A 287521-nucleotide genomic window follows, 5' to 3' on the forward strand; every position below is an offset into this window, starting at 1 on the left:
TTTAGCGTGCCACTTGACAGGACGCACGGCGTCACGGGATAATCAAAGTGCCATTATCCATGGGAAATTGTAACCCCCCAATTCTACTCCGTGTATATTCATGTGAACTACTACTCTTAGTCCTCAATTTTTCTCTCTCTTTCTCTCTCTCTTTTCCCCTCTTTCCATATTCGTCTATATTTATCTCTCTTTTTAACACTACACACGTACACCCCACGAAAATAGAAAGAGTAAGAGACGAAGAGAGAGAGAGAGAGAGAGAGAGAGAGAGAGAGAGAGAGAAAGAGAATGGGTCATTACGAAAACCCCTTCTCCCTGTTACAAGCGAGAAGGGTCGTGAAGTGGAGTGGAGTGGTGTCAAAGCAGAGTCAACCGCTGAAAAATGGCCATCGACTTAACGAGAGGTAGAATGTTCTCGATCGTTTTAATATTTTATAGTAATTTCTTGAGAGAAATATATATATATATATATATATATATATATATATATATATATAGAAAATATATATAGAAAAAGAGAAAAAGATTGAAGAGAAAAAAATTAAACGAGAAAAAAGAGAAAAATGTATATTCGAATAGATATATTTAAAGTACAATGATTGTATGTGTGTGTGCGCGCACATGCGCATATAGTCTGTGATATCTTCTCTTAACGACTATACAAATTCGTTCTGCGAATACCAAGCGAATAAGAGAGAGAGAGAGAGAGAGAGGGAGAGAGAGAGAGAAAGCAGCTTAGGTGAGTTCGGAGAGCCACACACCTCGTGGGCACGAGTCCCAGCCCATGCATACCAATAGAGCGACAACCTAACAACGGTTAACCGCAGCCAGTCGACCCGCTGCTAATCAGGAAATCACGCTGCGTGGATACCCCCAACGGGGTGTTGCTGCTGAGCTTGACTCGTAGAATCTGCTGAGTTGCTCTGTGTCATAACCGAGCTTCTCCCCTCTTTCTCTCTGATACGCTCTCGGAGAATACGTCGAATGCTTCTGCTTTCTCTATGGTGTTGTAGAGGATTGCTCCTCGATGTCGTCGTGCTAATTACGGGGTTAACGGTGAAGCAATGAAGCGTCCTACGATCAGTTTTCTACGCTTCGATACATTTGTCCTAAGGAATTTATGTAACATACATATATCGTAATATGGGAATCATCATCCTTAGCGAAAGTCGATTAGAAAAGAGATTATTTCTTTTATTATTATTATTATCATTATTATTATTATTATTATCATTATTATTATTATTATTATTATTATTATTATTATTATCATTATTATTATTATTATTATCATTATTATTATTATTATTATTATTATTATTATTATTATTATCATTATTATTATTATTATTATTATCATTATTATTATTATTATTATTATTATTATTAGTTTTTCAAAGAATTCTTTTCATACTTACAAAACGATTACAATTATTCCGTTTAGTTTAGAAATATTTTAATGATAAAATGAGTTTTTTTTTTTAATATCATGACTTCATGTAGTAATATAATTATTATATTGATATCGTAAACGTAGGAAAGGATTAAGATCCATTTCGTTATTCGTAGTTTTTTATTTTAATCCTCATGGTGCGCACCCTTAACACGTTCATCATTTCGGAATTCAAGTTCGTGAGATTTTCTTCGTGAGCGCACCCTTTCTTCGTTTGAATTACAAAGTGAACATTCGAAAATTCAGTCTCACGCACCAAGAGAAAGGAGTTCGCCACAGTGATCATGTTTCGAGAGTACTTTTTCTAAGAACGAAAGAGGGCATGTGTTTCAAGAGTTTAAATTCGCTAGGACGACGATGACAAAAAGTTCCTACGAATGAATTTAATCAATTTTTACTCAGATGCTATATTAATATTCAAAATGAACGAAGAACGACACGACCATCAACCTTTAAATCAGTCTTAGGAGGTAAAAGTGACCGTTTGTATCTGTAAGTATAGTCGGATTAGATGACTAAATGATTACGAGCAGGAAGTGCATAAAGAAGGGTCTTTGAAATCTTTTCGATCTTATTTCATTTTAACAAACTTTTGATAATACATCCACTCGATATTAATGTTAAGTAGGAATTGATCAACGACATTTATTAAAGCACGATCATTTTTAAATTGTTTTCTTAAATTCTTCGTTGCATAAATTTTTCAAACAAACTGAAAGTTAGAGAAAGATAGAGAAAGAAAAATAGATATATAGTTACGTATATACGTGTATATAAGTATATATCAATAAAAGCAAAAAGCCCTTCGGAAAGGACGACGTTTGTCTGCACTTACCTCCCCTTTTAAGGTTTTCGTAGCATCCCGGAAGTACGAAATCTAATTTTTAACCCTCCAGTCGATTGCCGCGCGCGGCTTTTCCTTCGCTCGAACTTTTCTAGTGTAGGTCTCTCATGTAAACCGGACTGGGAGAAAAAACTTTCACGATCTGGAAAACTCGACTCTTCCGAACCATCTAGGATACAAGCCGAGTGCCTGATTATTTCTGCGAGAGTAAAAAATATGATAAAATCCTTTACATAAAATTCTCTTTTCTTTTACCTCGTATTTTTCATTATTTTCGAGAACGATTTATGACATTTTGAAGATCCTACAAGAATTCATGTTTTGAAGTCTCAATAATGATTACATTTAATATTGTAAATTAACTTCGCATAGATTTTCAAATTTGAAAGGAACTATATATACTGTTCGGTTTTTATTTTTGGCAGAAGATCAAAATTTATGCAAACGGCAAAGTAAATTTAAGTCGCGTTAGTAACGAAAAATGGCCATGTCTTTCAAGAAACAGAGAGAGGGAAAAGTAAGAGAGCAAAAAGGAGGAATAATAGGCGTATACTGAGAAAACTTTTCGCCAGACCGGATACATGGAAGTTTCACCGTATTTGCACATCCGGTACCATAAATCTTCGATACTTTCCGCCTCCTTGTAACCAGTGGCCAAGTCACCGAGTCCTCGTCTGTTAGAGAAATATATATTTACAAGCATACCAAGCTTTTCTCTGTTTCCTTGTGTTCTTACAAAATCCATCAGAGTTTCGACCATGATCGATAACACACGACCTTGTAAAGCTGCAAAATTAATATATGAAGTCCTGGATAACAAGGTAATTAACGATTATTCGAGAAAAACGAATCAATCTGAAATTTATTCTTTTCAACAAGAACGACCCTTCCGCATAGAAGAATCTTTCTCCATTAATATTTCATGATTCCCTCGAGAATCCCCACATCCGTGGAAAATCGTCGACCGTTAGAGGATCGTCATCCCTCGAATCGCCCGCCGTACGAACGAACTGTCCTCTAGAATTTCTACTATGAAAACCATGAAAAACCGATAATCCATCATCCATCAGTATAATGATTTTGATAAGTTTGGCAAAAATCTAACACTCCTAGCTATAATATTCGACGAATTAAACACGTTCTTTTGGTTACCTAAGTAATAAGTCTTTTCGAATAATCTTTGTTAAATTCAGGACGGATCGAGGGATTGAAAGATTTTCCTCGAAAGATAAATAGTTGAACGAACAATGTTTAGAAAAACGCACGTAAGCGTTTAAAGCGTACGTATGTACATAAACGCATATGTATACATATATATATATCTATCTATATATATATATATATATATATATATCTATATATATATATATATATATATATATATATATATATATATATATATATATTGAGAAATGTAGTAGACGATACAAAAGGAAAAGACGATACATTACGAAAGTTAGAACGTATATACATACATATATATATATATATATATATATATATATATATATATATACATATATACATACAAACGTACATACATACATACATACATATGTACATACATACGTCATTCGGGGATTGGTTTCGATGCAATTTTGCACGGTAGGGTGGCGCACGTTGGGCGAAGGTGTTAAATTCACTGGATGTACGTCGGACGAGGCATTCTGGGCTAGCCGACAAATCCGATCGTATTTTCATCGACGCCAAATTGGCAATATCCTCGTCGGTGACGATTCCTGAATTATGCATCAGCCTCGGGGACAGTCGCTTCGAAGTTTATCCATCCCGCTCGTTTCCACCCCGAGCTTACCCGTACTCGACTCTCTTCCGCGCGGAGAGTTTTCTCCCTCTCATCCTCTCGACCACCCACTTTCCATCCTTTCCTCATCGTCGTTCGTCCCCTCTTTCTCAACCAGTAACGTCACTTATTGGTCGAATGTCGAGGCTAAAAAAAGATGAAGACTCTCGAATCCGACCAATCGGAAGCTATGGGAATTTACTTTGTAATCTAGCCGATATTACCTCTCTCTTGGCCCATAGAAAATCACGACGAGACACTTTGTGAAATTTGTATTTAAAAAGGAAAAAAAATTAACTACAAAAAAAGAGTTTCCTAATTTAATTAATATCTCGTAAATATAGTTTCTACAATAACGATGATTTTCTCGTAATGCGATTCATAATTCGATTAAAAGAAAGTTAGACAGTCGAGTGACTCTTAAGAAGGTCGAAATACGAAGAAAATAACAAAAGGAGTAAAATTACTCGGCAAGAGAGCAAAGTGATACTCACCTATTTTAATAAAGTATGTAAGAAACGTTCTTATCGATGTTGTACTCTTTTCTTTCTTCTGTCGGTGAGAAATTATTTCTTTTGTATTTTTCTTAAATAGAAAACAATGAAAAAGCATAGCGATAAATTTTTAAAAAGTATTATGTTACAAAGCTTTTATTAATGTTCTTTATTGATTTATACAGATTTTTTACAGCAAATTTAGATAAGAGGAATGATTTGTATATGTCTATATGTTTAACTCTGGAAAGATAAATGTTTTCCCGAGCCTTACCACTATTCTACCACTTAAATAGTACATATTTCACGTTTATGATCACCCATCCAAACGTGTCTGCATCTTATATTTCTATAATATCTATAAATACTGGAATAGTATGACAGTGTACGGGATGAAAATAAAATAGTTTGTTTTTGTAGATCAGTTATAATAGACACTCAACGAAATCTATTTAAATTTAGACTTGAGCATTTCTTAAAAACATTAATGGGATGTATATCGAATGTAGCATGTCCAATTAATCGCATTCTTACTGATAGTATTAAAATATAATGATATAAACTAAATTAATCGGAGTTTAAAGGTCTTTCGAAAACTAGGAATGCGTTAAATTAGCCATACGACAAGCGATACACATCAACAGTCGGTCTGTTCATCTTTCATTGAATTCACCTGACCAGTGGAGTGCTCATCATTGACTTAAACATGCTTGACCTTGAGAAAATCTATTCGTACTATATAAAAAAAATGCACTCGAGTGACCACAGAATCGATAGAAGGTGAACAAATCGACCATGAATGGTTGACAATTATCGATCCAGGAGACCGAACGTTGTAATTTAATAGATTCCGCAAAAACTGTATTAATTCTCGCCTTTAGTTTTCTTTCATATCCCATAATTAATAGTGTCTCACGATTTTGTATTTTTCTTCTTGTTACAAGGAGGTTTCCTCACGCAAGGGGTCGTTTTTATAGGACAGTAGTAAGTTGGTAAACAACAGGGATACTTGTCTTTGATGGGACAAGGTCGACCAGGTTTGACCTTTACATCATTTTTATGAGGAGGACAAGGACAAGGTCCTGGATGTATTTTTGCTGGAGGTGGACAAGGACATAATGAAATGGGTTCAGTAGGAGGATCAGGTAACGGCGGTGGTGTACACACTTCTTTTTTTGGCTTGACAAGTTTTTCGTTGCAAACGGGCTCGTTGTTTTCAGAGTCGGCTGTAGGTGGACATATAGGTGGCGTTACCAATTTCGGTTGTGGACATTCAGTTGGTCCGTACACCATCTTATCTTGTTTCTTAATCTGAGTGATGATACACTTTCCTGCTCGAATACAACTTTTCGGACATACTATTTTCTCTTCTTTTTCTTTATCCTTCTCCTTTTTCTTTACTGGTTCGCAAATGACCTTTTCTGGATAACATTCAACATCTCTTTCCTTACAAGGTTTGCTACAACTTTCCTTCTTGAGTTTACATATTTCGCTCACCGACTTGCAATCTTTCTCAGAATCGGAATTAAATTTCCCAAGCAATATGCACGAACTATGTAGACCTCTGGAATGAAGCATCTGCGTTTGAATAGTACGAAGTTTTATATGATAGGTGGACATACGTTGAACTTCGTTTTTTCGTATGTCGAACAAGAATTTGGGATAACAAGAAACGTCCTTGGAATATTTAGCTTCGATATTCTGAGATGGTGAACAGGAACATGGTAGGGATAGTTTTGAGTAAAGACAGACATAACATGGTAGTAGTGATCGACAAGGAGGGAGTGGCGAACACTCTGGGCTAGATGAATAAGATCGTAAAGGAGGTCGTGGAGGATAAGATAGTGGCTTTAAGCATAGATTCGGTCGACAGAGTGGACAAAGTGATGAAAAACAGCTGCAAGATAGTTGGCAAGGACAAAGCTTACAAGATGAAGGTAGAGGATGTTTCTTTTGTAGTGAACATTTTAAGAATTTCGGACACTTTGGCAGAGGTGGTGTAGAAAATGGTACGCTTTGAATCAGACATTTTGATCTTTTGAGATGCTTAGGAAGTTGTAGTGGAGGAGGTGGTGCAGGAATTTTATTGAGTAATGTCGGCAGTTTAAGTAGGGGAAGACATTTTCTATAACAAATCTTTGGCGGTGATTGTTTTGAAAATTCCGAGTGAGGACAAGAGCACAATAGTGGACAAGGAATCCATAGTAAATCGGAACAATCTGTATTCACTCGACAATAGTAAGGTGGTATCAGTGAAATACATTTTTGGGCCTGTGGACATGGTTTTGCTTGTTGATACGATTGTCTGCATGGACCACTGTTTGAACATAGTGAAGAGTTCTGTGGTTGGCATAGAGGTGATGGTGCTAGATTCGACGATTTCGAGAAACTCGACGTACAAAAGATCTGTAGTAAGGTCGTTGATATGGAAGGAGCAACAGCATTATTTAATTGTGTCTTCTTTATAAGATGTTTCAAAGCAAGTCCATTTTTCAATGCCATAAACGTTGGCTTTAGAAGAAAAATCGTCATTCGTTGAAACAATCCATCCAGTTTTAAATCACGGATTATCTACGATTCAAGCAAAAAGAAATATTTGTTTTCCATGTTCTTTTTCTCCGTTCACGCCGTTGCCTCCACATACCCTCTGTCTTTCTGCTGACTTAGCAATCATCCGGTTCGCAATTTTCCGTTCTGCACGGTTTCTTGGGCGGGCATTTAACGCAGAATGGTTTTTTTTCAGGACGCTGTTTTGGAGGATAACCAGGTGGACCTGCTGGCGTACAGGGGCCTTTCGGAGCTTCACAAGGACTCCTTCTTGGCCAATCAGGTGGACCCTCACCGCAGTCAGATTCACCCAATCTTATTTCCATATTCTTCACCAACCTGTGATTGTTCTGCGCGACACGTAGAGTGGAAATTCGATAGATATCTATTTTGTGTATTCTTATTTTGACTTTTTTTAAGCGACCCCTAGATGCCTCTAACCCACCTCCCTCCTATATTCCAAAAGAATTCATCGATCTTTCTTCACACAAAGAGCTGTAGAGATAAGAATGCCCAAAAAAGGAAAAAGGAAAGAAAAAAGTGGTTAATGAACGTTAGGCTCGGGAAAAAGAACAACAAAACAATGACTATCACACGATACAAATAATTAAAGTAAATAACAATTTAAAACATAGTAGGAACGACGTGTTTTCGATTCGTGTTGTTTAATCGATTATTCGTCTGTTCCATATCATCGGTTTTATAATCTTTCGCATGTTCATCTTTAACTACCGTTTCAATGACACTCTCATTGTGTCTCACGTGAAATATTTTTTTCTTTAATTCCAACGACTTTCCAACGAGAATTTGAAGTTTTTCGAAAGTTTTGTCGGAGATATTCTTTGATATAAACGCATCTTGATTAGTGATAACAATATTATTAACAACTCGTCCTATGTCACCTTCCGTCGTAGCATTATTGGACATCAAAAACGTTGGCATGAACTTATCGAGCTCGTCTTCTCGAGATGATGACTTTGAACTTCCTTTTCGCGTGGAATAATATTCATCCTCGTAATCAGTACCCTCGGGAAAGTAGTCATCGTTAATTGATCTGTCTCCGGTGCTTCGATTTGATTCATCCTCTCCTTTCTTTGTAGATGATGAGCATCGAATTTGGTGACTCGCAATCGTTAAAGAATTCGCTCGTTCCTGAATGACAGGCCAAAAGCTGTTCTTACCGATCAATTATCTCTTTCTTTTCTCTATTTTTTTTTTTTTTTTTTTTTTTTTTTTTTTTTTTTTTTTTTTTTAAATTATATTTATGCATTGCGATTGTGATCTTATTTCTACGCTTTTTGTGTATTTTAACCCGCCCAACATCATATCAAGAAAGAGGCAGAAGGGAGGTGGAGTCACAGCGACGTTTTGATTATCAATTGATTTATTAAAATATTAAATCCATTTGACCTTAAGGTAGAAAGAGAGAGAGGCCTTCGAGATGTAACTTAAAATTAATGTTTAATGTATGATCGTCAGATTATATTCTTATAATAGGATTCTTAATAAAAGAAAAAGTATACGTACGATTTCAACATACTTCGGCTCCTCATATTTAATATTCATACTTCTCGTGTTTGATTGTAGCTGAAATCATATAAATAAAAAAATAGTTTGTACTTACATATGTATTTCTATATTTAAAAAAATTTTTCACAAGATACATATTTTGACATAGGTAAAGTTCATAAGATTTGGTTTAATTAATATTATTGAATATCAAGAGTTAATCTTCTATGTTATAATTTATACCGAAAGTGTCAAAATTATACAATTTTGGTAATTCCACATTCGTTTCTATTCGTTTAATATTCGATTTTTTTGTAATATCTACTTTCTCCATTAACACATTTTTATCGGGGAAAAGAAACTTCAAATATTTCTTCTTAAACATCTTCTCGTATAAAAACTCGTCCTTAAAATAATAAATTGAAGGCGTTTTGCATTTTTTTTCACCGCCTTTAGTATCATCTGGACATCCAGGTGCTCTAATAACTGGAGGACATTGTTTCTGTACACAAGTATCATCAGTCTTTTTCATTTCTGGACATTCTATTTTTTGTGATATGCAAGAATTACGTTTGGGACGAGGATCTGATGTGGCACAAGTCTTTTTCTTTTTACATGGATCAGGCTTGGGACAAGGATCTGGCTTCTTACATGGATCTGGCTTCTTACATGGATCTGGTTTCTTACATGGATCTGGCTTCTTACATGGATCTGGTTTCTTACATGGATCTGGTTTCTTACATGGATCTGGTTTCTTACATGGATCTGGTTTCTTACATGGATCTGGCTTAGCACAGGGATCTTTCTTACATGGATCTGGCTTGGCACAGGGATCTGGCTTCTTACATGGATCTGGTTTCTTACATGGGTCTGGTTTCTTACATGGGTCTGGTTTCTTACATGGATCTGGTTTCTTACATGGATCTGGCTTCTTACATGGATCTGGCTTGGCACATGGATCTGGCTTCTTACATGGATCTGGCTTGGCACAGGGATCTTTCTTACATGGATCTGGCTTGGCACAAGGATCTTTCTTACATGGATCTGGCTTGGCACAGGGATCTGGCTTCTTACATGGATCTGGTTTCTTACATGGATCTGGCTTCTTACAGGGATCTTTCTTACATGGATCATGTTTATCACATCCTTGGCTTTCCTTGAGACATGTACATGGATCCTTTGGAGTTTTATTGAAGGACGAATATAAGTTCCTTTCTAAGCAATCATTTAATACTTCTTCGTTTACATCCGCGAATAAATTCGTAGTCAAATCAGCTGATGACGGACGCAGCTTGAAGAAATCGTCCAAATGATACGAATTAACGCTTGAATTTGAATTTGATTGTTTTTTAATTATCTTCATTTTCCTCACATTCTCCAAAAGAGATTTTACGGCAGAGGACACTCTTTCCACGGGTCGCAATTTCTTGCAGAAATTATTTTCTGTCTCATTGCTTTGAAAAACAGATAATGATTTTTCATTTTCATTAGAAAAATGGTCTACGTTCTTGATAATCATCTGAACTTCCATCGAAGAACGTTCTAGAGATTCTTTTTGAAACTCAGACTTTTCTTTTCTCGTATAGAAATCACCGATAAATGTTCCAGAAAGATCCTTCAGATTCTCCATTGATAGAATTACGTGATTTAAAGGTACTATCTCTGATATAGACTTACTTTTCAAATTAATCATTTTCTCATCTTCTATATTAATTCTCTTAAAATTCGTATTACATTTTTTATCATTCTTGATAATGTCATAAAATCTTGGCTTAGCTTTTGCATTGGCTGCAATAAAACGTTTCAATTTTATAGAGTCATCATTTTGTATATTTTCGCCATCTAATACTTTCGAGAGAAACCAAGAAGATCTAGCCTTATCATTTGCTTTACTAAAATCATATAATAGCCTACACTTTCTATTAGTGAACGTTGCGGGCACAGTCCAATCCTTCAATTTGTTCTTTACATTTGTTTTATATACAGGTTCTTCGTCCTTTCGTTGTTTTTTATCGTTATTTCTCTTCATACATTTATCCATATGAATTTTCAACTTTTTTTCGTTCATCAAATGCAAAGTGAAAAATCTATCTTCAGCTTTTTTGAAAGGTGTGATCTTTACAATTGGCGCCACCATGGCCAACGTCTGAACTTTTTTCTTATGACATCGCTTGGATATCGACTTTTTCATAAGTTTTTTTTCTTTTCTCTTCGAAGAAGTGGAGAACGTTGTCGTGTTCGCGTACGGATCTATCGGTCGAAGTAACCACTCTGTCATCTCATTTAGGATGTCATTTTTCTGGCGGACTCGTCGCATCGTGTTGTTGTGGGCCATTTCATCTAGGATTCGTGTCATCATCGATCTTAACTTGCTGGTGCACGTGTCGCCCGCCTGGGGACAGACGTAGAGACGATGTCAAGAATCATTTTTGCTGTTTTTATCGTTTGGTTCGAGCAATCGTTTCTACGTTCACGATATATCGTTTGTTTGTTTTGTTGTTTGTTTTATTTTATTTTTTCGTCATCGTCGTCCTAAAAACTCGGTATATGGAATAACCATTGATGTTTATAAAATGCAAAGAATTCTTTTCCATTTTCTTCGCTTCTTTATACAAATTTCCATTTTCTTGTCACTTTTAGCTGATCCAGTTTCTAAAATATTCACTCATTTTTATTTTATATACCTTTAAAATTGATGCTTACTAGGAATCGTGGATGTAATACCGATCTTTTTCTGTTTCCTTCAATATTATCATAACTATTTCGATTCCTCATTATCGATTGTCATTACAGTTGTTTTTAAAACAAACTTCAGTTTTGTCATTCGTCATTTGCGAATAAAAATTCATTTTGAATAAAATTTCATTTCAAACGAATTTGGAATTACAAATACGTTTTTCTATTTGTTATATACCTCTTGATTTTTTATTTTATAATCAAAATTGAAAAAAAAAACTAAAAGTGAAATACTTCTTACCTTCGACGATGTAAGACGTTGATTTACTGCTCGAGCTTCTTCGCCGATCGGCAAACAATGTAAAGCTTCTACAAGTTTATTGATATCAGTTTCGTTAACTTTCAGTTGATCAGCTAAGTAGGGTAGCTTGTTATTTTCCTTCATCATTGAATCTTGCTTCGATGTTGTCTCATACGACCGTGATTTTTCCATCAATGTTAATATTCGTGAATTCTGTTTTGAGATGGTCATTAATTTAAATTATTTTCTAAGCTATATAAATATTTGGAAAAATCATTGAAAAATTCTTACTTGGCCATAAAATGGTTCAGTTCCATTGAAATGATGCACTCTGTTCTGAGTAAATAAAAATCTTTTATTAATACCAGCCACATCATAAATAGGAATGGTATTTAATGTTGAATGTTGTCTCGCTAATCGTGATGCGTTTGGATTGACTCCCTCAATTGTCCCAATCAGTGTAATCTGCAATTAATTTTGAGAATAATTTATCATATTTTAGGAGAATATTTTATATTTACCTTTAAATTATCTTCGCCAGCGTAATATTTACGCTGACTGAAAGATTTAACAACGGATTTAGCGGCTCGGGAAAACATTGTTAAAATCTTGTGGAAATTACTTGAAATTTTTTTAACGCCTTCATATGGCGTCCGTCTGATCCAAACTAAATAAAATAGTTTCTAAACATTTGTTATTAAATGACCATCACAATTTTGCTAATGCAATTGTTTATAACAAATTCAAGAGCTATCGAGTATGTCATGTATGATAATCATAATGAAATCATTTTATTTTTTGTTTTCTTCTTCTGTTAAGAAACATTTTACCATATTATGGTAAATATTTGTAATCAGAAGATATTGTAGAGTTCCTATATTACCACTTTTAGAGAAAAGTACAGATTACTTATACATAACAATGGAATATAATAGGATTAAAAATATAAAATATAAAATACGATTATATATTATACAACGTTATTTTTTATTTCCAAAATATAAAATATGTTTACGTTAAAAAAATATCAGACAGCATAATTTTTACATATTACATTCTTAAAATATAAATATAGTATGTAAAATATATATACTATTCCTAACTGTTCGATTCTGATTATATATTTACATTTTGAACAATTTCATTATAAACTTTTTCCTTCATCCTATGTTTTTGCAGATGCCAAGAACTTAAGATTAGGTCTTTGGGATACGTCTTCTGAAAATAGGAAGTTGAATACTTTTTCCTATCCGTCATTTTGAAACAATAAAAAAGATTAATGTTGTTTTATATTTAAATTTTTCTAAAACTTTCTGATATTAATATACTTACTGTACATTTTCCAACAATTCATCTCTTTCGTTTCTACTTTTTCATTTGTAAAATCTCATCATACAACCAAAAGTAATACTTTATTTTTTTTTCACCATTTGAATACAATGCATCGTTCCAACATTCAAACATTCTAGGAGCTAAAATAATAATATTAACAGTATCTTCCAATGGAAAATTAGCTAATTCAAATTTAGCATAGGCTATCCAAGCTTGTAATGTATTATGTTAGAATATTTATAAATTAATAAACAATTTTGGTTTAGTTTAAGATATATAATCATATCATAAAATCAAACTCATTTTAAGTAATAAAAATAATAGAGGAAAAATTTTTTTGATTAATAAAGAAACAATACAAATTTAATTATACTTAGTTGTAATTTCTAGAAATATGATTTATCTTGACTAAAATATAATTAATTCATAAATACTTCCAGCACAGTTAATGTCTCCTAATAAAGTTTCTAATTCTGTAAACTAAATAGACATTATAATAAGTAAATAAATATAAATGTGATTATAGGAAAAGTAATTTACTTTTATCAATGTTGTGCATTTTTCAGGTCCAAATTCACACATGAACACAAAATTCTACATCTATCAAATTGTCTAAGTTGTATCTTTAAATCAATGTAACTATAACATAATTTATTTTTGAGACAAACACATAATGCTATACACTGAATTACAAAATGTAATTTAATATTAATAAATAATACAAAAAAATTATTATAATAATAACATACCAATGTTTTTTTTTTGCTAGAGCTAAATTTTTTTATACTTCGAAATATGCATAAAGTAGCCATATCTTAAAAAATGTGAAGTGTTTATGTGGAATGAATTCTAAACATTAAAAAAATAAAAAATATTATGAAGTTATATCTTATATAACAATGATTATACATAAGATAAGCTATAACTATAATTATATACTATATAACTATATACTATATAACTATAACTATAGCTATAACTATATACCTGTATACTTGATGGCATCTATCTATATTTTTCATATCAAATTCTTCATACAAAGTATAATTTATCCATAGAGAGATATATTGTCTCTAATATTGCTTCTTTTATAAAAATTTGTTTTATGAAAAGAATCTGTAATGTTACTATAAAATTTAAAAAATTTAAGTATTCATTACTTTAGTAGGAAGGAACATTGGCTATAGCTCATTCATATGTTTATCTTACTTCTTTAATATCAGGATTTCCTTTGGATTATATTAATGTCAAATAATCCAATTGAGCATCATAAAAAGATTTTTTCTAATTTCTTATTCATATTGATATTTTCTTTTGCTAATTATTACATCTTCAATGCCTATTTAAAAATTGTATAAAATTCACGAAAACAAAAAAGTTAACAGCACGTTCATAAACTTTGTGAAGCCGAGATTCTCCTCCAAGACACTTTATCCAATATTTTACATCAAGATGAACTACTATAAAACGTTTATATATCTCCCTTGCTCTTTATATCTCTTTATATAATAAATCAAATTTAATATACTTGGTATATAAGATTCCCAATCTATTCAGTGCTCAAAAACTTGACATGCTCTTATAATAAATCTTTATAAAATCAAGTTACATAATAAAAAATAATTCCTAATTTTATATCAAATCTTGTCACTAACAAAACAAATTTACCAACAATACTTTCTAACATTTCCTCTATATATGTATACTTATACCAAAACTGATGTGCACTGTTTGAAATTGTAATTGCATGATTCTATAAATTTCTAGCATAATTTATTTTCCAATTTTGCATTTCCATGTCAATATACTTTGGGCATAGTCTAATAATCTATAATCAATACTTAAAGTACTTAAATATATAGATCTAAAAGCAATTATATACAAAACTTTAAAATACTTTTAATTATTTGTGGTTGTATATTCTTTAAGTATAGTAGTCGTACCAGTCGTTATCATTTTTAGGTAGTGCACGCTTATTCAATTTTTGCTTAAAAACGTATAAGTCTTATTCAAAGGAACGTATTTAAGCTGTATGTATATTATTTATTATGTCGACATTCCATATTTTAAACAAATTTTTTTTTGGTATGATATATTTCAAAGCAAGATCCAATGTGCAATCCCGGTTTTCTTATATATTTTTCACAGTGATATTCGGATTCTTGTCTTTGACCTTTTTTCCTACCAGAACAAACGAAATATTCCTTGCTCCGACCTCCTTGATTTCGTTATAGAATATGTAATTTTTCGTTTAATCATTCTTCTTTATCTAAGGTTGATAGTTTACCATGCGAAGCCTAAAATCCGTCACGAACCTAAATTATCCACCAATTGATCAAATTATTGACCAATTAATCAATTTTCTAACAAATTTTAGATGTCATGTAGGTGTCTTGTCTTCTTGTTGTAACGTTTGCTTGTACAATATATAACTATTCACAGAACAAATTTCTAAATTCCAAAAAATTAATTTTTTTCACGAAATTTCCAAAAAATGGATGTACAATATTAGTCAGCTCGGTCGACACCGTCCGTATGTTTATTATATTCGGCGATTACTTTTAATTTCTGTTTTGTAATTATATCAACTTTTCTTGATCTTGTATTTATTATTACCATTTTTATTGTGTAATATGTACTTAATGACAATCCTTTTGTCTTTCCATAATAGTAGCAATGTTTCTCTAAATCGACAACCAAGAACATTCATGTTACTAAATATAAGTTTTTGTATTGTGGGGACTATGTATTTTCGGTTTTGATTTATTATTCCAGTAATATAACATTTTAGTTTCAATAATTCATGCACCAACGTTATACTTGTACAAAATCTATCAGTATAAATATAACCTCATGGATTAGGATTGATTCAATAATTTTTTATAGAGGTGTAATATAATTTTTGCAGTTATTGAAAGATTAGATTGTATAAATGATTCTGTAGTAGAACTGCCATAGTATGGTAAAAGTGAATGTATATAAACAGTGTTAGAATCCGCTAATACATAAATGCGAATTTTCCATTCTGTTGGTTTTTTGGGGTGGTAACAAAATTGATTCTTCCTTTGACTTTTATGACTGATTCATCAATTGAAATCTCTTTATTTGGAATAACATAGTCTTTGAATGTAGCCTTCAATATAATTTAACAAGTCGCTGTATTTTTTAATTCTTATTCTAATGCTTCTATCATTTGAAGTATTTATATTTAAATGTAACATCCAATAAATTTGGAAAAACATTTTTCTCCAAAATATGTTCAAAAAAATTATATTTTTGAGTTATGTTGATGCAATCAGAAGACTTTCATATCTGACAATTTTTTAATACCCATGTTGAGTATTACACTTACAAATGGTTGTATTCTGACACTAGCACATCTACCCAATTATCCCATATCAACCGACGTGATAATACTTTGTCTACAATTGTTGTCCTGGCATACCGATTTATTTTCTTTACAATATTTTGAAGCAACTCATCAGTAAAAAAATCTGATGAAAAAGATTGACTCTGTGCATATTACAGGAACTTGTGCATTTGGACTCCTAGATTCTGCTGAAAAATCTATTTTTAATAAATCGATATTTTCGTGTGTAACATCTTGGTATATATGATTCTCATTTGGAATATTACTTCTTAATGTTACTTCAATATCATTGTGAGTTAAATGTAATTGCATTATATGTTTTCTTCTAAGCATTATAATATCGCTATCACTATCTGAATTATCATTGAAGTCACCATCATTGGACTCACCATGATAATCTATATAAAATTCATCATCACTGTTTTGCATATCTTTATAATTACTAGGCTTGCATCTCATTTTAGATATTTTAGAGCATAATTTTTACAAATGTAAAAAATAAGATATATATATAAGATATAACAATAAATACTAAAAAAATAAAAGATAGTAAATTTCAGTAATACTGAATCTGCTGCTTGTGCAATGATTTGAACTGGCTGAAATAATGACTGTTCCTTCAGACAAAACAAAGTTTTTATAGATGAGTGAAGAGTATGTTAAGATAAACAGTGTTATGTTTCACTGCCTAAATTACCGTCACATACTCGTGTCAGAAATATCTGATATGACAGCAACAGTAAAGCAGCCTTGCTGGGAACATCCTATGGTTCAATCACAAAGAGTTAATACAATTAATACTACAAAATTAAAAATTTCTTCTACTTTAACCACTTGCACTGGCGATTAATTCATAGATGTACGTGTCAAAACGCTACACTGCAACTCCCCATGAAGCGTCACTTGTAATTCATGAATATTGTCATATTTTACTTTCATTTCCAATGTCTTTCCATATCCATCCCTTAGATTAATTTCACAATTTTTCACATATTTCAGATATGATTCTATTCTATTTTCGTCATAAAAAGTGATTCAACATCACTTCCAAAGTGGAAAAACAATTTTTTCGCAATCATAATCACTATCACTATCTTTCTTTACTATCTATTTTAATTAGTTATTTCCTTTATATTTATCGAAATAATATCACTAAGTTTACTGTCGCTCTCTGTTTTACAATATGGGTTGAAATTACTAAAATAAAACAAATGTATTATTTGATTTGACTGGTATATAAGAAAATGTATTGCGAATTGTAAGAATTTTGAAATACGTTTTTATGGGATATTATATCGATTACTCCACGTAACGGAGTGCACTCCGAAATTGTACTTCGATAACGATTCCAGTCGATGTATCGTACATGTCATTTTTATTATTGCAACAACTGCATACCGACATGTATAATATGTCGTTGGCAATTTTTAAACAAAAATATCTTGACATACATGACATGTCTTTCCAACATAAATGATTAAGTATCTTGGTCTCTCTACTTGTTTCTTGTAATCAATTTGTCTACTGAGCATATTTTATGCAATTAGTTATAATTAATAGCTTCTTATATTTCAAACAAAGTTTATTACACCAAATACATGCCATTTTGATCAATTACTTTTTGCCATTTTTGAGGTAAAATCATAATCCCGTCATTGTAGAATTTCTTTTTTTTCTCCACAAAAAACTTTGACAAGTAATTTTCACAGGCCTCTTTTGAAGCCAGCTTTGCATTATTAAGGGAATTCTGCAAAGACCGAAACAAATGGTAGTCTGACGGTGCAAGGTCAGGACTATACGGTGGATGCATTAAAACTTCCCAGCCAAGTTCTCTCAATTTTTGATAAGTCATCAATGATGTGTAGGGCCTGGCATTGTCATGATGGAAGATGACATCTTTATTATTGATTAATTCTGGTCGTTTTACTTCGATTGCTTGACGTAATCTTTCCAGTTGTTGACAGTAGAGATTAGAATCAATCGTTTGACCGGGAGGCAGCAACTCATAGTGAACAATTCCTTTACAATCCCACCACACACATAGCATCACTTTGTTTAACGCCAATCCTTGCTTTGACCATGATGTTTTCCGTACATCGTTGTTGTACATGATCCATTTTTCATCGCCCGTAATGAGTCGCTTCAAAAATGGTTCGATTTGGTTCCGTTTTAACAAAGATTCACAGATGGAAATTCGATTCATTAAATTTTTCATTGTTAAATCATGTGGCACCCAAACATCGAGTTTTTTTTTGTATCCAGCCTTTTTCAAATGGTTTAAAACTGTTTTATGGTCGATGTTTAGCTCCTTAGCGACATGATGACTGCTAATGTGTCGGTCTTGCTCAATTTTTTTCATGATTTCATCGACTTTTTCAGTCATTGGCCGACCAGAGCGAGGTGCATCACTTATATCAAATTTTCCAGATTGAAACCGCTTGAACCAGATTTGTGCCACACGTACTGATACTGCATCAAGACCGTATACATCACAAATTTTTTTAGCAGCCTGAGTCGCATTCGTCCCTTTTTTGTAAAAGAATTTCAAAACATGTCGAATTTCTTCTTTTTCACTCATTTTCAAAACGTAATAACTTTTAAATAAATAAACAAATATATCATAATCTTTCTAAAAATACTTAGTAATGTCACCTTACAAACGCACGCAATTACTGAAATTATATGACTGTAATGTCATCTGCCATGAAAATACGAAGAAACTTTTTCTTCAATCCAATATATGATTCCTATGTGTCTTCATACGTTTTTCATTTCCAATATTGATAATCAACCCATTCATGGAAATCTGAGATATTTCGTGGCTGAGAAGGAATATTTATAAATGAATTGTTCTTTAAATAAAATTCTAGATAGGTTTAACATTATAGAATAAAGATTTTAATGTTATTCTTATAAGAGGTAAAATTTCTTGATCTCTCTCTTTTTCTCTTTCCTTTGCTTCTTTTAATAGTTGTACTGCTATGATTTAAATTTCCACAGATGCTTTGTTTTTAGTCTAAAAAAGATATAAATTGTGAATAAGTATTATAGTTAAATGGTATGTGTTATAAATTATAATTATAATATAAAATATACTAATACAGTCCTAAACAAAATAATAGCTTCCACTCAACATTTTTATTTATTTTTGAAGATATATGCAGGAAAATACATATTTTGTCCTATATATTGGACATGTAAATATACGAAAAATCGCGTTTGTAGAATATGTTTTACTAGTTATCAAAAAAAAAAAAAAATGTAAATAGAAACTAAAGTTGGTAGGGCAAAGTAATAGCACATTATATAAAAAATATATCTATATAACGAATAAATAATTTATTAATATTTTGTGATACATCCTTTCGTTTGTAATAATTCAAGCAAACGATTTGGTATTGATTTGTATAATTTAAAAATTTGTTGTGATACATTAATTCTACAATTTTTGATTTTAATTCTTCTATTGTTTCAAATTGTCTTCCTTCTATATAAATATTTCGGTTTAGTTCGGACTAAACATTTTCTATAATATTCAAATCTGAAGAGTATTCAGGCCAGACTAAAACTTTCTTATTAACAGAAAAATAATTTTGTACAGATTTAACTGTATGAATCGACGCATTATTCTGTTGGAATATTCAATTTTTCCATGTAATGTGAACAGTATGTTCTTCCAATTGATCATTTATTAATTTGATATACATTTGACTGTTCATTGTTTTATATAAAATTTATATTTATTCTATTATGGTATTCAATTCCTGCTCATACCATTACAATTCCTCCTTCCATTTATCGATGTCTTAAAATAAGTTCCTGTTTCGAAGATCATGGAAATAATAATGCCATCCATCTGAACCATCTAAATTAAATTTTTTCTTATCACTAAAAATAACTTTTCTCCAATGTTGTTTCCAATGATTTTTTGCGAACATTAAGCATTGTCCTCTGCTGTACATATGATGTTAATGGTGCGCGTTTCTTTAGTTTCCAATGTTTACAAGATATGTTGGACATTTTTTATGTTACAATACTTGCTTCTTTAGCAATTTCTCCTGCAGTTTCTTTGGAATTAGAAGCTTTCCGTAAAGAAGCTCTTTTTTGTCGTTCTGTCAAAACTTGTTATACAATGGTCTTTTTTTTCCATAATTTTTAGAATCCTTTAATAAATTAAGTATTGCATTACGACTTCTACTGAATAGTTTTACTATTTTTAAGATAGGGTAATTCTTTAATCGTAATACTAAAATTCTGTCGATTTCACTTTTATTTAGAGTCTTTCCTCGACCTATTTTCAAAATTTAATAGAAATTAATAAACCACAACATGGCTACAAACGTATTCTATACTTATGTTTTCGTAGACACCTGAATAACGAAAGAAAGAAATTTAATAAGTGGAAAGACCTCATGTGTGTTATCACATTCCAATAAAGCGATTTTCTATATGTATGTATAACGAGATCGATAAAACAGAGAGGGAAAAAGTTTCCTGCTTGCATCTTCAGAAATAAATAAAAATGTTGAGTATGCTATCACTTTGTCTCGGACTGTATATAATATACAATCATTTTATTTTAATCACTTTAGGTATTTTTTATGATTTTTTTCATGATGATAGTTGATTAAATCCGATTTTCTATATAACAAATTCAATTACAGTTATTCTAACCAAATAAACAGAACATTACTTACACTTTTATAGAAACAGTACAATATCATATATTATTTTGGCGGCTAATTTGATTTTAATCATATATACATAAGCTATATTCTATAGATAGATAAATGAACGTAGTTATTTTGGATTAAAATAGATTTAAAAACCTATACTTTCAAAACATAATTCTCTTGCAATTTTTTTTTGTATAATCTTTTTTTGCAAGTACTAAACTTCGCTGACGACCAAACCGTCTCAACAAATATAGTTCTTTTTTTGATGTTCCGACTACAGCGTCACAGCATTGAAACATCACAGTAGTTCTTATCTTGCACACCATGTTCGCTATAGTATTTCTTATATTTCATTGAAATTATGGTCAATAGAGGGCGCACTCTGTAGTTTATAGATTTACAGCGAAGATATCAACTGTCGAAAATTCTTATAAAAATATTTCTTTTTTAACTGTCTTATAAATGTACAGTATAAAATAATTATCTTATTTTTCACTATTTTATATCTCACTTTTTTCGTTATAATGTCAGAAGATTATAAAGATAAAGCGTTTCTTGCTTACAAAAATGATTCACGAATACCTTGTCGATATGGCGCGAAATGTTATCAAAAAAATTCATTACACCATAATAAGTATAAACACCCTTTTTCGACTAAAAAAGTATGATATCATTTTTATTATTTTTAATATTATAAACTTTATTATTTTAATATTATATTTAATATTATAATATTATATGTTTATTATCTTTTAATATTATAAAAATATAAGATACATTTTTTGAAGGCTTTTTACATATTATCAATAGATTTTCTTATACAAGGTCTAGCATGTAATTGAAAGCTGTTCGATTACTGCGTAAATAATGATTTTAATGAAAAATGTTTCAGATAAAAGTTGAATGATTACGAACATAATTTGACGTGATTAGTTTTTTGGTAGAAGAATGCGTAAAAGATACATAAAAATCAAATTTGTTATTTTTAAGTCGAATCATATATTTTTTATTACATTAGTCGATCCAGCTTATAATTCTGTATAAAAAGATATTAAATTATTTATGTTGAAAAACTATTAGTTTAGGAGATATTTTAATTTCGATAAGGAATTATGTACATTAAAGTGTAGTGAGAATAATAGTAAATAAATATTAGTAATAATAGTTTCTTATTGTTCTTATGATTAAATTAAAATATCTCCTAAACTAATCATTTTTCAACATATATGGGTTAATCCTTTTTTATAGAAATTGTCAAGCTTTATTAACTAAAGCATTAAAAAACATATGATTCCGTTTAAGAAACCAAAGTTAACATTCATATGAATTTTACATGTTCACTTGTACAAAAAAACTAATAATATTAGAATATACTCTCCTCAAAATTTAACTTCTATCTAAAATGTTTTTAAAATCATTACTTATACAGTAATTGTAATGATTTTAGTTACATATTTCACTCTGTATTTCAACATTAATTCTATGATAGTTATATTTTTTGATTTTTAATGTATAACTACAATATTAATTTGTTGAGGTATCAAAAATATATATTTATAAAAATATATTTTATTTATAGAAAGAAGCCAAAGTTAGTCAAAAAACATTAATTGGGAATAAAAGAAAATTTGAAGAAATAAATGATAATAAGAAAGAAGCAGATTCTGTTTCTGTTTCGAGTAAAATTCAAAAAGTTAAGACTAATGTTCCTAATGCTGATGTAAATAATTCAGAACATACTGATAATATAGAAACAGATAATGAACATTTAATTACAACATCAAATAATGAGAAAATGGTTGAAGACAATATAGAAGAAATAAAAGAAAAATCTTGTACCTCACTTGATAATAGTAATCAGACAGACAGTGATGATTCTTGTATAATATTATCTCCAAATTGTATGAAAGAAAGTATTAAAAATTTATTCTTAGTTCAAATGCCAGAAGATTTCTACCAATTTTATGAGTTTTGCAAACTTATTTCCAAAAATGCAGCATTGAGGGCACTAAAATCCGTTCATCTCAATCTCGTAGGTCCTTTCGATATTTTAGATAATAAATTAAAAAGTTTTAAAAATAAAGATAAAGAAAAATATCTTGGACATTGGAGATATTATTATGATCCACCAGAATTTCAAGTATGTATTAAACTAAATATTTAAATACAGTTATTTTCAAAATCTTTAATAAATAATTAAAAGCATCATAATGAGATTTTTGTCATTATGTATATATTCATCTCTTTTATAGACAATTATTACAGGAGAAAAAGATGGTTTACATCTTGGATATTGGAGAGATGAGCCTAATGAAAAGCCAATATTTGTAGTAAAAAATAAAGCAGATGTAAATTGTATAATACAACCTGAGGCAGAAAATGTATTTGGTGCAGTTAAGTAAGTATGTATTCAAACATAAAATTTTTAACTTTCATACAATATTTTAAAATACTGTTTATATAATTGCAGTGTTTGTATCGAAGATGCATTGAAAACGGCCAATCTATTCGAAAAGACAAGTATATTACAACTTCAAAAACAATTAAAAGAATTTGCTCAGAAACATAATATAACTTTAGAAAGCAAAACAGACAAAATGATAAATCGGGAGAAGAAAGTCGTTGCAAGGACATTTCATAAAGCTGGGATCGTTGTACCATATAATAAGAAAACACAATTAGGTTATAGAGAATTATCAGTGACTGACAGTAAGAAACTTCTACTCTATTTCTACTACATATCTATTTATAACTACAGTATAATTTTACTATTGATATTTTAGAAGAATTACAACAAATATTTAAGAAAATAGATGAGGCAAATTCCTTAGAAGAGCGTAAAAAAGCAATGTCTAAACTCGATGAAGTTGTACGCCTCGCAACAATAGCTGCAGATGAATGTGACTTCGGAACTTGTTTAGAATTGGCACATGATCTGTTTTCTAGTGGTAATGTGCATATTGAAAAGACAGCATTGCAAATGTTTTCCATTGCTTACACGCATCTTAATCGTCCAGAATTTTTAGAAATAATTAAGGTACACTTGAAGAATAGAAAACGTGGTAATGACTTAACCGTCATTTAAAATTTTTTAATCTTAAAATATATAATTTTAATGCAAGCTTTAATTAATTATAAATGCCAGATAATATACTTATGAAATTATTTAATAATACTTATGTAAGGCATACATCTATAATATTATAAGATTAAAAAAATTTATATTTTAATAAATTTATTTAATAACAGTGATGAGAATTTATTCAAAATAAACTATCCGCTTTAATCTTAGAAGAAATAATTAGAGGAAGATACATAGGTGTAACTCTAATTTTCTTAAAACTGGATTAAATAGATTTACTTTCTGTATTTAAATCCTAGATATTTATTTCCAAATATCATAAATATTTATAAAATTGTTTGTTGAAATATACTTTTATAATAAATTTCCTGAATTATTATCCTGAAATGTTAAGTTCCTAGTATCGGTTCTAACGAAATGAACCAAACATTTAATAGTATCGTATTACAAATTGATTTATTAAGGTAATTGGTTTCTTATTTCCAAATCATCTCGAACAATTGAATCATTGATATTCTCAATGAATTTTATTCTTCATCTACAAACGAATGGCTGACCAAAATTATCGATGAGCTATAAATGTAAGTAACGTCATTAGAAGCTGAACGTAGCACGTGCCATCATCGAAGTAAAAAGCACAAGAAAATAGGGCGGTTACGAAGAAGAGTCGAGAGGAGAGGTAAGAACAGGATAAGAAAAAAGAAAAGAGATAGAAGAAGAAGGAGTAATGGTAGAGCAGGGGAAGCGACTGCCGTTAAATCGTACGTCGAATGATGCAAAAGTTAAATATAAAAGCGCCGGCTAGCGTCGCGGCGCCTACCGTGGACCAATGACACGGTGTTGAAGACAGTCTCTTCATGAACTTGGTCACGGACTGGAGATAGACGATTCGGTTTTCCTACGATAGACGCTTTGGTTTGTTTTTTCTTCGTACGATTTTTTTACTTACGTTTCTGTATTTGGATTGTGGACAAATTTATTCGATAAAGTTTTTTTTAGTGCTCTACATTATTATCATTCATATTATTCTTCAGGAGAGATTTTAGCGAAAATTGCACATCCATAAAAAGGAGCACAAGGATTACATCAGAAGTGCGTTTACGAAGCCATTTCGAGTGAATTTGTTTGATCAGAGCACGTTAAATTTCACCATTGATTACACTGACGTTTACTTCGGGATTTGTCGGTGAGTATTGATTTTACTCTTATAGATCTTATTCATTGAATTTGGCTAGATAAGTTTGTATAGAAAAATAATAATCACTCGATATGTAGAATGGATCCTACTCTAAATAGGAATCCACATTTTCTTGCTATTTGGATATAACAAATATTCGAGATGTTAGTGCTATTGGTGCTTTTAATTAGATCGTATGTTAGCGAATTAAAAAAAACAAGTTTGCGACATCATTGTGATTCACGTGGGTGAATATTAGCAATGGATGAGTTCCAATAATTGCCCATTGCTGGGCCAATGTGAGCAACCTCTGTCAACGACATCCGTTCCGAACGGGACTATTTCTGATCACCAATTCGGCAGAGATTTTATTTTTGGACGCAGCATCTAAGGTCCAGGATCCAGAGACTGGTGCTGCGCCGTTTTATGTCTCTTCCATCGAATAATCCATCTCGAAATCGAACTCAATTTTCGATTCAATATTTCTTCGAGAATGATCTAATCTTTTGATATTTGCATAAAATTTAGACAATGAACTAAAAAAAAAAAATTTGTGTGCTAAGACAGAGTTTGCCAGTATATTAGCATAATACATGTCAAAAGAAAAACGTACTTTGATATTCGTAAATTTACATTTTACCTATTTCGAAAACGAATGTCTATCTCGATTTTTGTTACAAGTATAGCATAGTATTACCTTTAATTACTTATGCATTTTCTAACATTATGTTACGAAATCATTTCTTGATATATATAATAATCTTTAAATTATGTAAATTATATTCATATCTCTCTACATCTCGTAAATAGTGTTATGTAATTTGTGAATAATTTTTTTTTTACTATAGCAAACAAAATTCTAATCGATCAAAATTGATTACAATTATTAGTAAGATGTATTTCACTTTGAATATTACATTTATATTACAAGCCGATCACTTTAATTATCCGGACAATTTTCTGGTATATGTTTTGCAAATGTATGTATATTATATTTATTTTTGTCCGTTTAATGGGTCATGGTCATAATCGAAGGTACCGCCAACTATCTTCAGACTGGAGAACGTTTTTGAAGAAACGAAATATTTGTGGAAATGCTGATATCAGTGACAGCATAAGAAAGATAGATAGATAGATAGATAGATAGATAGATAGATAGATAGATAGATAGATAGATAGATAGACAGATAGATAGATAAATACAGAGAGAGAGAAAGAGAGAGAGAGAGAGAGAGAGAGAGAGAGAGAGAGAGAGAGAGGAAGGAGTGCCGAAAACAAAAATTACGCACGTGCACACGTGTCTGTGATGTGACTGGAAGGGCGATCGCGGCTGCTAATATGTGTGTCTGTCACTTTCTAAAATATCTGATGCACTCATCGTGAATATACCTGGTGGTGGTTTGTCGGACGCTTGTATATAAGCGTCGCAGTACGCAAAAATAGAAATGGTACTATATTTAGGCGGCCTACACTCGACATCCAACAAAGAACCTTAAGGTTTTCATCTTATTCAATACTTTTAAATATATCGATATATTTTAAATAATTCAAAGGAGATTGTCGTTTAATTATACATCATGTAATATGTATTTGCTTGATGTAAAAATAGAATATGTATATATGTAACAGATAAGGCATAAAACGGACCATTTATAATTTTATACATTGAATAGTTATTCGTTTATCATTATTTTTCAATGACTATAAACATCGTTTCAATGACTATAAGTATCGTTAATATGAATGATCTTTACACGCGTATGCACCTTCCAGGTGCCAAACCTTTTAGTATCAATGAACTCTTTCTGAATCTAAAACTTCTTACAGAAGTTCTACAAATGCTTTCTTGGTCTAACGTACGTTTTAATTATAACAAAGACTTAACAATTTGAAGTCAGAATATTGTATTGACAATAGTAAATAAAATTAAGTCAAGAAAATTAAAACTATCTTTTAAAGTTTTTAAATAAATAATTATCAAATTAAAAAAAATAGTGATAATAGATCTGTTAAATTGTAATTCAATTCGCAACTAATTGATTACAATAACTAAATAACAATGACTTGGCTTTATTGATGACAATTGTCAAACATCTAATTTACATCTGGTATATATATATTTTATGACAAAACGTTCTGATTTCATATTAATGTATAAGAATTCATAGATACGTGCTAACAATGTAGGCACCCTATTTCAAGATACTTTTGGCCTGGAGCCATCCAGATTTACTCATCTCACTGTCACTATGCGACCCAGAGTTTGGTCGATTGATTTCTCTTAGAATGTATAGGTGCATATGCAAGTCTTTAAGTATAGCCAAATAACTATCTTGTAATCCTCGGATTATCTCAAACTTTGATTTTCAATTGTTCCTAATCCTTTCGTACAAATCTATAGAATTGTTAAGAAGAATTGAAAATAATAATTACTTCAATTCACTTTTAGCTAATTCTTCTTTTAATAATTTTTTTTTTACTTTACCGACGTTTAAATACTGAAAAAATGATTTAAGATATATGATGTCAAGTCAGTCTTACTATTTATTTTGTTTTGCAGTAATGATAGAAATCAAGAAGAGGTGCAGAACATTTCGAAATAGCTAAGCGTAATGTCACAGCATCCGTCTAGACCGCCAGGAGGTCATGGACCTCCCGGCGCTTCCTCAGGTAGAACCAGTACGCCAAGTGGACCAAACACATCCACTCCGTCGAACATGTTCAAACCACCGTCGGTATATTCGCCTTCCTCTTCACGAAGACCACCGACACCTGTCCATCATACCCGTCCAATGTCACCACATTCATATCCTGGTGTGGTTCATTCAATGAGTCCTGTACCGATCGGAATGCCAATTTCACCTGGGTTGTCACCAGTTTTTGGTTATCCACCGCATAATTACATTCAATGTCCAAGACCACGATGGCCATCGTCTCTTGCTCAAGGAAATCAATCTCCTCGACCATTTATACCAGTACAGGTTAGTACAGCAATAGCAATACTAATACCAATATCAATCACTTATTATGCGAGACTTATAATTGTCAATATTGGTGTTAGTAGTCACGCTATCGTATCATTAGTTCTTCAAATATAGTTAGTCTTATCTTGACATTTAGTATCGATTTACTAGCAACATGCTATCTTGTACATTTGTAGATATGATAGAAAATATAAATTAATTTTTATTATGTTTATATTTTATAAACAAATTGCGAGTTGCATATAATAATAAATATTTTATTCAAAAAATAATTATATGCTTATATAGAATCCACTTGGAACCGATATAATATCACCTGTACCCTGTGCGCCACCGGAATACTTGATAGCACCTTATAGATCCGGTGATTACGAATATATTAGTGTGCCATTGGATCACACACCAGTCGATGAAGAATCCAGTGGTCCTAGTACTGCAGAAATTATCGCCAGTCAAAGCCAAAATTATGTTGATGAGAAACTTGCCGAATATCAGGCTACGATACAACAATTACAAGGTAAGCAAACGTTTGCTTTGAATCTGATAATTTAATTCTGACCTTTATTTCAAAGATCTTGACGAAGAAACCTTCTAATTGTTTTTCCGTTCGCACTGGTATCTATGCCAGAACATAATCAAGCGCATACATAACTGCCGTGAACCAATTTCTCACCACTTGTTGCTCAAACGTCATTCCAGATTTCACGTTTCTATGATGTTCTATCCTATCAATAGAAAATTTTAAGTCTTATTATTATTTTTATTTTTTTTGTACATGGAAAATGTAATAAATCTCTCGTGATTATTTATAAAATATTTAGATCATTATGCACAAAAAATAGGTCATAAAAATTAATTAGAAACATTTGATTCAAAACTCTTTTTGAGCACCTGAATCGAAGTTCTCATTTCGTACGTAAATTGAGCAACGTTGATTACATGCTTATCGAGTCTTAAAAGTAAAAATATGATTGCAATGCTTATCAATTTAAAGTGAGTAATATTATAATGACTGGCATTAAGTACAAAGATAAAAGTAGAATGAAAATAAAAGAAATGAAGAGATTGATCGATTAAGACGCGATATAGGGTGGTCGTTAAGTCGTTAGAATATCGTAAGAACTTTTATTACATTTTTCATTTCGCAAAAATAAATTATGATAACTTGTCGATAAAATAGAAACAGGCCGTCCTATTCACGATTAAAACTCTTATTCCAAGTACGGATCGATCGTACTGATTTTTATGCGAGATAAATTTTACCCTGTCCACCATCACAAGAAAAACTAGCTTTAAAAGTCCGATCGATTGGACGTGAAAATGAAAAAAATATTCGTTTATGAGACTAGTTACATAAGAACAATGCGACTAGACTTGAATTAATCGGAAAGAAAGGAAGAAGGATAGAAGAGAAATAAAGATGGTAATGGAGAGAAAAAGAGAGAAAGGGAGAGAGAGAGGGAAGGAGAGAGAGAGAGAGAGAGAGAGAGAGAGAGAAAAGGTCAGGATAAGAGGATTGATCGAGAAGGTTTCGTATAGAGAATATAGGAGAGGGGAGAAATGCCGATTCCATCGACGTCAATGCCAAAACCGCTTCGACGCTGTCGTCGTTTATGTTATTACGCTGACTGACTCGTTATCCTCATTTTCGTTGTCGTATTTGTTGTTGCCTCTGTTATCCTCGTTATCCTTGTATCTTCGTCATCGTACTCGTCGTTGTCGTTGCCTTTATAATAGTGACGGAGAGCGCGGGCGGTGGGACTTGCGAACAAGGTGGAAGCAACATCGCTTGAAGTGCCTCCAGTATCGAACCGACGCTCGTCGTGCGCGGGCACAGTACGTTCCTTTATGTATATACGTGCATTCCATATACTCAGGCACGCACGCGCGACATTTGCATACGCGTTACGTGCCGTCTCCAGTACGTAATCCGAAGTAATACGTGTTATATAAAATTGAGCCAGACATATTAACACATATTAATAAAGAAGAACGAACCGGGCCGGTGTGAACAGGCTACCAAAAGTAGTACCAGCAACAGCAAAAACAGCAGCTGTCCCTGTCGATGCGGACGACCGAACGTCGAGAGGGTGCGGTGTCAACGGCGCGTGAAGAATATTTTTTTTCTCTCTGTCTCTCTCTTTCTCTCTCTCTCTCTCTCTCTCTCTCTTTCTCTCTCTCTCTTTTCTATACAGTACATGGGGTGTGGTATCCATTGAACAGGTGTCTACTAATTGGTTTACATCTACGAAAGAATCAAAAAGAGCCGAGACTCTTCAATGAAGAAGACCGGAAGAGACGGCATTTGTAGAAAACATCGCTCGACGATCGTGAGGTCAACTTTCAATGGGATGACTGTACAGTAAATGAATCGAGCTCGATCCTCGCGAGCATAAATTAAACATAAAAATATGTCGCGACAAGGCACTCCACCTAGGAACGAAGGTGGTCCTGATCGTCAGGATAGTCCTAGAACGCCACGTGGTGGTCGACTTCGAGATAGGGTGAACTTTTTCGAACAAGTATGGACCGGTGGTCGAGGCTCACCAACAAGTACCGATGAACCTCCAGATGAAGTCGATTCCTCGCGTGCTCGTGTCTTCCGTTCATCATATGCGAGACCATCGTCAAGAACCAGCGATTCCTCCTTCGAAGAAAGTTTCGAGAGACTTATTGAAGAGGGTGATCTAAATGGCGCTAAAGTCGTCAAATTTGAGAAGGTCATCGTTAGAAAAAGTACTAGAGAAATAATCTCGTCGACCTCCATAAATGATCCTAATGTTTCTACAAGTGACCCGATCGTATTCCCGGAAATGAGTAGGACACCGAGCGAGGAACACGCCCTTGAAGACTCCGCTTATCAGAGTCATAGTCACGGTGCTCAAAGTCATGGTGGTAGTAAGTCCAGTTCGGTAACATCCTTTACTAAATTTCCATCGGAAGAGAATTTCTTTCAAAGAAGAGACAGTAATTCTCAACATTTTTCACCGGACGATCGACCACCATCCGTTTGGTACGCGGAATATCGTAACCAGAGTTTTCAGAATGTCGCTGCTAGAATGGAACACCTACGTAGCAGGAGCCAATACGATGCGCATATCGCTCAGATCAAAGGTATCATCGACTTTTTTTTTACTTTCAAGGAGAAATACTTCTTTTTTCTGTGTCTCGTATGTATCTCATATACATGTGGATATAATGTCAAGGATTCTTCGAACGTGAGAGGATTTATGTTTGCGAGTCCTTACAATTTTTCTTTTTCATACGAATCGAATCTTTTTACAACGATGACATTTTCATTTAATTTACCGAGTTAATCTTGTTTAAAGATGAAAACATTCTATGTATTTTAGGTAAACGTAAAATTTGTTATAAGAATGTGTAAGCATATATGTATCTCGATTACAAATTCTACACATATAGATACATAGATTTAAGTATTTATTTATAAGATCTTTCCAATTTTGTTAATCGTACTTTATTAATCTGAGAAAATCGAAGGTGAGATATTATTCGCTTAATTTTATTGTTATTTGTCACTTCGACGATTACTTCTTTTGAAATTTGATAGTATCTTTAATCATTGATTATATTCGTTTAATGCTTATCAGTGCACTCTTATAATGTTTACTCTTCTTTATCATGAATTAAGCTGTTTCCTTGATAAAATTTGATTGAAAGAATTCGATACTTTTTAGAAAATTTATTGTAATTTCTCTTGGTAACGTGTATTGAAAATTGAAATACGCAGAAAACGTAGAACGAGAATATTTTCTTAACAGAGAATTAATGAAACGCGTAACATTGTGTGTTTCCATTGGTTTTTAGGTCGTTACTCATCGATCAATCGTCGTTATCGTTTCTTAATTGCAGCGTATAAGTACATCTATCTCTTAATAGATCTCACGGTGTCGTTTAATTATAGTTTACGTATGGGTATTAACGTTTAATGATTATTAAAGTTACAACCTCTGGTTGGTTTTATATATCGCACGAGAGATTAAGGTATTTAATTATAATTATATAAGGTATAAAACTCTCGAATCTTTTTCAACGAGCTCATAATAGAATAAATTCATTATCAACGATCGAAAAATTAGGTTTTTCGATGCAAGGACATTGAGAATGTGCAATGCATGAAAATAATAACGCTTAGAATTAGATTTATTCTCTTAAATATCACGGTCATGAATCTGACATCTTTTACAAATTCTCATTATTATCAAGTAATCATCTTACGCAAGTAGTCTTACTCAGATTTCATTTTTAACAACTCCTTTACATAATTTCTCATAATGCATTCTCATCTTTCATTTTTTTTATTCGCCGATGCGATAATTTATAAATTTGATGTTCGAAGTAAGTAGAATACTTTTTTCCATTTTTTTTTGTTTATTAATTCTTCATCTTCGAGCAATTTTTGTTTAATCAAAAGTATCTTAATTAACGATGGTTGATGGTTTCGATCTCATTGTTAAATCATGGTATGCGTACAGTAAAGTGTTACGGTAGTAGACGTCATCATAAAGGCGATATTCTACGCTATTGTTTACAATTTGCATCGGACTGTGATAGTAAATTTAAGCGACAGACAGACATATATAAACCTCAATGTGGTAACGCCGCTAATGGTTAATGGTGACGTAAGCGAGCAGCGTCAGTTCAAGGCTATCGCCTTTCCTATCTTCTTGGTCGAATCGTGTTCGCTCTTTCGCTCTCCGATTTCTTTTCCTGAATGTGTAATCTGTCTACATGGCGAGGAACGATTATTGCATGCCGTGATCAGAGATCGCCTTCGTTGATTTTCGTAAGAAGACGAATAAATTAAATGGGAATTATATAGATATGTATTAAAAGAACGCATGTTTTAACATAAAGATCATTAAGTCTAAGCCCTTGTATCTTTCTGGTTTCTTGTATGATTACATTAATTTTACATATATATTATGTATTTAGCTTCAGAAAATGATTTTATAAAATAGTCTCGGAGTAAAGTAATTCGGTCTCAGGAGAATAATGAGAACTTTTATTTTATATTTTATTTCTTACAAGCTCGACAATGATCATGGTGAACGCTCGCTATTATCTCTTTGAATAAACGATTACGAATAATATGTATGCCGACGATGGTAAGGCTGGTTCTGCCCTAAAAGAAAAAGTCAGTAGTTGACGGTCCAATTGGGTCGATCGATAAGCTTCTGTGAGAGTCCTCTTGTATGTATAATATAGCTAGACAAACCATTTTCAAAGAAAAAATTAACGAAAATTGATCGATTTCTCGAATAAATTTTTGTTTTTATCAAAGATATTATTTTAGATAAAAAAGTATGTTATTTTTTTATGGTTCGTACTGATAGTCTTAAAGGATTATCACTGAGGACTAGTATAACTATTGTAACGTATTTCTGGCAATTTTGATTTAGTTAGTCGTCGTAGCAATTTAAGAACAGGAGTGGTAAAAATAAATTCAATCGACTTTAATTCACATACATTGCTTATTCGTATCAATTTACTTCGAATTTTAAAGGTTTCTGGTTACTATATACTTAATGATATTTTTTTTAAATGATATTGTTCCATATTCGATGTTCGATTGTGACCATTCCGTTAATATTCGATTTACATTTACATTTCTGGGTTTACATATTTATACAAGATCTTAATAAGTGTCGTTCCACATAAACCGGTTCGTGCATTTGCATGCGTCACAATTTCTGTACTTGTTAGTAAACTTAAATGCGAATCCTAAGAACATATAACATGCGATCTTATGATTTGTGAAATATCAATTAATGAGCAATTACCAAATAATTTTACAGCGATTACCAATACAATCAACGATAATAATTAATGATGAATCATAGGAAAGTTTAAGTAAAATTTTAGTTTTTTATGAAAATGATTTTTCATTTCTTTTGTTATTAACAGCTCAATAGTTAGCAATTTTTATTTGATTTATCGATGCTTACGAATTAATTCGAAGTCGTTGAGAGAGAAAGTAGATATTCTGCTAAAGAAAGTCTTCTCAATTCATTGATAGCTTTTTTTTTAGATTAACCATCTAATTATTAAGATAAGAAATTGTCGGAGCATTAAATATTACGAAGTTAGTACGTGATTCAAAGAAATTTTAGTTCATGGTCCAAAGTTTCTATATCGATTGTTATAAGAATCGTTAATCTTTCTTTCACCTGTTAAAATCTAGTTCATTTAAATGTAAAATAGTTACAATAACTTTGAATAAAGTACACGTAAATAAGAATAAAAGCTCGATTTGTTCGTAAGAAAACGTTAAGATATTCATGCGACATGTCAAAGTTTAAGACATTTCTCTGTTATATTTCCGATTGTTCATAGCCACAGAAATTAGGAATAGGAACGTTTAGGTCGGATAATTTCAACGTACAGTCATCTACACATTTTGCGGCCTCCACGCTTTTTTGGTGTTCGAGTAGTAGCACAAGAGCACGAATATTCTGCCATCCGGTATCGTCACGCGAACTTAGAATCACGAATATCCTAAAAGATCTAAAATTAAATCGATCGAGTGTTTTACGTTGCATTTCTTGCTTAGGAAATAATATGATCTTGAAAAGTGCAATATATAAAAATGACAAGATATCGATCTTAATTGGCTTATTTTTTCTTTTTTTTGTATTTAAATAATTCTCAACGTTTTTAATGACATTCAATTGTAATTGTACATTTTAAGAATAATCACGCTTGAAGCTGCAATCACTAATACGACTAATAAGTATTCATAAACAAGATAATGAGACAATAATTACAGAGAGGAATTTATAATGACGTTAAAACCTGCTGATCATTGTAGTTAGCACTTTTTACTTACTAATATACTTTTACACTTTATACTTATTAATATACTTATGACTATGCGTGACTATTCACTATTAGAAATATAAAGGTTACAGACCTATTGTGATTTATTGAATTTTCCTAAGGAACTTATATATACAACTTCAATAACATTTACACGAATATTCGCGACTAGATATCAATGTCCTGAATAGTATCGATTAAGAAAGCTGATAAGAATAGTAACGATTAATAAAAAAAATCAATATACTGTAACTTCCTCTTTAAAGATTCCATTACGTATAGTAGATTGACGTAACATAGAGTAGACATGAAAATTGAACACCAATTGCGTAACTTTCACCTATAGAGTTTCATGGGAAACTCGTGACATGTAATTTGTCTATTGATAGCATTGTGTACCATGTCAATGTACCGATTAATAGCCATTGATTTAATTAATAAAATTTTACCATTGAATCGAATCACATATTTTTTTTTTATTACAGATTAACAGAGATATCGTGTATCTAAACAGTATCATTAATAACTCGTGTACATTGATAATAATATTTAAAAATAGCTAAAAAATAAAGATGATATGATATCTGTAAATATACGTATAAATAGAACAGGTTGTAAAGATTCAGGTGCTTAATTTTTTGTTATACAACATAAAAATCATTATCTCTTTTTATTTAAACACTATTATTATTGATTTATTTTATCAGTCTTATTACCAACGCTTATATAATACAAAGGTTTTATCGATTCGTAAATTTTGTATATAAACAGAAGAGAAATCATCGCTTTAGATAATATTACTATCTTACGATTAATGATGAATTTTTTAATTTCTTTGAAATAGATTGATAATCAAACTTTTTTTAATTTGAATCTCTGAAGTTTATTTATAGTCTTTAGTTTATATGTCTCAAAGAGTTAAACATTAATTGTATATCTAATTAGTTACATATAAATTTTAGTACTTCTAATAATACGTATATTAAGTAAACCTCGTGCACTGATGCGACGACCGATGCGAAGGTGACAAATATGACGGCATATTTAAAAATAAAGCAGTCATCGTAACGCGCTTCGTCAGTATTATGACGCAATCACTTTAATGAAAGTTGTTTTTTATTGAAGAATATGAAAATAAAAAGAAGTAATAAAAATTATTCGATGCATTCGTAAAAATCTCAAAATATTGTAATGGAAAATTTTCTTGTTTCAGATGAACAAGAACGTGTACAGAAGAAGACTTTTGTTAATTGGATCAATTCTTATCTTTCAAAGGTAAACAATAATATATCATAATGATTAAATATATAAATTCAAGAAGTTATAATATCGCGTAAAATAATGTCTATAATATTTCCTTAATTTCTATTTCTACAACATTAATGATTTGAAAATGGAACTTTGCTAAATTTTGATCCCCTTCAGATCTTACCACTTTTCTGTTTCCGGATCTTTCAAAACTTAGCCTGTCGGCTCTGATACGCATGCATGATACCACTTACTATGTGTATGTTGAAAGTAGTGCACTATAAAATTAAACTAAGTTCGAAGTTCGTTTAAACTGTAGAATAAGTCTGTATAAAAGTACTTTGGTAACTGGTATTACTCGTTTTAAACTCTTTCCGTTTCATAAATAGAATATTGATTACTGTTTTTCTCTTGCAATATAATATAATAAATGTATTTCTTTTTTATTATTAACTTTGTCTACAGCGAATTCCGCCCTATCATGTAGACGATTTAATTGAGGATTTGAAAGATGGTACTCGTTTACTCGCTTTGTTGGAAGTTTTGTCAGGTGAAAAGTTGGTGAGTATAAATAGACTATGAAATACTCGAAATATTTAGTTATAATCTAACGAATAATCTTCCATTTGCAGCCAATGGAAAAAGGCCGTAATCTAAAAAGGCCTCATTTTCTTAGCAATGCAAATACAGCTTTACAATTTTTACAAAGTAAAAAAGTTGGTATTAGTACCGTATAATAGTAATCGTTTATTTTCAATGATTTGTGTAAATCTAATAATAATAATTATAATTATTTTTTTAGATTAAGTTAGTGAATATAAATTCATCCGACTTAGTCGATGGACGGCCTCCGGTAGTGTTAGGCTTAATATGGACCATCATTCTATACTTTCAGGTATATTTAATTCTTTTGAAATTTGAGTATATAGTGCAGACTACGCAGAAGCAAACCTCTCCATTTTTGAATGCGATAGCAGCTTAACCATAGAGCTCGAGATATATTATTTTTAATACGATCTGATCATATATATATATATATATATATATATATATATATATATATATATATATATACTTATAACGCTGCAGCTTCGTTTTCACTTACTCAGTACATAAATGGGCTAACTTGTGATCCATTATGAACTAATAATGTTTCCATTTAAATCTTCTAATTCTCAAAGGTAACAAGTTAAGTCTACGTAGTCGCGTTTAATTTTTATCGCTTGAAATTTCTATTCACAAGTATACACTAAACAATATTCATTTATAATTTGCACTTAAATAAATTATTAACTTTCACAAAGTGTAAATCGAATTGATCATCACTATGCTAACTGTATGTATTCCAATAAACAAGCTACGATCAAAGGATCGAAAGAGGGTGAGTAACGAATCGTAAGTTTGGGAAAATGATCACAGTGGATTTACAGAACATTGCACGTGCATGTCCTTGCGCATTTATAATAGTTGCGCACGCTAGAGCATTTTAAATACTTTTTATTTTTATGAAATAAATCATCATTTAAATTGTTGTTTAAATCGATTTTGTAGATCGAAGAAAATACAAGGGCTTTAGAGTATCTTGGCCAAACTTGGGGTAGTCAGAGTAGTCTTGAAAGTCTTGGAACTCAAGGCTCAGCAGCCAGTGAACGAAAACGTATCAGTAGTGAAAAATGGAAACAAGGTGCACGAAAAACTTTGCTCCAATGGGTTACTAATACTCTTCCCAAGTTAGTATTACTTCAATATTAGATTTCTTTATATATTTATTTTATTTATCGAAATAAAAAATGTGTACATGTAAAACATATCCAGTAATATGAATTTTATTTTTGTTTTTGTAGAGATATTGGTATACAAGTGCGTGACTTTGGTGAAAGTTGGAGAGATGGTAACGCTTTCTTAGCTATCATCGACGCTATCAAATCAAATCTGGTAAATATAGCAGCTATGAAAGAAGGAACGAACAGAACACGATTAGAAACAGCTTTTGAAGTAGCTGAAGTAGAACTTGGTATAGCTCGTCTACTAGATCCTGAAGACGTTGATGTACCTCAACCGGATGAGAAATCTATAATGACATATGTTGCACAATTTTTACATAATTATCCAGATCCAAAGAGTACGAATGTAGATTCTTTCTCGTCTATAAAACAAGAATACGATGATCTTCTTAATTGGCTTAACGATAGAACAAGATATCTCGAACAATTCGATAGAAATAATTCTTTTCCACCCAATTATTCGGTATGTTGTAATTTTTTCTATTACAATTTTATTTTGTATTACAATGTACGTGGTAAATTCTATAAACGTCTAATAATTGTATATCTTTTAGGAATATATTTCATTCAATGAAGAAGTTGAAGAAAAAAGATTACTTTATAAAAAATTGCAAGGTTTAGTAAATACTCCTTCAATAATAAATATCACACGTGATTTTTTAAAATACATACAAAAATTATGGAAAACATTGGAATTATTTGTACGTATTCAGAATATTTTTATTCATATTTTTATTACAAGACAACAGCTATGAAATTTTTCATGAAATTTATTTTAATTTTCGCAGATGTTACATTGGATCTGGTTATTAGATTCTACATTACCTGGTGATTTAGGTCTAACAGGTAGATGGCTTGCTCGTGCAGAATGTCTCTTGAATTCGGATGAAGATATACCCGAGGAAATGACCGAAGAAACAGCTAATATTATTTTGGAAAAATTAGAAGATCACAAAAAGTTTTTCTTAGATTCACCAACAATGGTTGAAAAGTTCGAACAAGCGAAAAATTCGCCATTTGCACAACAAGTTTTACGTGAACAAATCGAAAATATGACCATACGATTTAGTAGTTTACCATCTAAAGCTGCAAAGCGAAGGATCAAATTAAAGTTCCTAGAACACAAATGTTGTCTTGTTGCTTTCCTTTATTTAGTAGAAACGAAATTGAAAGGCTGGAACATTAAATATGGTACCGAGGAAAAAGTTCATCAAATATTGGAACAGTATAGAAATTTTGTTTCTAGAAATAGAATTTTCCAAGAATTTCAAAAGGCCTATTTAGATATGCAACAGGTTGTTGATGAATACAAACGTGATGGTGACATAGGTAAGAAAGATACGTACAGATAAAGATATATATTTTTAAATATTATTAATATTTTAATGTTATATATAAATGATATTAACTATTTTTTTATGTACATTTTAATGTTATGTATATTATATAGATAAGGAAGAATGCCAAGAAATAGATCGCTTTATGCGAGAAACTGGTGAAAAGTGGAAAAATGTATCTGTGGATTTAAGATGCGTACAAAGCATGCTTGAAGAAGTTGTTGCTTATTGGCGTCGATGGACTATAGGATCAGACGAATTTGAAAATTGGTTACTTCGTGCACAATCTTCCTTGAATTTGCCAGAAGAAGAGAAAATGGAATTCTTTCAAGATATTAGTATCTGGAAGGATAAACATCAACAACTTTCAGATACCGTTAGTTTTCTAATAGCTACTTCCGAAGATTTCGTCGCTCTTAATCTAAAAGAACGTTATATCACTCTAACCAACAAATGGGAAAACATTTTCCAAGAAGCCAAACAATATATGCATGCTGGTGATCTATTAAGAAATAGGAAGGATTATAGAGTAGGGGTTGAAACTTTACAGAATTGGTTAAGAAATGCAGAGTCTGCTCTTTCGACTTCACAGTTGACTTCTACAGAACGTATCAAAGCCTACGGAGAAAAACTTCAAACGCTTCATAACGAGGTTGAAGATATAGAAGATCTCTTCAAGAATATCAGTAGAAAATTCCAAACTCTTATACAAGAACTATCTCGTGATGAGGTCGATAAAATGATGAATACACTTAAAAAAGAAAAAGAAGCTTTGGTAAGAGTTCGTGCTTTGATACCTATGCAATTGCATTTATATCATCAGCTTTTGGTACAACAAGAATCTTTGGAAGCTGGTAGAAAAGAAATATCTACATGGTTGGACGAAGCTGAGAGATTATTGAACAGTATCGATCTTTCGGGTGGTAGAGACGCGATCTTGGCTCAATTAGAACGACACAAAACATTTTTCTTACGAACATTATATTACAAATCAATGCTTGAATCCAAGAACAAGATATTTGCTAGTATAGTTAAATCTGTGGATAATAGTGTTGATACAGATGTCGATACAGATGAAAATGGTTTAACTTTGAAAGAATTAAATGAACGATTTGCTAGAGTCTGTCAGTTGGCACAGATGTGGGAACAACGTCTTCAAGAAGTAATAAGATGCTTGACGAAATTCAAGGAATGTGAACGACAAATTTCTGAATGGTTATTATCTGCCGAAACACTTCTTAACGATATACATATTGACAATCGTTCGTCCGTTGAATATCATAAGAATTTCTTCAGTAAGGTAAATGAAAAATGGATCCAAGATTTAATAAATACTGCACAAGATTTCAGAAATGTTTTACCAATTGAACAACAAGCCCCTATTACTGAAACTGTAGAAAACTTACAAAAACGTTGGAAAGAAGTACTTACTTTTGCACCGCTTCATCTTATGAAACTAGAATTTCGATTGGATGAAGCAACGTTGCTTCAATATCTTAAAGAAATTGAGATGGAAATTAATTCAGAACAACAAGCTCTAATTCAGAATAATGATATCGATAGTATACTTCAACGAAATAAAGAGTTTTTTGTTAATCGTGGTGTTATCCATAATGTTGAGAGATGTTTGCAGACATTAAAAAAGATTAGCAACACCTTCAGCCAGCTAAAACCAAATGATAATAGTTTAAATCAAGAAATTGCAAGAACCGAACATTTGTGGACTGAAACTACTAAGAAAATAGATCATCTTAAAGAGCAGCTCTATCAGATTCCTCAACAATGGGCTACCTACAGAAAAAAGTATATCGACCAGTTGATTTCTGTATTGATTCAATCTTTGTGTATCGTTTTATGCTTTATCACATCTTTCTTCTAGATTCGACGAGATGGTACAATGGATGGATCATGTTGATAGTATCCTGAAAACTATTTTACATGAAGTGAATACTCTGGAAGAATTTGAAAAAGAGAAAGCTGTGTTTCAGGTATTTATAACATTCTTCTTATTTAATATTTTAATAATAACATATCAATATTTATTCTTGCTGTACGGATAGATCGAAATTATGACGGTAATTAAACTTCAATTCTTATTCTTCATATGTATAAGATAAATATTATTAAAATTTTAAAAATAATTCTATCTAAAAATATATATTTTGTTGCTGTTCTAGAAAATATGTAAAGAAGCTGATAATCAACGCGAAGAGATGAAGTGGTTAGTTCAGACATTGGATGCACTTATCTCCAATCGTTTAGATCACGAAGCAATTTCAGAGCAGAAGAAATTGGAACAGCTCATCAGCCGATATAAGAATTTAATACCAACGATAGAAATTACAATGACAAAAACAGACATCTATTCGAAAAGCTATACGTACAGAAAAGAAGTTCGAGAAGTGTGTACTCTTTTGCGCAAAGTACGAGAACAATCAAAGAAAGAGATTCCACTTGCACATCCTGAAAATCTTCCATCTGCTGTAGCTCACCAAGAAACGCGTCTTCAGCAACTAGAGCAAGAAAGAGCCAACATCGTTAGCATGTTACAACGTGGGAAAGATCTTTTGAAAGATCAACACGCACCTACCTTCATATCTTCCGAAGTCCAACAATTAGAAGTTAACTGGAATGATACATATGGCCAGAGCATAGAAACTTTGAAATCTTTAAAGAATACACAGAAATTATGGACTGCTTATGAAGAACAAAAAACAGAAGTTCTAAAACTTATGAAGCAAGCTGAAGAAGAATTAAATAGAGTTAAATCAAGCGTTTATAGTGACGCTGTACAAATGTCTGTTGATCTACAGAATAAGCAAGAATTTAGCTCAACTTTAGAAAAATCTGCTAAAGAAATGATAACTAAATTGCGCGACATTCAGTCTAATTTATCGGACGTAACACCGTTGGAGAAAAAAGAATTTGTGGAAAAAGAAATTATAGAAACGGAGAAGAAAGTGGAAACTACGTTGAAAGTGTTACATAAGACGGTTATGCATCTTCAGGAATATAATTCTAAATGGACCAAATTCCAATCAAAATTTGGAGAATTACAAAATTGGACTCAACAGCGAATTCCGCAATCTTTAGCGGAAATTGAGAATTATACTATATCTCCTGAGGAACGGCTACATAAAACTGAAAACTTACAGAAGGAAATTCATGAAAAGATACAAATTCTGAAAATTCTCAAAGAGGAATCACAAACACTCAAAACAGGTAACGTTTACTTCATTATAATTGTATATACTTAAGTATAACACGTACGTTTTAATCTTTTTTAAATTTAAATAAATTATAACAAGTAATACAAAACAATTATTGATTAACAGATGAGACTGATGGTGCGGAGTCCAAACGTTTGGATAAGGAACTCGAAAGTCTTCAAAAAATGGTAACATCGTTTCAAGAAAATAATGAAATACAACGGCAGATAGCTGCACAAAATCTTGCTACATGGAAAGAATATGAATTAGGAATTCAGAAAGTGAAACCTTGGGTTGAAGAGGCAGAATCCAAAATATCATCGATGGGGAATAAACCTATGACTTTAGAACAAGCTATCAAAATGTTAGACATTGCGAGAACTTTCGAAACTCAATGTCAACAACAACTTCCTCAAGTTCAAAATCTTTCAATAATTAGTCAACAAATTACAAAAAGAAGTGCTGCTCCTGATGAAATTGATGCTATTTATAGGAGATGGAACGTGGTTCACGATATGGCTATACAAATAACGACAAAATTGGATAAATTAGTTTCTTGTTGGAACAATTTCGAGAGCGACACTAAAGAATTTACTGAATGGTTGCAAAAAAGCGAAAAAGCTTCTCTTGTTGTACCAAATATTCAAACACCAGAAGTCAGTAAGCTTGAGCAAGAATTGGCTAATCTAAAAAGCTTTAGTAAATCTATATCCGACCATCAAGCTCAATTAATATCTTTGACTCAAGTATCTGATCACATTAGCCATGGTTTATCTTTGGAAGGTGCAACTAATTTAAAAAATCGTGTGTCAGATTTAAAATCGCGTGTCAGTAAGCTCGCTGAAACAGTACGACATCAAATCAATCTCGTTTCTGATTCTTTATTAGCAAGACAAGAATTCCAAATGAAAATAGCAGATTTTGAGAATTGGATGGCAACATTAAAATCAAATATTACTGATATCAATGAAGTGAACATTGATAATATTGATACTACACTGCAAGCTATTCACGCTTATCTTCAAGAACATTCGGAGAAGCAGCCAAGCTTCACAGCTATTTATGACGAAGTTAAACGTCTCTCTACACGGGGATCAAAACAAGAAGCCGCAGCTTTAGATGAGATATACGTTTCCTTAGCAGATAAATACAAAGACCTAGAAGATGAATTACATCAGAAGAAAAAGATTTTAGAGAAATGGATAGAGCTGATGAGTTGGTATAATGAAACTACAGCTCAATTAGAATACTATAAATACGAGGCTGAAGCTCGTAAACCAAGCGTCAATGATTTAAACAGACTTGCTTTAGAACTACAAGATGTACACTCCAAATTGAATACATGGAAGGATCAAGTAGGTGATATAGACAGCTCTTTGAAAGTGCGTATTCGTGATAAACAAGAGAATCCTCTTACAGCTTCCGCTTTAGTTAGCGATTTGGAAGCTAAAGCAGTCGTTTTAGAAATGGAATTATCAGCTAAACGTGAAAAATTGGAAACTCTTGGCGCCAGATGGGATAATTTCAAAAAATTACAAGACAAAATTACAGAAGATATTTTGAAAACTCAAAATAGTTTACAAGAAATTATTGACAATGTTGATTCTTGCGATCAGTTAGCACCAGCGGTAGACAAAATTGAACAATTGATAGAAATACATCAAGGAAAAGAACCTGACAAACAATTACTTCACCGTGAAGCTGACAATCTCATGCAGGAAGATCAAAGAGCCATGACTAACATTCAAGTTGTTTTGTCTTACGTTGATGCCAATTGGGAAAAGGTCTGCGTACTTCTTCAAGAACAAAAAAAGAAATATGCTGAAATGGACAATGATTGGAAACAATATCAAGAGGCAGAAGAAAGAGTACAAAAATTCATGAACGAATCTACTTTATTATGTCAAAGTGTGAAAGAAGTTCCTGATGACATAACGCAAGCAACAGTAGCTTCGGATAAATATAAAAGAGCATCGGAGATTTTAAAGAAAGGAAAACAATTTTTGGATAAAATGGAATGTAAGGCTCAACAGATTATGAAAGATGCTTCTCTTTTACCCAATTTTAAATCAGATTTAGTAACTTCAAATTTTAACGAAAATCGCAAGAAATATCAAGAAACTTATAGTAACATTATTGACAAACTTCAACTCTATGAAACACAATTAATTATTTGGAAACAAATAGAAGAAGCAAAATATGAATTAACACGATGGCTTACTGACACGAACGAAGCACTTACATCTGCTCATGAATGTTTACTTGATTCTGAAAGTAGCCAAATGCGATTAATAAGATATAACGAGGAATTGCCAGCTCATTTACAGTTTAAACAAGGAATTATCACCAAAATTGAACAATTAAAGAAATTAAATAAACATACTGATATACCAACATTAGATGCTTTAAGAAATTTGTTGGATGAACAATTTAACGTTGTTAAAGAAGCAGCAGAAAAATTAAAATCATTGACAATGACTTTGAATGAAAAGGAGAAAAATATTAGAAACGAGATCGAAAAATGTAGCGATTTAATATCTAAAATTCGCGAAGAAATTATTAAATGCGACGATTTAACTGGAGAAAATACGAAAATACTTGGTAGAATCAATAAGTGTCAAGAATTAAAAACTAAGCTCGATGAATGCGACTATACTTTATCAAAAATCGAAGAAAATCTTACAATAACGACATCGGAATACCCAACAATATCCAAGTCTTCTTTACACAAGGAACTTCAAGCTTTAATATTACGAAAAGACGGTGTTAGTAGTCATGCTGATAAAGTAAATGCAACGTTAGTAGCATTTTTAACGAAGCTATATAACGAGAAATTTGGAGCTCTTCAACGAATGGTAGCAATTCACAAAGAAAAAGTAATTTGGTGCGAACCAGAACAAAGCAGCGATCGTTATAATCTTGAAGTGAAAATGACTTCTCTCAACGACGTGGAAATTGGTATTGCTGATTGCGAAGCAAGAAAAGATGATACTGATAATTCATTAAAACTTTTAGAAACTGTTGAAAGTCCTGAAATCACGAATGTTCTCAGAATCGAGCGTGACAAGATTGCGGTAGAATTGGAATCTTTAAAAGCAAGTTATAAAAAGATCAAATCTGTTTTAGAATACAACGTTTCCTTGTGGCAACGTTATGAAAATCTATCTGAAAGCGTAGTCTCCTGGTTAAAAGAGAATGAAAACAGAATAAGAGCAGAAGCTTCTATATTACTTAATATAAACGAGATGGAAAACAAAATTAAAGAAATCAAGCAATTACAAACTTCTGTGAAGGATTATCATACTGTTTTGCAAAATATAATTGATCTTGGTGAGGATATTAACAAAGTTAGTCCTGAATCTCGTGTTAAACAATACGTAGGACATCTTGATAGCCGATACCAATCTATACTTAAATTTTTGTCACAATATTTGGACAGATTATATGAGCTAAAAGAAGGTAGAGATCAATATACAGCAAGTGTTACAGAATTACAGTCTTGGATAGAGAATGCTGAACGTAAATTGAAAGCTTTCAATGAGATTAGTGGTCCTAAACCTATGACATTTTATCAGTCACGATTAAAGGAATTAAAGGGTTTTGCAGAAGAAAGAGAAGCTGGTCAAGCCATTATGAATCATACAGCAGAATTAGGTGAAACTCTTTTTGCAAGAATCACTCCTGATTGCAGAGAATTTATTAGAACTGAACTCAGAAATCTACGTAATCGCGTTGATACTTTGACAGATCATGCTAATGTTATCTATAAACGAATTGAAAGTGATATGATGCATCGATCATCCTTTGAAGATAAATATTCGCAAGTGAAGCAATGGGTGATCGATGCAGAATCTAAATTAGATGATAAACAGATGCTTTTACCGAATCTTCAAGAAAAGAAGCTTGCACTTCAATCGTATAAAGCTATAGCGCAAGATGTTAATGTTCATAAAAATATTTTACAACAGCTTCAAGATCGTCTTGGTAAAACTCCGGATGATGAAGCTAGCGAAATGCTCAGCAGTGTTGTTGTAGCTTACGAGAAACTTTCAAGGAATGTAGAAGATCGAATTAGAATCGCTGATAAATTTGTTTCGAATCATGAATCTTATCTACAAACCTTTGAGAAGACACGCGATTGGATTAACGCGATAATTAACGAGACTGCACCTCTTATCGAGGATCTTCCTGTTGAACGAGACGTTGCTAAATCCAAAACAACTTTGATTAAAAATGTATTACAACAGAAAGTTGAAGGAGATCGTATATTGTCTGATTGTAATCAACAATTAAATATTATTCTTGAACAGACTTCGATTCCTGGTCATGCTGCTTTGATCAAAGGTTTCGAAGAGCAGAAAAAGAATTGGAAAGATTTCCTAGCACGTTGTGTAGCGACCTCTGATAAATTAAATCATTTTTTCAATCAATGGTCTGAATTTGAGAAAGTCGTTGAAAATCTAGAAGCATGGACAAAACAAATGGATAGTCAATTGAAAGATCAAAGTTTGAAAAGTACGGAAGAAGCTAAACGTATGCATTTGCAAAAGTTGAAGAACTTAGAAGAATGTATAGCACAGAAGGGTTCAGAGTTTAGCTCTGCTATAGAGAAAAGTCAAAGTATTGAAGGAAGTTCAGATTTATCGACAAGAATATCTCGACAGGCTACGAAGTATCAATCTCTTAAAAATCAAGTGAAAGAATCAGTATCACGGTATGAACAATTTGTAAAAGAACATAGTACATTCAATGAAAAATATAACGAATTAATGAAATGGATTACTGGAGTTCGAGCAGAATTAAAGAAGCACAGTGAAATTGTAGGTAATCTTTCACTGCTGCAAAATAGACAAAAGGCAATTCGAGATCTTAGTGATACGCGAACTAAAGAAAATGCTCGTTTTGAATCTATTATTGATCTTGGAGAAAAACTTTATTCACATACATCGCCCGATGGTCGCGAAATAGTAAGACAACAGTTGAGAGATTTAAGGACATTATGGAATACATTTTCAGAAGATCTACAATCTGCTACACAAAAGTTGGATCAGTGTTTGATGCATTTCGCTGAGTTCACGCTATCTCAAGAACAATTAACAGCTTGGCTTCGAGATGTTGAGAGCGCTATGGAACAACACACAGAATTAAAATCTTCCTTAGAAGAGAAGAGAGCTCAGCTCCAAAATCATAAAATAATGCATCAGGAAATAATGTCGCATCAAACTTTAGTCGAGTCTGCTTGTGATAAAGCACAACAACTTATCGATCAAACTAAGGATACGTCTTTAAATATTTATTTGCAAACGATCAAGCAACTTTTTCACGATATCGTCGCAAAATCTCAACATCTCTTAGAGAATTTAGAAGATTGCGCCGAGAAACATCATTGCTTTAATCTGCAATGTAAATACTTCTCCGATTGGCTTAGCGGTGAAAAAGAAAAGCTGGTTGAATGTAACGATATTACTGGTGAAAAAAGTGAAATTACTCGTCGTTTAACTACACTTTCATTGTTGAGAGATAATCAAATACAAGGTGCAGAACATTTTGCAAAATTGAAGCAACTTAGTTCAGCCATGATGAAGAGTACAGCAGCGAAAGGACAAGAGCTTATTAATAAAGAAGTATGTAGTCTCGAAAAAAGTCTTTCTCAATATCTGACTGACATTGGTAAGTATTCTTTTTATTATACATTAAATTTTTTATATTTATCAATTTATTATAATAAGATCATTACTTATGTCATGGCTTGTTTTATAGAATCTGTGGAAGAAAAGCAAAAAGTTGCTTTAAGAAAATGGCAAGATTTCGAGGATCAGTTAGAAGCTCATACACAATGGTTCTCTTCAATGGAGGCTACCTTTAGAGATCAACAACTTCAACCAACTTTGAATGACAAAGAAGCTCGACTTCAAGCTTTCAAAGAGAAACGAGACATAATTTTAAAACAAGAACAAGAGATTGATGCATTTGTTGATATATCTCATAATTTATTGCATTCCAGTGGTCTCGAACGTATTAAAATCTTGATCTCTCAAATTAGTTACAGGTAATAGAAAATATATTATATATCTTTAAAAATATATTATAGTTATATGTTTATACTCATTAATAAATATGAATTTATTTCAGATATCAATTACTTCATACATTTAGTAAAGAAGTAATCAATCGTTATCAAACTAGTGTCGATGATCACCAGACTTACGAAGATAAATTGAAATCTATCGATGTATGGCTTACTCCATTAGAACAAAGTTTGGCTACTTTGAAGAGAGAAGACATAGGTGGAAATCTTGAAGCAAAAGCTCTATGCTTGCAAGTGTTATTAGCTGAAAAAGAACAAGCCGAACATCGTTTATCCGGATTAACAACAGCTGGTGAAAGAATCTTGCCAGATACATCAGCTCAAGGTCGAGAAATTATCCGACATGAAATAAGACGTGTACGAGAACGATGGGATAGTCTTGCAGAAGGTATTGTTGAACAACAAAAGAAACAAGATGCTCAATCTTTACAATGGTCTACCTATCAAGAAACTTTGCAACAAACACTTCTTTGGTTAAATACTATGGAAAGAGCTATAAAACAGGATCCACCAGTAATGTGGCCTTCATTACAAGAGATCAGATCAAAGTTATTGAAGAATAAAGTAAGTATTCACGTACTAATGCAATTCTGATAAGAAACGAAAAAATTTGTTTAATGAAATTAATGTTTGATGAAATTTTAGACCTTACATCAAGAAATCCTTGCCCATAAACGTATTATAGAAGGAATTTCCGAAAAAGCCTATGCTTTGATTCAAGTTGCACAAGCACCGTCAGATATTCAAGATAAAGTAACTTTGGTTTCCGACAGATATGAGAAATTAGTAGATAGATCGCAAAAAGCGATAGCCAGTTTAGAGGAATTCCTTGATATATTCCAACAATTCCAAGATCTTCAACGCGCATATCAGGATTATCAGAAACAACAGTGGGAACAATTAACCAGTTATAGCGATTATACAGCTAATAAAACTACCCTCCAGAATAGATTAGTTAAGGTTCTCGAAATACAGGATAAGCAGAATGAAGGTGAATTGAAATTAAACGTTTTGGCTGAGCATGTCTCACAAAGTGCAAGCAGTTTATCACCAAAAGTATATTATGAATGCATGAAAAGAGATGTTGCAAACTTAAGGTAATTAAATTAAATGACCATGAATAAATTCGTTAAAAAACGTTAATAATCATTTATATTTCATTTGTTAGATTTGAGAGTAAGAACTTTGCGAATGCAGTTAGCGATGTGATTAGTTGCATAGAAGAAAGAATACAACAATGGAGTGAATATGAAAATTTGTTGGAACAACTCATTATTTGGTTGGCCGATGCAGAAACATCATTGAAGAATTATTCATTAAAAAACACGATTGAAGAAAAACAGGAGCAATTGGAAAAATATCAAGTAAGTTATCATTAGAAAATATATCCTAATTTACTATATTAATTAAAGTTTAGATTAATACGCATAAAAGAGGAATCGTGTCAACATCCATAATTGGACAATTTTTTTTTTATTTTGTTTAATTCAAAATTTGTAATGGAATTTCTTAGGAACTACAAAAGGTTGCAGAAACACGGAATACGGATGTAATTGAATTGGTGGCGCTTGGTGACCACCTTGAACAAGTAAGAGTGAATTCTTTACAAGCAATGCCTTGCAGGCTGCAAAATATGAATGATGCAGGCTTCTAAAAAAAAATTGTTTTTATCACTCTTCCTTGCTATCTTTTCCTGTTATAGTAAATAATAATTAAAAAAAATATCAATAAATAGCTATTTAAAAACATACTTTTTTACGTATATAAAATACATATGTATTTCTATATATATTTTTTTTTAATTGTTATAATGCTCGAACTAATTTATAATGCATAGTTTGCTCTATTAAATATTGTACGATACTCGAAGTAATGCTTCGTTAATATTTTTTGGTATAATATGGTAAAAATATAACTAACCGCTCGTATATATGATGATGTCTCATTTGTATAACATATCAACATTGGTATCAATCAGTATTAATTATTCTACTTTTGTAAATATATTTAAGATATGATCATTTCGTTAACTATGACTTTCTCCTGTAAGAAATTAATTAATTTAAATAATTCATTTGTTTGCTACAGTCGTTAATTGCGAATCTCAGACAAAATGAAGTAGACTTCGATAAAATGAGATATGATTCTTCGGATTTGATCCAGATTAGTGGCGAAACTAGATTTTCTTCTAGCGTTCAACAGATCACTTCTCGATTTCAATCAATACAAACAACTGCTAAGGTAAATTTTCGAACAAATTTTTTAAACATATATTTAACAATGATAAAATCAAATTAACATAATTTTATTGATTGTAGGAACTCGTGAAGAAATGCGAACAAGCTACCGCAGATCATACTGCATATCTAGAACGTTACAAGCAATGTTCTGAGTGGCTAGCTACTGCAAGGGGCCGTTATCAATCAGTCATTGATAATTTGTGTGGCACACGTCAAGAATTAATCTTAAAAGCTGATACTTCAAAAGAACTTTTAGGACGACAATCGTCAGCAATCTCTTTACTGAATAGTACAATCGAAACCGGTGAACGTTTATATCCTACAACTGGCGTAGAAGGTAGAGAAATCATTCGTCAACAGTTATCGGACCTTCAACAAGTTTTAGAAGGATTATACGATGATATTGCTTCAACGGAACGTGACTTACAAGCTAGGATCGCAAAATGGTCAGGTTTCGACGAGTGTAGCGAAGCCTTTGAAAATTGGTTAAAAGATGCGGAATCTCAACTAAAAGAAGATATCGAATTAAAAACTACCTTGGATGAAAAACGAGGACAATTGCAAATCTATCGTACTTTCTTGCACGACGCTCAAATGCATCAACAGGATTTGCTTGATCTTTCAGATAAAGCAGATAATCTTCCAGAGCGTACAGACAAAATTGATTCTATAATAAACAAATTAAAACGTAGGCATGCTGAAGTACTGAAACGTGCCGCAACTTTTGTTGAAAGATATGAAGGAATCGTTAGCGATCATCAACAATATAGTAAGGCTGTATTAGATACACACGAATGGCTGGATGCAACTCATAATGCTGTTAATCTTTGGGGTGACACTGAATTAGAACGAGTATCTCTACATACGAATTTAGATCGTTTACAAAATCTTTTACATACGCTTCCGGAAGAGGAACCAAGAGTTCAACAAATTCGAATTCTTGGAGAAAAAGTGATACCTGGTACTTTAGAAACAGGTCAAGTAAATATACGATCACAGATTGATTCGTCTCAACAAGAATGGGAAGGTTTAATATCTGCTGTCAAATCGACTATCGAAGCATTAGAAAATAAATTGCAACAATGGAACGAATTTGAGAATTTAAAAGAAAAATGTCTAGTTTGGATCAAGGATACAGATACAAAACTTCATGCTGTAGATCTGAAATCAACTTTAGCAGAAAAGAAAGACCAATTAGAAAAATTACGTTCACTTCAAGGAGAAGTACGTGCTAAAGAACTTGAAATTGATGCGGTTACGGAAAGAGCACAGCAGTTACATAAAAATGTATCTTCGCGAACATCACATATATCAGAATTGAGTATCAAATATCAACAAATATCAAGCAAGGTTAAAGATTTAAACAATCGATGGCATCAGTTTGTTGCTGTACATCAAGAATTTGATAATCAATTATCCGAATGTAGCAGATGGTTAAACGACATAAAGAACAAATTAGCTTACTGTTCAGACTTAAGTGCATCATCACAAAAAGATTTAGAAAATAAAATGGAAACTATGCAAGATATATTGCTGTATAAAGAGGATGGATTTGCTAAAGTTCAAAATATCGTCGAATTAGCTCAAGCTGTTTTGGCAAATACCGCACCAAATGGACATCAAGCAATAAACGAAGCATTAGCACATCTTCAAGAACAATGGAGTGCTGTAGCATCGAAAATGCTTGAGACGAAAACGAATTTAGATGATTCTATTAACAAGTGGGCTGGTTTACTCGAACAAATTCAATTGATTAATAAGACTAACGAATATATGCAAACATCGTTAGAAGAAATGTCTCAATTCCAAGCGACAATGACAGAAAAAAGAAGTCAATTAGAACGTATAAAAGCTTTAGAAGAGAAAATTAGATGCGAGAACATAGAAGTTGAGAGTTTGAAAGCTGAAGTTGCTGAAATGATTGCGAGTGGACAACAAGGATTAGCTGCTTCTCATGCACAAGATATATTGAGCCGATTTGACATTCTCTTTGAAAAAATCAAATCGCTATTAGCAGAACGAGAAGAACAATATAAGGATCACCGACTTTATAAGGAAGCTCATGATAATTTGATTACTTGGCTCAATCGAGCGCGTGAGAAGATACCAGCGATAAAACAGAAATCACTAAGTGATAAATTAGCTATAGAAAATGCTGTTGTACCTTTGGAGAGTCTCTTAAATAAGAAAGCCCAAGGTGAATTGTTGGTAGAACATTTACAACATACTGGAAAAGTTGTATGTGTTAGTACAAATGTTCAAGGTCAACAAGTTATCAAGAATGAAATTCGTGCTCTTACTGAAAGCTTTGAAGGATTATTTAAAGGTAAGATTATAATTTTTTTTCCTTATATAATGCATTTATTAGATATAGTAATAATTAAAATATATTTATTATGTACAGAAATCAAACAGCAAAAGGATCAACTAGAATCTACTATCAGTCAATGGCGCGATTACAAGGACGAATATGAAAGACTTAGCGATTGGTTGCAACAATTTGATATTCTTATTAAAGCACAGAAGAATGCTTTGTTACCTAATGTTAAAGAAAAGCAAAAGCAAGTACAAGAGGTCAAGGAAATATTAAACAATTTGATGAAAGGTCAAGAACAAATCGACAAGTTTAACAAAACAGCTTCTGGTTTGCTTTCTTCTCATCTGGATACTTACGTTAATAATCAACTTCGTCATTTAAATTCACGGTATCAAGTGCAAGTAAATCTTGCTAAAGATGTGTTAAATAAAGTAGAGACTAATTTAGCACAGCACGAAGATTACGAAGCTTATCTCGGAAAGGCACATGTTTGGATTGAAAACGCAAAGCAGATTATAAGACAAGGAACAGAAGCAGCATCGACCAGTAGTCGCAACGAATTGCAAAATAGATTAGACAAAATACAAGAATTGTTAAGGAAACGAGAAGAAGGGCAGAATTTAGTTCATCTGACAATAAATTGTGGGGAAAAAGTGATGAGAAACACACGCTCTGATGGTCGAGAAGAAATTAGCTCACAATTGAAAGATATACAAAATGATTGGGAACGTTTAGTTAAGAAAATATCAACAACAAAAGTACATTTAGAAACTAGTCTTCTACAATGGGCTGACTATAGTTCTTCTTACTCGCAATTGCAGCAATGGATCAACGATCGTGAAGCGAAACTGCAACAAGTTTGGGAACAAAAAGTTTCCAAAGCTAAAAAAGGTTCAGCTGGTCTGAGTTCTTTAGCGATTGGCGAGAGAAAAGCAAATTTACGGCAAACTAATAGTATCGTACAAGACATCGTTGCCTTCGAACCGATGATACAATCAGTAGCAACGAAAGCAGAAGACCTTCGACAAGCTACACCAGCGACAGAGATATCTATTAAATATAAAACTTTAAGTAAGCATGCCCAAGAACTTTATGCAAAACAGAAAGAAACCGTTGAACAACATCAAGCGTTCATTGATAGTGGTAACGAATTCTTACAATGGATACGTGTTGCAAAAGAAAGATTAGGTAAATGCTCGGAACCTACAGGTGATAAAGAATCTTTAGCCAGCAAAATTACTCAATTGAAGGTATTGCAGTGTGAACTTTCAGAAGGACAGAAAAAACTTGAGAAAGCTTTAGAAAGAGGTAATGCTGCTTGTCAAATCGCTGATGCTGAGGATAAAGAAATTATCGAAGAAGAAGTAGCTTTGTTACAAGACGAATACGACAATTACGTAGACTCACTGGGTACTACAAAATCATTATTAGAAGAGGCTATAGTAAAATGGACTCAGTATGAAGAACAATTTTCTGAAGCTGCGGAATGGTTAACCCAAACCGAACAACTAGTACAATCTTTCAATAAGTTACAAGACAGTCTTGAAGAAAAGAAGAATGTACTCGAACAATTCCAAGTTCATTTGCAAACTTTATTTGATTGGCAAAAGGAACTCGATCGTTTGAATATGAAAGCCCAAATGTTGGTCGAAACCTGTGCCGACACACGAATTTCAAATGCAGTTACTCAATTGACAACGAAATATAATGCTCTCTTATCGCTTGCCAAAGAAATTATGCGACGTTTGGAATTACATTATCAAGAACATCAACAACACAATACATTGCATCAAGAATGTGAAGATTGGATTGAACGAACTCGAAACAAATTAGGAGAATGTATGGAGATTCCTAGTACTTTGCAAGAAGTTAATAATAAATTACACGCGTGTAAAACCATACGGCAAACTTTAGAACAGGGTCAAAATAAATTGCGTTATGCTTTGGAATTAAAGGAAAAAGTTATTATGAACACTGAACAGAACGGTGCGGTAAAAATTCAAGAAGATACTGAAAATCTTAAAGCAGAATTCGATAAATTGTTAGCCGACGTTGAAATTGCTAGACAAAAATTGTCGGCACGAGCAGGTGTACTTGAAGAATTGAACAAAATTCATAGATTGATCACAGATTGGATCGAAGAAGTTGAAGGAAAAGTTCAAGCCGAAGAAATTTATAGAAATGATCTCAGTGAAAAACGAGCTCTTCTAGAAAAATTCAAAACGATTTTAAGAGATATAATAGGTCATAGTGATTCTGTTAATCGACTTAAAACGCGTCTTGCTGAAGATTCAACTATACAGAGAAGTCCTTATGAGTCAACCATCACAAAGTATGAAGCAGTTAAACAATCTATCGCTGATAAAATAGGTAAATTGGAAAATCAGATAAAGGATCACGAGAAATTTCAGCAAGCATATAACGAAGCTGCTGATTGGATACGTCAAACAAAACTCGAACTTCAACAACATAGCGATACTCATGGAGATAAAGGACAGGTATTGGAACGTGAAAACAAAGTGAGTCAAATTATTTTCTCTCTACCAAATGGAGATAAGCTAATCTCGAAAGTAATTGAATTAAGAGATGCTGTAATCTCGACTACTGGTACAGAAGGTCAGGATTCCATCAAGCAAGACGTAAAACAATTGCAAACTGATTGGTCGTTACTGCAATCTCAGTGTCACGATTCACATGAAACTCTTAATAATTGTATATTAACGTGGTCTCAATTTACAGCTGCGTTGGATAACATGAAAGCATGGATTGATTGTTTTCAGAAGGAAGTAATCGATGAACAATCGAAAGATAATAAAACGCAATCGGATTTAGGACGGTGCAAGCAATTAGTCGATGAAGCTATTAAACAAAAACCTATTCTCGAAGATCTAAATGACAAGTGCGAAGCTTTATTGGAAATGAGTACTTGGAGCCTAGCTCGTGATAAAACAGTACAACTGCAATCGGCGTATACATCCTTACTCACTGATGCACAAAGTTTGGTTTCCAAAGTTGAAAAGAATCTATCAGATCATACTGAATTTTTGAAAGCTAAGAAAGAAATGGAAGATTGGTTGCACTCCGTACAGAAATCCGTGAAAGATTGTGTTGGAACTGGTGATGAAGTATGGGCTAAGGATAAACTAGGAATCCTTAAGGTTGCAGCTTCACAAATTACCGAAGGCCAACAATTATTATCAACGTTACAAAATGCTTTCGTGAAAGCCATTAATACAGCATTACCAGAACAACAAGATCAATTACGAACTGATATGGCTGATCTAAGATCAAACTGGGAACAGTTGACTATGGATCTAAATACGAATCAAGCTAGAGTGAAATCAATCCTTAGCCGATGGGAGGATCATGCAGAAACATATAATAAATTTAAGAAATGGTTAGATGAAACTTACGTATCAACGGAAGATCTACCAAATACGAAAGGAGAATTTGGTGAAATGAAAACTTTACTTGAGCGATATAAACACATACAAGAAACGGTTCATAGTAAAAAGACTGACCTGGATAATTTAATGGAAGAAGCTGATGAATTATCAAACTGGGCAGAAAATAACATAACGTTAGAACGATCAAAAGAACTTTTGACAACGTGGCAAGTTTTAGGTGATCGTGTCAACAAGAGAAAGAAATTGATAGAAGATGAAATGAAGGAATACAATGCATATCATGCAGCATTACAGGACACAGAAAAATGGCTGTTGCAAATATCTTTTCAATTAATGGCTCATAATTCACTCTATATAATTAGTAAAGAACAAACAATGGCTCAAATGAAACAACATGAGTCATTATTAATGGAAATACAAAAATATCAAACGGTAATCGATGATTTAAAAGTTAAAGGTCAAGGACAAATCAATCAATATGTAGTAGTAAATAAAGAAATTAAGACCACCATAGAAACGCAATTACAAAATGTTCAAGATAGTTACAATTCTTTATTAAATACTGCATTACAAATAAAAGGTAGATTAGCAGACTCTTTAACGAAATTCCAAGAATATGAAAATACGTTGGAAAGTATTGCAAAAAATCTAGATTCCTATCAACCTGAAATTGCTCATGAATTAGAAGCTCCCGTAGATACTCTTGCCGAAGCGGAAGAAAGTCTGGAAAAGACACGAATATTACATAATAAGTTACAAACTGAGAAAACGCGTCTCGCATTGGCAGTCGAAGCTTGCGAAGCAGCAGCAGCTTGCATTTCTAGACCTGGAAGTCCTTTAGATGCACCACCGGTTCAAATTGCACCTAGAGAAGTTGAAGTTCGAACGAGATTGGAAGATCTTATCGATCAAATGCAAATACACTTGACAAATATGACAAAAATAGTAAGCGATCTCGAGGAACAAACTAGGCAGAAAAATGCATTATGTATGTGGATAAATCAGCAACGAGCACTTTGCGCAGAATGGAAATCCAGGCCAGCAAAATTACGTGCTGAAGCAGCACAGGCTGAATTACAAACAATGAATGAACTGTTAGTAAATGTTAATGAACGTCGTATTCGTGCTTTAACAGAACTAGCATCACATCCGGAAATACAGGAAGTTGAAGATGGACTAAATAAATTAGAATCAGAATTGACTGATGCCATTGCAGGTAAACAGGCATCACAAGATCTAATACAGAAATATAGAAATCAAGTGCAAGATATTCAAACATGGTTTGATACTCTCTCAAAGAAATCCGATGGTATTGAAAAGGGTTGTGGTTTTACAATCGGTCAAAAAATTTCAAATATAAAAGAAATCATCGGTGAATTTGAATCTCAAGGTGCAGACAGAATGGACGAAGTTAAGAAATTAGGTGATCAAGTAATGGATTCTGTTAGTAATTTGGACTCACAACAAATCGAGGAACAGATCAAGTTTGTAGAAAGACGATACACGGACATAAGTAAAAAATTGCAAAGAAAAACGCAAGTTCTAGATATGACAGCTCAAGGTATCGAAGCAACTCGTCAAGAAATCGAAGAGAACCGAAATTGGATTGAACAGAAAAAAGAACACGCTAGACTAACTGAGCCTCTTGGATACGAAAGTAAACAAGCAGAAGAAAGATTACTTATTCTTAAGGTAATTAACAATAATTTCTAATAAATTAGTTCAATTATTCATAATATAATATAGTTAAGTTTAATTTTAACGATTTTTGTATTGTTTCTTAATACATTCATTGCCTTGGTGCTCACTGCAGTCACTAAACTTTTCATTTATAATATTCGTATTCCCCTTACTTATTCCGCAACCGTCACCAATGGGGGACAGGCAAATAAATGTTACACATCACTGTATATTTATATGCAATTCAGTATCCTATTACCTTTTTAATATAATATAATTTAAGTAGCATAGTCAAAAATACACTTGACGGTAAATGTATTAAATATATCCTTAACATAAATCATACATACCATTGCAGGGTATATTAAAAGAAGCTGAAAACAAACAAATGATAGTGGACACACTTGAAAAACGTGTTGGAAATATGCAAAATGAATTGGAGATTAGTGAACAACAGCAATTAGAAGATGATACTAAGGCTTTGCGTGGAGAACATATTGAATTACGCACCATTTTGCAAGAAGAAATTTCTATTGCAAGTGCCGCCGTAGATGCATGTCACAAATTTGAAACTGATCTTGCACGAGCTCGTACATGGATCAAAAATAAGAGTAATGAATTAAAGAAGCTTAGTGGATACCTTCCACTTAAAGCCTCGAAAGTTGAACAGGAAATTACACAGCACAGCAGTTTAGAATCTGAAATTGCATCATTCAATGAAGGAAATTTGAATAATATTATAAAACAGGGACACAATATGTTGAAAGAATGTAATGCAGCAGACAGTGCTCGATTACAAGCTCTACTAGATGATCTAAACAAAGATTATGAAGAACTGAAGAAAGAAGGTAAAGAAAAGCAAGCATCCCTTAACGATCTTCTTCAAGGACGTAAATCATTCGAAAATGAAATGGACAAATGTCAGCGGTGGATTAATGAAGCAGAAGTTGCTACTTCGTTAGAGTTACGAACGTCAAGCGTTGATGTTCTTCGTGAACAGCTTGCTAAGGTATTTTTTATTTTTTCTACGTTAGAATTTTTTTTTGTAACATTATGCATTTATTTCTTATTTATTTTTTTGTTTTAATTTATTTCATATGATAATTTATTAATTTGTTTTACGATTTTTTTTCAGTACGATCGACTGAAGAAAGAAGCCAAAGAATATGAAGATAATATAGAAAAAATAACTCAACAAGGAAAATCTATTTTGCCTACTATCAGTGATGCAGATAAACAGGAACTGAGTGAACAGTTAAAACGTATGAAAGAAGCTCACGATAGAGTGGCTAATGTAATAAATGAACGGGCTAATAATCTGCAGAAAAAAATTGACGAAGCTGAAAAAGCGGCAGCACGTGTTGCTGAAGCAGTACAATTTATGGCAGATATTCAAAAAGAACTTCATGATTTGAATAAACCGATTGGTGCACGTATTGAAGATGTTGAAGGAATGTTAGTAGCTTATGAAAGAATATTAGATGATCTTAAGAGCAATAAATCAAAATTGTCCGGTTTACAATCAGCTAATGTCGGCGATCTACAAAATATTCTTGCTCAACAAGATGATCTTATAAGAGCACTAGAAGCACAAATTGCAAAACTAAGACAACTATTACTTCTTCGGCAACAATTTATAGCATTGGTTGGTGAAATTACTACTTTCATTGCTAAGTATACTGAAATAATTCGAGATATTGAAAAATCTGGTCAAACAACAGAGGACAAAATCAAAAGGTATTTTTATATTGAATATTTATGAAATACAGTTTTTCTTTATTTATTACAAATAAATAAATAATATATATATAATAATATTCATTTTAACAGGTATGATGATGCTATATTAAAAATACAAGAATGTGAAGCTACACTTGCAAGTGCTACAGACAAAGGACAACAAATAGCTGCTGAAGGTTCAGCCGTTGATAGAAATATTATAACGGAGCAATTGCAAACACTTAAACAACAACTCCAGGGTCTTAGAAGAGCCGTAGAAACACAAAGGGAGCAACATGAGCTAGCTGCAGCAGAACATAGAAGATTAGCCGATGAATTGGCTAATATTTTAGATTGGATAGAGAGCAAGGAAAAAGAAGTTAAGTCAAGGCCACTTCTGGAAAGAAATCCGTTAAGTGTGGAAGAGGAAATAAATAAGCACAAAATTCTTTGTGATAGCATAAACGAATACTTAGACAAAATTCGAACTTTAAAAGATTCTGTACGACACGAGGAAGGCATGCCAGGATCTCTGAAAGAAATGCTTAGTGAAGCGATGTCTTTATTAACTTCATTACCCAGAGAAATGAAGGAACGTGGAAATTATATTGAAAGTAACTTAGAAATGAGGTTAAATTATGCCCAGCTAGCCGAAAAATTACATTATTGGGTTAAGGAAGCTAAGATTCGACTTGAAAGTGATAAAACCGGACTTGATTTTGAGAATATTCTTAGTGATTTGGAAGAACACAAGGTGAGTAATCGATGGAACTATATTAACTCACAATTCTTTAAGTAAGAATAAATTTACTTTGATATATACGAATATATCAATGAACTTTCTGAAGTAATCATTACTTTGTACTTTCAGATATACTTTAGTACCGAATCTTCGATTCGCGAACTGGTCTCTCAACAAATCCAACAAGCAGCAGATAAAATATGGCCTTCCTTGAATAGTTCTGAACAAGAGGAACTAAGCGCTGAACAACAACAACATACTCAACTGTTGAAGAACACATTAAATACGGCTAGATCTCAACGAGCTCGTATGGAACAAGGTGCAGAGACTTGGAGAGACTACAGTCAAACCTTGGAACGTGTACGTGCTGTCATAGCTAGGACAAGATTCACAGATGAACCTGTCACAACGTTAGCCGGCTTACAGTTTAATATTCAAAAGATTACACATGCATTAAATGATATTCAGGTAAACGAAATTATTTAACTCCTATGTTCGAAATTGTAGATGACATCACTTTTTATCCGTACTGTATTTAAAATGTAAATATAATTCTTAGAAGTAGAAAGAGAAGTCGTTTTAATCTAAAAAGAGAATGTAGTACGAATCGTCGATTACATATAACATATAGTAAAAATTTCGGTCAATGCCAAGCATTTATTATACTTAAAAAAGCAATACTGAATTATTTATCTTTATACAAGTATTCGATGATAGCATATATAAAGCGGGTCTCGAGGTCATTAATGACGAATACTATCGAATGTGTCAGTGATGTTTGGGTAATTTTGTTAATAAACATAATGGTGCAATGACATTTCACTCGGAAGTTTTCTCCGATGATGTCAAGCTTGAGAATGATGTCATCCACAAGGCAAACCAGTGGATCAGAGTTATTATTATTCAACCGCCAGTTAGTCGTGCTTGGCAATGCAAAGCACCGTGTTTGATATCATTTCTTACTCTTTCTCTCAGAATCAACAGTTCGAGTTAGACTTGTTAAACGAACGTGGCCGAGAAGTTCTACATCTGGCAAATCCTAGAAACAAGAAGAAAATAGAAGATCAATTATCGGAGATAACTACCGAATGGAAAGAACTTGTTTCTGGTCTAGAAGGCCGTAGAGACGCTCTTGAAGCTCTTTCAAGACATTGGGAAGAATTGGAAACACATTACTCTCATGTCGAGGCTCGATTAAATGCCATAGAGGAAAAGAACAAACTCATCGATACTGTAGTTCGATCCAAACAACATTTACAAGATATTAATAAAGCTCTGAACGTAAGTATTATAATTCTATTTGTATAATATAAAAATTGACGATTAATTGGGATCCGAAAATTTCTTAAATATTCAAAAATAAAAATTGAAACATAATTTTGTTAATTAATATCATTTTATTCTCCTATCAGGCATCAATTACAGACGCTGATAAGCTTAGACCTGCAACAGAAGAGATACAAGCATTAGCGGGATCAGTACTTGTATACCTCGCAGCCTTCACACAGCCGCCGGCATGTGCGCTCGAGGAGCGCATCAAAAATCTTCAAAAATCCGTCGAATCGTGAGTCAGAATGACATTTCTTTTTTTTAATCTAATTTTCTGTTCCTTTTTTTGGCACGCTCCATATATGGACTCGTTCGACTCCAAATGATTAAATTATTTAAACATAAAGTTTCATAGTTTATTACTTGATATACTCTTATATCACGCTCGATATTAATAATGTATGTTTACACAGATAATCTCGATAAAAATCATATTATCTATATCCAGATAAGTTGTGACTTTAACCAAGAAACATTTGTGATATTTTACCGTATTATACTATGTTTAAACGTGTTGTGATTCTTGTCGATATTTATATTGGTAATTCTGGCAGCAGAACTTAAAAAGAAGTAAAATCATTGCCAATTTTAGCGATATACGCGAGAATTGCACAATTCGTAATATTCGTGTGACCGAAAAATGGTTAAGGTACGTTTAGAATAATTTCAATCAAGAAATAATATTATTTTATAATAATTATTTGCAACTTCATTGTCACAATTTACAGAAAATTCGAAAAATATTAGTGCAAAATATGTCCAGGAGCAGTATGGCATGTGCATGAAAAGTGTGTATTTAGCTTCAGCTTTTTTGTTATACAATCTTTTTATAATTGTAATATATTTCATTTCAGAAATGATTTCAAATATTTCATCTATTTAATATATAAAAGAAAAGAAAAACGCGCGTTACAATCGCTGCGATTATAGCAACTAATCGATATTCGTTCAACCTTTGCCTCTGGCAAACTAACTTTCGTGAGGAATTAAGATGACCGTTATCTTTTATCTTATAACAATGCATTAAGTGAACATTCGAAGCAACGATCGAATGTTTTCGAATGCAAGACACTGTTTCATTCGAAATAGTAGAACAAGTATTGCAAATAATTATACAAAACCTCTTAGAAAGATAATCAGTTTATTTGTCAGTCTTCCACGTAATACATATATTATTGATTACCTAAACTCAAAATATATATACCGTCAACAACAAGAGACATAGATATGTCATTGCTGTCCGATTTTTAAATTCCAACGCAAGATATATGAAGATGTACGACAATTGTTATTCGTGACGATGCACTAATACAATATTTATTAATTTTCTTTCGTAATATATTATTACATATTCTTTGACTATATGAATCATCTTATATCTTATTTTAGCATAGCAATATATATATATATATATATATATATATATATATGCTATGCTATATATATATATATACATATATATATGTATATATATTATATATATAAATGTATAGTAGTCATCGATATATTCGTTTTGTATAAAACGATTCATCGAAAATCTTCCTCCATTCTCTTTTGCATTTCCCATCTCTTTTTTTTGTTTAGTTCATATTATTCTTAGGACACAGGCACACATACATCATGGCCCGTCTTCCGTTTTCATTCTTGGCCAGCCGAGTTGGCCTTTAAAGCCAGATCGCATGCGTTGTAACTTACTTCGTCAAGGCAGAGCGGCGAAAATTCAACGCGAGTATGGCATCGTACCCTTAATAACGTTCCGAACCGCGACCGCTGCTGTTTAACTTGATTGTGCCGCGCCATAGTATTCTCCAAGAATTAATATATATTTCAGAGAAGGAGAAAAGAGAGGATAAGGAAAGTAGGGTGGGGGTGAAATGCCTAGTGGTTCATATTTTGCAAATTGTGAACATATATTTCGTGGGAAAGAGGTAGGGATAAATGAAAGATAATAGAGAAGGTTAAAATAAAAAAAAAAGAATAATAATCCGTCGCAATTATACATATAATACTTTTTTTATGAATGTCATCATCGTTTTCTTCAAATTCACGCGAATCGTGACACACGAGTGTTAGTGCGGTATATTTTTACGTCATGAATCGAAACTATGCTGTTGGAACTTTCAAACACGTTCGTTCTTTTATCGGATATATCATTTAAAAGATTTCTTTTTTCTTCAAAAGAATTTGTGTAATATCGGAAGAAATATTATTATTATTATAAATTAATAACGTACATAAATATGATATAATACGAAAGTACATAAAATATTTTCTATTTTTTTTTATTTTTTATTTTTTTTCCATTTTTTTCATTATTATTTTCATTTACTTATATTGCTGACAATAATAAGATGTATCTCGTTATCGATGAAACAATCCATGTTCTTTTGATTGAATCACAGCAATGAATCCCTTCGTTGAAATTTGATCCCAGTGCAACGCCACGTGGATATACATCCTTTAAACGGTTACCAAGAGAATAAAAATAAAAGGAATCGTTAATTGTTTAAAATTATATGGAAAATAATTTAGTATAAATATTTATATTACGATTTAAATAAGTACTTATTCATGTGCTGAAGTTAACATCACCGGTTCTTAGAAAATTCAAAGCATATTAACGAGATGAAATCATCGACGAAATAATATTAAGTACTTATATTATGAATAGCTAATTTATATACATAACATCTAGAAACATTTCTATGGTAATGATTCATTGCGATATGAAAAAAAAAACTATTTCTAACTTATATATGAAAGAATATATTCTCATTTCGGGTTGATGAAAGTGACATAAAAATTTTTTGCGTTACGAAGAATATAAATTATAAGAACAAGGATTGTTAACAACATTGTATCGATTCAGATAATGCAAATCGAATTCAAGAAGCTGATATGACTTAAATTCCGTCATATTGCTCTTCGCGTTTCTGCCACTGTTGTGTCATTTTGTGAAACTTCTTTAGCCGATCTAATCTATTTTTATATCGTACGCTTCGTCATAGCACGTATACACGCATAAGCATTACGGCATTTCCGACATCTTTCAAAAAATAGATTTTCATGACAAGTATAGTATATGATATAATCTTGTAGACTTTTTTAAAACACCATCATGGTTGTAAAAAATAAAATTAGCAATCGGGGAATCTGTATTAATAAAAAACCCCACTTTGATTGGCAATGATTTATATTAAAAATTAGTTTGCACTTTTCTTCTTTCTCTTATAACAGTTTATTCGAAAAATAAATAATTATGAATAGAATAAGATATTTATATTAAAATATTTAGAAACATATTTTTTTCATGACAAATTTGGTTGAAAGGATTTTCATAAGCATTACGGAAATGGACGGAACATTTAGAGTCGCTCTGAAAACTCTTTCTCTCTCTCTCTCTTTCTCTTTCTTTCTTTCTCTCTTTCTCTCTCTCTCTCTTTCTCTCTCTCTCTTTTTCTTCTCTCGGTTCAATATACATAGTTCGTTCATCTACTTTTAGCCAAAGCTATCTCAGCTCTCGCGCCCGTCTCTGGCTCTGGGAATCAAGCCAGCCGAAGACGAAGTAGCGATACGCATTTCCGATTCTAAATTTGTTGTCCCTCGTTCCGGCTAACTTGACGTCCTAAAGCCACCACCGATCGTTCCAGGCATTTTTCATTTATACTTTTTCTGCTCGCTTTTTCACTTATATATCGATATAGAAATCATTAATCATGTATATGTATAATACACGATTAATTTTAATGCGATCAAAAAGAAAATACGACAACGACAAATTTGTCTTTTTCAATATCATTCCTCATATCAATCGATGTAGAGAAACACGAGCAATAAAATAACAAGGCTCATATAATCATTATTTGAAACGTGAAACATATTGATATACTCATTACAGACTTGTTGGTTCATTACGAGAGAAATCCAAGAAAGCGGAGGAAAATTTAAAGGAACTCGAGAGTATAGAAAGTGAAATCGAAAGACTACGTAAGGACTTAAACGAAGCTCGAAGCAGCGCAACGAACCTCTACGTGTTCGCTGATCAAGAAACAGCCGAGAACGAAGTAAAGGAATTGAAGTCTCACCTCGACGATCTTGTTGAGACTGCAAAGAAATTTTCTGGAAACACTAAGGCGCGGTACCAAGTTAGCCAGCAGCTGGTACCAAGTGATCTTTCTCAGTATTTAACGGCTCTCGAGCTCTGTGCTGAAGCAACCGCACAGGCAATGGATGAGAAACAGAGAGAACTTAAACGCGCTAGGACCATTAGGTCGGATTATTTGACCGATGTAGACGAGATCCAGACTTGGGTAAGACAAGCTGAAATAAAAGTGCAAGATAGGTCTATAGAACCGATTGCACTTAGGGAAAGTCTCAGACAAATACAGAATGAGCTGGGCCCGGTCACGGATAAGCTCGAACGATTAACGAAAAATGGTCGTGTGATCATTGAGAACACGAGAGACGATACCGAAAAAGAATTAATCGAAAAAACAATTAACGATTTGAGCGAACAGTTAGGACAAGTACGAAATTTGCTCGATGAAAAGAGACAAATTGTTGGCGACACATTGGACGCATGGCAAAGGTTCCTTACACTTTACGACACTGTCAGGGCCTGGACGGAAGAAAAGAAGCAATTCCTAACAGAACCACTCAAACTCAGTACCCTCGTTCAGGCCAAACAAAGGCTACACGAATATTCGGTACGTTCGATAGACCGAAATAGACATTCTTTCTCTCTCTCCCCCTCTTTATCTCTCCCTCCCTCTCTTAATATCCATTGGTAGGAATTCTTAGCTATGATAATCGGTATGTCACATCTCGTATTGCAGACTGCTGTAAAAAGCTGTAAGCAAGTAAACAAAAATCTAAGCGACATGGCAAAAGAATTAGACAATATTCGTCAAGTAACAACCACTGGTGATTTACCGGAGAAATTTACTGAGGCAGAGGAAGCTAAAATACAAGTCGAAGGACAACTATTGGAAAGAGTTAGTCTTCGAATTTCTTTCTTTTTTTCTTACGTTAGGATATCGATATTAACAGGGTAAGATCGGGCTCTATAGATTTATTAAATACCTTATATTTTAGAACGCTTTGTTGCAAGAAACTAGCGAAGAGTGGGAGCAATGTGAAAGAAAGATGAAAGAGGTTAAAAGTTGGATAGAAAAGGCTAAGCAGATACTCGAGTCTCCACAAAATAAGAAAAAGCCTTTGCACGATCAACATGCTATTAGGGAAAAAATGCTAAGCGATATAACAATACAAAAAACTAAAATCAAAATATCCATCGAAAAACTTCGAGTACACTTCAGATCTGGAATCGGTGGAGACAAAAAAATAACCGAAATTGCCGAAGAATTACTCTCGGAATTAGATATTTTTTATAAAACCGTGACAGAAGAGACTGCATCCTTGGAGCTCTGCTTGGATCAGATCGATCAATATCAACAGGTCAGATACATGACCTCTTAATGATAATGGATCTTTTTATTCGTTTGCGAAATTCTTAGTAGAACGCGCAAATTTTTTTTTATTTCAGGAAATACAAAAATTACGACAAAAGGTTGTTCAAGTGGAACAGCAACTTAGGACAGTATTAAGCCCAACATACTTACCAAACAACAGAGAAAAAGCTATTCAAGAACAGCAGGTACGTTTAACAAATCACAAATATTTTTTTATTATCGCACAAATGCGCTGAAGTAGTAGGCAATTATTAGTATTCTCTCGAAATCATCTCAAAATCGATCACTGAAACTTTTTGTTTCATTGTGCTCAAATATAGCACTCACCCTTCTCAATCCTTTATTGTAGAAATCACCATTATACGGGATCAAGTATAACCGTTTTCTTCCACATCCGTACAATAACTTTTTAACTCGTAGTGATTACCAACTAACCGTCGATCGAGCAACAATTAACCATAATTGCTACAAACTATGCGATATTATTTTAATAAAAAAGAAATTTTCTTTTTTATTAAACACATAAAAAATGCCAGAAGTGGAAATTTGAGAGAAGATTATAATCTTTATTACTAACAATTAAGACTGATTAAATTTAATTATAAATAATTATAAATAAAGTTATTATAATCCAAAGTATATTTCCACTTTCATGGCTCTCTACCATCTCTACTTTCCGCCCTAAAACTTAATCGTAGATACATATTATCCTTTACCCTAGATTTCCTTTCATCGCTAAAAACTACCACTATTGCTTTCAGAACTCATAGTGGTACATCATTGCTTATATAATTTTAATTAGTATCAGAAAGCAATTGTATTTATTCACGTCTCCTTTTTATACATTATGCGATACAAATAAGTATCTATAATAATAATAATAATAATAATAATAATAATAATAATAATAATAATAATATTTAATTTAATAATAATAATAATAATTATTATTATTATTATTATTATATTAATAATTATAATTATTAATTATTATTATATATTAATATATATAATTATTATTATTATTATTATTATTATTATTATTATTATTATTATTATTATTATTATTATTATTATTATTATTGTTATTGTTATCTTTTATTATTTTTGAAATATGTCTTAATCTTTTAAGTTTTTTACTTATATATTACTAGAAAAGGAGTTACTTGATTTTGTTTGCTTTGTGTTATTTTTGGTTTTAATAATTCACTGTACTTCTCTATCACGTGTGTACATCGCTATGCGTTGAGACAATTGTTTTATGTTCACAAATATGCACGCGTGTTCGTGTGTTTGTATAACTATCACTATAAGCACTCTAGGTAGAAAAAGAAATCACGGAATATGATACGAAATACTTTCGTATTCGTGCATAACAGGCAACACATAGCACATGTTTATTTGTGTACACACACATTTACGTGAATTATATGATAAAATGTTATTTCCGTTGCAAGAGCTTTACGTGTAATTACATGGCGAATTACCGCTGCTAAATATAATATGGAATTTGAAACCAAGCAAAAAATATTTTTAAAAAAGTAAAAATAATAATAGATCAGAAGAAAACAGAAAAAAAATCAAGTGACCTCTGAACACAAATCAATATGCGGAATATATGCAGACAAATGGTGTATGATAATTTGGAGTTATTTATTTTCTGTTTCGTTTATGTATATACCAGCTGTTTTATTCACGTTATTTTGTTTGCCAAACCTTTTGCCTATCACTATCCTTTTAATCACTATCCTCATACGCTGTTCTACGGCTTTCATTTTGTCATCACAATCATTCCGCTTCCCTCATTAATTCCCATATTTTTGATTTATCTCACAAATAACCAAAATTGTGTCTAAAATCTAATAACACGTTTATATCATATTTTCGTCTCTCCTCATTTTCTTTCTCTCTCTCTCCCTCTCTCTCACTCTCTCTCTTTCTCTCTCTCTCTCTCTTTCTCTCTCTCTCGCTCGCTCGTTCGACGTGTTACGCGTACTTATGTTTAACAAAATTTAAACGTAACAGATTTATCGAGAAAAAATTAAATCATTGCAAAATAAAATCCATTCATTTATTGAAAGAACGAAGCTCATCATTCAAAGAGGCACTCCTGACCCAGAGCTTCTGGATCCGTGACGATAAATTTACCTTGTAATCAAATGTTCCTGTCATCGTCATTGCTATCAGTTATCAGAAATATCCATAAACGGCAAGTCTTCGTGCATAGATTCATCGAAATCACGAATATCAGTTTTTTCGAAAAATCTATGCAACTGACGTTGACTGTTTTATTGATAACGATGATTGAAAGTATTGACGAAGTCCCATACTACACATTTCAATCTGGATAAGGATAATGATAATATAATGATGGTTAATAATTTAATGAATATGTTCAATAAGTATAATCATCTTCTACATTCTCTTTATCCACTGATAATCGTTCGATCCAATCTTTTTAGTATACCAAGATTTTTTAATTAAGTTTCTATATTGAACAAAATTATATACGTAATGGGCTACATGAAATATATCAAGATTTCATTTCTTCATTACATACATATAATTTAGCTGTAATCTCATATTAAAAAGTATAGTCTAATTAAGGAATTAAATAAATAAAAAGCCCATTTTTTCGCTAATCAAATTACGTCTATGTTTCTTCGAAAAGTCCATACGATATCTACCCTTATTTTCTTTTTTTTATTTATATATATATATATATATATATATATATATATATATATATATATATATACTTAAACAAGCCATATATCAACCAAGTTTAGCATAGCGACGAAAGTAACTGCCTCCTCTCCCTTACCCCGTTAGGCCCCTAGCCTAAAAATATTAAGTAATAAAAAATATCTAGAAATTGACATAAATTATTCCATTGTTGTTCTTTGGTTGTTACCCTGCGGTGGATAATGCAGAGCCTACAACAAAGGATGGACGATTGGAAGCAACGAGTCAGGATCCTGATGAATCAGATACTTACCGTGGATCAATACTATGTAACCAGCGACGAGTATAAATTCACCGGACAGGCGTCCTATGCCGATATAGCCGCTGGTCGTACCAGTCCAAGTTCAAGAGGCTGTAGTCCGTACAGAAATCAACGAGATGAACCTCCTCCTTCCTGTCCCCTACCAATTCAGATATTGCCGTACAACGTAACGCAACTTTCTGAACAGAAAGCAATCGAAGTAAAACATGTCGAAGATGTTCAGCCGAAACTCGCACAGATTCAAATGCAAACGGACGATAGTAACAGCGATAATGAAAATTCAATTCGTTCAGTTCAGCAAGAAGAACAAACACCAAAAGTGGAAGAAGAAGGAACTGTAACCGATAGCACATTAAATAGTCTTCCTGTAATCACGGTAGTCGAATCAATTCCTCGTCGAGGACGTTCACCAATAAGAAAATCAACTTCTGCTCGACCTAACATGCAAACTAACAAGAAATATGAAAATCCACGTTCGCCTGTATCATGCGCAACGGAAAAGCAAATATTAAGATCTAAAAATGTGAAGAATACGTTGATTCCATGCGATGATAATAGAGGTCGATCTGCTAGCCCTATTTGGGTTCCTGGTTCGACTTCCTATGCCGATATACTTCGAGGAGGTACTCACGCAACATTTAACACATCTGATTCGATGGATAACGATATAAATTCATTAACGAAGGAAACTCATAACACGCATTCAAATGCAACTGAAAGTAACTCGATTAATCTCACGTTATCGGAGACACATATAAATGAAACTCATACAATCGAATCAGAATCTATTAAACCATTGGAAAGTTCGATGTCAATTGATGACAAACAATTATATGAACAAAGTCAGGAAACAGTTATTGAAAAGGATGACACTAAAAATTTCTCACAGGAGACTAGTAATACTTGGTCTAGTGAATCATTAGAACACTGTGACGTACTCGAAGAGAAGCATTATGACAACATAGAAAGTCAAGTACCAACGACTGAGACTTACGAGTACATACACCAACCTATGACCGAACTAGTAGGATTCATAGGTTCCCAACTTGGTGCTTATCCTGTAGGTTCGTATGTTTACGCACCAGTAGAACTTCATCAGCAAATACAACTCGATACAATCACTCCGCAACATTATAGTCAAATGGGTGGTTACACAACGAATCATTATGTTGGTCAAAATAATTTTCTACCGACAACTAGCATATGTCATGAGTCTCATATACAACAACAACGTGAGTGTCCTACAAATGAATCGGAAAATAGTAAAAATGCAAAAATTATTAATTCTCAATCTTCTTCAGTTCTTGAAGTTTCTAATTTGGAAATATCGTCATTCCCGATATCTAATATCACTGAGCAGACTGAATCTAAAAACGAGCAAAATGTTTCCTTAAATACTATAAATATGGATAATAGTACAAATTCAGATAATATTGAAAAGAAGAATACAAGTGTATCAAATAACACAGAAAACAAAAGTCAGATATTCTCATACGCTCAAATTCTTTCTCAAGGTCTTAATTCTCGGACTGAATCAGCAAGTATAGATAGATCAACGACAGAGCAAATCAGAGGACGCTCAGGATCACCAAAAATTGCTTCGCTTCAATATGATCTTCCAATGACTCAGCCAACGATAAATCCTCAAGAAGAAGAAAATGTAGAAAAGATTCAATCGAAACAATCTAGAGGAAATGATTGGGATACTATGAAGAAAAAAGATACAAAAAAGAAACCCCAATCTCGATCTATGGAAAAATCAAAATATACGCAAGATAAAAGAATTTCGATTTCCACGGAAAAAGCGAAAGAGGTTTTTGAGAGAGAAATTACTCCTTCGAAAGAAATTATCCGATCACAAAATTTACCAACAGTTTCAGCTCAAAAAACAAATGGTGCTAGGAAAGAAGACAAAGTAGAAAATAAGCAGCAAAAGAAAAAAACAGGGCATGCAAAACAAAAACAAGATCAACAAAAGGAGAAAGTAAACCAACAGCAAAAGGAAAAGCAAGATCACCAGAAGGAAAAGTTAGATCAACAGAAAGAAAAACACGATCTACAAATGGAAAAGCAATATCAACCGAAGGAAAAGCAAAAACATTTAAAAGAAAAACAAGAACAGCAAAAGGAAAAGCAAGAACAGCGTAAAGAAAAGGAAGAACAGCAAAAGGAAAACCAAGATCAACCTAAAGTACGAACACCTGAAACTACTGGAGCAACGAAAGGACCATTAGAAAAGAAACGTAAGCAAAAGAAGAAAAAATCAGATAAAACAATTGATGATGAAATTGACAAGGCTCTGAAAGAAATAGAAGATATGGATAAACAGAAAGCTAAGGTCCAAAAAGAAAAATATAAAGAACATACCAAGAACAAAAAAGATATTCAAGGAAATTCGAAGAAAGTCGAGCTTTCAAGCGAGGAAATAAATTTGAAATCCGAATCTGAATTAATAGAGTCAAATAAATCCAAAGAAGACGTAAAATCGAAGAAAAAGAACAAAGTCGATAGTCCTAAACAAACTAAAGAAAATATACACGATTTCAAAACGACCGATATCAAACCAATTGATAAGAAATCTGAACAACTATCTCAATACCACAATGTTAATAATTTTGTAGAAAAAGATGTTAAAAAAATAATCAAACTCGTTGAGGAATCTTGGAAAATGAATAAAAGTATCAGTAGTACTATTGAAGCTTATACAGAAAAATTGAAAGCGATTAAGAAGAATCATAAAGTTAATGTTCAGAATATTGAGGAAGTTTTGGAAAATATTACATCTAAGAATGACGATAAGATAGAAGAAGCAAAACCAGAAAATAAGTTAAAATGTAGCGATGACAGCAATATTGAAAGAAAGAAAGAAACTGTGCCAATTCCTTCAAAGGTGAAACAAAAAGAAAAATTAAAGGATAAGACCGTAACAGAAAAATTAGTTTCAACCTACGTGGTGGAATCAAAAGAGCAACCTATAGAAAAATCCATAACACAATGCATTATTTCATTAGATGAAACCAATACTGCTTCTTCTCTTGAAATTGTTGAAGAAACGGAACAAGACAGAACAGAAGTTAATTCTAAAGAAATGACTATTATTCAAGATGCAAAAGTGAAATCTACGAAAAAAATATCGAAGACATCTAAAATTAAAGACATGCCTTCGCCAAAAAAAATTGTTGAACAAAAAGAACCTCTACCTTCTTTCGAAGAGGAGATAATCTCTAAAGATAAAAAGCAAACGGAAGAAAAGATTTTATCTGAGGCACCTGCTAGTCCTAAAGATCAAGATAAATTCAATATGGAGCCACTTTGTAAAGATGAAACAAGACCGAATCTAACTATCGAAGAAATAATACAAGTATCCACAATAAATGAGGATAATATTAATTCCAAATTAATTCAAGCTGACGTTGAATGTCCTAAAGTAGAAGAAACTGAAGAATTTGTAGAAGAAAAAGGGGATCAAAGAAAGGAGGAGGTCGAACATATTAATCATAGCAATGATTTAGAGTTGCTAAGTGTTAATAGCGACATTAGTGAAAACATAGAAGCTAAATTGAAAGAAAATAATGTCAAAAGCATTGACAATGGCTTGAAATCAAGTGTTCCACGCAGTCCATCGCCATTGCAAGTAGGAAAAGCTCTCATTATCGAAGAAACAGTAACTACTGTAACTACCACCGTTGATACAGGAACAATGCAGATAAAACCACTTGACGTGAAACCCGTTAAAAAGATTGAAATTTTAGAAAACGTTCCCTTAGTCAAAACTGTAGGCTCGAAATCTTTCGACGTGATATCTTTGCGACCCGAGACCGTAGAAGCTAGCCTAATCACAACATATGCTAGGGTTCCTGGTAATTCTTACATTAGCGTTGCTGAACAAGATTCGTCCTATCAAATTTCTCATACTGTCAATCAATCTCCCATTGTTCCCATTTCTTCTGAAATTATTGAATCCGATGAACCACCGTTATTCGGGAGTATTAAAGATAGGAGAAAATATCGTGAAGAAATATGCGTGTCTAACGACTCTATGAAGGAAACACTTCATGAAAGCCAAATGATATCGTTCGGTGACGATGAAAGTACTTCTATACAGACAGTCATTGATAAGGATTTGAAAAAAAAGAACTCTGAATCTTTGAACAGTACTATTATCGATGATGTATATAACTCAATTGAATTCGAAAACGAAAAAGAAATATCCGAAGAACATTCGAAAATTGAAGAGAAAAATGAGCTAGTAAGTTTACATCAAAGGAGAAAACAAACTGTTATTGATGAAAATCAGTTTGTAAAAAAAGAAAAAGCTAAGGAGAAGGTAGTAAAAGAAAGGGATGATGATAATAAAACTAAACACGTATTTGATACACATTCCAATTTAGACCAACGAGAAAGCAACGAATATTTATTAGAACTAATTAAGCCTTATTGGTTAAATTATCATAATTATACTAATGCGGAGAATGAACTTTGCAGACATTATAAAATTGTGCAGCTATCACAAAAACCACGTATAGCTGATATCCCTTCTGTTTGTAGTGAAGATAATATTGTGAAAATTGTTCAAGAGTCTGTTATGAAAAAGTCTCAAGTTCAAAAGATAAGCAACGACGAGAAAGCAGCCAACGAAAAATCTAAGATAATATCTTTGCTTGCAGACGTTCCTAAATATCCAATTATTAGCTTCTATGAGTTCGAATCGCAGTGGATACAATTTCAACAAGCAGTCACAAAAAAATCTATTTCTTCATCTTCCATTGATTCTGCAGATATAATAATTCCAGTAAATACTATTTCAAGTAAGACAGAAATAATTGAAAAAGATGTTAATGCGACCTTGACAAAAATAAACGAGATAATCGATATGCATGAAAGTCCTGTTAAAACAAAAAACGATGACATTGATGCTAATACTAATAAAAATCAATCAAAACTCGACTGTAACTTAACTCAACTCAACTCAACTCAAGCTATACATTTGAAAACTGATGATTCGTGGATGAGTTTTTTGGATGAAACGATGGTGATAAATGATGATAATTGGGAAGAAGATACAAATGAAATGAAGCAGAATCCATCAACAATAGTTCAGTCTGAATTAGACCTTATTATTTCAACTACTAGTAGCATGTTGGATGAAGAAAAGTCTTTCAATAAAGAACCGTTTATAAAAGAAGAAGAAGAAGGTAAGGTGTCACCTATTAAAACACAGATATCCATCTCAAGTGAACCTAAAGAGAAAGATATTTTTGTTAAATACGAAGAGAAGACTCAACCTAATAAGGATAAAATACATGTATCTCAGAGAGAAACGCAAAATGTGATAGAACAGAAATCTGTACATTTAAAATCTTCTGAAGATTGGTTGAACTTTTTAGATGAAGAAATACCTATTAATAGTGATGATTTTGAAGATCTGGAAGTTAAATCTAATGTAGTTGTAAATAAAGAAAGAATTGATAAACCTATAGAAAAAGATAAATTAGAAGTCATAGAAATATTAAAAGATACTATGGAAATAGAACAGGACAGAGAATTGAAAAAAAAATTAGAAGAAAAAGAAAAGAAAATAGAAGAAATGGAGAAGTTGACAGATGAAGAAAAATTAGAAAAGAAAAAAAAATTGAAGGAATCAGAGAAATTAGAAATCAAAAATAAGTTAAAAGACATAGTGAAAATAGAAGACATGAAATTACAGAAAGATAACGTAATAATAGAAGTAAAGGAAGAGTTAAAGAAACGAGAAAGAATAGAAGAAAAAGAAAAGTTAGCAGATAAAGAAACATTAAAAAAGAAAGATGAACTAATGGAAACTGAAAAATTAAAAATTAAAGAAAAATCAGAAGACATAGAGAAAATAGAAAATAAAAAAGTAGAGAAAGAAAATGTGATAATAGAAATAAAGGAAGGGTTACAAAAACAAAAAATAATAGAAGAAAATGAAAAGTTAGCAGATGAAGAAAATTTAGAAAAAAAAGATGAACTGGTGGAACCAGAAAAATTAGAAATAAAAGAACAGTTAGAAAATATAGTAAAGGTAAAAAACAATAAAATTATAAAAGCAAATGTAATAACAGAAGTGAAGGAAAACTTACAGAAACAAGAGAAAATAGAAGAAAAAGAAAGTTTGGAAATTGAAATCAAATTAGAAAAGGAAGTCAAACTGGATAAACCCGAAAAATTAGAAATCAAAGAAAAATTAAAAGAGACATTAAATATGGAAGGGGATAAAGTACCGAAAGAAAATGAGACATTAAAAGGGAAGAAAGAATTGCAGAAACAAGAGAGAAAAAAAAGAAAAGAGAAGTTGGCAGATAAAGAAAAATCAGGAAAAAAGGAAAATCTGAAAGGGTCAGAAATATTGAAAACCAAAGAAAAGTTAGAAGATACAATGAAAATAGAAGAGAAAGAAGAAAAAGAAGAGAAAGTACAGGAAGAAAGTAAAATCTTAAAAGACAAAGAAGACTTACAGAAACAAGTGAGAATAAAAAAAAAGGATAAATTGGCAAATGATGAAAAATTAGAGGAATCAGAGAAATTAGAAATTAAAGAAAATTTAAAAAACATAGTGAAAGTAAACGACAAACTGGGAGAATTAGAGAAAGTAAAAAACAAACCAGAGGAATTACAGAAAGAACATGAGAAATTAGAAAAACAAGAAGAAAAATTAGAAGGAGAGGAAAAATTAAAAGTAGAAGAAAAATTAGAAAAGAAAGAAAAATTAAAGGAACCAGAAAAATTGGAAATCATGGAAAACTTAGAGGATACTGTGAAAGTACAAAAGAATAAATTACTGCAAGATAAATTAGAATTAGAAAAAGAAGAATTACAGAATCAAGAAAAAATAAAAATAGACAAGCAATTGATAGATAAAAACAAATCAAAAGAGAAAGAAAAACTGGAAGGGGCAGTTAAACTAGAAATCGAAGATAAATTGGAAGATAAGATAAAATTCGAAAATGAAGATATATTGGGAAGAAAAAAATTATCTGAAGAACAGAAACAATCTGAAAACAAAATTATTATTGATGGTATGAATCAGAATGTAATGCAAAATGACGATAAGATAGAATCTGGAGATCCAAAAAAAGAAACAAAATCTGCTAAGAATGGGAAGATAAAGGAACAAACTAAATCGAAGTCAAAGAGCAAAAAGCAGAACAAATCTGAAACTCAAAGCCAAAAAGAAGAAGATAAAAAACAAATGAAAGATGAAGTAAAAAATCAAAAAGAACAGATACATGAAGAAATAGCAAATGAAGTAAATTTTACATTAAATGACCTTAAACTTGAAAATATTGTGTCATCCGAGATTTTAACAGAGACAAACAAATCAGATGATTCGAAAAAAGAAGTTCTAAAACAGGATAATCAATTACAATTAAGTGAAAAATCATGGACTTCTATAATTAGCACGAAAGATACTGTAGACTCAAATAAACCAGTCGAGCAAATAGAAACGATTACAATTGTCGATATTGCACCACAAGATGCAATTTCTGATGTAAAACTTATTAAACCAATTCCAGTAATCACAAAAGAAACATCTTCAAAGATTTCTCAAAAACAGGACTTGGAACAATCGATTAAAGAAAAGACAGCAAAGAAACAGAAGAAAAAGATTGAAGAAAAGGAAGCAATGTCTACAAGTGTGACTGAAAATGTACAAACTTTTTCACAATCGCCCTCACACGTTTTGATACAACAAGAGTTGAAACAATCGACTGAAGAAATAACATCAAAAAAACAAAAAAAAACGATTGAAGAAAAGAAAGTAGTATCTGTAACTAAAGATAAACAAGCTTCTTCAGAATCACCTTCACAAGTTCTGCAAAAAATTGTTAACGAAGACAACAGTAAGTCCTATTTAGCGACATTCTCTCATGAATCTTTGCCACAATTAAGCCAAAAACAAATAATTCATGAAAAATCATTACCACTTAAAACAGAAGTTCACTCCAACGAATCACCTGCTGATGATATTATAAATATAAACGTCGATATAATATCAGAAAAAGGGATTGATAATAATAATGTTAAAATCGGAGAAAGTATACCATTTAATAAAACAGATTATTCTGATGTTCAAGTTACGAGTAATAATTCCAAAGGTGAAGTAACTTCATGGGCAGAAGAAATAGAAAAAGAAATATTTGCACCGACTGTTTTGCAATCTTTAGAGAATGTAGAATCATCAATACTTTCTTCTACTCTAGAAGATATAGAAGTTTTCACAACTGATCTATTAGACACCGAAACTATTTCAACAACAAAAGCAGACTCGTGGGCTGCTATTGTGGCTCGAAAAACAAATGACACAGTAGATTTATCTCCATTCGTTGAACAGGATACAATTAAAAATGAAAAACATCTTACAAAGGAAGAATATCTCCCTCAAGTACAGATTTTCGTAGATGAGAGCCCTCAATCAGCACCTATAGAAAATCTTGTTCATGTCGATGATCAAGGTTTTGTCGAATTTATAAATCGAAAAGAATTACGAACCAGAAGATCTAGATCGCGATCGAGAACCAATAAATCGGATGATTTCGTTGCAGTAACGGTAAACACGAGCCAAAATAAAACTGATGCTACTTTGGATTCTATTGAACAAAAAATATCGACAGATGTAAAATCTAAATCGGAAACTAGTCAGGACAAAGAAACAAAAAATGAAGTTCAGAAACAGAAAGGAAAGAGTAAATCGAAGTTGAAAGGTAATGATAAGGAAACTATTGAAAAAGAAGTACAAGAAAAAGATGAAACGGTTGTTGTGAAAGAAAAATATAAGGGAACAATAACTAAAGATAAAACTTCAGAAATAGTTGTTGATAGAAAGAAACAAGAACATGAAAAGGACACTAAATTTGAATCTCGAAAACAAAAGGTAAAAGGCAATGCTAAATCGAAAAATCACGATGTAGAAACTAAAGAGAGTAATAAAAAATTAGAAATCTCTTCTAAAAAAGAAGAGATTTCTAAAGAAATTAGTACTGCAAAAATAAAAGAGACAAATAATGAACCAATATTAGATACTCAAACAGAATTGAAAGAAACAAATAAAGAAGAAATAACAACTGAAAATTATAATAATTCCATAGAAAATTGTGTCTCCAAAACAATTAAGGAACATGAAATTAATTTAGAAAAGACCATAATTTCAGATCAAGAAAGTATAGAGCCGGTAGATAAAAGCAGAAAGCAAAAAACAGCTGACGAGCAAAGTAATAATTCTATGGAAATTAGTACCTCCGAAACAAATAAGGAAATTAGTTCAGAGAAGACCATAATTTTAGATCAAGAAAACAAAGAGTCGGTGGAGAAAGAAAAATGTAAAAGCAAAAAACAAAAATCTAAGAAGAATAAATCTGGGAAGAACGAGTGGAAAGAATCAGTAGAACGAAATGAAAGTAAGAAATTTAAAGTAGATAAAGAATTGACAGCAAATATTCAAATTACTGAGAAAGAAAAGACAACAAAAAACGAAAACAATCAAATAACAGAGAAAATAGATACGATCAAGAATCAGAGTAGTGAAAAGATAAAAGATTCTCAAGATTCAAGGACACCGAAGAAAGAAAGAGATGAACCTATTGGTAAATTGAAAAATAGGTCGAAAAATAAAAAAGCAATCCAGGATAAATCAAAAGTGAATGTTAATAAAGATATCGAAAAGTCATGTAAAGAAAATGGAGTAACTAATCAAATAGATTCTAAAACTGTATTGATAGAAACTGAGACAGCAGATATAAATACGAAATTTATCGAGGAAGAAAAATTAGAAATATGTACTGATACAAATGGAGAAGAATTGCATAAAGAAAATGAAAATAATCAGGCTGATTCAAAATTGACACTTATAGAAGTTAATCAAATAGAAATATCTTGTGATAAAAAACAAATGAAGGAAATACCTGAACATAGTCAAACTGAATCAACTATTGAGTCAAAAATAAATGAGAAATATATTTTAGAAGAAAAATTAAAGGTACGTGTTGATAAAAATGATGAAGATTTGCAACTGTTAAAAGAAAATAAAGAATTTATACAGTCTGTTATAAATTCAGAAATAAAAGAATCAGTAATAGATCAAAAGATCCAACAAAAATCGAAAAAGGAAGATAAGAAAAACAAAAAGCAAAGTGCTAAACATTTATCTCAAGATAATTTGAGTAATAAAGAAACAGAGGAAAAAGAGATTAAAAAACAAAATGAAATTACTGAAGAAAAGGAAATTAAATCGGCAACATTAGAACTTACTGTACATGAAATAAAAACGTCGGTTGCAGACATTAAACTTGAACCACAGGAAATCCTTTCAGGCAACGTTCATGACAACACATGTGAAAAATGTGTTGAGAACAAAACTGAACAGGAAGAAATTAGCTTAATTCCTGAAACGATAGCATTAGATTCTGCACTTTCTTCTAATGTGATAGAATTTAGTGCAGATAAATTAAACATATCGGATCATGAAAAAGCTTTTACAGATATCATCTCTTCGCAAAATAATATAATTTCAAAATCAAGTGAGAATACTAATGAGAATACAATCGATTCAAAAGAATACATTGAGCAAATTGAGAATGAAGATAAAAATACATTAAAAGAAATTGAGGAACATCTTCCTTCGGAAATAAAATCATGTCCTACGATAATCGAGAATCTCGAGCACTTACATGAAAATGAAGGAAGCATTGAATCTGATCCGTCCTTTGTAGCTACAGAGAATCGTCCAAAGGTACGATTCTATATTGCTGACGACGTCCTTATTCTTACCCATGATAAAGAAAAGGAACTGAAATCAGCAATGATTCAGGAGAGAACATTGAATACGGTACGATCGAAATTCCTTTCTCTTGACAGTGGTTTTTGGCCGACAAAACATCCTTATCATGAAGCCGAAAAAGATCTGTTTGAGAGTTTAGCTCATCATATTGAGAACGATTCGATTGAGAACAATAAAAAGGATTCCAGTGATCGTGATCCACCGGATCACAGTTATGACGACGATAATAATGGGGGTGGATCTAGAGGTGGTTCAGGGCACTGTTTCGATAATTCGCGAACTCTACTGGGTTCACCTCGTACGGAATGCCTCGTGACCGACCTGCCTGGTGGCATTTGTAGTTGGCGCGATTATAGTACTTACTTATCGAGCGAGAACGAGGAGAAACCGGATAACACCTTGCAGCTTGCACATAAAATGACTGAGAACTTGATAACCGAGCCAAGCTTGCCTTCGAAGTCATCATCCTCTTCGACTAATCTTCAATTAACTTCGAAAATCCAAATGAATTCTAACTATCCTACCTGGATCGATGTTTCAAATAATAACAATCCACTTCCTTCTGACCATTCCAATGCCACTGTATCAACTAATATTCTTATAGAAAACGAAGAAACCATGTCCATTCCTTTGAACGAAGAACAATTCGTTCAATTTAATTTTGAATCTTCCTCGATATCAACCTCCATCCCAAATCATCCAGAACCATCACAAGATATAGGTAGAGCAACGCTGGAATCTCTGCAGCAATGGCCTCCGAATGAACAGATGGAGAGAGAGACGAGGGCAATCGAAGACAAGACTATGAAGATACAAGGGATCAAGGTGCGATGTGACATCACAGTCAGTAATCGCTCTTGTTGTACCATAAATGGTCAACGTTACTGGCACATCTCTATATACGTACATATAGCGTATACATGTTCTGTTTTATTTAATCTTTTGTTGTTGCCCTTGTTTTTTTTCTTCTCTTTTCTTTTCTATTCCTCATTTTCATTAAATGATTCCAAATCAGAACGATCTGCTTATTTGAGTAACACATAATTTTACTGAAATTTTTTTATCTATTTGAAATCGATGCATCTATACTATTTATAAAGATAGTTATTATTTACGTTATTATTATTAAAACATTTCAGCAGAATTAAAAAACATTTTTCCAAAAAAGCTTATGTGATTCGACTTTCCTTCTGTACTAAATTCTGTATGTACTATATGCGTGCTACTTCTTATACTATATTCTAATGAGTTTATCGTCGTATATATTCCTTTTGTTGTAATTAAAACTGCTAATATTTTGCTTACAACGCATGTAGTAGTATACGACCCACTAAAATTTTATATTTAAACATTTAAATTATCGAAAGATAATTAGATAACAAAAAAAATATAAGTTGTAATGGAAATATATTTCGAGAGTAGAAAGTACATAATAATAATTACAAATCTTGTATATCATACATAACATTTTTTATTACGTTATAAACTTAAATTTTCACTTGCATTTGATCATTTTAAATATTTTCATTCGATCGAATCATAATTTCTACCGAAGTGCTTGAAATTCGCCATTTATAGATTCCTATTAACTATTGTATAATATATCATATATAGATCGGAAACATTTTTTTTTTAAAGTTAACTAATTCCTACAATAACCATTATTATTTATAGTTATTTATTTAAAAATGTAATTTGAACTCTAAATCATTAACGAAACTTAACAAGTAAAATTGACTTCAATCCTTATATATTTATATTTTTAGCATATTTCTTCCTCTTTGCTTACTTCTTCTTTCTGCTTGTTCACACATTCATTATATTTATAATTCATGTATTTTATTAATAATTTTGTGATATAATTACGTCTATTTCTCCCCTTCAGTAAATATATATCTTTCATACCATTACATTACTTTAATATATATTTTATGTCAACAATCCTGGCAGTTTCATCATTACAGTTTGATATTTTCTACAGATTTTTCATAGGAATTTGCTCGAGCTAATCAATTAATATATGCCAAGAGTTGATTTGAAAAACTGTCGTGTGCACGGCATGGAATAAATTGATCAAAACAATCAATAATGGAATAACTAATATGCATATACTTTACAGGAAACCATAGAAGCACGTCTCACAGCATTAAAAACTGCCCTTTTGGATATAGAAGCTACGAATTTGTCTCGTGATTCTATTGAATCAATGTTATCTGCCACTGGGGTAAGATGGTATTAATTAGATGAATTAATTAAAAAAAATTAATTTAGTGTTAAATAATATTATAATAAAATAATATTATAAGTAAATAATATTATAACTAAATAATATTATAACTAAACAATAGAAATGCATAAAATATCATGCTTTGATTATATTATTTTTATTAGGCGATGATAACAAAACTTCAAGATTATGATGAAGAAACTATACAATTGCAACAACAATTGTGTGAACTTCCAATCAATACTACTTGTCAAATATTTACGAATGCTTTGGAAAGTATTCAATCGCACATTAATACGTTGTTGACTGAAACAAAGCAAAGTTATGAGCTTTTAGAGCAAGCTTTAGAGATTCAACGTCAACGAACTAAAGAAATAAAGGATTATCAAAATTTTCTTGAAGAAACGGATGTTTGGCTAAAGGATATCGTAGTTGGAATAAATGAGTCAATAACTGTAGACCAGGTTCGTTAATTAAATAATTCCTATTGATATTAAAGCTATGCAAGCTATTGAATGTTAACAATACATTTTTTTTATACATGTACTTTAACAGAATTTGCAAGTGCAGTTGTTAGATCGTACTCAACGAGTATCCAAATTGGAATCACTACCAGAAGTTAAAGAGTTGGCAAAAGTATTGAAGAATGAACTGATGGACTTGATTAACCGTCTTCAGCAAAAGCAGCAGGTATCAGACATCGTTCAGAATTCGTGCGTTATCGCACAATATGCTGCTTCTTCTATTATGGTTGCTTAAATTCAATAAAAAAAACAAATAAAACATTTGCTTTGGGTATTTCGAACGTTCTATCATTTCGCTATGGTTGTAGTAGTGTAAAAAAATCACTGCATATGAATTTAAAACTGTCAATTACGAAGATAATCTTATATCTTTCTATCAAAAAATACCACGATACATTCAATCATACAAAATTGTTGGTAAATGCTAATATAAAATATATTATATAAATATTCGTTCAATATTTAATATTCAAATCTAACACTTTCATTTAGATGGAAATTTATAATATACATTAAAATAAGAAGAATTTGGAAGAATATTTATATGGATATATTTATAATTGCATAATAGCGCACTTTTTTATACTATAAACATATTGAAGAGTCATCATCTATAAATCAGTTATAATATATGCTTCGTAGTGTTAGAAAGGAAATATCTCATATAGCTAGTACAATTGTTACAACAATCAAACTCGTCAGTGCACTTATAACACAGCTTTTCTCTAATTATATTCATTTCTTATTAAAAACTATAGATGAATAAATAAATATATGTGAAATATATTTTATTAATATATAGAAAAGAAATATATTTTATGAAATGCATAAAATTGTAATATTATGAAAAGTTGTGTGATATATTTTCTCGGAAGCTAGAATATTATATATAAATGTATAAAAAATAATAACAAAAAACATATATACATCTATAGTTTTTAATAAAAGTGAGACATCATCTCATTCATTATTTTTACGTATGCACATGATTGATTGGCTATAAAAATAAATGGGTAGACACAATTTACTTCATATGTATATTATCATCATTACAAATGCATGTGCGCTTTTCTTCGAGCACATTATCAATTTATCATTTTCACGCACCGTACCTTTTGATATCACTTGATGTTACATTTGTTATGTACATTCGTTTAGCTTAAGGTGATGGGATGTAACATAATCACTGCATGTATTTAAGGAATGTTAATGCATTATTGTAATTATTCATACAACAATTAAAGTATTTTCATCAAATTGTCTTCCCTTTGTTTATTCATTATTTCTACATTCATTTATTTTGTCAATTATATTTCTATGTGTTACAGCAACGGCCAATATTTATTCCATTACATGTTTAAAACACCATACATTTAAGATAAAACGACTTAAGTAAATATCTTTAGGAACATAGAATATTTATTATAACTAAGATAGTATTAATGTTTTCTATTTCAAAAAATAATGTTTCATGTTAAATCTAATTAAAAATAATATTAAGATTAACTTTCTATATCTGTACAAAATTTGTATATTCTTCGTTGTTTTAAAAACTAAAATTATCTGTCAAATGTCTCTAAACTATTTATAAATCTCGCAAATAACGATATTATTAAAAATTCAAAGAGTATCTAATATGGACAAGAAAAGATATGTGACATCTATAAAATATCATTTGTAGACAAATAATAGTTCTAATTACGAACTATCATTAGCGAAACTTATCCTAATTACAGGAATTGCTGGATGAAGAAGCAATGGCCGATGACGAAACTACAGATCGTGATGATGCCACAATCGATCAGGCACCATCGATACACTCTACTATTGAAAGCAATCCACCATCCTTAGCCGATGTGTCCTTACAAACAGGACAAAGTTTATTATTAGATATTGTAGAAGATAAACCATTACAACTTACAAAACAAACTTCGACAACTCAGATTCCCGTTATAACAGCTACTCAATCATTAATGACACAAACTATGGATACCGCGACTTTTCCAGATCAGCAAATAAAAGAAACAATCAAGGTAGTAAAACTCTCTGAGGGTGATCATGATGTTATCGAAATAGCAACAAAGAACGTAAAGACTGATATAAGTCAAAATTTAATTCGAAATGAACAAAATAACGTCGTACCTGATAATATAATAGTTGATATGAAATATCAAGATGGTCAAAAGGAGGAGAATGCTAAAAGCGAATTGAACATTCATCATGCGACTCCTCAATCTTTCGAAACTGTACTCTTTGAACCAGACGACGTGACTACTGAAGTAGTTGTCGATGCAGATGGTACGAAAAGAATTATCGTTAGAAAGTTAAGGCAAACAGTTGTTTCCAACAGACACACTCAACAACATGCATCGTCGATCACGACAGCTCTTGGTGAGGATGCGTCAATGATGCAAGCATTTTCAGAAGCAACTCTAAGAGATCAGTATGTCACAGTTACTACAACGAAACCTGATGGTACCGTAGAAACATTAACGAAACAAATTCATGGTAGTAAAGTAACAACAGGTATACCAGATGCAGAATATTTCGAAGAGAAATATGAATCAACACCACAGTACACCCACAGAATAACTCAAGGAGCTATCAGAGATATTAGTCCTTTACCTATCGAAGAACAAATATTAGAACATGGTCAATATCAAACGAAGACATCCAGCGTTCACGCTATAGTACAACAGGTGACTAGAAGAGTTATCAAAAAAACGCGAAAGATTATACGAAAAGTTACCATCATAGATGGTAAGGAAACTACAAGCGAGGAAATAATTGAAGAACCTGAAGAAATAGAAATAGATGAGCAAGATATACCGCATATTAATATCAACGTTATTAAAGATGAAAGTGAACAAACATTTGGATTAGAAAAAAGGGTAAGTGACGAAAAGAAACAAGAACCATCATTGTTCTCAAGCTTCTCAGGAAACATGCAAAGTGATACTCCTTATGAACAGCATTGTCCAGATAGTCCTATGCAAGGTCCGTTCTTTGGTCCATTCGCAAAAGATATGTCAAGCATACGTCGATCAGAGGTAAAGAAAAAGTCTATTAAAAGCACTACCATTGATGATACGAAAGTTGATGCCAGGAAAACACACGACGAATTAAAAGAAGTAGAAAAAGTTGAAGTTAAAGATTCGAGGGACAATACAAATGCACAAAAGCTTGTCACAAAAGAACAACCTATTACTCTAATTCAAGAACAAGATATTCTTACTTGCATTGTCACTGATATTCCATCTGAATCTATCTTCGATATTCATAGTACAAAAGATGTTGTTACAAAGGTAAATAATACAGAACAAACACTTCTAAAGGAACAAGTAGTGTCTTATCTAGAAGATTCTATTATTTTACAGACACCAGATGAGGATATTCCTGCTGCTATACAATCGTCATTATCATCGGAGGATCCAGCAAAGACCGACAACGCATCAGTTACAAATAAAGCTACTTGTAAGTCTGACGAAACACCAGTAAGCTACAAAATACCCGATACTTTGTTAGAAAGCGGCACGGTAGAAGTAGCAAAGCACGATGATGGTAGCAATATTCTAGATGCTGAGAAAAAAATTAGTAGATCGAGTATTTGTATGTTAGAGGATCACGATACACAGAAAATCCAAGAAGAGGCATTACCCACAATGAAGAGTAAACTTGAAGATAATAATGTCGAATTACAAAGACAATTATCAGATATTCAATTTGATATTAAAACTGAAGAGGTTACATCATCAGGAACAATTCAAATAACACAAACTACAGACAATAATATTATGCATAAAAATGTTCCAAAATTACAAGACAAAAAACAGCAAGCAGAAACATTTTTAACAAAAGAAAGAAAAAATACATATAAAGATAACATCTCATTATCGGAACAGAAATCGTTTGTTGGAAAAGTCGAAATTTCTTTGTCTATTCAAAAACACGATGAAAAACCGGAGTCCATGGTATACATAAAAACTCAATCAGAACATTCAAATGAACGACCATATCACACTGTCTTAGAAGACGTTAAGATCAGTCTTCCAGCGGATAAAAAAGCTTCCGAAATAATTCATAACAAAACTGTGCAAACAAGTCCTGTAAATATCGTTCAAAAAGGCACTGTAACAACTCAGACATCAATACCTTTGAGTACTGAAACGAGCCAACAAGAATCGGTGAATGATAAATTAAATTTACAAAATAATAAAAAAACGGAACTACAACAATCACAACAAGAGGAATTAATACAAGAGGAACTACAACAACTACAACAAGAGGAACTACAACAACTACAACAAGAGGAACTACAACAAATACAAAAAGAGGAACTACAACAAATACAACAAGAGGAACTACAACAATTACAACAAAAGGAACTACAACAATTACAACAAGAGGAACTACAACAACTACAACAAAAAGAACTACAACAATTACAACAAGAGGAACTACAACAACTACAACAAAAGGAACTACAACAATTACAGCAAGAGGAACTACAACAAGAGAAACTACAACAATTACAACAAAAGGAACTACAACAATTACAACAAGAGGAACTACAACAACTACAACAAGAGAAACTACAACAATTACAACAAAAGGAACTACAACAATTACAACAAGAGGAACTACAACAACTACAACAAAAAGAACTACAACAATTACAACAAGAGGAACTACAACAACTACAACAAAAAGAACTACAACAATTACAACAAGAGGAACTACAACAACTACAACAAGATGCAGGAACTGTTAGTCCAATTTCCACAACTATTGCTGAGTCAGTAGAGATCAGTGTGCTATTATCCGAATCTCCAGAACATATCAGCGAACAACCTCAAACAGATATAGTAGAAATTACCGATTCATTAGGACTAAGCTCACATACTAGAAACAATAGTTTTGGATATGATCATGGATATGAACCAGATGACAGAACAACAGTTGAAGAACCTTCTTCTACTCAAGGTGATGATGATATAGGGAGAAAAAAGAAAAAGAAAAAGAAAAAGAAACAAAAAGTTCGTGAAATAATAGAAGATTCTTTTGGAGTACCTAAAAGTTCTTCGGATGAAGCAGATTCAGCAAGTAAAACAACAATATCAGATAAAGAATACAATATCGTAGAAACGGAAGAAATTGAAATTGTCGAAATAAAGCCTGTCATTGAAGAAGCAGAGATCAATATAAACAAAGTTCCTATCGACACGCAAACTGTTATCATAGAAACCTGTAATGTATCAATTTCTCCGGATCAAAATAAGGAATTAGTTTCTATAGGATCAGTAGCTGACACTGTAGAGCAAGAAGTAAGAACATTTAAAGTAAAAGAAACAGATAGTCATATGCAAATCTCGCCACAAGTTATGTTTGAAAGTGCTATGCAAACGGTTGAGAAAGAAATACCTGAAATAAAAGAATCCAGTATACAAACGATAACACCTACGAGAACACTAACGACGGAAAATGCGATTCAGACCAGTCCTATCGAAAATGTTCCATTATCACCTATTGTGCTCGAAACTAAAGATTCACATGTACAAACAGTCATTGAAATGGATTCAACAGAAATACAAACTTCACCGATAGAATGCGTTCCTTCGATAGATACAGAAACTCAAACATTACCGAAAGTATCAATTGACGTTGAACAACAAACCTCAGCTCCTGCAACTATAAAACAAACATCTCCTTATGTATCAGAGACAGTTGAAGTAAACATACAAACGAGTAAACCACCTAGTCCTGAGAAACCAGAAATGTTAGATTTCAATATTCAAGCTGAACTATTGGAGAAAGCAATATTTGAAACTGCAGAAACACAAACAATATCGAATGAACCTGTACAACAAATGGGAACTCAAGAAACAGAGACGCAAACAAAATCTTTGAATTCCATGGTTTCTAGTGAACTTCATTCACTAGAAACAACGGAAACTCAGATAACTCCTGAAGAAAGTCTAAAAAAGATCGAAACAGAGGAAAGGGAAATACAAGTAAAATCGTTCCAATTATTTCCATTTGATAGCATAGAGACACAAACGACGCCAGCACAGAGTCCTCGTAAAGTAGAGATTATGGAAAAAGAAGTACAAGTACAATTAATAAATATTATTCCTCCTAAAACAATGGAAACACAAACGACGCCTAAGGAAAGTCCACGAAAAATAGAAATCTTGGAAAGAGAAGTTCAAGCAAAATTACCGCCACCAATTACTAATATTATGATTCAAACAAATCCTGTGATTAGTCTACAACCACAAGAAAGTTATGATCTTGAAACACAAACTATTCAGAAATCAATGAAGTATGGTACGGAAGAAAAAATACAAACTAGCTCACCTATACTCGTAGAAACCATTAGTGGTTCTGTACAAGTGGAATCTAAAGAATTGATGCCTCTTTTTGATAAAACTTCACAAATATCTTCCGAAAGCTGTGAGAAAAGTTTACAAGTCTCACTTAAATTACAAGAAGAACGTAATGAGTCAACGTCAGTACATAATATCACTGAAGATCAACTTCTAAAAACAATAACATCGGTTGTACCATCCGATGATATAAAAACGCAATTAAGTTCAACTCAGTCAACAGTCGTAGAAGCTACAGAAGCATTATTAAAATCAGAAATCAGCGATGTTTTGGTGCAGTTAGAAAAGAGTTCAACACCGGATACTTCATTCGAAGTACACATCAAAACAACGATAGAATTACCTAATAGCGAAATATCTAGCGAAGCTATAATGAATTCGGAATCATCAACAGATATCTCGCAAGATGTCTCACTCATTCCGAATACAAATGATAATAATAATGATAATAATGAAGCTAAATTAGAAAAAAGGCAAAGAAGAAAGAGAAAACATAAGACTATGGAAATTCAATTATTAGCTAAAGAAACAAATAATTTAGACTCTATATTTGGACAACCAGCACAATCACTAAATTCATCTTTGAAATTATCTTATTCTGATGTAACTAAGAAAAATTCAAATAAGCAACCATTCGTAGTAAATGTTGATGAACCAATGACTGTTCAAAGTTTTGAAGAAAATGATAACTATGCATCTTCTGCTGCTTTAGATATTGACGATGGACTTAAGAAAGAAGTTCAACAAATGAATTTACAAGACGAAACAATACCGAATATTATGTCTATCTCACAATCATCGATTTTTGTTGATTTATCCAACCCGTCAAAATCAGATAAACCATTCGAAACTTCGTTAACAAGTGAAAGTCAACGATTCGAAACTCTGTTCGTATCTATTCCCAGTGAACCAATGGATACAACTATATCACCAGATGAGTCACCATCATCAAATCAAATTGAAAAACCAGTAAAAACACAAGTGAAGACTTACGCGGAAGCTATTTCACAATTATTAAAAACTTCGTCGACGCCTGGTATAGTCGAATACGAAAAAGAATATGATACATTGGGATGGGAAAATCGATTACTTGTTCCTCATTCAACAAATTCGCATAAAACAACTAATCATGTTGAGTTTTCATTAAGAGAAGCAATGGAAGGAAGAATTCCTCAACACCAGCCTACCCAAAAGATGGAAACTACACGAATAATTTCGGATAGAGTGAAGAATCTTCATAATGCAGCAGAGACGGATCATTTGGGCAATGTATTGCACATTGCTCGTCTAAGCGAAATTATGATAGATAAATCGGTAGAAGAACGTTCGTTAGATGTACGGAAGGAATTAACACAACTCAGAAACGCTGTAGAAGAAAACGATATAGTAATCATCGAGGAAACTCTTCTCACAGTTATTGAAACTATATCTACATGGTTAGAAACGATCGAATATAGAATTTTCCTAAATAGAGAGTGTCCAAGTGAACTGTCTCACAACGATGCGAAAACTTTTATCGAGCTGAAAGAAGAAGTAGATCATGTAGAAGAGAACATCCGAGAACTCAATGACATTTGGAAACTCGTTGAAGGCAATTATCCTATCGAAGAACGTGTCTTATTGAGAGAATGCTTTGACGCGCTCGAACAACACATGAAAGCCGTTGAACACGTGACAAATACCAGCGAGAAATGTACTAGTAATCATCTTGCCAAATGGGATGAATTATTGAATGGTGTAAATAATATGTACAGGTGAGTTGTTACTTTTACTTTGAAAAATACTTTTACAAGTTTATTTAGACTAATTCAATTTTATTTCATTAAACAGGTTAGTAGAAGAACAACGTAAGCAATTGAATAATATAATCGAATGTGAAGCTTCGACAAGATGGAAACTTCAAGAACTTGATAAGATGGAAAACATGAATCGTTGTCACATGTGGAAGACTAGGAAACTTCTTGCTACTTCGCACGAATTACTCCGAGATTATCCTGGAAAGATTATTCCAGAGGAGACTTACTTAGCTCACGAAATTACTAAAATCATCGAGAACAGTATAAGCATAGAAAGAGATCGACTTCTTCAATTGCTCGCTTTAGCCGAAGAATACGAACAAACATTACAGGAATTTTCACAAATTATTGAAATTGCTGAGAATTTGCTACAGAGTCCAATATCTGTGATGAATTTGGAACATCTTCAAGAAGAAATGCAAAAACATAGGAAATTCTTTGTTAATTTGAATCATTGCCGTGCAATTTTAGAATCATTGGAAGGCAATCTGGATCCAGAAACTAGAGCCAAACATTCTAATTTGCACGTAGAATTACATAGTCGTGCATCTTCGTTGCTTGATCAAGCTGCCTCTCGAGCACAACAAATGGCATTGGCAGCTACACGTTGGATTCTTTTAGAGCAAGGTGTAAAAGAGGAAAAAGGGTGGCTTCAGGTAGCTCATCAACGTGTTCCTGATCTCCAGACGGTCACATCTTCCGACTATGATCAATATATTTCTCTGTATCAGGTAAATAACAATTTTGTTTAAATTTATTGATTTGTTAAGTGCAATTAGTTTCTTCCATTAAACTTGCATTTCTAAATTAGTTCATATTTAATCATGTTTCACTTCTACAGTCTTTATCTTCTGACGTTGCCACACATCACGCCCGTATCATTCAACTATTGGACGTTGCAAATCGTCTAGAAGAATTGGTGACTATTGAAAATTCTGAAGATCGTTATAACGGAGTCTTAGATGTGATCGTTAAACTTCAGGATAGTATAGAATCCTCTTTAAGACGATTGTTATCATTCCGAGAAAATTGGAGTACTCAACAAACATTAATCAACCGTATTGAGAATTGGATAATAACAGCCGAGAAAGAACTAGTTCCTTTGAGTGATACATCAAGTGGAAACATGCGTCGTTTTTGGGTAAGCTTTCACTCATTCTTAACAGATTTTAAAAAGATATAGACTCTGTACAATATCATTTTTTAATATTCTTTATAGGAATTGAAAGCTCAATATGAAATACACAACAACATGCGCAACGAAGCAGATAAGTGCTTTGACCAAGCCTTAAAAATCATTCCACTTTCGGACGAGATGTTTCAAAGACAATTTCACGGTGAATTACAATATCGATGGAAAGACGTGACGGAGAAAATCAATGAGATTCAATCGGAGATTACGCGTAACATTTCCTCTGAAGATATCTCCTCAAAGGACAGGTTGAAAATATTGGAAAGAGAATTAAACGAGTTGAGAATGTGTCTCGACGATTTACACGGAGTATTGAAGACGGAGGAAGAGCTTGATCTTTACATAGAAAGACTTACTGTTCTGTTCGACAGAGTTTCGTTGATTCAAGATAAACTAAGTCGCTTGGGTCTTTTATCAGCGGCAGAAAGTGAAACCGTTGGAATTCTCTTATCATCAGCTCATCGTATAGAGAGTCAGATAAGTGAGGAACTGGATTCAGCTCAATTACTTCGAGAAAAACTTCAAGCATTAAAACGTGGCCTTGGACACGTTAGGAAAGCTCATCAGAGGCATTTCTTGACTTTGGATCAATGCGAAAAAAGCGAAAAGCAAGGAAGCAACGTTGTCTCAGCTGCTATAGATCGTTGCGAATCGGTTTCGGATGAGCTAATAGTTCTTTGGCACGATCTTATGGGTCTTCGACATTTGTTACATAAGTTGCCATCCGGTATGAGAGTCAGTGTGTCACCTGTAAGCATCGAACGCGATATCTCTGCCCTTCAGGATGCCCACACTGAATTAGAATGTAGATGTTCACGTTTACTATCCACACTACGAAATAGACTCGCATTGTGGAATCACTTTGAAAAACACTTGGAAATGGTACAGCAATCCGTTCAAGAAGCTGATTATATGATGGAGCTCTTGACCGTTCAAGGTTCGGTGGATTACGATAGATTACTTAAGGCTACCGAGCGACTCGAGGTAAGTAATGGTTGGATTAAATTAGACGTGAAGTAATAGTATTGAAAATTGATTTAGTAAAAAAGATATTAACTTCTAATAATAATATCTGTTACGATTTGTACCATTATTAGTTCATATCGCATATCAAAAATCACTTCCTATAGTTATCAGTTTTCTACTACATATATAACTTCAAGTCCGCCAATCTTCTTGTCTCATGGAAATTCATATTCGTAATACGCATGCGCAATGCCGCGTTTGGATCTAAAAGTCGAGTTATCGCAAAGAGTCTATCAGTAGCGCGGGAACCGTCAACGCGTGCGTTACGTGTTAAGAACGGCCGATGAATTTCCTCAATGTTTTATTTACGAACGAGTTATTTCTGATCGCAGTGTGTTAGAGATATATCGTTCAAACAACGATGGCAAGATTAGCGTCCTATGCAAGAAAATGTAGACATCACCGGCTCCAGAAATTCTTAGATAGAGACGAAGCACAATAAATAGCTTCAAGGTAAGCGATGCTAAGAACGGCCGAGGCGAGAATGTTTCCTTCGTGAATAGCGTAAAACGCTCGCTATCATTTCCGCTTTTCAACGTTAAAAGCATTGAACTTAGAAAACTTTTGCAAAATATATGTCTTATAAGCATTCATTCGAAATTACAACAATAGAAGTTGTAACATAAAACTTGACTACGATGAAAAATATTTATTTGTCCAATCGGTCTGTATATCTTGTGGATATAACTCGATTTTCGTGTAATTATCGTTACCAAAATACATTTTATGCGAACATAAGAAAATTTAACACGACTTGAAGCTAATTTGAAAGAAATATATAAATCTAAATACATATAACGTCGGATCGAAACATTGAAAGCGACAATAGAGATATAAACGTGTATTATACACCCATATTTTCTTGTCATTGATAAGAACAAGTGTGCCTTTCAAACGACATAGACGAACGTCTTATTATCTTATACGCGACTTGTCGTTACTCCGATCTTTACATGTAACAAGTACTTCGAGTTATGACTGACGACGAATATATGTATAAAACGACTTCTCATATTTTTATTCTTGGAACTGTTAAAAAATTCGTAAGTATCACGTATACAACTCGATAACCCACGGAGGTCAAGACAATATTTATAAGCCGATACCACCGGATACGCGTTAGCACTCGTCCAGAATAAATGTCGTCTTCTTTTCGTTCATTCTCTTTCCGTTCGATCTCTGACGAAAGGATTACGGAACGTGTGTTTTAAATATACAGATTAGGAGAAGGAAATATAAACATATATCGTTCGAAGTTAGCCTAACCTTCGAGTTTACAGACGATCTCTTGTATCTCAAAAGATCTTTTTATTTATTTTTCTTTTTTTTTTCTATTTCTTTGAAACTTAACTGTGATTTCATCGGGAAAAAGCACAGCTGCTCTTTAGAACTTGAGTCTTCTTATCGTCGCTCGCGTCTGTGTTAAAGAATCTCATTAATATCACTGTCTGAAGGCGTCGAGTTATTTCTATGAATGCACACATGCATAAACCAAGAATTTTGCAACGACTCATTACCGGAAAGACTTAAAACATGTTTGCATGTAATTAACGATACCGTTCGAATGCATACGCGTCTGTTAATTCTTTCATCAAACTTTAGGCCACGTGCTTAATCGACTAAGAAAGTAGTCTTTTAGAAAAAAATTACTCGTAATTCTTTCATATACCGAACAGATATGATTCAGTAAAAATAATTATGGTCGATGGTGTAAAGTCTTAACTTCAATCGATGTATTTACGCATATATATGTACACGCGTATGTATGTGTAATGCTATAGCATGTGTAATATACGAAACACATATTTGTATCAACTCGATAATATATTGGGGTCAGATTAGTATATCTCTTTCGCGTAGGTCGTACTGTTTAAAGCATAATTGCAAAGTAACAGATGCTGATAAATATCTCCAAGCAAAAGTGTTCCCAACTTGAACTTCGGTATAGACGAGTATATTGATAAAAAATTACAAAGTGTATAAGTGAATTATTTGAACAATTTCACGACTCCAATGTATATCTAATCGTTATTACCTTGCACTCGTTACAATTTCATATACACACATATATTGCCGTGTCGTTCCAAATGTCTTGAACGGCGGATAAAACTTGGCGCGAGACGCTTCCGCACAAGGCTTCGGAAAACTCTGAGCCAGGTTAATGAACTCACCATCTCACAACACAGAATTAGTTCAACCATGCCCTGACCGAATTCAATTCGCAAGCCTCGAAACGTGCTCGTCTCGTGCGGCAAAATTATTTTTAGCTTCCTTCATTTGAGGAAAATCTTTTTATGCGTGTTATTTAAATAATCCGCTGAACATTTCATCTTCGTCGATTTCTTTCCAGTAATAAAATCAGAGGAAATAAATAATTAACGAAACAACTCGTGTATAAAAATTCATAATATTGAGTGTTGCGTTAAATAATCGTATCGTGACAATGTGAAAGCCAAAGATAAAAAAACGAGAATTCATTTCAGGGATTAAACGGTGATTTCGGTGCACGCGAGGTGCTTATTAGCGAGCTTCATGCCGCTGCCGAACCTCTGCGGGAGAGTTGCGCTGCAGAGGTCCGTGAAAGGGTCGAAGCAGCGGTAAATGAAGCTGTACGAGCTTGGGAGGACACGAAAGCCGAATTGAATGCCCTTTGTACAAAATATCAACACGCTTGCAACTTATGGCAACAATATAGAGATTCGAGCGCAGTAGTAAAAGCCTGGATGGACACTCAAATGGGTAGTGTAGCTAATTTACCTCCGGAGGAGGCTATTAAGCAAGTCAAGGTGAGTGTATGACGTAAATAACATGAGAATATGCATTAATTAATCTAAATATACAACTTTCTTTAATGGATTTATAAAGAAGAAAATTAATTAAACTAAATTTAAATATATTCATTTATATTCATTTTATATATTCACTAAATAAATTTCATAAATTTCACTAAAAAAATAAACAATAAAATCAGTTACCGTGTTAAAAATTAACGTAAAAGATAAAAAGTATATAATAATTAAGACAAAAGATAACAATTGTATCGGTTATTCAACAAACGTAGAATTAACATAAGAACAATCGTAAGATGACGTTCCAAATGCTTATGTGCGTCTAAGGGTTCATATCTTGCGAGTTGAGAGCGGATGCGCCACCGATCGGCTGCTTCTACCCCCACCCTCGCACACTGACGAGTTACGCACGAGCACGAGCATCCTATGAGGGGTGGTCGTAGAGATAGAGAGAAAAAGAGAGAGAATACAGGCCAAGAGAGCCCCCGCTGACTGGTCTCATCGATCCCTTTGGACGATGCGACGACGATAACGTCGACGGTAGTCTGGACCAGAACGTCGTGCTGATCTCTTCTCTTTATCTCTCACTCTCTTTCTTAGCTAACCACATCTGCTTCTTGTCTCGTCATACTTCGTGGTATAATTTCCTTATTTCGGTTTTCTTTCCGAATTCCGCTTACTTTCATCATGTACAAATTTAATTCTTGAAATGAAAAGAAAAAAAAATTAAAAGCATCGATAAATTATATTCTCTCTCACTCTCTCTCTCTCTCTCTCTCTCTCTCTCTCTCTCTCTCTCTCTCTCTCTCTCTCTCTCTCTCTCTCTCTCTCTCTCTCTCTCTCTCTCTCTCCCCCTTTCTCTCTTTTATCACGTGCGTTTACAAATCGGTAGTACACGCAACCACGTGTATAAGACTTAGTGAATCAATATACGTTTATCACGAATGTGAGCACATCTTTCATTTCTTTTACTCTTTGACTCTTTTAGACCTAACGCTCGCATTTTGTGTGACGTGTACCCATCCTCTTGCTTTCTGTATATAATTGTATTAGTGCGCGTAATGTGTGCTCACACTCGCTGACGTGCGTGAGTATTTCCATAGTGTCGACATCGTCACAATCATCGTTCAAAAGGTAGAAGAAGACATAAGCTTATGCTCGGTGATCCAAATTCAGAGACATGTGTACGCCGGAGGAGGCGAAGGTACGATCGAACGCGATGTTAGCCAATTTTTTCGATCTTCCATTTCCAAAATATTTCTAAAATAATACTCTAGATTCGTCTCTCTCGATCATTTATTTTTATTTTTATTTCCATTTTACTCTAGATCAACCTAAGAGATAACAGCTCAGTATAACTTTGAATTATTTACTTTGACGAGGAACTTTAACCGATGATGTCATCGAAGCGAATATCATCATTTCAAGTTTATCGCGAAAATATTTCGAACTAAATAATAAATCGATTCAACGGGATTAGAAATCAAGAGAAATATTGTTGCATTTCATTTTTTCTTCAATAAATAACGTACTATGTATCTAATCACAAAAAAATAATAAAGAAAATATATTCTCCCTACCTGCCATATGTCGTCCATCGTAAACATCGTATACATTTATGACAGCTGCTCATTTATGAATTACTTTTACGTTCGTATATCTTATCAGAGATTTATAATATACTATCGGACGTCTGCCTTTACGAAACACATTTTAAAATCGACCGTAAATTTACAATGTAAAAAGAAAACATCTGAAAAATATCTACTTCGAATTAAATAACATATGTTATCTAATTGAGATAAGAAATGAAACGAATGCTATTTTTGAAATATTTTGAAATATTTTTGATATATATACGAATGCTATTGGAAAAATACGTTATCTCAATGGAATTACACAATGCCAAAACCATGCCAATCATCTGCATACATATTATTATGTCGTTAAAATCTAATAACAGTTAGTCATCCTTAATCTTTTATTTATTATCTTAACCATTCCTTCTTGAATTATTCTTGTTTTCACCAAATCTTTTATCGTATTAACGTATAGTTTCAAAACAATCTATAGAATTAGAAACGGAACGCGATGAGATCACTGAGTATTTAGACAAAAACGCCCGAAGACCGTGCATTATATGATTCCGATGCATATGGTCAAATGTCTCCAGTTTTGCTTATCGTTATGCCACTCTCCTTTGCAATAGTTTTTTGGCTTTATTAGCGAATAACTCAGTTTGCAATAAACATTTATGAGGAAACATTGAATTATAACGCCCTTAAGAATAAAATAAACGCTCAATCTCCCTACATGATCTTTTATAATTTTATTTTTCGTTGCCTTAAAACTATTAAAAACCTCCACGTTGCGATGCGTCTAATTTATAAATTCTAACAATCAGTTAATTTATGTTACCCACCGAGCACTATGTACATTAAATTAGAATGAAATTACATTCCCGATTCGAAATTTCAAATATTTTCTTAATTTTTATTTAAATTTATAACGTGATAAATAAACTATTAAGTAACAGTACAAATATTTGTTAAATATTTATTAAATATTTACATTTCAACAAAAAATAGTAACTCCATCGTGAAACTAGATAATCGATTCATAATTAACATCAAATGTGTTGAAACATCTTATTCTTGAATGAAATCATGTCTAATGTATATACACTAAAGAAACTCGAGCTTCTTCTAATACTGACAGAGAATATAGACACATTAGAATTAGAACTAAACATTCTCTCTACTAAATACATCAATAACTAACAAGATTTCGTCGTGTTGTCAGAAAAATATTTTGGATGAGTGTGTACTTTGTCTTTTTGTTTGTTATGATTCTATCTGTCTAGCTGAATAAAGTATACACATAAGTATGTACAACAACAAAAAATTATAAATAAATACAGAAATGTAACAATTCATACGACACATCGAGTTTACATCAGCGAGACATAAACCTCTTACATCATCGTAAATACTTATATATTTCAATCTGATGCAGGTTTGCGAAGAAACCCTGGCAGAACACAAGGAAAGGCTGGCGGAATTACGCGGTTTGGTAGCCCAGATCGCATCAGACGTCGGTTTAGACGCTGGCGGTCCGTTACACTGCGAGGTCGAAGCACTTGGTCGTCGACTCGAGGATGTCCGTGAAACTTTGTCAACCCTCGCCGACACTGCCGACGTACGTGTCCTTAACCAAGAACTTACGCATGTAGATCTTTGTCAGACGAAGAATTTCCTCGATACAGTACAACAGGTACGATTTTTTCTTAACATATCATATTTGTAATATTATAATCTACAAATCAAAAAAGCATCGTTTTATATAAAATGGGCTCTAGAAATATTTGGTTATTTATAATAATAAAATAGGACGTGGTTATTAATTTTATCCACGATATACATATCTTTACCATTTTTTATTCGTACAAAATAGGAGCAGACATTCCTGTAACGCTTTTTTCTGCTCGCAAAGCGAACACTATTGGTGCTAGGTACAACCTCGATCATCCCCTCACATGAGCATTTACATTTTAATCGTCGTAGTTTCAAAACAATTTGTTATGTCAAGGCCGAAAGGCTTAACCTGCTATTGCAATTACATCAGTCACGAAATCTGCAACAGCTGAATGGCCGCAACGGTGCACTTAGCGAAACTTTCTTAGCGAAGACTAGGACCAATGGAAGCACGTTTTTGATAGAATACCGGAGCTTAAAAGCTGGTTTTAAAAACGCTTATAAAATTCTTTTCTCGAGTATGACGCATTCTAAAGGACGATCAAATTATTCATTTTCAATATATCTGTTTTACATTCTTGTTGATAACGAAAAGTCATAAAAAATGATGGTAAAGTCGATGTTCGAAGCAATAAGAATAATCAATAAGTCGGTTGTTAAATACGTTTGCTTGTTGGGATTATTTAGAATGATTAATTATGAGAAATTAATTTTATTTCAGAGTTTGACGACAGTCGGCCAAGAAGAATCCAATGAGCACTTAAAGCTACTCCGTAATCATCTGCTTGCGCTAACACGAACGGAGCCACAACTCCAATCTATCAAAGATAGGACTGTAACAATGTCAACTCAAGAACCATCAGTCGTCGAAATCCTTCAGCAATGGCAACGAGTATTCAAAGAAACCTTCCAACATTATCACCGTCTTTCTATCCGTTTGTTCAAGTCACAGGACGTAATCGCGGTTCTGAAGTTGTGGCAAGAACATTTAACTTATGTGCAAGAGTTCTTATCTAACCGCGTTCCCGGTGATTACAATGGTTTATCGGAGCATAGAAATCTTTGCGAGGTTTATAGAAACCTTCTTACCGACCAACAAAATCACCTGTTAACTGTTCATGGAAAAGAAGGTAAAGATCTCAACGTTACCGAACAGTTCAATGCTCTAACAAATCTTCACAATGAAACATTAGCAAAAATCATGGAAAGACACACTGCTGTACACGATCGACTCTTAGCATGGGACAATTACAGACGTGATCAAAATGATCTCTTCGCCTGGTTAAAAGACATTGAGAGAGAACGCAGTCGACTGCAATTACGCTTCATACACGTTCATAGATTGGATAAGATTCTCCAAAGAATTCAAGCTCTGCTCGAAAAAGTTCCATCGGGTGAAGCCCAAATAGAGTCGCTTCAAAAACAACAAATTCCTTTGCTTGTTGATTGCGACGAGACTTTGGCCGTTTCAGTGCGTATGGAACATGCAGCAAACGTTGAACGTATCGCCAATTTACGTGCTGGTTTAGAGACTTGGAGAGATTTCGTAGAGAGAGTACGAAAACTTCATGAACAGCATATGGCACAGACCGACAGGATCACGAACACACTACAAGATATCGGTCAGATACTTAATTCTGTCCTCCACTCGATACCTGGTAAATTGTCACAAACCAAAGAAAATTTACTTTTCCTTCAAGAATTGAAAACTCGTCTAGTCGATACTAGTAACGAATTGGAATCTTTAAACGTACTTACTAAAAAGCTACGAGAATGTCTTAGTCCTTCTGATATGAAATCATTGAATCAACACGTTGCACTTTTGTGGCAACAACAAGGAGACCTTGATCATCAGTTAGCTTTAGTCGAATACAAGCTTGGCGAACGTTGTGGCCTACATAATCGTTGGATCGACAGACAAAGCAGATTGTTGACCTGGATTGAAGATGCGGAAATCAGAGTGAAAAATTGGGATATGATCCCTCTTGGTGAACCCGAAAAAGTACTAAAACGATTTGAGTATGAATTACAGGCAGAAATAGCTTTAAAACAGCGAGAATTCGAGTGGGTGCAAAAAACTGGTCAAGAATTAATCGATGCGACCGATGATACTGAGAAAGCTAAAGTGCAAAATGGATTAGACGAAGTGAACGAAAAATGGTGTAGATTACTTACGAGTGGAAAAGTTCGAGCGAATAAATTACACGATCTAATACAATCAATAAGCACTCTCGAAAAAAAATTAATAGAGCAAAGAAGTTGGATAACTGGTATCGAAGCGCAACTTTCTGAAAATTTCATCATCGAAACTGTGAGCCAAAACTGTATTGATAAGAAATTAGAGGACCATGAATACATTCAAAAAGCAATTCAAACGGAAGGTGCCAAAATCGGAGAAGTATTGAATCTTTGTGAAATATTACTACACGATTCCGACATATGGAAAACATCTCTGAATACCGACACGATAAAGAACGGTATGGAAGGTCTTCAACGTCGATGGAAAACCACGTGTGTTAGATCGGCTGAACGTAAGCAAGAAATCATTTTGGCCTGGAAGTTACTTCGTGAGATGAATAATATTAGAACAGAACACGAAAGCTGGATCATTCAAACGGAAAGTGCACTTACGAATTTTGAGAAAGAAATGAATGAAATTACTAAAAAGGATACGAAGGAAATGCTTGAAAGATTGAAAGTGATAATGAAAGATATTGAAGCACATGAACCAGCTTTAAAGATTCTTGAACAAAATTTTGGACGACTTGCAAAAGCCAGATTGGAACCTGAAAATTTAAAATCGCTTACAGCTGAAAGTCGTAAAACTATAGACCGATGGCTTCAATTTAGTAGTAGAACAAATTCCATAATCGCAGCGATAGAACGCGAACAAATGGATTATCACGAATTTAGTTTAGCTCATGGTGCTGCGTTAGTTAGTCTGACACAAATTGATATTCGATTGACTCAACTGCAACATTTGCTTACTCCTGAACAACGAACATCACCACGTGGTAGACTGCAACGGTTATCTGAAATCGAAAAAGAATTGAACGCCCAAAACGTTCTACTGCAAAAAGCTGATAAATTAGCACTCGAAATAATGCAGGAAAGTCATCCGGACGATGTGACTAGTATACAAGAACTCGTGGACGAATATCAATCTTTATGGAAAGAAATTAAAACGCGAGTTACTACTTTAAGAACCGAATTAGAATCTCAGGAAAAATCTGAAGTAGACGAAGCTATTCAAGTTGAAACTTTGAAATTTGAACAAGACACGGCTGTTCAAGTGAACACTTTGCCTAGATTAATTAGAATGACATCTTGCGACGCGTATATGTTAGAATTGAAAACAGCTCTCACAGAGTGCCATCATTCTTTGGACGCATTAGAAACAACTATCGCACCAGAACCTGTATCTGGACCAAGCCTGAATACAACAACTAAAACTATTGTAAGTCTTTATTTTCCAATCTACATATTTTTAATTTTTATTAAAACTTTTTCTTTTCTTATAATTACATATGTATAACTTTCATTTTTAATCAATAGGCAAAATTGATTGGATGTTGTCAATCATCTATAGAATTAGTGCGTCATCTCCATACTTTACTCATGGAAGATACAAAATTCAATGTAGAAACAACAATAAGCGAGGAAGTGCAAACTGTGATATCTCGATACGAAGCTCTTCTTTTACTCGCTAGAACACGTGAACAACAAATAAGGGAACTCAGGTACATTTTTACAATGAATTAAACTTATCTCTTATAATTGTACAAAATTAAATCCTTTCTAAAACTGCTTATATTAACATTATATATCATGAATAACTGCACATATCTCAAGATTCATTAACATGACATTTTGCTATTAATAGGTCTCCCATTACAGACGCTTATTCATACCCATGTAATCAGTGAGTGTAATTTCTTACTACGATATTAATGTGTTAAAAAGACGTCAAAGATTATAACCTAAAGAAAAATATTTGATTGTTTATTATATTTTTAGCGATAGTGATAGACTAACGTGTCCTCTTTGCTCTCGACGTAACTGGACTCAGTTGGATAATGATCTCTGGCGTCTAGAAAAATGGTTAGAATTTGCTGAAGGTACTCAAAGTGAACAAAACTCGCCACCAAGTAATATCGAGGACCTGGAATATGTTATTCAAGAACATAGAGAATTTCTTCAGCACCTTGACAGTCACAAAAGCATTGTCGTTAGTTTGAACATTGTAGGTGTTCATTTGGCTGAACATACAGAAGACACTAGCCGCGCAACAGAATTACGTAATCGATTAACTAATGCAAATACAAGATGGGACAAAGTATGTCTATCAGCTGAAAAATGGCAAGAACAATTGCGGCGTGCACTTATTTCGAATCATCAATTCCATCGTATCATCGAAGAGTTGTTCAGTTGGCTCGAAAAAACAGAAATTGTAATTAGGACAAGTGAACCAATCGATCTCTCCGAAGCTACCGATATTCTGGAAACAAAATATAACAAATTCAGGTATGTTAATTTCTTATAAAATATTAAATTGTGAATTTTTGATATAAACATTCTATTGTATAATATTGATTTTATACATTGATATTAGTACATATTCATTACTGTAAAAATTGTATAAAATATAAATTATAATTTTAAATCATCACTTAGATATACAAATGAAACGTATATCAATACACAAATATAAATACATTGATGATTAAACTTGAATTCTAATACATATTTTGCAAACAAATGCATATTTGACGTAATGCAAATTAATATATATAAACTATGGAACAATGAATATATTCCTTAGAAAATCCATTTTATGATTGATCTGTTTTTACATAAAATACAAATAAATATAAGGTATTATCATACATTGAGATGATACTATACAATAGGCAATCTTCTTCTGCAGATATATATTATACATTACATATAATATATATTATATATTATATATTATATATTATATATTATATATGTTTTATGTACATATAAAAAATCTCATAATTGTAGCCACATAAAAAATATTACAATTTTGTTTTGACCCTTTTTTTATTAGTTTTTTTTTTTTTTAATATATTTTAAGGGAATTACGAAGTGACCTTGAGCGCTGTGAACCGCGTGTTTTATCTCTCCAAGAATCTGCCAATCAATTACTAAATGAACAGGGAGGAGTGAGAGCTCGACTACAAGAACTTCGATTAAAACTACAATCGTTACGTCGACTGACAGGCATCTACTCATTGAAATTAGGAGCAGCTTTAGGATTGGATCCACGTGATATTGGACTCGTTGCTACGTCCTCCTCATTAGCCGCTCTTTCTCGTGATGTAAGTACAATTCTTAATTGCATATCTACAAATAAAATACGTACATTTATTTCAATTATGAATACATATATCATACATACATACATGCATGCATACATATATATACACACACACATACATACGTACGTACGTACATAAATACATACATACATACGTACATATATACATACGACTCATACATACGATATATATACATACATACGATATACATACATACATACGATATACATACATACACATGCACGCACTCACACACATAGAGAAAGAAAGAGAGAGAAAGAGAGACAGGCAGACAGACAGACAGCAGACAGACAGAGAGAGAGAGAGAGAGAGAGAGAAGGGATGAGGGAGGGGGGAGAGAGAAATAGCAGCAGCAGACACACACACACGCGCGCGCGCGCGCGATAATGTAGTCATTTATTGATAGTAGCATTTAAAATTGCATATATAAATACTTTTAGGTCACTTGCTGTAATGTGATCTTTGCTTTTGTTTTTTAAATGTTTAGTCATTTAACGTATGTAGATTATTGCACGATATAAAAAAGAATCACGTAAAACATTATATTAAAGCGCACGAGAGCAATGAAATCCGATGAAAGGGAACCAAACATTGCAGCACAAAAAAGTGCACCTGTTCTTTCTCATTGGCTTATACCATTATCACGTGCGCCATATGTAATAATAGTAGTAATCACTTGCACAGTATCTTATTGTTTGTGTTTTTTCTTTTGTTCAATTGTAGCTACTCGATGAAGCTGCCTCTGGGTCCTCTCAGCCACACACAACAGCTGCCACAGAGTATGTTCTCTTCCTTTTCCCTGTTCAATCCAAGTTTATTTAATTTTGGATTGCCATTTTTCCATATAAAATACTTCTGTTCATCAACTTGTGTTTTAGATGAAAAATAATCATTGTTTTTACTGTAATTGTTACAGTGGTAATGAAAGACATCAAATAGTACCAAGACAAGGATATAGTTTTCTAGGAAGAGTTTTGCGTGTTTCTCTTCCAATACAAGCATTAATGCTGTTGCTACTTGGTGTAACTTCATTGATACCGTCAACAGAAGAAGATTACAATTGCATGCTCTCTAACAATCTTGCTCGAAGTTTCACTCTAATGGTCTATCATCCAAATGGACCGCCGCCTTTGTAACAAAAACAGAATGTCTTCACTTTATTTATGTCTATTGGTAAAAACTACTGCATTGATAAAAAGCATTGAATATAAGATTTAACGACTGTAACACGCGAAATGCTTAAATATAAATGAATATACAACATATATATATATATATGAAAGTGTATACATAAAGTTTTCAAATACAAACAAATTTGTATATATTATAGCACATGATTTTCGTATGTCGTCAATGACTTAATTTATTCTTTGGCTATATAACTATAATCCTTTAGAATGTTACAAACAATAAATGAAATTGCAACATTTGTAACATAATAGTATTTTGAATAAAATATTTATAAAGGATTAAAAGTGAAGTCAGTAATTTATAATATTGACGATGGTAGTATTTATGATAAAAACTAAACTAAAAAAATAATATTACTGATAATAAAGATCATCACATTATTATTGCAAGAATGATTTTTGAATACACAATTACTTTGCAATAATGCTTCCTTTAAAATGCAATATTCTTTTATTTAATAGAAACATAAGAAATGAACTATGTGTATGAAATACTTGTATTATTTCTACATAAATTACACAAATGCAGACTATTTACATTATGCATATTTGTTGTAGGATAAATTAAGGAAGATTTGTCGAATTTTTATTTTTATACTTTATGTTTATACCAAATTCGATATACGAAATGTCTAAATCTGATTTTGATACAATATTAGAATTTTTGATAAATAATGGTGCTAATATGAAAGACAGTATGTTAAATATATATAGAAACTACATATTCAAATTTGTTACTTCATTGCAATTGGTCATAACTGTATTGAAACTTTGTAAATATTATTTAATAATACCTTAAGATGATATTATATCATAAAAATAAAGAATATATAATTTGTGACTATGCGTGATGATAAATACGCACAGAATAATGAGAAATTAATTAAATATATAAATACTGATTTATCCTCATTCCGTTTAATATTTGTTCATGCTGTCATCCCACATCATATTTCATTGTCTATTATAAGTTTTACCTATTTGTTCTACATTTATCTAATCTACTCATTTGTATAATGTTTAACTGTTTCTTCTTTAAATGTAATATTTTTTCTTGTTGCAATTGATTATCTAATTAAATACATATTCAACTCTCTTACTTTATAAAAACAGTCCTAATTAGAAAAACACAAATTGGTATTTATGAAAAATTGCATTTATTCCTTATCATAGAGAAATTTATACTGATTATCACATCGCATTAATTATCACATCAATATAAAAAAACTGTACAAATGCATATTTATTGCATAAAAATATAAAAGTATCTGATGTGATATCAGCTAGAAGTTATGCTGCAAGATATATTGTTTAATATTTCACTTACTTTTATGTACTCTGATTTTTTAATGCCATTAATTGTTCTGTATACTCAAGAAATAGCCTTTGCCAACGAAGATGCCCACCAACAATATTCAATATATCTCCCAAAAGTTTGTGCTTTTTTATACCCTATATGAAAAACAATTATATTACTACTTATTCATTGATTAATTTTACACTTATAAAAAAATATGACATACTAGAATCATAGGATCCCATGATGAACTTTTAGATGCTGATGTATGACTTGGACCCAAAAGATCATCTAAGATTAATCTTAAACGCTTCTCCAACCCATCTAAAAGAGAAACAATAATTTATTTATATATTCTGCATAATATATGCAGAAACAATCATTGCGATAATTAATCTATGAAATATACCTTGAGTTAATAAAAATGATACTAATGCCATTATCCAATGAACATATTCTTGTGCACTGCCAAGTGCTTTAGATGCTGATAACTGTTGTTCCATATAAGACACTATACTAGGAGCAGTATGTGCCAATCGAGGATTAGGCAAAACATTTCCAGCAGTTCTTAGTAAACCTTCCTGTAGAGAAAACAAAGGACCTCGAGGAGTTCTACTACCAGATGAACTTAATGCATTAAATGAAGACCACCGCCATACAGGATCATGACTATCTCCAATTAACAACCATGTTCCTAAAATAGTTAATTATATTTGTTATAGAAAACATCAATTTATCATAGATTAGAGAATGATAATATCAAAATACCCATTTCTTTGTGATAAATATATGCCCTTGCATTAGTAAATGCTAAATGTGGCATTCCATTATAAAGTGTACATGACAATATTGATGTTCCTGGTGCTGCTAAATGAGCTGCTGAGGTTGATACTATCATTCTGCATGTATTTCCTATTTCCCATACTCGTACATCACCGCAGGTTGATATAACCATAACCTGATAAAAACAAATAAAACAATAATTTTCTATATACAAATATAATTTTCTATATGAACATTTTCATTAACATATAGTGCAAATACATTACCGCATTACCAACAGCATGAATTTTTGCTAATGGTGCAGGTGGTGCTAACGGAGGTGCAAATCGAGATCCTTTGACTGGATGAAAAGTATGTAGACTACCATCTTCTAAACCAACAGCTATAACAGCTGAAGAGGCAGCAAGTGCCACGGCATTATAACCCAAATAAAGATCCCACGTTGGTTCTGAATCTGTACCTCTAAATACTTGTAAATGAGCTAAACCCTGACTATTACTGATTGTAACTGCATGATGTCCAGCTTGTTGAGATAATGAATTGGACGGTTTCAATGCAGGAAGGACGATTTGGCCTGCACCTTTTTCAGACAAAATTTTTAATTTTTTATTTGGTGACAAATGGTGTAATTTTGGACTGCTTTGTTCTCGTCGTTTTAAAGTAAGTGATGAAGCTGGTGTATTTATGATAGCAGAATTCACAGAAGAGGTAACATTAGGTGTAACGACATCGTTACGTTTTTCTATTACAATCGAACTTTTTGTTTGCGATTTGCTTGTAAATGTTGGTACTGTAGTTCCACCATTTATTGCTGTATCCCTAAAATTTGTTAATTTCACCTTATGTTGAATATATTTCATAGATTAAACACATATATATTCAAAATTAACTTACATTATATCAGGTGGTGGTGGTATGAACATAGGAGTAATTCTTCTTTTACCATCAGATGTTCTAGTTTCAATCTGTTTGTTAATGGGACCTTTAGCTGGTGTATTTGAAGTATTTAAAGGCACTGGAACTGAATTTGTTGTAGATGGAATTTGCTGTTGGCTAGGAGGTGCTGGTGGTTTCAAATTCAAAAGTTCTGGAGCTTCCATGACCATACAACCTCCTTGAACTAATGGTTTCCCATATAAACGTTCATGAAGACTACTCTGTAATCATATATAAACAATATGAAGTAGCAATGATATGACAAAAATAATAACAAATAACATACTTGTTCAGCAGGATCTAAGGGTTGTCCAAGTTCTTGTTGAGTAAATTCAATAAATACAACAGAACCATCCCAAGAACAAGCTGCAAGTCTGAGACCACAAGGAGACCAACTTGCGTCCAAAACAGAATGGGTAAATAATTCACGTATCACAACTAAAGGCCTTTTAAGAGACGTTAGCCATACCGATAAAGAACGATCACGAGAACCTATAGCAACACAACAATATTGTTGCGGTTTAGAAGAACCTGACTGTTTCTTTTGTAAAATATTTCCATTAAATCTCTGTAAAATATGTAAAAAAATTGTTTTCCCATTTCAGATATATATTATACATTGAAATGTCACTTAATTGATAAAGAGCTTATAGAATAATGTAATTAAATTACATACGACACAAGTAACTGCTTTCCTATGACCAACAAAATCCTTATCTTGTGTCCATCCATCTCTTTCAATTATTTGTGCTGTAGGTCCACCACCGTTCATCGCATGTGCCGATACCAAGTATTGTCCATCTGGACTCCAGGATAATCTCAAAACATGGGTTGTTCCACCACACTCATCAAATGGCTCAGAAATTAAAGCCTCTTCTGTCCAGTCTGTAGTACGCCATACTCTCAATGTTTTGTCATCAGATTGTGATGCTAAGTATTTTCCAACTGGATCCCAAGTAATGCCTTTCACGAAGCCTGTATGACCTTTTAGAACAGCTACAATAGCAGGAAATTTGGATGCATCCCATACAATTACACTATTATCTACAGAAGCTGAAGCCAGCCATGGACTATGTGGAGCCCATGCAAGATCTAAAACATCGGCTTCATGGGACCGTAACGTAGCTATACATCGCCAAGTTTCTACACTTGCTTTTCCTCCAAATATAGTACTTCCACCAGAACCACCGGAGAGTCTCCATATCATAATAAGTTTGTCTACACCACCAGATGCTAATAAACCATTATTACTCCATCTGACACAATTTACACATGCTAAAAAGAAGAAAAGACTAATCATTGCAGTCAAAATTGAATTTAAATAATTTTTAATGCTTATAAATTTATACCAAGATGATTATCTAGTTGACATAATATTTTTGGTACATTTTGATCCAATTCAGCAGCTTCATTCACTACAGGTTCCATATTCCATATAACAACTCTTCCAGAATCACCACCTAAAAATAGTAATATTATTTATAATATAATATTGTACAATAATTAAAATAATAAATTAAGCAATTATTAGAGCATACCTTGACCTCCAGTAGCAAATCTTTTCCCATCAGGGTGTATGTCAACGGAAAATATTGAATATCCTAAAAGATATTCAGAAACGTTTGTAAATTTAATTCATTTAACACTACATTAAGATAAACAATTAAATATAACAAACCATCGTGTGTGACCCAGTTAGGTTTAACTAATTTCATCTTCTTGTATTAAATAAACTATTATAAGAATGCCGATTATATTACAATATGTAAATCTGAATCATTTTAATGTTGGTAAAAGACATGTTTCCCTCATGAATTCAAAAGTTTGATGAAACATAACCTGGAATTAATAAGATTCACTGTAAACGCAAACGCTAAAACAACACAACCATAAAAAAAAAATGTAAATGATAGATGAAATTTCGTTAAAACTGCCTGATGTTACTTAAGCTAGAATGTAGGGGATAAAAATTATTAATAATTCTTCCTGAACTACTTTACCAGTAGTGCTGCCATCTTTACCGATATATGATAAAACAATTTGTTTTTTTTTAATTTTAATTTATGATTTTAAACTTTTGCGATTCTTAATTATCTAAAAATAAGTAAAATAATCTGTATATATTTATTATGAATATATTATTCAGAAATATTTATTCTATATATATACTAAATATTCATTATATGAGAATATATATAGTTAACTTCATCTTCACTATATATAGGTCTCAAAAGCTTTGACTAATAATTCAAGAATATATCAAGGGAATCTCATGGAACAACTGTTTAATAGCAATTAAAAATAAATTTTAAATAAAAATAAAAATGATAAAAATGTGTTAGATTATTTCAGAGTAATTTCATTGTATTTAAACCTAATAAAGACTAAGTAGATTATTTGATGAATTGTATGATAAATAAATCGGACGGCCAACTTCAAGACCCTGTAGCATCGGTAAGTTGGACGCTATTAATCCCTATTAAAAATTTATTCTACGGAACTTCTCCGATACGTTTCCGAAATTAGGTAAAATCTTTTGGGACAATCTGTATATATTATAATATATACAGGTTGTCCGGTTGTATGTGGAAAATACACAGTTGTGGATTCTACACATTAAAATAAGAAAAAAGTTTATATAAACATATGCCCGATGTAATCTTATTTTCGAGACAATTTGTTTCGTTAAAAACGGTAATTTACAAGACTTCAGTTAATATAGAACATATTTGCCAGAAGAATTTCCTTATGAAGGAATATCATACATCACATTACTCCTATTGCCACTATATTACGTCACGTGATATAAGTTATGCCTTATGATACGTCGTCACGTCTATAACCTAACTTAACTCTAATAACTACTATTACTTTTTCCATTATCATCTGATTTTCTCCCTTTTTTCTTTTAATATGGCAACAGAGATTTTGAAATACTTCGCCAACATATCGATTAAGACTGCTTTGAAATTCAGACATCTGGGCTATTCCAGCACATTCGACAATCGATGATAAGACATATTCACGCCTGATTGAAACTGGAAATGCTCACTTCAAGCAATTTCACTGAAGGTACATAAACAGCTATTCAGAACAAACTATAACTCGAAAATAAGTTCACATCAGTATATTTTTATATGAACTGTTTTATTATTTTAATACATAGAATCCATCCTTGCTGTACTTCTCATATACAGTCGGGCACTCTGTATATGTATCCGTTAATTATATGTGTAATTGAAGATACATAAATTATCTTCTTAAATAAACTTTTAAAAAATAGATAATGTATGCTTATTTTAGAATTTAAAAAATCGCAATACGTTTTAGTTTATTTATCATGATTGTAATAAATTCAGCGATTCTAAAAAGATAAAAATTTTATCAAAGGAAAATTTATATAAACCAAGAATAGAAATAAAAAGAAATTTTTATTTATAAAAACAAATCTAATTTTCAAACGATTCCAAATATTTTCTACTGTATATATATTGTTAGATTTGTTTAAATAATATAGAATCATTATATTTTATTATTTATATAATTCTCTATGATATTGTATAAATTTGTACTCTTATTAGAATTATATTTTTGATCCGCATAATCTGCAGTTGTTGTTTTGTCACAAACCATATCTTCGTCTGAAGGTATATCATTAATTATTAATTGTAAAAATTTATTTAATGGACATATGATCTCACAACCTGGAAGTTGAACTACTTCAAGTTCTGGCGGAATTCCCAAATAATGCAATACCTATAAATAAAATAAATTAAACTTGTAAATTATAGAAGACGTATGATATATAATTCACTGTTTTATATACATTTTAAAGCACCAAAAAAAAAGATATGATATACAGTGCATAAAAAATTGAATTAAAATAATAATATAGTTTAATTAACATACTTTGACATAATATATGCCTTCCTTGTACAAAAGTTCCATAATAATACTACTAGAATATGCAGGAACATGTGGTGTATATGCATTCAAAGTATATAATAAACTAGCAATATTTGTTTCATGACCACTATATAGAAACAATTTCCTCTCTGTTTTCAAAGTACCATTCACATATTCCATCATGTTCTCTACAAATTTTTTAAGTATGGCTCCTATAACAAAATAATTTAATAAGATTCATGTTATATGTGTGTAAATACATGATATTAAGTTATCATTAAATTTTATACCTCCATAAATTTGTCTTAATAATTTATTGTAATTGCTTGTTTTATAAGCAAAAAGAGTGGCATTATAAAGTCTACCATATGGAAATACCGATTTTGTCCATGCAGGTAAAGGAAGATTCATAGAATATACTGCCATTAGACTATGATACAGATTGGCCATATTTAAAGTAGTAGTAATATTTTTTCCAGTTGATTTTGTGAGTTCTATGGCTAAGTCTTCAAATTCAGCAAATTCTTTTTTATATTCGGGTAATTCTAAAACTCTGTCATATTCTTCCAAATATCTGCAATCGAGGAATTGTATATTTTTATATTTGTAATAACGAATGTAAATATAAAAATGAAATAATTGATTTCAATCGATTTTGATAGACGAGAAAAAGTAATAATTACCGAGGACACTCATCACTAAGGAAAAGATTATCATTGACTTTTGGAACGTACTCCAAAGGAATCGGTTGCCATTCCAATTGAGGATTCCATATTTGAATACCTTTAGGTGGGAAGAGTCCTGCGAGAACGAGTTGTAAGGATGCTTTCGTTCTTTTGTAATTCGAACTACGAGCTTTGACTTTACTTGGTATGTATATCTTACCAAGATAGTTATCATATCTTTTTCTAAGAAATTCTCCTAATTTAAATTCTCGTACTATACCATTCTAAAAGTTATATAAATTTTTTTGAGAGAACAATGAAATTAATTAAAGTATGATCGTTACAAAAAAATAATTAATAAGAAACAACTAATGTACATTTGTTAACTGTCCTCTGCCCATTGGATAGAAGTCATAATTTAAATAGGGATCATTTGGATATCTTTCCAATTTATTGTCATCAGGCGTTCGATCTCCGTGCCTAAATACCTATTAAATATAAATTATATAAGTTGAGTCAGTTATAAATAAACAATTATATATATATATATATATATATATATATATTCATGAGCGCACGCACGCGCATGTGTGTATGATTGGAATTAGTAAATTTTAAAAATAAAAATATAAAAAATATTCTTCTTACCACGTTCAATAATTTTAACTCCAAATTTTGTTCTTCCTGTGCATACGCAAGTGTCAGAATTACACAAATAAGTAAAACGATCGAGTATCTACAAAAATATTGACTTGAGATCATTTTGTTAAATCTGAAACAAAGTATGAATATTTAATAATTATAACTTAAAAATTTTTCTGTATTATTAGTGCCATGTTAAACATAAAAAAGAAACAATTATTTACATTATTTCTATTGAAAAACGAAGTAAAAATTGCAGTAATACGAAATATGAAATAATTTAATTTTTTAATGAAAGTAATTTATGCAAAGAAACATTCATGATAAAAATATAATACTTATTTTTCCCTTAAAATTTTTCACTTTTACGAAGAACCCAGACCTACCTTTTATATCTGCATACTTACTTGTTTCATGTCTTTAATTTATTTCCAGCAAACTGTTAATTTATGTATATTCGATATGTTTATGCAAAACTTCAATATAATGGCATAAGGGATAATGCAGACGAGAATACATTCACGTACATCGTACACGTAGATTACGATTGATTAATTACATTCTTTAAACACATTAACAAGCTCAATAAATTGTAATAAATTATGATTAAGAAGACATTCATGATTAAGGCTTGTTACACGTTTATATTAACATCTGATAGGAATAAATTGATATCAAGCGATCGAATTTAATCTTATGTGAAAAAAATAGATAGAAACGTCTAAATGAAATCGTTAATATTGAAATAATATACCTTATTTATTAATATAAAAATAAAGATACGCGATGCCGATTATACGAGAACTGTTTCTTGAAGAAGAAAGAATTCTATTATAACAATGTTTTTTTCGAAATAATAAATAATGTTTATCTACAAATGTAAAATCTAACAATATACTGTATTTTATCTTATCATTACTTACTAATGATCAATTTTTTTATAGCTGTTATTTTAAAAAGCAAAAAAACAACTTAATTTCTGCGAACATTTCCAAGTAAACGATTTATTTTATCTAGGATTAAAACTACTCACAAGTATCAGCTTTCTCCTTTGAGTTTTGACATTAAGCAGAGATGAAATCATCGAAGTTTTTTCTAATATAACTTTTTTCAAAGAAGCTCGTACCGCTTTAGGGCAACTGCCAGCAGTTGTTAGAATTAATGAAGTACGAACTTTAAAATGTATAACGTCTATATAATCCCTTCGAATAAAAACGATATCCTGTGCTTTACGATAAAGTACTGCCATTTATTATCTGCAAATAGATACTATTACCGACATAATGCGAAGATCAAAACATTTGAAACGACGATTAATAGTAGTTATAGAATGTTAACAATTTACGATCTTGTCGAAAATATGATATATTTCCTTTTAATTCTCGGTCTATTATAATAAATTAATAAATCTACTCGTTCCAAAATGAATGATAATCAAAATTACATCGATGAATTTTACCTACTATAAATTACGTTCTCGTCTCACGTTCTGTTTTCTTGTATAATATATCAAAATGTATTCATTTCTTTTTTTCACAACATTAATGAATTTTCAATCTATTGAAATACAAAAATTAATAATACGCGTTAAAATATACAACTCATTGATTAGAAACGATTCGCTCAAGTGGTTAGTTCAAAATCATCCGGGACTTCTCCTGCGGGTATTAATGAGAACTCGTAGATTTATTTAAGACTTATCGCGAGCGACATAGAATTAATCAAGTTACCGAACGATTATCATTGTAAATTGTAGGACAATGCTACATCGAACATGTGCGGGTATACTAAATTATTTCAATTTCAAAATTACGATAGCACGATCGTGATTACCTAATAATTCTACGTTTATTTATAATCGGTATGAAAATAAAATACTTGAAAAATAAATTTTTAAGAAAAAAAAATTATTTGTTATAAATAAACACTGTGAATTACTTATTGCAATTTCTTTTTTCCATTATATAAAAAGAAAAAATATAGAAATTTTCTATAAAAACCTCACAAATAAGAGATAACACTGTTTATCACTGACATTGCATTATTCTAGTCTTTTCGAATTTACTAACATATAAGTAATTCCATGTTATACATACCAATGATAACGACATAAAGAAAGTATACCGACAAAAATTCTGTTATCTACCTCATTAAAATTTCATGACTTAAATCGCACTTGATTAAATAATGAAATATCATTTTTATTACAGGATCTATTACGAGATTATTTTTAACAGATAACTCGATATTTGCATCAATTCACAATTTTTCCTCTCATTAAATATCATTTTATCATTTTCTTAGAAGAAAAATAATGCACACTATTATATGCATCTTTTTTTCCGTGAGTGCTCGATGGTAATTTAAAACTCGATAGTTGGAACTAAACTATCATATAATAGAAAGATAGTTAAACTGTTATGCGAGATAAGAAAATCGAATGAATTATTTAAGTACAAAGCGTTGCGTCACATAAACATAAATAAGTTAAATTATAGAAAACGAAGGAGCAATTTAAAATGAAAAGATTAAGAATTACATATATAAAAGTTATAAAATAGCTAATGAATGGTGATTTTAATGCTAGAATAGAAAAGAGTAGATGGAAGCTTTAAAAAACTAAATAAAAGAATAGATACAAATATTCGAAATGGAACAGACAATAAAAAGGATAAAAATTGAAGAAAAAATTAGAAAAAAAGTTGTATCAACTTACCTTTCAATAAAATATTTCTTTTCTAATTCTTTTATCAACTTTCATCAATAATTGTCATTGGCATTTCAATGATTCGATTTCGATTTGATGCAAGTTGTAACATGATGCAAATAAACCTTAATTTAAAATAAATATTATTTTATTCATTTTATATCAATAAACACACTTATCACAAAAAAATATTTCACATATATATTAAATCCTTGTTTACTTGTCGATACAATGTAGGTACATAAATTCTTAACAAAATTTTTAACTTGATAATGCGATACTCTTAGCTGAAACATAATAGTCTCTAATTTATTTTGACGAGGTGGTTTTATTAGTCAAAAGATTATCAGTCTTCCCCTTCTTTATAATGAGAAAGAGATCTCATTCGATGATAATTGTAGTTACACGGAGTAAAAGAAACTACTGTGTCAAGAAAAGACGCTCTCACGTCATTTAATTCTTATCGTGTTTGGAAGCAATCTACATGCTCCACTTTAAATGAACCATTTTGTCGGATATGCTTACGGATAAAATTCAAAACGTAGAAATTGTGTATTGTGAAGATAAAATTACGCTTCTTAATGCAATTCAAATTTCTATTTATTTATATATCAAACGTGAATAAAGAAGATTTAACATGGATATGAAGCCCTTATTTATATTCTTTATTTCGTTAACGTTTGCTCTTGGAATTGAGGAATTAAAACTTTTACAAATTGTAAGACAATTTTTGTTTAATTTTTACATTATACATACATACATACATATATATATATATATTGTATATATATATATACAATACATACATACATACATATATATATATATATATATATTGTATATATATATATTATGCTTCAGATCTTTATGCACAAACAATATGTACCATATCAAGATATTATGAGAAATAACATGACACTACTGTCTAATAATTTTCCATACCATTATATTAATTCAATGACGAAGGATATACCCAAGGTGAGATTTTCGTCATCGGAAACTAGTTATATAAAAATACTGCATTCTACTTTATAGATAATGCTAAATATAAAGATTACACTAATTAAATGTTAATAGATTGGTAAAATGAATATGTACAACCTCGGGGCATATTTACGTCGAAGGTACGACAAATTCTTAGGTGACGTCTATACAAGCAAAATCATGAAAATGCGTACTACAGAATTTCCGTTGTCACAAATATCAGCAGAACTTGTTAATGCTGCACTTTGGCCACCATCGGAATTACAAAAATGGAACAATGATTTGAATTGGCAACCAGTACCCTTTGGTTTGTAAAAGATAATTACGTAAATATAAACAAAATCTTTTTATTCGCTCTCTCTCTCTCTCTCTCTCTTTATATATATATATATATATATACACATATATATCAATCTAAAAATATAATAATATCTGTAGAATATACAAGGATAGAGGAAGATACATTGTTCTTAGGCACTTACTGTCCACGTTTTAAAATAGAAGAACTAAAAGCAGAAAAGGAAATGCAAAAAATAATATTGCATCATACACCTTTATTCTATTACGTTTCCAATCATACAGGCACAAAAATAACTAAACCATCTGACATTGAATATTTATACAATATTTTAAAAACAAAAGTAAGATCTATAATATACCTATTTAAAATATAACAATAATAAATAATAAACAAATTAATTATAGGTTGCCTATAATTTATCGATACCACATTGGGCAAATGAAACATTTCCGGATGGAGAAATGTATAACGTAATGTTATTGCAATATGATTTACTATCAAAAACAACTATTCAAAAACAACTCAATGGCGGGACATTTTTAAAAGAAATTATCATAAACGCATTAAAATATATTCAAGGAAATATAACGGAAGATAGAAAGATTATGATGTATAGCGGTGATGATAGAAATGTTGTGGGAATTTTAAAAGCAATGAATCTATGGTCACCACATATACCATCTGAAGCAACTTCGCTTATTTTCGAACTGTATTTTAACAATGTTACATCTAAATATGGAATAAAGGTGAGAATATTTTGTTTGTTTAACATATTATTAGTATATTTTATATAAAAAATTCAATAATCAATTTGGGAACAAAAATAATTTAAAAATCACAGAATTATGTTAATGGACAAAGCTAGTAAAATATAATACTTTTAAAAGTGTAACCTCAATTTTTACTTACAACATAAATTATTCTGAAACTATTTTATTGTTAAAAAATATATCTTTGTTTCAGATAAATTATTATACGGGTATTCATAAAGAAAATATTTTTCTGACCCTTCCACAGTGTTCTATAATTTGTCCTTTAGACATATTTTCAAAAATTGTCTTTAATACTATACCAGTCAATGAAGAATTGTTATGCCAATGGACAAATGATTCTTTACATACAGATATAACTTCAGAAAATAATGCCAGTAATCTCAACTTCCATAAATGGATAAATATTATATTACTGTTAATTTTAGTAAGTATGATGTATAAATAATTTTATAAAACATACATGTATCTAAATATAATATAAATCATATTTTAAATAAGTCAAATATATATAATAAGTCCCATTTTTCTTATTTTTGAACAATATAACAAAATGAAATTCTTTCAATAATTTATTTACTATATATTTCTTATTATTAAATTCACATCTGTACAAAAATAATAAATATATTATGTAACCAATATGAGATATAGTTGTCGTGATTTTTTTGCTAATAATGGAATATCATTTATGTAAGTCATTGTAAAAGCTTCTAAACTATTTGCCCATTTTTTTATGTTTTTCTGTTCTTTTGTCTTCTCATCACAAACTTGATCTATGTTCCATTGCTTGAGCCAAAGACTTGTTACTGATGGTATAATATTGTGTTCAGTATTGTTTTTGTTACTACGAATGATAATTGTATATTTTTGCAAACAAATACTTAAAGCATATAAAATAAGATGTACTATATTAATTGCATTATGAATACCATATGATCTTTTCTTAAATATATTCTTTAAAGTAATTTGAACATCATCTAATTTTTTAATAAGAAAATCAATGATTTCATTACAAATATATGGAGAATTACAAAATTCTAAAATAATAGATATATGATATATTTGTAATGTTGCCTGAAAGAATAAATTACACATTTACTGATTATTTACAAAAAAGAAATCCATGTGATAAGAATATAAATTATGTTTAATTTACTTTATTAAAATTTGTAACTTGATATATTTGCTCTAATATATCTTGTATTGCTTGTAAAACTACACGACCACATACATCAGATTTCATTTCTAATCTAAAAATATTTGAGAAATTTAATATTGCATCTAGAGCTTCCTTTTCTAATGTATCAATCCAATATTTTCGTTTCAAATATTCTTTAACTATGTTCTCATTTTTGAAAACCCTTAAAATTATTTGTATTGATTTTATGACAATATCATTTGTTTCCAATCTTCTAAGAGTAAAATTTACCCATCTAGTCGAAATATTTCCTTTTGTATACTTTGACTTTTTTCTCGATATATCTTCTATTTCTAATTTCCGTTTTTTCTGTAGATATTTGTTGCATATTTCTTCATTAATACTATTAGAAATAACAACGGAATCTTGATCAATATTTAAAGTATCATATGCACTATCGTGTTTTTCAGAAGTATTACTTTTATTATAATTTAAAAAATCATTTCCTAAACTAATTAAATCTGGTGTTACGAAATGTTCTTGATATGTTTTATTCAAATTCTCTGAATTTATTGTTAATTCTTCATCTGACTCTGGAATGATCAAATTTTCAGGTACACATTCATCTATTGTGTATAAATTATTCCACCTTTGAGGAGTTAAAGGATCTGATAGGTCTTCTATATTATTTATATTTGTACAATTTTCCTTTTCTTTGTACAATTCTTTTAAATCATGTCCATTGGAATCATACCATGATTTAGAAGATTTTAATGAGTCCATATTATTACATTCTTTATTAGAATGAATAGGACTAGTACAGATCATTTTTTTCTTATAATTTCCTTGCAACTTAGAAAGGGATAAATCTATAATATTTTTGTTCTTTTTATTTCAAATAATTTTGCTTTTTAAAATTGAAACAAACAAGCATAAAAAGAAGATAAAATAGAATAAACAATTAAATGAATACCATTTAAATGAATACCATTTATATGTGACAAAGATTGTACAACATTATGCTTAGGAATTTTCGTAGATACATTGAATATCATGTTATATTCTTCAACAGGAATTTCATGCATTCTTATTGCAACTGATTTTAACCAAACTATAGCTTGAAGAAAACTTAAATCTGCTTTGCATTTTATTAGTGGACTAAGAGTTATATCATCCACTGATTTCATCAAATTCTTTGATATTTCAAAAATATGTTTACAATAAGAACAAATTGAGAGAAATAAATCGTTTTTTTCTGCATACAATTGTTTTTCCAGTCTTAATATATTTAATTCTATTAATAAGTCTTCTAATACAGGTGAACATATTTCTTCATCTGTATGCGTGACACTAAAATAAGTACGATCTAAAAAATATTTATTATTAGAAAAGAATGTAGATTTTTTCTTTCTTTTTATTTGTATATGACATATTACATGTTTAGATAATATAAATTTTTAAAGTTATTACATGTAACAATATACATAATAATATGGTATTTATATAATTACCAGAATCATAAGAGTTTTGATTTGTATCATAATTTTGTACCTGTTCTAAAGCTTCTAAAATTTTATTTTTGGACTTAACATGTTCATCGTCTAATTCATTTCTCTATAGTCATAAAATCATTAAAGTTGTTTATTTAGTTTTTTATATATTTTTAAAAATCAACAAATATACCTTATCTGAGATTTTTCTTGTAAAAATCTTTGCTTCGCGTTGCATTCTTTTTCATATGGTATTTTATTTTTGCGTATATCAATTAAAACAAATGCATAATATAGGTTTATGCAACAATAAATAAATTATATAATAAATTGACATTTTGTTTACATCTATTTAATTATGTTATTCATACATTACGATAAATCACAAAATCTTTATTCGGAAAACTTCCCTCCATATTTCATAATTGATACCATTAAATACAAAATTGAAATATGTTTTATTTAAGTTGACTATCCTGTCTAGAGCCAAGATTATAACCTTTACAATCCCAATTCTATTTGACCAATACCCGGTGCTTGCATCGATAGTATTTAAGAAGGGCAGCGTGAAAGCATTTTGATTTAGATTTTATAGAATAAAACAATTTATAACATAAAAAAATGAATTCAATATCTGCTAATTCGTTAACAGGAGCGGAAAAAAGTGAACTCATGGAACAAGTTAAACAACAAATTGCTGTTGCTAATGCACAAGAATTATTAACGGTACAATTATACAATATTTTTCTTTTCAAATTTACAAATTATATTTAAATTAAAAGTATGTTTAATAATATTTTTACAGAAAATGATTGAAAAATGTTTTAAAAAATGTATTATCAAACCAGGTACATCATTAGATAGTACAGAACAGGTAACAGCATTCATCATTTTATTATAATTTCTAAAGATTATTTTATATATATGTAATTTTTAACGAATACGATTAATTAATATTTTTTGTGAATGATAAAATCTAAAATTTATTTTATTCTATCAATCAATAGCTATTTTCAGTCATAATTCTCAATGTTTTTATATATAATTTGATATAATTAATATTATACTTCATATCTCATATTAAAATTAATATTCAATGATTAATATTTTTAAAGAATGTTTTTGATATTATCTTTCTAATTTAAAAATGTATTATTTATGAAATTTCAGAAATGTGTGGCTATGTGTATGGACAGATATATGGATGCATTTCATCTTGTATTTAAAGCATATAGTAATCGTTTACAACGAGAACGCAATAGAATGTAAATATATGATATAATATAAATAAATTGTTTTTTGTTGTGTACATTATAGCTCATTGAATGATCGATAGGGTAAATCTATACATTTGTATAAAGTTGCTAAATACAGATAATATGTTATACTTCTTTACAAAGGTAGAACTTTTGTAACAAATAGTTAAATAATTCATTTTTCCATAAATTTATAAAACCTATGAAACTTTTATACCTCAAAATATAAAAATAAATAAGACTAATGTGAAATGAATTTTTTTTTAATTAATTTGATTAAGTTTATGTAATCAAAAATGAAATTTTTTATCTATGATCTAACTACATTAATTTCCAAAAATTTATAAACTTATTATTGTACAAGTGAAAATATATATAATTATATGGATGAATAATTAACAAATATTCAATTCCTTTTATATAATATATATACATGCCAAACAAAATGTATTTTAATTAAAATAAGTAGACAAATTTTTAATACAAATATTAAAAGGGTATTATAAAAAACATCTAACAATTGCAAAAGAGAAAAATTTTTATAAAATAAATAACATATACATGAGTATCGTTACATCATAGTTGAAAATCATAAATAACTAACATAGGTGTTTTGTAAAATCCACAATTCCACAGTATCTATTTGCATTGTTTATAATTAACCATACACACTAAAAGGCACGATATAGCTACCAATATTTCAACGTGGTTACAAGATGATCATCTGCAATTACATAAGATATAGTATGAATGATATACACACACACACACACATATAAATTATAATATATATATATATATATATATATATATATATATATATATATAATACTTTATTTGATGAACTTTAAGATTGTGGGTTGTGAATAATTATTTCAAGTAGACATGGAATAATTTGTTTAAACAAAATATTAAACATGTGCGTATGTAAATCTGATACATTAATATACATACACAAAGTGGTCTAAAACTATAAAAGCATAATAATAGATGTCTTTAAACGAACCTTAGATGATGATGATGAAGATGATGATGACAGTCATAATAATAATAATAATAATAATAATAATTAAAAAAAAAAAAATAGTAGTAGTAATAGTAGTAGTAGTAAGAGTTGTAATAGTAATAGTAGTAGTAGTAGTAGTAGTAGTAGTAGTAGTAGTAGTAGTAGTAGTAGTAGTAGTAGTAGCAGTAGTAGTAGTAGTAGTAGTAGTAGTAATAGTAATAGTAAAATAATTTATGAACAAAAATCTTATAAAGGAAAATATATAAAAGATATCCAATCTTTTATAAATTATATGTTATATAACTTATATTGTACTAGTACAATTATAGATCGACTATAATTTGATTCTGCAATAAGAATGTAAGTATATATGCATTATTTTACAGCATCAATAAACTTTTTATCAACCCTTCTATATTTTAAGAATTTCAATAAGATCATTATTAGTTTTATTTGTTTTATGTATTAAAAAATATATTGAAGAATTGACAGATTTCAATATGGAATTATTATTTTGTAAAATATAGCTTAATACGGATAAATATAAGTTCAGGAAAGAAAGTATAAGCTATTCGATATTAAAACAGAAAATATGCAGTTGCAAACTTCGTTAATATTGAGTTGTTGTACTATTAATCATTATATACTATCTTCAAAATAAAATCATTATAACAGATACTTATATTGTGTATTAAATCCTTCTGAGAATTGTTTTCAACATCTATTTTAAATAAAATCTGATGCTGTAATAATTTAATGATAATTATAGATTATTTAAATCGCATAGTCTTTCATAAAATATAATGAAAATGCTATTGTATAGATATATTCTCTAAACCTAATGAACGAACAAAAAATTATCTTAATAACAATAATGGAATGTATTTATTTCTTATATTTTATAAAATGTGGGAATGTTCAAACCAGTCCTGAATTTTTTCATAAAACTGTATACCATACTGATAACAAGATGTAACCACGCTGATTGGCCAGGAACACACCTGATTTAATGATCATACTGGGATAAATGTCGATTCAGACTAAGAGATTTGTTACACAGTATCATATGATTTTATATAATAATTTTACTAATAACATTTCTAATGAAAATCAAGAAAACATAAAAATAATATATATCAATGTACAAAAAACTAGTGTACATGAAGTTTGTAAAAATTTTTGTATACATTTTTAATAATTTAATTACCATAAATTTATACATGGTACATATTATACAAGCACACAATCTCTTCGTCTGAATGAATTATGCCATTTAGCATATGTGATATTATCAGATTTTAGCTGTTAATGAAAATTCTTTTGTAAAGATAGCAAGTTATGTGTTTTTACAAAAGGATTTTGATTTGTCAAGCATCCTGTCAATCCATTTTGAATTGTACTCAATTATTGCATCATACATAGAATGAACTTTTCCATATTAAATATTTTTCATTGTATTGGATTGCCCAAAAATTAAGATCCTACCCTACAACTTTTGTTAATTACTAATCTCTTGCAAACAGTGTTGCTAGAAGATAGATAAGCACCTAAATTTTCTTGGACAGTTTCAACCTTTATAAATTATTTTAGTTTCAAATATTTAGCACCATTATTATCAAAAAAATAATTTGACGGATTTTTTTAGGCAATCCATTATTAGACGGATGGTTTACTGATATCATAGATATCGCAGCATCTATGTTTAGTGAAATGAGGTAATGAATCATATTCAGTCATAAAATTAGACTCAAGAATTTTTCTGTCAAGCACAAAAGGGTAAAATACTAAGATATTCCTTTAAAAAATTAATCTAGTTACTAATTGACTATAACTCAATTAATAGTTCCCTGGTCCTTGAAATATAACACTTATGTAAGTTGTTTATAAGGATAATAATACTAGGCACATACGTATAACATAGAAGGAAAATTGCCTCATACTATGTACCTATTGAATCTTCTACTATTGCAATATTAAAATCTATGTTCATTTTAACAATTCATGGCAAATTACATATTTATATATGAAGTAAAAAGATCATTTCATATATGTCACATAAGACATAGATACTTTTTATGATAATGTTAACATTAATGGCTAATTATGTTTCCCAAAATGATGTGATCAGTTTAGAAATGAAGATTCAGCTCTTCAAAATACTGTCAGTCTTAAAACGATGCAAAAAGTACTTTGTAATTATCAGTCATTTTACTAAATTCCCATCCTCCCAAATTTATACTTATTAACAAGATTGAAAGATTCTATACATTTAGCAGTTGTTAAAGAAATGTAAACAATTTTTTATGCTGTTAGTAGCCGATTGAGAAGCTGAATTTTATGAAAATATAGACATAGATTAAATATTTGTTAATAGTTTCAATATATTGATTTCTATTACTTCGTTTCATTTTTACTGTATTCACTTCAAAAAGTATATGGATCGGTCATAAACTTAAATATTTCCTTTTTTTATAATAAAAATTACATTTCCCTCTTAAATCTATAAAATGTAGAAAAATACATCATTTAATCTATATAAAATAGAGAAATGCAATGAATAGAAAAATGCTCATGAAGGCATTTTCCTTCCATGATTTTTGCAGCGCGATTTATAAGTATTTAGCCATAGCTGGCAGTGCCTTATTAAAAACTGCAAAATAAATCCAGTAAGTTTCTCAATTTACAATAATCAGCATAGTCTTACTCATGATGCCTTAGTATAGGATATCAGTCCCCAAAAGCAGTATCTCCTGTACTCTAGCTTGCTATGCAACAGAATAACATTCTTATCGTTATAAAAGCAACTACAATGTGAGAAACAATTAACAAAATTATAATTGAACAAAGTGCTTAAGATTCTTAACAGAATCTTACGATAATATCAGTAAAGATTATATCTCATTTCTATAATTTGTAGTAATACCCGTTGTGAAATTTGAAACCTTTTCATCCTTTTCATTTATATTCACACCCTGAAGCTGAAATGGAATTATTCTAAGTAAGAATATTTCCTTGTAAGAAGTTCATCTTACAAATAATCAGTTTGTATAAAAATAACTCTTGTAGATGTATTAATAACATACTGATATATACACTCCTTTTTTATGAAAAATATAATAATATACAACAATAGCATACATATTACTTATCATAAAAAAGGAGTATTAGATTATTATATAATGCTTTATAGGAATATTAGAATTATATATAATGCTCATGATAAATGTTTTTTTTTCTCTAAAAAAGATCATGTCATTTACCATTAATTTTTATCTTGAAAATGAATACTAACCATCTATTAATGTACTTAAAAATATTTTGATACATCTGTATTTAGTTTACTTACGCACGAAGTACTACTCAGTATTTCATCAGTTTCTTCTATTTCTTCACTAATGTCTTCACTATGAGTACTCTGAATTGTATCTTCTTTTTTGACATGTACTTGCACAGAACTGTCCAATTCTTGTAATTCTTTAGATGGACTCTGTTCATTAAAACTACCTGATGCAGATGACACAAAATCTTCTTCATAATTGTCAACATTATCTACTGCTAAAGTCAAACATTAAAAATAATCATTTTATGAATATAATAAATATATATGCAATATATATGCATTTACATATCTTTTGTATCAATGAGAAATAATGTATTATCTTTTTTATTTCTCCTTACCAAATCCAACATCCATTAATTCTTTTATATCATTTATATTTGTCTTTTTTCCGTTTAATGGTGGTAGATCAAATATAGAACCAGACTTATCTAAAGGTGATGAAGATTCAGCTTTATGTACATTACCAACATTGTCTCTTTTTTCATCAACAATAATTTCTTCAAAGTAAATAGCTTTTCCAAAGTTACATTCTATATTAATCTCTTTTTTATTTTGTACATTATTCATAATATGTAGTTCTTTATTATTTATACTATTTTGTTTTGTAACATCCACATTTTGATTTTTTTGCATTTCAGATACTATAGATTCATCAAACGTAATTAAAGGTCCTCCTTTATTGTACATATCAATTTGACCAGATGCAATTGTGGCAGTTTCTTTTATTGTATGATTTATTACTTCGTATGTATCAATTTTTTTTGTAGGACTTTTATCAGAGTGTATATTGTTCCCTTTATCATTAATATCATCTTTGTCAGTTATGTTGTCAAAAACTATTATATTTTCCCTGAGAGAATTCTTTTCTTTATCATGTGACTCATCTAATAAATCATTATGTAATGTTTGTATATTTTTCTTTTTGTCAGTTATTGTCACATTTATTGGAATACTAGTGCTTTGTTCAGAGAAACTTCCTAGTTTCTCAGAAGAATCATTGTCATTTGATAATGATTCAGTATGTAACATCTTTGGTACAGGAACTTCAAAGGTTGCATTTGCAAAATTTGTTGACGTTTCATTTGTTTTATTATGTTTACTGTCATTGAATTCCACCTGTAAAAACCATATACAAGGTGATAAAAGAAGTACATAATTATTATTAAAATACATTAAACTAAATACCTTTTGTGTTATGTTACAGATGTTGATATTATTCTTTAAAATCTCTCCAAGTAATGGCTCAGATGAATTTATACCTAATTCTTCACATAATTTGTTTCTACCGACATAGTTATATTCTTTTCCAATATATGTCTCTGGATCATATACAGATATAGTATAATCCAAACCAAAATATTCTAGGAACTCCCTAACCAATGAAAATAGTAATTTTCCTTCGGAATTAGCCAGGTACTGTTTTACTGTTTTGTTGAGGAGTGGTTCTGGATTCTAAAAAAAATATAAATTTTTCGATTTTTAACTTTGTAATTTTTTTTTATACGCTTAAATATCTGGGTGCTTAAATGTTCACTATTCTCACAAAAAGCTCATAAAATTTTCTATTGGAAAATAAAATATAATTCATATTTAATATAACATTATTCTTACCTACCATTACAGATTCCTGTTCCTCCAGAGCTAAAAACACGCTAGCCCTTAATTCAGCCTACAAAATCACAAACAAATTCTAAAACATAAGACTGACATAAAAAATATTAAATTGTAGACATGGTCTGTATAACCTATATAATCATAAAGAAATTCTAAGACATAAGAATGACATAAAAGATATTAAATTGTAGGCATGGTCTATATAACCTATATAAAACTACGTTTCTTATTATCCTAATCTTACCCGGACTTTTGCGAGAACACCATTATTTTCAAGAGTTTGTACCACTAAATCTCGTAATTCAGTATCTTCCTCCATGGAAATGTTACTGTCTATCATGATTACAAATAAAAATTGTTTCTCTAAACACTCAAGACACGTAAATGTTTACGCTTTCCATCATGTGTCCTCTTTCGCAACACGTACGGCTGATGGTATTATAACGGAGGGGAAGAAACAACTCCCATCGTTTCCTTGAACAGTTTGATTAATAAATAAATCCTTCAGATGGCGCATATTTTATCATTTTACTTACCTTCTTCAGACTTCGTCTATAACATTTTTTAATAAAAAAAAAAATTTGTTTTTTTCAAATGTTAGATATAGTTAATCTTAAATAATTAGGGTTTCATCGTATAGTTGCTAAATAAAAAAAAATATCATTATCTTATATTTCTTTATCGATAGTTTCTAATTACCAATTCTTTCAATATCATCAATTTAAATGTGGTGCATAAATTTTCGATATTACCTTACTTATAAAGAAAATATATTTTAGATGGCACTAAAAACTAGGTTGGTAGGTGCTGCCATCTACATATATACATGTCAAAATATTTATTTTCACCCATTCGGAAAACAATAGATGAAATTCTTCAATTTCTTGAATTTACATTTACTGATCATGTTATATAGAATTGTTTTTTTTTCTGAGTAGAAATATTCAGTTAAAATTATCGCATATATTTTATGTCAATCAATTAATGAAAAATGAGTGAAAGTGACGATGAACTATCATTATGTCCTACGACAATATCCGCACTTCAAGAATTTCTCGAAGAAAAAGAAAAGAGAAAAAAGCAGTTGACTGATGTGTTTCAGTCAAATCTATTATTAGATGTATCATTTGAAGAAGATTGGGTAATCAATCAAAAACTTCAAGACAAGCCATTTTATATGTTGAAAATTTCTTATAACTTTTAGGATTATCATATTTTATTATTATATTTTAGCAATTAAGTCAGTTTTGGTATGATGAAAACACAACAAATACAATTGTTAAAGGTGCTATAAATTCTACACCTATAGATGGAAAAATAGCATTAATTTCTTGTCCAACTTTATATACAGAACTAAAAAAAACTTGCAACAAAAGACAAGGTATATTTTTTTATTACATGTATATTAAATTATATATTAAGAATATAAAAATAAGTAAAGATATTTATCTATTCTTTGCAGTGATTCTTTTAGAATATGACCCTCGTTTCACAGTATTTGGATCAGACTTTATACCATATGATTATAAATTTCCTTTAAATGTACCTAGAAATTTATATAATATTTTTGATTTAGTCATAGCAGATCCTCCTTTTTTATCTGATGAATGTCTAACAAAAATTGCTGTGACGATAAAATTATTGTCGAAGAAAAAAATGGTACTTTGTACAGGTATTAAATTATATTATAATTATTTTATATTTAAGAAGAAAACTATATACAATCTATTTTTATTTTATCTATGTAGGTGCAGTTATGATAAATTTAGTTGAAAGATTACTAGATGCCAAAAAATGTAATTTCATACCAAAGCATAAAAATAATTTAGCTAATGAATTTTACTGTTATTCAAACTTTGACTTTGATGAAATGCTGAAATAAAATAAAATGTTTTACGTAAAGTTTTATAATTAATTTGCATTTTAGTTTTCCTATTTCTTCAAAATACTTTAATATTTTATTCTTTGTTATCAAAGAAATTTTATTTTCGATATATTTAACCTTATTTTATTAATATTATAGATTCTATATGACATTTCTAAGTTAAAATTTATTTTTCTTCATAAATAGCAGAATTTAATAAAACTAGAAATTATATTGATCTATATAAACCCATGGAATATCATTGTCAGTTAACTTGTCATTTAAGATTTATGTTCATATATATATATATATAAAATCATAGATTACGAGACATAGTTTTACATAAAATTTAACTAATTAACTTGTTTTATATTTTCCTAATAATATTAAGAAAATTACTCTATTTATTAATATTATAAAATATGTATGTACATATATAGAAATTGCACAAAGTTGGATATAAAAGATCGTAGACAAAATCGGTTGTTTCATTAGATGTTATTCCTTTCCATGCTTGATATGGATGGCATATGTGATTTCAAATAATTTTTCATTTTAACATTGTTTTCAAATAGATTTGAAATGATCCAACAATATTAATATTCTACTTATTACAATTATTATTAATCAAAAGGGGGAAAGAACAATTTTAAGAAACTGATATTGCCTAAAAAATGTATGTATAACGATCTATCAAACATTTCTATTACAAAAATTTTTAGATAATTATGTGTGTGTGTTAATATGTAATATATATTTATATTACTAGATGTTATTGTATAAGAGTTTGATAAGCGAATGATTTTTAATTCTTTTATTATTTTATTAGATTACATGTATCTTTTGAAGTGAATAGTCATCATAAAATGGAAAAACAGGCTCATATCTATGTTGTTGCTAAAAATTTATAATCAAAATAATCAGTATGCTTCTGCATCATACTGTTTTCAAAGTTTATGCTATTTAAAATTAAATATTATATTTATAAGATATAAAAGTGATACATTATATTTTTAAGTCATTAATATATTTTTTTCATTATTATTATATATATTTAAGTATATGTTCTAATGCAAATAACTGGATCTTGTGATAAATCTCTAAAAGAATGTATTGGTCATTATGAATACATCGATTTAGAATTGCCTTTTAGAGAGAAAAAGAATTAGTTTTTCATATTGACTATTTTAGGGCTATTATTAACATTCTTCAAAGTTTTTGTAAGGGATATAAATGCATGATTTTTTTGTTATAATAATGTAATTTAACAATATTTATATGAGAATTATAATATATAATTTTAATTCATAGAAATGCTGTTTAAAACAATATTTAAGTTCATAAACTGATCTTAAAACTTTAAGAAAATAGATTTTAGAAAAAACTTTGAGGATCAAAAATTATGAGGAATTCAATAGAACTATAAAAAACTGGATTACTTAAAATAATTAATAAAAAATATAAGTAAAAAAATGCTGATACTATTGTTCAAGAAAAATTGGCAGAATACGATAATGTACTTGAAAATAATAAATAATTAGAAGGGATACTTCAAAATGGAATTGCTAATGTATTAAATCCTTTAGAGACAGAATTTTACAACATTCCAATGAAACTTAAAAGAATATAAAAACTTCATTAATTTAATTTCAGATTCAAGGTATTTTGGAAAGTATATTAGCAAATTATATTATTCTCTTATTAATGAATTATGAATGCGCTTTACTAAAAGATTTGATATTAATAAGGATAATCACACCACTAATTTGTATTATTATTAGTAGTTATATATAATTAGAACATATTTTTAGAAATTATTTCTCTTATTGATTAAATGCAGTATATAAAGGAGAATTAAAAAAGCGAGACTTAATATGTTTCGTAATAAGAAATTATATAAAAAATAACTGATTAAAATTTTGTAAATTGTATATTTTCAAAAAAATTCTTAAGTATTCATTGAAACTTATGGGCAAATAATTATAGTATATTGCAAAATTATTTTTATTATTCATATAAAACTCCTATCTATTATATAAAATTTTAGATAGTCTTTCTTATATTTAATACTTAATATTTATACGTTAATGGCAATGATGATGAAAATATGTTAATAGAATGATAATGATAATAAGATTGTCAATGATAATGAGTTCATTTAGCAACAATTTGTTTCCATGTTGCTATGAACAGTAACAGGTGCTAAAATATAATGTGTAGATCCTAAATTTGTTGTAGGTGCTGGTAAACTATTAGATCGTTTCGTATTATTTAATTCGACATTAGAACCAACAATTAACATTGGTTCTGTAAATATCTGTTGTTCTGAATCATCATGAGGTGTCATAGTACTGTAACCATGATCACTATCCCCACCAGGTCTTTTGTAATTAGTTGAAACCCTATAAGGTGATATAGGTGCAATAGCATCTCTTATAAAAGAATCTAAATTGTGCTTTGTTTGGTCAGGTTCTAAAGGTTCTACATCACCTTCTAAATGTGTCATATGTAATACGTCAGGTGAAATTTGCACATGCAAACATTGATGTTCCAAATCTGATTGCATAGAGTGCAATCTATAACAACACAATGTAATACCCAAAATTAAAATAAAAACAAGTATGCCACCTGCAACTGGTCCTACTGACGAAAATTCGCGAACTACAATTTCTTCTATTGATTGAGAATCTGTAAATATAAAAATGAAATATATATATATATATATACATACACACAAACATACATACACACATTATTATATGTATTAATTTAGTCCATATATAAATTTTTATAAATATTATATAATCATTGCTTACCATGAGTTTCATCATTGTAAGGCACTGGAGCTCCAAAAATGCCTTTAAAACATGCAAACACATCAGAACAAAATGGAATTTGCAAAGAAGTTACTCCATCAATATCCATATAACACCATTGACAGCCTACAATACCCAGACATTCCCCTTCTGTTTTATATACTTTACAATCAAAAGAAGGACAGGACTTTATATTTAAATGATGTGACCAAGAATGTGATAAATGTATAGTTTGTTCAGATGGAGGTGGACATGCCTCTAAATTAATTTTATGCTGTACACAACTTGAAGAATACAATGAACATTCGCATGGACATTCACATTCAGTTTGTTCCATTCTCCTACAGTTTAAACATAAACGATCTGTCTGGAAAATAAATATACACAAAATAAAAAATATGTATATAAAAATCATTTAGTTAAAAATATTATATACTTACTGTGCTACATGGACAAAAAGCTCTTAAAGAATTGCATGTAACATTAACAACACCAAGAAATATATTGGTATTGGGTATTGCAGCTATTTGATATTTTATACAATGTTCTCCATGCACTGTATTTGTTAAGACTTCTTGTAAGGATGTGTTAAAATGATAATATCTTTGTACAGTACCATCCAAGTAACTAGCACATGTCTTCTTTTTTACAAAATATTCTTGATTTAATATATCATTAGCAATTAATTGCTCCTTATGTGTTAAATGTTGTTGTTCAACTTTACTCATTGGTTGTAATAATGATGGATGAGATACTAAATAACCCATATCATCCATTAAAAAACACTTTATTGTTGAATCCTTACAAAATGGAAACATTTCTATAAGAAGTCTAGAAATATATCCCATTGTAACATCCATAGACATTACCGCCATAACTGCATTATCATTATTTTGTCCATACTTTGAATGTTGAATTGAATGACTCAAAGTTACAACATAGCCTGAACCGCCAGCATCTAAATATGGTCCAGTAAAAACAATCTTTCCTGGATATTTTAAAGCTTTTCCATACCAAATTCTACGCTTTGGATCTAAACCAGAATCTATAATTATTCCTGGAAATACTTCTAAAGCACCACTAGTAGTACCAATAATATATCTAGAATGATAAATTGTATATATAATTCAAAAAAAAACATTAATATAAAATATGTGTGTAAATGTACCTTCTAATAACAAATTCATTAATTGAACTTTCTATATGTCTTTCTTTAAAATGTTCTAAAGCTTTGCTTAGCGTAACCACATCTGGTCTCACAGAATGATGTAAACCTGGATTAGCCAACAATCCAGTCAAATCTTTTATGTATGCCATATAACTTTGTACAATTACACCTGAATTTGTCTCTAGTAATTTAAGTTGTTCCATAGGAGACTGGAAACACCATGGTGAAAGATATACTACTCCACTAGCTAAACATTTAATTTAATATAAAATTATAAAATATTATATATATAATATATAAGATGAATAAATGAACAAATATTGTATTTTTCTTACATAATGCTATGATGTTATTTTGATGGACACATAATACATCTTTGTTGATAGTACCATGTGATATAAGATCAAGGGAATGATATAACAAATTTGTAGGTAATGTTGGTATATTTTTTATAATAGACATTGTTACGTCTTCATTCACAGATACTAAGCATAGTATTAAATCTTTATAAGTTAAATGTTTCCACATATATATTTTCTGTAATAAGAAAATATGATATAATTTATTTTATTTATGAAATATTAATTTAATATAATACCTTTTTACTTTCATTTATTTGAACGTCAATAAGACCTTCATTTTTTTCAATCATTATTGCTGCAACTTCACTGCTTATATTTTCAATATCTTGTAAATATACTTTTATTGGTTGCTCTGTTATCATTTCCATTCGTGGGAAATCTTTATGGATCCAAACTACTTCTTTGCTATCAAACAATATACCATAAGCTTCTGAACCAATGTTAAGATATGTTAAATCATCTAGAAAATCTTTTAATGTCACATCTAGATACAATAGTGTAACATTTGTGATTAATCCAATAGACGTAGACATCATTTTACTATATGGTTCAAAGTATGGATCTGAGAGGTAATATTCCTTTATCTCATTATGAGAACATTTTATACCAGAAAATAATCTAGATATTTCAAATCCAAGCACATTTTGAGTTGGAAGAGTTATAATACTATCATTTTTCAATGTATCTTTAATACTGATATATTTTCCATGATCTATAAGAAATCATTTTTAGTATAAATTTATATAATACATGGATATTAAATATATGAAATTATAATATACCTGAAAGAACAAGTATAGTTCTCCAATATGCATTTAATTGCATTGCTGATATTTTATTAAAAATCTCATATGCATTTGATGGATCTTGTAAAGTATTAGTCAAATGCAAAAGAATTACTTCTCCTTGTAGATTTTGTGTTAAAACCTTCAAATCTATATTTATAGTCTGATTGGTACCTACAATATTTTTAATTTAATTATTGTATCATATTATTAATTTAGTTATCTATTTTAATTCTTCTACCTTTTTTAGTAAGACTATCTATATGACGTCCTAGTTGATATTTATTAATATCAGTTGCCTTTACAAGACCATCTTTACAATATACAAAACCATTTCCAGCAAGACCAATGGCGGTAACATAATCTTTCTCAGATAGCATATCAATTACAGTTTTAGCAGTAATTTGAATCAAGATAAGCTCTTCTTCAGATATAAAGGTACCATGTTCTAATAATAAAATGATATTTTTTGCTGAGCAATGTTGAGATAACAATAATGGTCCAATATTATGTACTAAACTAGGTGGACCACATATTCTTCCTGGTGGATATAATGGTAAGACATGTAAATTTTTCCATCCTTGATCTTTTAATTTTGCAGTTAATTCTGGAATATTCACAAGTACATATTTTATTTATCTATACTCTTTTAAAATTTGATATTACATACCTGTTGTAATTTCAGAGCATATATCCAATGCTTCATTCTGAGTACTTTTTATATTGTTTCTTTTATCGGAATAAATAGAATACATTCGTTTTTTTAATAAAATAAGCTCTATAATTCGATTACTTTTTTGTAAGAGATCAACATGAGACAATAATTTGTTGTTTAATTTTTGTACTAACATATTCAATGTATTTTCTAAATTATTGGTGATATTTGAAAATTCCAAATTGTCAAGTACTTCTAAAAAAGTTGGTATACCAAGTTCCTCATTGGCAATAGAAAGGAATACATTAGACAATTGTACAACAATATCATGTAAACATGTTTCATTCAAAGGTTCAACATTCATTTGTTTACGTTCAGATGTATCTAATTGGCAATTGACATTTGTATTTCTATTATCATTTCCATGCACTAATACTATTATAGTGTAGAATAAACATAAAAATGTTGTCAAATCCATTTCTCAAGGCCTCTTTTGCCAATTAAATGTAATTATTTTAATAATAAATTCATTAATCCTTTTTCTTTCCAATAATATTTCTTCATATTGGCTACACATAATTATAAAATAAACATATTTGCAAATTATGATTTTGTTGTGCATATTAATAACAGTATGTATATGAAAGACATAATATTACAATACATCAATTAGAAAACCAAAAAAATAAACACGTCTATTCTTGCCACCAAACTATTGTAAACTAAGAACGCACGCTTTAGGGTCAAATTCAGTCAATTCAGAAGGAGAACAAAAGAAAAAGAAAAATAGATAAAGATATGTTAGGTAGTATGTCATAAAATTACATTTTCATTATAAAATAGTACACATATTGGCTTATTTAATAAAAGATAAATTTTAAAATATTCAAGTCAAAATACATAATATCACTTATTATTAATTGGTATACGACGAGTATATCATAGAAGAAGAAATTACCAAAGATGTTTTCCAGGAAAATAAAAATAAAATTCTGTAAAATCACCAATCAGATTCTCTATATAAGAAGAAATTTGAAGAACTGAGATGCAAAGAATAAGTACTTGAAAGAAGCGTTCTTTTATAGGGAATTCTCTAAAAAATCATAAAAAATTCAAATGAAACTTTCAACAATAACTGTCGATAAAACAATATGATTTGCTTTCGTTTTTTATCTTTTCTTTACTTTTTTTGAAATTACGAGTTAATTGAATTTATAAATTAATATCATAATCTAATATATTAACTCTGCCGGTCAAAAAATAAATAATTCTTGGTTTTCACCATAGACGGCTATAACATTTGTTATTATATGGTGCATCTGTGACAAGATCTTATTTGCACCACCTATAGTTTGAAACTATAAGTAAAAGCTTCTAAAAATCCAAGATACAGTCAGTCAGTTTATAAGCTAGTCATGTTGTCATATCATAAGAAGATTAAGTAATAAATATATATACTCTTGTTTGTTACTGACATCACGATTTGTATTAAGTTCCCATTATTTTTTTCTCCTTTTTTAAAGAGAATAAAAGAAAGAACAGGCAAGTCCTCCGCAATCATTTTGATATCTCGATGTTGGCACTACTGGATTGTGGAATGTACAACGTATCCTGTAGAAAACGGTGCGATCTTTTAACTTTGAAAAAAAAGAAGATTCGATGGTTCGTACAGCAACTGAAGATAAATTGCACAGAGAAAATAAGATTTAAAATGCCACCCTTTTTTAGCATTTATAAAGATATTTTCTTTTTATTAAATTAACTATAACTAGAAATAAGAAGGATTGAACAAAAAAACATTATTTACAAAAAGAAATTGTTTATTAAACACATACACACACACGTATACAGATGTTTAGCATTTCGACGTTGGTAACACTGGATTTAGTCATAAGATCCTTCAAGTAACCACGATCAAGGAAAAAAAGTCTGAACTCTCTCCATTTCTGTTTCGGGACTTGAATCGTAAAGAATATTTTTCTCTTACACATAGGATAGATATTAAAAAAAAGAGTACTTAGTGTATGATCAGAAAAACGCATCAGTGAACTTAGCATTATTATTTATAAGGTGTTTGTTATTTCATCGCTGCGCGCAATCCATGTAAAATTAGTAGCGATCATCTTGGATGTTGTTTACCGTAGCAACAATCTTTATTTGATTCTCTTTCGTGCTCCTTGTCAATACTGAATACTCCTGAATTCTTTTGAGGAGCTTTTGCAATCAAAAAGTGTGGAGCATGTTATCTGTAATACTAACTTCAATAAGATTTCTTACCTCTTTCAAGAGCATGCAATCCTATCCCAAGTTTCATTCAGTTTAACAATAGTAGTTGATCTCGATAAGTATTATCTTATCTTATTTGTATCTCACTTGACTGGAGATTATTCTAAAATTTCGGCGACTACTAGCATCGTTTGCTCAATCAAGTGGTGTACTATGACACTATAAAATAAATAATCGGTGCTGTTTTTAAGTTTTTTATTTTTTTCGTGATTGGAATTTGTTCTAAAAAATAAAATTTTATATAAGATAAAATTTTACATCATCTGAGCATACTTTGTAGGCTGTAAACTCGTTCTCCAGAAAAGCGAACTAAAGCTTTGGGTAATTATGCTAAAACGTCGTTAGCTTCACGTTAAAGAATTTATTTTATTAAATTTCTATAAAACCAATGATATGTGATTTAACAACCTTAAAGATCACTATTATGCTATATCTCTATTGTATTGGATTCAGTCATATTTTCTTTTCTGTTTTCATTTGAATGTAAAGCGCAATTGAACTACCGATATAATGTTCGCTATTTATTTTTTGTAGTCACGTGGATTTTCTTCGCCAATGTCTTTTCCTTACCAGGGTCTTTTCTTTTCCTTATCGGGATCTTTTTTATTATATATTCTATTTTCAAAAGAAAATTATTCTTTACAATTCAAATCCTGAAACGGAAATAGAAATAAACGAATCTTTTCTTTCTTGGTCATTTTGGAGGATTGTATAATCAAATCTAACAACAGGATTGACAGTAGATATATCCGCGCACTGGCCAAATATAAGACATAATACATAAATATATGTTCTTATAACATTTATATATTCATAAATAAGATTGTATTTTCAAGAAGATTGAAATATTTTTAAAAAGTTAACAAAATATTTTATAAAATATATTGACAAAATTAAGGAATGTAAGGATTCTTTAATAATTATAATTCAAACCAAGTAATACCTACATAATATATCAACACGAATGTTATTATGCATACAACAAATTTTGATAAATTGTAGCGAGATTGATATATATCGTTTAATGAGGCTTAAGAAGTAGAAAGTGTCAATATCACTTATATACATTGTGCACGTATCTATTCTTTTCACCACTAAAAGCGTCAAGGGTTTTCAAGCAACCTTGTACGGAACAGTAATTGCACTTTAATTAAAGTCTGACTGCTATAACAAGGATCTAACGAATTGTCACGTACGATCTCGTTGATCTTTCACGGTCACCAATCATGCGTCCATTTCTCCAATGCTTGCTCTTATACACACCATGATACTACAGGCGTTTGTAATTACTGTCGCTTTAATGATGAGCGCATCGTTAGTTTTGTCGACCCAATTTCTAACTAGTTTTAATTATACATAAAAATTTGTATATTATTCGACGATAATACATAATACAAAAATGTTTATTTTGTTTGTTTTCATATCGAATATCGCTTGATATTTGATATGAAAACAAATAGAGAATATAGAGAAACTATCTCTGGAATATAATCTCATACACATTCATACAACAAAAATCAAGATGTCGAAGTTAAGAGCATGTAGTCTGCTAAACTTGAAAGTTTTTTTGAAGTTGCTCTTTCTAGTTTATATAGATAAAAAAAAGAAAGAAAACAAAGAACGATGGAGATGTTTCGATCAGATGTTCAAACGTGCTTGAGATTTCTTTTTACCTTCATTTTTCGTATTAAATTTCATCCACACACTATGATGCTTGAGAACTCGCTCTTATCTCGTTCATCGAGGTATATTTATTCGTGTTCTAATATAAAATTTTTCAGTTAAACCTAGATCCAATCAATATCGAATAGTAACATAACACATATTTCATTGTAAATCTGAACATCTCACGGATTATAAGATCAAATATTTATTAAGAAACGCCATTATCTAAGATATAATACATTCTTGAATGAATTGATTAAATTAAAAGTTATTGTTTTTAATCCATGATCGTATACTATATAAGAATTTTTTCATCATTGAACGAATTAATTAATTTATTTGCTTTGAGTGATTCTGTCAGATCCTGAGGAATCAAGAAGCTACTCTTCGATGTAACCATTATTTAGTTATCTTGTTGGATGATCTAATCAATTTATGTTAGATCAAATTTGCATTTGCATTTATCACAGAAAAAAAGGGAAACTACAAGTTTTACACGTTTTATTTATGAAGGAAATAAGATATTTGTATTTTGTATTGTCCCTGCACGTTTTTTTAGTTGTTTTTTATTGTATTTTGAGAATTTTTTTACCATCGTTACATGGTTATAAGATTGTGGATAAAAAAAGAATGAGAAAGACGACAACGGTGTGTCCAGTTTACAAGAAATTCACATAAAGTTACGTATCGCCACGAAATCGATTCGGAAACGGCGTAGGAAAGGAATTTAAAAGAAGGAAAGCTCTCGGTTGTTACAATTGAATCGTAGAACGAGTTACAGGGAAAACAGCACGTCCGGATCGATTTTCTAGAGTAGAGTAAATTTAACGGTATCGTTTAGTAGAACGCGACCTTATTTTAACGAGATAGTTTGATATAGGAAACATATGATGCAATCACAATGATGCATCTGTCTATGATAAATGATTCCTAGCAATCGAATGCGTTCGCCCCTGTTTTACCTTGCAATGCTCAATGAAGTCGATTCGATCTATTGTTATAGACAACAGATTTCGATTTGTGATCGTGACTGTAGTATCTCACCATGAAAATTCGATTATATAATAGATGGATGGTAAATAGGTATAATATATCTTTACATAACATGCACATATATTTTACATATATGTATATGTATTATGTATAAAATATATTATATTGGATTTTTTATAAATATGACAAGTTTCAAATTGGAAAAAATATTATTGTTTTTTTTAATATTTCCTTATATTATATAATGTTCCTTCATATATATACATACATTTTACGATTAATAACAAACTGTATCTGACAGTTTTCTACACTGAGGACATATAATAAAATAATAGTATATCGATAAGGAAACGATAAAAATAAGTTTGATGCACGTGTCTACGCATATAATTTCGTTACTTTGTTCTCACTCATGTATTTATTTTTATGTAAGTATTATCACAACAAATTGAAATTTATTGTTAGTCGAACAGAATTCGAATATACGCTTCGAAGCTTGTGGTAGGCCGCTCAATATTTGTTTTTGTCATTGGAAAATTATTCGGTAAACTTTGTCGGGTGCGTATGAACGATTATAAATATCCTATCGTGTTCCATACGATATTATATTAGTTTCGTCAATTTGCTTGGTTTACTTTGGAAATTGAATGGAAGTACGAAAGAAGTTCCTGTATAATGGATATATTCGAATATGTAAAAAGTAGAAAGAATGAAAGTAGATTTGAAAGAATATAAGAATGATTATTAAAAAAGATCACATACGATGAGGATGAACTTTATACATATGAAAATATGAAATGTTTAAAAAAGAATAAGATCATCATAATAAGTTAAAAATATAACGAAATTCAAAAAATCTGATTCTCAAAACATCGATGATGCGCCGATAGAGAAGAAAAGACCTTTTATGTTATGTAAAGATGCAGGCGCCACCACTGCAAGGCAAGGTTTCGGAGGGTGGCAATACTAATAGGTGGTGGTAGTGGTGGAGGGTGCTGCCGGTGGAAAGCGGGAAAGCTCCGAGTATTCGTGACCAGCTACGGTTCATTCCGGCCTTGCTAGTTGTGTGAGCGACATCATAACGTGTAGCTCCAAGAGAAAAACGTATTTAATGCGTGATATCGAGAGAAGATGTATTAGAAGCGAAGCTATCGCGGTCGTGTATCCATCATGAGAGTTCGAAAAGCGTTCGTTCGTATAAATTACACGTGTATCAATACGATCAATCAAAAAAGAATATCTTCGTCATTAGAGAACGATGATGCTCGTGGTGCCCGGATATCGGTCGCAGAGGTTCCTTCGTTCGGTGCCGGTCGTTGATCTCTCTAAGGTACCTCGAACGAATCTCGTTGTCTCAGACGCGCGCGCGCGAGCATCGACCGATCCTTTCTCCCTCTCTCTCTCTCTCTTTCTCTCTCTCTCTCCCTCCCCTTCTCTCTGTCTCTCTCTTTCTTTGTTTTTCCGGTGGATCGTTCAATGCGATCGGTGATGATCTTAATCGGAAGCTCTATAAAAGCAACAAAATATCATAAAAAAAAAGATATTAGCAGGAAATCATAAGAAAAATTCTTACGATTCATATAACTCTTTTAAATAGTTATTTTTTACTTAGAAAAGAAAAAAAATGATCGCAAATCTCGTGATAATCAAAGATAGAAAGAAAATTACCCGTTATTCACCTTTTGTTCTCTTCTTCGCATTTTTCGCGTTCATAGTCTGACGTCAATATCGATAAAACGATGCAATGATTAAATATACGATGTAATCTCACGTTTCTCCCCATCGTTACGGGCTCCTCACGTTCCTCATGCAAACGACAGTGACGGACGAAAGAAGAGGAGAAAGAAAGAGTACGATGCGGCTTAATGGTTCGTTAGTTAGAGAAATAACGTAAAAGGTGGATCTCGGATGCAAAACGTCGAACACCTGATATTGCTGCGCGCCATTCAAGAGTGCAAATGACAAGGTACAGAAAATGTTACGCTCGTGAAAGTGACACACGGTGATTTAGTTTTTAAGTGATAGCGTTAGAAGTAATGTAATGGATGCATCTGCTATACATTAAGAAACATCGAATCTGTGGATCTTTTAGGTTCGTGTTTATCTTCTTAAATTTATTTTTTTTCGAAGCAAACGTTTTACTTTTCTTTTTTTTCTTTTTTTCTTTTGTCAAAACGTTAAATCTATTGAACCGTCCAAATAAAAGATTAAAATCTTATAATTCTGAATGATCATTTTTCTCTTAATCCAAGCTAATAGACGTATGTATAAGACACGAGTAAATACATTAAAATAGATGTAAGATATAAAGATACGCTTTTATCCTCATTTAAAATAACTCCAGAATATTAAATAAAATATAAATAGAAAACATTTCGTGATCTGAATTTAGATAACGTTTAATTACGATTACTATAGAATATTTCTATATTTATCTTCTCTTATTACCTATGATTTCCCAAGAAAGGTGGTATATAAAGTAAATAAGTATATGTGTGTGTGTGTGTGTGTGTGTGTGTGTGTGTGTTGTAATAGTCACATACGATAATCGATTTTCGATGCACCGATTGAAAGAGAAGTTCATTGCCGTAATATAATATTTTTTGTTTCATTGCCGACGATACGACAGGCGAAAAGTTTGAAGTGCAATTACACTGATATTTTTTTATTTTATTTCCTTAGAAATATATCCCAGATATAGAATAAAATACCATTTTTCACGGGATTTTCGATATTTGATTTCTTGTTCGTTTATTTAGTAACTAATCTTTCATTTTAAAATAATGCTCGACATAATTTATATAAATCAACGTAAGGTCTTGGCGATTTTGTTTACTATAACAGAAAGATATGGAAGAGTTTGAAGGATAGAGAGAGAGTCTATTTTCGAGAAAAGCAATATATTCGGTTAATCCGAGGTATGGATCGCAACTGGTTCGAGGATAGATTGAATGGAAAAAGAAATTTGTTGGTATGTTTTTGGCTAGAAAAAGGATGTAATGTAGGTATATACGTATATGTATGTATATGTAGGTAATAAATAGAATTTTGTAATGATGACAGTACTAGTTTTCGTGCGCAATGAAAACTGGCTCGTTCTCCTTCGGCATAATAACAACGGAAAAGGTTTGTCAAACGTGACAGTATTGTAGTACGGCCGTAAATTAGAGACGTCACTGAAACAGACGATAGTATGAAAGAGAAGATACTTTTTCGATAAAAACTATACTTTTGTATATATATATATATATATATATATATATATATATATATATATATATACATATATGAGGATATACGAGTATCCAATCTATGTCAAACTCAATCGATATGTGGCAATTGATTTAATGCTGTTTCGTTTAATCATATTGCAAGTAGTCACTTCTTAATCAACGCTCGTAATGAACAAAAACTATGTGTCTCGTTGAATGAGCTAATACAAGAAATTACGTTGTTCGCATAAAAATGAATCGGGCAAATGAGATCGGACGATGATCGAGGCGGACAAACGCCACATTTCTGGCCGGATTTAAAGCAATGCGTGTCGTTATAACCGGCACGATTACGGTCGAAAGCACGCGATCGATTTTAAACGGTTTATGGATGTGACATCGAGTTTTAACCGTGATAAATTCGTGTCTTTTGACCGAGTTAAAAATACATACATACAATGGAGAACATACGCTTTTCTATGGAATTCATATCTACCATCTTCAAATTATTGTGCAACTTTTATGTATGTGACATTATGTGGTTTTTCGTTTATAACGTTTATAGAATAAATTTAGTTATTTAAATTAATTTTATTTTTTATTTTCCAATAACGAGAGTTATATAGGCTTAAGGAAAAACACTTAAGTCGACCCGTTATGCACTGCTATCGACTTCCTCACCCAATTGCCATAATTCACATCGTGTGTGCTTACGCGAAAGTAATTATTTGAAAGATTAACTTTAGATGATAAGCAACGTTAGAAACGATGGTAACGAGCCATCGCTTGTACGTTCGTAGAATTTTACGAATGATTGACAATAAAAATATTCTTTGACCTTTTAAAGGTAGATAAATGATGGTCAAACCTGGATGGACGATTGAAACGATTCATTGTTATTAATTTAGAACACTGCGATTTTGTATCGATTATATATTTGTTGCTTTGAATTGTTAAAAATGATTGTTCGTGAATTTATTATTAACGCACGAATAATAAACGCTTCGTTTTTTATCTATGTCCGTGTTTGAAATGTATTTGTTTAAATATCACACTGCACGAGGGTTCATAAAAATATTCATAAATACGGATGTAGTGAAAGGCATTTATTATGTATTTTATTTTCATTTTTTAAATATTTTCCTTAGATAAAGATGATTAATGCAAAACCTAAAGAGAGCTTTAATGGCAATATATTAATGTCACGTAGCAATAGCCAGTGCAATATTCATTTCATCAGAATGTGGCTAATTCGAATAAAATAGTAACACTTGTTTAATAAATATATTTTTTTTTCATTCGTGTTTCAGGTTACCGTGACGGAATGTGAACAGAATAACACGACGTGAGCACGGTTTAAACATTAAATTAAATCCAACCGTAACGGTGAAAGTGAGTTAACTATGACGGATAGTAGAAGAGAAATGAAAAATCGAACAATGGATGCGTCATCTCGACGAATTTCTATCATCGAAATGCATCGACCTTACGTGTTACAATCATCGCGTACAATGACCCTTGTCGATGTCGAGGAGATCAGTGATTCGATGTTTCCTTGTACAAACTGAGTAAAGATCAGAGAATACCTAAAGATACTCAGGCACGAACAATGGCTTGAAATCTTTTTTCTCTTTTCGATGGATCAATGCGATCTTTCGATCGACGAGGAGGAAGTAGTAGAAGAAACGGATCGCTTTCGGATACGAAAAAGTTACTACTCAGCTATAGTTGGGTTATTGAAAACAGCAAAAGAAAAAGAAAAGATACAGAAGCGAAGGTGATTGACTATTGGAAAGGTTAAAGAAGACATAAGAAAAAAGAAAGAAAAAAGGAAATGGAATTGAACGGTACAATGGAAGAGGATTCTGCTAATATCACTGATCTACCGGGTCAACTGCCGAATATTCTGATTGACACCGGACAAAGTAAAGAGAATGAGACTTACGAACGTGCGGAGAATAACGAGATCGAGCATGTGCTTGTGTTGACGGCGAAGGCAACTGTGATGGGCTTCATTATTCTTTGCGCTCTCTTCGGTAATCTGCTTGTAATCGTTTCCGTAATGAGACACCGTAAGCTACGAGTTATTACCAACTACTTCGTTGTCTCATTGGCGTTGGCCGACATGCTTGTCGCGATTTTCGCGATGACTTTCAACGCCTCAGTCGAATTGTCTGGCAAGTGGCTCTTCGGTTATTTTATGTGTGATGTCTGGAACTCCCTCGACGTCTTCTTCAGTACCGTGTCAATCCTCCATCTCTGCTGCATCAGCGTAGATCGTTATTATGCCATCGTTCAACCACTTGACTATCCTCTAATCATGACAAATCTTCGACTCGGCGCGATGCTCAGCGTTGTTTGGTGCTCGCCGACGGTGATGAGCTTCCTTCCTATTTTCGCCGGGTGGTACACAACCGATAAACATCTCGAGTACCGAAAAAAATATCCCGACGTGTGCGTGTTTCAAGTGAACCAATTGTATGCGGTGATCAGCTCAAGTGTAAGCTTCTGGCTACCTGGGATTATCATGATCGCGATGTATTACAAGATTTATCGTGAGGCCGATCGTCAAGAACGAATGCTATATCGGTGAGTATCAGACAAAGTCAATCATTGTATTTCATTATTTTTATATTTTTGATTCCTTATCAACGAAATATATTTTTTATGTCATCCCTGAGCGTCAACCTCTTGAAAAATTGTATTTCAATGTTTTCACGTGGGAGAGTACTAAAGGCATCTTTTCGCTTCGTAAGACTTATCAATGTAATATTCACACAAGATGGTCCCATTCACGATGTTCTTCTCGACATTCTCTTCAGTGTTCTCACACGATTTTCACTTCATAGAACTTCCTCTATATTCATAGTGCTTCTAAACCGGAAATATTTACCAATTTTTCCGTGACCTCTTTTGTGAATCGGGAAAGTGCACTGGAAAAATTACTGATATTTTTATCTGGTTATATGTCTATATATTTGTTCCTTTTTTCATATTTACTTACGTGTATATATTAACTTGTTCGCTCAGTAACCAATCGGTTCTATCTTTAAAAGCACACTTGAGAATATCAAAGAATTTGCAAATTATTTTCGCGGAATAACCCGCGAATCTTAAGATCCCAGTTTTTCATTTGCCTCCAATTAGAATAAAAGATGTGAAAAAGATAAACCGATGCGTGAAGAAAAAACATGCTCTTGCTGTTAAAGCCGCTTTCCTATCGATAAACCATAATTGATCGAATTTTGTGCTCGATACGCTCTCGCATTTTCCGCATATTTTTTCCAAGAATTTTGCATCAAGGATGTGCTCGACGTTTTGATTTGCCTTCCGATTATTGCAGTACATTCAGAGAAAATCAGGCCATGGAAGGATAAAATTTAATTTTGTCTTTTTTTGTAAGCCGCTTCTAAAAAGTGGGTCTCTCTTATTTGGATCAAACATTGTAGGATTTATTTTTTATCGGACAAAAATAAAGCGGTTATATACATAGTTCCTCTAATATAAGTTTACTTGATTTTGTGTATATATATATATAGATTCTGTTGACAAACAGCCAGATGTTAAACATAATGAGAACAAAGAAAAATACAGATGTATTTTTTGTGTTATAATGTTATATATCGAAAAATTCGTTCATTTATTTTATGCAACTTGACCGAATATGATTTCTAGAAGATCAAGATATATTTTAAAATATTTTTCATAGACCAGCATAAACATCTTGAATATATTCTTTATTTTAAAGCAAATATTTTTTTTTATCAAGTAAACGATCATTCTTTTGGGTTTATCTATGCAGCTGAAACAAAAACGCATTGAAGAAACATAAATCGATATGATGCATTGTCACGACGCATGACAGGAATGCATATTCCATATGAATGCATTAGTCGAGATCTGCATACTGACATGAGCTGCCTTTTCACAATTACGCTGAGTTCGCATAATCAAACAAAATGTTCAATGTTTCAATGTAAATGAGAGTATACGACAGTTCATGAAGTAAAGTTATTAGCATAATAATGCTGAGAAAACAAGGTACATTCATTTTTTTGAAATATAAAAGAGAAAACATTAGATTATCGACTTTAAAAATTAGTTCAGTACTTTTTCCATTACGATTTGCCATTATTACATGGTTTTTAATCTCATTTAATCCTATATGAAAGATTGATACACTCGAAAAAATATTCATAACACGACAAAATTTCATTCAACAACTAAATAAATTCGTAAAGACATAAAATTGATAATCTATTTCGTGACCGAGAGAATCTTATATAATTATTTTTATAGGAAAAAAAGTAATATACTTTGAGACAATTTCCATCAGCCGCTCTCAACGATATTCTATTGTTTTTCAGACGTGATCTATTGTCTCGTTAAGAACATCGACTTTAGTAGTACCCGTTTTAGCTTCATTTATCAGTCTTCGCAAGAGAAAGTCAGTTTCTTATTGTAAGAGAATCTCTAAAACACCAGAAAAGGATCTTCTCCTCATCATTATGACATCGCCGACTCGTAACAGCAGATTTATCCCTTTCTTCGAATTATCATTTGCTGTGCTTGTGTTTTTTTTAACCATACTCTGTTCTTTTTTCGATGCGACTATGTCACAATTATCATGTATGTTCTTTTTTAGAAGAAGTTTCTTCTTTGGGCGAACTTTTACATTGATGGGATATCATAAGAGCTTAGTATTTGTCTATTAAATATTACATATATCGAATGATGATAGAGACAACATATCTTATACGATACGTTATCGAAATTTTAATATTTATTTTTCTTTTACTCTTGTTTTGTTAATTGCTTTAATTTTCTTCCTACCTTTAACATTGCTCATTTTTTTCCCTCAGATTCAATTTAGTTTTACGTTATTTGATACTTTCTTATCTCTTCCTTCAACGATCACATTTCCATTAAAGTTTTTCAGGTATGTCTTTATATCAAGAAAACTGATGATATTTTTGTATTGCATCAAGACCGATGAAGCTTTTATTTTTCGTAGATCGTGTTCTATTGTAATAGAAAATGTGCTTCCAATCAAACTATTATTTCAAATATTAACATTAATATTAGAGTATGTTCAATCTTCGAGTGTATAGAAACAAAAAAAGAAATAGAAAAATATTATTCGAATATGAATCTAGTCTAAAAAACATGTATGTTTAACAGTCAACAAAAAGACGATTATATTTTATTATATTTATTATTTGTCTTTTTCAAATGTTATTATTTCGAAATATGCTACATTTTCTTCCCTCGAAAGCCTCTCTTGTTCGAATAATTTTCATCTCTTCTCTTACATTTTACTTTTTCTTTCCAATGCACAACGATCGAAAATTTGTATCATAACCTACAGCCTTGGATCCTTCGATCCTTAAAACCTTAACAAAAAGTCTTTAAGAATTTTCACTTTCCTTAATAATCAAATTAGATACAGATTTTTCTGAAGTATTTCATCTCATCGAACAACATGGTATAATAGATAAAATTTTGCTTAACTTATTACCACCAAATATATTTACTTACGTCGCATTTTATATTTTGAAATTTATCGATGTTCTAACAATATTCTCCTTCGGTAGTTATCTTTTTCCAAAGATCCAGCTGATTTCAACGGCATCAATTTTTCGAGTTTTAAAAGCTAATTATATAAATTTCTTTCATGTAGAGACAGAAAAACGTTAATAACATCGGTGTTTTCTGGAACATCTACTTCTAAAAAACAATTATTGTTACTTCTTTTTCCGTTTCAATCAATTATAAAATACGTTACCTTTCAGTGTTTAGATATAGCAAAGCAGATATTAATTTGATCGTAGAATATTAAAATTTCTATGAGAGGGACACAAATGCCACGGATTGATCTTCTTTTCAATCATAAAAACTTGTTAGACAAACCGGAAATGACCTCGTTCTTTTTTCCTTTTGTATTTTATTCTTTCCCTTTTCTTTTTCATATAAACGAAGAAGACCGAGGTCACTGTCGAATCAAACGGATTTTCCCGCATCTTTAATCAAAGGAATGAATAATATAAGTTCGACAGAAGAAAGGAAAGAGAAATATAAAACCCGTTTAGATGGAAGCATTGCAATTGGATACAAACCGTTCCACTTTTCACGCGAAATGCTTATAGAAAGACCAAGTATCATTCACAAGGAGAAGAATGTACGATTTCACCCCCTTCGGCCTTTATTTGACCATGATCTAGACTGTGTCCTCGAAAGTCAAGGTATTCTTGCTAATGAGCTTTCGTTCAAGAGCCAATGCCAAGTATATCGTAAGGCGATTTATGCATCAAAAATTTCCATAACGTCGACCGATCGATATGTCGCCTTTAGGAATGTCTTTCGTTTTTACATTTCATTCTTTACAAAGTATTTATTTTCGATTCTTTTTTTTTTTTAACACGCAACATTTAGATCAAATAATTTATCCAAAAAGTATCTCGCGTTTGCTCCGATATAATTTTAAATGGATCTTAAGAAGTTTGTTTTCTCTAACAGTCACTAGAAATTGCCACAAGCGCGATAGTTTACGATAAAAAAAATATCATTGGTAATGATAACAATGTTTTACATTCGTCAATGCAATTCGAAATGAAAATCACAACGATCGTTTTAGTTTTCTTTTTTACGTTTGACTACGATATTCAATAGGTCTATTCACTAGGTCTAATCACTAGTAGTTCAATTCGATTAAATGATTAATGTTATGCGTTCCTCTTGTCCATAAGTTGTGAAATGAGGTTTCCTTTGTTGTTGAGTCCAAATATTCAAGAGGCCTTTTGGTAAGGTAAAACGGATTCTTCTCAAGTATATAAGTAACTATACGTTAGAGATTTAAGCTTTCAAAAGAGATTATTGGCCAGAAAGAATTTCACCATCGAAAACATTTGAAAAACAATTTTTCGTATTTATCTTTAATTTTATAATTGATAAATCTTTCGACTTTATGAATGTATATTTCATCTGATACTGTCATACGTGTTTCCGATATTATTTTTAGAATAATGCTCATTATTTGGATGTTCTGTTGTAATACTTACGTAGATATGTACCGCATTATGTGCATATAATATACGAGTTCGTTCTAATGAAAATACGAACGTTTCGATGTAACGTACTGGAGATTAAATTCGTTGGTTGAAACTTCGGCCAAATGTAATTCTATTAATGTAACCGCATAATATTTCTTCTTTAACTTCATCTAATTTATGTTTGACTTCCATAAGAAAAACATAATAAAGGGAGTTAATCTTTCTAACAAAATATAGAAATTAAAATTTAGTGCAGAAAATAGTTTTTTGTGCGGAATAGTCAATATACTCCGTTCCATAGCTTTCGAAGAGGTCGTAAACAGTAATCTGCGATGCAGCTGCTATGAGGTACTCTTAGCCCTGAACGACCCACGCAAATCCACTTACACCATTATCGGTGATCACCAGCATCGTGTAGTATTTCGCCGAAACGTACGATTATAAATGCAAAAACCATTAAATTTGTCTTTCTATTCGTGATGAAATATCTTATCAAAGAGATAGTTATAAAGAAAGAAGATTTACGAATTTAAACATTAATTTTATGAATTGATTTTCTAATCAGATATATTTCAATTTAAACTTATTATCAATAAAAAAATAAAAAAATAAATAAAAAGAAAAATAAAATTAAAATAAAAAATAAGTACATATGTAACAAATTTTCACAATCGATTTATTGATTGAATCGATGAAACGAAAAAGTCATCAAAAATTAATCTCACCGTAATAAATTTAATCTACACATAAATATGATAAAAATTTGTCTAGTGGTAAATGTGAGCATTTGGATTCTTCGCTATCCATTTCGCTCTGTCTGTGTGAATTACAAAATAAAAGTCAAATTCCCAGTTCCATTTTCGACCATTCACATCCCGTCGTATAATGAATCGTTGCGATATTCGCTTCTATTACTGACATTTTATTCATATTTACATTCACTTTCAATTCGACACCGATTAAATGAAACACATTAGTTGTTATTGAAGCTGATTATTTTATAATTAGACAAGAGAGAGAAAAAAACACGATGATATTATTTCATGAAAATTTTTCTCATTCATTCATAGAAAATAGAAGTCGAAAAACATATCAAAAAGCATTTATTAAACGCAATTAGTTTGTGATGTCATCTCGAAGGTCACTCGAGGAATCGTCTTCGTAAAATTCTCAACCTCCGGGTTTGTTACTGAGAAGATTCTTTTAGTGGGAAAAATTGAGCTTAGGTTATCCAGCCCAAGCTTTAATCTAAACGATTTTTACTTACTGCATTCTCCCCTTACCGCTTTCCTATTTAACCTGCTGCTGACACTCATTACTTCGCTTTTTTACATCATACTTTCAAACTAAAGGAAAAGATGAAATGAGATGCTTCGAAAAATTACTTCATTAATACTAAAAAAGTATGATTACTCAGTTGTATGGACTTTCGAAGAAAAATAATAATCGTTTCTTAAATAGTTGGATTATTTCGAATAAACAATGGTTCCAATATCGTTTTACTGACTTTTTGATTAAATAAAAAATTTCAACGATACTCGCTATATATGAATAGATTCATCGAACGATTCAATCTTCATCTTTCTTTCATTCGATCATTTTCTACTCCATTTCACCGAATCCGGTACTCGCACAAGGACAAACGCGATATTGAGAAAGTTAAAACGTTTCTTCGCAAATATGATCAAACAACAATTTCTCTTACCTCGCAGTACTTTGCTTTTAGGATAATGCCACTTGCTTGATAAGCAGATATTAGCCTTCTGATGAGTCTGAAAGCACGCTCTTCTGAGGAAGCCGGAAAACTCACTTTGTTACACTAGAGAGCAAAATGTAGCGATGTATTTATATTTTATCTAATAAATTTTTTAAACGTCCTAGACCATTTCTGATCTGACTTGTTCAAAAATATTACCTTAAAATCTACTCTCGTAATTTATTTATCGCGTTTATCAAAAGCCTTTCCTGAAATTAATTATCCTTGTATATCCTTGAGATAAATAAAGATTGATTATGTGTCATACAATTATCCATTAATTTATTCGAAAAAATATGAAAGCATTTTGTTTAAACTATATTTGTGTAATAGCGAAAGAATCCGGCATTTTAATTACAAGTATATCAAAAATTTATATCGTAAACGAGATGAATGAAATACGTACAGGATGTGTTTATATTCTACGAGAAAAGCATCAAACTCAATGAAATTCTGGAAATACTAGAAAAAGCAACATTTTTAAAGTGAAAATCGAATTTTGGATCTTATTACCAATTCTTTTCTTCGATTTTGAAAAATAAAATTGTTTTATATACATGGTGAAGTGAAATCCAATATTCAAATGCTTCAAAACACAATAATATCATTGTAGTATGTCGAAATCACAGTCAAGGATAAGTTATAAGAAGACGGCGAGCTATCTATTTTTAGGGTATAATAGTAAATGCTTAAGTAAAAATGTATCGTTAGTTTATAGACAGTATGATCGATACACCCCTACCTGTTAAAAGCGATCGAAACTAGTGGATATGTATGTGAATCTTATGACTACCAAGGGTCATGAAAAGTAAAATTATAAGCATGGTCAAGGAACTAGACCTAAATTGAATCGTTGTTGGAAATGATTAAGTACCCAATATAAGCATAATTATAACAACAATATTACACATGTTACAAATCCTCCAATTTCGACTTGACTCACTTACATTCAAGGAAAATATAATTAAAATGTTTTTTTTTCTATATCTTTCTCTTTAAGTAGTCTCTTTATATCGATCTTGGTAGGTTCAATGAGGAGAGAGAGAGAGAGAGAGAGAGAGAGAGAGGAATCAATGGTTTATATTGTTAATTGCTTGTGTGCAGAATGATAGTTACTTAGAAAAGGAAAAAAGCGTCCTAGATTGTCCACATAATAATCCATATATGTATATTATTGGATAGTAATGCGCTTTAAACAAAGTAAAATGCAATAAATCTTTATTTTGAATTATACATTCTGAAATCACAATTGATCCAACTAATGTACATCGTGAAATTTAATATTGAAGTTTAAATGCATACTTCTTAGTCAGGAACGTTAGAGATTTTAAAAATGAAATAAGAATTATCAACGAAGAGTATATGCAAACGTAAAATTAGAATTGCTAAACCTATTTTTCAATCTTCCTTATTTTCTATCATTTACTCAATTTCTCTTTTCTTTTTTTTTCTCTCTCTCTCTCTTTCTTTCTCTCATTTTATCTCTTTAGCCTCTTTACATCTCGCGAGACCAATTGCTAATGATCCTTGTGGACGTTCCCACAAGCATACTTCTCGAACCCGTTCTCCATCATATCATTCACAATCTCAGATTAAACCTGCTAATTGCGTCTTTCTATGGAAGTGGCCGCAAGTAGAGTTGGTCGTTCCTGATTATTCAAGAGCTGAGATACATTTATTATTCATCAATGATTGCGCTCAGTAAAATGTTTGTATCTCTTTTACTACTTAACAGGCTTTTGATGTCAAATATAAAAAGGCAAAGTAATGTCCACATATTTAAGAAGATATAACCGATGCTATAAAAACTATAAAATATTTGACTTAACAACTTTGAAGATAAATCTTTGAATTCATCATCCTGTAATAAAAATCTACATATTAAAAAGTTAGTATTATATAACGTTATTTAGTACATTTATCTTTCGAGAGATTTAATAGACATAAATTTCGATAATTATTATAAGCTAATTGTATTTAAAGTAGTTTTCATTAATCCATAGATACTTTTATCTCAAAGAAGCTCGCATTGAAAGCTTCATAAGTTAAATTAATCGGAGCACGTATGTTTGCTTTCAATCGATCGTCGAATATCATGATTCTCATTCACGAAGTCGATTTTTGTGTTACCTTTCTTTACAATCTTCGATGATTTGCCGAAAAAGTGGCTGGAAACACGAAACACTGACACTTTTCAACAGCAAATACTTGTTTGATAGTCATAATAAAAAATTCCCGCACATAATTACGCTTGGCATCATCTTCCCGATTTTTTTACGTAATCTATTATTCATCCTTTATTCGTGCGACTTAATTCAAACTCTCAGTTATAGTCAGCTTTTTTCTCGTTTCTCTCTCTCTCTCTCTCTCTCTCTCTCTCTCTCTCTCTCTCTCTCTTCTTCTTCTTCTCTTTCTCCCTCTCTTATTTTTCTTCTTTATTTTTCAACTATAGAGAGCGAAACGAAGCAGTATAGCAAAGTAAACATTTTATACGTTCAGTTTTTTTCTTTTTTATCACATTTGTTCTTAAATCTCGCGACTATTTTATTTGCCTAGAGCAATCAATTCTCAGAAAATGGATCAATTCTTGATTCCCTTTCAGATCAAGAAGATTCACGGACAAATATTAAATGTCAACATATTCAATTCTTGTGTGATTAAATTAGTCGCATCCAACAATAAAGATTCAATTTTGTAAAAATTATAATTGCATCCATATTACAATTTTTTTATTTGTATACAAATTTAATTAGATTTTAGAAAATTCGAGAAAATATATTTTTTTCTGTTTTATTTTCCCTTTTGTATTTCACGAAATGAAAATGACGTTCCAACAAATTCATTATTTGAACTTGGTTTGGCATTTTTCTATCATGAATCAAATGTTTAGGCACTTGTACATGTCCAAACAGTATAAAAAAAAGATTTAAACATTCAAGTATAACAAAAAGATTTTAACATTCTTGTTTTCGGCAAGCTTAAACTACATGCTCACGTAGCAAGCAAAGCTTTACTTTCGCCATAATATCCATGTATCTACGAGCTCTACGATTATCTATATATGTTATAAAGGAGGCATTAACTAGATGAAAGTACTTACTTTTTCACAATTCCCTGACGTATGTTCTAATGTATCTACGAACTAGGTCGTACACTGTTATAAACCTAGTGAAAAGAAACGAATAATAGATACTGTAAGCGGGGATTTTCAAGAAAGAGACAAGTCGAGACATATGAAAAAACGTAGAATATAGATTTGTATGCTTGTAAAAGCGTTCAAGAGGAGTTCTTTCATGGATCATGGATGAAAACATGAAGTAGAGCGTATGAGTATGATTAATAGGTCAATGTCAAGGTTTGCGTACTGATAGCGATAAAGATAAATGATTTCATGAATAATTATCATCCTCTGTCAAAAGCATCATTCGTAAAGCAAAATTCGCGATTTTATTTTTACAAGGAATAATAAATCTTCCGAAAATACGTGAAAGCCATTGCGAATATCCAACTCATTAATTTCACTGTCTTGAAATAAACTGAATGAAATACAATAATTAAAGACGATTATATCGAAATTTTGTCAGTCCAAAAATGAAATTTGAATAGGTATTGTATAAACTGTACAGGTTGAAAATTTTTCTGGACAGACTTTAATAATATCAGCAAACGATATTTTTACGTTGCAAGAATTTTTTCATATTAATTCTTTTTCATTCTCTTTTTGAAAGGATCAAAAAAATTTCCGATTAAATCGTTTCTGAATAATATCTCTTTTACGAAATGTAAATTTATGAAATTCCGGATTTTTTCAGCATATGCAGATATAATATTTCGATCTCAATCAAAGAAATATAAATGTTATAGATTTTTATAATTAATATTTAAAAAATTGAAATATTGTAATTTCCCACTCACATCACGCAAGAACATAGTTGCATATATTATAGCGCGAAGTAGTACCATTTTCTCGACACTCTCGAATCCGATTCTAGAGTATCTGGCCTCATTCTTTTCATCATAGATGAAAGAAGAATGGGCAAAATTAGCCATATTTTAGCAGAGCGCTTTCGTTCACGGAAATTACTTAAAATTTTAGTACTTTTTAGTATCTTTCTCTACTGCTGAAGCTTTATCTAACAATAAGAAACGACGAAAACATGAAATCTCAAGATGTGTGAGATCAGAATGTAGTATAAGTACATGTATTTACAATAACAAAAATGTAATTGCTAACTTTTAATATTTCTATTTTAGCATATACAAAAAGATTTAAAGAAATGAATATATATTTGATTTTATTCCAGAAGCAAAGTGGCGGCGGCTCTTTTAAATAAACACATGCGATTTAATGGTATTTCTGCGGGTCTTACATCATTACCTACAATAGACCAATCGTCACATGATCTTCAACCGGAAGAGCCACCAATCACCAGCAGCAGCAAGATGAAACGAGAGAGAAAGGCAGCCAGAACACTCGGGATCATCATGTCAGCGTTTTTAGCTTGCTGGCTTCCCTTCTTTCTCTGGTAAAGTAATGTTTTTGCATATTTTTTACTTATTCTATATAGATTATTTTATCATAAAGACTGTTAATTGCGTTCTAAGAATCGATATAAATATTATACTGTGTTCAATTATTTTCTGAACGCAATTACAGGAAATAAGCCAATAATTCTACCTGCTCTTAAAAAATCTCATAAATTTCTCATCGAACTTATTTAAAAAACTCCGTTACAAAACATATTATCAAAGAAATCGAGTAATCAAGTTATAAAATAAATCTTATTAATAAGAAAATTTTCACTTTGTAATTATACTTGTTAAAATGTCCTTAATATAAGAAGATATGGTCGGATTAAAACAATGAGAAATAGAGTAAGAAGTTGTACATTGATAAATTATTAAAATAGATATTACAATTATTGCTATTATTCCTCTTAACGGATACTATAAATATTATATAATATCTTGCTACTTGTAATAATTTCGTGTTATATGGAGAGAAAATAGGAAAACGGTCGAAATAGAATCATTAATGTTTGTAACTACAGAGTTTTGCAATAGCTTTTTCGAATACTTCCTTCGAGATAAACTTTTCAAGAATTAGAAATGCTCTTTTTTCTCTCCCTCATCCTCCTTTATCTGGAAACTAGCCAATATTAAGCAATATTCGAGAAAATTATCTCGTCCTTATTAAGTGGATTGAGTATAGATATCTAATTAGCTGACTTTCGTCTTGAAAACATCGTATCGTTTACTATTCACGAATACTGTAATAATTCTTCCAATTTTTGTAATAAGTACAAACTTTTTTCTATGGCTTTTATATAAAGAAAAGAAATAAAAGTTAGGATGGTTATCGAAACCAAAATTCCTAAAAGTACGGTAACATAGTAAAGAGGTGAGTGTGGCGTGTACAGAAAGGATCGATAGTTTCAAGTAGAAAAAGTAGTGTATTGGAACAATCTGAAGTAGTTTGCCCAGAACACAATATATAAGTCTATCCGTACAACCCAACCTTGATCTGTCACAAGTATACGTGTCGGTACATCCACATATATATATATATATATATATATATATATGTGTGTGTGTGTGTGTGTGTGTGTGTAAAATGCTACCTCAAAGCATTATATGTAAGTACTACGAATAGTTACCAGATGGGTCCAAATTACGAATGTACTTTTCTATGCCCATCTTGTCTCACAGACAAGAATTTCGAAAAAAAAATACAAATCACTGTAATTATTTTAATCGTTAAAGTAACAAAAATTTTCGACTAAAATCAAATCACACGACTTAAAAAATCGAGTATTATGAATTTATTCGATCTCATGTCGCCGAAAAAAAAGATAATGACAAATATTACAAAGATTCTTTTCAAATCTCACTATATATCACTCAATAGCCGTTTTCCTTGTTCTATCTCTCGACAAATTACTATTTCCTTAACTCTCACTGCTGATAGAAGTCACCAGTTTTCCCTCTTATCTAAATGTATTAGTTCCTGCCATACTATCAACGTGCCTACTCGTAGATGTATCATCATATCCACATAAATTTAATCTAATACAATTAATGGCACAAAAAATTGATAGCATAGTCGAGTTAACATACACGCGCGTATGAAACTTGTATATATTTTACGTGGGTGGATATCATCATCTCGAGCCAATTCGCATTGGCTCTCATTTCAATTCTTTTTCGATATTTATCACAGGATTCATAAGATAGGATAGAAGAAAAGAGAGAGGAAAGAAGAAGTTACGACTTTCTTAAAAATTAGAATCATTTGATTCTTTCACTAAATCAAGAGATTAATCTTATTAATACCTGATAATGAAGAAATGACTTCTATAAATGTTACAATTTGTTAACTTCTTAAAACATTGTATAAAATAGTTATATGAAGTGTCTCTGTTTGAGACGATCTACGAACTTCTTTGGCAATTGAACTTGCATTTGTTGTCTGGGACTAAAATTGGTAAACTAATATTTCCTACGTGTCGTATCTAGTAATATCTAGTTCTATTTATACTTAATTCTCTTAACATCTAATTCTTTTACGCGATCCCACCGTGTCGTTCCCAATATTGTTACTTTTTATTAATATAATATAATCAATAACAATGAACGTCTAAGTTATATAAAATATTAATAGGATTATTAATTGAGAGAGATTATTTATTAAAACAATCGAAAGATGAATTTGAATAATCTGAATGATAATAATAAAATACAATACACAGCGAAACAATAAATTTTGTATGGAATTGATAATTAATAGATTAATTGAGCATATCTAAAGAAAAAAATAAAACTTCATTAATCTGTAGTATGATTTGTTATGTTTTCGTTATTTTATCAAACAACGTAAATTGATACTCCTCACTTTGGCTTCTCGTAACACTTGACCTACCTATCTTCTCTTTGTGGTACTTTTATTCCCTCGAATGACCCATATATCGCGAAGGTCACTACTTTGATACGGACTCTTTCAAAGTTGATTGGTCAGTAGCACTGTACAGTACTCATGACATTGCTTGTTTTATTTTCATTAGTGCTTGAAGCAAAAATAAAAAATTAAAGATGAATGCTACAATACTGTTTGAAATTTTTAACTGAACTTGTCCGATAAAAATATCTACACATTTCGACACAGATTTTATTACAGTGGTTTTCAAGCGTAGCGTTTCATTTTCCCATATTGCTCCACTTTACGAATAACTTGTTAATGAATGGAGAACAATCTAATGAATTTACTATAAGAGAAAAATAACATCGAATACTCGTTTGTCTTCTATCACATGATAATTTTTTAATAGGCGGGATATCAACGCATTTAAAATGTTTTATTTGAATGTTAAGCAATGTAGAAATTCAATAAAGAAGAACATAAATACTCTTGGCTTTTGTTTTTATCGATAACGATCAATATCAATCATACGTTCTATCTATGTCATATTGACCTTAACTTTAGTTTATACCAAAAATAAATGAACAAAGGTTACGACCATCTTTCTTTTTAACTGAATGACTAAACTTTTATATAAAAACGCTTGTATATATTCAAACGGACAGCTCTCATTGGTCACCAATCCCTTATACCATTGAAAAGTTCTTCCAGTTCCCTTACCATTCATTTTTTTGAATTTACACGAAGCTATTTTCACGGTACTTCCAGAACAATGTCTTTCACGGTAACCAATGAAAATGTATAAATTGGAGATAGCGATGTCAATACATTTGCATGATTGCTTTTGGCATCGTTGTTTCTTGTCCAAAAAGCGCGAGAGTACGAAGTCGAATTGAATTCCAATAACATCGTCAGAATAGAATCCTTTAAAAAAGGTATCAAGGAATCGAAATGAAGAAATCGAGGTCTGTTTAATGGTCTGTATTTACTAAAAAACTTTCAATAAATCTGTTTCTTTCCTATAATGGAAACAACTTTGAATCATACAAAAAGTTGTTTTCAAAAATCATGATTTGAAGATGTTAGCTATAAGTAGAATAGAATTGTTATTAGTTTCAAATATAAATCAAGATATAAACAATATTATATAATATTTGTCTTTTCTTTGTGTTCAATAGGTACATCATCACATCTCTCTGCGATACCTGCGAATGCGATGATATTGTAGTCGCTGTAGTCTTTTGGGTAGGCTACTTTAACAGCGCTTTGAATCCATTGATTTATGCATACTTCAATCGCGATTTTCGAGCTGCATTCAGAAAAACACTAGAGAGTTGCTGTGCAGCAATAGGACCAGTACGAGATCTAAGAAAAAGTCACAAAAAACAAGACTTGGTACATAGCAACGCGTCATCGGAGCTTCACGTTAACAATCAGTTAAGGACCAGTGAAATGACGAACGTGCATATCGAAGCATGCATTTAAATCAATCATTGAGAAATGATATCCTTGAAAAACGAAAAATAACGTTCGAAAGAAACGTATAAATATCAAATACAATATATAAATTTAGAAAGCATTTTCATCATCAGTATTTGGTTCAGAATCGATCGATCTTGAAAATCTGTTTTTGTATATCAAAAATAGCATACGTTTGCTTACAGTATCTTATTAATCGAGATTTTTGTTAATTGTCGTCTCTCTAAAATTGTAAACGAGTATTTACCAAAGAGATAATTATCAATTATTCGATAGCTGTTTGATCTATCCGTGGACAATCATCTCCAAGAATGAATGAAATGAGTAAAAGAATTCATTGGAAAAAGTCTGCTATTCTTTTCGCACCACACTGCTTAAAAGAAATTTCTTTGAAGGTACCTCTACATTTTGAATGAAAAATGAAAAAAAAGAAATATTAACTGAAATTTTGCAGTCGAGTTAAAACAGATAACAAGACAATTTACACTAGGAGAAACGATATCAAATATCTTGGATACTTACATCTAAATCAAATTATTTTGGTTATCGAGTGAGAAATACAAGTCTAAATTCCAAACATCTATCCCGATAGCTCTATCCGGTTCGTAAATAAGTTTTCTGTCGAGATAGATTAATGACTCGATTTCAATAATATGTCAACAATGAAAACGATAAAATCTGAATGAGAACGATTTTGCAAGATCATTTCTACCGACTAAAGAGACATAGATATTTATGAATATCAAAGCATGACTATAATCAGAGATAAACATACATATTACATCTATGCCGTATGCAGTATATACGGTAAGCAGCATGGAAGAGGCCATTAAATCAACGCGAAATGAATCTGTCAAAGGACCGGCTGTCTCTTTCGAAAGAGGACACCTTCATATCGATCGTAAGCTACCATTTTCGTGCTCTTATTCTCACGTAAAGTTCGGACTAAATAAAAAACTTCTCAACACCCACAAAAACCTCTTAGACCTTTCGCGAATGAGAAGAAGGTAAAGAAAATTCGCAACATTCGGTACGTTTTAGGCTGAATAATTGGAAACCCGAATGACTTGAAAATTATTTAAGAACAAAGGATTTCAACTTACCAAGGGCGTTAATAGTATATGCATACGTTAAGAGCCGTTAATAGTAGGTAAAGAGTGAAATGGTCTATCGTCAAGCCAATCTAAAGTAACTGTCTAATTTTTACTGACACGAGGGGGCTCTCGAAGGAAAATTAAAAAAAAAAGATGGAGAAATCGATTAGGAGGAAATGTGTTTTTCGACTGACCAAAAATTGTAAGTAATATTATTGATTATGAATGTTAAAAGATTTAATTAGTAAATAAAGGAAAAAAATGTTCATCTTATATCTAATCATTTAGCGAGATTTCAAAGAGAATGTTAGCGCGAACAGAAACAATGGAGAAATTTTAGTGACATTAAATAAAATATAAGAAATGCGAAGTATTTCTTTTGTACGTGATAGATCGATCTTCTTACAATCAAAGAATATATCATTTTGTATATATATATATATACATATATATATATATATATATATATATATATACAATATATACATATATATATATATATTGCATTCAAATCTATAACGCTCGAGAAATAGACTTCCATTTTGCACAATCAACTTTTTCATATAAATGTGTCTATTTATTGCGCGTAAATGTCATATTTCTAATTTGTGTCTTGGATAAAAAATATATATATATATATGAAATAAAATGAAGAGAGACATAAGAAATCGTTTATCATTATAGTCAATCAATCATTCCGATATAAACAAAAAAGACATGCCAAAAATATATAAAAGAAAAAGTTCTTATGTATATATAATATAATGTATACATATGTGCATAGCAATAAGATGAATAGGTTGTTTAATTTGATTATTATCGATTATAAAGATTTATTGTAAATTGTTAACTATTACATTGCGTAATACCATAATATTTCCTATGGAAAGCTCGTCAGCATTTTAACTAAATACTTTAAATAAGTAATGTTTATCATACGTTATGAAGATTGTTTGGGAATTTATTTAACTACTTACTGATCATGATCAATATTTATAAAACGAAATATAGAAATTCACAAAGATCCGTATAAATATTCGTATAAGCAGAGAGTACAGAACAATCATTAATATAAGATCAACAACGAGACGATTTTTTTCTGAATGCATTGAACTAATGATTTTTCTTTATGCAACTGGAACGTTTTTAGAAACTATTAAATCGTTTCACAACTCGTCAAATTTGTATATCCTGTATCTGAAGTTAGACGTATAAGAGATTAGCAATATAACTTAATGTACAAGGTCATAAAATTGGTGTTTACAAAAATGGAGTGGCACTAAAAAAAGACAATTACAATGAATCACAAATGTATAGAAGTAATAAAAGAATTTATCCGTAAATCGAAAAAAATTTATAGGATATTTTATTCTTGGATATAAGGAAAAAATCGATATTATTATTATTATTATTATAATATGTTCAAGTGACAATAGTTAAAAGAGAGCGAATATTTTTATTTTCTATTTCTCATAGTAAAAAGCATATCGACCTAAAGAAAAATTATTCACACCAACAATTATTCATCAACAACATGTGCTTGCGTGGACGAGATCTTAGCGTGTTAATAACATCAGATCTCACGCAACGTAGAGACATACATCGCATTTCACGAAAAAGAGAATGCGAACCCATTATCTGGAAATTTGTGGATTTGCCCATATAGAAAACTAATAAAAATATTTTAAAGAAAACAATGTCGAAAAAATTTAATCCTTTTTACCGTATATTACAGCGTATCTCTATTTCCGTCCTTCAATAACATATGCTTACATGATATCTCAACCATATGCTAAGCTGTTCTTATCAAAGTTAGAAAAGTTTTAGTTAAAGAATCTTTATAGTCATAAAAGTGTGTACTTCATTCGGCAGCGAACGTCACGGGATTCTGAATTGGTGAGTTTGAATAAATTGCTCTCGAAAAGTTTGAAGAAACTTCTCCCGTAGTTCTAATAAAATGGTTCTAATCCAAGGCTAGAGAATCCTCTACTGAAAATCAAGCATTCCTTTTTCTTGTTATAGTGAGAGAAACTTAATATTTTATCCGGTGCTCGCCTCCATTTACTTCCATTTCCATTTTAAGAAAATATAAATGAAAGTTACGTTCAAAAATACAGAAGCTCAAAGTAAATTCAAAGTAAGAATTTTTCTTAATGCTCGTATTTCTAAGCAGAACGCTTGAGATCTCCCGCGTTTTCTCTGAACACAACATCGTGTCATACTTTATTAATTCTAATTACACGAATATTATTTCAGTATGCACCATAACATTTACGTATTTCGACATACCTGTATCATTTTATCAAGCGTAGAGCATATGTATTTCCGAGATAATAGACATATTATTCCAGAAAGTAGTGAAATTCTATGTCTAGGCAGTTTCTACACATTTGTCTACTTTGAAACAATACTTTATTCTCGCAAACATGCAATCATCTATTGTTGCGTCATGTAGCTATGTAACCAACCAACAACAGCTGAACTAGTATCATTGATATCCTAAAATTTACCACAACCGTAGGATAGTTAAGCTGTGACAGTTTAAATATTACTGTTTCTACAATCGAAATGAAAATATTATACTATATTAACTAAAGAATCAAATCGTTCATTCGAAAAATATTCTCATAAGTTTTACAAGATACAGATGTGAGGCAATTAAATTAAAGATAATTGCTTCGGGCGCGGTTTTAATTTATAACAAGAATTCGAGCCTCTCAAAAATTCACCTATACGTATACGTAGATATATTGAAAGACTTTCTGTACTATTTTCCCAAAAATACCATAGAGAATTCATCATCGATATAGTACGATTCGAGTACAGCTTTGTTGTCGCTGATATTAAATTAGCACAGTTTCATTTCCATCAAATTAATACGCGATATTATGATTAGGAAATACGCAAGTCTAATGAATAATTTCACATTGAATGCAACTTTATATTCGCATTAACAATTACTTTAGTATACTCCATCCACCCAGCATTACCACCTCTTTTCCACCACTTTCTTCTTCTCTTCTTCCTCCTCTAGTCGAATTATTCTCAACAACGCGTTTTCATAGAAGATCAGTTGAGCGCCTTCCTTGCACATTATCGTTCCGCAATATATGCGTCTCCAGAATCACGTTTCTAACCCGTACCATCAGCATTCTACTTTCTTTCTCTTTTTTCCAGTTCTTTCTATTCCCTACCACTCACGAAATGTGAGACACACATCCGATAGCGTTGTACTAAAACTACAAGTTTATTTCAAATCTTTTTCGAGGCGGTCCAATGTATAAAAAACCGACATAATTTTGTAATACACATCAACGTTTTCCTCTATATTCATAATAATATCTCTTTCCTCTATATTCATGTAAATGTAGATACATGATAAAGCGGGAAAAAGAAAGCACGGAAAAAGAAAAAGAAAGAGGCCATCATAAAATGAAGAGGAAACGTTATATTTTTAATATCAAATTGATATTCTAATCTATAGAAAAAAAAAACTTTGATTTGAATGTTCTATAATCATTCGTATGCTGGGGTACATCATTCTTGATTTTGTGTTAAATCGCCTAATTACATGTTATTGGACAATTATAAATACAACGGTGCCAAGAAAATTATATTTCTATTTAATCAGGAAAATAGAATATTTTCAATCAACTCAGTGAGTCAATAATTATTTGTCTTTATTGCAGATCTCATAATTTTTGAAATACATATGATAATATATATAAAATATTATAAATTATAGATATTTGTATGACTAATAAGACTTTTAAATAACTATTATATGATAATTATCACATTATAAAATGAAAGATAACTTCTAGAAATAAATTGTCCACAACTACGTCAACATAATATCAGAGTAAACTTGACAAATACGCTGACAATACCAAACGAAGTGAAGTATCGTGTCCAGAGAACTGTCTTGCATAAATTGAGTTAGGTGAGTTGGCTCCCGCTGATCCGATTGTTTCTTGCCTGATTACGCATCCCTTGGATGCTCGTTTATCATTGACTATTACTACTACTATCTTCAACGTATCTATTTTGTCTCGAATTTTGACCTGATCTCTTCAAGTCGATAAGAGAAGAATAAGTTACAGAAAAATCCAGTAATGGGAAAACATCCAAAATTATGAGCGAATCAATTCAATTGTTTGTCATCTACGAATTTATTAAAATGAATTAATAATATTACTATCGTTAAAAAATCATTATAATAAGATAATATATATAAAATCTATGTTCAATGCCTATATGTTCATAAATTCATTCATAGTTAGTCTATAAAAGTGAATTATTTAATATATATAAAGCATATATTCTTATCATTTAAAAATTATACATCTTCTTTAAAATAGAAATAAAAGAATTGTTTACATTTTACAACAACTAAATTTAGTTTATTTATGCTGAATGATGATGTTAATGAATCTGTCGGTAATGTCGACCGCGACTATAAAAATAAATTAAATTGAATAAAATAAAACTATATATATTTTTAGCAATACATATACTCATTTCCTAAAAATATTTTGTCTCATGTCTGTATAAATATATAATGATTACTATATTCTAATACAAGATATGTTATCACAGTATGGTATTATACATAAATATAATACATAACTTACCAAGCGTCGGCAGATGACAAAGGCAAAACTAATTTTTTCCTTTTTTTCATATTGTTTCTAAATCTCTTATATTTGTAAAAAATAAATACTGGTAAATATTTCTTATAAGATACTATTTCTCTGTAAAAAGAAAACAATATTTTCAATTTCTTTAACAAATGTTATATCCATTATTTTCAAATAATTTTTTTTTAGTTATATTTATTAATTTCGCAAAATTATAAATATATTTAATCAGAACAAATAATAGAACTTTTATCCATGTGAATTATACTTTCTTACGGATATATGTATTTATGAATCTCCCGAAAATAGTAAAATTTTTAACACAAAGAAAAATCTCTAAGTATATGTTTAAGTATTTAATGGAAAAAGAAAAATATTTCATTGACTAATACTATATTGTCTAAGAAAAATTTGATTAAACGAAACTGTAATATATTTATTAAAAGTAATATAACATTTAATATAATTTTACATTAGTTTAATTTTTGAAAATTATTTTTTATTATATTGAAAGTTATCGATAGAAAAAAAGAATATTCAGTATAAAATATGTGTATATTTATTACAGTAAAATATTACTATTAAAAATTTAAACTTGATTTCTACTAAACTATTACTATTATACTAAATTATTCTATATATAACTAAATTATTACTATTATAATATAAACTTGATTTCGTCTCAAACATTGTATCTTCAACTAAAATGGTAATTAGAATAAAGAAAATTACGTCATGATCAATGATAACGTAATTTAAATAACAGATGTCAGCACTATCTATGCATGCAGCTCGCCACGTTGGAAGAGTTGACGGCTGGTTGCAGTTTACTTGACATAACGAGAACTATTTTATATCAACCTTTAGATATTTTTCATCACTCGATTATATTAAGGTGAGAAAACATAAATCGCATAAATTTTTATTAAATTACTATTATTGTAAAAAAATAATATATATTGGTAAAATAAAATAATAACATCTTATAAGTTGCTGAACTTTAACTACAAAAATCACTAAAGAACTAAAGAAAAACTTAAAATTTAAATACAATATAATTTATTTTTACATAGTAGGATTATAATTTTTAAATGAAATTAAACCTGAAATCACGTGTATATATTTCTACATAACGATTGTTGGTAATTATAGTAAATGAAAAAATACAATTAAATCTATGACATTTTAATAATTTGAAGCTTGTAAGATATATGCAATTTTATGATAACCTTATATTTACTACTACTATTACATTTTTATTAACAATTAATAGTTATTTAAAATTCACTATAATTAGCATATACTATAAAGAGTTATTATATGAACAAAAATACTGAAGAGTTTAATATAAAATATTGGTTTATTAATACTATGTTATGTATGTAATAATTTATCTGCTATATATATTATATGTTACATATATATATATATATATATATATATATATATATATATTATTTTTATTATTTTTACATCATTTATGTTACAAGATATCAAAAATGAAGGTTAAGGAGTTATTAAAAACTGTTAATGTGGCATGGTCTCCACCTGCCCAATATCCAATCTTATTGGCTGCTGGAACAGCGGCTCAACAGCTGGATGCTAGTTTTAATACTTCTGCTAGTCTCGATTTATATTCAATTAATTTACAACAGCCAGGATATGAAATGGAACTGAAAGCTAGCGTGGCTAGTGATCACAGGTCTTAGTTATTGTCTTCGTATTTTACTTTTGATTTTAAAAAGAAAGATTACATTACTTAATAAATGTATATATTTAACAGATTTCATAAAATAACTTGGGGAGCGTATGGTAATAATCCAGCTGGTATAATTGTCGGAGGTTGTGATTATGGTACAATAAAAATTTATTCGGCTTCTAAAATGTTAAATAATGAAAGCAATTGTTTAATAACTAGTTCAGATAGACATACAGGCCCAATAAGGGCAATAGATTTTAATCCCTTTCAAGCAAATTTATTAGCAACTGGAGCAACAGAAAGCGAAATTTATATATGGGATGTTGTAAATACTAGTACTCCAATGACACCTGGATCTAGAAGTCAACCATTAGAAGATGTTCAATATATTGCATGGAACAAACAAGGTTATCATTTTATCATATATAACTATAAATCAGAATACATATATTATGTAAACTCATATTAAAAAATATTCATTATACTTTCTAGTACAACATATTCTTGCTTCTACATTTTTACAACGCTGTGTTATATGGGATTTAAGAAAAAATGAACCCATAATCAAACTAACAGATGCCAATTCAAAGGTAGCATATTTCTTATCTTTTATAAAAATAAATACTGATTAAAAACAATATTCGCAGAATAATTATGATTTCATATCTAAAGGTACGGTGGAAAGTAGTTCAATGGCATCCAAATGTTGCAACACAATTATGCTTAGCGTCAGAAGATGATCAAGCTCCTGTAATTGAATTATGGGATTTAAGATTCGCCACATCACCTTTAAAGACATTACAGAATCATCAACGTGGTGTTCTTTCAATAGCATGGAATCCTCATGATCCAGATCTTCTTTTAAGTTGTGCAAAAGACAACAGAATTTTATGTTGGAATCCAAATTCAAATGAACCGGTATACAAAACTTACATTTAAAAACATTATGTATTTTAGTTTTAATTATTTATAATATTTATAATTATCAACAAATTTAGAATGGAGAAGTAATATGTGAATTAATGCAAACGAATCAATGGAACTTTGATGTCTCATGGTGTCCGCGGCATCCAGGTTTAATTGTAGGAACTAGTTTTGATGGGCATGCAGCCATATATTCTTTGCTAGGTGGAAGACAACAAGTATCTAGTGAAACATCAAACAAAATTGTTGATTCATTTCCAGGAATGGATCCTTTTACACAACCACATCCTACAGTTCAAACAGAATCAACTGCAATTTTGACAAAAGCACCAAAGTGGTTGAAGAAACCCTTTGGAGCATCATTTGGTGTAAGTATATATTATTGAACTAATAAATCATATTTTTTCATTATAATATATTACAATTATAATTATTAATACTATTATTAGCTTGTTATTCATTTATAGTTCGGTGGTAAATTAATAATTTTTGAAAATGAAATGCCAGACCCAAATTTACCTATAAATTCAAATAGAAAAGTTATAATATCACAAGTAATTACACAACCAGATCTTATTCAACGATCAAATGAATTAGAAGCTACTCTTAAAAATGAACAGTATACTGATTATTGTAAAGGAAAAATTGATAATACGACCGATGAACATACCAAAAAGATTTGGAGCTGTGTTGGTGCATATTTTAGCAAAAATGTTACAAAGAATATACTGGACTTATTGGGATATAATATAGAAGAAATGAATAACAAATTAAATCAATTTTTATCTCAGGATGAAATAAATATACTTTCAGGAGGTATTGCTAACCTTAATAAAGTAAGTTCTAACTACAATTATTCTTACAAAATATTAAATATAACAAATTATTAAAACAGTATACTTTAATTTTAATTTAATAGGTAACAAATGGTAACATAGATGGAGGTGCAGTATTTGATGCTATTGTTCAAGAACAGCATAAAAAATCTACAGTTTCTGTAATGCCTATAAATAATAATTTTAAAATAAATATTTCTGATGGTAATTTTAATAAATATTGGTATTTTATAACACATACTTCTCATAATAATTAAACTAATTTGTTTATTGCCAAATGTTCTATTCTATTACCGAATGCAACAATTTTTAGATATACAACTAATATTCAATTCATTATAGATGATGATGGATTTATCGCACAAGCAATTCTCTTAGGAAATATCGAAGCTGCTGTATCTTTATGTTTCAAAAGCAAAAGATATGCAGATGCAGTTATTCTTTCTATGGCTGGAGGACCTGAATTATTGGCAAAAACTCAATATAGATATTTCTCAGAACATTCTGGAGCACTTAATTCACTTATTAATTCATTAATTAGTGAAAATTGGATTGATATTGTTAAAAATGCTGATATAAATTGCTGGAAAGAAATATTAATTGGTGTATTTACACATGGTCAAGAACGATCAACTCTGTGTGGTAAGTGATAAATATTTTTTTCTCATATAATTAAGAATCATTATGATATATTATTTAATATTGTAGATATGCTAGGAGATCGTTTAGCATCTAGTGAAAATTCTAATTTAAAAAAACAAGCTCAAATATGCTATATTTGTTCTGGTAATCTAAATAGATTGATTGAAGCATCTGAAGCAGAAATACAAGAAATTGTGGAATTACTTATAATAATGCAAAAAGCTTTAGAATTTCAAGGTATAGAAAAAGCTGATATTGAAGGTAAAATCGCTAATGTTCTATCTCAATATGCTGAAATGCTAGCAACAGAAGGAAATCTTGAAGCAGCACTGAATTATCTTGGAAATAGCCAGGAAAAAAAAATCGATAATTTACGATATAGACTTTGTAGAGCTTTAGGTTATATTCAAGATACTGAAAGAAACATAGAGAAAGCGTTAATAAATCAAAATAATAGTGAACAAACTCATAGACCTTTACAAAATCAGAATTATCAAAATACATACAATTCATTATCACAAACTACACCAGGAGTTGGTGGAGCACCTAATTACAATTGGAATACTACTGCTACCAAACAGTCATTTGGAACATCAACTCCATTTAATGTTCAATCGACTCAGTCTTTTGTAACGCCTGTTCATACTCAAACACAATCAACGCATTGCGATCAATATCCAACATTACGCCCATATGGACAACAAAGTGGTTTACAGCCTCCTCCTCCACCCCCTCCTACATCTGGATCAAATGTTACTAGTAGTTCAAGACCGTCTAGTGTTGGGCCTCAATCAAGATCAAAATATCTTATAGATCCATCTGTAAAGTCTACATCACTGTATGGCCACAATACTTTTCAACAACCACAAACTAGATCTGTACAGGGATACAACCTACAGTATCCATATCAGCCACAAGCACCCGCTCCTGGCAACACATTTTCTGGTCAAACACATAATCTTATGAATATACCATCAAAGGAAACAGAATCTTTCAAACCACCACTACAATCTAGTGTGATGTCTATATCTCAAAATTCTTCTCAAACAGAGGTGTATAGTCAACACAATTCGGAATCGATTTCCCAAATGCAGACATACAACAGTGACAATAATTATCATTCAATACCGCAGCCATCTGGATGGAATGATCCACCAATTGCCAAAAGTTCTAGAGCACAGGTAATTTACTATATATTAATCTATTATTCTTTATTAAATATCAGTTCTCAGTATAATGAGAAGTAATTATATCATGTACTGAATGAAATGAGTACATGGGTACAATTATTAGAATAAATACTGATAACATATATATGTATGTATATATTCAAATGGTATAGCCAATATTGGCACTACAGAACAAAAGTGAAATGTTTGCGGAACATGCTGGTACCCGGAAATGGAAATCAAAATATTTGAAGAATATAAATGTAAAGGTAGCTTGGTTAATTTTTAACATTTAGAGTGCCATTCCCCTCTCTGCCATTTTTATTTATTTCTTATATGCCTTTCATATTATGTGTATTTATTGAATATTATTGTTAATAGGAATATAATGATATTACTTATCCTAGATTAACAATAGCATTTGTGTGAATATTAAGATAACTAATATGTAACATGAAAAGTCATATTTAGCTGCTATATGCTTTTTATACAAAGATTAGTATTATATACTTTATGGTTATATATATAATGATAATATCTGCTAAAATAATATAATCATAGTATAGATAAATAAATAAATACTTACTTATAACATATAATGTACTTATAACTTAATACTTCTTTCAGGCAAAACTTGAATTTCAACCTCAAAGTCCAATACTACATCCTTTGCGAAATACAATTCCACAACATGAATCTAATGTAAGAAGTATACATACATTAAATACTATATTTATTATTCTTACAGCAATTACAATATCCTATAAATTATTCTTATAGATATTACCACAGGATAATTATTACAATGACTCTCATGTACCTTATAATCCACAGCAATATGTTCATAACATTCAAAATGTTGGTACTCAATTTAATAAACCTGTTGATATTGCACAAGCCATAGCAGTAGCTAAAGTTATTGAATCTGAGAAACCAAAACTACCAATACCTGAAGAACATGTACATTTGAAAACGGTATTAGATGAATTAAAAATGCGATGCTTTGAGAATGCTAAAAATCCGGTAAATATTAACTAATTTAAGTACATGAACTATTATTGTATTATTGTGTATTCTCTTATACTATATCTTAACATTCTATAGATTAACATATAATACAATTATAACTTAATGTATATAAATTACACATAATTTTTCATACCTTTATTTTAGCAAATTAAGAGAAAAATAGAGGATGTATCTAAAAAATTGGAAACACTGTATGATTGTCTCAGAGAAAATAGAGTATGTAAATTATCATACTTTTTCATATGTGTAAACTTTTATATAAATAATTGTTTTACATTTACAATTTCCTAAATTATTTTTTAGTTATCACAAAACACTCTTCAAGGATTACATCAAATATCAGAGATGGTACAAAACGGAAATTACGCTGGAGGTCTAAGTTTACATACGCAATTAGTATCAGGACCAGATTTTAGTCAAATATCTTCTTTTATGCCTGGTATCAAAGTGTTACTTCAAAGTGCCCTTCAGTTAGGAGTTTACATTAGATAGAATATGATATACTAAAAGATGTACGATTGATGTGTCTCTTCATTACAAATGTTTATATTTTGTCATCTTTTGTGAAAAAACATACTCTATTCTGCATTGAAAAAAGTATATATCTATGCAATTTCTTTATTACATCATTTATAGTTCACAACATGAACATAATTTATAGAGTTTATATTCTTCATTCTTCTATCTATCTAATGATATCTTAAATTTCAATATTATCTTGTAACCTTTTTTTAATTGTAATATATTGATGAGAAGTCGAAAGACCATGAAAAAGGTATACTAATATTTTGTAATTATTCTTACGTAAATTATTTACATAATAATTGGTTTTTACTGGAAAGAAATGTATATAAGCATTATTAAAGTTGCTTTTGAATAATGAAGGTAAAAAATTTATTTTTATATAAAAGATATTCTTCTTGCGTCTTTATATTTCAAATTAAAAGAAATGAGAAGAATGATCCCTGTAATACTAATATTTACATTTATGTTAATTATTTTGGATTTGTTACATAAAATAAAATCATGTAAAAAAATTATAACTTTCTGTATACAAATGAAAGTATTTAAAATATAAATATGATTTAGTCGTTACACATATATGGACTTTTATTTGAGTTGTATTTTGTAATAATTTTGTTATATAATTGACAGAAAATGTGAAAAGCCAAAAAATTAAATAATACATTATATATATGAAAATATATAAATCTGTACATGATTTATAGTCCCAATAAAATAATTTATAAAAATCTAACATTCATTTATTTACAGATACTTATGATAAAAAAAACTGTAGATGTATATGTTACTTATTTCAAAAATGAATTAAGTGAAAGAATAATTTACTGTATAATTAAGCTATGTAAAATTGCGCTTTTTTCATTGACAATAAATTTTTGCAATAATTCATCTAGTGGATCAACACCATCTCGCGCTGCCTGACGTCGCATAGCTTGTTTTACTTCTTCACGGACTCCCTTATCAGCACCACGTGTTGTAATACGTCGGCCTATAAAATATAATTATTTTGTTTAACAGTACAACATTGCTTTAATAAAATATACATACTTTGTAATACTCCTGAGCCAGTAGCAATATCTAAAGACACGCCACCACCATGTTCTGTCCACAGATACGTCAATTCCTCTAAAATATCTACGCATATAATATATGATTGAAATAATGGATATACAAAAGATCCACGATTAATAATCCTTTCAGTAATTATAGATAATGTGCTAGCTTCTTGCGGCCAATCAATCTGCATTAAAACTAATGCATGTCCGATAGCCAAATCTCCTACAGTTCCAGGTATAGAAAAATTTTCCTAAAATATATTAATTATAAATATATAAAAAATAAATCAAATTACAATCGTAAAGTTCAAAATCATAGCGCAATAATCGTATTATATATTAATTTTTTCTAGTAATTATAAACGATTTTAATAAATCATATAGTATTTATTGCCTTTATTGCTAAAAGAAGTAGTCTGCAACAATACTGTAAAACAGGATAACGTGCAAGAGACAAGTAATGCAAATGTCGTGTGGATGGAACGGTTAAGTTATGAGATACTTTCCCACATATTGAAGGTAAAGAGCTTGCTACTAAAACAATATATTCCAGCATACCCTATAAAAAATATTTAAATTAAATGTTTATACTATTTATATGACATTCTATCTAATTGATTTATATTTTAGATAAACTGATATGTATTTAACATTTGAATAGTACATAACATAACACATACCTTATAATCTTTTAAAAAAAAACAAGTACTAGCAAACCGTAGATGAGTAGACAAAGAGGAACCTTCTTGAGATAGTCTAGTTAACACTTCATGATGTAAGCCTTTATACATAGCTAAGTCTGTTGAAAATGGATTTAACCATGCATCCAATCGTGCCTGTTGATTAAGTTTATCTATCTCTCTTTGTAAATAATCACTACTGTGCAATAAATCCCACAATTTGACAGCAAAACCAAGACCATTACCACTGTAGTCTCCATCACTAGTTACAACAATCCCTGAATTATCTTCCCTTTTCCGTTTTTTTAATTTTGGCTCTGAATATAAAAAATAAAATATTACTTTTCTGTAATATTTTTTACTACAATTCTACTCTCTATAAACTTAATATATTATACCAGTAAGAGAAGAAATTAACTCTCCGAAAGCTTCTACTAAGCAATACATAGTTTCCCCATTATTAATAAGCATTGCATGTTCATTTAATATTCTTAATAATACTACAATTGTACACATTAGTAATTGGCGTACAATAACTTCTTCACATAAATTAGCTGCATGCACAACTGCATACTGTTGTAATTTCTCGCTATATGTTTCCCGATTCCAAGGTATGGAGAATAAATTGCTTAGTTCCCATCCTAATTTTTTTCCAATTAACTCCACTACATGAAAAAGTCTGTCCCATGGATACTGAATTTGTATATCTTGTGGTTGTTGTATATATGCTAAATAAAATTCCACAGCTTTACAAAGCAATCTTAATCCAAGACGAGGGTTAAGTTCAACAGGGGCAGCTCCAAGAAGTGGTAATGCATCACAAGCTAATAACCGTCTAAAACCATTTACAGCACGTCCTGGATGACTATGTTTTTCTGCAGTGAGTAGAGTTTCTACTAAACGTGGCTAAAAATTTTTAATTATATTTTAAATAAATGATTATATCTTTACATATACATAAACAAGCATCTCAAATTACTAACTCCATGTGTTGGTGTAGTTTGAGGAAATTTACGTATTAAGAGGAGTAACAATTTACAATGCTCCATTGTATCTTCACTATGATCAGCCGTCATAACTAATAAACGATGTTGTAAATCTTGAGGAATATGTTGAAACATTTGACATAAAAATTCCGTCTCTGGATCACATTGTTCAGAACGTAAACATGTAGTTACCATTTCTATTTCTTTCCAAATATCTCGATCATCTGGAAAATTCTGAAATCTGCTCTTACGCATAAAAGATATAAGTTTAATTTTGTTTATAAAAAAATTTTATAAAATTAAGTATCATACTTACATTTCACTAAAACATTTTGCAGCTTCCTTGACATTTTTTGATAGCTTCTCAATCTGGTATGCTTCAAACTTAAAAAATAATAATCTTTATGTATTATATATTAATAGTTTATGACTTTCATGATTTTAATAATTTTTATATTCAAATAAATTTTTAAATATAAAAATAATATTTTCCAATAATATTGTTAAATACCTGAACTTTCGCACTATGAGGAAATAAAGACTTAGCGGTAATCAACCACGACTTTGCTGCATAAATATCACTTGATAATGCTTCTTTAGCACGCATTATTAAGTAATCCTCTTTCGATAATTGATTTTCTCCTCCGGAAGATTTTTCCAACATCGTGAAGCAAGGTGTCCCGTTTTCTTAAAAGAAAATTTATATATTTATAATATTAAATCTCTAATAACATCATACCATACAAGTACATCAAATACAAAAATAAAAAAATTAAAGGTTATGTTTTCATTACTCGCACGTAAATAAGTTTCAAAATGATTAAAATGTCTTTAGAAAGTCTAATCTATTCGCTAATATCAGGAACATCTCATGGCATTTACATGACGCTAGACAAAAAAGCTTCAAATTATATGAAATTGTCTTCTACGTGAATTGTACAACGCGTCGCTTTAATTTCTTTATCCAACACTAGATGGCGTTTCATTGAGCTTGTAATGTCTTTATTGGCATGTATAAACTCTTATACGTTGAACTCCATATATATATTAACTTCTATCTCTATCGTATTTGTTAATTTATTTTCTGCTATATACTAATAACAAATATTACAAATATATCATTATTTTCGCAGCATTCTTATCAAAAAAGATTATTACATTCTTCTTACATTTGAAAAATCAATATTATTAAAAATCTATATCATTTAAAATAAAAAATTTATTATAACAGTGAAAACAGAATAATTATTAATACATTAAGACTTTATCAGAACTTATGACGAATCTATACATAACTATTGATAATATAACTCTAAATTCATGCCATCATGTATTTCATCTAAAGCATTTAATTAAGGAAAACAATGATAAAAGAAAAATTGTTAATAACGAAAAATATATATGCAATTTCAAATATTGAAGGATACAGTCCTGCAGTTTAATATGGTCTTTGAAGATAGTGTACCATTTTTTTAATACAATTTTTTCCCAATGTGTTCCAGTTTGAGCTGCTATTAGTTTCTTCAAATCACCGATAGTATCATCTGGATTACATTTCACTCTAACCTTTTTTCCTAATCGATCATTGCAAGTTATTTCTAACATTTTTTATGATATTGGTTTTAATTTTTCCTCAAGTCTACAAAATTGAATTATTCATTCAATAAAGTTACTTAAAAATCCATTTTATACCTATTAGTCAATTATTATATACCTTATTATATATTTTTATTCATATTTAAGCTTATTTTTGTTTACATAAATAAAATAATAAATTAGTACAATTAACATTGGCACAATTAACATTGTGGAATTATTATAAAACACATAATATTATTATACTTACAAAATTAATCTTACGTATTTTATGCACACTAATATATATCTATATATCTACATATATATATATATATATATATATATATATATATATGCTTAAAGCTGCATCATAAGAAAATCTTAATAAATAAAATATTCAATCTAAGTCGATAAAAAAATATTTCGTTTCGACGATTTAAAGTCAAATGATTCTACTTAACCTCAACAATTTTTGTATCACTACGTTAATCAGAAGATGAACGTAAAATACACTCATATGTAAATATATGATCGTTATAAGCACATTAAACATAATAATATATTTTTCTGTATTATTTGTGTTGTATGGTAAGGAATACTATATATATATGCATACACTTGTCCATATAAAAAATATTAATCTGATATTAAGCGTCACTTACCCTTTAACGCGGTATATTAGAAACCTTTAATACGTAACGAAAGTTATCGGTTGAATGTATAACTATATTGTATTGGTAGCTATCTCTTTAACTATATTTTTAGTAAGTTAAAATTTATAGTGATATTTTTCAATATGTAGATAATAAACTATCTAATTTTTTCAAATTTATGTAGGATTCTGATCATACGTACATTTTTCGACCACGTACGCCGGAAATGACGTTAACTCAATCTCCACATCATTGAGAAGAGTCCGAATATCGTGTACCGTCGTCTGTAGTCGTGTAAAAGCACGGCGATCGGCGTGCTTGCTTCACCCTATCTCACTCTTTTCTTCTTCCTCTTTCTGTTTTCTCTATTTCTGTCTTTCTCTTTCTCTCTTCTCTTCGTGTTACTTGGTGCGCACACGTGTATATGTGTGTATGAACACTTTTTTACTTTTTGAATAAAACACAATGGTGATCTCGCAAGAGGTTCTTTCAAAAGCTGAAGAAATAGCAGATCAGGTAAAACTATCAATATTATTATTCTTGATTTTTTTTAATTAATTAGATATAAATGGAAATTTATATTAGATTCGGAGAAAACCATATGAGTACCTAAAGGAATATAAGTATCTGCTGTCAACGTCATCGTATCCAGCATAACATGTTTGCTCGCATATTTCTATATATATTTTGATATATACATTTTATTATTGATTAAAAATGCCATCAAACATTTCTTTCAAGTGCAAAATATAATTAAGTCATTTATAAGTTATAATATTTAAAGGTTATGAGTACATTCAAAGTTGTATATCTATAGTTTTGTCATACATTTATTCATATTTTCTTCTATATCTTACATTCATTTAATAATTCGTGAATCTAAATTTTATGTAAACAGTATTTTTAAATATATGTCTTAACAATGATTTAAGTTAAATTATGTTGAACTTCATAATATCATTTGCATAATGTGATTTTACAAAAACAAGATTATGCGTATCATCATATATTATATTGCATTTAATTTGTTTTATCAGATTTAATTATAAAATTTATTTTGTTCTCTTTATTTACTATAAATGTATGTTATTTTATTTCATCTTATATAGATAGAGAATGAATATTTTTATAAATGTATAAATAATTATTTTTGATTAATATTTTAAGTACATTTTTGTAACTGTATTTCTATAATAAAAAGATAATGTTACATTAATTTATAATTTTTAGAACAAAAATATATTGAAAGTTATTGTGCCATTAAAATTTACTTTAAATTTCTTATTGCTTATCTTCTTCAAATGAAAAGATAATTTTATTACTTTGTTTTTTGTTACAACAGGTTATACGTAGTGGAAAACATATATTACCAACCCTAGCAAGATTGTGTCTTATATCCACATTTTTAGAAGATGGTCTTCGAATGTGGTTTCAATGGAACGAGCAAAAAGAATATATGGATATGTCTTGGGGTTGTGGAAAATATTTCGCTCATATTTTCGTTCTCGTTAATTTAATTGGGCAGCTTGGAGGATGTGTTATGGTTATTGGAAGATGGCAAGTCAACATAGCTTGTGGAGTTCTATTTTTCATATTGGTTTTACAGACATTTGCCTATAGTATTTTATTTGATATGCAATTCCTGTTCAGGAATTTAGCACTTATAGGTGCATTACTCCTTGTTTTGGCTGAATCTAGAGTAGAAGGAAGATCATTGTTTGCCGGTGTTCCATCACTTGGCGATAATAAGCCTAAAAATTTACTGCAACTTGCTGGAAGAATACTTTTAGCATTCATGTTTATAACTTTGTTTCGCTTTGAAGTGTCATTCCTTCAAATTTTACAAGATATTCTGGGAAGCATTTTAATGTTATTGGTGACTATTGGATATAAAACTAAACTTAGTGCTTTGCTTTTGGTACTTGTACTTTCTGCATTGAACATTTATCACAATGCATGGTGGACTATTCCAGACCATAAACCCTTACGAGACTTCCTTAAATATGATTTTTTCCAGGTAAAGCATTATATTATTATATTTGTATTTATTTTTAAAATATCTACATTTCCATTTGCAATAACAAATACATTTAATTACAGACATTATCAGTAATTGGTGGCCTTTTAATGCTGGTATCTTTGGGTCCTGGAGGAGTATCAATGGATGAACACAAAAAAGAGTGGTAGATGTTTAATAAACTACCATCAATACACCATTACATTATCACACATGTAAAGCCAAACTTTCTCCCATCCCTATTTCATCATACGTTCAATCGGTCTTTAGATGGGGTTATCGCATGCTGAATGAACAGCTCTAAACAAATTTAATATGAACTATTCAGTTTAAATAACAAAACATTGTCAGAACATATTTCAAAATTGACTATGTATATCACATATGAATAAATATATATATATATATATATATATATATATATATACACAAATATATGTATATATGTATATATATATATATGAATGAATGCAGAGTGGATTTTGAAAGATAATATGTCTATAAAGCAGAGTTTGAAAATTAAAACTACAAAGTGGCAAAAGACTAATTTATATAAAAATAATAGCATTGTATATATGACACTGCGTTTATTATGAAAAATATATTTTTTCTGTGTGTTTTTAATCTTTTTTTCTCTCAGTCTCAAAACTACGGCACATACAAGTGTATGACTATAATATCAATATATTCTTCCATGAAATTGCAAAGCAATATATTACTTTTAAGTCTGTAATTAATCTTATTGTTACCCAATTTTTTGAGAATTTACTACAAAGTTTTAAGTTATTGTAAATAAAGTATTCAATTGTATATTTTTCTTATTAACTTTTATTTTTCATATAATTACGGATATGTATTTACAAATGTAATTGAAGAATCAGGTTAACAGACATTATTATTGCTAATAATACATTAGCTAAAATAAATCAATCTTAAAATAACTCAAGTTTAAATTTATCTGTCTAAAGGGGTGAAAGTCTAAAGTTGCAGACATTAGAAGCTTTTGCTCACTGAAAGCTCTTTGTATAACTTCACGCTTCGAAATTATAATCTTTTAATTAAAAATGAGAATCAAAAATATGTATAATCAAGATTTTGTAAGCGCGGGAACAACAATTTTAACTTCAAAACCGTTTGCATATGTTTTAAGAAGTTTATTACGAAATGAAAGATGTGATTACTGTTTACAAAGGTAAGAAAGTTGAGTTTAAAATTTATTTATATCTTACGTTTTATGTACTACGTTTACCATTTCATAAATATTTATAATATATTGTTGAAAGTTAAACTTGATTTAAAAATTTATATTACTTCGCATTATTATAAATATGACATCACATTACATATGTGATAACGCCAAAATAGTCTTTTGCAAAAAATATTTATACTTCAGTGATTTAAAAGTATGAGGTTATAACAAATTCCGGTGTTTGAGTTTGTCTGTGTGAATCAAAAAACGTAATTAAGAAATTAACGTTAGAAATGCAACGATTATAGTTATTTTATAAATTAGATTTGCTTATTTTTGATACAATGAAAGAAAATGTAGATATTTTAAAAAAGGGTACAGCAATTATTACTGCCAAACCTTTCTCTTTTGTTTTAAGTTCGAAGCAAAAAACTATTCGATGCGATAATTGTCTTAAAAGGTATAAAATGTTTAAAAAGAGATTAGGCTTTAATAATTTTGCAAATATTGTAATAAATTGTTCATAAAATAAATAAAATATCATATCGAGGTTATGATGTAATTTAAAACATTTGAATTATTATTTCTTTTAGTGGAAAACTTTTTAAGTGTTCTGTTTGTCAATACGTATATTATTGCAATCGTATTTGCCAAAAAGAAGCTTGGTCAGTACATAAGATAGAATGTCCAAATTTGAAAAGGATATCACCAAAAATTATACCCGATGCTGCAAGACTCATGGCTCGTATAATTATAAAACTTCATCAAGGTGGAGGAGAAGAAATGGGATATTATTCAGAGACAAATTATAGGAAATTTAAAGATCTTATGTCTCGTAAGTACTCTTTAATTAAGCAAAGAACATTGTATTATATAGAATAGTTAATAAATCATGTTTTATTTCTTATACAGATTATTCTGACATTAAAAAAGATGTAAAACGAATGGAACATTTTACTTCATTATGTGGAGTCCTATTCGAATTTCTTGGAAATATACCTATACCAAATTCTGCAGAGTTAATGGGTATTTATGGTAGAATATGTATTAATTCCTTTAATATATTAGACCCAGATATGAATAGTATTGGAGTTGGTATTTATCTGGCACCGTCTGTAATTGATCACAGCTGCAAACCTAATGCTGTAGCTGTATTCGAAGGAACTACAATTATTATACGAACACTTGAAGATCTTCCATGTTTGAATTGGTCACAGGTATACTAATAATTTTTAACTTGATTAAAGAAATAAATATAAGAATTACATTCACAATATCGAATTAGCTGCCTATTGTTATTAAATGTTAATAATTATATACCATGTACTCTAATGCATAGATTTTTATACACAGATAAAAATATCATATATCGATCTACTTAATTCAACTAAAGATAGATGTGAAGAATTACAGAATTTATACTATTTTCTGTGTGATTGCCAAAGATGCAAGCAACCAGAGCCAATGGCAACAGCTGCTGCTTGTCCAAAAACGTCTTGTACATATCCAAATTCTTTTGATGCTATTATATGTAAAAAATGTAATACAAAATTTCCATCAAATTTTAAAGCGATATTTGACGAAGTTAAGGAGTTCACTGCCCATCATTTACAAGATATGAAAAATATGGCTTGTATCCTTCAAATTATAATGTACAAAAATTTATTCCATTTATTATAGATTATAATTCCTTATCTAATAATAGATCTTGATGTGAGTAAAATATGCTTAAAAAAGCAAGAAGGTGTTCTACATACATTCAATATCCAATATGTACGTACTTTAGAAGCAGCATTCGATGCATCTGTTAATTTAAATTCATGGGAAGAAGCAGAACATTATGGAAAAAAACTTATACCAGGATATTTGTCAGTATCTTATCTTTAAGTGAATATTTTTAACTTATTTTCACATTGATATAAAATTATTTTTTAATAGGTTATATTATGGAGAGATACACCCTTTAACTGGATTATTATATCTTATGACAGGAAAAATTCAATTATATCTGAATAAAGCAAAGCAAGCTTATGATACGTTAAGGAAAGCGCATTCTGTATTAACAATAACGCATGGAGAAAGACATTCTTTATTGTCTGAAAATTTGAAACCTCTTTTATATCAAGCTATGAATGCTGTTAAAGACTTGTAGTTCTGATGGTTACTTGTTTAGTAAAATATATAGTAGTAATAATTTGTAATTTTTTTTAGACAATAAATTACTTTATTATATTACTATAGCTCATTTGAAATAACTGAACTAGTTTTTAACCTAGTTAAAAGTTAATCAATTGTAAACTGTGAAGTTTATAATTATAGAACAGTTTTAGAATATAGTTTCAAATTTTTTCTTTCATTTTATTTATGGAATAATTCATGATTTTGATAGAAAGAAATAATTAGTTTTTACATATATATCTTTTTACTCATATTACCTTTTATTATTCGTATTTTGAATTTTATTTTATATTAAGAACTATACAATTTCTGAATTCTGTGATTGGTTAACATTGATCGCTGAATACGAACTAACTTTAAGGTTATTCTCAATTATTCTACCGAAAGAAAATGATTGTTGCCCGATTTAACAATCTATGATCTTTATGGTTTATGGTAGAAAAGAGAAACAGTTTCCATATGATAGCTTGACAGCTGCTTGGAAAGGAATTTATATATATTTTATTATTTATTTTGTTCAATTTATAATATGTGGTGAGTTTGTAAATAAGATTTGCAGTAATAAAATGTGTGAAAAAATATTGTTTTATTAGTATTATATATAACTTGTGCAAAATAATAATTAAAAACATTGTAAAATATTTTCTTATATGTAACTTAATATTATTTGGATTAAGAGATATGAAATATAATTTAATATTAAATTTAACATATTTTATGTAATTAGTATATCTAAATAATATTTGTTTGCAGATATTTATTATTCAATTGATCAATTTACAAGGCCATACTTTTTGATGAATACATAATCAAAAAGAAGAAAATGTTTTCTGCCTTTAAAAGATTAGCTGGAAAGTCTGATGGAGTTAGTAATGCATCAGCTAGACCAGCACATCAATCTATGCCAACAACTTTACAAAGAAAATTTGCTAAAGGAGTACAATATAATAGTAAAATTATAAATTTATTTTTTTTCTAAATTATTATCGTTTGAAATAACAATATATCTGTTGTTTTTAGTGAAGATCATCATAAAAGGAGATAGAAATGTAGGAAAGACATGTTTATTTCATAGACTTCAAGGTCAAAAATTTGTTGAAGAATATATACCCACTGAAGAAATACAAGTGGCTAGTATTCAGTGGAATTATAAAGCTACAGATGATATAGTAAAAGTTGAAGTGTGGGATGTTGTGGATCGTGGAAGACGAAGAAGAAAATTGGAAGGTTTAAAAATGGATAATTCTACTACTGAAAGCATTATTGAAGAGCCTGCTTTAGATGCAGAATTCCTTGATGTTTATAAAGGGACCAATGGTGTTATTATTATGATGGATATAACCAAAACTTGGACATTTGATTATGTTCAACGTGAACTTCCAAAAATTCCTAGCCATATACCTGTTATAGTTTTAGGCAATCATTGTGATATGTCTCATCATAGAACAGTTACAATAGATCATATAACATATTTTATTGATTCATTGCACAGACCATCTGCACAAGTAAATAATTTATTTTTACACATTTTGATAGTATATATTTATTAACATTAAATGGTAAATTAATATTTGATTTTTTATTCTTTTGTAGATAAGATATGCAGAATCATCCATGAGAAATGGTTTTGGATTAAAACTTTTGCACAAGTTTTTTAATCTTCCTTTTCTTCAATTACAAAGAGAAACTTTATTAAAACAGCTTGAAACTAATGAAGAAGAAACTCATTTGACGGTACAAGAACTTGATCTTTTCCAAGATAGTGATGACGCAGATTATAATAAATTTTTAGACAATCTTGTGAACAGAAGAAGAGCTCTCGCTGATTCAGTGTCTGCTAGTATTCTAGTGCCCAATGTTACTTCCTCTCTGACTAGTCATCGTGTCACACCTTCCAATGGTATTATAACTTCGAATACTGAAGTACGGCGGTCAGTATCAATGCCTGGCCCAATTGGTGGTGGGATTCCTATACCTGTAAAAAATGTAGAAATAAAATCGCCACCAAAAAAGGAAAATTTAGTAAATAATACTTCAGAGAGTTCTATTGTATCAATGAAAAATACACAATCCATATCAAGTTTACCTAATGCACAAAATATTTCTAAACTAGACACTTCTAAAGTAAATGAATCTGCACATGATAATTTAGAATGGAAAGATTGTACAGGAAAATCACAATCTTTAATGTCTAAAATCTTTGGAAATAAAAAAGAAAGTGAAACGGAGAGGCTGTCTAACATTAACACTCTTAATTTGAATAAGCCATTAACCAGTGTTGAAGACTTTGTACCAGATGATGGACCTTTAGACAGATCTTTTTTAGAAGATAATAATCAGACGTCTCTTCAAAAAATACAGCAGGAAGAATTAGATTCAGAAAGGTAAATATTTTCTTCTATTATATACAGTATGATCATAAATGCATGTCATCATGCATTACTCTTCACATGGTAAATTTTCACAATAATATTAGTAAAAAGTCATAAATAATATATCCTATACATCTTAGTTTTTGAGTTATGGATGATTAAAGAAAATATTTAAATAAGAAAATATTTAATAAGTGCCTGCCTCATACTTCAATACACTATTGCACGCCGTAGCATTGAGATCGGCACTCGTTTGAAAATAACAAGTATTCTTCGATAGTCTTCTTCAAAATACAAAGTATTCTTCAATAGTTTTAAATCAATTTGGTATCCTTTCTTGTAGATTGTGCACACTATTAATTTGCATTGAATACACAATAGTTTTTAAATGGGCTTAAATATAAAAGTTTAATAAGTTAAGATCAGAAAATCGTAGATTCACGTCGTTCTATCAATTGATTTACGTGTTGTTTAAAAATATTCGCACTGTACGAACGAAATAAGGCGGAGGACCATTGTGCATAAACCACGAGTTTAACCTAATATTCAGGAGTATATCATGCAATAATTCCTGAAATTCATTTCATAAAAAGTTAAAATCTCATTTACTCGAAACGAAAGACTGTCCTAAAAGACTGTCCACAACAATTTTTTGCAGATCACGCATTAGTGGGCACTTCAAACATTTTCAGTAATCATCCGCTACTCGAAAACTAAAGTATATAAGTGTGTATGTAATGTTTTTTATTTATATTGATGTGTAGATTTGCCTTTTAAAGTATTAACATACATGTATGAGTCACTTTGTATATACATAGTGAATTTATTCAATTCAAATGTCTAAGTATCTCCATAAACAACATTTTCGAAAAGAAAGTTTAAACCGAAAGTTATTTGCTTTTGGATGAATATAATAGCATTATTTATTTTTGATTCGATAAACATTTTATTATTTCAAGATAAACTTTATTTTTTCTATAAATTTTGTAATCTTATATACAAAAAAAAAAAAAAAACTTTTGTCTTAAATATTTTTTTATCCAGGCTCTATTTTTACATTGTTTAGACAAAAAACCTAGGACAGATAGAAATATAGAACATTTTTTTCTAGAAAAATATTATTCTAATAAGTATTCAATATGATTTAACATTGAATACTTATTAGATAGCCCTCATTTTCGATATACTTCTCAATATGCTTAATAAAAGATTGATTAATACATAATAGAATATCTTTGTCAATACTTCTATAGCATTTCTGATCTGTTCTTTCATATCGTCTGTTGTAGTTGGTATGTCTTTTCTTTAAGTTAATTCTATAAAAAAGTATTTAGAATATATATTTAAACATCGCAATTGTGCAATCCAATCTACTATAGTACTATATCTTATCTAGAAACTATTGTAATTCCAATCTAGTATTACTGTTACAATAAACAAATTATGCGTTGAACAACTATCATGCTGATAACATATCATGCATGATACATATTGACAGTAATTTTTTATTAAGCAGATTGGATATTTATCAGAATATTTTTCTAAAAAAGAATGCTTGTTCTATATTTCTACCTACCATAATTTTTTTTTCTAATTAATGTTAAATGTTCTAGAAAGTAAAGGCTAGATAAAAAATATTTCAGATAAAAGTTGTTTGTTTTATTACATAAAATAACACACCATTACAAAAATTATAGGTTTCCATTCAAGAAAAAAAAAATTTATCTTAAAGTAATTTTAAAAACATCTCCTGAATTAGAAATAAGTAGTGCTGTTATATTTGTCCTCCAAAACCAAACAACTCTTATTTGGAACTTTCTTTTTAGAAATACGTTGTTTTCGAAATATTGTTTAAATTTAAAAAATTCACCCTGTATATTCATTTATCTTAATATGTACATTTATTATTTTTTTATATTTTCAATAGTGATGTAGAAACTGCAAATCCTTTGGTGGCAGAATATGAAGATGATTTATCATCGGCTGACGAAGTGGCATCTCCTATACAACCAAAATTAGCAGAAAATCCATTAAATAAGCAAAAACTGAAACGGGAATCAATATTAAATAATACAGAACTGAATTCTGAAACACAAAGACAAATTAATAAACGTGATTCTATCTCATCCATAGAACAAGAAATTCACATTTCAAATAACATTAAAATTAATGAACAGCCTGATGTATATCCTGATGCATTTGATAGTTGGTTGCAATGTGATTCTAAATGGCGACAAAGTCCAGAAGGTGGTGAAGATGTAATTTGTAATAGTACAAGGAGAGATAAATTGGAATTAAGTGATAAAAGTTTAGATGTTAGTGTTACAAGTTCTAATGTTCATTTAGAATTACTTGACAATATTAGCATGCAACATATAAGTTCTAATGGTAGTAGTCCTATAATGAAAGAAAAGAAGAAACATAAGGAAAAGGTAAATTATTATAGAAGTTATTTGGCTTTTATAATTTAATTAATATATCTTTATTATTTATATTATAGGTAGATGAAAAAGAGAAAAGAAGGAAAAAGAAATCTAAAGATAAGGAAAGAGATAAAGAGAAGATAGATAAAAGTGAAAAAAAGAAAAAGCGTTCTCTTCATAGATCAAGAGATGAAAATAGACGACGTGATGAATTGGAAGAATTTTTAAATGGTCCCCCAATGAGAATTGGAGTTGATATTGCTTATGAAGCGATATAGTATTAATAATAAATAAATAAATAAATATATATATATATATATATATATATTTTTTTTTTTTTTCTTTGTATCTATAATAATCTATCATGTTTTTATGCATGAATACACATCAATTTGATGTAAAATACGGTACATCAATTAGCAAGAAAGGCAGTCTTTAAAAATCAATAAATTTTAAAATAATAATTAAATTTATGTAAATTGTATTAAAAAACATATAAAAAATCACTGTTAAGATTGTAAATAGTACAGATTCAGTCATTAATAACTAATTACTATTAAAGTTCAAGATTAATTCATACAAAAAATTTTTTTTGTACTTTTCTTTTTAATAATTGAATTTTAATACATTAAGATAAATATTAAATAAGTAAATGTAATAAATTGATTATATGTTAATATTATATTCCTTTATCGAGCAAAAGTGTTAAGATTATCTTATTAACTTATATTTTAAATTGTTATTATTTAGTACTTTTTATATTAAATAATTTTTATAATTGTCATTCAATTAATATTGTGAATATAAAAGTATCTGTGATTTTTGCGTGGCAAAATTATCTGTTTTATTTGTGAGTTTGAAATATACAATAAAATATTTTACTATTTGACAATAAATTTATTGCTGTACGATTTTACTTTACTTACTTTTAAATATAAGTAAAATATTTTACTATTTGACAATAAATTTATTGCTGTACGATTTTACTTATATTTATACATGATGAAACGTATATGTATATCTATACTTATAAAAACAAAGTAATTCTGCATGTTATGACTTCTTATATTAATAAATGTAACATAATTTAAAGATAAATGAATCTATATAATTCAAGCATTACATATGTGTATATATATATTTCCTATCTTATATTTTAGATATATCTTTTCATTTGTAATAAAACAGGTATCGTTTTTTATACAAATCAGTTTGATCTGAAGTCTGAACTTTCTTAGGTAATGTAAAAAGATTGTTAACCCTGTGTCTCTGCTGTTACCAGTTGATACTTGAATAGCATGACGAGTCATGGAGGCACTTGTGTTCCGTGCTTGTTAAAAGAACATTTTCGCAATTTACGATTGAATTGTGTATAAAAAACAGTAAAATAAATTTGTAAAGATGTCTCTTTGCTTTCGTACTATTTCAAATAAATTTACATCGTTTGTAAATACGAGAAAACAAGTAACGAAAATCGACCGTCAATTGCCAAAGAACGTGAAATCGTCTTCATTTTTGGATGAGGTATGTCAATTTATAATAAAACAATTATGTGTTTCTCATTCTTAGTAATGCAATTACATTTTAAAAATACTTAACCAGATTATGATATGTTTAACTTGCATTAAGAATATGTAATAACAATAAAAATAAATGCCGACTTTTTATAACCTTACAAAACTTATATAACTAACATGAATATAATCAACATTAACGTGTTATTGCTAGTATAACAATTTCTTTGAAAGATTTTATTTCTCTATATTAAAGTATGAAAGAATAATATTTTAATTTAGATAATTATTCACAATTATATACATAAAGTGATAATAGATTTGGTTGTCGCTGTAATATAAATAATATTATGAATTGTAGTTTTTAGGACTACAGACTTCAGTGGATATAAAAACAAACTTAACAGATAGGAATTTAGACGTTTTCACAGATGTCTATTCGTTCCATCAGAATCTGCTACCCATTTTAGTTAAATCTCATCAGGAATGGGAAAAAGCATTGGTCAGGAGTTATATAAAAAATGAAAATGGGATTTTGCGTATAGAACAGAGTTTGATGGATTACAGCAGGTTCTCAAGTACAGAACCAATGTTAATCAATCTGTTATTATATGACATTACCACAGATTGTAAAGGAACGAAAGATAAATCTCTAATAAGAGCTACATCTTATATCGCAAATAATGATATTGACATTTTCATAAATAATAATAGATTTTTCTCTAATAAACAAATATTTGGTGCTATTGTGGATAATAATTTGGAGCAAAGTACTATTTTACTCACAAATGGTGAAAACATTAAAGCAAAAGAAGCTAGTAATAAACAAGCAATTAAAGGCAATGAGGGTAGACCATCGAAAGAACAATTAGAATATATATTCACTTGTCTCAGCAATGATGTATGTTTGTACTATCTATTAAAATTTTTTAGAACTATTTAACAACTGCTGAACCAAATTATAAATAAGTACTTATATTTTCAGTTACCAAAATTTTTTATTAAATCATTGGATTATACTATATATTCGACAGATATAATATTTATTAATAATATTAAGGGACTGACAACAAAGTAAGTATATTATGCATGTAAAATTTTTGTATTTTTAAGTTATGTAAGATTAAAATTTTTAGGGGTATGTTTAATTACGTCAAACAAATAGCTTTGGTAAAAACAATTGGCCATTTAAAATTTGCATATATAAAATTAAATGTATTAAAGATTACTATTGATCCGGAAGATGATACAATAAAAGTACGTTGGCGAATAAGTGGTATTACAGGGCTAAAAGCACTTTTTACATTATGGAGATTTAAATTGTGGAAAATGAAGGAAGCTCTAAATGATGCAGAAGTGTATGTATATGTTAATGATACTTAATTTACAGAAATATTAATTTACAGAAATTAAAGAGAATATTTGAATAACTTATTGTAATTTATAGATGGTATGATGGATTTTCTACATATTATGTGGATGTTAATGGCAAAGTATATAAGCATGTAATTGACAAGTTGATGCCTGATCAAAATCAACTTTTTGAGAAAGGAAAACCAGAAGTTGCTACAAAACTTGCATTGTTCATAGGGGTTCAGGATTTGTGAATACTAAATAGCAATGAATTTATTTCAAAATTAAAACATATTATGCTTAATGTAAAATGAAGAGGAAACCAAAAGATCACATAAGTAGCGAAATAAACACGATTTATGTACATTAACACAATCTTATCAACATTTGTTGATATTCCAATTTTCCATAGCACATCCTTGAAATGATGAAATAGATTACATGGATTTTAAAATCTTGTGTAATTCTATATGTGTAAACACGTTTTAATTTAAAAAAATTGTATAATCAATTCAATGCCTGTAAATCAATATATATACTTTTATTTACGATAAGTTATTATTTACAATGAATTTATTAGATAAAAGCATAAATGAAATCTTGCAATACTATTTAAATTTTTAGATGTTCATTTATAAAAAACTAAAATTTATGTACATACAATTTATGTAATAAATTGAAGTACAAATTAATTTGCAATAGATATTGTGACAAATATAATATATTATTATAGTATTTAATATTACTTATTTTGCACATCATGGTGTACATGATTTACAGTAGCGATTGCCAATGTGTGTTTCGTAGAACGTCCACCAACTAATTTAGGTGTTTCGAATGACAGTTTGGTGATCGAATTATAGGAACGGCCAACTTTCATATTATTCATGTTAGATTGTTATAGAGAGTTTCGCGATCTTTCGAAAATTTTTTGAGAGTCCTACGACCAAAAGGTTTGAAAACCCCTGATCTACAGATTTTTCCACATATTATATATTTTTTGCTAAAATGCATGAGTAAAATTAAAGATACTATTATTTATATCTTTTATAATTTCTTTGATAATGAGTAGATAAGTGTTTGTTTTAACACATACATGGGCACGAAAATAAGAATAGGTAACAAAATGGTATTTATTAATTGTAATAATTAAATCTGATTTTTATTAAAATTCCAAATATGTAGTGATATAAATACATTTCCTCATAGTTTGTCATTTAATAGCAGTATATAATATGATATAACATATTCCTTTTTATATTTACAAGATTGTGAGTGTAATCTATAATATAATGTATGAACTTTTCAGTTACATACAAGACCTGTAAACAAAAACAATTCTTTTTACAAAAAAATATACATTGATAAATTACCATAATTAGTTAAATGGTTTTACCTAAATAATCATCCATTAATGTTCCAATAGCAAACTAGAACAAAACAAACTTTTATCAATGATTATTATACTAAGCATTTTTATTATTAATAATAAAATTTTAATTGAATACTAACAATACCAGTAGCGTCTACTCTTGTTCCAACTATTTTTAACCTTATTTCATCATCGGCTTGAATTATCACATCCTGAAAAATATTAACATACCTTTATATACTTATAGGGTTTCACAAAAAGATTTTAAATACAATTTTTTAACATTCTTATTATAGTTACAATATCATATTAATTAAGGCAAATAAGTCCTTTTAGGTTATTTTATAATTATATTAATATTTTATAAATTAGATAAAATATTAATTTAAAATAAAACATTAAAATTAAAAAATTTAGATAATAAGCAACATGGAATTACCTCTTCTTTTGATTTATAACAAGGTGGATTAACATTGGGACAAAATTGCATTTCTTCTGGAATAGACTGAAATAAAATTTTATAAATTCATGAAATAAAATGCTTATTAATGATGATATAATACATGGCTTTTGATACTTACGTGATGAGATATGAAACAAGATAATGGTCCTATTTCTGCGAACATCCCAACCTGCAAAATTTAATGTAATTTATCATTAATTATTATTAATCTATGCAAAATTAACTTTTATATAACTGTAAATATTTTAATTTTTACCTTGTTTACTTGTGTTACAATCGCATCCAAAACTTCACCTTTAAATGGTCTAAAGACAATCGCTTTATATTTAACAGGATAAACAACAAAACCTTGCCCTGGTTGAATTATACCAGCACCGATATTATCTATTGTTGTTACTGCTATAACAAAGCCATACCTAAAAAATCATTTAGTAAATATCTGTTACATCAAATCAAAAGATTTAATCTTACTTTCCAGTACAGGTTCCTTCTACTTCTGTGTAAAGTTTCTGTTTTACTGTATCAAGAAGTTGAGGTCCAAAATATCTCGGATGTAATAAGATTTCATGCTCCAACGATATCTACATTAATTCATAAACGTACAAAAAAAATAATTCCAATAGATGTAGAGAAAAATTTAATATTACAGAGTTATAAAACAATAATTTTTTTTACTTACGTGATAGAACATTTTCTTTATATTTGAAGTAAACTGTACTATATATTTTTGCAAAATTTATGTATATGCATTCAAACATTTATTTGAAATACAATGTGAAATAAAAGAGGGAATAAAATACTATTACCCATTTTATTTTTACGAACGTCTATACGCGTTCTTTAAATATATTATTAACTGAATATTTGGCAACACTGGATGCTTCTCTTATACATCATGAAATAATTAACTGTAGACAAAACTATTAACATTTTTGGATGTTTTCAGTTTATTGTCTCTATCATAATTAAACTAGAAAAAATTGCCCTTTACAAAATATCATTTAACACTTTTTAAATAAAAATATTATCTACTATGTAAATATTGAAATATTTTCACAGCATTTAGTAAAGAATTTTTCTATCAGAGAGCGTGATTGCAAACTTCTACGTATCAATGTTATTTTTTTAATTCTATGAGAATATTGGAGAATTTACAATGAAACTATAATTTTCCTCTAGAGGGCATTGAAAATTGAAAGAGATAATAGATTAATCTTTAGGTTAACATCTTTTCAGGTCGATTAGTAGTAATTACTGTTTATGTTAAAAATCTGATTGTGAACATATTAAGTAAAAGAAAATAATAAAGATACATATGATGAAAGAATACAATTGGTTTTTTTTTTTTTTAAATATGTATCTGATTGATAATAAAAATTTGATATAAGCATGGCATTGTCCATTCTTGATTGCACAATTATATTTATTGTAGATTTAAACATATTTTAATGTGTATCAAGTGGTCAGCTGTTTCCGCTTTGTTAATATATATATGTATAGACAAACCAGAACGAGTCTAGAGAGAGCCCGCCTAATCTCTCCTAATTAAATCAGTCATTATTTTCTGTGATAGATTCACAGAGGAAAATGAGAAGTTTGTTATGAATGTGAATAAACAGGATTTCATTCTTTAATTTTCTTTTGGTTTCACGGATAATGTCAAGCGAAGCGCGCGAAATAAGCTCGTTGAGAAATGCTGATAACTTGCGCTCGACTATCTCGGATTCAGGAAGTAACAACGTGGCTAAAGAATCAAGTCAAAGTTCCACGATAGAACAAAAATTGGCAAGCAAGATGTTTTCTTATGCAACGGAAATAATTTGTTTCATTCTTGCTGTCATGTTTACCGCACTAGCTGCGCTTCACAGTTCGTAAGTTTTAGGTTGTGTTGAATGTTTATGATTATTTTATAACCTTCACCGGTATTTTTTTTAGATATTAGTTTTAAAATTTATTGTTTAACTTGCAATATACTTTAGAAAACAAGATTTATAAAAACTATCTTTAAAAAAATTGCCTATATACAAATTACTTAAATTATAATATTTGTAATACTGTTCATTATTTTATTTACAGACCACCAAAAATATCGAAACCTCCAGCGGCAAGACCATTTTTCAATCAAAGTTCCATTGTTCTAGATTTTTACAAAGGTCATTTAAGTGCTATGATAGAAAGAGTCACAGATACAGAATTTAGTTTTGTTATGTATTATGCTCCATGGGATGCAGAAAGCCAAGTAATACGTAATGAATTTGAAAAAGTAGCTGAGTATTATTATCCACAGGTATAAAAACTTAATGAACAAATCTTATATACAACATAAATTTTATTTTGCTTTATTATTATTGTTTTATTAAATTTTCTTTTTAGATATTTTTTACAGCCATTAATTGTTGGCATCCAAATTCAGAATGCAGAGCTCAATACAATAAAATACAAAGTTATCCAGTTCTTATACTTTATCCGGCAAGAGATTCAGGTATACAGTATAGAGGCATACGTACTGCACCATATATGATTCGATTTCTTCATGCATTTATAAATCCAATTATTAGGATAACAAATAAAGAATATGTAAAACAATTGCTTGTTACTTATGATGTAAGTGCAAGAGATTGGTAGAAACTTCTGTAATTATAAAAAAATTTGGTATTTTATTGCATTTTGTTTATTCATTGCAGGCTGTAATTGTAGGTTATTTTAATTTTACTGGAGTGGCTACCAGTCCAGGGTATAAAGAATTTTATAAATCTGCTATAAGATCATTAGAAAAGGATCCTAATAGAGAAGTGGCATTTGCTGCTGTAACAAATGCATTATCTAGTCAATCCAATTATGGAGTTATAAAATCTCCTTCTGCATCTTTATTTATGTGGAATGAAACTTTGGTAAATAGAAATTCATATATTTATTTTTATATTTTCACATTAACATATTTGCCGTTATATTTTATATAAACAATTTCAAAAAACAATTTTTACATTTAGAACTATCCAGATGATAAAGAATGGACACCAGAAAATATATTAAATTGGATTACTAACTCAATTCATCAACCAACATTATGGCTTCAACCTCCTGGAATCAAAGCTCTAACTCTTGCACCTTATCTTCGAGAAGGACCTGTTTTTTTTTTGTTTACACCACGTAATCCTTTACATTATGAAAATTATAATTATAATCTGGTATGTTATAAAATTTATACTACTAAACATATTATTATTCAATAATATATCCTTTTTTAAGAAAGAAAATATTTATATATATATAATCTTATAACTATTTTTTAGATTAGAGAAATTGGATTACAATACTATAATTGTGCAAATAATCTTTTAGTGAAAGATATTATCACGCGTCTTCAACATAAACGCTATACAGCAATGTCTCGTTACATTAAAAAAAATGAAAAGTGTACCTATCTTGTAAATGAAAGTGAAATGAAAAAAAATGAACCTACAATCAGTGTTTCTGTTCAGCAGTGGATTAATAGTAGTTGTTGTGCAAAAATTTTTATGAATAAATGTGTTTTATGCAAAAAGGAAGTACTGAATTCAGTGGATAGGGAGCTATCTTGTACTTCTATTCACGAAAAAAATGCTTATGTATGTAAGAAAATAGATATTTTTACAATACCATTGTTAGAAAATACTCAAACTGAACAGGAATTTTGTTGTAATCAAGAACATATTTCAATAAATTTACATGAAAATGTGAATTTGAAAAGGTATACAAAATGTTACAGGATATAAGTGAAGAGTACACTATAATATTAATGAATTATATCTATATTTCAGTTCGGAGTATAAAATGTCACAGATTGATGAAAATGATCGACAATCTCCTATCGCAATAAAACATGCTCTTTTAAAAGAAAACTGTAAAAGATGGTTTGCTGCACATAGTTATCACGAGCCAGTTTTTCCTCAAGATTCTTTTGAAAAGTCTAATATAAGTTTAATAAAATCTTTATGCAACATAAATAGGACATTGTCTTTGATAGCAATTGATAGTCTACATTATTTCCATTTTGCAGAAGGTTTGGGAATTGATGTTTTGAAAAAAAAAGATAAAACTGCTGCTATCATTTTAGATGTTGCTGTAAGCTTTACTGCTAATATTTTTTTACACATTGTTTTTTCTTCATCTTTCTTGTTTTCACATGTGCTTTTTCATTAATTAAATTATTTAAGCTGTAATATTATTATATATTTCAGCAAGAAAGTGAATATGTTATGCAAGAAGATTTTAATAAGAATGCTGTTATAGAATTTATAAATAATTATACTCAAGGTTTTTTACAACGCACATTACGATCTGACAACTCACGTTGCTTTGTACAAAAATTTAAAACCAAAATTAAATGTGATCAGAAAAATACATTGAAAATGTGTATACCAGATTTGACAAGTGAAACATTTTTAGACACTATCTTGGATCCAACTAAGGTAAATACAAGTTAAATTCAATAATTAGATAATATGAAATACTACATCATTTTTAATGATTTGTTAATAGGATGTGGTTGTAATGTATTATTCTCCTTATTGCGCATTTTGTAGTGCAATATCTTATGTTTACTTGATGGTAGCACATTATTTGTTCTCAATGGATCATCTTATATTTGTACGTATAGATGGAGATAATAACGATTTACCATGGGAATATAGTATGGATCGCTTCCCATCTATTTTGTTTTTCCCAGCTAGGAGGTAATGAGAATTTATTTAATACAAAAATTATACAATAGTTAATATGATTGCTATGATATGAATATATTTATTTTCAGGAAAGAGGACAGTACAGTATTTCCATTTTCTTTACCTATTAACATTCCAAATTTACTTAATTATGTATTAGCAAATTTAGATGGAGATTCACGTGTTGAAGCTTTAACAAATATTTGTTTGTTAAGTGCTAGTGATCCACCAGACAAATGTATTGTTCGTATACGTTGGCTGTGTTTAGAAATTATTGAACAACTTCTACATGATTATAGAAAGTTAAGGCGACATTTAAATTTCATTGATCAAAAAACTGCTAGAAATAAGAAAAAAATTATTTTATTAAAATTAGAACATATTAGATACATACATTTAATATTGGGATCAACTATTGACCTTGCTGAAGATCAACATATAGTTCATATAATTCGAAAAAGATTTAGAGAATATTATAGAATTCTTAGATTATTAGAATTAGATAGTAAAATTATTTCCAATAAAACAAGAATTATGCGAATTGTACAAAAAATTAATACTCCTAAAGGAAAAATACTGAAAAACGAATTGTGATATCTACTTGATAGTAGTTCTACTATATTGGTATTTATGTGCCATACTTTCCCCCGAGTTTTGCTTTTAAGAATTCAAATTTTATTTACAATAGATAATTATTAGTAAATTTTATTTTAATTTATTGAAGATTCTTTAAAAAATGTATGTTTATAAAGGAAATCATTTTTGATTTTTTATATAATTTTGTTTAATGTTTAAATAATACTGCTTAAATTTTAATTTAAATTACTAAATCAATGGGACATATGTATATCAAAACAAATCACTCATGTTTAACATCTTTTCAATCAACTCGATTGAAAATGTAAACAAATCTGAATAGGAAAAATGGGAATTGTGCCGCAAAATTTGCTTATTCAAAAAGGAGAAAAGAATCTTATTTCTTAAACTATATTTTTATCGGAATTATCAACTAATAGCGGACTTATATATATAAATATATTGATTGCATTAATGTTTATGATAAATATTTAAAATGTCTTTTTTTATACAGCACTTTTTCATGGACTTTTATATTATCTGATTTTATAAAAATTATAGAAAATTTTTATCTAAAAGTTTAAAATTTACATTGGGAAATTATATAAACACTTTTGTTGAAAAATTATCTTTAAGAATCCTGTCATATATCTGTTATATATCGTTATTATATTATTTAACTCTTATTTGAAGTTATTTATAAACAACAAATGCGAGACAAGGAAAGGAGCATATAATTTACTTTCATTATAATGTTCTTGCTGTTCTTTTAATAATATATCCAAACTTGATGCTTTTAAGTTTGTTTGATCTACTGCTATAAAAAAGAACAATTTTAAGAATATTGATATCTGGATCTTCATGATTTTTACTTCTTACTTATTACTTATTTTTTTTAAAGATAAATAATATTTTTTATATCTTCTATTTGTATAAATAAATAAATTAATAGGAAACAATAAGAGAATATTATAAATTCGTCATGAACTATATTTAGACAGTCATGATAATATTATAAACAATATGTAAAATGTGTACAAAGAATGTAATAATTACTGATTCATTACAATCACATCACAATTTTATTTAACAATTTGACCAGCAAAATAAGAAATGCTTGATATGAAGATAAGAGAATTTCTTTCCCAGATTACTGCATAGTGGCGCTAAAAAAATTATTTAATGCATCATAATATATACTTTTATGATATATATGTATATATATATCATTAAAAAATTAAAGGTATCAAACAATTATATTTAAAAATTTCATTTACTTATCGCGATTACTTTTCTCCAATTTTTCAGTTGATGTTCCTTGTACAATTGTTTCTGTAACACTTTTTTGAACTATAATAAAAAAAGATATTAATTTTATTTATAAAAATTTACATCCTGAAAATAATAATAATTGTTATTATATCACATATACCATATTTATGAGGATATAATGCAGGAGCCCAACTATAATTATTGGGATTTGATGTATCTGTTCCTACTGCATTATTAACAGATAACAAGAGATTTTCATGTACTGATGAAAGTGCAGGAATTTTCATACTTGTACAATTGTTATCTTTTCCTTCTTGTGAAATATTTTTCCTATTTCAATGATAACAAAAAATACAAATTATTAGAAAAGAAAATATTAGTTATAAATAAATATTATTAAGTATTATTTTTTTAAATGTTTACCTTAATTTAGAAGAATTTGATATTGAAGATAATGGAATAGACTCAATCAGTCGTTCAAAATTGAACGTTTTATTACTTTCATTATTCAGTGAACTAACATTTGCAGGAGAAGCTGGTGAAGATTGTCGACGGGAGAGTAAATGTTTTGATACAACTTTGTTACTGTCCAAGATTACTGAAACATGATATTAATTAACCACACTATAAAATTGGTATATGTATTACTAATATTTTTATATATTGCTATCCCTTTGGATATAAATTTATCATTATTATATTTTATGTAATAACTTTTTTAATATTTTATTATTTACCATTTGGTGCTATCAAATCTGATGGTCTAATTGTTTCCATTTCATAATTGAATTTATTAAAAACAGACATTTTAGTAAGATCCTTCTCACAATCTAAAGAGTTTGAACGTGTGGCAGGTTCGGATCGAGTTACATAATTTCCACAAACTGGCATGCCAAAAATTCTCTGTTGATAACTATTTGAAACTTGATCAAGTTTAATATTACTATTACAAACTTTTTGAGGTGAGTGGATAACATAGTTCGAGTGCTTATCAGGGAATGTTTGCTCACTACATGATTCGAGTTCGTGATGTTTGTGTGAGTATCCTGATGGATGTGTGGGCAATACAGCACTACGATACAAAGGACCTGAAGTTTGTAATTTGATACTGTTTAAAGAGCTTCTAGAGGCTGATGTATCAGATGCACGTTTATTAAAGGATAAAGAAGTCCAGGCAGGGGTTCGATCTTGAAAATCGAACAGATGAAGCAACATTATTTCATCTTCTAATCCTTCATTGCTCTTTAATTCACTTCAATATATTCCCATACAAAATGAAATGTAATATTATATTATATTAAAATAAGAATTAATAAAATAAGAAATTTATAGGTCTTAAATATAAAAGCAATAGTTTATACCTGTATGTTTCTGCAATAGCATCTCTACTACTTTGTTCCCTTATCCTTTGTTTATTTTGCATCCATGGTATTAATGATTCTGCTACTTCTACATCATTTTCACCTTAAACATAAAGATACTTATCAAATATATTTACCCAAAAGAATTTTCATTCATAATTATTAACATAATACTTTTAATTCAATAGAAGTCTGAAAGAAGAATATATATACATATATAAAATTTTATTTTGTGCATATCAATATAAAATATTAGTTGAATAACCTTTATTGTCATATACAATATTAATACTATCAATAATTTTTATATATGTATTAGAATTATTTTCATTTAGTTTGTACTACTTTTAATAAATTTATCGCAAAATTATTTGGAGCATTAAGTGTAGTATATTCTTTCCTACACATTCTCCTCTTTGTAATTCATTTTTGTCGGTTTTTTATTTGAGATATCTTTATCAAGTATATTTTCTTGCCAAATAAGTCTTAGATCCTCTTCTAAAAGTGGACCTCTATTTGTACTTGTACCTAATTTATCACATATATTTTTAAGTGCAAATCGTTTTTGAACATAGTACATAGATAATAGGAAGTTAATTTTAAATTCAAAGTATATAATTTTTGAATGTATTTGTAGAAAAAAAATCTATTATTAATGTATATATTATGAAATATATGCTATGCTTGATACCTGACATGGTTTCATCATCTACATCATTTTCATCATTGGAATTATCGTCTAATAATGTTAGTGTACGTTCAGTATTCTCACATTCAGCTATGTATATATCATGCTCATTTAGTTCCTACAACAAGTAAAATCAACTATAAAATAAAAAAATATATATACATTATATATATTGAGATATCTTAGTAGACTTACGCCACTGTCACTACTACTACTGCTTGATGAAATATTTAATGGTTGTTGATTTAGAATTGTTGGAGAAGAATAAGATGGCAATGACGAATTAGTTTCTGTCGGTTGAATATTACCTACTGATCCATCATTAGTAGTATGTGGTATGTGTGATTCAGTTTCAACAATATTAATATTACTAGAGCTATTTTGTTTTACGCTTGCTTTTGAATATACTGAAGATAATGTGGAAGATGATACAGGAAGATGAATATTTTTTAAGTTTCCTAATTCAGTCAGAGGTATTAAATGATTTTCTGATGTTATTTCATTAATAACGCCATTGGGAGAAGTATTTTGAACAGGCCTAATCAATAAATAAGACTTTTACATAAAAATCTACAACATATTTTTATGTTTCTCTCTTTATTTTTTATATATCTTCTATATATTATGTTTTTTATTTTAAAAACTTACTGCGACATCATAATATTTCCAGTTGAATAAGTATCAATAGTTAAATCAGAATTACAATTTAAAGTAGAATCTCCTGCTCCTTGCGATTGTTTTTGCTGAACTAAAGGCAATATACTTGCAGTTGATGTAAGAGTTATATTTCCATTAGTTACTTTAGTTGCTGTTACTGCATTACGTGAAATCTCCATTGCCAGTCTCTATAAGTACAAGTATAATAAGACGTTTATTTACAGCAGTAATGATCATTTCAAAATGAATCTTTTATGTAATGCATTATGATAAAAATTTGTAAGTTTATTTTTATTAAATTATTTTTAAAAATAGCGATGTTTTACTATATATTACCTCTTTCAGTTCATTGATTTGAGTTTTATATTGATTTTGAACTGTTACCAACTGACTAATATACCATTGTTGATCTCTACACCGTTGGTAAAAAGTCGGCGGTCGAACCTGAAATCTATTTTCTGCTTTGGAGATATACATTACGGATGTATAAGAGATAATGTTATTCCATATTTTCTTTTTAATTATCAAAAATTTACATCTGAAGAAAAAACATACCGTAATATAAGCGTATCCAATTCTGTATTTAAATAACCTTCTGTTGCCAATAAATCTAATCTGAAGAATCTGTTATAGCCCCAACACTCACCAATTTCAAAATCTGAAGCAAATTCTCTAACAATATTTTTACTTGTATCATGCGAACCTTGATGTATCATTTCAACTCTATATTCATATCTGGAAAAAATAAATAACAATAAAAATATTAATTATATATTATTACATTAAATTATGATCACTTACTTTGATGTCTCAGGTAATCCAGCACTAAGTTCTAAAAATACAGATAAATAGTTTCCACGTACAACTCCATTGCCATCAGGATATACTTTCAACCTCCAACATAGACCATTAACATGCAAGGGTGCAGAATATACTGGATCTGCTTTTAATTGCAATTGTGTAAAATTTTGCATTGCAAATGTGGCACTATCATATCCTGGTACTATTTCACTAAAATAATAAAAAAGATATGATGTTTTTTATATAATATCCTTTATATTTAAATATTTTATATACCTGTGAAAATCTGCAGGAACAGGAGCAGTAACAAAACTTGTCATTGGTTTTTTCCGAACTTGATAAATCATTCGAGACAAGTCAACACTCTTGGCTATAAGTTCTGATCGAGTATATGTATGCAACTGATGCTCTACTTCTTGTAACAGTATTTCTAATTGTTCTGTTTCCAAAGTTAAAGAATTTTTTTGACCCATTAAAGTTAATAATTTTGCTTTTAATTGGGAATCTAAACGGACAATCATTAGTTCTACTGCATTTCTAATTTCTCTCACTCTTTCATCTTTTGCAGCTCTCACTGACTCAACATTTTTTTCCTAGTAAGTAAATATGTTAATTATTTATTAACTTACATATATGATAATTTTAAATTAGATACATACTACTTCTTGAACAATGCTGATTAATTCCACAAGTCTTCTCTTCAATTGCCCTATTTCAAGTTTGATTTGATTTACATGTTGTTCATAAACTTCTTCTAAAGGTTTGAATGTATGTCCTGAATGTGTTCCACCCCATAATGCACATTGGTGACAGATACATCGACGACATGTCCAACAGAAAACAGATAATTTTTCCTGATGTATTGTACATCTAAAAATTAATAAAATTACTTGAAAAATAATAATTGAGTTTATTTTAACATTTAACAAGTTATCAAAAAATATTATGTTACCTATCCCGATTAGAATCATCATAACGTGAATTAGATATAGCAACAGCTTGTAAAGTGTCAAGTTGTTGAGTGACTTCTTCAACCCATCGACAATTTACAAGCTCATGTAAATGAAGAGAGGCTCGACAATGAGGACACTGTGAGCGTTGTTCTGTCAACCAACGTCTTATACATGTATAACAGCATAATTTACTACAATGAGGACAAAGATGTGCATCCCGTAATTTTTCCATGCAAATAAAACATCGGAAAACCTCTGCTAGAGTCTGTTGAATATACAAGTATACTAATATTTACATTCATAAAAATATTCAATAGAAGTAAATCAAACCTAACATATAAAATATAAAGCAATTCTTATAATTCTTTAAATTCTACTTATAGATTAAAAAATAAACTTTATTTTTAAATAATTATTTATTTTGTTTTTTATATTTTTTATATTTCCGTTCTAATTTTTATATTGATACCATACTGATTTAGATTTATAAAATGTACAAAATCAAAAATATTTGCATAAATAAAATTATTATATATTAAAGCATTTACATTTACAAAAACCATATGATTTTGACAATTGGAAAATTTGAATTATACAACTAACTTGAAAGAAGATTGAAAATTTATAAGTATTTTACCTCAACACTGTGATCATCTGTGTTTTTCGAATTAACTGAAGATTTTCTATTTGCCATTTTTGACTTTTTATGACAAATTATAATAATCAGAAAAATTATAATTGATCGTTATCGATTTCGGCGTGTGTGTACAACTGCCATAGTTGAATTAAATATTTCACCATCTGTACACATTAAGTTACAATGAATGTAAAATATAAGCTATAAAAATATATAATTTAACTATAATGTAGTGGAATGATTAATAAACAAAAAGTACATTCGTGGCAATATAAGCAGCGAAAGTACTCGTGATCCGATGATACAAGTAGCACAACCGTTTTATGAAAGTGGAGAGGATGCATGTTGTGTGTATGAGTATATATGGTAGTTCTTTGCGCAGAAACTTTTGCGCATTTTTAGATTTAGCGCGAAAATTTGTAGGAGCAACTCATACATAATATCTCGTTATATTACTTGCATATGTGTAAAAATTGAATATTAATATACAATATATTAATAGAACATGATATGCAGATGAGTTTCTTTAAATTTTCAAAAGTCCTGAGAGAATTCTAATTCAAATTTTGATCAATTTTTAGCAAGTATAGTTTGAATATATATTAATTCACATACATACTATTCTTGCTGTAAAATTTCTGAAAGATATGAGATCAAAATTGCTGTGGGAATGATATATTTTATTTACACACACTTATGTCATGTATGTGTGTTGTATATATATATATATACATATATGTTTGGTATATATTATAGTATATATATCTTATATATATAAGACTAATATATATATTACCCCAACTTGTTTAGTACTTTACTGTTTTGTAGAGGCGCTTTTTCGCTTTGTCTTCAACAGTGAACTTGGCGGCCCTGATTTGGCTGGTTTGTTGGATTATGCATCAAAGCGTCGGTTGATTGAGTGTTGATTAAATATAATATATACAAGATTCCTTTGGTTTCTTAACCAAAGGAATTTGTACTAATTCCATAAACTTACAAATTTAAATATATAAGTATTCTTTTGAAATATTCTATGGCGTAGTATTTCATATATTTGTCCAATTAAAAGTTCGTAGTTTATCCAGTTGAAAATCAATAGTTATACGACAAAAAAGATTGGTTATGCTTACTTATATCAGTGATAATAATTAAATGGATGATATACGTTCAAAAAAATGACAAAGACGTTGCCAACATAGATCCATACATTATAAAAATAATACATGTCTCGTTGACATTGTATATTTAATGTATGTGTGTATGTGGATATGTATATGTATACGTATGCGTTAAGTGAATATATATATATATATATATATATATATAATATATGTATGAACAAATACAATAAAGGCATTGATGTTTCACAGCAGGCATACTGTGCTCTGTGTTAGGCCCCCAAACAATGTCTGAAAGTTCTAAGATGGGCCTATTTGGCTCAAAAGATAAGAATAAGGAACAAAAAAAAGAACAATCTAAAAAAGAAGATTCTCCAGACCGTTATGCACCATACTGCATCGACAGTGATTCAGAAACCTATGATACAGAGGCATTAAGCATTATGGATATAAATGACATTATTGGTGTTCAATCAGACCCTGTCAGTGACTCTACATTAGAAAGTGAAATTGCTGCTCTTTCACAAATAATCACTGATTCAAAAGTAGAGAATAACCAAACAAATATAAAGTCTAATACTCAGAGTAAAGACATAGATAATCAGAGTATTATTTGTGGTGAAAACAAAGAGTTTGGCGATGAAAGAAATATTATGGAAAAGGAACAGCAAGTGATAGAAGACCCTATAAATGTCTCTGATATAAATATTTTTGATAGTGGTAATACTATATTACAGTTACAAACTAGTAAACATAAAAATATATCTGAAAATCTTGATTCAGATAGTTGTATAAATACTAATACTAATTTAGATACTGACTCTGATCTTGCATCTTTGAGCAACGTATGTACAATATCCTCTAAAGGTAAATTTTCTTAAATAATCAGATTATTTTTATTATAATAACTATATTTATAATGAAGATATTCTTTTATAGAAGTTCATTTGGAACATGGAACAAGATGCCATGACGAATCTTATATCAAGCACAATGCAGATGCTTCATTGGAATCTACTATAAATGAGGTTTTCTCTCAAACTACTGTAATAGAAAAATCTATTGCAGTTTCAAAAGTAAGCATAAATAATGACCATGCTAAGAATTATAATATAAAACATGATGTAGATACATTAGTTAGCGTTGAAGGTATTAGCGAAAGTTTGCAACTTATTGGTGAAGCATATATATCAGAGGATTCACAAGAAACAAATTCAATTGAAACTAATTTAAGGAAGGATGAAGTACCATTAACCTTTACTGATATTTCTCTGACATTTCATGTAAAAAAAGAAGATAATTCAAATACTCTAAGTAATGAAAAACAGATTATAGATAACATAAATATTGCATGTGAAAATATAATATCTAAAGAGAAATTAAAAGATTCCTTAGAACATAAAAATCTGTCAGAAGACTTCAGTATTGTAGAAAAAACCTTAAGTATTAACAACAATAGAAATGTGGAAGTTATCTCTCTATATAATCTAGAAGAAAAAAATAAAGAAGACAAACAAGATACAAGTCTTACAGTCAAAAAATTTGATACAGAAGAGTTACATAATATAAAAAATCCAGATTTTGAACCGAATGCAATAAAAGAAACACTACAGCAAATACAACCTGTCTTTGATAACAAAGAAAATAAACATACATGTGAGGAAGTGCAATGTTTATCTGAATATAAAGAGAAATCAGAAACAATATGTGTAACAGATATAGTTCCAAATGAAAAAACTGAAATGGAAGACAAAAGTGAAATAAATAATCAGTTAGAAAAAACATATTCAAAATCTAATAATAAATTTATAGATATACAAGCATTAGAAATTGAATCTAACACAGGAAACAAGAAGTTAGAAGAATATAAAACTAAAAAAATCAACCCTATTGAAACAGTTGATCATTTTAAAGAACAAGACGAAATTTGGAATACATCTGAAACTGGAAATCTGAATTGTACAGAAGTAATAAATATAACTACTCCAGATAATAATAGTATGAATAAAACAGAAGATTTTCAACCTGACGTTATAACACAATCACAAACAAATAAATTAGAACCAATAGAAGAATCAAACAATGAAGAACATTTAACAGAATTATGTACGACTTTTAATATGACTGAAAAAGTAATATCTATTAATACTGATACTCTTGATTCAGCATGTACAGAGTTAAATACAACAAATATATTAACAACTGTTAATTCAGAAAAAAATATTTCTAATAATAATGTTAATTCCAATTATATAGAAAATACAGCTGAAGTTAGTTTCAGTTCTTCTGATAATATTACAGAAAATTCATTGGTCAAAAGTTGTTATTTTCTAGATAACAATAAATCTTCAATATTTCCAGACACTACAGAATCTGTCATGGTAAAATTGGACGTTTCTGGATTTAAACCAAAGCATGATCCTATACTTCCTAATAATTCGGAAGTATTGGAAACTTGTATCTCACAAGTAGAAAAAAAAGATTGTTTCAAAGATATTACCATTTCCAACAAATCTACAGAATCAGTGCAAATGGAAATTGAGGAACCTGATAATAAAACTGATGTAATTTCTGATTTTAACAAAAGCACAATTAAAACATTACAAGACACGAATAAAATAAATGATAAAAATAATATGAATACGAAGCAATGCTTATTTCAAGTACCTATGAAACAAATTGATGAAGTATCATTAATAGAAAATGACAATAAAAACAGTAATTCTGAACATATACTTAAAATAGAAACTAAAACTCATGAGATAAAAGAAGAAAAACAATATATTCAGGAAACGTGTACATTTGTAGAAGACATAAACAAAGATGTAGTTTCTCCGAAATTATTAGATGATACTAAGACATCCTTTTCTCTGGAAGAAAATAAAATAATAGAAGATAAAATAATATATGAGACAAATAAAAGAGAAGATATAGTTTCTTCAAAATTATTGGATGATAATAAAGCATTATCTTTTTCTTTGGAGGAAAATAAAATAATAGAGGATAAAGTAATATGTGAAACAACTGAAGAAAAATGTGACTTAGAAAATATTCCAGACATAGATGACACAACACATAATGAAATTATGAAAAATAATGAAGATATAGTTAATAAAAAGGAAAATTTGGATGAAGTTACTAATGAAGCTCAAATAGATCAAACCAAAAAGATGTTGGAAAAGAAAATTGATCTAATTACAAATGTTGAAAAAATAGATTTATCTATTACAGCATCTAGTATTGAAGAAAATATTATAAAAGAGGATGTAAAAGAAATCAATCAAGAACCAAATGGCACTCTAGAAATAAATGTATCTGCTTCTTTTAAGAATACAAATAATTTTCAAAATATATTGCAAAAAGAAAAGAAGAATGAAAATGTAGAAATGTTTGTATGCACAACTAATAATACTATTCCTATCTTATCAGAAGACACTGGTTTATTAATGGAAAAAGCAGATATAGAAGATAGTATAAAAAGTTCTATTTCAGAAAATAATCTGATAAATATTCTTGAAGACACACCTAAAATGACAGATATGTTTTCAGAAGAACAATGTCAAAATACTCAAGACATCATGGAAAGTATTTTAGATAATGTGACAAATGTAACTGATCTTAAACATCTTTTAAGTCCAGAAAATAATACAAGAAATGAAAATGAGGATGGTCTTCAACAATCTGTGGAATTGATAACAGTGGAAAATGAAGATAAAGAATTAGTTCAAAAATTACCTGAAGTATCATCTGATATGCTCCATAAAGAAATAGAAGATCCAATAGAAGCACCAAATTTAGACTCACTAGAAGAATTATTAGATCTTGACTTAATACCTGAAAGTGATGAAGTAACAATAAAAGATGCAAAAATAGAAGAAGAAGTACAAGAACAAGTAGAAGCAATAGATAAAAATGTAGATATGACACTCTTTCTTCAGCAGTCTGAAGATACATCATCTATACCAGAAAATCCAGATTATATAGAACATGTTATTAATAATTGCTTAACAGATAGAAATGATGTATCATTGGAAGAAACTACTGGTAAAGTAAATATTGGAACTTGTGATCAAGATAAAATTGAAATGAATATAACATGTAAACCAAAAGAATTATTAAAAATCAATGATGATATAATAACTATGTCTATAACTAAACATTCAGATGATGTAAATTTACAAAAACAACTGGATGTTAATAATTCTTTACAAAATAATGATCTAAATGTTGATTATATCGGGAATCCACTTGAATCTGTAGAAAATTTAGGAAAAGGAACTTCTAAATTAGAAATTCCGCAAAATATTCTTTTAGAAAATACAAATCAAGATGAACATCTGAATGAGACTTCTCTTGATATAGACAGCAATCAGGCCACTCCTGATATTTCAGAATTAGAATCTGCTGTAAAATTTTTACAAGAGTCAGAAGAGCAAGCAGTAGAGTCTTCTTTGGTTCTTTCTCCAAAAATGGTAGAAAGTGTTGTTAATGATATATCAAAACAAGCAAATTCAAATCTTTTTGTACAGGATGAAGATATTTGCAATGATACTTCTGAATTGGTAGTTGAATTACAAAGAATTACTTCTGATTCTATTTCTATATCTGAAGCTGAGATTATATCAGAAGCAGCAAAATTGGAAAATGAACGGAAACTTGCTGAACAAATTAAAGTAAATACTTCTATATCTTGTATTGAAGAAAATAAATTGAAAGAAAATAAAGAAAAAATAGAAAATGTTCCTTCAACAATCGCTACTTATTTTAACACAACTACAGAGAAAATGTCTAGTGAACAAATATTATATAATTCAAATGTACCTAGTACAAGTTCTGTAAATTCTAAGATATCAGATAGAATGGCAATAATAGCTGAATCTATTCCCAAAGTTTCAATTTTGGAAGAACGTTTGAAAGAACCACCAAAAATAGAAATTCCTACATCAGAAATAACAAAAATGTGTGAAACATTAACGAGTACAAAAGATAGTCTTCTAATACCAAAAGATGCAAAAATGTCTGTATATCCAAAAATGTTAGAATCACCGAAATCTATCGAAAACAGAGAATCCAAAATTGTAGATACACCTAAAAAGGAAATAGAAAAACATGATTTTGAAAATGTTGGATCTCCAAGAATAATACTAAAGATTGTTAAATCTGCAATTGCAGAATGTGCTGAACCAAGATCGCCTAAAAGTCCAAAAATTCGATCAGCAACTAATTCTCCAAATCCAGAAGATAGTCCGGGTCAAAAATTAGGAAAAATTAAATTAAAGCTTTCAAAAAGTGGACATCCTTCTATAATATCAAATGAAAACATTGAAGATGTAAATCAATGGCATACAGAGAGTGCAGCATCATTATCTCCTATTGGCATGAAAATTAAGTTATCAAAGACAGGAGATGCTTCAATTTTACCAACGGAAAAATACGAATCTATGGATGATTTAAAGGAAATAAAGCATAAATTTGAAGAAACTAAAAGAACAGAATCTCCATTAGGAATGAAAATCAAATTATCAAAAACTGGTGATGCTTCCATTGTACAACAAGATTCAAAAGATATCACAACAAAATATAAAGAAAAACTAGATGTTATGCAGGGAAGCCCAAAAAGAATAGATTCTCCTATAGGAATGAAAATTAAACTTTTGAAAACTGGAGATGCATCCATTGTACAACCAGAAAAACAAGAAATGTGTGAAGATCATAAAGATGGAAAATTAAAAGAGAAAGTAGAAACTATTTCTGATCTACCAAAAAGAACTGAATCTCCAATCGGTATGAAACTGAAATTATCAAAGAGTGGAGATGTATCTATTGTATCCCCTGATGCAACAGATGAAGGAAAAGATATAGTAGCCAAATCAAAAGAAAAACTGGAACCATCTCCAGAAATTCCTAAACGCACAGATTCTCCAATTGGAATGAAAATTAAATTATCAAAAACAAAAAGTGGGGCATCTATAATTTCCATAGATAATTCCGAAGAAATGAAAGAAAAAATAGATATTTCTGATACACCAAAACGAACAGAATCTCCTTTTGGAATGAAAATAAAATTATCAAAAAGTGGAGATGCATCTATTATACATTCCGAAGTTTCGGATGACATGAAGGAAATTAAACAAAAAGAAAAAATAGACGTGTCTCAAGATTCAACAAAATGCACAGAGGTTTCATGTGGAATGAAAATTAAAATGATGAAATATGGAGAAACATCTGTAGGTTTACCAGAATTGATAGATCGACATGAAAGTAATCATGATTCATCTCAAAGAATAGAATCTATTGGTATGAAAATAAAGTTTTCAAAATCTGGTGATGCATCAATAGTTCCTCCTGATAAACAAGAACAAATAGATGAACATAAGTGCAAAGAAACATTAAAAGATTTACCTAAGCGAACAGAATCTCCAATTGGAATGAAGATTAAACTTTCAAAAACAGGAGATGCTTCTATAATACAAAATGAAGTAATAGATAATAATATAAATAAAAATATCAACAAATCGGATATAGAGTATCAAAAAAATTGTGATACTTCTGTATGTGCAAAAATAAAAACATCAAAAACTAGTGATCCTCCTTTAATAACAGATTCTGAGAAAAAAGAGAAACAACAAAAAAGAAAAGAAACTGAATCTCCATTAGAAATGAAAATAAAGTTATCAAAAACTGGACATCCAACAATTGTACCTTGTGAAGTACATGGAGATTCTATTCATAAATTTAAAGATACTGTAGAAACAACGAATAATTTTCCTCATAGATATAAAGAGTCTGTATTGCACAAAGATTCACCATTGAAGATCCTTAAGACTGGACATTCAACAATTATGCAAAATACTCGTTCTGAATTAACTATTGAACCAGTACAAATACAAGGGAAAAAAATGGAAAATGCTAGTGAATTATCTTCTAAGCGAAAAGAAATAACAATATCACCAATCGAGATGAAAAAATCAAAATTAGAAACGCATTTGTCACAAATTCTACCAGAAGTTACCATACAACCAGTTATATCGAGAGATCAAAAACAACTATTATTTGATCCAAAAACAAGTTTAATTAGTCGTCAACAAATGAATGTTATAAGCCAAGAAATTAGTATTACACAAGTAAGACCATCCAAACAAGTGGATGTTTCTATGAGTGATAAACTAAAGGATATGTTAAATAAAAATGTTACTAGTTCTCCAATTGGTTCAGATTGTGAAATAATTGAACATAGACCTGAATTAATAATTGTTAATGAAAATTCAAACTCTAGTCAAGATGTCATGATAATAGAAGAAGTACCAGCAATCCGAATGCCTGAAGTTAAAATGCCCAAAAAACGAGGCAGGCCACGTAGAAATCCACTTCCACCACTGACACATACTTCAACGCAAATATTGATACCTCGAGATCCATTGGCTTTGGATGAGGTATCACAAGTTGTCCAACTAGAACATAGAGAAAATGAAAGACCTAGGAGAACATGTAGAAATCAAAAAAGTTATGCACCACCTAAAAGAGGACGTGGTAGAGGTAAGTACATGTACATCATTAATATATGTTAGCGTTGTACATTTCTGTAGAAAGATGATAATACATTATGTGAACAACTTTTATCTAGGTCGTGGAAAGAGAAAGTTAGACAATTCAGATCTTCCACTTAGTAAGAAGCCCAGAATTGAACAAGATTTGAATGCAATAGAAGCTTCTACAATGGCTATAATTACTTTAGATGAATCTCCAAAACAAGAACAGCCCTTGAGGAAATCATCTGAATTATATAAAGCTCTTAAACAACCCCCTATAGATATAAAAAATATAAACACTATATGTAAAATTGAAAAACAATCTTTATTAACAGTTCGAAAAGATGGTGTAAAACAAATGGATATTCCTAAAACTACAATTTTAGATTCTAATGTTAATACTCAAATAGAATCTGTTATGGGATCTGGTATCGAAGAAGAAAAATTGTTAGCAAAATCAACAATGGGATCAACATTATTAGACTGTAAAGGTAATGAAAGAGAATTGGTAAATATAATATCTGAAAAAGAACAAAAAAATTATAGAAAAGACTCTTACTGATAAAATTGTTGAAAAAACAGTGGAAAATGCAAAATCTACTGGACATGAAAGTAAGGAAATGCTTATACCTCCAGGACATCCTAATTGGTTAACACCAACATCAAAAAGACAAACAGAAGCTACATCCAAAAATGAACCAGTGCCTTCTTTACAAGTTATTGATGAAGAAACAAGAATGAGTGCAGAATCTAATTCAAGATCTCAAACACCAGCTAGAAATATATCAACACAAGGTATTAATACATTTTAATTAATTTAAGTTATTGAAGAATGCATGATTATCATAATAAACTAATAAAATAAAGAATAATTATAATTAACATAATAAACTAATCAATTTATTAATTTAAAAAATGTTGGAATTGCTAATATAATATTATACTTAAAATCACTGATATTATTTTTATTTAATTTTGTAAAATAATTATTATTTCATTTTAATCAAATATATATAATAAAAGTATTAGAATAAATCATACATTAAACTGTCATGCTAAATCATAGCATAAATGTATTGGTAAACCTCCAACCAAGGTATCTAAAAATAGGTCTTTTCTTGTGTCCTAAGATCTCTCAAGTATCTGAATGTGAAATAGTGACAACAGTGCATTTACACAAAGTATATATTACATAAATATTTATGTTATTATTACTAAAATATTATAATAGTAAGATTATATATATAATACATTTCATAATTTGTTAGACTAAATGTAATTACATTGAATGATTTTATTAGTAATATCTACACTTCGTTAAAGTATTGTTATAATTTTTTTAACTTTCTGATATCTATATATAATATACTTTTTAAATATTAATTGAAGTGTTTTAATCATTAGTAAATTGGAAAATTTATATAAAATTATAGTAAAGTTTATGAAATTTGTATAATATTGTTTTCATTTAACAAGAAATAATATTTTAGCATCTGAAACAATAATCAATGAAGAATCTCAGGGAAGTGTACTTAGTACTGCAACTACTGAATCGGAGAAAGTAAAAGTAAAGAATCGAAGAATGGAAATTAATTTTGACCCTGATGAAGGTCCCTTTACTGTTGACAAAATAGCAGAATATGAGTGGCCTCTAGATCGTAAAGGAGAAACATTTATGATACAAGAACAAATATCACAATATTTAGGAGTGAAGTCGTTTAAAAGAAAATATCCAGATTTAAAGCGCAGAATGGTTGATATGGAAGAAAGAAATTATTTAAGAGAAAATGGATTAGTTAGTGAAGCAATGTGCGATATGGGTGAGTGAATAAATTTGTTTGTACTTATTATTATTATATATATCTACATTTCACTATGTGGATTATTATTTCTTGGTCATTTATAATATTTCATAATAATAAAAATAATGATAATAATAATAATAGTAATAATATATACTGAATTTATATATATAAAATTTTATTGTGTAGGTTTAACAGCAGTTTGCAGTTCTGAAGTATTAGATGTAATGTGTAGTGATTTTCCTGATCAATATGAGGAGTATCGAAAACATATGCGAGAAAAACAAGTTAAAGAACATTCCAAAAAGCAGAAAGAATTAACAGCAGCAGCAAATGCTGAAAGGAACAGAATAGATTTAGCAGAAATGGCAATACAGTCTGCTTTGTCGTGGAATATTAATTTAAATAAATCACGTAAAGAAAACAGAAAATGTAGTTTAGATTTGCAGACTTTCACTATTCATGTGCCAAAGAAACACCACAAGTTTGAAACAGATCGAAAGATAAGTCATTACCCTGTAGCTTTGATACCAGGTCAATATACTGACTATTATCGCGAATATACACCTGCTGAATTGAGATATTATCCTCTTAACACAGTTTTGTATGGTCCTATGCGGCCAAATGAACGTAAGTTTGATAGTCAATCTGAAGGTTCACAAAGTGATAGTGATAGTGATACTTCAACTGATGATTCAAGGTATCTGTTATAAATTAAATATTTCGTTTAAATGTTATTAAAATTACATGTAATCTATTTAGTTAATATCAAGATTTACACTATAACAATCCTGATCTTGATATTTCAGTATTATAATTATTAAATTTTTAGTTCCACCTCCAGTGAAGGAACACAAGATACAGAAGGGTCTCAATCAACAATGGATGATGTAGATATGGAAATAAATAACCAAAAAGAAGAAACTAAATTAAAATGCAAAATGTGCTTAAAAATGTTAAATAAACACGGCAAAAATGAAATATTAATACAATGTGGAACTTGTAATGGAAATGGTAAATTATGATTATCATTTTGGTTACATTATAAAAATATGTTTTATAACTGGTTATATATTCTTATAGTTCATCCATCATGTATAGAATTAACACTAGATATGGTTCCACATATTCAATCTTATGCCTGGCAGTGTACTGACTGTAAAACATGTGCACAATGTCATGATCCAGCAGATGAAGATAAAATGTTATTTTGTGATATGTGTGATCGTGGGTAGGTTTACTCTCTCTGTCTGTGTATTTGTTTCACTTAAATAAATAAAAATTTTAAAATACATTGTTATTATTCTTTATAGATATCACATATATTGTGTTGGTCTTCGACGAGTACCTGTTGGAAGATGGCACTGTCAAGAATGTGCTGTGTGCGCAAATTGTGGTTCAAAAGAACCTGGAGGTGCTAATTCTGATAGAAACAGTGTAGCACAATGGCAACATGAATATAAGAAGGGTGATAAAAATACTCGTGTTTATGTTTCCACATTGTGTGTTCCATGCTCAAAGTTAGTATAATTATATTACAATACATAAATATATCATAGATATGACAAGTAAATAACATGAATAATATCTCTTTGTGCAAATTAAAAATTATTCAAAATTTTTTCAAGAGTTTGCTTAATGTTTTTGATGAGTTTTTTTACTATACTAAGTACATTTTCGTACAAATTATTATAACTAATTCTTCATATCCATAATATTACATATTTAAAAAAGGATGTTTTATTCATAGACATTAAATATGAAAATGTTTTCATGAATATGAAACATATTTGATTATTTAATATTATATTTTATGGTAAAATTAAGATTTTTGGATTTTTTCGTTTAATTGTTTAATATATTTTTATGAATAGTTGAACTATACGAATGGAATATTAGTGAATCATTACAATTACTACATTTTTATTAATTTAATCATTTGTTAAATGTATGTATATATTAATCCTTATCGGTCGTAAGTCACCTCTCACGTGACAACACTGTCGCTGCGGTTGTACGTCACATGGGAGGTGACAAGAATCTGTCGAAACTCGTTCTCTGAAATACGAGCACAATTGCCTTGTCATTTACAACAACGGAGAAATTGACATCATCAGTGATATATTACTGCCTTTTGTACTCAATTTTTAATATATTGAATCCAAAAATGAATAAAGAATATTTTATAAATTTCGATAGTGATAGTGGCAGTGAATGTTTTGAAAATAATTCTCAGTGATTTTGATTCTAGTGATGAGACTAGCAATCACATCTTATTATATACTAAGAAAAGAAAATTCATGCCTATAAAATATTCAAGTGAAGAAGAAAATGATGTAAAAATAGAAAATGTTGATAACTCAGACGATGATTGGATTGAAATCGAGAGTGATGATGATCTCCCTAGTAGGATTCCTTTTACAAATATCAATCGCCACATTTTTGGAAATGTTCAGCAACTTATAGATTATTTCGAAAAATTTATTACTAACGAATTCATAATGGAAATTATAACGCAAACAAACTTATATGCGAATAAATTGCAAAAAAAAAGAATTATTCGCTAGATCAGTTTGAGAAAATTGGAAAAACATTTTGTATGAGGAAATGTTTGCTGTTTTTGGTGTGATTTTGAATATGGGTACAATCTATTTAAGTGACACAAAAGATTATTTTTCCAAAGACCACGTGCAATATGCCATTTTTTGCTAAGATTTTTAAGAGGGAGCGTTTTTTTTCATATTTTTTGGGTGCTCCATCAAAATCTGAAGAATAATAGTTATCCAATAATAAGATTTTCGAAAGTCAAAAACTTTCTGGACTATATTTCTAACAAAAATGTTATTCTTATAATACTGAAAATTTTTCACATATTTACCGAAACCAACTACAATCTAGTGAGAATCAAGTATAAAAAGCTAACGTCCGATAAGGATTAATTATTAATGTCGATTTGTAATCTACATATTTACATTTTCATTTTCATCTTTGTACATGATATCATCACATTGTAATATTTTTTCATATTATTTATTTTACATCATTCATAAGTTACTAACTAAAACTGCATGCACATATCAAATAAGTATCTTTTCATTTAATTATAAATATATAAAAAATATGATAACTATAACTTTTTATAAATAATTTTTTGTTTATTTTATCAATCTGTAAAGTTACTTTCGTTTTGATAAAAGGAGTGTGCGTTAGTTTAGTTAATACTTGGATAAAAGCGTAATTTGTGATAAAAATATTTAGTTGTGTAGTTTATCATAGTAGACATCATAACATTACAAGTTAATCAATTTTACTAACATCATGATCTTTATAAATTAACAAGGCTATGGCGAAAGGGTCGCTATTGCCCACACTGCAGTCGCTGTCATACTGCCTCAAGACTCGACCTGGAGGCGAATCTAGTGCATTGCAGCGCATGTGATAAATATCTGCATTTAGGTATTGATATCAATTGTCATACAATTCTATAATGTAATTAATACATTGCATTAAATTAATTAATCATATGCATGTTATACTGCAACTCATTAATATCTATATAAGTATGTCTATACAAGTACATATTAATCATTACATGTAAAGTATATGTATATGTTTTGTATTATATAAAATATTTACAATTTCCTTTTTAAGTCTTAAGTTATATTATGCATGAGGGAAATCTATTTCACAATACTAATACATTTCTAACTAAACTCATTCATTTCTTTTTTATTCATATGAAATAGCAGATAATTATAAGATTAATTAAAAGTATATTGAGAGTATATATTTTTTAATATTTCATTCTAAAATTAATGTATCTAAACCAATTTTGCAGATATTGAGAAAAGGGAATATAAATTTTTAAATAAAGTTCATTGTTTATGATATATATGATATAAGAATTTAGTAATATGATATATACTTCGATATTTTATGTTTAATGTTATATAATGAAGTGTTTAATGAACTTTTTAAAATGTTAACTTATTAACTCATTATATATATGTGTTTAGGTTGCGTGGAGACTAAAGGACTGGTATTTGATAAAAAGAATTATTTATGTGATTTTTGTGCTCCAAATCGACAACCATTAATGAAACCCTTGGTATCAAAAGTATTCAAGACATGAAAAAATTATATCTTTATGTAAACTGTATTTTGTTCATGTGAATGACAAGCCTTATATTTTAAAACATCAGAAGATACTTGTTCGGCAATATATAATATTAAGAAATTATCATTTTTATTCTCTATTCAATTTTTTATGCTTGAAGCAAAAGCTGACTGTATATATATATATGTTTATATAAGTTATATATTCTATCTGTAAAAATTTCTAATTTTATTGTAGAATAATATGTACTTTTACTTATCGCACTTGTATATTCATTAAAATTCGTCCATAATATCAAATAGTAAAATTATATTCTTTATAAAATAATTCAAGCATGTTGCCCATAATCAACAAATAAGCACATTATAAGATATAATAATTTTCTGTATAAAATTGCAAGAATTATTCTTATTTAATTATTCGATTAGGAATTTTAGATTTTATAAATAGGTATATATTTTGAAAATATTTTTTATGATTAGTACAATTATAAATTATATTATTAAAAATTAATTTTCATAGACTGTATGTAGTCATTAAACTTAGTTTTCTAATATGCAATATCAACATTTTAATTTTGAAATTATAAGGTGCTATTGTAAGATACATCATTATAATTTTGTTATTTTATGTTAATAATTGATAAATACATATGTTTATTACAAAGAATCAAGTTAATATTGTAATCATTAATACCAAAATTGTTGGAAGTGAAATTATCTTTTATAAATGGGAAAAGGAAACTATATCACGATGGTAAATTATATACATTTTTTTAAAAATATATATCATTTTCTTTATTTTCCTTTTGCAGTAACCTTGAGTTAGTATTATGTTGCAAGTATTGAATGTATGTAAACATTCTTTTTACATATTTATAATATAGTATCCATGTTGTAAATGATGTGCCGAGTTTTTTCTCTATGAAAAGATTTGTATACTTTATATTTATATACTTTATAATCAATAACTGATGTTTTCAATTGAAACTAATTTTATGTTACAATAGATTACAAGGATATCTTATACTATTTTGCAATATGTACAAATCAAATCAAAGATGATGGTAAAAACCATTCAAAGAGTGTCCGAGTCGCAAAATATACACTTTGATATATCGTTGCATAACAATACATACAGTTGTGATTTTTACTTCAATGTTTTGTATCTCTGTACAATATTATGCCCTTGAAACATAATTATTATGTAATCATATATTGCAAATCTGTTCAATACTTTTCATGAGTAATATATATTACATAATATTCATAAGATAAAAGTTCCATCTTTATATTATAAACACCTGCTGATAATATGCTGGAAGCAGTTCAGGCAGCATATTCAGAGTAGAGTACATTTCTGACATAATTGTAATTACATGCTGCTTCGTGCATTTCTATTTCAATATTAAAAACAAAACTATATATTACTTAAATTAATAAAACAGGCGAAATAGCCTTCTTAAATATTTCTAATATATATTGTTTTTTTAATTTGTTAATTTCGAGTTTACTGCAAAATGGATATGCGTATTTTAATAATTTTTTTTTGCAAAATTCACACATGTAACACTCCGCACATAGCGAAAATAAAAAAACACCTTCCACAAAAATCGAGACATGGCACATGAATAAAATTACAAATTTACATAATATGCATTGCATCGTTTAGAACACTTACACTAACGGGATATGTTCAGTTAAAAATTGCACTTTATCCCGTTGACTAGCCAGAATATTAGATAACATTAATTGTTGCCAGATATTGATTGAAAAAACGGCTAAAAGATAAAGAAATGTTTTATAAAATGAAAATAATTTTACTTATATAAATTATATTAGTAGTGTAAAATTAATTAGCATCAATAATATATAACACAGTGGCAAAAATCTATACAATTGCCAATGACCTCATTTTCTTTGTTTCAGTTTGATTTAATAATTTCATTTTCTTGATAAATGAAAACTTAAGTGACAAAGAAATTCCTGTAAAAGTTCCAAATTCAGGTCTTTGGTAGCATTTAATCTAAACATGTATCTTAATTTTCACAATTAATTGACGATATAGAGTGCCGAGAAGATTTACTCATGCCTAATACCACATATAGATAAGAAAGTGCTAAAATTATGAAGATGAGTTGCTGGTATAATAGTGCTAACCAAATTTCGCGTTGAAAATTGTGACAAAACATTATGAACAAAATTTGGACCAGGTGAGGAACCAACTTTGTAGAAAATTCGCAAATTACACGTAGGATTAATAGTTTGTGTCCCTTTTGTTAATTTACATAAAAGATATTCGAATGCTTCTGTTAATTCTGCTGTAGTCAATTCCGTAGAAAGCAAGTTTGTCTCTGCTGCTAAATTGCCAGTAGAATTGGATGAACCTTTCCATAAATTAAAAGTAATGTAAAAACTTTTACTATAATATGAATAAAATATTTTATCATTATGATATATGATTATAATCTTTCACAGTACCTGTTGATAAGTAGCACACAATTGCAGAAACATTATTTTCATAATTCCATCTTCGCCTTATAGCAACTTTAAAATTACCAACACATTTTCCTGTTTCTTCATCTATAATTTAAGTAAAAATATAATTTAAACATTTATCTTTTTATTACAAACTTTTGTTTTACTTACACTCAAATCTATTATTATCCCTATGTGCCCACACACACCATTCAACTTGAGCATCTCGTGGGAGATGTGGAACAACAATATAATCTACAATTGCATTATTAGTTCGTTTTTCCCATTCTTTACGCGCATCTGGTATATAACTCGGATGAGTTAAAAAACAAATTCCCTGTACAATATCTCTAAGTTGCGTATTTGCATCCATAGCTTTAACAATGCGATCTATATGCCTTAATGTCAGACGACACTGCCTTTTTATATTCAAGTCAAGAAGAGTCATACTACCAGGCACCAAAGGTATTTGTCCAGCAACTGATATGATGTCACCCACCTGATGACCATTTTCGTGAAAAAAACTTATTTTAATATATAAACCATGCTTTTACTTTTATAAAAAATATACTTACGCGAACAGCTTGAGAATAAGGACCAATATTAGCAGGAGCCCAATGGCTAATACTTTGAACATGCATTGTATGCCGTTTATGTACCTTTTTATCACTACAGTCTTGTATCTCTTTATAAGCTATAGCATCAAGTATAACATGTATATTTAATGGACATTCTATGCATACACGAACTGGTGGATTTGTTTTGTTCAACCAAGATGTGTATACTTCATTTATAGAGGCATAATTTGTCATATCCTTTATATATAATGTTACAGCAACGATATCAGATATTTGAAGATTTTCTTTTTTGACTAGACCTAAGTATTTAGCATATTTAAAATGTTAAAAAAAATTATGAAATATTACGTAAAACTAAAGATAGCAAAAGAAAATATTCAAAAAATCGTAAATTTTACCTACTGCTTAATTTTTCCAGAGCTTCTTTCATTGCAGATTTTGCGTCTGACTGTTTTCCTGCTATACCACCAAACCAAAACCAACCTGTTTGATTTTTGTTAATAACTGGTATGTCTGGATAATCCTCTTCTTCATATAAGACTTGTACTGGACTTGGGGGATTAAAATGGCCTACAATGTGTGTGTATATACATATTATAATTATATCATATGTAATAAAAAGAATTATTGAATTAGCTATACATTATAAATAATTCTACCAGAATTAGAAGCTTTCATATTATGTTCGTCACATGTTTGTTCGTCAGTTTCGTCTTCAGATAAATTACACCCATCTTGCAATTCTGGTCCAACAACTTCAGAAATGTAGTCATATGGAGTTTTAACCGAAACAGTTTTAAGGCGCTCTCGTAGTGATAACATGTCTAAACCATTCTGTAAATTTTCTCATTTATTTAAATCATCAAACTATTTCAGTCTTAATATACAAATATTTAAAATATTCTTTAACTTACATTTTTATCTCGTAGATGTATTTTCTTAAAATTAAGATATCCAACAGGTGCTATATCATCATTTGAATGTACTACACTTTCATATTTATCTCTATTATGAAGAAAATTTTATTTACATGATAGATTGTTAAAATCTATATAATATAATTAAAAACTATATATAGAAATACATCTAATTTTATAACCTCCATTATCTTTATCAACTTTTTACACATTTATTGAAAGATTTTTTGTCTTATAATTCCGATTATTACGAATTTAAAATATTTAGGATGTTTTATGTTTATATTCAATGATTAAAATCATTAACTTTTGTACTCATAAAAAAATTGAATTCCATTAGAAAAAAATATATGTTTAGCATAAATATCTTGTAAACAGGTACAACAAAGATAATTGAGATTATAATATATAGATTATATACATATATTATAGTATGTATTCATATAATACTTACATTATGATACTTTTACTAAATAATGGACAGTCCAATGTAAAAGTTTCATATTCTCCTCCTTCCCCACATACATTCACACCATACTTTTCTTTCTGCAATTATAAATTAATTAAAAAAACAATTATAATTTAATTCTTAATTTATATATTTAAAGACTACTTACTTTCTAATATATATACACAATTATAATAAGTATTACATGTAAAATGTTGAACTAAATCCAACTTAATCTATTTAAACTACTTAATCTACTTAAAATTAATAAGTAAATTAATTAGAAATTGTTAGCATTAATTAATTACTGAGATACTAAACTCACTATTTTGGCAAAGTGAGATTGCAATTCCAAGATAGATTTACCCAAATGTCTTGGTTCCAGACCTAAAGCTGCCACTTTGATTATAACTGCATTTATTGAATTTTCTATCATCTCTTTTAACAAATCCTCTTGTTCTCGTCGCCATAAGTATGATAGAGAAATAAGTCCTAGACGGCTACACCTAATAATTTATTTTCATTATTATTATCAGTTTTTTATATAACATTATAAATTATAATGAAAGTTATTTGGAATTTAACAGTATTGGTATTCAATAATTACACATTTTCCACACGAATTCGCTGATAATCACTAAGAACAGCTCCGCTAGACACACCTTCTATATTTTCTTGTTTCTGCAAAAACAATATATAATATATTCATGTACAAAGATATAATCAATATATTTAGAAATAAAAATATTATCTTAAAAGATTTACTTACTTTTACTTTATTTAAAAGCCGAAAGAGATCTTCAACTTCATCATCTTCAGTTGGATAATAAAGTTTTTCTTGCATTTTTGATCTACCAAACGTTGGTTCACGATATATTGGTAAACCCATAGCTTCAGCAATATAATCAACACCTTGATGTCCTACTGTTTGAAACATAAAAGAATCTAATTCATCTGAAAACAAATTGCATATTTTTATTAATGTATAAAATATTTTAATAATGGTTTAAAAATAATTATCACAAATATTATATTATTTAATAAAATTAAATATTATATAATATTATATTATTTTTTTCTTCATTGATATCTTTTATTTTTTTTATTATTTTCTATAATAACATATGTATTACCTTTTCCAACAGGATATAAATTAGCTATAGCTACAACATCATGACCAGCAGCAATACATTGCATCATATTAAAACAAGAATCTTTACCGCCACTTAATAATGCTACTACCTTCATATTTTATATATATGCTATATAAGTCTTTGAAAGATTTTTAAAATCGCTTATCAAATTAAATATCAATTTCTTTTACTCGATCATCTGTAATAAAAAATTGAATATGTTGATCAAAAAACTCAAATCTAAATAAATTTTACTTTTATTTTATAAAGCAAAAATTTAATATTTTAAATTTATCATAAGTATATAATATTTCTTTAATGCATAAATAGTTTTTAGTCCTAAATGTATCTATAAGAACATCATTATATTTAGATTGGATTTATATTTCGAATACATATTAATACATTTACCATAATAATATATTAATTATAACAAATAGGAAACTATTTCACGTATATAAAATAGTTTTGATTATATAAAATAAGAAAATATGCACATAATATTCAATTTAATGTTATTAATATATGCAACAACTGTTATGGTAAAAAAATGTCACTTTCTTTTTTGTAAAAATTCATTGCAAAATATTGAAAAATTTATAAACTGTTTCGTAATACAAGATATTATGATGGTATGTGAAAACCAAATAGCTCATAATTCTGATAACGTATCACAGTAAATCTGTGATAAACATTAATAACAGTACTTATTGAGACATTTTTGGTTAATGCCGATCTCAAGTACGTAGTAAATATTATAGAGTGTCGCAGTATGACAAATGACTAAAAGATTAAATACATTAATTTGAATCTTATTCACGCTAAAATAAATACATAATTCTTAATAAATGTAATATTTACGTTAAAATTGACGACGAAAGACCCTTACACGGCAAAGTCTATTTGAGACTGCGATGACTGAATAGTGGCGCCACTAAGCGATAGAACTTAAATCACGTTAATTGAGGTTATATGAAATTTTATAATAATAATGCGTATATATATTTATTATGTTTAATGTAATAAAATTAAGTAAGATACGAGTTACATTTAAGTACATAATGTATAGTTTTTAATAAAACTTGCATAATTACGTCAAAGAAACAAACATTACAACCCAGAAATTCATAAGTGTAATTCGTACAACCGTAGCTAGTGACATCATCAATATACCAGCAGACACGAGAATCGAAGTAATATACTTCTTACTTTACTTCTATCTATTTTGATGTAGCCTATCATGAATTATATTTATTAAAAAAATTTTATTTATTAATAAATTTATTTTAAATATATATTTAAGGAATAGTTTATAAACAAAAATTAAAAAGAATATAAAAAGAAATAGATTTATTTTATACAAAAACTATATACCAAAATCAAATTACTAAATCTTTTATATGGACTATATATGTATACATACATATATATTAGCAGATATATTTATATATATGAATAAAATTAAAATTTTATAATATATATACATATACACAAATGAAAATATAAAAAAGATATAAACCATATTGTAATAAATGTTACAGTTAATACATTCACACCACACATGCGCGCGTGCACATACACACATATCATTTATAATGTACAAAACATATATAATGTTAAAAAAATATTTATATTAATTAATTTTCAAAATTTTATATATGAATACTATATACATAAATATTATTATTAGTATTATATTTTTATGTATGTAATGTGTTCAGATATGACACTTCTCCATATTAATTTCATTTTTTACCTATAAAATTCATTTAAATTGTATAGTTTTTATAACAACCTTACATTATTTAAAACAAATATTATATTAATATGTTTTAAACTAAAATAATAATATTCTATAAATTTAAAAATTTGTTCATCGAATGGATTGCCATCTTTACTGCATAATTCGTGAACCAATCAAATCATTTGGCAATAACGGCCATTTTACTTTCGCTACGGTAGCACGGAGCACATCACAAACTTTACTAAGCACCGTGTATCTGCAAGCTGTGGTTTGCATTTCAAGTTTCAACGGAATTAAGTTTTAATAAATCAATTATAGTTGAATTATTTGCTATAACTTTGAACATTCTTTAAGTGAAAATGGTTTTAGCAGAACGCAACTCAGAAAATGTTAGAAATGGTCGAAGATCAAGAGGTCCCAGCCCTAATGGACAGACGGAATCTTCAAGTGAAGAAGACGGAGGTATTCATTTTACATATTACAAAATATACATTGAAACCACTGATGTTGGATGTTTATAAATGTGATATATTAAAAACATATAATTTAAAAATATGATATCTACATCGAAAATTATATCTGCTCATTTATTGATCCAATACGAAAATCGTAAAGGATCTTTAAACAGCGCGCTTCATTTAATTCGTCTTAAATAGTTTTAATAGTATTAAAAGAGTACATAAATGATTTATATTCAAAAATATTTTTATACTCCTGATAAAAGATTTTTATGTGTAATATAATATAAATATCTTAACACCTAGATTTAGTTAGAAGTTTTATTAATATTTATTTGCATTCTTATATACATATATTATTGAGCAATTTTTATTAATACCATATAATTTATATATATATATATATATATATATATATATATATATATATATTATCATATCTTCAAAAATTAAGAATGAATATATTTTAAAGTTCCAGCTGAAAAAATACGTGTTGGCAGAGATTTCCAAGTTATAGTACCAGAATTTGTTCCTATCAATGGTAAACTTATAACTGAAAAATTTATTATATATAATTTTATATTTTAATGAAATGTCATTAATTAGAATTAATGTTGACTGAATGTTTGAAATTTGTTATTACATATAATATTTCTTTGTATAGTGAAAAGAAATCTTATATTGAAAATCTATTTTAGAACGCAGACTAGATCAATGCCCTGATAGAGCTTTGCTGGTTTGGTCCCCTACGACTGATATACCAGATCAAAAATGTAAGTGTTATTGTTTGTTTTAAGAGAGTATAATCTTTATTTAATATAACTTTATAATGTATTGTTTTTAGTGGATGAATATATAATATTAGCAAAAGAAAAATATGGGTATAATGGTGAGCAGGCTTTGGGAATGTTATTTTGGCATAAACATAATTTAGAACGTGCAGTATTAGATTTAGCAAATTTTACACCATTTCCTGATGAGTGGACTGTTGAAGATAAGGTGTTATTCGAACAAGCATTTCAGTTTCATGGGAAGAGTTTTCACCGTATTCGACAAATGGTAAGTTATGTGATATAATTTACGATGAAATGTTAAAATGATTTATTTGAAGAAATAAAATTTTTATTTATTTTATAAAAAATTAAGTCTAATAAAAATTAAATTGATTAAATTATATAAAATTAAAATGTATTCAATAATTTTCAGTTGCCCGATAAGTCAATTGCCAGTCTTGTAAAATATTACTATAGTTGGAAAAAGACAAGAACTAGGACATCATTGATGGATAGACAGGCAAGAAAATTAACAAGTGGTGGAAAAGAAGGGGAAAATGGCAGCGAGAATGGAAGTGAGTTAGGCTCAAATACAGACAGCGAATCTGAAGAAAAAGTAAGATATATCTTTTTTTTAATGAATGAATGCATGAATCATAGAGAAACAACTTAAAGTTTTGTATAATAAATAAGTTGTATTAATTTTCAATTGAAAAGTAATTGTAATTTCTATGTGATGTAGCAATTGAAATTTTGCTAATTTATAATAGATTTTTTGAATGTGAGATATTTATGACACATTAATTAAATTAATGAAAATTTATGAAACAGAATATATTTACCACTTAATAAAACTATGTTTAATGGTAAAATTAATTGCTGATTATACTTAGTCAGAAGTCTATATTATATTTTGTAAAACGTAAGCGATTGTTGCAAGTAAATTTACACATTCAAAAATATCAGCTTAATGATTAGTATATATAAGTAATATATTTGCACCATTATGCATGCAACACACTGCTACAAACATGCAATTTAAAGAATTTTTAGTTTTTGTTTTTGATATATTACGTAATACAGGCAATTGAAGTAGCACATTTTCTGTATTATGAATATTGTTTGCTGTTAGCTGAAATGTGCAATGCTAAAAATAAATACTCTAAAAATGTATCCACACGTTACTTGTTCTACGTGGACAAAACCAAAAAAAAAAGAACTAATTTGTGTCCTGGAAGGATCATAAAAATAAATATTTTAATTCTATATTGAAGTGAATTAGATGTGATCATATAGGATAATTACAATTAAAGAAAATATAAATATTTAAAAAGTTTAACTATATTTGTTTCGATCGAGTGTCACTGTACGATAATATAACTATACTTATATGCATTACAAAAAGCTTATCCATTATTTGACGTATAAACGTTAAGTTATGGTTTAAAATAACGTTCAGTCGTTTATGAACGTAAATGTGGAACGTTCCAGAAATGGACGATCCACCGCGGAATACGTCGTGGAAAGAACCAAGCTGTGCCAGGAAGCCAAAGCACTGACGCTAAGGCCCCATCCGACTCGGAAAACGCCCCTCAGGTTCAGGTACTCAGCCTAAACCTTACCCTGCTTTCATAGCATAAGCAGCTTATTATCTTTGCTATGTTATGTCTCATATTGTAGTACATAATATATCATATTGCACACAAAGAATTTAACGAGACATGAGCAAAATTAAATATCAAAATGTTGTATTGCATCTATCCCTTTAGAATTGATAGGCTGAAACCTTACTGAGGATGTAAATACAAAAATTTCAAAAGTTCAACAATATCTATGAATATATATTTTGAGCATAATTTATAATCAAAATCATTTAATCAAAATTATCAGAAGATATATTTGTCATAGTATTTATGTTTTGTGTCTCCATTCCATGGACACAAAAAATATACATTATGAATTATAAGTGTACAATTACACACAATGATTTGTGACTGTTAACAACAACAAAATTTGGTTTATTAAAGTTTAGAAGAATATCTTTTTTTAAATACTAGAAATTGTGCCAAAACTATAATAGCTTCATTTATATACATTTATTTTTATTTAACTCTCAGTCACAAGCTAATGTATGTACTCAAGAATAGATAAAGGGAAGGGTGATAGGAGATGATAAAAATTTGTTTTTTAAAAGGGCATTATATGTTGTAGGGCTCGTGTAGCAACTGTGGCGTCGCTTGCAATAGTGTACGTGCGACTCCGAAGGGACACGCGTGTCATAGCTGCTATCTGCACTGGAGGTCAGTGAATGCAAGTAAAAATAAATATATCACTGCATAATAGCAAGCAATAATTGATGCAATCATATGGCACTTTACGATATATAACTTTTATATAGAAAAATCTTATAAAGGAATATATACGAAATAGATCATCGTGATTATATACATATTATATTTATTTATATTGTGTGCAGATTAGAATAAATTTGTCATTAATATACTTATTACGTTTTACACATACACTGTTAAAATATATTCCCTTCAATATTATTATCTTCATGATGTAGGCGTACTGGTGTAGCAAGACCTCTAAGTTCTATGCCAGGTCGTACAAACAAAAGAAAACCACCTCGCGGATTGGTTGTAAATCATGATGACTTGGCAGCATTGGCTGGTCAACCAAATCAAGCTAACAACAGCTTACAAGCTATCGACACAGAGATTGTTAGCCTAAAACGTCAAGTATGTCCCCTTATAAAAATAATACAATTGCAATACATCGTGTGGATACATTTTTTCTATATGTATTTTTGTTGTTGAAAAATCGATATTTAAAATTGATCTTATCGAACTAATGCCTTGAAATTTGTCTTTCTATTTTTTTTAATAACAGATACAGTCAAACAAGCAACAAGTAAGTGCTTTAAAACGTAAGACAACTGATGGAATAGACGATTTACGACCACCAGAAGTATCCAGTCGTATAAATGCACGATGGACGAATGATGAACTACTGTTAGCTGTTCAAGGAGTTAGAAAATACGGCAAAGATTTCTCTGCAATTGCTGATGTAATTGGTACTAAAACAGAAGCACATTTACGGTCATTCTTTGTAAATTATCGACGAAGGTACAATTTAGATGCCGTTCTAAAAGAATATGAAGCTGAGAATGGTCCGATACTAATTGATGATGATAAAGAAGAAAAGGTAATATATTTTTCTTATATTATTGTTATTGGTTATATATAGTTATTGGTTGATTTATATACGTGGTTAAAATTTTATATTTGTTACAGATGGATGTCGACCAACCAAATGAAGTAGCAGAGTCATCACAAAAAGCGAAAACATCAAGCGGTTTAGGACAAACTGCAAAATAACGAATGATTCTACTAAATACCAAATGTGACAAAGCTAATTTCAGGATTTCTGAAAGTCGACGTTAATACATAGAAAAGATACTTGTTTGGATTAATTTTTTGATTTTACATGTACTTTTTGTTAATAATTATAGGTGCATATATAAAAGAATACACATATGCACATTTGTACACATGCAAATATTAAAAATATATTTGCGGGTCAGTTACTAAATCAAAGGTATTTTAAATGTTATGACTTTGCAAACTTTATTAATTCGTAAACATTTCATGAATGAATTCATTTTTTCAATCTGTAAAAGTTTTTATTGGTATAGATTACCATAAAATGAATTATACTTCAGATTAACATAATAAATGTAAAAAGTTATGATCTCTGCCAATATGATATAAAATTAATTTTAATAAGTACACATATGTTATGCAATGAAAAAAATTATATAAATTACGATTATCATAAGATGTATTTCTATATGTGTGTTTGATTTTGCTATAGATACGAGGGTATTATTAAAATTATGTAAATCACTTTTTTTACATTAGAAGTAATTTTTAATTTATACCGAATAAAACAGAAGAATGATATAAATTAGTAACAAAATTAACAACAAAGATATTAATGACAATATTTCATTTTTAATTGAGAAATTATGTAAATAATTTTTTTGTGAAATGATTGTTATTTAATACTGAAATTATATCAAAAGATATTGTTTTATTATGACAGAATAATTGAAAAATAGAATTATCATTTTTAAATTATTTAAAGTGATTATGAAGATTCATTTATTATGTACTTCTTAAGACAATTTAAAAAGTCTTGTAAAAAGTATACGCATTGCATTATAATGGCAGATTTATTATTAATTTTATAAAATCGCAATATACTTATTATATATAATAGAAATATAAAATTCTAATGATTTATATTTCTGATTTCGTTAACAGAATTAATCGTAATTATAATTTAGCGATAATTTTATATATTGTAATCACATTTACTTATTTGTAATAATATCTGTAATTATATTATTTAACAACCTATTCAACAAGTATCAATATTTTTAATATTAATGCACTTTGTAATAATAATACATAAAAAGTATGCATATTTGCAAAACACATTTGCAAAAGAAATCATTCTTAAATAACTAATTAAATATGCTTTGTTAGTAGTATTGAATGTTATTAATTACAGACAAGCCTCATCAAAGAATATAATTGAACATATCAATGAGAGAGACGTGTCAAGTGTACAGTGAATATATGCTTTTATTTGAATAAATTATCAAACAATGACTGTAATCTTTAAATGCTATATATAAAGACTAAACATTATCTATAACAGCATTTTAGTAATTTGAATATTTTTTGACGCTCTAATTGTAGTCAGTTAAAGTAATACAAATCTTATTTGTAAACAATTTTAATACGTGCAAAGGTATTTTCAAAATATTACTTTGTAATCATATATAAACTCATATATAAAACAGATCTATAAAATACATATTTAAAACAAATTCCATTAATTCATAATTAATCATTTATTATAAGAAATAATTCTGTAAACTTGACAATGTAATACATTTTGAAAAATAGTAGTGTATTTGCATGTACTCAGATTTCTATAATAAGGTTCTGTGCTATTAAATGTATAATAGTTTGCTATATTTTTGAGTGTGCATCTGTGTGCTATTCATTTCAATTTTTTTTATTTTATTTTATAGTGTATATTACAGAGTTCAACAGCATAAATATGATATGCTTTGATAAGAATTTTGTAGAAATATTTATATAGATATATTACAATAATAGAAATGTTCCTTATAAGTAAATTTGTTAGATTATGCATGAATGTGCAGATCTTTAAAATCATTTATACATTATATATATATTAACAGGAGAAGTTAAATTTAAAAAAAAGAAATAGATGCATTTTATGTATTTCTCATTATTAAATATTTTTTAAATAACATCTTATGTGATTAATGTAGTATAGTGTATATATAAATATAAATTTATAGTATTATAAGCTTATAAATGTATATACGTTTATATATCTGTAAGTGTTGTACAGATATATATTTATTCAATATTATTAAATATAAACTATGTATTTTATTCGACTAAAAAGATTCACTTTACATATTGGCTTGGAACAAAAAATATTTTTGTTATTCCCATTTATTACAAGTTCTATTATATTTCGTCTATAATTAGTGTTAGTACTATAAATCTGTCAATTACTACAATTTCAATTTACGATAGTTTTTTTGATTATTTAATAGTTGTATTTTTAGCCGTTTTAAAAATTAATTATATGATGGAAACAAATTATTGATTTAATTGATTAATTTTTACGTTGTAATTAATAATCTAAATAATCAATAATAAACAATATCCAGATTGTTTATTAATTATTAAAGATTACGAAGTAAGTGACAAAGATGACGAACTATTGAAATGATCAAGGTACATATATGTATATATATATATATATATATATATATTACACATTTCATGTCTGTAAGTATAGAGACCAAAAATTTCTGAAACTCGTATTCTTATAGATCAATAAAAATGGCATTTACTTTATGGTCACTTTACGAAGCTACTCTGTTATGTTTAAATGCTATTTGTGTGCTAAACGAAGAAAGATTTCTTGTTAAAAGTAGGTAAACTTTGTTATATTTTATTTTATAGGTTAGATTATTTTAGTTATGATAATTTAGTGGCATTATAATTTAATGTAGTAAGTGTAATAAAATAATTATTATTAATCATGTATATGTAAATATATTAATAGATTATATGTATTTTAATTTTTTTTATTATAATTAATTTTGGAGTACTTGTTATATCTTTATCTTTTTTATAGTTGGATGGGCCTCATGGCAAAACGTACAAGGATTTGGTGAACCACCTACAGTTAAATCACAGATGTTAAACCTTATTAGATCTGTAAGAACAGTTGCGAAAGGTGTGCTTTATTACTTTATATAGAATAATTGATAGTTATTTTAATAATTACCAATATATATATAAATATATATATATATATTTATTTATTTATTTATTTTATTTTCAGTTCCATTAATAGCTCTTAATATTTTAACAATAATTGTGAAGATGGTTCTCGGTTGAAAAAAGAAATCATGTATACAGCTACTTCAACGTTATTGCTAAATTAAAAATTAGCTATCACAGCTGTTTATATAATCAAATCATACATATATATATATATATATATATATATATATATGTTTACTTTTTATATTATTTTTTACATTAAAAATTAAATCATTATAATAGACAGAAACATTTTATTGTAAATGTAAGAATAGGTGTAAACATATTTGTAAAATTACCAAAATAAATTAATGCACAGGAAAGAAGAAAATAAATGATCATCGTGATGAAAGATGCAAACAGTAACAAAAAAACTATGATTTGAATTTTCAAGATTTCATCCATATGTTATATTAATTCAAGCTAAATACATAGCGAAATTTTACGATATATTTTACTTTCGAATGAACAAATGTCTATTTATACTCCATATAATTAGACGCTTCTGTATCTTCGTTAAAAGATATACTGTAATCTATGATAAATTAGATCAGTGAGATATCTCTCTGTGTACCGTGAGAAAATTTTTGAAGCTGAATGATAGCCGAATTCGTAAGATCTCCTTTCACTTTTTTAAGTATGCCAATTATTGTATATATGTTAAGCAAAGTATATCAATATTTCGTAAATTGCTCGCGTTGTATTTTTGGCTTAAATGTTGTTATTTTTGTAGACTTTATATAAATTCTTTATGTTAGATACATCGAAATAGTCGTTACATTTGCATTATGTTCCTTTAGATAAAACGAACATATTACTTTTTACTGTCTTATACATTGCTATTAAAAACATGGTTAAGAAATCGTCGTCTTTAAATATCTTAGTTTTTTTTATAAAATTAAATTAAAATAATGTATTAGATTTTAATGTATAAGATGTAGAATCATCTATCTTATAAATTTGGAATTTTTAACATATAATTTTTTTGTAATTTATGAAGATGAAATTTTTTAATATAAATTTTTTTTTTAAATTATACGAAATATAAATGTTATCATCGAATAAATGAATCTACAAAATTTTATACTTCGTTAACTAATACAATAGAACATTCTTTCTTGATCAGTCTAAAAAATAATTTGCTACTAATGAATCTAACGGAAATGTATAAACAAAGTTGTTGTGAATGCACTCGTTTCATAAATCAACGTTTTTCTAACTACGAATTAATCTGCTTCTTCTATAGCATTTTTCCTTTGCGTGTCGCGTATGTGACTTTTTCTATAAGCTCTGTTATTGTTCATACATTTCTTGCAAACCCGAAGAATACAAGGTAAATATATAAACATATAACGTACCAAAGAAAATGATATTCGATTCTTATTAAATATAAATCATTGTAAAGAAGAAATAATGTTTGATAATTAACTTAATATAATAGAATAATAAAATAATAAGTATCAAATGACGTGGTCTAAATCGGTAAATCGTTAAATAGTCGATTAGTAATTATGATGAAAAGTATGATGCGTAATACACGAGTTTAGAGATTATCTAAAAGTCTTGCAAAATTCTGGCAGACTCTCACAATTACTCTTCGACTCGCTTCGTTTCTTCGAGCAAAAAGATTCACTACTTTCCCTGAAAAACGAACATTAATACATTTTTCTTTGTTTTTAAACAAGAAATATAATCTTTTCGAGATGTATTACGTGTTCAAAAATATAAAATAAACAAAATATCGATGACTTATATGAATATTGTAATTAGAATAACCAAAGTTTGATTGTGAAAGTTAAACTTGTGGAACTATAAGATTGATTTCTATTACATACATATGTCTCTCTTTGTTAGATCTGAAATTTAAAAAAGATCACTTGGCTAGCTGGTTCGCTCGTGAAAAGACAGGAAGAGCTTTCACTCTTTAGTAAGAAGGTTAAAAATAGAGAGATGCGCGCTAGAAATAAGGGAAATTCGGAAGAGATCGTTTTCTCCTTTTCGATGTCCTTTCGGCGAGTATTTAATTGACCTATAATAAACTTCCAATTAAAGTGTCTTACGTTAACGACACATCGTTTTAATGGATGTACTGTACTCTGTGCCTGGAGAGCGTAAAAACCGATGACGTAATTTGATCTAAGGAATGATGAAACTATAGTCATTACGCTAGCACCGAGGTGGTTCTAACTAGACTACCTCATCGAGGATACCTCTTCGAGGAGCCTTTTGCTTGTGGCAAAAGTTGTCGGTGAAGTGGGACGTTACAAATAAGGAAGAAAGCGAGTAACGCGGACGTCCTTCTTCCCAATATGTCTTCTTCTTCTTCTTCTCCCCTTGACTCTCCTCTATAATTCTGCATTATTAGCCACAGGATGTTCGTTCGAGAATTCATCCACTTTCGAATCCTAACCGGCCTCATCGCGCAAGAATTTACGTCACGAGAAGAAAGAGAAAAAGACTCTTCCGAGTTACTTGTCCGAACGTTTCTCGAGTGAAAGGAGAAAGGCGGTTTTATCGTATAAAAAAAGTGAGGGTCTTTAAATCGAAGAGAAATATGCGTAAACGCGTCAATAATCAGATATTGCAACGAGGATTAACGTCCCCGCGATGTTGCCGATCAATAAAGAAGAGAGAAACCTGTCTCTCTCCTTAAACGAATGTAGTGAATGGATAAGGGTTTTATCCGACAGCTTATGTAACAACACAGAGAGATAGAGAATTCTTTTTTAACGGTGGCGACGTTTTTTTATTTTTTTCTATAAAAAAGCCTTTATACAAGTACAAAAATGCGTGGTTAAAGAATAGCATTTAAAAACGTAGAAAAATAGTGTGTATTCGTGGCTTCGTGTGATACGTGTTGCTCGAGAAGGACCATGTCGCACGTCAAATTTTTCTTTATCGATATTTCGTCGTTATTTTTCTTATTTTTTTGCTATCTGGCCCGTGATTTTTCCAATATTTTTTCTAAGATAATGTTTCGTTAGGGAATCTCTTCGAGATCTCATAACCTCGACCCCTATTCCGTTTTTCTCTTATCATTCCCAACGAAATATTCGAAAGAGGTCATTGAGTTGCGTCATGGATACTTCGATTTTAAAAGAGTAATATAAAATTGTATTTACAGGGCGCAATATATGCACCAATCACGTCTTCGGTTTCGGCTATTTCTGGCCCTTTTCTCTTGCTTCTCCCGTTCACTTATGATTGAGTAAGAACTCTTGTCCTTATATCTTGGCACATGACGATGTGCGTTTACTCCGTTTTCGTTTTTATTTTGTTATTCCTATCCTCACCTTAGTTTCTTTTTTTTTATTCTGATTGTCATGTAAGACGACAAAAAAGTGAATTTTGATGTGAATTGTAACATCTTGTCTGATGTGCCTTGTTCGTTTGAGATCTAAATTGTTCTAATCTTCTTTCGAGAAAATTCTTTTTCGAATATTCTGACCTATTAAAGCTGCGATTTCTATGATCTTCAACGAGGCAAGATCGTAGAGATCTTTTGATTATGTCAATTTGCTTCTATATACTCTACTAACTACTACTATATATCGTATTTTTGAAATTCTATTTTGTATTGACGACATACATATATACATACGATCTCTATTTCATTTTTACCTAAGTCAAAAATGTTGCATGCGCGGTATAACGTAATCCTCGCGGATAGTTGTTCGATGATGATAACGATAAGATCCTTGATCTTCCTAAGACGATTATTTCTTCTATATATTAATGACGACCGAGCTTTCTTTCGCACGACGATCTTTCGAGCATTCTAGAATGAAGGCTTCCCCTGGAAATCTTCGTTAGTCAACGATTTTGCGAGATCTTTTCTTTTTCCTTTCTTCTTCAAATTTTTTTTAGTCTTTTGAATATCATTATCATTGAATGGTGTATCTTCAAGATGTTGATAGACGACGTTATGTTCATTCTTAAATTATTAACTCGAAAGATAGTCGCTTTTGTTTTCCTGCTTTATATTTCACCTCTCTCTCTTCCTTTTTTATTGGCGACGACCGCTTTAGAAAGGTGCACCGTAGCTGCCGCTTGGCCTGCTGGGTACTCCATAAGTTCCACTAGGACCACTTGGATATCCACCGCCATGTGTAACTTGATTAAATTGAGCTACCTGAATGGCTTGCCTAATACCTTCGAGATCAATGCCTACGACGCGAGTTTGGTAACTGGGTACACCGTAGCTAGAACTTGGTACTCCATATTGTGATGATGGAGCACCGTAACTCGAACTGGGTGCATATCCTCCACCACCGAATCCTCCAGTCTGTTGGGCTTGGAGTTCTTCCTTGAGAAGGATCTGACGGATTTGTTCGAGAAGGGCTCCGTCAACAGAAGCACCTTCGTTCGTTTGGTAGCCAGTGGATACCTGAGTGTATCCACCACCTCCACCACTCGAATAACCGCCTCCTCCACCTAGAGAGTAGCCGCCGCCACCACCACTTCCACTTGGTCTACTGTAACTATAGCCGGAAGAGATCGGTGGTTCGGCTAGGGCGAACCCTGCCAAACCGATAACTATACACTGTAAAAGAAAACAAACAAATATTTTTAGATTAGATTAAATTCCAAGTTATCAGATTTCTATAGAATTTCTATACTAATTTATGCTATCATGATCGAAGAGAAAATGCAACTCTGGCTAACTTGTTTTCGAAGTCACGTAATGTTGCAAGCGATTGCATCGAAGAAATCGATCGTCGATGGAATGGCTATCTTGTAATTCATGTTGAAACGACTTTCAAGATGCTTTGGAATCCCGATGCAATTCCCGATAGAATAATCGTCGCTAAATGTTTTCGTTTCTTCAACGGTGAAATCAATTTTATTAGAGATAGGTACAGTACAAGCATTTTGACTTTGATGGAAATTCGATTGACAGAATTAAGTAGGTATTTAAATCGCTACTCTTTTTCTCTTTTAATAAATAACTTTTAGAATAGTACACCGAATCACGAATATCTTATACTCGTTTCTCTTTTTTCTTTTTTGTTCGCACACTCCTTATTTTAGTCTCACCCCTTAACTTTTACTCTCTATGTCAAAAATTAGTGTGCTTACCGCGATCAAGGGATTCATGCCGGCTTCTACGATGCCGCTCGGTTCTGTGACTTCGTGGATGGTAGAACAGGGTCCTTTATACTCCCAGGAGAAGCAGGGGGATATGTGGGGCCCCCACGAAGAAGCGATGGGGCCTCTCGGGTGAGAGTAATTCAACGGTGAGACGATTCTCTAGTCATCTTCTTTCTCTCCTTCTCCTCGATACTTCTCTCTCTCTCTCTCTTTCTCTCTCTCTCTCTATCTCTCTCTCTCTCTCTCTCTCTCTCTTTCTCACTTTGTTCGACCGTTATTCCAGTGGTCTACGTGTAAAAGATTGGCCCTCGAATCTCTATTAAGAGATATACCTACGCGAGATTTGGTGAATATAAGAATTGTGAAATTTAGTCTGCTTCGTCGACTATAGTGAAATACAAGTTACAAGTTACGTCCTAGACCTAGACTCCGTATACCCAATATTCCATTACAATATCTATGAAACTTGGTATATCGATCATTGTGATCACTCTTGTAGTCTATACAAAATCGTGATTAATTTTAACAGACAAACGATTTTCGATTGTATCGATATATTATAGAAAATATTTCTTTTTGCAATAATTAATGTAATTACTTAGAGGATTTCGACGTACAATAATTAAAAAAATTTCTTTTTCGGCGAAGCATTCATAGACAGTTTACATAACGAATCTCTCGTTATTTGCTCAGGGTCTTCAATGATTTCGAAAGAATTTAATACCGCAATGCCTTATGTAAAAACGTTTTATGAATACCTATTACAAGTGGACAAGTGAACATGGTAAATGGACAAGTGGACCCGTTCTTTTGGTTTCGTCTCGCATACGATATACGTATGACCCATCTAAAATTCGAATATGATTACTAAGATATTGGGCAAAATGCAAACAACGTGGTTAAAAATTCCAATACATTCAACGCTTTTACATCAGATTCTTTGAATCTGCAATTTCGAATGATCACTGGATAGCAGTTGTATTATTTCTAAAACGGAATTATTTTATATATCTATGACATAATCATAATTCGCAATTTGAAGAATTCGTATGAATTTCTATCGGTCGTTCATCTTTCTATTTCCCCAGTTTCTCATCCTGCATATTCTTTCTCTCTTTCTCGTACACATTTTCATAGGAAAAGACGTTTTCATTTCGAATCACAACTTCCAGTTATGATCCGATCGGTAATGGTACAACTAAACGAGAGGGAAATCGCTTTCTTCCATGAGAAATTAATTATCTGAGTTGTGACCCTTTGACCCACTTCTTGATATACATCGACCTCGTGTTTTCTTTTTTTTTGTTCTTTCCTTCTGATCTTTCACATTCTATATTCTTTCCCTCATTTTTTTATCAACCTTTTTTTATTCCTCATAATCCACTGTAGCCCAATTTTATACTTAAATCGTAAATGTTTATCTCGACCTCATATGTATGTATGTCTGTGCTTACATATGTGTGACCTCGAAAAGACTCATGAAATTTTGTACGATCGCTTTCACGTGTCGACGTCGTATAAGAAGATAAAAAAATAAAGAAAAAATAAAGAAAAAATAAATAAAAAGAACAGCAAGCGAACAAGGACGCTCAACAATTTTCATTTTTTTTACTTCTTCTCATTCTTCGTAGATTTTTAGATATATCATTTTCTTTTCTTTTTTCTTTTTTCTTTTTACGTTCGATTCTCGGCACCAGGAAATTTCGATTTCTTCCAGTGACAAGCACTTTACTTAGCAAATGCCTCAGAAAACTCTGAGCTGCCTCCTAGCCACGAGAAGGTGCCATGTGCTGTATCTGAGTTTCTCGAATACTGACGTTACGGGGTTGCGGAAAGAAGGTCGGGGGAAGGAAGGGGATCCGTGTGCTCGAGGCTTCACTTTCGCTCGGCCATAAGCTTCTTGCTCGTATCATCTTCTTCCTCCTCACTCTCTCTCTCTTTCTCTCTTTGTCTCTCTCTCCCTCTCTTCCTCCCCCTCTCTCTTTCTCTCTCTCTCTCTTTCTCCTTATTTTTTCCCTCTCTCTATATATTTTTCTCTTTTCTTTTGCGTGTAAGTTTTTCTTTGATCCTGTGAAATCTTTCCTGCCGGATGTAGGATATAATAACGTGTGAAAAGTGTCTCGTATGAATCTTCTCCCTTAATTCAAAGATACATATATATAGATAAATATATACGCGTTTTGCGTTAGCTCTGAATATTTTCATCCTGGACGTGAACGTTACTTTCTTTTAGTGCGATCCTAATTACCTTGAGTAATTTCCAGCCTTGATAAAAGTAGCTCATTACATTGTTGAAAGTTTGTTATAATATTTAAAATACCTTTGTAATTGAAAGTAGTATAAAAATATTTCTACAAAATTGTTTAGATATTTATTACTGAAGAGCTAATTTGACAATTAAAATTCTTTTATAAATTATTTTTCATAGGATGCAAGGATGTTTACATAATACTGATTGAATTAGATTTGTGTACGTCGTCCATCGTGGTGCTGAGATATCGTTTCGAGAAAACAAGAGTGAAGAGAAAGATCTAATACGTTAAGGCCAAAAGTGAAAGGTGAAAGGGAAGACACAAGATGATGCGTAATCGAAGATTCACGTTGAAATAATATAAATTTATCGATTTTCTATCATACAATATATGATTGTAGATTAAAAATTAATCAAAAAAGTATTTATAAATCCATTTATATCATGAGTTAATGTTTGACGAAAACTTTTATAGTATTCTCAACGATTCGTATTTGCGATTTTTAGTAAAGAGCTCCACGTTGGCACGACTGCCACTGAACTTATAAAACTACAGTGTGCTATTAGTAGTGGAGTATCTCCTCTCGTATTAGTATGCTAATGCGAATCTACTCGACGAAAATAAATATTTGCGACAGATCTTAGATTTTATCCCTCTTTGATAGATATATCTACAAATTACAATTATTAGGTAATTAATTAAATTCATATAGTTTTTCAATATTTTAAGAGCAATGTTTTTTTTTGTTTCTTCAAATTCTTTGTTTTTTATATTTATCGATATATTTTTTAAATAACAAAGTTCGAAGAGCAGTATATGAGAAAGATTGGATTGTTAAAGACATTCTTGTCTTTCGATTAGGCAATCGTTTAACAACCTCTGCATGTCGTAGCCGCCCGCATTAGAAACCGGCTACTAGGCAGAAGATCGCATATAGTAGTTTCTCTAAGAGTCTTAGCCGAGAGATAGAATTATACGAATGAAACGTCAAGTATATAAATATGTACGTACATATATATATATATATGCGAATGTGATATCGTGACTTTTACGATCGATTATAATTAACTTCGAAACGCCAAAATTCAAAAGAACAATCAACGTTACGTTAACGTAATCAAAAGTGGAAATGGTAACGTTACAATATTAACTCGTGTAGTGAACGTTATTCCATTCCATTCCCCTCCTAATCATCTTAGCACCGTTTCAAATCTCAGCACTTTCTTTTCCGTTTCAAAACTCATTTGGTGCGCGCTTGCTGCCATCGTATCGATGCGATGCCTCGTACTTCCTTCGTGTGAACGATATTTCATATATCTCTGTATAGGGATCGGTAGTGTAGAGAAGAGTAGCTTACGACGTTACGGAAATTACACAATCTTAACGATCCGCGTAATGCCAAAGCTATAGAGGATTAGGATTTACAAAGATTCGTAGTTTCTATATTTATAACGTTGCTTTGTATAAATCGATGTTAGATTTATCGGTTTAACAAGATTTTCTCTTCGGTTAAGTGAAATCTGTAAAGTCGAAATTCTCCGATTAAATAACTACAACAAAGTTACTTTCTTTTAATCGATGAGAAATAAGCATTTTTCTTATTTCCTTGTTTGTTGCTAGTATTTTTAGTTATTCGTTCGTAGTTTGGCAAAAAATTTTCGTAAGAAGATTTTGCCAATAGAAGGTACTTTCCGTTACGATGAGCAAGCTTTGATCACCTCAAGAGCAACAGTGACCGAGATTTACCTGTTACCTTCGTTTCTCATTGATTCACTTTCTTCAAGACGATGCGGAGAAACGACCTTTGCAGAGGTCACTGATACTACATTCGAATTTCATCGCCACGATCATCTTTCCAGAATATCAGCCACACGTTCGTTGTTTCAAGACCGTTCTGTTCTCCGTTACCTCCTTCTTTTGACACAGTAAAGGCACGCATACTGATGTACTATCTGTAAATTAGACTCATCAGAATATAACAGTTTAGACATTTATAACGTGTGAATGTACAATATAATATTAACAAATTAGAAATAAAAAGAGAAAGATTAGAATATTGATTATCATAGTTAGTTATTATGTTAATGAAAAATAAAAACTCTATTACATAAATTTATATTAACTCTGAGAAAATAATACATCGTTAATTTATAACGACATTAAGCTCTTTATCTTTAAAATAAATATTTATCGTAAAAATACATGATGTTGATAATTATACTTGCGTGATATTCTTTATTTTATGTAAGTAATTAATCAATATGAATATATACTAGCTCATATGGCATTTCCACGTTAGTGAATAAGAAGCTTCGGCTTTATTTAATGTTTCTAGAAAGGTGATGACCTGGGTCGCTCTCACGCGTTTGTCTCTCAACTGTTCACTTCCGGTAGTGAAAGGCGTCTGCGTTTGCGATTGCTGTATATTATACTTACGGTAGTCCTCAACTGTATGGGACATACATCTGCTCAGACAACTAACAGAGAATGTTTGTTTCAAAAATGTTTCAAAAATATTTGTTTTCTAATCTTTACCCTAATTTAAGGTTTTTGTGAAAATCCTTTTTTTAGGAACAATCGATTTTTCCGTTGTATTGTTTTTCATACGAGAAAAGCACTGGATCATCTATTTACGTTATATGGATTGTACATTATTATTTTTTATTTATTTCTATAATTTTGGGGGAAGAGAATATGATATTTTTTCGATTATATTCGAAAAAGGAAAAAAATGAAATCGGGAAGAAACGATTATATTCGCGTCACGGTCGACTTTGTAATTCTAATAGTAGAAATTTCTAAACCATCTTAAGTTCTTGCCAACTCACACGTCTTTTTAAACGTTGCCACAACGCAAGCTTGCGCAATTTTTGTTCCACAAATTCAATAGATTTACATATTATTTAAAAGATGTACATAGAACGATGAACGATAGTAATACGTATTGCGATCGTTGCATAACGTGTTTATAAGCGATATGTAAATTTTATTAAACGACGACGCAAAAGCGAATACGCCATAACTTAAATTTAAATAGATCGTTTTCAAGACTTTATTTGTATCATGTTAAAAAAGAAAAAAGTATCTCTTAAAATTTTCTTCAGTTTCCTTCTTTTCAAAGCATAATAGAGTTTTTCTTAAAATTTTATCTTAAATGATTTTGATCAATTTTTTATATCATATAAACAAGTTTTATCAGTAACTTTGTAAGATATATAATATGAAATTTATTTTTACTCCGATAATTTCAACGCAATCAATCACAGCTTATCTATAATTAAGTTTTTTTTTGTTATCTCTGATTAAGTGGAAACAGGAAAATAGTAGAAATACCATTGAAACATTATATTACGTATTAAGAAAATGTCTTTTGATTATTACATTATTTACATAAGAATAATGTATAAATAGAACCTAAACAAATGCTAACTTAATTACAAACTTTCCGAAATAATGTTTAAATATTATCTTACAATTAGTTAACCATGATATATTCTTATGCAATAAATGCAATGAAACCAAAATCTTACATCCCAAAATATATAAAAATCTTCCAAGATTTTCCCTTTGAGGAATTTGAATGTAGATCGCTATCTACATTTCAAAGAGATAAGATTGTAAGCTAAACTTAAAAATTCAACGGAGAAGAATCTTATATAACGATATAACTGTACATACGATTATCGATAGAGAGAATAATCTTATTATAAATCCTTTCTCGTAAAAACTAATATATATATATATATATATATATATATACACATTAATTAGTAATATATATATATATATATATATATATATATATATATATATATATTATTGTATATATATATACATATATGTATATATATATATACATATATATATACATATATATATATATATATATACATATATATATATATATATATATATATATATTAGTATATATGTAATTTACAAGTGATCGATTAATATTTGTTTTGTTTACTTATCTAAGTCATAAATCGTTGATATTTTGTATTTTTTCTTCTATAGATCATTAAAATAATCAATGATTATTTCCTTCTATGACATTCATCATCGCCTTTGACAGTTTCTTATATTCGGTAACGGTTTGTTCTTGCATTTCTTGGTCCATTCATTCCAAGCTTTGAATCCATCCATGTTAGAAATTTTTTTAGCGCAAACTATGTCATCCTGTATGTCGTCGTTGGCAAAATCTTCACAACGTTTATTACAAATACCACCGATGCGACCACGTGTACACCATTTGCTACTGCTGATTTGAAATATACCGTAGTAATAGTTGGATGCACCTTTTGGACCAGTGATGAGCTGAGTATTCATACCACTTTCGTTCTTCATCAGGCAAATCCAATTACTCATGAATGTTCTTGAGATGCCACCACGTTGAAGTTCACGCATGGCTTCACATTCGTTTAGAATTTTAGCCTTCGTTAAAATACCAAAAGATAATAGTAAAATGATCAACCTCATCGAAATCTTTGTTTGTAATCCGTATTCCATTTTGTTCTTTTTGTCTTCGATGACAAAACCAGTTTTTTAGTTGGCCTGGAGAGACAACGCACACTGACGGGTATTCAGACGTAAATGTTTCTGGTTTGAATGTCAGTCCGACGATCTACCGACAACGATAGGCACTGACCTCGAGCTTGAGCGATAAGCTTTTTAATGTAATTATTGCGAATGACGACGGTCATTCTTATATTTTACTCTTTCAATATTTTTATTTCTTTTGAAGTATTCGATGCTCAACGAGGAAAATTTTGGAATAGAAATATAAACAAATATAATCTATGAATAAATAAATAAGTAAATATATATATATATATATATATACACATACATACATCAAAGTTTCATTGGACTAATGGTTCATGAAATAATTTTACATTTCAAATTAGGCATTATTGTTATTATGGTCTCTTTTAACATGGTCTTAATACAGCATAATACTTTTACAATTGTATAATTTATACAAATGTTTATGCGAAGTTCATACGAAGAAACAGATAAAATACTATATTATGTTTTTTATTTACAACTTCTATATATTTGTCCGCTTATTTGCTTTTTGATAAGCTTCATTATATGTTTATTTCTGAGGTTATTTATCCGTAAGGTGACTTTCACGATACTTATGAATGAGGCCGATCATACTTTTTAACGATCAGACTATGACAGTTGTCAACGATTGCAACATTTTAAAAACAGTTTGTGAAAGTATTGAGTGCGAAAAAACATTATGAATTATAAATTGTGTTAAAGTATGACATTTAATAACAGCATATAAAGCAAATTATGTGCTTTTGCTGTCAAGTTTTTAAAATAAATTATGGAAAATTGAAACATAAGAGCGGAGAGACAATCCTATGTTGTATAAAAAATACATTTTCATTTATATAAATCTATTTAACGTAGATTTACTTAAAATATTTATGTATTTATTTTTCAGTATAGCGATTTGATAACATAATGTATATTAACATAGAAAATATATTATTATATAGTATCATAATAATATTATGTAGTATATATTACTTATATGATAATAATTTGTGACACTATAATTAAATAAAAGCACAATAATATCACAATTATTTGTTGAGATAATGAATGCATTTGTAAAGCGATCGCACATTCAGGTGCACTTATTATTAGTCATGAGTATTATCATCATACATATTGTCTTTGTAATTTTGTATTTCTTCATAGTTCATGTACATCTATAAATGTAAGATCTCTATAAGAGTTCTATGGATGGAACATCACTATTTATTTATTGTCAAATTCTGATTATTTTATAGTTCCGTTCTTTGATGATACTAGTATTAACTTATGTTTGTAACAAACATTATGATCTAATGGTACGGTAAAATTTTACTGTTTTTTTTACATATACGTATAAAAATAACTTTGAAAATTATATATTACGCATAATAATGGCATTTACATGTAAATGTATAATAAAATGTAAAATATTTGGCGTAAATAATAAATTAAAAAAAAGAAACAACTAAATTAATGTGTATGTACACTTAAAACAGTGAATAGAACACATTATCTTGAAATAATATATATATAAATTATTTTTATATATATTATTCGTTTTTGTAATTTTTGGCTTATTAGTATCAAGATCTAGCCTTCGTTAATTTTAATCGTCTTTCCTTGGCAAATTTTAAGTATTCAGGATTTTCATAAATAATTTTAGCGAGTGTTTCGAGTCCTGCATAAGTGTCAGCCTTAGTACCCATACACATTGATAATTGCGTATCAGAGAGTTCTTTGCCACACTCGACATCATGGAACACATGAATCAAATTTCTATCAGCTGCTCTAAAAACTTCTATCTTTGACTTAACGACCTTCTCAAAAAATACTACATCTTCTTTACCCCAACCTCGAATCGATAAATCAAACCCACCAACGACATCATAGTCTTTTTTATATAATGATACAATACCAAAACCAAATTGCCTCCAATAACCAGCAATTTCCGTAATAACATATTTGTCATGTTTCTTTGAACTTTCATAAACGATCTTTGGATCGTATTCACTAAAAACTATAGGAAAATAAATTTGCCTATTCATTAATGTATTTAATCGTATACGATATAGAGCAGAACTTGTAAAAACGATATCTACGTCAATGAAGAATAATAAATCTTCGTCTTTCATTTTAGTAACTCCTTCGTGAAGAGCATTAGCCCTTGCAAATTCTCCAGAACCTAAAATTACGTCAATACTAGCACTGCGATATTTGTACTTCAATTGTTCAATTAAATCTATCGTTTTGTTCAAAGAATCCTCTATTTTATGTTGATATAATACTACCAATAATTCTGTTTTTTCACCACTCGTTAAGCACACTTCTTCGTAATTTTGTAAAAATCTTTGAAATACTTCGTATCGTCCGGACAAGGGTAATATGAAATGTATGATTTTTTCTTGTATAGTATTCACATTTTTACGAGATTTGAAATTTAAATCTAGGAATTTCCTATGTAAAATATTTTGTACAGATCTTTCTTCGTTTTCTTGATCATCTTTCTTAAATCCTTCATCATATATCACTTCTCGTATTTCTAATCCTATAAAGATAATTTTTTAATAATTATCAATTATAATTGTAGATATTAAATTAATAAATTAACTATTTAATGAATATTTAATACCGGTAAAATGTTGATGAAGATAAATATGTCTTCTAACTGGCAAAGTGACTTTTTTGCCTCTATATTTACGATAGACCAAAAGTAGATCTAAAATTGTGTCAGCGCCATAGGAGTTCACTCTTCTGTAACCATAAAGAGCAGATCGTTCGTCGACTACCCGACCACGTTGTCTCGAGCAGGCATTTATAGAAGCCATTACTTCCCTAGTAATATCCTCCAAACCCTCTTTAATGTCACTGTGGATTCGTCTTCTAGGATTGAAATCGCTCAAGCTATATTCCGACTTTGAAATGAAATCCCAAGGGATGACTTCGTCGCTTATAGTTGGTTTAAAGGTACGAATTCCAAGGGGAACACCTAACATATAAAATCAGTTTTTAAAAAATGGAATGTCATCTTTAGTATACTTTCTAAAATATTATTAAAATATGCAATATAAGTAAATTATATTATATATTTTTATACATGTAAAAAATAAATAAGTAATTCATAAGAAAAATAAATCATAAGTAGTCTACAGAAATTGTAGCCAATAAAAGCAGATTCGATGAAAGCAATAATCGAAGATCATTTCACTCGATAAGCTGCGACAGACCATATCGCATTTCTTTTCTTTCTAGTCGCGTCAGACTAACAATCAGTTTGCATAGAGTAATCATGCAAAGTGGATCTATTAATAATGCGTACGTGTGCGTGATGAAATACAATCGTTCTTGAAATGATTGTCTTAATTGAATTACAGATATCTGCCTGGTTAAAGAACGCTTTCAAGGCTGTTTTAAAGTAATGACTTTACTGAAGATTTAATATACATGACAAATATTAAATGTACTTTTTGATTTATTCCGAATATTTTCTTCTTTTTTCTGTTTTCTTTCAAATATGAAAGAGAATACAAATTTACCTAATATTTCCGTGTCACCAGGATAATTCTCGGAATAAGGGTTGACAGGGAAGAGCGATACAGCATCAGCCAATTGGTAATTTCTCAAGTGATCGAGATTAATACTCAATTCTTTTGTCATCGTATAGATATCTCTTTGCAACTTAATTTTTTCTTGTTGCAAGTCTTGTACTTTTAATCCCTAAAAAAAGATAATCATATATTTTTTAATAAATACATACTTTCTGTCTCAGAGTTAAAATTCATTGTTATAATTAAATGCAGACCCTCATATAATTATGAAGTCTGTACATGTATGGAGAAGTTTTTATAGGATGTAAAGTAATGGCACGATGTACTTCCTTTCTCTTGAGATTACCCGTAAACGCCTGATCTCCACTGCTATTATGATAAAGGATTGATTGCATCTGTAATATAGAATATATAGATATAATTACAAATATTATAAATGTTTCGCTTTTAAATTTCCCGACACTATTGAGAAATGACTGTATTTATTTAACTTTCAAGATATTAAGATCGAAAAGAATAACTCGATACGGTTACTGGGTTAGCAGGGTACGATTCGCTTGTACTTAACGACTAACATCCTCATCTGTGCATTGTACCTTCCGAGTTAACTCAATGATAGCGTACCCCGTATATGATGCAGATGCGTGGCATATGTATTTAAGCCAGAGGTAGTATGTATAGTACATTCTATGTACGTAGTATTATGTTATTTTCTGTCTCCATTAAATTATTACGAACTTGCGTGTTCTCAAACCTGATCCAGCATATGGAAGATTGCTATTTCCTGGTCTATATTACGAGCTTACCGCTATAACGATTATTGTATTGTTCTTTACAATTTGCACATTTTTGGATTATTGTTACTATTGTATTATTGCGATTATTATATTATTATTATTTGGATTATTAATGATGTTTCGCTTTACATTCACAATAAAAAAAAAAGAAAAAAAAATACAAGATTTTCTGAAAAGAATAGAAATTAATCGGACTCGTCTTCTATTTGATCGTTTAACATTTTTAATGTAAGAATAAACGTATTTTTTGTCGCAACGAGATATAAGCATACAATTTAATGAGATTCGAATTTGCATTGGCCAACAAATTATTCGTAGTATATACTACGAATATGTACACACGTGCGGTTAGCACATATGCCAGAGATTAAACAAAAAGAAGGGAGACCGACAAAAATAGATAGTGCTGTGTATAAAAAAGTCAGCAGTTATGCCAAGAAACGAAAAAATGAAAATAGTCTGTAGGCCTTATCAAATTTAGTTTCAGATAGTTGCTTAAAACTAAGAGATTATTATCATTAGTGAAATCAAAGATAAATACGTATATAATAGGGTGATTGTAAAAATTCATAGCCTTTTTTATTTGTTTTTTATTTTTCATTTTAAAATGTGTTTCATATTAAAAATGAAATTAATTCATAAAAAAAAAAAAAAAAAAAAAAAAAAAAAAAAAAAAAAAAAAAAAAAAAACCCGACGAATTTTTCAAGCGCCCCTTATATATACGCACACACACATACACAATAGTATATAAATATTTGATAATATTAATAAAATACTCATAAGTATTAGAAATTTCAATGAAATTCTTATTGCGTGAAGTTCGTACATTAGAAAAACTAGTGAAATGACTCAGTGACATATTTATAATATGAGAATGAATCAATTTACCCAAAATAATTCGAATATATTTTATGTAATCGTTTATATTGTATTCCGCATTGAATATGCTTGGCATAGTCGAAAATAGTTTAACACAAACAGGAAAATCTAAGCTGCTTAGAAATATATTATAAAAAACAAAAATTGATTTGTTTTTTTTTTTTTCATAATTTTATTTCGGTAAAAACGAATATAGTACGTACCTAAACATTTTCGCAGTTTTATCGAGAGAGATAAGGAAAGAATAGATAAAGTTTATCGAAAGTTATAGCTTGCTTTTATATATGAAGAAGAAATTACCTCATAGCTCCAAGTGCAAGGAATCCCAGCATACTTTTGAACACATCTACCCAACTCGACGTCCTCATGAGTGGTGTAAAGATGTTGTAAGCAATACTTGATATGAGGAACTATTCTTCTAAGCGTTTCTTTCGAAAGAATAACACCGGGGCCACCCATGCAAAAGTTTTCATCATATTCAAGAGATAATAATCCAAACTCCTCGGAATTACCTCTACCAGCTTGTCCAATATACATAGGTTTCCTTGAATCGATGGACCTAAGAAAACTCTCTAAACGATCGGTTCTAACATAAACGTCATCGTCCGCTCTGAAAAACCATTCGAAGCGGTCGCCATAATGGTTCCACATGTATTGCAACATCATGAAGGATTTCTTCTGTGGTGGATAACTATCGTCGACTCGGGGAAGCGGTACCAATGGTAGATCAGGACAATTTCCTGGCACGATTGAACTTTCCGACGAGAAAAAGGCTATTTTACCTGGTAATTCTTTACCCCAAGTCTCGTAAACTGCTTTAGCTCTCGTTTCGAGATATTTCTTTGCTGTCATAACACCGACAAAGACCAGACTATCGGAAGAACTGTTAATACGTTCATCATCCGACAATTTTGGCATATTTCGTACCGTCGGTTCTAGTATCAAACTGCTCAGTGTAGGAGAAACTATCGAGAATGATGAGGATGATGGCCAACCAGATCGCTGAAGATTGTTTGACACGAGTATCCGATAACCACCGATCAGAAGGCCACACACGAGACCCACTGTCAGGCCCAGAACGGCACTGGCCAGGCCACGTCTCTTGCGCATCGCTGAACGATACGTCACCTCTCCCATTCACTCTCTTCCGGGATTTGTCTAGTTCCGTCTTGGCTCATTATCGTTCTCCTCCACGTTGTCGATCTTCGTTTGGCTACCGCTTTTGGATGATTCCGCCCCTCTTTCGACGAGCCCATTGTCAATTTTACTTCTAAAAACAAAAGAATAAAATAATAATTATACGAACGCAGCTGATTAACAATATATGGAGATAAGAATCATTTTCAATCTAATTACGAAGCCTATACATGAAGATTTTATAGCTAATTAATTACTATCTCTATAATTACCGATATAATCAATGTTCTCGTACCTGTTAATTTCTATATATATGTAAATTGCAATAAGTAGAAAAATATGGTGACTATCTTTAATTAAAAGTTATAATTGTTTTTATAACAGTATTTATTGATTGTTCATATATAATAATGACTATTTAAGCACCGTTTTTGTCATCCTTTTGTAGTACGAATTTTCACCCTGATAAACTGATAAACTTGCGTAACAACAAATATTGGCTAGCTTATTCTCTAATAATTTTTAACGATTTTTTGTTAGATCTTCTATATGTAGAAATAATTTACTATTTTTCAAGATCACATCTTTTGTCACATGTTCATTGTGACACCGCATAAAGAGAATTAGAAATAGGTACATAATCTGGGTAAACGTGTGATCAGCAACAAAACTAACAGAATCAATTAAAAACAGTATACGGAACGGAGAGAAGAACCGGTTTGAACCGAAAGTCAGACCCTCGACAGAGTCAAGCCTACCTCGAGATAAGACGATGTCGTGTCTATAGGTTTTGTGCTAATACCTCCAAGTATACATACATACATATGTACGTAAATTGACAATGCAATTATCGTGCTTCTTTTACCAAGAACCGATAAAGCTTGCCAAGAAAGAATTTTATATCGAACGAGACATGGTTCAACTTTTAAGAAAAACGAATTAACTTTGGAGATAATCTAGACTTAGAAAAAACAATGTTGATATTAACAATATTTAAACGATCAACAAATGTTTCAACAATCGTTCGATATTATCGATTAAAATTTTAAAATGCTTCAATATTTGTGAACGTTACATTCTAACGATAGTTAAAAGATAAATTATTATCTACTCTATCCAACTAGTCTCTACATTAATTTGGATACATTTGGCAAAGCACATAATCCAGTTTTATGAAATGTTTCTAAAAGACAGTAACGATTGTTCGAAGATAGATTATGATTTGCATTTTTGTATATATTTTATGAAATACGTAACTCGATTTTACGAAATATTCGTTCTACTTTCCTACCTTGAAGTTATCGAGGATTCCAGGGAGACAGTGAACACATTAGAATTATATCCGTAACTCATGATTTAAAAAAAATATTTTTTGGATTTCGAAGAGGAAAATAAGGAAATGAAAAGAAGTATTACTACCCCAAAAAAAAATTGATATATTGGAGCACTTGATGAAATTCACAATAGTTCGATCTTGTCGGATATTTTAACGTTGAAACGAGCATCTCAACGAAAGGCGATCGACTGGTTTAGTCATACGGTGGCCAGCTTATTAGGAGGCACCGTCGTCAGTATTTTTTGTTTTCCTACCGTTCCTCCGTCGCTATTGGACGCGTCTACGGCTTGTATGCCGAACGAAATCTCGGAACAGCACGATTCTTATGGAAATGAACTTCGAGCCGACTACCTGCTCCTTACACAGAATATGTTCGAAGTGAGTATATCAATGATTTTTGTAGATATTGCAAATAGATATTTTAGAAAAGATGTTGAAGATTCCAATTAAAATAAAAAAATTTTTCTGAAAAACACAATAAAAATTTCATATATCAGGCAAAGCCCTAATTGAACGACGTTTATGAATGAAAATAATTATTTTGTTTGTCTTTATATATAAAAATTACGAATTTAATGATTAACAAAAATTTCTAGATACATACATTTGTATAGATCACTTTGGACCCCGTTGGATAGTAAAATTGTCTGAAGGAGTGGCTCAAGATAATCTTCTACGCACGACTACGAACAAAGACTAGCTGTTAATTGTTACCACGGACGACGAAAGCAAGCTCGTCGATGGCCTAACGCGGAATCGTCCGAGCAGAGTTATGCTACTGCCCGAAGATTGTTCGAATAGCAAACAGAATGAAGAAACGTTTGTCTTCTTTGATTGAACGACTGTTGACATGGATGATCGTCGCTTGATTTTTCTAAGCGATGAATGCTTCACGGTTCACAGAGCTGTTCTTCTTTTATGCTTCATTAAATTTATGAATGCTTTTGAGAATAGGAGCCTTCTGTCGAACTAAGAAGTCTGGCTTTGATAAAACTTCTTTGTATTCTAAATAAAATCTCAAATAATTCCAATTTATTTATTTATAATATGTTTATGTATAACACTATATAAACTTAATAAATTTTAATTGTGACCACATATCGTGCAATGTAAACTAAGTATAAGGTTAATTAGAAAATCCAGATTAACTTGGAGTACGTTTCTGGAATGACAGAACCGCAATTTTTTTCTTTCATCGAACAGGACATAATATTAAGATTTATGAACCACACGTGATTTGTTCAAGTCGTGAATTACTCTTTCTACATAAACTACTCGACATTCGAAATAATCATATTTTTAAACAAAATGACTAAAATCAATTAAAACAACAAAAACTTATGATATACGAATAAATCGAAAATATTTATTGGAACAAATAATAAATAATTATCGTTAATGACAAAAGTGAGAAAGAAAAAACTCACGTTTTAGTCAAAAACGTACGTAGTAGTCAAATTAGTTCGATGTTTGATAATACGATAAATATTACGAGCGAATCCATATAAGTGAGAATTTGCACGTTAAAAGAATATACCGTGGTGAAGTTACCCTGGCTCATGCTTGCAAGGAGAGCTCGAGTACTCGTACGTAGTAGAAACTGGTCGCGTGTGAGAATCGCGGTAGAACAACGAACACATACTACGAACAGGATGCCACCACGATCATGACTGAACGAACGGGACGAGATTGTCCGTCCCCAACCGGCGGCGGTTGGCCGTTAACAAGCTAAAAACGAGTAGGGATGGAGAAGTACGAGAAAAGCCGAAAACCTACATGGTTCGTCTTAATCTGTTGAAAACCGATAAGTTACGAAGAAAGTCATTTATCTTCAAAGAACTATGTTGAGGAATGATATTTGAAAATGATTATTTGAAAACTTTTAATAGGGTTTGTCATATGTATTTTGAAGAACGAAACCTTCCTATACTTTTTTTCATCCCAAATTATATAAAAAACTAAAATATTTAATTAATTATTATTACGAATTAATAATAATAAAGAATAATTATTATACTCTCTAAAAAGCTCTTCACTTTTACTAAATTAATTTATAATATACTATTGCGTTTGAAAGTTTGAGAGTTAAAAGCCCGGAGGCTTTTTACCTTGTCCCTGACCTCGGCAACCTTGAAATCTTCGAAAGTCCTTAATCACCTTTTTGACCTTCTTCGGTCGATGATCGAAGAGTTGTGTTACCGTTAGACAGATCATTCGACGTTTTATACATTTACATTCTAAGCGTTACCGCTTCGAGGTTAGGAAGATTTTTATAGATTCTATACTTATTATTTTATGTGCTGCTTCATAGTATGATACAAATAAACTATTTATCTTATAATTCTATAAAAAATAAGTAATATTCGTAATAGTATAATAATTTTTGATAGAATAGATAATTGATGATTAAAGGTTAATTTTCGACAAACTTTATATCGTTATAATGATAGAAAATTAATTTGTTTAAATATTTTTTGGAAACTAGATAGAGTATTTTTCAATTCACAGTCACTATGTACATTCTTATAAAAATGTACAATATGATAGCCACTTATATGGACACAATAGGCCGTAAATGGGAGCCTATTAAAGACACGTGTGTACCGTGTAAAAATAACTGTCGGTTATAAATGCATCCGTGCATTTGAATTAAATATATAATTTTCTGAGTCTGTGTTCACAATACACATACATGATTAAACATGTACATCAATAAATATTGCAATTACGAGCTACGGAGTAAGAATAGTGCAAAACATTATGCTATAGTTCTGCGTCCGTAAAGCAGGAACTTCCGTCGAAATGAGAAGTGAATTGAACAACCTTTACGCTTCGTAAATTTCACATTATCTTTCATTGGTTTCGCTCAATTCTCGATCGAGCGAGATATGAGGATATTAAGATTGACGAACCAGTAATAGGAATATTGATTTGAAAAATATTTAAATCTAAGAAAAGAAATTTTTGAAATAACAAACGTTTTTTTTTCATTTTTACGTTAAACAAGTTATACAATGAAATATAACAAGTACACAATAAAATTTAAGAGAAAAGGAATTAACATTAATATTATGATTTTTTCATCCACAATAAAGTGGATGAAACACACAAATAAAGTGGATGACCACAGATTATTAACATTTATATTCAATTGAATATTTATGTAAATCAATTTATAGGCCTTGAATGTAGTTAAATTGTGAACAAAATAAAAATAATTCAAAAATATTTTCTATGTTAGGTAATAAAATACAAATTATTTTATAAACTGTATGTTAGTAAGATGTTCACTGTTCGATTCCCAAGTTTAGAATAAGTATACTTCGGAACACGTTTGTTTGTACTTACCACGTAAAGTTAACAGGTCGGCAAATATGAAACTTACGTGTATACATACAATTCCACACTTTCCAAAGACGAAAGAAACAGGAGTATTAACCTTATTTATTGCCTTTAATGCATCTTATATTCAAACTGCCGCGAGACCTTTCTCAAAATGGCGGGAATCAGCTAATGTGACGATAGATCGTTGAACCCAGGATAACTACGTCATTCAAATAACATATTTATTTTTCTATTAACGGTATTCATTCGAACACTGTAAGAATATCATGTTTTATAAAAAAAATCTAAGAAGGCTAATGTTAAATTTCATTCACGAATTTAACATCGTTTCGATAAATAACAGTAATTTTAACAGTATTGTAAATATTGTAAGTAACTAAACACATAGAAATTATAACATTGGCTTAACTTTGTAGTTATTAAAATGACTAAAAAATATAAAATTTATTAATAAATACCTAACAAGTATATTAGCATAAAAATAATTAAAAATAATGCAAGTTATAGGTTAAAGTGCAAGTTATAGATAAAAAAAATTTTTATACGAATGTAATTAAATATTGTTAAAGGGGCACCGGAAATAATTAGTTCGTTCCTGAGAACATCGGTCATTGCGCTGCTGATTTGACTAGTGACCAAGACGGAAGTGACGCGCGTCGCTTCGTTACGTTTACATTCTGTTCTCGACGTCGCGTTCATTGTGGGGAGCCATTACCCTTGTCCGCGCTAAAGCATCGTGCCATATTCCCATTCGCACCCTAAAACTAACAGCATTCTAGTAGTTTTAAGTGAAATATTATGAGAGTGAAGACCGAAATGGACGACGACGAAAAGGGGTAAGTAGAAAATAAAATGTACATAATCGAATGTAATTTCATTGTCGAAAGCCGCGTACCATGACCATAGGGTTTATTGCGTGAGAACTCCATTTGCGCATCGTGGCCAATTCTTTCGATGCTTTTTCAATCGGCTATTTTTTTTTTTTATGAATTTCGAGAAAAATATTTTCTCATGCACATTACATCGAGATTTTGTTTTCGCGCATCTTTGTTTTAATATCATACATCGTGTGCTACGACAAAATCTTTCCTGTTTAACTTTTTTCTCTCCTTGCATCATGAAGTATAAGCGAGCAAAAAACGAAAGTCCCTTGGCTATCACACCTCGAGGCCGTTTTGTTAACGCCAGCACATATGCCGTTCGTTTTCTCTGACCGGCTTCGTCCAGTACACCAAATTTCGCTCTTTCGGCAGATCTTTACATGCATATATGCGCGCGTTGATTTTCTCTTCCTTATAATTTTTTTTTTTTATACTAACGTTTTATGAAATTACACTAACCAGAACATTGACAAGATTGCAGTTTTCATTTTATATGAAATTTTTTTTTCTAATCTTTTATTCTTTTCTATTGCTAATGCATGCACAATTATGCATATCGTTATAAATTTTGTGACCAATTTTTTATTTTTGCAGAAAATATGAATTTGTTAATATATCCGTTCGCAATTATATTTATTCTTGTTTTATAATATTTATTCTTATATCATTGTAAAATAATTTATTTAGTTAAGCTTTCATCATCAAGAACAATATTTCATAAATGATAGTACAGAAATGATTACTTTTTATTATCACTACAAGAGTTTTATAATGTTTGTGTTTTTTGTTTAGAAAACTCTTTGTTGGAGGATTGTCTTGGGAGACAACGCAAGAAAATCTGCAACGTTACTTCGGTCGTTATGGCGAAGTAATTGATTGTGTTGTTATGAAAAATAGTGAATCTGGACGTAGTCGTGGATTTGGATTCGTTACATTTAGCGATCCTGCTAATGTTCCTTTGGTTCTTCAAAATGGACCACATCAACTTGATGGACGTACAGTGAGTAATTTAATAATTATTTTATATAAATATTATGAAGGATTAGTTAAAATAATGTCAAATCTTGTTAAAAATTGTTAGAATATGCATATTTAACAAAAGAAGTCAATATCACTAAATTTTTTATAAAATATATGATTGGTATAGATTGATCCAAAGCCATGTAATCCACGTACACTACAAAAACCAAAACGCAGTGGTGGTTTTCCAAAAGTTTTTCTTGGCGGCCTTCCAAGTAATGTGACAGAAACTGATTTAAGGTCCTTCTTTACTCGATTTGGGAAGGTTATGGAAGTTGTCATTATGTATGATCAAGAAAAAAAGAAATCGAGAGGTTAGTATACTTTCAATTTTCAGAGATTATTTTTTCTAAACAAGCACTGGTTTTCACGATTTTCATTAAGTTAATTCTTTTATATTTTTGTTCAGCTTCTCCTGGAGTTTTTCATTAAGTCATTATTCATATTTTTATATCTTTATTATTTAATTTATAGTTGAGTGATGTGATGATATAAACTTTATGAAAAGTGCATTAGCCAATGCTTGAGTATATTAAAACATATTGAAAATAATTTATATATTTTTACTCATAGTCAGAATTCTTGAGAAATATTTAGTAATATATTTGTCTATAAAATAAATCTATAATATCAGAAAAAATAAATTTTATGTTTTTGCTTAATGATCATAGAGGAAATATATTTTGAAACGATATTAAATATATATTTTTTAATAATCAAATTAAACTTCATTGAATCAAAAATTCTGACTTGAATGCAGCACACCTATTATTATCATTGATAAATTTATAGATAGTTTATTTAATAGGACAAAATTTAATTATAATACATCCTCTGTATGCAAGTGGATGATGTATTTTTATTTAAAAAAACAATTTTTAATTTAAAATTTTCTAATTAAATATTTTTCATATAATTTGCATATTTCTTATGAACTACTTTAAGATTATTGGTATTAGAAACTGGCTAACACATAGTCATAATTATTGTTACATATTATCATTTAATGTAGCAAGTCCATGCCAATTTATATTATCATATTTTTACAAAGTGTTATCATATTACAATGTTTTAAATTAAATTAACCTACACACATATATTTTGCTCAGTATGAGTTAGTAAGCGTAGCTTAAGGCTTTGTCAGGCTATGCTACTGTAAGTTAAATATAACTTAAGTTATCTAAGCTGTTGGTAAGATGTTTTTACTATAGATACCTTTTTACGTATTGCCTATTAAAATAATCATTCATTTAATTATACTTTTTCACTGTAATAGTAATTATGAATACCATCCAAACTATTATGTTTCCTCAACATATTACTAAAATTATTTGCATTATGCATACCTATCATTGTAATACGACCCTCTTCAATTATATGTAACTTTAATATGGTTGATAGATTAAATAATTTTCATAATAATAGATGAATAATGAATAAAGAAATAAAATTTTCCACATCGTAAGAGTGTGTGTATGTGCGTGCGTGCGTGCGTGTGTGTGTGTGTCTGTGTGTGTGTGTGTGTACATATTTCTTTTTAACTATTAAAGATATTATTTTTGGTGGCTGCATTCAAGAAGTTAATATAATTTTGAATGAAGCAGAATATATTAATGCACATATAATATATGTATTTATTATGTTGTAGCAATTTTATATAAATTTTTCCTAAGTTATTGTGAGATTATAATTGAGAAAGAATATCTGACTTATTTGTCGTATAGTTAAATAGTTTCAACTTCTTTTTATAAAAATATTGAATTACAGATACATAAGTTGGATTTACAATTAGATACTATTATAGCGTTATTACTTATTTTATCATATACTTTTATTACATTCATATATGACGGGGGTGGGGGATAAAAAAAAATTGTATGGCGTAGAAAATTACTTAGTTTTTATATCGTTAATACTCATTCTTTATGCTATTATTTTACTCCCAAACTTAAACATTTCATATTATGTTTTTAAATTTACATTTATGAATATTTCCTAAAATTGTAAAGATTTTGATATAAGTTATGAAAACACAGCTTCTTTAAATCAGCCATCATGAAATTTTAATACAAATATAAAACTGTGAAATGCACTTCTCATTGTATTTTTTCTTTAATATTAACAAAAAGTATGTTAACAGATTTTTTATTTTGATCTTAAGTACAAGTAAGTCTTGGCCTTGTAATTTTAGAGCATATTTGCATGTTTAAATATAACAAAAGTTTTCACACATGTAGCACAACAAATTCATGTGTTTCTGTTATGAATCAAAATTATTTGCGTATACATCAGTATAATTACATCCTACTTTGCGTTAATAGTAAAGTAAGAACATATATATTAAAAAAAAATAGTAATTCAATAATTTTTAAGTAATTGTTTATTTGAATATTTTAATAGAAGAACACAATCATAATGTATACGATGCTCTTAATAATTTACATGTAATAAGTGTTGTACATTATAGCGCATTTTAGAAAGTATTTAAGACTAATACTATTTTTCATAAATATTTCGGGCATTTTTTGATATTCTCTCACATTTGGACGACAGGATTCGGCTTTCTCAGTTTTGAGGATGAAGATGCTGTGGACCGATGCGTAGCGGAGCATTTTGTCAGCTTAAATGGAAAACAGGTACAGATCAACTCAACCAAATATATGTAAATATTAAAAAGAAAAAAGAAGTAATACACACAAAAATGTGATACTTCAATATAATTAAATTAATTATTATAACTGGTGGCTATTGATGAAATCATTGTTAGTATATAATGCGGTCATATGTAACATGCTCTGTAAAGTTATATATACAGCAGTAAGTTATTATTATGCGTAAATTGAAGACTTAGTATATTATATATAGAATAACTTATAGAACAAAGAGAAGTATAAGAAAGTACAGGTTACTATATAGGAAATAAGGGATAAGCAGTATCAAACAATGATGTAGAAAAAAAGATAAAAGAAATAGAATTTAAATACTTAAATACTATTATTACTTTTTTACTTAAATTATTTTCGTATTTAAATAATAGGTTTAGTCTTTCATCACATAAATTTATTTTTATCATATATCATTAAACAATTTGAAAATGTATATAATATAAACTTTGTAATATTAGAACTAATCGAAGTAATATTTATATGTTTTTAAAATTAATATAAAATTTTTATTATCTTCGGACAAATATATGAAAATGAGATTTTGTTGAAATTTTGATGGTAAATAGATAATTTGTTGAAGTTTTGATAGTAAATTGGTAATTCACATAGGATTAAGTGAAAATTATTTCAATAATATTCTGTGTAATACTCTTACGTTATTGTTACAATCTTCTCATTATCTTTGTTTAGCTATTATATTATTGTTAATCACTATTACATTATCATTAGTGTATCCTCATACATATATTATATTATTATTCTTTTCCAAATATAAGTAGATTGTAATGTATGTATTGAAAGGAATTATTAGTTTATTAATAATTTATATTTAGAGATCTTAATGTTACAAAGCGTTGTATAAGCTATTCACAATTTATGCAAACTCGGGCAAGACAGTTATATAATTTAAAGTAGATTTATTATAAGTATACAACTTTAAAGCAATATCAGCTATGCTGCAATATTTATGTATATATTATGCAGATACATTAAGTGCAAATTGTATTGCTAGCTCTTGATTAATACCTGTACTCTACTTGTACTTTTATTATTAGGTTAATAGTCATCACTTACTAGTTAATTATTATGATAACGGTTACTTTTTAAGCTGAAATATAAGCAATATCTTTTAATCTTTTCTTGTATAAAATCATGGCTGCATTGCTAATAGATCAATTGTTTTAAAGTTATTATTACGGAAAAAAATATATGTATATGTATATGTATATGTATATGTATATGTATATGTATATGTATATGTAAATGTAAATGTATATTTAATATTAACTTATATGTTTATCTCTCTTGTTTCTAGGTTGAAATTAAACGTGCTGAACCACGAGATTCTTCAAGTAAAATGAATGATAGTCATCAAGGTCAATGGGGTCCACCTCAACAAGGTGGGCCGCCAATGGGTATGGCTGGGAATATGGGACCTATGGGTGGTCCGAATGGTCAGATGGGTGGACCTATGATGGGTGGTCCTATGGGACCTCCTGGAAATATGATGCAACAATATCAAGGTTGGGGTACAAGTCCTCAGACTGGTGGATATGCTGGATACAGTACTCAGTATAATACTCAAGGATGGGGTGCACCACCAGGACCACCACAACAACAGCAAATCCCACCACCGCCACCGCATCAATGGGGTAGCAGTTATAATGTCCAGCCTGCAGCAGCAACTCAAGGTTATGGAAGTTATGGTGAGTTAAAGAAGTATTTAATAATTCTTTATATTCTTATTTATATATTTTATTACTATTTACCGATGCGGAAAAATTTTTTCGAAAATCAATGTGCTAAATAAATTATTCGATATACATAATGGTTTGTTTAATTACTATAGTATTTGATCTTGTGATTATTCAATCAGTAACAAGCGGAATAAATTACGTATGATAGAAGCTATGTTTCAGGGTATATAATCAAATATTTAAGTAATTGTGATAAGTATAGAGGTATGTTGAATTTGTTTGATAATTAATTAGAAAACAATTTTTAAAGTATTTTTAAAGGAAATAGTTGTTATAGAGGTTATTTAATATTCATAATTTTACAAACTCAACTTGCCTACTACTTTAAGATAAATATTTCTGAATATGAAACTAAAATCGTTCATTGATTATTAAGAAATGTCAATTCAATTTTACGAAATATTTTTAATTACAAATGACAAATGAAATGAATGTTACTTTACTGTGCTTTAAGTTTATAAATAATACAATTATAAAAACTCATTTTTTATTTGAAATTATATTAGAATGCTTGATTAATTATGTTCGTTCCAAATGTAGTAACATTAATTTCATTTGTATAATTTTATAAGAATAAGATAATAAAATCATAATTATAAAAGTTAACATAATTTCGATCCTGTCCCTTCCCCTTCCATCCTGCTTGGAGAGGTTAATTTATGAGATAAAAAAGATAAGAAAATGAGCTAACTACCAGACATAGTAGTACAATATCCTTAATATTTTTTAATGCCCCCTGGAGGTTAAAATAACATTAAAAAAGTAAAATAATTTTTGATATTCTCATAAATATATTGCTACAAGTTATGTTAATCCAGACTTCACAAATCTAATTATAAAATAAAGTATATAGTTAAGTTCATTTTTTTATATCAGACAGCTATCTCTTTTTAAAACTAATAAATATATAGAAACAAATAGTTATTTTATAGTCTTTTCTTATCAATAACTGGTGCAAATTTTTTCCTTTTCCTAAAGTATCCTAATTTAAACCTAATTCCTATGTCTTAATGATTTTCACATACAAATTATAGATTTAATAAGTATTTACGTTGATTTGCAATAAAGTCTCAACAAAACCAAATACGTAAATGTTATGATGAATTGAATTTTTTGTGATTATTGAATTATCCGTTATTTAAGTTATTTATTTAATAACTACTTGTAAATTACTAAGTGTGGATTGACATAACATCGTTTTAAAATATCTAAACTTCCGATATATTGAACCTCATAATCTTATCTACAAAATTATGCTTGATTCTCTTCTTTTTCCTACGTTATATTTTTTTAATTATTTTTTTGTTTAATTTTTTATTTTTGTAAACTTGCGTCTCCCTTCATTATTAATTTCATGGATTAGATAAGATTTTCAGTAAATAATATAGTGTTGTGTTCTTTCTTTTAAAGGTGGGATTAGTCTCTTCAAAATAACAAACTGAAGATTTGAAAGAACAAGAATAAATTTTTCATGCATATTATAGATAATCAATCGAACATTTTATAGAAAGTCTAAACTCGTAGCGATCAAGAAGTAAAGTTTTTTTTTGAATGAGATGAAAGTTTCGTTATGCATTGTATAACTTTTATAAAAGAAAGTTTTCATTTTAAGAGAATCAAGCATCAACATTTAAAAGAATCTAGAAAATATCATAATAATATTAATGAAGATAGAGATAGATTTTTTTAATAGACATATGAATAAGAAAAGAGATATGAATTACATGTAATTTGAAAAGTAAGAAGGTGAGGTGTGACACGGTGGTCGGTGACACATATTTTGTGTGGTTGATGATCGCAGGTGGGCCGGCGGCGGCCGCTTCAGGGGGCTACGGGCCCACGGCGGGTACTGGCGGGGCTGCGGGGGGCGGGCCCGGGGGTTCTTGGAACTCCTGGAACATGCCACAGAATGGGCCCCCTCCTGGGACCCAGCCACCACCCCAGCCCCCTCAACCCAACTCCTCGCAGCCCAACTCCAACTCGAACCCCTCTGGCCCGCAGGGTGAGTCTTCAAGCTCAGTCAAACAAACTCTCTCCTCTTTCCACCCTTGGCATCAGATGGTTTCATTCTTACCTAATTGAATCTTACTAAAATTATGTAAACCATAACTTTGTGCCAATCCTATATCCTATAAACATCCAAATTTTTACCTCATGAGTCATTTATTTTAAATTACGGATTTTATTTTTCTTTTTTTTTTCTTCTTTTTTTTTTCTGAAACTAATTTTTCACTTTTCGTCGTAAGCTTCCTTTCGTCTCTTCTGAAATATTTAAGCTGTGGTTTGTTAATCAAATGTTGAGTATTGAATGGAATTTACATATATTTTATCCCGTTCGATACCTGTTATTATCCAAATATATGTGTTTCAATGTAGTAGGTCGATTCATTAATTATTATTATCAATGTATCAAATTACGATATAATTCTTATATAAAGTATGAATGAAAAAATCCAAAGTACTTAACTAATTTTCAGTATCATGTTATATCATTTACTCGATAGAAATTTATTAACAATGTATCCAAACATTCTTAAAATTCCTAACGCCCTGCTGTCTATGTAAATTTAATTTAATACGTTTTATTATTTAATAGTTTAAATTTCTTTTTAATTATACATGTTTAAGTTGTCACATGTAGTAGCATGATTCCTGCAAGAACAAAATATAATAAATATATGAAATTGAAAAGAAGTTAATACTTGATATAATAAAAAACAGTAAACCTGCTTCATTATTATAAATCACAAATTATAGTAGCATATGTATGTATGTGCGCGCGCGCGCGTGTGTGTTAATAATTGCTAGTGTAATGCTGTTGAAAGGATAAATATCAATTCTATTTAAAGCCGTAGTTGTAGAGGCAGGCTTACGTTGTAGGCTTTTTGATTAAAAAACTTTCAAATGCTCAAATTATTACGAAATCATATTTTTTAACAAAATTATATTTTATTTGTTAATATTTATTTAGTTATAAGTAGTATGAAATAGATGTTCATGTTATTTAAGTCCTATTGTGATGCAGGACAATATTTGTTTTCATAGCAGTTAATGAAAAAGATTAAATTCTTAGCTCATAAAACAATTATATTTCTAATTATGAAATATTATATGCATGCACATAAGACAGGTATTTCAAATATATCTTGATTTTAGTTTTTTGTGTCTTATTATGTGTAAACATTTTATAAAATCGACATATAGATAACAAGAAAGCGATGTCAAAATAATATAACATTATTGCAAGACAAAAATAAATGTATTAATATTAGATAATATTTACTTGATCAAAAGAATAATTGTATTTGATATCGTTTTCAATTAAGTGATAAAGAAAGAGAAATTATATTGTTCGTCATTAGATGCACGTTCCCAAAAGATAATCATATAATTTGATATGATATACGGATGTTTCAGGTGATATGTATTCACGACAAACTACCGGCTCAGGTGCACCTGGAACTAGTAGCAGTTCGGCTAAAACACCGGATTACAGTGGCTATTCCGCATATGGTAATTATGCTGATACCACGTATCCTCAACAACGTTCATATACGGGAGGAGAAAGCAACCAAGGTGGGTATGCCGCCAGCGCCCCTAAACCCGGCCAGCAAGGCTTTGATTTCAAAGAGTGGCCCACCTCATGACCATTTTAATTCAACCGTGACGGAGAAATGCGCTGAATGGCTTGGCCTTGCTCGTGGGTTATTTCTTATTTCATATTTGAGGAACAGTATATGTATTTGTTAAAACATCATAACTATACTGCGAGACATTCATTTTCTTTGTGTGCTGTAATATCGAGATTTCATTGATAATTCTTAGAATTTAACGACTGTATATTAGGAAAACATATTATTAACATTCAATATGAGGTGTATTATCTTAGTTGTTAATCTATGTAATAGTGCCTATTTAATTAATTTGAGGCTCCTGTAATAAGGATGATCTTTTATTTCAAGCATGTTATGCAATCAAAGTTTTCTGATGTACGATGAAAAGTTAATAGTTAATCTAGAAATGACTTCATCACTGATTGATGGTTTTAACTAAATAATTTGATATTATGTGTATGTATATATATATATATATATATATATATATATATATATATATCATATTTCAATTTTGTTCAATTGCACTGGTTCGCAAGAGAAAAAATCGTTTACAAGCATAATCAATTTGAATATAAGATTTTTTTGTGAAAGATTGAGCGAAAAGATTTATTTATTATCATAAATACATACAAACTCGTTTGCTATAACAATAGAACGGTATTAGCACCGTGCAAAGAATGTCTCTCTCGTATCTAGTTTATTTCGCGAGCGATCAGTTATACTACTGTACGGTGTCATCATTATAATGAATACTAGTATTATCTTATAAATTATTTTGATATATATATATATATATATATATATATATATATATATATATATATATTCATTTCATAAAGGGAAAATCAAATGAAAATTTGTTATCTAAAATTAAATAAAAAATAATAAAGTTTTGATTATATCATTAAAAGTTTCAATTAGATGGATCGCTCGCGAAAACGATTTTTTAATTGATTTAATTAAATATATAAGAAAGTACAATGAATTGAAAAGATCATAATACCCATGGTGCAAGAGTATATAATGTATGGCACTGGGATAGGAGAAAGAAAGCGAAATATTAAAGTATACTAAGAATAAATTAGATTGAATGAAATAAGTAAAACCAAACATAAAGAGCGAGTGTAAAGGAAAAAAAAAAGAAAAAAAAAAAGAAAAAAAAAGAAAAGTAAAAAAAGAACAGACACGCAACAAGAATGATAATTAGTATTGCTTGCCGTGGCATTATATATGGAGATGAATAAGATCTAATTCGGGATCTTCTCAGGGGAAAGCACAAAGTTTGGTACTTATTCATCTTCTTTATGCTGGCGGAAAATTCGGTAACAAATGATAAAGATACTATTTGGTAACATGATAAAGAAGTAATATTATACTATGGTCTTCGACAGAAGGTTAACGAGTGATTTACTCGTGCAACACACCCATCCCTCCACAGTTCTCCTATTTATTAAATAGTTGTTATACTGGATAAATACGAAAATAACGTGTGATTAATTAAATAAGTAAGACGTTCACAGGCTGACTTACCTATTAAAGTACTACAGAGATAGTGTAAAATAAAATAGATGTTTTAATATTATGTATGTGTATCTTTGAACTTTTAATAACAGGATGCAGTCTTTTTAGGCATCCATTTTTTCCACTTTCACGGCATATCACTAGTAGTATCTACGCGAATTTTTTCAGTTCCTCTTTTTCTACTATTTCTTGCTTTCGAATATTTCCTACTGAGTCTAGTCCCCTTCTACTTCCAGTTATTTGAAAAATATCAGTCTGGAAGGAAGAGGGCAGGAATAAAAAAAATCATGAATTTTAATAAATTGTATTATAAGAACTTGTTGGTCGTCGGACTGGCTTCTGTTCGGCCAATTTTTTACCAGATATAAACTGGTTTATTTTTTATCTTGTGAATTTATAATAGTTAATTATTAGGCGTGTTTAAGGCTACGTTTACTATTGTTACTATTATTATTACGTCTATATTATTATTACTACTGTGCTACTATTGTTACTATTCTTATCACATTGTTACTATTCTTACCACAATTTACTACTATTGCTGCTGCTACTACCTATTACTATTACTAATACTATCTACATTACTGTCACCATAACATGTACTATTACCACTGCTGATTAGTATACTAATTACTACTACTGCTACTACTGCTACTACTGCTACTACTACTGCTACTACTGCTACTACTACTACTACTACTACTACTACTACTACTACTACTACTACTACTACTACTACTACTACTATTACTACTACTACTACTACTACTACTACTACTACTACTACTACTACTACTACTACTACTACTACTACTCTACTACTACTACTACTACTACTACTTCACTATGACTGCTATTTACTACTATTACTGATCTACTGTGACTATTATACTACTATGACTTACTACTACTACTAGTGCTACTATTCTACCATCACTTTTGCTATTACAATTATTACTGCATTAACTACATCTGTCTTTATGATAATTACAATTAATATTATAATGATGCTTATGAGCGTTTAAATTTTAGATTATTAGAATGAAATCATGATGTCTAAGGTGGAGGGAGGGTGTATTATAATTGTACGATTATCTCGACGGGGGGCATCGATCTGAAAAGTCTACCTGATTAAATATATGACTTAATTGTATTTACTCTGTAGGATTTACCATAGATCTAAAGAAGGAATATTTCGGAAGAGTGCTCTCCAATGTTCATGTTTAGTATCGGGCGGGTCGCGTTGTCTTTGTCAAGGAAAATTTAAAGTATTACGCTAATGTAGTCAAAGGTTATGATATGATTATTTTTAATTACGCTTATACGATTCAGTAATTTGATTGAACATTTATCACTCAGATGTACGTTGCATTGTTAATCGTGTCATAGCTTATATTTTTCTAATTATCGAGCGCATAATGATAATGATAATAATAATAATAATAATAATAATAATAATTATTATAATAAACAATAAATAATAATAATGGTAATAATAATAATGATAATATAAAATTTTCAGGATTTCTTAAATGCGAACTAAGATACTTTGATTTAAGATAAACTTATGCGACGGTGTTTTCCCTTGTTTTTTATAATACACAAATACATGAGTGCAGAACAAGCTCGTGTAATATAGAACAAAAAAATATTGCATTTATCTTGCTTTGGCAAAGAAATATATAAAATATATTTAACAAAGAAATTCATACTTTCTTGCAAGTTAACGATTTCATTATAAGTTTATTTTCTTTTTTATTTCTTTTTTATTGTATCTACGAGATTTTGATAATTCTTTGAGATATTACGTAGTAGTGTTATAAAAAAGTGTACCATGTGAATACAGAAGGAGACAAGATAGAAAAAAAGAAAAATTAATTTTTTTTCGATTGGAAGGAACACCAGACGCGACTCGTGTATAACTTCTGGGATCAACGCAATAATACATTTACTGATTTAACGAGTAAAAAGACAAATAGATGTGCGAAAAGCTCAATCAAACAGCAACATCACAGTGTACATATATTACTATGATAGATGCCAAAAAAATCATAGTACATTTACACGCACACGTAACATATATACACATACACATGATATTCGACTCATACGTACATACACACATACACGAGAGAACATCTAAGATCTACATCTTAAATGCGCAAAAAAGAGAAACAGTTGAACAGGCCACAATTTATGTATCACACTCAAGTAAAAATAAGTTAATAAGAGAATAAATAAACGAAATTTCTATAATCCGCGATTATTCCATACGAGATAACAGGTTACATAATAGTAAAAAAAAGAATACTGTGAAAGAGAGTGGCAAATAAATAACAAATGAACTGTTTATCTGTGACTGGCAAAAATGCCGGCTTATTTATAAAATAAATATAATGATGAAATATGAAACAAGAGGAACCACTATGGTATCGATTATGATTACAATTATTCAAAATATTACTACTATTACTGTCCTTTTTTATCATGAATTTTTACATAAACTTTAAATATGAAATGATCATCGTCAAATGTATGCAGTATGTTAGGAGAAAATATTATATTCGATAATCATTTAATTTATATAGGAGAAACGTATTAAAAACAAAAAGAGAATATACCAATGCGTTCGTTTGTATCGTTATACACGAAATATATATATATATATATATATATATATATATATATATATATATATATATATATATATATATATATATATAATTACTTTATTATACATTAACGAGTTTCAAAGAAATGAGATAAATTATATTAAAAGTGACAATTGTAAGATGAAGATAAACAAAGCAAAAAAATTAACAAAGTTATTAATGGCTGCCTTTGTCGTACTATGTGTATGTATATATGTATGTGTACATATGTGTGTGTATATATATATGTATGTATGTATGTATGTATGTATGTATGTATGTATGTATGTATGTATGTATGTATCTATACACACATACTCGTACACACATTTTTAGAGATACGTTGATGGAATAGTTAAACATATGAAACGAAATAATAACCGAAACATAGAAATTGCGTGCACGATGACTAGCGAAAATAATCGTTGATGGCTACTAACTTTAACAGATGATATATTTATATTAAATGCAATATTATTAGTATTTTAAATACACAGAGAGACGATGCATCTAACTAAAGTACTCTAGGTAGAATACATAGGGAAAATACTAGCCGTTTTTGCTATTACAGTCCTTGTTCGCGTGGACTATGGTTTCTTCTCAGGGTTGTTATCATTCTTTTTTCTTTCTTTCCTTTCATGTATCGTGTTTCATACGTTTCGTTTTTTTTATTTTTTAGCAAATATTCATTTGCTCGTCAAATTTGTGTCTTCTCCTAAAATATTTTTTTCTGTCTCTTGCTTTTTTTTTCTTTTTTCTTTTTTTTTTTTTCTTTTCTCTGTTGTATTTTTGGTGCGTTGACATCAGGGTAAAATCCCTATTTCACACTCAGTATTTGAAAAGAACTTTGCAAAGTTTCTAACAATCTAACATTCTAATAATAATACCATATCAATGGGAAAGGACTAAACATTGTTGTCAAAGGATTGATGCTTTTCCAAATAAAACTGATATTTTTTGAACTTTTTCTTTTTTATTTAATTGTAAGTGGAAAAAAGAGCCAAGGAAAAGCTGACCATCCAATCGATTAGTCGACGTTTACTTAAAAAATAAAATTACTTCCGATTTGTGCTTAGCGAGATAAAGAAGATCAATTAGATTCAATCATTTTAGATGGAGATAGAGAATGGAGGAGGTTGTAAAGAAATTTCAAGTAATTATTTCTTCTAAGTAATTGTATATAAAATATCAGTTTTTATAACTGCTCGATCTTTTTTACTGTTCTTTTTCTTTTTTACGGTCAAATTTAATATCGAAGCTTTGCTTTTCTTTTCTTTCACACACACACATACACACATACACACACACAGATGGATAGATATCTCAGTTTTCTTTGCATTTCATAATTTTTCTAAGTAATTGATAATTAAGTATATAGACGAATTGTATAAAGTCATCTAGTAGTAATGTTACGAACGAGGAATGAAATTAAAAAAAAAATAATATAATGATGCAACTTAGCTCATCTCTCTTTCTCTCATTCTCTTATTTGTTTTGTTTTTCTTTCTTTCTTTTTTTTCTTTTTGACTTAACTAGCTGATAAATAGGAGTATTTGGTATTTAAATAAAAGTTTTCTTGAATATATATAGTAATTCCGGGGGGCGTTAAATATGTCTGTATCTTTACGTTATATTCACAATTGACGCCCCACCCATCGAAGACTGGTCGTAATAAATAAATAAATAATAAACAGTTAAATTCTTAATAACCGTCTTGCAGTATCTCGATAATGTCGTTTAAATTATTATGCATGTGTTGTTGTTCTGTCGCTTTTTAAAAAAATATAAACACTTGTTAACAAGCAGCGATACTATGGCTATGTAGCATTTTAAATATTCTCGTTATCTTTAAACGCTTGCTTGGATAAACAATTTATTCATTATTATGAATACTTTTTATGGTTAGGTGCATATCTTTATTAAACGGATCTAGAATATTATACATTTTGCGTTTAGTATAGTGAACAGAATATAGGTATTTTCTTTTTTTCGTACTTTTTCGAGCACAAGATATAGATAGTCGTCGTTATGGTCGTCGTATAGTAGTATATCAACGTTGTTTCATACGTTAAAATTTCTTTTTTTAAACGAACCTTAGTAATTATTGTAACTTGATTTAGGGTTTAATATAAATCGGCGTTAATTATATTGTATCTATACAACACACTGCCAGTCAAAGTCTGTTTTTCTAAAATTCTTATTTTGTTTCTTTTTTTAACACAGAAAACACTAATTCTTCTATTTTTTACTTTCCTTTTAATATTTTTTCTTAAACGAACTTGGTATAGATACATGTATAGAATTAATTAATCATATTATGCTTTTCTTTCGTTGTTTATTTAAAACAAAATAAAATAACAAAAAATTAACAACAACAATAACAAATACAATGAAGAACTGACAAAGCATAGTACTAATTACTCACGTGCATTTGATAAAAGGATCGCCAAAGTTACAAAAGTGTTACCGAAAATGGCGCTAAAATGATAAACGGACAAATTAAAAATCGAGATTGACCGATAATGTAAGACGTAAATATGTGTCATATATACATGAAATATTCTAAATTACGTTTACATAGATGCAATTAAGGAGGTTATATTATAATTATAAAAGTGATTTCTCTGCGAGTCTGATAGAACAATGTAAATTATTATCGTAAAGAGATATAAAGTAAAGAAGAAAAAAAAATAAATCCTAGAATATTAATGAGTGAGTTTTACATAAGAGAAATTCTAAAATATGTTTACGTTAGGTACACCAAGCTAAGTGTGTGAAAATTATATTGTGTAACTAAATTATATTGTGTAGCTAATCGATTTAGTGACATATTGTGTGCGCCAAAAACAAATATAAAAATAATCAACTCGCGTACAGACGGTACATGGACACCGAGCCACCCAAAGAAAAACACATACATACATGACACAGACGTTGCACGCCACGTACACACGTAAACAAAATGCATGCATGCACGCATTTACACACTGTTTTACATGTACTTAAGTAATAAAAAATTCATACAGATTACGATGGGAATAATTAGGGAAGAAAATAAGGAGGGAGGGAAGGAAGGAAGGAAGGAATAGCGATTCTTGACAAAGCCGAAAGAGAGTCACATTAGCGAATTGAAATGAGAATTATGGAAATAAATAAAATCTGAGGATAGGGAGGGAAGGGGAACGATAGGAGATGGGAAGGTGTACATTAATATAAAGTTGTTCGAATACGTATCTAATTGTGTATAAGACAGTGGAAAGGGGAAATGAAGATCTTTGAATTGCAACGTGAGAGCCACTAAAATAAAAATCTTTATTTCAAATAAAAGAAATACGCTATCTTGATTTCGTTCGTTGGGTGTGATTGGAAGGTTTTTGATGTAGTGGATGGAATTCCTACAGTTGGAATGCTTTATCTCGCATGAAATAAAAATCTATCGATCTACTTTTATCATGTTTTTTAGTGTGAAGTATAAGATTAATAAACGTAAAGTCGATAATGGTTATAATAATGATAAATGAAATTATTAACTGTAATACATGACCTATATATTTATAACTTCTAGTGTTGTATTGGTAAGATCGTGTGCCCCCCTACGAGCTAAGAAAACAAAACTACAAAAAAGTGAATAGTTGTAGACGGATGATAGATAATGAAAGTCAATGAGTAATAAGTATAGTCGTAATTTTGAAGCGAATGGTAAAGCCCATGGTTTATGTACCATCGTTCGGCCGTGTTTCCCATTCGTTTCAAAGCAATGATACTTTAAAGAAGAAAAAAAGAGAAACAAGTCTATACTCGCAACGCTTTCTATTCGCCTTATTCCCAGTGCCCGCTATTTATGGTCTGTCTGTAATTTTAAAAGGAGCCGGGTATTCGACTCTTGTTTTTTTTTTTATTCCGCTGTTATTTTTCGGCAACACACTATAAGAAAAAATCTATTGAATGAAAAATAGTCGATAGTAACGAGGTTAACAAATAAATGAACGAAGAAAATATAAAAATAGAAAAACAGATCACTTTCTGGTGACAATGAGCAAACTTATAACGATGAGTCGAATACCCTGCAACTGGAGACAGAGAGTACATAGTTCGAGTACAGGCCAGAGCGCATTGTCTCTGTTCTCTATCTATCTCTCATTTTTTGTCTCAAGATAAACACTTTGTAGTGTTGTATAAGAGAGTAGTATAAAGAAACAAAAAGAAAAAACACAATAGTATGGAAAGGATATGTGTAGGAGATATCGTTTCACGATTTAATGATTATGAGAATTAAAGCAAACAGAAAAAAATGATGGACATGATAAGCAAAAGAAAAAAAATAATAAGAAAAAACCGCTATTTGTCGCGACAACCTTATAAAATAATAAGGTTAATATTAATTAACGATCGATTAAGAATGATTATTAAAATCACACACGTACGAGGTATGTTGAGAAGAAGACAGTACACATATTTACATGCTATTCTTAACAATGTATATGTCTATTCATCACAACATATATGTATGTAACACGCAGTTTTAAGCTTGCTCGTGTGAATGTACGTTTCTTAAAGTACATTTTTATGTATATATACATTTACACATATTCGCATACGTACGTACCCATGTACGTATGTATACGTAATTGATACAGCATTAACAATTTTTCTCCTCTTTTTGTTTGTTTTTTTTCTCAAGAGATATGTACATTGCATGCACGAATCTATCGTGTACGGATATGTGAATATATACGTATATGTAAACACACGATATACACACGTAATAACACTCATCCAATCTCATAAGATCAAACCAAGATAATTTTCATTTTCTTTTTTTTTTTTTTTCTTTTTTTTCTTATAAAGAAAAGAAGACAGCAAAAAGCATTTCGCAGTGTGGATATATAAACTTTTGATCCTTAAACGAGAGGAGGTGAAAATCGTGGGAATACGAAAAAAACTTTTTTTCGTTTGAGAAAAAAGAGAAAAAATAAGGTTCAATCAATCGAAACGAGTCATCTACTTATTTTCTTATGGATGAAAAAGGGTAGAAAGTTTGGATGAGAGTCGAGAGGAGAAAGAGGAGGATAAGTGAAAATCTGAAAGCGGATAGAGTAATCGAGAGTACAGTCAGAAAAAGAGAAAAAAATATACATGTGAATCAAAAAGAAAAAGAAAAATTCGATTGCATGCATTTGACGTCATTGTAGCAGTTTTAATTATTCATTTATTCATTGACAACAACATTATTAGTCGATGAACTTTTCCATTAGAAAATTTTGCATAAACGAAAAAAAGTAAGAAGAAAAGATTTCGATTTGATTTTGCCACGAGAATTTCAAGACGCATGTTTTTAGTCATGTTTATATGAGAAACGTACTGTTTAAGTTATTCTATTGTATAAAATAATTAAAGCTACGTTCGGTATAAAGAATAAATAAGTAAATAAGTGTAAAATTGTACAAACGATCATCCGTTAGCAAAGCAGTCAGATTTTAGGATCAAGCGAATGGAAATATGAGTACATATACATATACTTACACGAATCCACAAAGATATACACGCAGATACATAGGTAAATAAATGAATTAAAAGCGCGGATTCGAAATCAATGCAATAGTAAAATACGAAAGAGAATGATTAAAGATAATTCCATTATTATCTATGCGCGAATACATATGTACAGGATGAATCATGTAACGTGATCAAAAATATTGGATTTAAATAAAATTCTTTCATTTATTATTCAAACAGTTTAAAATAACAAAAAAAACTAATTACACTTTTATAAATCAATATTTCATCAGTTTTTCAGGATATTCATGTTACATGAGTTCAATCTACACACACACATATCTACGCAATATGCATATATAAGTTCTCCATTTTTTTTTTCTTTTTTTTTTTTATCACAGATACATAAAAACACGAGAGTATCGTATCAAAGTTAACAAGGGTACTTTACAGTATGTACTTCAAGATAAATCAAAGAGCAGAAACGCTCACTGCTGATTACGTGTTCCATATATACATAGTAATATGTTTAAACGTACTGTACCGATGACTATAAGCGTAACACTTCTCTAGAATTAAAAGAGTGACGATCGTAGAAGCAAGAGAAAAAAGAGTATAGAAAACGCGTTAAAGTTCTTTTTTTAAAGTTCGTCGTCGAATATACCTCATATACGATAATAAATGATAATCTTTGTGCAAAAATATTTTAGAGTGAGTTTTTATGAGGAAGGAAGGGAGAGAGGAGGAACGATCGGTTTTTAATTTTTTAGTTTTATATCCAGAAGTTCCTAATCATCATAACGTAAATAAAATTTACTATGACGAAATACCAACGTGTTAACAAACTGCTTTACTTTTTAATCTTCTAATCATGCAGAAAAAAATAAACAAAATATTTTACGATACGCGTTACTCTGCGTTACGATAGAAATGAGAATAGTTGATTATAGTCATATTTACAAATCGGAAGAAAACATAACGCGACGAGAAAACGCATTATTAATGAATAAGGAAAAGAAAGAGAGATAAACAGAAACATTCTGAAAAATCGTACTCATTAATGCTATACTTATACTTATTACATATTTACGATATGTTTCTACCTACGACGATCTCCCTTCCCGTTGTGCGGCTGTGAGTTAATAATACTTCTGGATAATTTAGGAAAATCATAATTAAAAAAGGTTAGAGAGAGTCCGAAGAGAGGCGGAGCAATAGGAAAAAGGAAAACACCGATTGACGAAGGCGCGCGCGAGATTTTCGTCTAATTAAGTTTTAAGTAATTAAGTCGAAAAAGTCATGAAAGTAAAGAATAAGGAACAAATACGAAAGAAAATCTACACGCGTCAAACAAAGATTTTACGTACATACATACACACACACGCGCGCGCGCGCGCGTAAATACATAAATCCATAAAAAAAGAAAGAGGGAGATTTCAAAAACTCATAATCGTTAGGACAGTCTCACTAGCTCGCGATTAGATATTTCTCTTGAAATAAGTCAGCCTCTAAGTCATTTGGGACCCGAAAGAAATTTTTTCGATTAAATGCTAGTTAGTTTAATCGTAAAAATCCGTAGTTGATATTGGCGCTACAAGAAAGGAATGTTTAAGATATATGAGGGATTACGTGATAAGGGTTAAAAAAAACGATATGAGAGAAAGAAAATAAAATAAAAAAATAAAAAGAATGAAAACACTGATGGCCGGTATAATAAGTGGGAGAGAAAAGAAAGAGTGTCAAGAATAAGCACCATAAACGAGCCTTAATCCATAATTTACAATTTTGCGTAGTATGTAATAATGGTTATTAAAAAATAAAAAAAAAATAAAATAAAACATTAGCTGGTACGTCCAGGTGCGAAGATAAGCGAAACTTACATAGGATTGTTATTATGGAAACACTAATTAAGGAATTAAAGGTAATGTTTAATTAGCGATTTAAATGATCAATACGATCTTTCAGACTGCAGTACGTAAAATGTGTGCGCATTTAACGAATATAAAAAAATAAACGAATGTGCAAGCCCGATGTATTAATGAATTCCTCGATACCATAGGTTATCTGTTGCATTTAAAAACAAGTAACGTGAAAGTGATGATCGTTTCGATAAACATGACTAAATATCCGCGATTCTATGATCATCTGACGTGAAATTGTTAATCTTTTTTTTCATGTCGTGAAAAAAGAACAAAAGGGGAAAAATACAGACAAATATTAATCGATATACTGCTTTCACCTCCTCTATTCTTAAAGGATTTTTGAAACGTGAAAATTTGTGGATGGCCAATTTCATTTTTTATTTTTTATTATTTCGTTATTTTTGTAACTTGTTAATTGCTATTTTTCATCTTTTTGTTAACAATTCAGTCTATTTGATATTTTTTTGCTTCTTAATCAATCAATTTATAGACGATACACATGCACGTACACATAGGTACACAGAATGGCATACCAAACACACATACACATCCTTGTTTATTGCGTCTTTGAGTTCTTATTATGAAACAGGAAAGAAATGGAAAAGAAAGATCTTTGAAAATATTTTATAAAAAACATTCTTAACTGCGTATACTTCTACATTCTCTCATTCGCGATTCCGTTTGATCTGGAAATATTGTCGAGACACTCGAGAATTTGATTGTATAATTGGTGATCGATAAAAAATTCTTTATATACTGTTGTAGTTACTAATTTTTATGTAGTATTGCTACTACTACTATTAATATATTTACGTATAAAAGTCCTGTATTGCTGACCAGAAAAGATCGATACTTTACAAATACATCATGACAAACAAGATGAAGAAGAGAGACAGTCTATATGTATGTGTGTGTGAGAAAGAGAGAGAGAAAGAGTAAAATATTGAAGCTATTTTCGATTTGTTGCCGTTTCCTTAATTACTGATTAGGATCGAAGAAAAGCCGTACTTTCGCATTAATTTGTTTAATCATTTTTTATACAATATATCTCGAGAATTATAACTTATGTTTTAATTGCACATTTTTTTGCTTTAAGAATATGTAATGTTAATAATAATAATAATAAGAATAATAATAATAATAATAATTATTATTATTATTATTAATAAATATAATTAATATCCGCGGTTATAGCATTTTATCGAGGCTACTCGTTATAAATATAAAATGGCATATTTTTAAATTAAAAATCAAGCAAAAAATATAGTTTAAGTTTTATAAAAAAGAATAGAGAGATCTCAACTCAATCAATTTTTTAATGAGCTTATATATTTGTTTTATATAGTTATACTGATTTAAACGGTTATATAGAAGCTTGAAACGGACGAGTTAAAATTTTTTTTAATTATTATTATTTTTTTGTCTTTTTTTTAGGATATTAGGACAGCGAGAGAGAGAGGGGGGGGGGAGAGCATGATTGTTGTGCGAGTGCGGTGTGCGAAAAAGAAAAAAATAAAAAAAGGGAGTACGTATATAAATAAATAAGAACTATAATTAATTATTTTACATTTTTTACTATTGTACACAAGAGACTAAGTCATGCACGTAATGAGTGCACAGAACAGTAGGAATTTTTCTCAAAGACACGACTGATTAGGTGAATGTCTCGTCATAAGTTTTTATTCTCGATATGGTTTACGATGATGGTTAACATGTGGTATGCTCGTGAATACTTTTTAAACGGTCTAGTTTAAATGAAATTCTCTCTTTGTCTGTGCCTAAGAATAGAAAATGATCAATTTATCATGAGACTGGGAAGGTGATTTAGATAATGAGGAAACGCGTTTGAACGAACATCGTGTTTGCGGAGTTTCGATAAAATAAGAACAAAAAAAAAGTAAATACATTTTACGTATCCAAATGTCTTGCCGTTCTCAAATTATATTTAACTTGTATTGATTTTATTATATATTTATTTTTTTATTTATAAATGCATGCTTTCAAAATGCAAAACACTCCGCGGCCATGTTTTCAAAGACATCATCGTCAAGGCTTAAGGAATTAGCGAAAAAAACGCGATATCGTTAACATAGATCGTCTAATTATCAATATAAGGGATAATTTCTCTGTACAAATGTAATATAAATTAATTGCGCAATTATCTTCATCCGGAAAATGGGTAAGGAAGACTACTTTTATTCTCGTTTTTAATTACTCGTAAACGCAATATATTATATAATAGAGGTATCTCCGTTAGGGACGAACTAAATGTTGTAAGTTCAAGACACGTGAAATATGATTATAATATCAATAATTAAGGTATCGATTACTATTGAATTAATTATCTAATTAATTAAAGATTAACTCGAAATAAGGCCATCGTGTAGGGGAAGTATTAAAAATAATGACTTTTGAGAGAAAGATGAGAATGAAAGTAAGAGAAAAAGATGATATTTTTAATAAATCAATAAAATATGCCAACCATTGTGTTCTCCAGAAAAATCATACTTATTCCGTCATTTTTAAGTAATAGAAACAACAACAAAAAAGAAAGAGAGGAAAAATCAGAACAAAGATACGTATTTAACTCTCATTGCTTGATTGCCGTAATTCAATTCTCATTATTATAGAGAAGAAATTAATATTAACGAAATATGATAATGGAATATAAAAAGTAAGTTAAATAATCGAGCGTATTGTGCAAAAGATAGACGTGTGTGGCGCAAATTGATTGACCATAAATCTATGTTATATTTTTTCTTTTTTCTCGATTTTCTTTCAAATATTTAAACTTTTAATCGAATCGTTGCTCCAAGAAGAACATCAACAAAAGAAATAGCGGTGAAAATACACGCGAATATCGTGACAAATCGTCGTAATAAAAAATTAAAATATTTTTTTTTCTGAATTTAGAGAGAAAAAGTAAATAAGTATATATACATGCTCTAAAAAAATATATAAGTAATAGTTTTTGTGGCATAACACCGTGAGAATTTATTTAAATTATTTGCTAAATCTTTAAAATAAGTGATATAGTATTTTTGCAATGTTTCCTTTTTTAAAAGCTACATAATTTATAGCAAATAGTTGCTATACTTGCGTAGGAAAAGGGAATGGAAACATAAAAAGAAAGGAATTTTATCGCAGTCAAACCGTCATTAATAATTAAGGGAGAAGGAAGTAGGAATCGAGTGTCAAGGCAATATTTCCAAATCAACGCGTCTTCTTTTTCCCTTCCATAAATTTTAAGAATAACAACTCTTCAACCTAATTGAAAAATATATTTAATGGAACTCGGCCTTTTTCCACAGTGTGACTAATCGCTCTTATCTTTTTCTCGTGTATTTTCCTTGAAGTTTCAAAATCGTGACTAAAAGATGGAAGCTCACACAAAGAGAGAAAGAGAGGGAGGGGGGATGTACTGACATAAAAAGCAGAAGGATAAAAAGATAAACCTTATATAAAAAGATGAATAACATAATAATGACAATTAGAAATGAAGAGTTTTCGTTTTTTAAATAAAATACGATATTAAAAAGAACAATAAAACTATTTTTTTTAGGTATAATTATATCAAATATATATATATCGACGTCCTATGACGACTGAAAGATTCTTCTGTTATGATCTAATGGTGGGAGGATGCTAGAAGTCTAATTAGGGGAGGGTAAAATACATCGATATTTCCGATAAACTTTTACTTTTGCACATATCTTACATCGTACGGCTATCCATTGAATTTCCTATCCTTTTTACCCTTCCCTCGAAGACACATTAAACGATGGAACTGTTACTATTATTAGTAGAATTACTGTTATATTACTGCTGCTGCTATCATTAATACAATTGTTTACTACTACTATTACTACTACTGCTATCATTACTCTTATAACTGTTACTATACTACTATCACAACCACCACCACCATCATCACCACTACCACTACTACCAATACTACTACTACTATTACTATTACTACTACTACTACTACTACTACTACTACTACTACTACTACTACTACTACTACTACTACTACTACTACTACTATTATTATTATTATTATTATTATTATTATTATTATTATTATTATTATTATTATTATTATTGCTACTACTACTACAATTATTACTATTGCTACTATTGCTATTACTACTACTGTCACCACCACTATTTTTTATCACTATTATTCTATTATTATTACTATTATTATTATTATTATTATTATTATTATTATTATTATTATTATTATTATTATTATTATTATTATTATTATTACCGGTTATATTATTAATAATTATAATTTTTATTATCGGTCGTTACACGTGCGTGCACGCGCATATGCACTCATTCAGACACACATACACACTACATATACACGTACAGTAATATTACTTAACAATGTTCTAATAAATTAATTAATTAATTGATACTTAAGATATTATATAAATAATATTAATAATAATGATTATAATGATATATATTATATATATATAAATATATATATACATATATAAATATAAAAATATAATGATGATAAGTTGATATGCTGATAACTACTACGATGACATAATTACAATATAGAGAAAATGGATTACTATTCATAAAATATACTGGTATATATATAGATTATGAGGATGATTAAATAGAAAATTATATTAATGAAAAAAAAGATGCACATCTTCTCAATTGACATCCAAACAAATCTTTTCCCCTTTCATTAGATTAATCGTTGTCGTTGTTGTCGTTGTCGTTGTCGTTGTCGTTGTCGTTGTCGTTGTCGTTGTCGTTGTCGTTGTCGTTGTCGTTGTCGTTGTCGTTGTCGTTTTCGTTTTCGTCGTTTTCGTCGTTTTCGTCGTCGTCGTCGTCGTCGTCGTCGTCGTCGTCGTCGTCGTCGTCGTCGTCGTCGTCGTCGTCGTCGTCGTCGTCGTCGTCGTCGTCGTCGTCGTCGTCGTCGTCGTCGTCGTCGTCTTTTAATATATTCTTATTATATATAGATATCGCTATTTATAGTAATTTACTATTTATGCGGTCAACAAATTTAAAACGTTACACATACGTAGTTACAGTTTTAATTGAAAATAGGTTTCAAAATATTGGACGATAACGATGCTGAAAATAGAACCTGAATTAAAAATTGAATAAAGATGAGCAGGAAACAAGTATGGTTAATGTGTGAATATGAGAATGATGTGGAAAAAAGAAGTGAATGTGCATTGATGAATGACTTGATAAAAAAGAGAGAAAGAGAGCGGATGTGATAGGAAATGAGAAGAAACGAGCAAATTAGTGTTTCTTTCGATTAAGTTAGATGTACTCTTTTTACTCGTGTAATTGTCAACTTTCTGATTTTTTTTTTGCTATACTCTCCTATTTACTCGTACGAGAGGAGGAGGAATAAAAATTTAAAAGACATCTTTTTTAATGGCCCACGATTAATGATATATATTGATATATATTGAACATTTTTATAGCTCAACCGTTAAAACAGTATTATGATTTCATTCGCGATCTGTATTATTTTTGATCTGATCGTTATCGTTAGAATTGAATTCTATCCTTCTAGAAGTAGTCCATTATATTATATAAAGCCGTCGTACGAATATCGTTTGACAATATTAGTAAATACGTTAGAGAAAGATTAACAAATAAGAAACATTTTAATGTTGTGCAGTGTTTTATGTGTATTTGAACCGATCGTTGTCGAACTCCAACCTTGAATCTCTGAAATATGTTCTTTAAATCAAGACAAACAGAGAAAGAGAGAGAGAGAGAGAGAGAGAGAGAGAGAGAGAGAGAGAGAGAGAGAGAGAGAGAGAGAGAGAGAGAGAGAGAGAGAGAAATTATGAAGAAAACGTAATCTTAGGTTCTCGAAAGATTCGGCATAAATTTAATGCGGTACTTGAGAAGCTGTCTGCTTGAAATACCTAACCATTGTATAGATCTTTACCTTGAAATTTTATTTTACATAGATTACTCATATATTCGTATTATATGTATTACGTATACACATATTCATCCTTTATGATAGTGATCTGGTCTAAGAGTGTTTTTAAGCTTATGAGTTTCGTTTAAGTTTATTTTATTCGTATAAATTTAGTTTATTATCTGCGAATACGTGTCTCTCTATTCTTTTCCTACTTTCTCTATTTCTTTCTCTCTCTTTCTTTTTTCTATCTTTCTTCCCTGCCCTCTTCCCTTGCTTTTTATTTTTTATTTAAAAGCAGGGATTAAAACAATTTTAAAAATAACTATTTCAAACTGTTATATATGAGTTTTAATTGAAACATTTTTGAGAATCGAAGAAACGTTACAATTGTTTTGAATATATAACGATTCCCGCCTATATCGATTTTGATTTCGGTTTTATAATTGTTATTTTTAATTATAATACGGTTACAGTTCGGTTTTACTT

General features: G+C 29.8%; 34 protein-coding genes and 4 long non-coding RNA genes across 100 annotated transcripts in view; 22 read left to right on the top strand and 16 right to left on the bottom strand.

Annotated features, from left to right (window-relative positions):
* Positions 1–4881: 4881 nt before the first annotated feature.
* LOC124423541 lies at positions 4882–7213 on the bottom strand. The gene has a single exon (XM_046961362.1). The coding sequence runs from the start codon at positions 7122–7124 to the stop codon at positions 5505–5507; it is 1620 nt and encodes a 539-aa protein (XP_046817318.1). The 5' UTR covers positions 7125–7213; the 3' UTR covers positions 4882–5504.
* An 8808-nt stretch (positions 7214–16021) lies between these two features.
* Positions 16022–21248, bottom strand: LOC124432682 (histone-lysine N-methyltransferase SETMAR-like). Of its 6 annotated transcripts, none has more exons than XM_046981762.1 (3): positions 21025–21246; positions 20102–20831; positions 16022–19343 (listed from the first exon to the last, which is right to left on the bottom strand). In XM_046981762.1, the coding sequence occupies exon 3, from the start codon at positions 18903–18905 to the stop codon at positions 17913–17915; it is 993 nt and encodes a 330-aa protein (XP_046837718.1). In that variant the 5' UTR covers positions 18906–19343; positions 20102–20831; positions 21025–21246; the 3' UTR covers positions 16022–17912. The 6 variants fall into 6 exon arrangements, with proteins under 6 accessions (XP_046837718.1, XP_046837720.1, XP_046837723.1 ...); XM_046981764.1 differs by lacking the exon at positions 21025–21246 and having other exon boundaries at positions 20102–20618; positions 20698–21016; XM_046981767.1 differs by lacking the exon at positions 21025–21246 and having other exon boundaries at positions 16022–18853; positions 18980–19343; positions 20102–21016.
* A 136-nt stretch (positions 21249–21384) lies between these two features.
* LOC124432681 (histone PARylation factor 1) lies at positions 21385–24187 on the top strand. The gene is made up of 5 exons (XM_046981760.1): positions 21385–21665; positions 22583–23143; positions 23256–23401; positions 23474–23712; positions 23787–24187. The coding sequence occupies exons 1-5, from the start codon at positions 21528–21530 to the stop codon at positions 24086–24088; spliced, it is 1386 nt and encodes a 461-aa protein (XP_046837716.1). The 5' UTR covers positions 21385–21527; the 3' UTR covers positions 24089–24187.
* A 16-nt stretch (positions 24188–24203) lies between these two features.
* On the top strand, positions 24204–28799 carry LOC124432689 (extensin-like). 2 transcript variants are annotated; one of them, XM_046981786.1, is made up of 4 exons: positions 24204–25000; positions 25120–26759; positions 27823–28243; positions 28535–28799. In XM_046981786.1, exons 3-4 carry the CDS (start codon positions 27875–27877, stop codon positions 28796–28798), a joined length of 633 nt encoding a protein of 210 aa, XP_046837742.1. In that variant the 5' UTR covers positions 24204–25000; positions 25120–26759; positions 27823–27874; the 3' UTR covers position 28799. The 2 variants fall into 2 exon arrangements, with proteins under 2 accessions (XP_046837742.1, XP_046837741.1); XM_046981785.1 differs by having other exon boundaries at positions 24204–25271.
* LOC124432693 lies at positions 28542–29825 on the bottom strand. The gene is made up of 3 exons (XR_006944361.1): positions 29138–29825; positions 28806–28971; positions 28542–28679 (listed from the first exon to the last, which is right to left on the bottom strand). It is a non-coding gene; the product is annotated as an uncharacterized LOC124432693 (long non-coding RNA).
* Positions 29826–30029: 204 nt separating this feature from the next.
* On the top strand, positions 30030–70304 carry LOC124432683 (nesprin-1). The gene is made up of 34 exons (XM_046981768.1): positions 30030–31360; positions 36300–36361; positions 36800–36895; positions 36967–37050; positions 37137–37229; positions 37692–37715; positions 37886–38064; positions 38179–38581; positions 38673–38819; positions 38907–39447; positions 39569–41258; positions 41335–41443; positions 41516–41530; positions 41633–42677; positions 42791–48334; positions 48425–48713; positions 48797–49316; positions 49398–49849; positions 49921–50116; positions 50266–50340; positions 50841–50993; positions 51071–53318; positions 53397–58408; positions 58755–59405; positions 59532–60133; positions 60227–60869; positions 60987–61325; positions 61833–62138; positions 62270–62421; positions 66085–66892; positions 67022–67180; positions 67281–67643; positions 67732–67842; positions 69683–70304. Exons 1-34 carry the CDS (start codon positions 30658–30660, stop codon positions 69791–69793), a joined length of 23925 nt encoding a protein of 7974 aa, XP_046837724.1. The 5' UTR covers positions 30030–30657; the 3' UTR covers positions 69794–70304.
* A 280-nt stretch (positions 70305–70584) lies between these two features.
* Positions 70585–76213, top strand: LOC124432773 (myb-like protein X). Its single transcript, XM_046981943.1, has 4 exons — positions 70585–73002; positions 73066–73269; positions 73321–76113; positions 76196–76213. Exons 1-4 carry the CDS (start codon positions 70585–70587, stop codon positions 76211–76213), a joined length of 5433 nt encoding a protein of 1810 aa, XP_046837899.1.
* A 402-nt stretch (positions 76214–76615) lies between these two features.
* Positions 76616–108124, top strand: LOC124432685 (nuclear anchorage protein 1-like). Of its 2 annotated transcripts, none has more exons than XM_046981769.1 (17): positions 76616–82365; positions 83582–83686; positions 83854–84153; positions 84245–84379; positions 85950–92353; positions 92430–93126; positions 93237–93536; positions 93615–94571; positions 97097–97399; positions 100418–100675; positions 101378–104113; positions 104212–104396; positions 104540–104578; positions 104674–105180; positions 105758–106001; positions 106746–106801; positions 106939–108124. In XM_046981769.1, the coding sequence occupies exons 1-17, from the start codon at positions 76891–76893 to the stop codon at positions 107156–107158; spliced, it is 18921 nt and encodes a 6306-aa protein (XP_046837725.1). In that variant the 5' UTR covers positions 76616–76890; the 3' UTR covers positions 107159–108124. The 2 variants fall into 2 exon arrangements, with proteins under 2 accessions (XP_046837725.1, XP_046837726.1); XM_046981770.1 differs by having other exon boundaries at positions 76616–82287.
* Positions 97406–99944, top strand: LOC124432691. Its single transcript, XR_006944359.1, has 2 exons — positions 97406–98606; positions 98731–99944. It is a non-coding gene; the product is annotated as an uncharacterized LOC124432691 (long non-coding RNA).
* On the bottom strand, positions 106959–113229 carry LOC124432686 (protein HIRA homolog). 2 transcript variants are annotated; one of them, XM_046981773.1, is made up of 13 exons: positions 113100–113229; positions 111907–112067; positions 111767–111829; positions 111578–111688; positions 110905–111503; positions 110515–110796; positions 110187–110449; positions 109559–110111; positions 109278–109467; positions 108919–109203; positions 108736–108833; positions 108540–108664; positions 106959–107150 (listed from the first exon to the last, which is right to left on the bottom strand). In XM_046981773.1, exons 2-12 carry the CDS (start codon positions 111941–111943, stop codon positions 108542–108544), a joined length of 2604 nt encoding a protein of 867 aa, XP_046837729.1. In that variant the 5' UTR covers positions 111944–112067; positions 113100–113229; the 3' UTR covers positions 106959–107150; positions 108540–108541. The 2 variants fall into 2 exon arrangements, with proteins under 2 accessions (XP_046837729.1, XP_046837727.1); XM_046981771.1 differs by lacking the exon at positions 113100–113229 and having other exon boundaries at positions 111907–112166.
* LOC124432692 lies at positions 112440–116331 on the top strand. Its single transcript, XR_006944360.1, has 3 exons — positions 112440–112682; positions 114797–115004; positions 115877–116331. It is a non-coding gene; the product is annotated as an uncharacterized LOC124432692 (long non-coding RNA).
* Positions 113159–113510, top strand: LOC124432690. Its single transcript, XR_006944358.1, has 2 exons — positions 113159–113300; positions 113395–113510. It is a non-coding gene; the product is annotated as an uncharacterized LOC124432690 (long non-coding RNA).
* On the bottom strand, positions 113357–118297 carry LOC124432687 (venom acid phosphatase Acph-1-like). 9 transcript variants are annotated; one of them, XM_046981774.1, is made up of 8 exons: positions 118158–118296; positions 116475–116710; positions 115448–115571; positions 115177–115287; positions 114818–115083; positions 114425–114708; positions 114138–114346; positions 113357–113984 (listed from the first exon to the last, which is right to left on the bottom strand). In XM_046981774.1, the coding sequence occupies exons 3-8, from the start codon at positions 115559–115561 to the stop codon at positions 113751–113753; spliced, it is 1218 nt and encodes a 405-aa protein (XP_046837730.1). In that variant the 5' UTR covers positions 115562–115571; positions 116475–116710; positions 118158–118296; the 3' UTR covers positions 113357–113750. The 9 variants fall into 9 exon arrangements, with proteins under 9 accessions (XP_046837730.1, XP_046837731.1, XP_046837733.1 ...); XM_046981775.1 differs by having other exon boundaries at positions 116475–116697; positions 118158–118273; XM_046981777.1 differs by lacking the exon at positions 118158–118296 and adding an exon at positions 116905–117298 and having other exon boundaries at positions 116475–116697.
* A 271-nt stretch (positions 118298–118568) lies between these two features.
* LOC124432688 (venom acid phosphatase Acph-1-like) lies at positions 118569–120709 on the top strand. The gene is made up of 6 exons (XM_046981784.1): positions 118569–118866; positions 119010–119126; positions 119226–119439; positions 119571–119773; positions 119838–120179; positions 120397–120709. Exons 1-6 carry the CDS (start codon positions 118786–118788, stop codon positions 120649–120651), a joined length of 1212 nt encoding a protein of 403 aa, XP_046837740.1. The 5' UTR covers positions 118569–118785; the 3' UTR covers positions 120652–120709.
* Positions 120710–122251: 1542 nt separating this feature from the next.
* LOC124432679 lies at positions 122252–123168 on the bottom strand. Its single transcript, XM_046981757.1, has 3 exons — positions 123028–123168; positions 122856–122958; positions 122252–122710 (listed from the first exon to the last, which is right to left on the bottom strand). The coding sequence occupies exons 1-3, from the start codon at positions 123070–123072 to the stop codon at positions 122256–122258; spliced, it is 603 nt and encodes a 200-aa protein (XP_046837713.1). The 5' UTR covers positions 123073–123168; the 3' UTR covers positions 122252–122255.
* Positions 123169–123319: 151 nt separating this feature from the next.
* Positions 123320–124143, top strand: LOC124432680 (mitochondrial import inner membrane translocase subunit Tim13-like). The gene is made up of 3 exons (XM_046981759.1): positions 123320–123560; positions 123640–123708; positions 124005–124143. The coding sequence occupies exons 1-3, from the start codon at positions 123456–123458 to the stop codon at positions 124101–124103; spliced, it is 273 nt and encodes a 90-aa protein (XP_046837715.1). The 5' UTR covers positions 123320–123455; the 3' UTR covers positions 124104–124143.
* A 467-nt stretch (positions 124144–124610) lies between these two features.
* Positions 124611–130524, bottom strand: LOC124432675 (centrosomal protein 43-like). 5 transcript variants are annotated; one of them, XM_046981747.1, is made up of 6 exons: positions 130295–130524; positions 130052–130105; positions 129622–129888; positions 128775–129552; positions 128443–128651; positions 124611–124814 (listed from the first exon to the last, which is right to left on the bottom strand). In XM_046981747.1, the coding sequence occupies exons 1-6, from the start codon at positions 130388–130390 to the stop codon at positions 124800–124802; spliced, it is 1419 nt and encodes a 472-aa protein (XP_046837703.1). In that variant the 5' UTR covers positions 130391–130524; the 3' UTR covers positions 124611–124799. The 5 variants fall into 5 exon arrangements, with proteins under 5 accessions (XP_046837703.1, XP_046837701.1, XP_046837702.1 ...); XM_046981745.1 differs by lacking the exon at positions 124611–124814 and adding an exon at positions 125954–128074 and having other exon boundaries at positions 128443–128648; XM_046981746.1 differs by lacking the exon at positions 124611–124814 and adding an exon at positions 125954–127861.
* A 325-nt stretch (positions 130525–130849) lies between these two features.
* Positions 130850–131952, top strand: LOC124432678 (EEF1A lysine methyltransferase 1). The gene is made up of 4 exons (XM_046981756.1): positions 130850–131191; positions 131284–131431; positions 131513–131722; positions 131799–131952. Exons 1-4 carry the CDS (start codon positions 131042–131044, stop codon positions 131930–131932), a joined length of 642 nt encoding a protein of 213 aa, XP_046837712.1. The 5' UTR covers positions 130850–131041; the 3' UTR covers positions 131933–131952.
* Positions 131953–132081: 129 nt separating this feature from the next.
* LOC124432674 (VWFA and cache domain-containing protein 1) lies at positions 132082–138773 on the bottom strand. Its single transcript, XM_046981742.1, has 10 exons — positions 138659–138773; positions 137716–138269; positions 137287–137652; positions 137043–137219; positions 136497–136972; positions 136234–136435; positions 135899–136145; positions 135171–135831; positions 134731–135097; positions 132082–134602 (listed from the first exon to the last, which is right to left on the bottom strand). Exons 2-10 carry the CDS (start codon positions 138176–138178, stop codon positions 134073–134075), a joined length of 3489 nt encoding a protein of 1162 aa, XP_046837698.1. The 5' UTR covers positions 138179–138269; positions 138659–138773; the 3' UTR covers positions 132082–134072.
* A 261-nt stretch (positions 138774–139034) lies between these two features.
* On the top strand, positions 139035–165844 carry LOC124432676 (octopamine receptor beta-1R-like). 7 transcript variants are annotated; one of them, XM_046981752.1, is made up of 5 exons: positions 139035–139141; positions 139224–139665; positions 147167–148445; positions 158966–159187; positions 162756–165844. In XM_046981752.1, the coding sequence occupies exons 3-5, from the start codon at positions 147691–147693 to the stop codon at positions 163060–163062; spliced, it is 1284 nt and encodes a 427-aa protein (XP_046837708.1). In that variant the 5' UTR covers positions 139035–139141; positions 139224–139665; positions 147167–147690; the 3' UTR covers positions 163063–165844. The 7 variants fall into 7 exon arrangements, with proteins under 7 accessions (XP_046837708.1, XP_046837711.1, XP_046837706.1 ...); XM_046981750.1 differs by lacking the exons at positions 139035–139141; positions 139224–139665 and adding exons at positions 142869–143974; positions 144465–144610; XM_046981755.1 differs by lacking the exons at positions 139035–139141; positions 139224–139665 and adding an exon at positions 142863–144610 and having other exon boundaries at positions 158969–159187.
* A 3723-nt stretch (positions 165845–169567) lies between these two features.
* Positions 169568–175982, top strand: LOC124423349 (protein transport protein Sec31A). Of its 3 annotated transcripts, none has more exons than XM_046960973.1 (14): positions 169568–169685; positions 170281–170492; positions 170574–170896; positions 170982–171079; positions 171162–171407; positions 171488–171781; positions 171881–172249; positions 172333–172453; positions 172592–172891; positions 172958–174072; positions 174688–174762; positions 174841–175083; positions 175234–175305; positions 175393–175982. In XM_046960973.1, exons 2-14 carry the CDS (start codon positions 170290–170292, stop codon positions 175579–175581), a joined length of 3648 nt encoding a protein of 1215 aa, XP_046816929.1. In that variant the 5' UTR covers positions 169568–169685; positions 170281–170289; the 3' UTR covers positions 175582–175982. The 3 variants fall into 3 exon arrangements, with proteins under 3 accessions (XP_046816929.1, XP_046816937.1, XP_046816946.1); XM_046960981.1 differs by having other exon boundaries at positions 174895–175083; XM_046960990.1 differs by lacking the exons at positions 174688–174762; positions 174841–175083; positions 175234–175305; positions 175393–175982 and adding an exon at positions 174234–174626.
* A 354-nt stretch (positions 175983–176336) lies between these two features.
* LOC124423364 (integrator complex subunit 10) lies at positions 176337–179935 on the bottom strand. Of its 5 annotated transcripts, none has more exons than XM_046961021.1 (9): positions 179801–179935; positions 178847–179022; positions 178652–178719; positions 178333–178576; positions 177748–178255; positions 177350–177666; positions 177064–177228; positions 176662–176920; positions 176337–176602 (listed from the first exon to the last, which is right to left on the bottom strand). In XM_046961021.1, exons 2-9 carry the CDS (start codon positions 178997–178999, stop codon positions 176436–176438), a joined length of 1881 nt encoding a protein of 626 aa, XP_046816977.1. In that variant the 5' UTR covers positions 179000–179022; positions 179801–179935; the 3' UTR covers positions 176337–176435. The 5 variants fall into 5 exon arrangements, with proteins under 5 accessions (XP_046816977.1, XP_046816967.1, XP_046816960.1 ...); XM_046961011.1 differs by lacking the exon at positions 179801–179935 and adding an exon at positions 179218–179468; XM_046961004.1 differs by lacking the exon at positions 179801–179935 and adding an exon at positions 179130–179468.
* LOC124423398 (ubiquitin-like protein 5) lies at positions 179537–180898 on the bottom strand. 5 transcript variants are annotated; one of them, XM_046961105.1, is made up of 3 exons: positions 180769–180898; positions 179763–179974; positions 179537–179674 (listed from the first exon to the last, which is right to left on the bottom strand). In XM_046961105.1, exons 2-3 carry the CDS (start codon positions 179938–179940, stop codon positions 179631–179633), a joined length of 222 nt encoding a protein of 73 aa, XP_046817061.1. In that variant the 5' UTR covers positions 179941–179974; positions 180769–180898; the 3' UTR covers positions 179537–179630. The 5 variants fall into 5 exon arrangements, with proteins under 5 accessions (XP_046817061.1, XP_046817046.1, XP_046817050.1 ...); XM_046961090.1 differs by lacking the exon at positions 180769–180898 and adding an exon at positions 180576–180756; XM_046961094.1 differs by lacking the exon at positions 180769–180898 and adding an exon at positions 180375–180542.
* Positions 180867–183393, top strand: LOC124423391 (surfeit locus protein 4 homolog). Its single transcript, XM_046961075.1, has 3 exons — positions 180867–181082; positions 181909–182583; positions 182667–183393. Exons 1-3 carry the CDS (start codon positions 181032–181034, stop codon positions 182751–182753), a joined length of 813 nt encoding a protein of 270 aa, XP_046817031.1. The 5' UTR covers positions 180867–181031; the 3' UTR covers positions 182754–183393.
* Positions 183394–183503: 110 nt separating this feature from the next.
* LOC124423383 (histone-lysine N-methyltransferase SMYD3) lies at positions 183504–186012 on the top strand. Of its 2 annotated transcripts, none has more exons than XM_046961054.1 (6): positions 183504–183775; positions 184366–184607; positions 184685–184989; positions 185126–185405; positions 185478–185640; positions 185711–186012. In XM_046961054.1, exons 1-6 carry the CDS (start codon positions 183648–183650, stop codon positions 185922–185924), a joined length of 1332 nt encoding a protein of 443 aa, XP_046817010.1. In that variant the 5' UTR covers positions 183504–183647; the 3' UTR covers positions 185925–186012. The 2 variants fall into 2 exon arrangements, with proteins under 2 accessions (XP_046817010.1, XP_046817016.1); XM_046961060.1 differs by lacking the exon at positions 183504–183775 and adding an exon at positions 183814–184232.
* Positions 186013–186387: 375 nt separating this feature from the next.
* LOC124427694 (rab-like protein 6) lies at positions 186388–191641 on the top strand. 2 transcript variants are annotated; one of them, XM_046970937.1, is made up of 6 exons: positions 186388–186484; positions 186704–186900; positions 186971–187455; positions 187544–188334; positions 190250–190754; positions 190823–191641. In XM_046970937.1, exons 2-6 carry the CDS (start codon positions 186774–186776, stop codon positions 191021–191023), a joined length of 2109 nt encoding a protein of 702 aa, XP_046826893.1. In that variant the 5' UTR covers positions 186388–186484; positions 186704–186773; the 3' UTR covers positions 191024–191641. The 2 variants fall into 2 exon arrangements, with proteins under 2 accessions (XP_046826893.1, XP_046826901.1); XM_046970945.1 differs by lacking the exon at positions 186388–186484 and having other exon boundaries at positions 186755–186887.
* Positions 191642–192006: 365 nt separating this feature from the next.
* LOC124431644 lies at positions 192007–193982 on the top strand. The gene is made up of 5 exons (XM_046979782.1): positions 192007–192269; positions 192621–193160; positions 193245–193333; positions 193396–193617; positions 193707–193982. The coding sequence occupies exons 1-5, from the start codon at positions 192147–192149 to the stop codon at positions 193864–193866; spliced, it is 1134 nt and encodes a 377-aa protein (XP_046835738.1). The 5' UTR covers positions 192007–192146; the 3' UTR covers positions 193867–193982.
* A 762-nt stretch (positions 193983–194744) lies between these two features.
* Positions 194745–196459, bottom strand: LOC124431650 (DNA-directed RNA polymerase II subunit RPB7). 2 transcript variants are annotated; one of them, XM_046979801.1, is made up of 8 exons: positions 196127–196459; positions 195919–196028; positions 195704–195863; positions 195566–195616; positions 195424–195489; positions 195125–195196; positions 195009–195057; positions 194745–194934 (listed from the first exon to the last, which is right to left on the bottom strand). In XM_046979801.1, exons 1-7 carry the CDS (start codon positions 196136–196138, stop codon positions 195043–195045), a joined length of 486 nt encoding a protein of 161 aa, XP_046835757.1. In that variant the 5' UTR covers positions 196139–196459; the 3' UTR covers positions 194745–194934; positions 195009–195042. The 2 variants fall into 2 exon arrangements, with proteins under 2 accessions (XP_046835757.1, XP_046835746.1); XM_046979790.1 differs by having other exon boundaries at positions 195009–195042; positions 196127–196448.
* Positions 196460–196692: 233 nt separating this feature from the next.
* On the top strand, positions 196693–201526 carry LOC124431620 (thioredoxin domain-containing protein 11). The gene is made up of 10 exons (XM_046979726.1): positions 196693–197318; positions 197524–197734; positions 197821–198051; positions 198132–198338; positions 198438–198635; positions 198741–199177; positions 199248–199551; positions 199668–199898; positions 199969–200162; positions 200240–201526. The coding sequence occupies exons 1-10, from the start codon at positions 197104–197106 to the stop codon at positions 200742–200744; spliced, it is 2733 nt and encodes a 910-aa protein (XP_046835682.1). The 5' UTR covers positions 196693–197103; the 3' UTR covers positions 200745–201526.
* Positions 201527–201695: 169 nt separating this feature from the next.
* On the bottom strand, positions 201696–207454 carry LOC124431608. 2 transcript variants are annotated; one of them, XM_046979705.1, is made up of 16 exons: positions 207096–207454; positions 206458–206723; positions 206165–206375; positions 205782–206098; positions 205506–205715; positions 205260–205439; positions 205041–205155; positions 204696–204892; positions 204243–204585; positions 204051–204165; positions 203360–203462; positions 202736–203250; positions 202422–202596; positions 202159–202328; positions 202004–202076; positions 201696–201892 (listed from the first exon to the last, which is right to left on the bottom strand). In XM_046979705.1, the coding sequence occupies exons 1-16, from the start codon at positions 207150–207152 to the stop codon at positions 201877–201879; spliced, it is 3063 nt and encodes a 1020-aa protein (XP_046835661.1). In that variant the 5' UTR covers positions 207153–207454; the 3' UTR covers positions 201696–201876. The 2 variants fall into 2 exon arrangements, with proteins under 2 accessions (XP_046835661.1, XP_046835670.1); XM_046979714.1 differs by having other exon boundaries at positions 206458–206743.
* A 480-nt stretch (positions 207455–207934) lies between these two features.
* On the top strand, positions 207935–221784 carry LOC124431592. 3 transcript variants are annotated; one of them, XM_046979678.1, is made up of 11 exons: positions 207935–209080; positions 209153–215749; positions 215838–216233; positions 216325–216537; positions 217233–217562; positions 217734–218244; positions 218377–218558; positions 218628–218775; positions 218858–219064; positions 220885–221000; positions 221561–221784. In XM_046979678.1, exons 1-11 carry the CDS (start codon positions 208501–208503, stop codon positions 221674–221676), a joined length of 9396 nt encoding a protein of 3131 aa, XP_046835634.1. In that variant the 5' UTR covers positions 207935–208500; the 3' UTR covers positions 221677–221784. The 3 variants fall into 3 exon arrangements, with proteins under 3 accessions (XP_046835634.1, XP_046835640.1, XP_046835649.1); XM_046979684.1 differs by having other exon boundaries at positions 216379–216537; XM_046979693.1 differs by lacking the exon at positions 220885–221000 and having other exon boundaries at positions 221561–221656.
* Positions 221785–222431: 647 nt separating this feature from the next.
* Positions 222432–228331, bottom strand: LOC124431627 (diphthine--ammonia ligase). Of its 4 annotated transcripts, none has more exons than XM_046979749.1 (13): positions 228076–228331; positions 227215–227413; positions 226851–227005; positions 226689–226762; positions 226407–226587; positions 226088–226179; positions 225631–225721; positions 225376–225550; positions 225119–225286; positions 224714–225015; positions 224310–224637; positions 224142–224243; positions 222432–224047 (listed from the first exon to the last, which is right to left on the bottom strand). In XM_046979749.1, exons 2-13 carry the CDS (start codon positions 227327–227329, stop codon positions 223743–223745), a joined length of 2088 nt encoding a protein of 695 aa, XP_046835705.1. In that variant the 5' UTR covers positions 227330–227413; positions 228076–228331; the 3' UTR covers positions 222432–223742. The 4 variants fall into 4 exon arrangements, with proteins under 4 accessions (XP_046835705.1, XP_046835696.1, XP_046835714.1 ...); XM_046979740.1 differs by having other exon boundaries at positions 226851–227035; positions 228076–228325; XM_046979758.1 differs by lacking the exon at positions 227215–227413 and having other exon boundaries at positions 226851–227035; positions 228076–228327.
* An 823-nt stretch (positions 228332–229154) lies between these two features.
* LOC124427713 (REST corepressor 2) lies at positions 229155–234168 on the top strand. Of its 2 annotated transcripts, XM_046970970.1 has the most exons (10): positions 229155–229420; positions 229889–229957; positions 230115–230189; positions 230261–230475; positions 230623–230805; positions 231681–231791; positions 232401–232489; positions 232759–232933; positions 233085–233399; positions 233489–234168. In XM_046970970.1, exons 1-10 carry the CDS (start codon positions 229318–229320, stop codon positions 233570–233572), a joined length of 1419 nt encoding a protein of 472 aa, XP_046826926.1. In that variant the 5' UTR covers positions 229155–229317; the 3' UTR covers positions 233573–234168. The 2 variants fall into 2 exon arrangements, with proteins under 2 accessions (XP_046826926.1, XP_046826935.1); XM_046970979.1 differs by lacking the exon at positions 231681–231791.
* A 1889-nt stretch (positions 234169–236057) lies between these two features.
* On the top strand, positions 236058–237091 carry LOC124432811 (immediate early response 3-interacting protein 1). The gene is made up of 3 exons (XM_046982075.1): positions 236058–236243; positions 236451–236552; positions 236661–237091. Exons 1-3 carry the CDS (start codon positions 236153–236155, stop codon positions 236714–236716), a joined length of 249 nt encoding a protein of 82 aa, XP_046838031.1. The 5' UTR covers positions 236058–236152; the 3' UTR covers positions 236717–237091.
* Positions 237092–239360: 2269 nt separating this feature from the next.
* On the bottom strand, positions 239361–245864 carry LOC124432809 (glycine-rich cell wall structural protein 2). 3 transcript variants are annotated; one of them, XM_046982072.1, is made up of 3 exons: positions 245731–245864; positions 241721–242064; positions 239361–241184 (listed from the first exon to the last, which is right to left on the bottom strand). In XM_046982072.1, the coding sequence occupies exons 2-3, from the start codon at positions 241736–241738 to the stop codon at positions 240666–240668; spliced, it is 537 nt and encodes a 178-aa protein (XP_046838028.1). In that variant the 5' UTR covers positions 241739–242064; positions 245731–245864; the 3' UTR covers positions 239361–240665. The 3 variants fall into 3 exon arrangements, with proteins under 3 accessions (XP_046838028.1, XP_046838027.1, XP_046838026.1); XM_046982071.1 differs by lacking the exon at positions 245731–245864 and adding an exon at positions 242491–243241; XM_046982070.1 differs by lacking the exon at positions 245731–245864 and having other exon boundaries at positions 241721–243241.
* LOC124432810 (lysozyme c-1-like) lies at positions 245399–248667 on the bottom strand. The gene is made up of 2 exons (XM_046982073.1): positions 247955–248667; positions 245399–245932 (listed from the first exon to the last, which is right to left on the bottom strand). The coding sequence occupies exon 1, from the start codon at positions 248491–248493 to the stop codon at positions 248044–248046; it is 450 nt and encodes a 149-aa protein (XP_046838029.1). The 5' UTR covers positions 248494–248667; the 3' UTR covers positions 245399–245932; positions 247955–248043.
* Positions 248668–248880: 213 nt separating this feature from the next.
* Positions 248881–259731, bottom strand: LOC124432808 (chondroitin sulfate synthase 1). 8 transcript variants are annotated; one of them, XM_046982067.1, is made up of 6 exons: positions 259619–259731; positions 254061–255030; positions 252338–252478; positions 252072–252252; positions 251168–251524; positions 248881–251083 (listed from the first exon to the last, which is right to left on the bottom strand). In XM_046982067.1, the coding sequence occupies exons 2-6, from the start codon at positions 254895–254897 to the stop codon at positions 250122–250124; spliced, it is 2478 nt and encodes an 825-aa protein (XP_046838023.1). In that variant the 5' UTR covers positions 254898–255030; positions 259619–259731; the 3' UTR covers positions 248881–250121. The 8 variants fall into 8 exon arrangements, with proteins under 8 accessions (XP_046838023.1, XP_046838024.1, XP_046838022.1 ...); XM_046982068.1 differs by lacking the exon at positions 259619–259731 and adding an exon at positions 259582–259605; XM_046982066.1 differs by lacking the exon at positions 259619–259731 and adding an exon at positions 258342–258620.
* Positions 259732–260247: 516 nt separating this feature from the next.
* Positions 260248–287521, top strand: part of LOC124423147 (heterogeneous nuclear ribonucleoprotein 27C-like) — a 50345-nt gene continuing 23071 nt past the window's right edge. For 5 of the 8 annotated variants that reach the window (XM_046960640.1, XM_046960621.1, XM_046960611.1 and 2 more), the window contains exons 1-7: positions 260248–260414; positions 261252–261459; positions 261607–261793; positions 264033–264115; positions 265461–265851; positions 267704–267904; positions 269320–269478. In XM_046960640.1, the coding sequence (XP_046816596.1) occupies positions 260377–260414; positions 261252–261459; positions 261607–261793; positions 264033–264115; positions 265461–265851; positions 267704–267904; positions 269320–269478 (1267 nt within the window). In that variant the 5' untranslated portion in view covers positions 260248–260376. Of the gene's footprint in view, positions 260415–261251; positions 261460–261606; positions 261794–264032; positions 264116–265460; positions 265852–267703; positions 267905–269319; positions 269479–278539; positions 282495–282543; positions 284978–287521 lie in introns of those variants that run through there. The other 3 variants (XM_046960651.1, XM_046960630.1, XM_046960658.1) reach the window with 3 other exon arrangements.

The sequence above is a fragment of the Vespa crabro genome, chromosome 1 (assembly GCF_910589235.1).
Source record: "Vespa crabro chromosome 1, iyVesCrab1.2, whole genome shotgun sequence".
NCBI classification, from domain to species: Eukaryota; Metazoa; Arthropoda; class Insecta; order Hymenoptera; family Vespidae; genus Vespa; species Vespa crabro.

Bases quoted from the DNA above. Each gene is read 5' to 3' on its own strand.
- LOC124423383 (XM_046961054.1), top strand. From the start codon at position 183,648: ATGAGAATCAAAAATATGTATAATCAAGATTTTGTAAGCGCGGGAACA. The intron at 183,776-184,365 runs GTAAGAAAGTTG...TATTTCTTTTAG, and splicing joins TGTGATTACTGTTTACAAAG to TGGAAAACTTTTTAAGTGTT. The intron at 185,641-185,710 runs GTCAGTATCTTA...ATTTTTTAATAG, and splicing joins AAACTTATACCAGGATATTT to GTTATATTATGGAGAGATAC.
- LOC124432689 (XM_046981785.1), top strand. From the start codon at position 27,875: ATGTCACAGCATCCGTCTAGACCGCCAGGAGGTCATGGACCTCCCGGC. The intron at 28,244-28,534 runs GTTAGTACAGCA...ATGCTTATATAG, and splicing joins GACCATTTATACCAGTACAG to AATCCACTTGGAACCGATAT.
- LOC124431608 (XM_046979705.1), bottom strand. From the start codon at position 207,152: ATGGCAAATAGAAAATCTTCAGTTAATTCGAAAAACACAGATGATCAC. The intron at 205,440-205,505 runs GTAAGTGATCAT...TATTTTTTCCAG, and splicing joins GGATTACCTGAGACATCAAA to ATATGAATATAGAGTTGAAA. The intron at 203,251-203,359 runs GTATAAACTATT...AATATATTGAAG, and splicing joins GCTATTGCAGAAACATACAG to TGAATTAAAGAGCAATGAAG.
- LOC124427713 (XM_046970970.1), top strand. From the start codon at position 229,318: ATGGTTTTAGCAGAACGCAACTCAGAAAATGTTAGAAATGGTCGAAGA. The intron at 230,190-230,260 runs GTAAGTGTTATT...TATTGTTTTTAG, and splicing joins TGATATACCAGATCAAAAAT to TGGATGAATATATAATATTA. The intron at 231,792-232,400 runs GTACTCAGCCTA...TATATGTTGTAG, and splicing joins AAAACGCCCCTCAGGTTCAG to GGCTCGTGTAGCAACTGTGG.
- LOC124432688 (XM_046981784.1), top strand. From the start codon at position 118,786: ATGGATATGAAGCCCTTATTTATATTCTTTATTTCGTTAACGTTTGCT. The intron at 119,440-119,570 runs GTTTGTAAAAGA...TAATATCTGTAG, and splicing joins TTGGCAACCAGTACCCTTTG to AATATACAAGGATAGAGGAA. The intron at 120,180-120,396 runs GTGAGAATATTT...TCTTTGTTTCAG, and splicing joins CATCTAAATATGGAATAAAG to ATAAATTATTATACGGGTAT.
- LOC124423364 (XM_046961021.1), bottom strand. From the start codon at position 178,999: ATGTTGGAAAAATCTTCCGGAGGAGAAAATCAATTATCGAAAGAGGAT. The intron at 178,720-178,846 runs GTATTTAACAAT...TTATTTTTTAAG, and splicing joins CTCATAGTGCGAAAGTTCAG to TTTGAAGCATACCAGATTGA. The intron at 178,256-178,332 runs GTTAGTAATTTG...AAAAATTTTTAG, and splicing joins AAACTACACCAACACATGGA to CCACGTTTAGTAGAAACTCT.
- LOC124423398 (XM_046961105.1), bottom strand. From the start codon at position 179,940: ATGTTAGAAATAACTTGCAATGATCGATTAGGAAAAAAGGTTAGAGTG. The intron at 179,675-179,762 runs GTATCCTTCAAT...TAAATGCTTTAG, and splicing joins CCATATTAAACTGCAGGACT to ATGAAATACATGATGGCATG.
- LOC124431592 (XM_046979678.1), top strand. From the start codon at position 208,501: ATGTCTGAAAGTTCTAAGATGGGCCTATTTGGCTCAAAAGATAAGAAT. The intron at 216,538-217,232 runs GTATTAATACAT...ATAATATTTTAG, and splicing joins TAGAAATATATCAACACAAG to CATCTGAAACAATAATCAAT. The intron at 219,065-220,884 runs GTTAGTATAATT...TAAATTAACAAG, and splicing joins TTGTGTGTTCCATGCTCAAA to GCTATGGCGAAAGGGTCGCT.
- LOC124427694 (XM_046970937.1), top strand. From the start codon at position 186,774: ATGTTTTCTGCCTTTAAAAGATTAGCTGGAAAGTCTGATGGAGTTAGT. The intron at 187,456-187,543 runs GTAAATAATTTA...ATTCTTTTGTAG, and splicing joins TGCACAGACCATCTGCACAA to ATAAGATATGCAGAATCATC. The intron at 188,335-190,249 runs GTAAATATTTTC...TATTTTCAATAG, and splicing joins GAAGAATTAGATTCAGAAAG to TGATGTAGAAACTGCAAATC.
- LOC124432685 (XM_046981769.1), top strand. From the start codon at position 76,891: ATGGAAGGGGATAAAGTACCGAAAGAAAATGAGACATTAAAAGGGAAG. The intron at 83,687-83,853 runs GTAAGATGGTAT...TATTTTTATTAG, and splicing joins CAATGTTATCTGCCACTGGG to GCGATGATAACAAAACTTCA. The intron at 104,114-104,211 runs GTAAGTCTTTAT...TTTAATCAATAG, and splicing joins ATACAACAACTAAAACTATT to GCAAAATTGATTGGATGTTG.
- LOC124432773 (XM_046981943.1), top strand. From the start codon at position 70,585: ATGCAGAGCCTACAACAAAGGATGGACGATTGGAAGCAACGAGTCAGG. The intron at 73,003-73,065 runs GTCCAAAAAGAA...GGAAATTCGAAG, and splicing joins TGGATAAACAGAAAGCTAAG to AAAGTCGAGCTTTCAAGCGA. The intron at 73,270-73,320 runs GTTAATAATTTT...AAACTCGTTGAG, and splicing joins AACTATCTCAATACCACAAT to GAATCTTGGAAAATGAATAA.
- LOC124432680 (XM_046981759.1), top strand. From the start codon at position 123,456: ATGAATTCAATATCTGCTAATTCGTTAACAGGAGCGGAAAAAAGTGAA. The intron at 123,561-123,639 runs GTACAATTATAC...ATATTTTTACAG, and splicing joins ATGCACAAGAATTATTAACG to AAAATGATTGAAAAATGTTT. The intron at 123,709-124,004 runs GTAACAGCATTC...ATGAAATTTCAG, and splicing joins CATTAGATAGTACAGAACAG to AAATGTGTGGCTATGTGTAT.
- LOC124432674 (XM_046981742.1), bottom strand. From the start codon at position 138,178: ATGGATTTGACAACATTTTTATGTTTATTCTACACTATAATAGTATTA. The intron at 137,653-137,715 runs GTATGTAATATC...TGAATATTCCAG, and splicing joins ATGCTCTGAAATTACAACAG to AATTAACTGCAAAATTAAAA. The intron at 136,973-137,042 runs GTATATTATAAT...GATTTCTTATAG, and splicing joins AACTATACTTGTTCTTTCAG to ATCATGGAAAATATATCAGT.
- LOC124432683 (XM_046981768.1), top strand. From the start codon at position 30,658: ATGTCGCGACAAGGCACTCCACCTAGGAACGAAGGTGGTCCTGATCGT. The intron at 60,870-60,986 runs GTGAGTAATCGA...TTGTACTTTCAG, and splicing joins GTGATTTGGAAGAACACAAG to ATATACTTTAGTACCGAATC. The intron at 61,326-61,832 runs GTAAACGAAATT...TCTTTCTCTCAG, and splicing joins ATGCATTAAATGATATTCAG to AATCAACAGTTCGAGTTAGA.
- LOC124432678 (XM_046981756.1), top strand. From the start codon at position 131,042: ATGAGTGAAAGTGACGATGAACTATCATTATGTCCTACGACAATATCC. The intron at 131,192-131,283 runs GTAATCAATCAA...ATTATATTTTAG, and splicing joins TATCATTTGAAGAAGATTGG to CAATTAAGTCAGTTTTGGTA. The intron at 131,723-131,798 runs GTATTAAATTAT...TTATCTATGTAG, and splicing joins AAAAATGGTACTTTGTACAG to GTGCAGTTATGATAAATTTA.
- LOC124431644 (XM_046979782.1), top strand. From the start codon at position 192,147: ATGTCTCTTTGCTTTCGTACTATTTCAAATAAATTTACATCGTTTGTA. The intron at 193,161-193,244 runs GTATGTTTGTAC...TTATATTTTCAG, and splicing joins TCACTTGTCTCAGCAATGAT to TTACCAAAATTTTTTATTAA. The intron at 193,334-193,395 runs GTAAGTATATTA...TAAAATTTTTAG, and splicing joins ATTAAGGGACTGACAACAAA to GGGTATGTTTAATTACGTCA.
- LOC124432811 (XM_046982075.1), top strand. From the start codon at position 236,153: ATGGCATTTACTTTATGGTCACTTTACGAAGCTACTCTGTTATGTTTA. The intron at 236,244-236,450 runs GTAGGTAAACTT...TCTTTTTTATAG, and splicing joins AGAAAGATTTCTTGTTAAAA to TTGGATGGGCCTCATGGCAA. The intron at 236,553-236,660 runs GTGTGCTTTATT...TTTTATTTTCAG, and splicing joins TGTAAGAACAGTTGCGAAAG to TTCCATTAATAGCTCTTAAT.
- LOC124431620 (XM_046979726.1), top strand. From the start codon at position 197,104: ATGTCAAGCGAAGCGCGCGAAATAAGCTCGTTGAGAAATGCTGATAAC. The intron at 197,735-197,820 runs GTATAAAAACTT...TTTTCTTTTTAG, and splicing joins CTGAGTATTATTATCCACAG to ATATTTTTTACAGCCATTAA. The intron at 199,178-199,247 runs GTATACAAAATG...TCTATATTTCAG, and splicing joins GAAAATGTGAATTTGAAAAG to TTCGGAGTATAAAATGTCAC.
- LOC124432686 (XM_046981773.1), bottom strand. From the start codon at position 111,943: ATGAAATTAGTTAAACCTAACTGGGTCACACACGATG. The intron at 111,504-111,577 runs GTATAAATTTAT...TCTTCTTTTTAG, and splicing joins TCAACTAGATAATCATCTTG to CATGTGTAAATTGTGTCAGA. The intron at 110,797-110,904 runs GTATGTAATTTA...CATATTTTACAG, and splicing joins GGAAAGCAGTTACTTGTGTC to AGATTTAATGGAAATATTTT.
- LOC124423541 (XM_046961362.1), bottom strand. From the start codon at position 7,124: ATGACGATTTTTCTTCTAAAGCCAACGTTTATGGCATTGAAAAATGGA.
- LOC124432810 (XM_046982073.1), bottom strand. From the start codon at position 248,493: ATGGAATACGGATTACAAACAAAGATTTCGATGAGGTTGATCATTTTA.
- LOC124431627 (XM_046979740.1), bottom strand. From the start codon at position 227,329: ATGAAGGTAGTAGCATTATTAAGTGGCGGTAAAGATTCTTGTTTTAAT. The intron at 224,638-224,713 runs GTAAGTATATTT...AATGGTCATCAG, and splicing joins CTTATTCTCAAGCTGTTCGC to GTGGGTGACATCATATCAGT. The intron at 224,048-224,141 runs GTACTGTGAAAG...ATTTATGGAAAG, and splicing joins TGTGTGCTACTTATCAACAG to GTTCATCCAATTCTACTGGC.
- LOC124423391 (XM_046961075.1), top strand. From the start codon at position 181,032: ATGGTGATCTCGCAAGAGGTTCTTTCAAAAGCTGAAGAAATAGCAGAT. The intron at 181,083-181,908 runs GTAAAACTATCA...TTGTTACAACAG, and splicing joins CTGAAGAAATAGCAGATCAG to GTTATACGTAGTGGAAAACA. The intron at 182,584-182,666 runs GTAAAGCATTAT...ATTTAATTACAG, and splicing joins TTAAATATGATTTTTTCCAG to ACATTATCAGTAATTGGTGG.
- LOC124432687 (XM_046981776.1), bottom strand. From the start codon at position 115,561: ATGATCTCAAGTCAATATTTTTGTAGATACTCGATCGTTTTACTTATT. The intron at 115,288-115,447 runs GTAAGAAGAATA...TATATTTAATAG, and splicing joins AGTTAAAATTATTGAACGTG to GTATTTAGGCACGGAGATCG. The intron at 114,347-114,424 runs GTATAAAATTTA...ATTTTGTTATAG, and splicing joins ATTAAGACAAATTTATGGAG to GAGCCATACTTAAAAAATTT.
- LOC124432675 (XM_046981743.1), bottom strand. From the start codon at position 130,390: ATGATAGACAGTAACATTTCCATGGAGGAAGATACTGAATTACGAGAT. The intron at 129,889-130,051 runs GTAGGTAAGAAT...TATTTTTTTTAG, and splicing joins AGGAACAGGAATCTGTAATG to AATCCAGAACCACTCCTCAA. The intron at 128,652-128,774 runs GTAAGGAGAAAT...GTTTGACTTTAG, and splicing joins ATTAATGGATGTTGGATTTG to CAGTAGATAATGTTGACAAT.
- LOC124432676 (XM_046981752.1), top strand. From the start codon at position 147,691: ATGGAATTGAACGGTACAATGGAAGAGGATTCTGCTAATATCACTGAT. The intron at 148,446-158,965 runs GTGAGTATCAGA...ATTTTATTCCAG, and splicing joins CAAGAACGAATGCTATATCG to AAGCAAAGTGGCGGCGGCTC. The intron at 159,188-162,755 runs GTAAAGTAATGT...TGTGTTCAATAG, and splicing joins TGGCTTCCCTTCTTTCTCTG to GTACATCATCACATCTCTCT.
- LOC124432808 (XM_046982067.1), bottom strand. From the start codon at position 254,897: ATGGGAGAGGTGACGTATCGTTCAGCGATGCGCAAGAGACGTGGCCTG. The intron at 252,479-254,060 runs GTAATTTCTTCT...TCTATATTACAG, and splicing joins CTTGCACTTGGAGCTATGAG to ATGCAATCAATCCTTTATCA. The intron at 251,084-251,167 runs GTATTAAATATT...TTATCTTTATAG, and splicing joins TCTTCATCAACATTTTACCG to GATTAGAAATACGAGAAGTG.
- LOC124432681 (XM_046981760.1), top strand. From the start codon at position 21,528: ATGTCAGAAGATTATAAAGATAAAGCGTTTCTTGCTTACAAAAATGAT. The intron at 21,666-22,582 runs GTATGATATCAT...TTTTATTTATAG, and splicing joins ACCCTTTTTCGACTAAAAAA to AAAGAAGCCAAAGTTAGTCA. The intron at 23,713-23,786 runs GTAAGAAACTTC...TTGATATTTTAG, and splicing joins AGAATTATCAGTGACTGACA to AAGAATTACAACAAATATTT.
- LOC124431650 (XM_046979790.1), bottom strand. The intron at 195,864-195,918 runs GTAAGATTAAAT...ATGATTTTTTAG, and splicing joins GAAGGAACCTGTACTGGAAA to GTATGGCTTTGTTATAGCAG. The intron at 195,617-195,703 runs GTAAAAATTAAA...TAAATTTTGCAG, and splicing joins TTGTAACACAAGTAAACAAG to GTTGGGATGTTCGCAGAAAT.
- LOC124423349 (XM_046960973.1), top strand. From the start codon at position 170,290: ATGAAGGTTAAGGAGTTATTAAAAACTGTTAATGTGGCATGGTCTCCA. The intron at 170,897-170,981 runs GTTATCATTTTA...TATACTTTCTAG, and splicing joins TATTGCATGGAACAAACAAG to TACAACATATTCTTGCTTCT. The intron at 171,080-171,161 runs GTAGCATATTTC...TCATATCTAAAG, and splicing joins TAACAGATGCCAATTCAAAG to GTACGGTGGAAAGTAGTTCA.
- LOC124432679 (XM_046981757.1), bottom strand. From the start codon at position 123,072: ATGCAACGCGAAGCAAAGATTTTTACAAGAAAAATCTCAGATAAG. The intron at 122,959-123,027 runs GTATATTTGTTG...TTATGACTATAG, and splicing joins CAAGAAAAATCTCAGATAAG to AGAAATGAATTAGACGATGA. The intron at 122,711-122,855 runs GTAATTATATAA...AATATTTTTTAG, and splicing joins TCAAAACTCTTATGATTCTG to ATCGTACTTATTTTAGTGTC.
- LOC124432682 (XM_046981765.1), bottom strand. From the start codon at position 18,905: ATGAGTGAAAAAGAAGAAATTCGACATGTTTTGAAATTCTTTTACAAA.